Raw genomic sequence first — 204682 nt, 5'->3', positions numbered from 1 at the left:
ATGATTCTGGGGGAAGTTTTTGTAACCAGTGCCTGTAAATCAAGGTTTTGAAATTCTCTTATGGGCCCTCACCTTCTGCACTTGGAGTGCCAGAGTGGGGAACAGCCCTGACAGGGGGTTTAAGTCCTTTTTTCAAATATTTTGGGTGTCAGTTGGCCCTATTCTGCACATTAAAAGTTCTCTAAACTAAGGTTTTGTTTTATTAACATACATAATTATTATGAACAAAATGCATGAAGTGAGTGCTGAAAGACAATGATAATTGAAGATGGCTTCCAAGGGGGAAATAACATAGGTAGATGAATTACGGAGGTGGGACGCTGCCGGGTTGGTCCCGTAGGGCCGCCCCTCACCTGAGCGGCGCTGCTGAAACTGACCAGCGGCTGACTTGGGGAAGCTAGGGGCAGAGCACCTGGGGTGCTGCCGGGTTGGTCCCGCAGCACCGCCCTCTCCCACACTGCATAGTTCCCCACTGACCCCCCCCCCCCAGACCCCTTATAACTCCCCTTCCGATATTCCAGCATATCTGATAATCTGGCACCCCCTGAGTCCTAAAGGTGCTGTATTATCAGAAGTTTACTGTATGTCATGATTTCAGGAGCAGCAGAACTAAGGGAACCTGACAATAAAGTGTAGTCAGTGCATAAAGCAGGGGTGGACAATAATTTTCACAGGGGAGCACTTAATGAATTTTGATATGTGGTCATGTGCTGGCTCCACCCCCAGAAGGGGTGGGGCTGGGGCTGGGGCAGAAGGGTCAGGGCTGGGGTCCAGCCTTCCCCAAGAGCTATCTGGGACTGGATGCTTTTAATTAAAAACACAGCAAAGGGTCAGCCACTGTTATGTTGCGTGGCAGAGGCCTGGGGTTGCTGCAACTATTTAAAGGGCTTGTGACTCTGGCCCCCACTGGGGTAGCGTCACGACTAGGAGCCATGAGCTATTTAAATATGATCCAGTTGCCAGAGTCAGCACCTGGAAATTCGGTGGCACGGGCAGCAGGATATAAATAGAAAGTGGTCAGATGCAGTCCACAGGCTGGATCCAGACCCCGGGCCATATCTTGCCCAGCCCTGGCATAAAGGGAAGCACGTGCATAAGTCTTTGTGGCACTGGGCCTAAAATCTGACCAGCCGAGCTGTAAGCTGTGTGTTATATAAACACACTACCTCTGGGTATGTCTACACTACCCTCCTAGTTCGAACTAGGAGGGTAATGTATGCATACCGCACTTGCTAATGAAGCCCGGGATTTGAATTTCCCGGGCTTCATTAGCATAAGCGGGGAGCCGCCATTTTTAAATCCCCGCTGCTTCGAACCCCGTGTAGCGCGGCTACACGGGGCTCGAACTAGGTAGTTCGGACTAGGGTGCCTATTCCGAACTACCGGTACACCTCGTTTCACGAGGAGTAACGGTAGTTCGGAATAGGACCCTAGTCCGAACTACCTAGTTCGAGCCCTGTGTAGCCGCGCTACACGGGGTTCGAAGCAGCGGGGATTTAAAAATGGCGGCTCCCCGCTTATGCTAATGAAGCCCGGGAAATTCAAATCCCGGGCTTCATTAGCAAGTGCGGTATGCATACATTACCCCGCTAGTTCGAACTAGCGGGGTAGTGTAGACATACCCTCTGTGAAGATGCTGTGTCTTACAGAGCTGGTTGAAAAATGCCAAAAAAGTTTTCACTGAATTTCATAATACTTTTGAAATTTCAAAATATTTTAGCTAATTCTATCTAATACACATATATTCAAAGGAAAATAATACGCACGCCTTTATTTTGTCCAGCAAAATATTTACATTCACTCAGAATATAAAGATGAACACAGTTGTTAATCTGAAAACAATCAAAAAATTACAATTGTTCTAATATGTACAGCCAGAACACTGAACAGTCCCCAGAAATTTCCCTTGATAATGTTACACACAACGTGGGGAAAGATGACTCTCTTCCATCCAGAAAATAAGGACCATGGAATCCTTGCAGAGATAACTTTCTGATATTGAAATTTGTTTAAAAATGTCATCCAGCAATGAGAGAAAATGGATTACAACCAGCTCCTCTTTCCCTTTACTGTAGTAGCAAATCCCCTTGTTGGAAGCTAACTTGTACAACTTAAGCTGACAAAGTGACATCTGTGTTATGTGCATCTTTTAATACTCAAATGAATCCCTGTGGGCTGCAAACAGTGACTCTGGAACTTTTATACTATTTAATAAAAATGTTGAGAGTGCATGTTCCTTTGAAAGAATTTAGAGAAGATTTTTTATTGAGGCATTTTAATTCAAAATTCTAATAAAAACCAATCTAACATTTACAATCAGATTTCTCAAATATGTTTATCAAATCATGAATATTTTATATTATCACCAAAAATGAATGCAGAGCTATACAAATATATCCCAATAAAATCACTTTAAATTTTAAGGTGTCAGTGGATTTCTGCGATTAAAAATGGACTTGAAAAGAAAATAAGCAAATATCTGAATGCTAATGCAGTTCTGCCTATGTAATACACACAATTTATGTGATTTATATTTTAATAAAAATAAGGTGTCTGACAATGCATATTGCTCTCTTTAAATGTAATGTAAATCCCCTTCAAACAACTGTGTAACTCTTGAAAATATTTCCACTTGCTTTCTGAATATATGTATCAAATAACTAGGAATGCTAATTGCCTACATTTGTGACAGTCTTCTTAGTACGTTAATTTTCTGCTTGTGCAGACAACATTGTACTAATTTAATAATCTAGCGAAATGCATGTAAAACATGATCTGTTATAAAATGAAGAACTAATTGTTATACAGATTGCACATCTAAAATCTGGGATTCTCTGCTCTGGCAACATCCAGGATCAGAGAGTCCCAGGGTAATGCAGGGCGGTGGGGACTTGGCAGCCAGCGCGTGGCTCAGATGGGCTACGCGAGAAGGGGAGGTGGAAGTCAGCGCTCCGCTCATCTGGGCTGCAAGGAAAAAAAGGGCCACTCTTAACGAATACTTCCATTATAGTTCAATACTATGTTAAATATTTATTTTGAAAAAAAAGATCAAGGGTCAAGTTATTCAATCCTTAATGCAGAATATTTTTACAAGGACAATGAATTTAAAATTAGATTTTCTTTGCTATTATTAAAAAAGTTTTAAACATATATTGGGAAAAAATTACACTGAAATAAGAGGCACAAGCATATGAAACAGTAGTAGCACTACAGACTCAAATCCATTATTGTACAGTCACTAGTCAAATTTTCCACAGTGGATTTAAAGAAAAACATTGTACCAAATCTCATTAACCCAAACCAATGGGTTAGCCACTGATACACTTTAGAATATACACTCATTATGTCTGACCCAATGTGGGTGATCAAAACGCTTTCTACAGCATTCATGTATCAACTCAATTTAATACATTTGTTTTGTAAAAGGTTTTAAAAAAATATTGACTTCTGTAAGTCAACAAATGCTACATCACTTCTTAGGTTAGGCCTATTAAACTTAAAAATGCTTGGCAGTGAATCAGGTTTGATTAAAATGTTATATTGCACTTGACAACTAAAAATCTAGGAATTAAGTACCAGAAAGTTCAGATCCCACTGAAGTCAATAGGAATGGTGAGAGTTCAGCATCTCCCAGGATTAGACCCTAAAAGGAACAAAAGTCTGCATTTCTTTGTGGCAGGAGTACACAGTACACAAAACTTGTTTTTCAGCCCTCGTGGCAATAAGTGAAAGAAGCCCATGGCGAGAAGGTCAGAGCACAGTTGTAGAGCTGCCACACACCCATTCATTCTGGGTTACCATTTTCCTATTTCATAACCTCAATCCTTTTTCATTCACAGACAACTGCACAGTACAAGGGGCCCCACTGAAGTAAATGGAAAGTTTCCCGTTTATTTGACAGGACTTTGGAACAGGCCTTACTCTGCAGTCAAGACAGAGTTGACTAGATTTTCTACAGGCTAATGCTACTGTCTGACATGATTTGGTAGTGCTCAGTAGTGAAACCCCATGGAGCTCTCTGGAAGGAGCACTGGCCCTGCAACAAGAAGTCATACAATTTGAATCTTTCTCCTATTCCCTGACCCCAAATGGTTAACATTCCTTTTAACCCCTCTGAAATATTAGCTGACACTCCTAAGAAAACTTCTTTAATGCATTTTTTGCTGTGTAAAGCTCTACACATTCATAGCTACATATTACTAAAGTGAACATAACAAAAGCACCAACAATCCCCTCGTTTCAGCTAAAATACTTTCAAAAGATACATATGAGAATTCATTTGAACAAGTTTACAAGCAGTTGGACACAATTTTAGGAAAAACAGATACTAAGATCTAGGTTTGGATTTAAATCTTAGCTAAACGTAAAGAAATATAAAAATGTTTAGTAAAGAAAGGAAATACTGTAGCAGACTTTCTGAAAAGTAACGAAAGCACCAACATTGTTTAGTCAATCATAAATTTAAAGGATAGTACTACAAGTCTAATATAGACATATGTGAACATTACCAAAATATTTTGACTTGATAGGAGTATCGAAAGCTTGAGTTCCCACTTGGGCTTAACAGCAATATATATACTACTGAACTTTAAATAGTGTTTCTTGAAAGACAAAGGCTATATCCTGATACCTCATAAATCTTGTCAGTGGTAGCAGATAAGAGTTTTATTGTGAAATGTGTACTAACATTTCAAAAAACACCATGAAAATAATGCAATAATGTAAGTTGGAGTAGTTACATAAAATCGTAAAAAGATCTGGATTTTGTAAATTGCCCTCTTAGGCTAAATCATTTCACAAGTTGTTACTTCATATACCTAACTTTGGACTTAGGAGTTTCTCTCAAAAAAGAACTAAGTAAGCTATCTGTCATTTGTATTTTATACACAGCACTTGATTCTGGAATATTCATTGCATAGAAAAATATCACTTTTTTTATAAAAAGTTAAATTTGGTGACACTATAAAAACATTTGCTATAAGAATAGAAGTAGCACTTGTAGGTGACTACCAAAACTACTGTGACAGTAGAAAATATACATTCTATAATCATCTTATTGCCAAGCATAGATTGTAAAAACAAAAACCTAAATTTGGGAAAGCAGCACTGTTCAAAATATCCCTTAAGCATGTGCTTAAATTTAAGCATGTGCGCTATCCTGAAATTGGCCGTGTGGATAGTTGTATCCATGATATAATCTGTACACTGCAGCTATGTTACTGTTTTCTATCAGTGAAACTGGAGATTAGTGAATATACATGCTACTCTTTAGTAGAATATAAGAAATATAAATAATTTCATATCTTACTTTATGTAACTTAGTACACATAGAAGTTTCTATAGTTATAGGAGTTGTGCCAAAATTATACCTTTGTACCCTAAATGCAAAAAAATTATATGCTTTCATGACTGTAAAAAAGGGAGTTGTTAATACTCATGTTAATAGGGTTGTCTTACCCCTTCCAGATGAGCTGATAAGAGTTAGCTTTCCCACACTTTTGTCTGTCTGTCCATAATGGCCTGAGTCCTATGCTCACTCTTGGATGGGTGAGCAGTCCACCTCATTTCACATCAGTGTAACTACTCACATGCTTCAACAACACACGTGTTTGCAGAATACGAACCATGGTCTTTCTGATGATATTCTCCTCGACCTCTAAGCTTAGCCTAAGCTAAATGGTCCAATTGTCCTTCCCTGTGCAAGTTTTCCCACATTTCAACGGAAATCAGGAGTGCATTATAACTGCAGGATCAAGCCTCAATTAACCAACTGAAACTGAATTTAACAAAAGGCTTTCATCCCTGTCTCATCTTAAGACACATACAAAAAGGTTATCTAGAACGAGTTATTCTGCATCAAGGAGTCAGTGTCCCAGGCCTGGGTCCATGGACTCGTGTTAGCAGGGTTTGCATTAGCACTCTCAAAATATCTGTGTAGATGGGTGAGGCTAGAACTCGGGTTCTGAAATCCATGTGGGGCGGCATGGGCTTGAAAGTCCAAGTTCCAGACAAAGAGGCAACATCAAAGCAACATCTTTTTTTAGGGTTGTCACACTAGGGCAATTCCGTGAACCCGGATTGGGAGGTATGACTCCAGATGCAATGCAGACATGCCCGTATGGCTTGGGTTCTGATCCCTCCCTGTATGTTTACACTATCAATATCATAAAATTCAAGGCTGTAGGTAAAATCCACTCCTTCAGCCTATATCTGTCTATTATAAACTAAATTTCACTTAAACAGCTGTCTAAAACAATATGTAAATGGCTAAAAAAACCAAGCTGCCCAATATACAAATTAATCCCTTATTAACCTTGGACCTTCTCAGGAATAGCTCAGATACAATCGTGATTCAGCTAAGAAGAATGCAATGAAGAGTGAAAATCAGTCCTGATTTTCCAAAAACCCAAAATGAAAGTCAAAACAAGTTATTAATTTCAGATTGCTTTTGCAGAAAATAGGTTCTCTGGTCATTTTGGTATTTACAGTGGAGATGTTGCCCCCAGAAATCTGGAATACACGCCAAAGTGTTCTGTCTTTGCTGTTGCTCTTAGAGCTTGTCAAACACAAAAGTTGCATCACATTGTGGATTCCGTTATTTCCACTCCCACAAAAACTCGTGATCTTATATATTTGTTAGTCTCTGAGATGCACCTTTGTTTTTAAAGTTACAGACTAACACAGCTACCCCTCTGAGACTTTCAACTATCCTGGTATAGTTGTGTAGCATAATACCACTAGTGTGGACACAGTTAAATATGGCATACAAGAATTTATACTGGTATAATTATTCCTCTTTTGGGAGGGGACTAAGCTATCCTTGTAGGAACCTTTATACTGATATAACAACATCCATACCAGGAGTTGTACCAGTGTTACTATATTGTGTAAAAAATACAGACCAAGGGCTTGTTTTCACTATGTGGTGAATTGACGCTGCAGTGATCAATCCACTGGTGGTTGTTTTATTGTGTCTGCTTAGACACAATAAATTCATCCCCAAGCACTCTGTCAACTCCAGTATTCCACCAGGATGAGAAGAGTAACCTGAGTCGATGGGAGAGCATCCCCCACCAACCATACTGCACAGAAGACACTGTGGTAAGTATGCTGACTTCAGCTACCCTATTTGCATAGCTGAAGTTGAGTAAATTAGATCGACTGGGGGATGGAGTGTTAGTGTTAACAAGGCCTGTGGAGCACCATCTATGAAATCAAGAGGAGGAATGGGAGACGGGAAAAGAAATGGTCCAATCGAGGCAGCTGACCTCCAACTCCCTACAGAAAGGGAGACCAGCATGCAGAAGAGATGGCAAATGGGTATGATACCACTGAATATTCCTGTGTACACTTTTTTGGGGGAAATCAACAGCACAAAGTCTAAGGACAGAACAGCTTTGCAGTCAAGGTAGACTTGTTAAACAAGCCATCCTCATTTTGTGCATTTCCCCACTGAGAGCTTGAAAATTAAGTGTAGTGTCGGAATGTACACATCTAGCAACAGAAAACATACTAAATCTAGTAATTACCTATGGGAACTGCTGGTTTACACTGCTTACATGAAATCTAGATAGCAGTTTGTGCAACACTAGTTTGTGCATCAAAAGGACAGGGTGTCTCCTGAAATTAGTGCCAATATTTTGCTAATCTAAGTATCATGTACGTTTTTTACACCCAAATCAGTGCATATGCATTAGTCATACCTATTAACATGGTTAATACATGGGAAGAATTAAATATATTGCTCTCAATCTGTAGTTAAGGCTATTCCCAATGCCAAAAGACATCAGCCAGTAGTGCAGTCATGGAGTGTCTGTTCCTTAAAGGGGAAATCCAAACTGGTAACCAAGATGCTGGCATTTTTAAAGTTTCAGTATGTTACACGGATAAAACACTTTTTAAGCTTCCGACGTCCCTTCCCCATTTTCATGGGGTTGCAGCTGTTCTCTTTCTTGTTCTTCTTGAGGAGGCCGCACACGTTTGAAGAACCCCATCTGTAATTTGGAGAATCAGAAATGTATTTGGAAAGTAATGATCATGTCATCTACAAGTCTTTTCTCACTGATGGTGCACTTCAGAAACAACCTAACTGTTCAGTCACATGGGTTTCCTTCCCTACTCTCTCATTTCAGCTCATCCTCTAAAACCAGGAAATATTAACTGAAACAGGAAACAGAGCTGAACAACCTAGCCCTCCGACAAACACCAATCCTTATTGCAGCTCCTCCCCTTCTCAACAGCCTACGTTGAATATGTGGACTCTGCAGTTTACCCCAGCCCATAGATCAACATATTCAGACTGTTTAGGACTAAATTATTAGTGTCATTTGCAGTAACATATCAATTCCAGAACCCCTAAGTATAATACTTACTCTGTACATAACAAAGACTAGAACAGACAAGAGCAATAATCCTGCTAGGACCGCCAAAATTATAACCCACACTGGTACTGGCATGGGCTGTGGTTGAATGCCCCAGGTGATATTTGTGGTAACCTAATGAAAAACACAATGGATCACATCTTATTAGGCATGAATGAGTTTGTCCATATAGTTTGTGACATATGTATTTTGAATCTGTCATATTTAAATGCCTCCTAATTCACCATGAATGAGCATTTCCCTTGCATGAACTAGTACTTCAGTAAACTTATAGAGAATATATGATGGTATAAAAGCCTCATTAGCCCAAATTAGAAGTAGCTACATTATCCAGGTCTATGAAAGCCTTTGTCCCACACTAAACACATGTTCTATACACACTTGACATTAGGGATGTAAAATTTCAATTAACTGGCTAATTGAATAGTCGATAAGGGCACCTCCCCCTTTGAAGTGTAGCCAACGGGGGGCTCCACATGGCGCTGCTGCTTTGAAATGCTGCAGGGAGCCCAGCATCAGGCTCCACACGGCTTTTCAAAGTGGCAGTGCTGCATGGAGCCCCGAGTCAGCAGGGGAGTCCCTAGCTGACCCTGGACTCCATGCAGCATTTCAAAGCAGCAGCAGCGTGTGGAGCCTGGGGTTTGGCCCCAGGCTCCATGTGGCACTGCCGCTTTGAAGCGCCTTCTCCTTCCCTCTCCCCCTATTGCCTCTTTCTGATAATGGTAGCAAGGGAGGGGGAAGCGACTAGTCGATTAGTGAGTTGACTATCCGATAAGCATTTGCTTATTGGTCGACTAGTCGACCACATCCCTACTTGACATTTTACAAAAGTATGGTGGCTCACAAATGTTTTCGAGTTTTTAAAGTGTTTTTGGCTCTTATTTTACTTTAAAGGTGGGCACCTCCTCAGTGCCAAGAATCAAACCTTATAAGGCTTCAAAGAAGAGGAAAAATGTAACTAATATATTTTTTAAAATCACATACTCTCTATAAAAATGTTCTCTTCCAAATCCCTCTATAAAGATTTGTCTTTTCCATGCCTACAAAAATCTAGACAATGGTTAGAAAGCTAGTATGCTGAGAGCACTGTCAGTCATGATGTCCACAGCTGTCTCAGAGTTTTTCCTCCTCCTCTTTGTAGCCATCTATTGTCTACTGCCTTACACTTGGATTGTTAAACTGTTTAGAGCAGAGCTCATCTTTTTCTGCATTTGTACACTCTCTAGTGTAACAGAGTTCTGGTCCTTCACTGGGGCTCTTCAGCATTACTGCAGTTGTAACAGTAGTAGTAATATCATATTTTTAAAATTCCACCCATGAAGCCTAAAATACTTAAGATTTCTACCATTCCTGATTTGTTTGGGTTTTTTTGCACCAGTTTGGTCATAAAATATTGGACTTTTCACCTGTCATTGGCCCAGGACTTAACACTGTCCATTCTGTGGATCAGGCAAATGTAACAGGTGTGGGTGAGAAGGAGGAGATGAGAATATTTCTCTGGAAGAGCCAAAGGGACGGGAGGGAACCACCCCAAACTGGCACAATAAATGTTGGAAAATTTCTCTAAGATTTGGAATATCAGAAGCAATTCCAGCACACATGTCTCCAGAAATGTCCGTAAAACATGTTTGGCAATACTAACATGGTGGCATCACTAAATCACATTTCCCAATAAAGGTACAAATATAATCCTGAACATCAGAACAAGTTTTATAGGCTCTTTTTGTGATTCAGGGCTTTCAATATGGAGACTGATTTCTATTTATTAACCAGGTCTATTTGCACAACGTATTGAAGGTGAAAATCTACATGTCAACTGCTAGAATTCTAGTTTTCAGATTGAAAATGTTAATTTTATAGGTGTAAATAATTCTAATATATAAAAGAGTTAGTTAAAATTTAGCAGCATTATGAAGGAGAAATGATGTACCACATTTTGATCCTTCTATTTCTTGTATAAATTTTAGCTGAATGGGCACTGGGTTAAACAATGTTCAGACATAAATTTACTTACTACTGTAGAATTGTGGATATCTTCAAATGAAAGGTTTTTGTAAGGGAACTCTATAACATTGAATGAGGCTGATGACTTGAGTGAATACGAATGATTCTGGTTTTCTTTCTGTGGAAAAAAAAGGGGGGGATATTTTATGCCAGATGTAAAAATGTGTTTTCATGTTTCAAAAGCTGGGTGAGATTGTGAATTATCAATAGGTACTCACATTCATAAAGGTCTGGGTCCAAAGGCGGGATTTTACATACAATATTGCACTCTTTCCCCTCTCCAGGCGGCCAACTTGACAGACTATTTTTAAACAGTCAGCAGTTCCACAGCCCTACATGTGACAAGAAGAACAGTTACCTCAGTAATGAATATTCATTACTTGTGCACATTTAGTCTTAAAGGCACTAATGACGTTACATCAATTTCTACACAGTAGGTAATTTCTATAATCAAACATGCAATAGAAACTCCATAAATCACTCAAGTGACAGGGAAACCCACTGCAAAAATTATAGAATTTTGCAATCAACAAACTCTATTGATTTAACCTAATCGTAAGACCCCTTTGTACCATGATTAGAAACATCTGATGGTAATTCCAGGGTATATATTACAGATATATACATAAGTTCTGATCAACACATATCTTACTTTTACTGAATATTGGAGTTTGTGATCAGGTGTGAATTAGAAATGTTACATATTTCTACAAAATGTGGTACATTGTATCCATGCATTCTCAGTTATAGATTTTCATAGCATTGTATTTTGGTCGGATGTCACAAACTTGTAATGTTATTATTAGAGAAGACTGTGCACCAGGTAAAAAGGCCAAATTCCATTATTTAAAATAAATGCCCTTAAACAAGAATCACAAATCTTTCCAGAATATAGGCTCCTCCAATCCCATAATGAAAAAATTATTTCAAATAGAAATTATTCCTCTTAATATGGTAACTGATTAAACTGCTTTACTACTCTCTTCATCCTAGGAACTGTGGAAGCTTTGGCTTCTTATTTTAATGTGTACCATATGCCAAATAACTGCACAGATCCAACCTAAGTGCCCTTCATATGCACGGCATGGAGGTTTTAAAGAAAGATTTATACCAAATACTCCTCCTGCTGTATCAGACATGGATGAAACATTCCGCTGCTGCAGGTTGACAAACTGGACAAAAGGCCTTCAGTAAGAGAGAATAACCTTGTGACTCTCTATACCCTAAAGGAGCATTCTGTAACCCCCATATTCCTCATCTATATATTCAACTGTGATATTTCAAATAAAGAATGCCATAGGAGGCAGGGGAAAGGTTATGATCTACTGAAAAAGACAGTTTTCTGTTCCATAGCAGGTGTTCTGTGAGATGTATTGTTCACGTCCATCCCACAATAGGTGTGTGTGCTTGCCACATGCTCTAGTGCTGGAAGTTTCTCCCTCAGCAATATCCACAGAGGAGCAGCTCTGGTGACCTCTGGAGTGGTGCCTTTATGTCCTGGTATAGCCATAGCTACAAACTTTCTCCACCCTTAGTTCCTTCTTGCCTGAAACTTCAACAGTGGGGAAGGAAGGCAGGTCATGGAATAGTCGTGAGCCACATAACTCACTGTCTTTTCTTCTTCCAATGCTTGCTCATGTCCCATTCCACATTAGGTGACTCCAAGCAATATCGCTGGAAGAAGGTAGCAGTTCATGGCCATGAAGATTGTAGCACAGCTCTGCCGAATTCAGTGTCAGCTCTAGCCTGCTGAGTGACGGCATACTGAGATTTGAACACATAAACCAAAGACCATGTTGCAGTTCTACAGATGCTCTGGATTAGTACATAGGCCACAAAGGCCATTGAGGATGTCTGAGTTCTGGTCAAATGGACCTTGCGAATTTCTGGTGGTGGGACCTTTACCAAATTGTAGCAGGTCCATATACAAGAAGGCTACGTCTAGATTGCATCCCTTCTTCGTAAAAGGGATGCAAATTAGACGTATCGCAATTGCTAATGAAGTGGGGATTTAAATCTCCCCTGTTTCATTAACATAAAAATGGCTGCCGCTTTTTTTCAGCTTGGAGCTTTGCCAGAAAAAAGCGCCAGTCTAGACGTGGATCTTTCGGAAAATAAAGCCTTTTCCGAAAGATCCCTTATCCCTTATTTTAGGGATTTTTAAGAAGGATAAGGGATCTTTCGGAAAAGGCTTTATTTTCCGAAAGATCCGCGTCTAGACTGGCGCTTTTTTCCGGCAAAGCTCCGAGCTGAAAAAAAGCGGCAGCCATTTTTATGCTAATGAAGCGGGGGAGATCTAAATCCCCGCTTCATTAGCAATTGCGATACGTCTAATTTGCATCCCTTTTACGAAAAAGGGATGCAATTTAGACGTAGCCGAAGTGATCCAGTTAGAAATTCTCTGTGATGACACCAGAAGGCCGTTCATTCTTTCTGCCATGGTGACAAAGAGCTACATGGACTAGTGGAAGGGACAGTACTTTCCAAATAGAACACCAGAGCCCTTCTCATCTCCAGGATATGTAAATGCCTCTCCTCTGCCATGTTGTGCAGCTTAGGATGGAACACATGCAGAAAGAGGTCCTGGTTAATGTGAAAAGAGGACACCACCTTGGGCAGAAACTTTGGGTGGGAATGCAGCTAGTTTGCATCCCTTCTTCGCATTGTCTTGGTAAAAAAAAACATGTAGAGTGGTCCCATCATCAGGGCCTTCAATTCTTACATCTGTCTTGCTGAAATCACCACCCCCAGGTGTGACCTTCTAAGACAAGAAAGCAAGCAAGCAAGCAAGCAAGCAAGCAGGAGGACGGTGGTCTGAAGGGAAGCCCGGTAAGCCTGGAGAGACCCAGGTTAAGGTCCAACTGTGAGACAAGGTCCCAAAGCTACAGGTAGAGACTCTTGAGGCCCCTCAGAAACCTGTCATGTGGTGTCATGAGAAAAGACCGTCTGGCCTTGGATCATCTGGTGGAAAGCAGAGATGGCCACAAGGTGCACCTTGATGGAGGAAAGTGCCAGACTATTGTTCCTGAGTTACAATAAGTAGCCCAATATCTACTGCACATGAGAGTGTGAGTGAGAGATGCCCCACCCTGACACCCAGTGGGAGAACCTCATCCACTTGGCAAGGTAAGTGATTCTTGTGGAAGGCTTCTGCTTACCAGGAGAACCTGCTAGACCTCTTCTGAACAGGTACAGTCTTCCGGGTTCAGCCATGGACAAGCCATGCTGTAAGGTGAAGAAACTCCAGGCTGAGAGGCGTGATGCTGCAGCTGATAGCCCCTCTAGGTCCCCAGCACTGAGCAGTTGGGGTAGGATGGTTTCATAAACCCCATGGAACCCAGGGATACCATGCCAATGCCCACTGGCTCGGAGGCCATGTGGGGAGGCTTAGATGCTGATGCCTCCAATGATACTGCTTCTACTGGGGCTTGGCCTGTTGTCAGCAATTGTTGGTGCAAGCCAGAGATGGGGGTGAGCAGGTGCTGTCCGAACACCAGGAAGTGGGCAATCTTTGACCTCTTGGTGGTGGTAACCCAGCAATCTAAGCCTCACACTGGCCGAGTGGTGCCAGGACCTGGAGTTGGACCTGAGAACTGGAGAACACCTGACATCTAGAAGGACCCACTGGTTGGGAGGGATATCTCTATGATCATTGTTCACAGGAGGTCAAGCAGCAGCCGCAGTCCTATGAGCTATCTCTCAATCCACTCTGGGGTGAGATGAAGACTTGATGTAGTTCCTCCTGCTGATGGGTGCTATGACATTGCACCCCCTATTATTTACGGAAATATGCTGATGAATATGCATAACTGGAAGATGCTTAATGCAACATGCATCTTGTAACATACCATTAGAAAAGTTATAATCTGCTGAATGTGTGTGTTCTATTTGTGTTCATGCGTCATTCCTGCCTTTGAAGTTACAAATATGAAGTACAAGCTTGTTTACTAATCCAGATGTGCTGAGGGCCATTAGAGAAGCAGAGCGCAATGGTCTGGGAGAGGGGTGGAGCGGAACAGGCTGCAGGGTCACTCCTGCTCCTGCCGCTGTGGTGAATGCAGGAGGAAGAGTGACCCCTGCTGCTGCCCCATGCCAGGTTGCCTGACAAACCTCCAGCTCACGTTGCTCACAGGAGGGGGCTTGGAAAGGGGACAGGGGGGCGCAGAGGAAGGGCAGGGGTAGGGCCTGTGCAGTGGAGGGTTGCCATATGCCCCATACCCACTAGGGATGGCCCTGGATGAAGGTGCATTTTGATCCTATACTTTTGTCCTCTCCCCACCAAGGTCTTACAGCAAGTAATCTTGGGATGTGTGTACTGGAGGCTCTGCACTGATGCTGGCCCCTTGAGCCTCTAGAGCTCCTAGAGGAACACCGACCACTTCTCCCAGGCAGATCCAACTCCTCCCCAAAGTCTAACAGGTTCATTTTACAGAAATGGGGAAGAAAATCACTGTCCATTTCCAGAGTCTCAGAGTTACAGGTTACTGGTTTACTACATGTATGTTACAGCAATGCCAAGGGGACCAAATCAGAGGCCTGATTTTTGTTAGGTGCTGTACAAACAGTAGGTGGACATGGTCCCTGTCCTAGCCAATTAAAAGCAGACAGAGATGACAGCAATAACATGTGGATACACAGGTTGATAGTTCCAAACCATTTAAACATTTCTTTAGAATTATCCTTCCTAAACAGTCTCCATGAATAGAGCCCTACATAGATACATAAATGTGTATCCACATCCAATCCATGACTTGCAAAAATTGTCTCTGGATATCTGCAGCTTTGCAGAGCTCTACATAATGTGGCTGGGCTCAGGCTCCAAGGCACACCATCTCCTGCTGCTGGAGTCAGTTTGGGAAGAGCTTTGGGGAGCTAGCAGAGAGACGCAGACCCTCCACCTGCCGTCAAGTCAGGCAGAAAGCCTTAGGCAGATGAAGGGTCCAGCTGGAATGCACTCTGGCCTGCTGAGGAGAAAGGGGGAGTGGTCAGACCCTGTGAAAAGTGGATGGGTGAGGCCCTTCCCTCACCTAAGTTCCCCCTAGCTGCCAGGGCTGGAGGAGCTGAAATACATCAGTGAATGAGCTACTGTAGAGCTTACCAAAGTATGTACATCTCCTTCAATGACAGTTGTATCTCTTCGATTTATATGGTGATCACGGTTATCCTCATATCCAATAGTTTCATTCTTCTCATCTGCTTTAGGAGCTGAAATCTAGGGTTACATGAAGAAAAAACAAATAATAAACCATATTTTTCACAACAACATTTATTCTAAAGGATGTTAGAATGCTTTGCAAACTAGCAAATATACAGGAATCACTCCCCAGGAGCAATCACCTCTGAGGTAGAACGTAACATTTTAACTGCAAAGAGCAATATTTTACCACAGTTTAGTACAGGAATGGGAAAACACTGTCACGTTTTATTGGAAATTCCAGGGAATTTTAAGAAGGCAAAAATAATTTTTAAAAAAGACGTTGGCTGGAACACCAGCAGGCTAATAGTGCAGGCAAATGTGCTTTGAAATATTTAAGAACTACTACTGAGAATTAGAATTAGAATGTGCAGAAATTGGGTTACAAACCAACAGCTAGCCAAATTTCTTTGACTGGGTCATTCAAATCTTTTGGCTTAATTGTTACTGCTATTTGTCTGTTCCAGAGAAAGTAAAAAAAAAAGTGATTTTGCAAATAGATTTATCAAAATCAGGGACAATTTTGTTGCTATGTCATTGCAACACAGACAGAACCAATTGCACAGCAAAATCATTTTTAAAAATGTAGCTTAGTAGTGGTTTTGCACTGACTTTCTGAGTGCAGGTGAACTTCAAGCAATGCAAAACTAGATCAAGAAAAAATACAAACTGACCTCACCTGAAAGATTTCACAGGACTTGGGCAAATCAAACCCTATGCACTGCACACAGCCCTACTCTAGAACTTTCAGGTATGTGCACCAGAATGAAATCTTCCCTGTTTCTCATCTCCATAAATCCCTTTGTCTCTGTCCTAGGTGAGGTCTGCAAATCTCCAAAATGTAGCATCATCTTCAAATTTAATTACCATACCATTCACTCCCTTCCCTAGAACATTAACAGATGTTTAATAAGACCTAACTCAGAGCCCTGCAGTTCTTGCCTCCCCACATTCAATACTTTGCCAGTTATAAGTGCATTTTTTTTTTACAGTTCCGTCAGTTCAATCACTAGAATGTTAAGTGATGTCATGGAAGTTTCCTGCTTAGAATGAGCTAAGAGTATATTCTTAAAGCTGTCAATAGAGCACTGTCAATTTAGGAAACTCATACTCAAGGGTCTCCACAACTCTTCTAAGGTATTTGAGTCTAAGAAACTTGTAGAAACAATGTATGTTACACTTATATGCACACATATCTGTCATTTAAGGAGGGTTTTGAAATAAGGTCATGTGAGTGGGGTACTATGGGCGTTAGCAATTCCTCCAATTTGGGAATTCTTTTCCTGGATTTCACACTCGAGACTTAAGGAAGAAAAGGTTACTCACCTTGTGCAGTAACTTCTGTTCTTCGAGATGTGTGTCCCCGTGGGTGCTCCACTACAGGTGTCGGGCTCGTCCCGGCGCCGCAAACCGGAAACTTCTTCGTAGCAGTAGCCCCCTCCGGAGGACCGCGCGTGCGCAGTGTGCCCCGCGGCGTTCGCGCCTTTTCTGCGTCGCGCGGTCCGACCCGCCAGTTCCTCCTAGCCGGAACATCTGCAAGATACAAGAGAGATCTCCGAAGCAGGGAGGAGGGCGGGTCGTGGAGCACCCACGGGGACACACATCTCGAAGAACAGAAGTTACTGCACAAGGTGAGTAACCTTTTCTTCTTCTTCGAGTGATGTCCCCGTGGGTGCTCCACTACAGGTGAGTATGAAGCAGTCACCCTCGCACTGATTGTGCTTCGGATTTACTTGTGCACGGACGAAAGGACTGCTTGAGCGACTGCTGTGTCAGCGACCTTGAGACGGTCAAGGGCATAGTGTCTGGCGAAGGTGGATGCGGACGACCATGTCGCTGCCCTGCATATGTCTGTAAGAGATACATTTTTCATAAAAGCCGTGGAGGCAGCCATACTTCTAGTTGAATGCGCTGTTAGCGAACAGGGCAGAGATTTCCCCCTGAGAGTGTAGCAACGGGTGATGCAGTTAACTATATGTTTGGAAATACGTTGGGACGACAGCTGATGACCTTTAGAGCGATCAGCGAGTGATAATAGCAAACGCGGAGACTTCCGGAATGGACGTGTTCTGTCAAGGTAAAATGCCAATGCCCTTCTAATGTCCAGAGTGTGCCAGCGGGCTTCCTCCGGTGTAGCATGCGGTTTGGGGTAGAAAGTAGGGAAGATTATAGGTTCATTGACATGAAAGGACGAGTTGACTTTTGGCAAGAAGGATGGGTGACATCTCAGTGAGACTCCCTGCTGAGTGAACATCGTGTATGGCGGGTCCGCTGAGAGTGCTGCAAGCTCTGAAACTCGCCGAGCTGAGGCTATTGCCAGGAGAAAGGTAACCTTTATCGTGAGAATTTGTAACTCACAAGTCGCAAGTGGTTCAAATGGTGGGCGGGTAAGGGTGTCCAGTACAAGGCCAAGGTCCCATGGCTGCGGGATAGGCTTGTGTGGTGGACAAATATTGGAAATTCCCTTGAGAAATTTCTTCGTAAGTGGATGAGAGAAAACGGAAAAGCTCTCTATGGGAGCGTGAAAAGCCGAAATAGCTGCCAAGTGTACTTTTAGCGAAGCAGCGGCCAATCCTTGGGAGTGTAAATGCAGGACGTAGTCCAGAATACGCTGGATCTGCACATTTAGGGGGTTAATGGCTTGTGGCCGGCACCAGGCTGAGAAGCGACGCCACTTATAGATGTACGATCGTTGGGTGCTGTGTCGTCTGCTTTGCACGAGTACATCCATGACTGCTTGGGAGCAGGTTAATTCTAGGCCCTGGAGCCAGTTAGGAGCCAAGCTGTCAGGTGCAAGCGGTCGACATCCGGGTGGAGAAAGTTGCCGTTTTGTTGTGAGATCAAGTTGTTGATCCTTGGAAGACGTTGAGGTCTGGACACCGACATCTGCATGAGTTGCGTGAGCCAAGTCTGGCGCGGCCAGAAGGGAGCCACGAGGATTACTGTCGCCGAGTCTGATAGTATTTTCTGTATTACCCGCGGTATCAGCGGGATTGGGGGAAAAGCGTAGAGGAGATGGTACGCCCCCCAATTGAGAAGGAAGGCATCCCCCAAGGATTGGTTGTCTATCCCCGCTCTCGAACAGTAAGAGCGGCACTTCCTGTTGTCGCGAGTGGCAAAGAGGTCGATCTCTGGGTAACCCCATGCCCGAAACAGATCGAGGGCTACAGAGTGAAGGAGCTCCCATTCGTGTTGGGAGTGGAATGATCTGCTGAGCGTGTCCGCAATTATATTGGTTTTGCCTGGGAGATAGGAAGCTACGAGCGCGATCCTGTGGCGGATCGCCCAGTTCCACAGGCGCACTGCTTCCGCACACAAAGTCCTGGACCGGGCCCCGCCTTGCCGGTTGATGTAGTAAACCGTGCATATGTTGTCGGTAAGGACTTGTATGGTGGTCCCCTGTATATGTTGGACAAAGTGGCGGCATGCGTTGAAGACTGCCCTGAGCTCCAGGAAGTTTATATGGAGTAGGGATTCCTGATGGGACCACAGTCCCTGAATCCGGTAGTGCAACATATGCGCCCCCCAGCCTATTAGCGACGCGTCCGTGGTCAATTGAATGGATGGGGGCTGGATCCGGAATGGAACGCCTGCTAGAGTATTGGCAGGTAGAGTCCACCAAACGAGCGATTTCCTGACTCGGGCAGGGATGGTTATGAAAGTGTTGATATTGGTAATGCCCGGTTTGTAGGCTATGAGGAGCCAGTGTTGCAGACATCGCATGCGGAGGCGAGCATGGGCTATGACGTATGTGGTAGAGGCCATGTGGCCCAATAGTTTCAGGCAGGTAAGGTAAGAGACCTTCGGGGCTGTGAGCAAGACGTTCGATAGGTCTCGAATGGTGCCGGCTCTGTCCGTAGGCAGATACGCCATAGCAGTGGTAGAGTCTAGTCTGGCCCCAATGAACACGATGGACTGGGCCGGAGTTAGAGTAGATTTTGGCAGATTGATAATTAGGCCAAGGGTCTCGAAGATGCCTTTTGTAGTGGCAACTGCCATCTCGGCTTGTTCTCTCGAAGGTGCTGAGAGGAGGTAGTCGTCGAGATAAGGGAAGATGGTGATCCCCGCTCGACGGAGGTATGCCGCTATGACTGCCATGGTCTTTGAAAATACTCTCGGAGCTGCGGATAGGCCGAAGGGAAGTACCGCATATTGGTAGTGGTCGTCTCCGACGGTGAATCGCAGAAACCTCCTGTGAGCTGGATGGATAGGAATGTGGAAGTATGCGTCCTGCAGGTCGAGAGACGCGAACCAATCCCCCTTTTGTAGTGTTGGAATGATGGAACCCAGAGTAACCATCTTGAATCTGTATCTTCGCAGGTAGCGGTTGAGACCGCGAAGGTCTAGTATCGGCCTCCATCCCCCCGACTTTTTCTCTGTGAGGAAGTATCGGGAATAGAACCCCCTGCGATGGAATTCGGGAGGAACTATTTCCACCGCACCTATGGTAAGTAGGTGTACTACTTCCTGTCGTAACAGATTTTCGTGGGAGGGGTCCCTGAAAAGGGGTGGGGAGGGAGGGTTGGTGGGAGGCAAGGTGGAGAACGGAATGGTGAGTCCTGAGGTTACAATCTCTCTGACCCAGCGGTCTGTGGTGATGGCAAACCAACGAAGGGAGTATGGATACAGACGGCGGTTGAAGAGTTTGGTTACTCTCGCGTTGGGTTCTAGTTGAGGGATGGCTCGCAGACTCTCGATCAGTATGTCAAACTTGCTGTCTAGATTGTTGCTGGTTGTTGGCCTTGTTAGGTTGCTGGCGGCGACGTTGGGGGCGCTGCCTCTGTCTATGCTGGTCGTATGGCCTAAATCGTTGGTTGGTATAGTAGGAAGCCGAAGAAGGAGGCGGCCTCTGCCTGTTATATGGCCAGGCTCTCCTGCGCCTGAAAGGCGGGGTGTACATCCCTAGAGTTCTTAACGTATTTCTAGAGTCTTTTCCTGAGTGGAACACTTGGTCTGTGTTTTGAGCGAACAGGGATGCTCGGTCAAATGGGAGGTCCTCCACCTTAGGGTGTAGATCCTTTGGCACGGAAGCCAGGTGGAGCCAAGAGTCTCGTCGCATGACGATGGACGTCGTGGTAGTGCGGGAGGCCGAGTCCGCGATATCGAGGGATATCTGGAGCGCATTACGGGCCACTGTGTACCCCTCTTGTACTATGGCCTTCAGTACCTCCCTTTGGGAATGTGGGAGATGCTGTATGAGCGGCACTAACTTCGAATAGTTGTCGAAGTCGTGGTTGGCAAGATGGGCAGAGTAGTTTGCCATCCTCAATGTGGCCGTAGCAGATGAATAGACCTTTCTGCCTAGCAAATCCAAGCGTTTGGCCTCTTTGTCCGCGATAGAATTTCTCGCCTGCGCGGATCTCGCCTTTTGCTGTGCTGCGTCAACCACGATAGAGTTCGGAACAGGATGGGTAAAGAGAAACTCTGCATCCTTGGCGTCGATAAAATATTTCCTGTCCGTGCGTTTGTTGGTAGGAGGCATAGACGCCGGAGTTTGCCAGATGTCATTGGCTACCTCCAATATCGCGGCATCGAAAGGAAGAGCTAGCTTGGATTTACTAGAATGTTGTAAATTTCTGAGCAGCGGATGGTGTTTTGGAGGCGCCCTCGAGGTGCGTAAGTTTTGTGAATCCGCTACCCGTGTAAAAAGCTCATGGAACTGCTTATAATCATCTGCCAGAGGGGGTTCGTCGTTAAACACCGCATCATCAGGAGAAGAGGAAGCGACATCTGTCGGGGAGGCCACTGACTGGTGTTCCGCCACTGGTGACTGAGTGGTATCGTCCTGTGGGACCGAAGTCGTGGACGCATCTCCCGTAGGCGCTAGTGGGCGTTGAGCCGGTGGAATAGAGCCTTGGGTCGTTGGCGAATATATTTGCTGTCGGCTCGGAGACAAGGGTGAGCGCCTCGATATTGATCGTGAACGCTCCGAATGCGGTGAGCGGTGACGAGACGCACGATGAGAGTATTGTGGGGAATAGGACAGAGTGCTCCTATGACGATAATAGCGGGAGCGGGTAGGTGATCGAGGGGAACGAGAACGGTACGAGTAACGGTACGGCGATCTGGAGTAGTATGATCGGTGATAGTGAGGCGGTGTGATGGACCTTCTCGGGGATCTATAGTAGCGGCGTGCAGGAGAGTACTCGTGATAGTGGCTCCGGCGTCTTTGAGGTGAAATCGAAGGTCCAGGCGAGAAGGCTGCCCTGTCCGAACCTGGAGAAGGGGTACGAGGGTGGTGTGTTTTCCTCTGTGCCTTCGTCGGTACCGCTCTAGAAGTATGGGGGACCGGGCTATCTGGGATCGAGATAAGTGAGGCCCCATCAGAGATTTCCCCTGGAAGGCATGGTGATTGAGGCGCAGGAGGCGAGGAAGGCGGAAGCAGTTCTTGTCCCGACACCTGAGGGTGTAAGGTCGTCGGATCCGGTGCCGAAACGGGAGACTGAGACGGCTGCTCCACTTCCAGCGATCGGTCGGTGCGGTGCGGTGCCGACGCGCCCTGAGGATGAGGAGTGGCTGCGTCGCTAGGCTTTGGATGGGATCTGGGTGCCGAGTGTTTCCTCGGTGCCGTGTCTGGTGCCTTAGGTTGTTGCGGCTTAGGCTTCGGTGCCTGTTTAGGCTTCGGTGCCGGGCCGGCCACCGGTGCCGTCTTAGTCGGGGCACGGTCATGCGCCGACGGTGCCGATTGCCTCGGTGCCGAGGACCGCACCGAATCCGGCTGCGGTGCCGCTCGGAGGCTCGGTGCCGCTGATGATGGTGCCGACTCCGGACGGGTTGGCGGGGCCGATGCCACAGAGAGTGCGGGGCTCGGCGCCGATGTGCTACGGGCTTTGGAAGGCTTTTCCATCGCCTGTGGGTGGCCCGACGCGGCTCTCGAGTCTGCCGCACTTAGGCTCCTGGACGAAGCGGAGGCCTTTTCTTTGGTCTTGTGCGTACCCTTGGTCTCTCGCTCTGTTGACGTCGGCGGCTGAAGAGCCTTGTTGAAGAGGAGCATTTTAAGGCGCATCTCTCTGTCACGCCTCGTGCGCGCCGTTAGCTTGGCGCAATGGCCACACTTCTGAGGGATATGGCCCTCCCCTAGGCAGCGAATGCAGCGGGAGTGGCCATCCGACACCGGCATAGCCTCGCCGCATGATGCGCACTTCTTGAACCCGGGAGAACCGGGCATGGTTCACTGTGCGGGTGTAACCCCCGGGATTAAAACAGGGGGTTGAAGTAACAGGGGTGTTGTTTTTTTTTTTTTTTTTTTTTTTTTAAACAATTAACCAATCTAACTAACTAACGATATAACACTGACTAACACTACGTTGGGAAGGGGCTAACTGGGAAAACAACTGAACATATATCTGATTTTCTGACTAAACGATTTCTCCTCAGGAGAGGAGCGTGTTCCAGATCCGTCTGCGGCCGTGGACGGTTAGGAGGAACTGGCGGGTCGGACCGCGCGACGCAAAAAAGGCGCGAACGCCGCGGGGCACACTGCGCACGCGCGGTCCTCCGGAGGGGGCTACTGCTACGAAGAAGTTTCCGGTTTGCGGCGCCGGGACGAGCCCGACACCTGTAGTGGAGCACCCACGGGGACATCACTCGAAGAAGAACACTACACTATTCTTGGTTTCACAGCTGAAATACTAATTCATCCTTTTGAGGGACTTGAAACTACATATACTATATTTATATAGTATATTGAAATGACATGAGAAATATATATCATCATGTACTACACATAAAATATTTCTGTGGGACTCTAGGCCTCATCTAAAGTCTACTGAAATCAATTAGAAGACCTCCACAGATCTCACTGGGATTTAGTGGAGCTCCAGCAGCCCTGGTGGCCCTGGAGTGGCCGCAACCCCAGGGCAGCTGAAGCCCCAATGGTCGAGGGGCTGACCACCGAGCCAGGAGCCCAGTGGCAGAGAGAAGGCGAACCCTACTGCTAGGTCTGCTGATGGAACATGGGAGAGCCCAGGAAAGGGGCAAAATGGACCTCCCCTGGTCCAGCAAACTCCACTGGTCCAGCAAACTCCCTCGTTTGATACCAGTCAGGTCCTGAGAGTGCTGGACCAGGGAGGTCCAACCTGTAGTAATAAAAACAATAATGTAATATCTCCCTGTAAGCTCAAAAATACAAATATTACAAAACAATAAAACAACTATTGGAATGTTGCTGTTTAAATCCTAGGTTAAGTAACATTCCATTTGTATCCACCGATTTTAGTTATTATTTATTGTAGAATATTATGATTAATCAATGTGTTATATATATTCATTGTCTGTTAATTAGAGTTAATTTAAAGGACAGAAAAGTAAGAGACTAATAAATGTTTAGAGGAACCAGGTATTAGATATAGGCAAGACACGCAGAAATAAAAGAATCTGTAGGCTGAGGTCCTCAAGAATTTAGCTTAGCTATTTTAGGCCTTGGAGAGAAGAAAAGATGACATAAGTGACTGGAAAATAACCCGATGTCCTAATATTATAGGAAAAGAGCTACAAAGTGGTGATACTGCACAAAATTACCCAGAAGATTAATATTAGATCATAAAAATACTGTAAAGGTGCACCTGTCCCTGACATGCATCTTAACCCCAGAATACTAACTGTGCAACAAACTAATGAATATAGAGAAACCTTACACTACCTATAGCAAATCCGTGTTCCTTAAGTTTCCGGGGAGATACAGACCAATAAGATTAAGGAGGGTTAACAAGTCTATGGACATGCGTAGAATGGAAGTACAGACAGAATCACATTATAAAAAGAGGATACCCAGAACAGGAAAACTGAGCTCCCTATGGAAGACTCCAGCAGGAACCATCCCTCTACTGATGATCAAGCCATGAGAGACTCATCACTCTAACACTTGTTAAGGATGTGACCTATGAGTAACTTGTGCATAGGTCTGTACAGACTTCCTATATGCTTGGGTAATCATAACTTTTAAAAAATGAAATTAAAATAGTCTTGACCTTGTGTTGGTGAATATATGTTTGGGCACTATCTTTGATTTTCATTTGGAAGTAACAGAGGTGACTTCCACTCTATTTAAGCTTGAAATCAAGCCACCAGAGCAGAACACCCTGGGGACATAGAATCATAGGGCTGGAAGAGACCTCAGGAGGTCATCGAGTCCAGCCCCCTGCCCAAAGTAGGACCAATCCCAACTAAATCAACCCAGCCAGGGCTGTGTCAAGCTGAGACTTAAAAACCTCTAGGAATGGAGATTCCACCACCTCCCTAGGTAACCCATTCCAGTACTTTACCACACTCCTAGGATGTGTCTAGACTACATGCCTCTGGCGACAGAGGCATTTAGATTGGGCTACCCGGCATAGGGAAATTAAGCGGCGATTTAAATAATCGCCACTTCATTTACATTTAAATGGCTGCCGCGCTGAGCCGATCAGCTGTTTGTCGGCTCAGTGCGCTAGTCTGGACGCTCCACGGTTGACATCAAAGGCATTTGTCGACCTCCCTTTCATGTTGACCGCGGAGTGGTCAGACTACCATGCTGAGCCGACAAACAGCTGATTGGCATGGCACGGCACGGCACGGCACCCACTTAAATTTAAATGAAGTGGCGATTATTTAAATTGCCGCTTCATTTCCCTATGCCGAGTAAACAAATCTACAAGCCTCTGTCACCAGAGGCAAGTAGTCTAGACATACCCCTAGTGAAATAGTTTTTCCTAATATCCAACCTAGACCTCCCCCCAAAGTAACTTGAGATCACTGCTCCTTGTTCTGCCATCAGTCACAACTGAGAACAGCCTCTCTCCGTCCTCTTTGGAACCTCTCTTCAGAAAGTTGAATGCTGCTATCAAATCCCCCCTCAGTCTTCTCTTCTGCAGACTACATAAGCCCAAATCCCTCAGCTTCTCCTCACAGGTCAAGTGCTTCAGCCCCCTAATCATCTTGATTGGCCTCTGCTGGACCCTCTCCAATGTGTCCACATCCTTTCTGTAGTGGGGGGCCCAGAATTGGACACAATACTCCAGATGTGGCCTCACTACCATATTACAAAATTCACTTTAAAGAAAAGGCTATATGTTGCTGTGGACTGAAAACTATGCCAACAAGAGTTAAAAAAGAAAAGGGATGCTAGATCTGAAGTTTTGACTGAAAAACTGACGTCTCCTCATACAAGACAATGGGAGACCGAATACAACAAAAAATAAATGGGAGTACATAAAAAAGAATAGACAAAATAGGCAGATTCTCAACAGCAGTAAAACACAAGAAAACTAGTGGCTATGCTTATTTACATCAGTAGAGTAGAGGGCCTGGCCCAGAATGTGTTAAATAATCTGATATTTCACAGTTGATAGTATACAGCAAAAAGACAGGAACAAAACCCCAACTCTACTCAATACCAAAACACAGCATTATAAAAGTCTCTACTTACCTTAATTTTCAATGGATTGATCTCCATATCTGAAGTGCAGTTCATGGGTCCATCAATTTCATATTGCATAATATACAGCAGGGTGTTGTTGTTGTATTTGTAAGGCCACTGAAGATTCAGCATCACTTTGCTGAAAGCACTTGGACCATTGTTTCTCAGCTAGTGAGGAAAAGAAAACTAATGACTGAATAAGACCATCTTCTTTCTTATGTTAACAGCCCAGCAACACGAATATAAGAAGCATTAAGAATGTTAATGTGTAGATGACTGCACAATTAACCAATAAGCATGGGCTTATCGGTTAATCCTATCAACTACATGCATTGCCCTCCCCTGCCTGCTACCTCTATATCAGAGGCAGCAGGGAGGGGGAAGAGGAGGGAGGGAAGAGGCAGGAATCGGTGCTGCAGGGAACCAACTTAAAAGCCTGGGCCCGCCACGGACAGAGGTTGTTCCGTGGCAGCAGCTCCTGTTTGTGGGAGGTCCGAGCTTCCTGTGGACAGGGACTGCTGCAGTGGAACAGCCTCTGTCCGTGGGAAGCTGGGACCCCAAAGGACAGGGGCTGCTTCCACCCTCTACTGCTGTCTCTGTATCAGAGGCAGCAGTGCCGTGTGGCAGACAGAGCCAGTCTGTGTGGGGAGCTGGTTTTTAAACTAACTCCCCTCACGGACCGGCTCTCGCCTTCCACCATGTGCTGCTGCCTCTAAATAATTGTGTAGCTGCTAAAATTTGATGTGGTTACATGACTATTCAATTACACGCTAACTAACATCCCTAAGAAGCATCTATAAGTTTTCCCCTCCCTGAAAGTACAGTATCAGCAACGATACTATCGAAAGAACCTCAATTTTATTTAGCAAGAAGCTAATTTATAATTACTTGGAATAATTTGCTGGAAAGGAGAGATTCTTCAGAACAAACTTAAAGGGAAGATATTTTTCTGCTTTCAAAAAGTGAGAGATGCCCTATGTTTCTTATCCAACATTGTACATACATTGTGGACTTCTCAGATATATGATAAGAATAATTTATTTAGATAAAGTGGTACCATATTGGTTGTATAATAACTTGAATTATCCTCAGAAAGCTCTCTACAAAAAATTTTCTTTACAAAATTAATTGAACAGAGATGAAATCTGTGATAGTTGCTTAAAAAAAGAGCTCTGAAAAGACTCTAATTTTCAAGGCAAATGACTTCTTTAGTAATGACTCTGCATAATTAGAGTACATCTGAGTGTCCAGAATAATTAACACAACGACTAGTCATTTACTGATTTCACTGCTGCAAGATTCAGGATACCAGATAATCTGTGTAGTTTTCTAAAGGACTGGATGATTTTATGGTCAATAACACACAGATGTGTCAAATAGCATAGCAGCGTATGATTCAGGCATAAGTGAAATGCTGTAAGGATCAGAGAGGAATTCCTTCTCTCTCCCACTAACTGCAATGTATAGCACTGCACAAGTGGCTGTATTAATTGCTAGGCATTTCTGCCTTCCTCAATAGCTTGGGCCAATGGATTGACTCAATGCAGAAAATTCTAAGTTCCTATTGAGCAACCAGATGGAGTAAGGCATTAACTGCATATTTACCATATAGGAAATCTTAACTAAAATATTTCTTACTTTCCAATTGTAATGTATTGGTTAGAACCCTGGACCTCAATCCCGTAACAGTGACATACCTCATAGATGTGCTGAACTAGAGGACCGATGTCTTCTTCTGTCTCTGGATTCTCCTTAGGTTGCCAGTTTGCAATGGGGAGGAAGATGTGATCAGGAGATGAGACACTACATAGTGAAGGGAATAAGCAGTAACTATCAAATAGGTAGCCTAATAAACTATTAGTTCCTAAAAAGGGACCCTAAGGCTTTCATAATGCAGAATCAAGCAAACTAAAATGTACAAATATCTAATAACTGACACTAATTGACACTGACCTTTCTATCTGAAATACTGGCAAGATGGAATGAGCAGAAATGATGTTTGCTGTATTAAATGCTTGATCTTTTGCTCAATATACCATTAATAATTTTCTCTCAAGGGGATTTTTCTTCATATTCTTCTAGTTTGGGATCATTGCATAAAATAAAATTATAAAGTTTACATGTGTTAGCTGGACAACCTTCTATGCTGAAGGATTCAACTATGAGCAGCGTTGATCATAGAAGTACCTGATTGGTAGGGTCCTACATAGAACTTAGGCAGCTCCTGGCCCATTTGGGGTTTTTACTAATTCTTCTTCTTTTTTAAATATGAAGGTTTAATAGCACCAGGGCCTCGAGAAATTTGTTAATGTAGCAGATTTCTAACAGGAAGGAAAAAATTAATGAAACTGGTGCCTCACAGGCAATTTTTACTTTTCCTCTAATGATTGTGAGCAATATTCGTGTTCCAGCAGGAGAAAAATTAACCTCCTCACCGAACACCTTGAGGATTCTTTAGAGGTGTAAGTGCTTCTCCAAAAACACTCTTTGTAAAATAAATATATAAATAAAAAGCTATTCAGGAAAATGAAAATATGAATATGAGAGGCATCCTGAATTGACTGGTTGATCAGAAGGACCATTTAATTGTCAGACGAGCGTGGCTTTCAATAAATAGCAGTAGGAGAAAGTCCTCACAACCTGCCAGCTACTATGCCTAAGGCTGAAAGGGATAAGCTACTCTAAACCTATAATTGGAGAGTTTTTTTATATACTAAAAAAAAGTTCTGCCGGATTTGGATTCAAAGTGTGTTTTCTTAGTCTGAGCTGAAAATGATTTTTTGGAAGAAATTTTTACATGCTGTTCTTTGAATGCATTCTAAAGATGAAGGGTAGCACTTTCCACCGACTTAAGTGACCTAGGAACCCAAGTCCCATTTTCAAAACTGACTTAGGATTCCAAATTGCTTAACTTGCCCTTAAAGCCCTTAAGATGATGACATAAATCCATGTTTTGTTTTCTATAGCAAACCCTTCAAGGCTCAATAAGAAGCAAGACTTGCAGGCTTACAAGGAGGTTTACAAAAAACAAAAACAAAAATCACACACATCTAAGTACGAGACACTTGCTAAATCACTATCAACACTCACCCTCTAATTTCAACAGATGCTAAGATGGCAAGGTCAGCCTGGTAAGACGTTATTGGGCTTACATTGTCAAACAGATTGGAACTGAAAAAGAAGATAAGTCCATTTGTTAAATGGAATGAACAAGATTCTTTTTTAAAGCCTTAAGCATGTATTACGTAACATTATTATGCAACTTCTGTGTTATAGGGGAAATAGGAGAGGTACAGGTTGAACCTCTCTAGTCTGGCGCTCTCTGGTACAGCAACATCCATGGTCCGGCATGTGTAGCTGAAGTTGAAGTACTTTAACTCGACTTTTGATGCAGTCCACCCTGCAGGAAGTCAAAGGGAGAACACTCTCCCTTCAACTTCCCTTACTCCTCATGGAAGCAGGACTACCGACACTGACCAGAGAACCCCTTTCTGTTTGAATTAGCTGTCTTAACTAGACCCACTAATTCAAACCCTGGAAGACTGACATACCCTAACAGATATACAGGCAGTCCCCGGGTTACGTACAAGATAGGGACTGTAGGTTTGTTCTTAAGTTGAATTTGTATGTAAGTCGGAACTGGTACATATTGTAGGGGAAACTCTAGCCAAACATTTTTTTTAGTTTTGGATAGCATAGGGAAAGGTTAACTCCCCTCTAATGTTTGTTTTGCTGTCTGTTCCCCTGTTCAGAAGATTTCACATCTATTTCTGTCCCTGTGACAAACTCAGGACTAAAGGAGTAACTCATCAAATACCAAACAGCTCTGCACCATGCTTTGAGCTAATAGCTTTATTTCCACACACCACCCAGGGTTCTAGGAGGAGGGTCCTTTTTTTGCTAACACAATGAGGCCAGCACTTTGTTTGTTTTGGTGGAGTCTTTGTTTGCCCAGGGAGCCCAGCATGTATAGGGGGAGGAGGGGCGGAGAGGCTGCTTTTGTCTGCTGTTCCGCAGCCTGTTGCTCAGGGGAGGGGGCAGCCTGTTGCTGGCAGGGGGGAGGGGGGAGGCGTGCAGGATGCGAGGCCGCGGGGGGGGGGAGCGGGCGTGGGGGGGCACTTTTCCTCTGCCCGGCAGCTCTGTGGGATCCCTGTCCCTGTGGCCAGCTGCTGCAGGCAGAGGCCAGTTGGAGCCGGCCGAAGAGGAGGAGGAGGTGGATTCTAGGACCCAGGTGAGCGAGCCCCGGGGACGCTGCTGCGCTCTGGGAGCCCGGCATGTATAGAGGGGAGGAGGGGCAGAGAGGCTGCTTTTGTCTGTTCGGCAGCCTGTTGCTCAGGGGAGGGGGCAGCCTGTTGCTGGCAGGGGGCTGGGGGGGGCAGCGGGCGTGGGGAGACACTTTTCCTCTGGCCGGCAGCTCTGCGGGACCCCAGTCGGAGCCGGCCCGAGGAGGAGGAGGATCCTAGGACCCAGGTGAGCGAGCCCCGGGAATGCTGCTGCTCATGTGCGGGAGTTGCCTCACCCCGTTCGTATCTAGGGATCCGACTTAAGTCGGATCCACGTAAGTCGGGGACTGCCTGTATAGCTGGAAGCTGAATGGCTCACTTGTGGGCTAAAAGTATTAGAATTCTAAAAATGTTTAATGCTTAAAAAACTACTGAATGTTTGAGAGTTGCTGCATATATTATTTTTTCTTGTAGTATTTATGTTCTATATTGTAATGTAATATGTGAGTGGTTGCACTGTGAGACTCTGGGCCTGAGTGACTCACTATAAAGGAAAGGGACATTAATGAGTGCAGAAAACTGCTGTTTTACAGAAGCTTGTTATGCTACTTCTGAAAGAGGCATCCCACCCCGCCAGAGGGGCTCTGGTTGAATCTTCCAATTGCACTGAGAAACTGTCAACAAATGAAATGAACACTCTTATTTTTGTTTTGCACCCCTGAGACTGAGCGTCATCCAAATGGATTCCTGTGATCAATGGAGTTTGCAGCTCAGAGCAGGAGGCAGGAGAGGAATAAATTCCCCAAACCAAGCGAACAGGCATCTCTATACTGCTTAGAATCGGTGGGAGGAGAGAGGTGTTTCTAGGCATAAACAATAGATCCCCAGCTCCTTAGCATATTTGTAATTATTATTCATTATTATTATTAGCCTATCATTTGAAACATAAGACTGTAACTTATTTGTATGCCTGTGTCTGCTTAGTTTACTATAGGGTTGACTACAAGCAGTGTCATTGGTGTGAAACTTGCATCCCATCCCCCTCACACGTACACCCTGCTGAGACCTTCTATAATAGCCACGTGCTGAGACCCTGCATCCCCAGCCTGCTTCTGTACCCTACCTTGCTCCTGCACCCTGCCTCTCTGCACTCGCCAACATAACTGTACCAAGTGGAAACTCCTCAGCACTTTAAAAGCTTTGGCACAGGCAGTCCCCTTGTGATAGATGGCTTCTTATACTTTGGGTCACAGCAGTATTCACAGTCCTCTTGCTCCCAAATGACCAGTCATTTACTCCAGGTCAGTTGCACTTCAAGTGTATGCAGAACCGCTTGCTCCCCCTGCAAACCTGATCTGGCCTGCAAGGTAGAACTAGAAGGTTCAGGACTTCCTCCTCCCCCTCACAGTGGAAGCCAGTTTAAGGCAGCCATGGACTACATGCTTAGAGGGAGGAAAAAGCTTTGAGAACCATAGCCTTAGAGGGAGGGAAAAGCTAGAAGGTCAATTGATGCCCAACTTTTCCCCAGGGCAGTGAACTAGAGTTATAAACCACTGGTAGGGACGTTAAACAGTTAACCAGTAAGCTTTTGATCACTGAGACAAACCGCTGTGCCAATAAAAAGGAAGGAAGGAGCAAAAATTGTTGTTCATATTAGCAGGGTTGGAGAGGGGAAAAACACATATACGGGTCAGTAATTGATTTATTGGACTCTGAGGACAAAGTCCTTGAGGAGTGTGACAAATTCACATGATGCCTCAAGGAGAAAATACCACACACATTTAAAGCTGGGTGTTAATTTAAGAAGTGTAAAAACCATAACCAAAGAGTGAGCGATTCCTATCGACTGCATCCAGGAGGCCGGTGTGTTTTCCCCAGCAAGCACATAAATGTACTGCATTCATGTGCTCCTGATATAGTAAACTGTTTTTATAGGATTGCTCAGAAGCCACCATTCAGGTTCTAGGCCCAGCTGTACCACACAAAGAAATGGTCTTTGCTCTGAACGGCATAGGTGAATAGCCCTGGCATGAGGCTAGCACGTCCCATGGTCACAAATTCATTAGTTGCATAAGCCTGGCCTAACAGGCTCTTAAGAGTGAGCCTGCATATCAATGGGTGGCACTAGTGAGTTTTAGGTAGGTGTACCTGCACCAGCTTGAATCTACCTAGCACAGCTCAAAATAGCAGTGAAGATTCAGCAGCATGGATGCCAGCTCAGGCTAGCAACACAAGTCCATACACCGTGATCCAGGTGGGCTCCTACAGCCTGAGCTGAAGCCCACCCCATGGCTGCTATTTTTACTGAGCTAACTAGATTACAGCTAGTGCTGATGTGCCTAACTCAGCTGCAATCACACCTCCAGCTGCAGTGCAGACATACCCATAGAAGTGCTCAAGCAAAGTTCATTTTAAAACAGACGTCTGAGAGACTATCAAATGCACACATTACAGGCAGTCCCCGGGTTACGTACAAGATAGGGACTGTAGGTTTGTTCTTAAGTTGAATCTGTATGTAAGTCGGAACTGGCGTCCAGATTCAGCCGCTGCTGAAACTGACCGCCAGTTCTGACTTACATACAGATTCAACTTAAGAACCCCAAGCGTCCCCAAGTCAGCTGCTGCTGAAACTGATCAGCGGCTGATTCCAAGAAGCCTGGGGCAGAGAAACTCTGCCTCAGGCTTCCTGTAGTCAGCGCTGGTCAGTTTCAGCAGCGCCTGATGTGGGGACGCCTGGGGCAGAGCAGCTGGGGTGCTGCCGGGTTGGTCCAGTAGTGCCCAGAGCGGCGCTGCAGGACCAACCGGCAGCGCCCCAGCTGCTCTGCCCCAGGGTCCACAACAAAAGCCTGGTCTGCTGGGGAGAGGGGGGGGCACACTAGCTGCGCCCCCCCCCAGCAGACCAGGGTCACGGGGAGCAAAGCCGCAGCGGCAGCGGGGTGCCGCGCCTCTGAGGCTTTTCTCTGGCGTCCCGGTATCCCTGGTCTGCTGGAGATGGTCCCCAGCTTCCGCGGCTTCGCTCCCGGTGTCCCTGGTCTGCTGGAGACGGTCCCCAGCAGACCAGGGGCACCGGGAGCGAAGCCGCAGCAGCGGCGGATTCCCACGCTTCTGAGGCTTTGCTCTGGCAGGTCGAGGTGGTGGATCGCTGCCTGCGAGCTCCGGGGCGAGAAAGCCCCGTTCGTAAGTGCGGATCCGACATAAGTCGGATCCGCGTAAGTCGGGGACTGCCTGTATTCCACAAGTTGGCACTGCATGTGAGAAGAGGTGATCCAAATGGAACCCAAAGTACAAAACCTCAAGCTCCATTTCAAATACGTCTTCTGATTTTGTACACATTGTCACTAAATTGCTCCATTTCATTTGTGGCACATCACATGGAAGAAAAATCAGCTGCATCCAAACAGAACTGACTTTTTTCTACATTACAAACACCACAAAAGTGTTTTAAAGCAAGTTTAATCCACGATAAAGCATTTACAGATAGAAAGGAAGATGCTAGCTTAGAACTAAATTGTAAATGCTCTGATCATAGATTCGTCGTTTATCAAGTTATCTATTCAGTGCTAGCAACAGTGTGAAGTAGACTGGTAGAAGTGTTAGCATTTACTTCCATACCTTCTGATCTGCAAGTCAAACTTCACAGAGGTGTCCATCTCTGACTGCTGATGCACACTGAAACGCAGCCCAGCTAATAGCTTAGAGACAAAACCAGGTAACCAAAGTTTAGTGGAATAAGAGTCACGTTTATAACAAAATGTTACTCAGCACAATTGTTCTTAACTGAAATAACACAAGGCTCAGTCACAGAGGAAGAGAAGGCAGACTGAACTGGCACTTAAGGCATCCAACTGAACAAGCGTGTCTCTCTCACTTGACGCTGTCACATTGCTTCCTCAGAGAAACAAAGTAAAATTTGCTATACATTACCCCAGCTTGTTTTTACTTATTTCCAGATCCAATGTGCTGCACAGTCTAGTAAACTGGACAAGTGTTTGAGAGTCAAGACAACTACACTCAATTCCTAGTTTTGTAGTAATTCACCCAAAGTCATGCAGTGAGTCACATACTTCCTCTGTGCTTCAGTTTCCCCATCCTTAAAATGGTTGGAAGTGATATGTAGTCCCCTAGGTACATGGCCTAGAGATTTATGGGTGAAAAGTGCTATATAACTATGCTTAGAATTACTATAGGATAATTCTAGGTAACATTGAGTCATAAAATCCACATACAGTCTTCTCAGACCTTAGTTTACAGGCAACTTGCAGCCAATTAGCAGAATGTTTCCTTTTTAATACTCAAACGTATGGGCGGTTTACATATATTTTGAGACCTAAATGTCAATAAGATTACATCTCCTAGCAGTATGAATATGCATCTTCTTCAAAGAATATGAAGAGTAATTTTCATGCCTCTTTTAAACCCCAACCACCCATTTGACTTACTTTAGTACCAGCCTTCATGGGATTTCCAAGGTCACAAACCACCAGGCGTGTTTGATTCTCAGTTTTAAATGCACAAGATAGCCGTGCTAATGCCTGCAATAAAACACTTATATCTTAAAAAAAGAGCGGTGCAATATTTTCTGGTGTCAGTTTATAAAACTGGAACAAAGCTGCAAGCAATTTGCATTCATTTAAATATTACTGCCCAATCTTAATATAGTCACAGATAGCTCTGAGAAAAATCTGGAGGTAAGAAGTTCATAAGGTAAAAGATACCAGTTTTATGCAGTGTGAAACTCTAATGCTCTTACTCATATTGGGTAGCAATGATGATTTTTGAGGCCTAAAGTCTCTCTTAGGTTGAGTTCTCCAAACATATGTGAAGTACCTATGACTTTTCTGCAGAGGAGTGAGTTAGTCCTGGAGCTTGATTAATACTTCACTTTAAGAGAAACAAATCTTTGAAGGTATAGTAAGCTGAAGGCCTGCAGCATAGGCCCACAATATCACAGGCCTGGTATGAGGCCTGAGACCCAGACAGCATGGACAAGACTTTGCTAATACAAAGCAGAGTTAAGCTGTGAGCAAAAGACAAACCCCTGCTCACAGGGGCCCCTGCTCACAGAATTTGGCAAGAACAGGGCTGATATTACAGAAGGATTCTTACCTAAGGGGTATTAAGCACACGCCATAAGAACATTCCAGAGGGGTTGTAACAGAACACCATGTGGAAAAAACATCTCAGTACCAACATACCACACAGGTAACAGGAACATACCGAACCATGTTCAGGACAGGGTCTAAACTGACAGCATGATAGATAGTGATCGAACCCCCACAAACAAGGTAATGGGTGGATCTAGGTGCCCCAGAGGGTGGCAACCTGATACATCAGGGTTGATGTGTAACTTGTTTGTACCTGTGTATAAAAATGTACTCCAAGAGGTCCAACCAAGGGGACAGGGTCACATTCCTGGCACTGACCAAATTGGCCCATTATCAGGAGGTACATATGCATAGTAGTTCAGTAGAGTCTACTGACAACTATTATTGAACTTCGTTTGACAATAAACCTGGCCTAGTGGCTTCGATCCTTATCTAATTTTGTGGTCTTTAGGCGGTCCCCAAAGTCTGCTGTGTGAGCTACTTGTGCAAATTCAATATGGTACACAGAAGCAGCATACACATGAAGCCAAATGGTTATTATGACTAAAGAAACAGGAGAGCTGTCAGAACACCCCACCAGTAACACCTGGCTATTATAGAAGGCAAAATGCCATGAGAAGTCAGTAGCTCCTCAGAAGCAGTCCTCGACATCAGGTTTTGGGTAAGTCCACTGTGCACAAGTTAACTGAGGGCAAGCGAGCAACAGTAGAGAAAGCTAGGGTAGCAGAAGACAAGCCTCTCTGAATATGCCATTTGAAGTATGATCCCGGATACTGAAGGACACAGTAGAATATGGTACTAGAAGAGTGAAGCCCATTAAGACAGCAAACAACAAAGTTATGTAAACTTACTCAAAAGGCTTTTTCCCCTTCACTATTTTAAGAGCAGGTGCTCTCTGAAACTTGGCAAGTATGGAATAGGGATAATCCAGCTATATTTTCTATGTCCTATAGACCTTGGCTATCAAAGAAATAGGATAAATTGCATCACCAGGGGGCAAGCTCAGAATCATAGAACACTACAACTGGAAGGACCTCAAGAGGTCATCAAATCCAGTCCTCTGCCCACACAGCAGGACCAACCACTGCATAGATCATCCTTAATAGATGTCTGTTTAACCTGCTCTTAAATATCTCCAATGATAAAGATTCTACAACCTCTACAGGCAATTTATTTCAGTGCTTAACTATCCTGACAGTTAGGAAGTTTTTCCTAATGTCCAACCTAAACCTCCCGTGCTGCAGTTTAAGCCCATTGCTTCTTGTCCTATCATCAGAGGCCAAGGAAAACAATTTTTCTCCCTCCCCTTTGTAACACCCTTTTAGATACTTGAAAACTACTGTCATGTCCCCCTCTCAGTCTTCTCTTTTCTAAACTAAACAAGACCAGTTCTTTCAGTCTTCCCTCATAGTTCATGTTTTCTAGACCTTTAATCATTTCTGCTGCTCTTCTCTGGACCTTCTCCAATTTCTCCACATCTTTCTTGAAATGTGGTGCCCAGAACTGGACACAATACTCCAACTGAGGTATACTCAGCACAGAGTAGAGAGGAAGAATGGCTTCCCGTGACTTAAGCAGTTGAGAGCTGCTTCTCATCTTCCCTGGGCAGCCTAATTGAGGCTACAGGGACAGTGTGTGTATGTTGATGCCTGAGAGGTCATCACATACAAGACATGAGAAGCAGAGCAATATAATCTGTCTAGGTTGCAAGAACTCATGTCAGAAGCAGCATTTATTGATTTATCTCTTCACAATCACCAACTTTGTGGCCATTTTAACAATCCTGTAAGTCAACTGCCTAACTGAACTGGGAGAAACCTAGGAGAAGTTCTGGAAGCATACACAGGATCCAAGCAGTCTCTGAGGCAAAGCACTGCTGGGACATTTCACAGAAATTTCAAGAATCAGAGAGATGGGTCGCTTGTGCCTGTGCAAGTGCAATGACAATGAAAGCAGAGAGAACCAGTGCCTCTTCCAAGAAAAAAAAATAAATTATACAAACATCTCCCTAGGCAACAGGGGAAGCAGTTGCAAGTCAATCCTAAATGCTTCATGTGACCAGGACAATTGAAGCCCCTTAGTGAGGATTCTGCAGTTACAGAATCTCCAGTTATTTGATATTTCTCTATGTTCTTCACTTGTGCGGTAGGGAGAGAGCAGTAATATCCAGATATTATTCTTTGTCTTTTTGATTTGCACAGCTCTTTACCCAGGACATAAAATGCTGAATCTGAATATAGATTAATTAGATTAGGTGCTGTTAAAAGACCTGTGCCAGAAATAATCTGTGTGGATTCATAGCAGCCCTGAGCAGTTTATCTATCACTGACTAACACCTCTCTATTGAATCAGAATAAATCAGCTCTGAAGTTTCAGCTGGACATCTGCTCAGAAAATGTTAAAGTTACTGTGATCACCTGACTTACTGGAAGGCTAACACAGATTACCTGTAACTTATAGGACAGAGCTAGTGAAGATTTAGGGTGGGAGAATATTAGAATCATAGAAGCCTAGAACTGGATGGGTCCTCGAGAGGTCATCGAGTCCAGACCCCTACCTGCATGGCAGGACGAACTACTGTCTAGATCATCCCTGATAGATGTCTGTTTAACCTTAAATATCTCCAGATATGGAGATTCCACAACCACCTTAGGCAATTTATTCCAGTGTTTATAATCATCCTGATGGTTAAGAAATTTTTCCTAATGTCCAACCTAAACCTCCCTTTCTGCAGTATAAGCCCATTGCTTCTTGTCCTATCATGAGAGACCAAGGAGAACCATTTTTATCCCTCCTCCTAACACCATTTTAAATACCTGAAAACTGCTATCATGTCCCCTTCCCGGGCCATGTCCAGACTACGCTGTATTTTCGAAAGAGGAATTTGCATATCTTCTTCCGATTTCACTTTCAAAAGTGGGTCTTTTGAAAGTGAAAGTAGTCTGGACGCATTTGTTTCGGAACCCCCCTTTTTCAAAAAACTGCTCTTCCTTAAAATATTAGGTTTATGCAGTTTTTCGAAAAAGGGGAAGTGTTCCTCTCTGTCTTGATTCCCATGGGACCTTACCTTCAGCTTTCTGAGTTTACTAAATTCTGTCTTCCTGAAATCCATTGTCCCTATTTTGCTGTTTTACTTTCTACCATTCCTTAGAATCATGAACTCTATGATTTTCTTTGGTCACTTTCACCCAAGCTGCCTTCCACTTCCAAATTCTCAACCAGTTCTTCCCTATTTGTTTAAATCAAATCAAGAACAGCTTTCCCCCCCATAGTGTCTCTCTCAACCTTCTGAGAAAGGTTATTCGTGCACCCAGTCTAATGACCAATTTAGATCCCTTCTTAGAATAGCTTACTTTTGGGAACTCTTTCCTCAAGGGTAAAATAGTGTGCTGCGCTGCTGACATTTATGTGTGGAATGCACAAAACTACATAAGGGTAGGTCTGCACTTCATTCCTCTCTCTCTTGAGATTTAAATATCCCTCACTTCATTTGCATAATCGTGTTATGGCGCTATTGCGGAATAGTGCTATTTCGAGAGAAAAAACGGGGTTATTTTGAAATAAAACCCGACCCCTGAAATAGAAAAAAATTGGGTTATTTCAAGGGAAAAGTTTTATCTCGAAATAACCCTGTTTTTTCTCTCGAAATAGTGCTATTCTGCAATAGCGCCATAATGCGATTATGCAAATGAAGTGTGGGATACTTAAATCCCCGCTTCATTTGCAATTTCGGGTGTCTGCATCTGCATTCCTCTCTTGAGAGAGGAATGAAGTGTAAACATACCCTAAGGGAAGCCAGTGTGTATGCTGTGAAGCCAGAACAATTCATTAGAAAGTTACGATTTTAGTATTTCCCACTCACTGCTTTCACTTTCTGGTTTCATCTGGTACTGGAAACATAAGTGTCACTGTGGAAGAAGACACATTTCCCTTATGGCACTTTAACCAGAAACAAATTAAGTATCAGAATTCCTGCAAGGATGTCTGTTCTAATGAAAGCTTCGGTGCAGTTTTACACACACAAGAAATTTGAGTAAACTTGATTTGTAGTGTTAGTGAAAGATTAAAGCTTAGGCAGCCCTCACAACCCAATCTTGCAAACTACTACATGACTAAATGCAACAGAAATACTCACAAGTGGAAAGTGAGTAAGAAACTTACCTCATTGTTGCGAACAACACCAATGAAGTCTGCTTGAGGTGGAATGATAACAAAGAGTTCAGCTTCATAGGCTCCTTCTCCTTGGTTCTGGGCATTGACAATCAGGGTTAAAGGATTGTCATCGCCAATATAGATCTGCTTCTGATCACTGAACAAGAACAGTAAGCGCAAAAGTGAATTCTGAGTTCAAATCTTTTAAGCCATTACTCTTAACAGCTAGGATGTACAGACACAAGAGGCAATGTCACATTGCACCAGAACATTAAGGGTCACCACAGTTACATTGCAAGCATGTTTTATAGCTCAAAAATGCAACTTGCAATGAATTTTAAATGAAAAGCGATACAAGGTCACCGGCAATAATGGAACACACATGAAATGTCATTGGGAGGAACTATCCCTGACAAAGCATTTCATAATTTAAGAAATAATGTGCACACACTTCCTAATGTCAGAACAGTAGATAAATGTTATGGGTCAGATGCCCAGATATGACCTTGCCATTTGAATGACCATACACGCACATTTTATGTACACACACACGCGCGCGCGTGTGCAAATACACACGCACACACGGAGCCAAATTCAACTTAAAGTTAACTACAGAACTGCAATCATCATCTTCTCCTTAATCATTTTCTAGTAACTCCAGATAAATGTAAAATATTTTCCCTACACAATCCTTGAAGATGTTGCATATAAACTACAAGAGATCCAAATTTTCTCTGAATTCTCAAGTGTAAGAGCATAAGAATGGCCACACGAGTCAGATCGGTGTTCCATCTAGTCCAGTATTCTGTCTTCTAACAGTTGCCAATACAAGATGCTTCAGAGGGAATGAACAAGACAATTATCAAGTGATTCATTCCTTGAGGTTTATATCCCTGACCATCTTGACTAAAAGCCATTGATTGACCTATCCTCCATGAACTTACCTTTTTACTACATGTACTGGCAAAGAGTTCCATAGGCTTACTGTGTGTTGTATGACTTAGTATTTCCTTATGTTTGTTTTAAACATGCTGCCTATTACTTTTATTGGGTGATCCATGGCTCTTGTGTTATATGCAGGGGTACATATTGCTTCCTAGTCACTTTCTTGACACCATTTATAATTTTATAGACCTCTATCATTTTCTACTTGAATTGTCCTTTTTTAAACTGGACAGATTCAGTTTTTTTTAAATCTCTACTAACACAGAATCCATGCTATATACCTAATAATTTGTTTCCCTTCTCTGTATCTTTTCCAATTCAAATACAACATTTTTTAGATGATGTGACAATAACTGTATGAAATATTCAAGATAGAAGCATATCATGCATTTATATGCAGTAGAATCTAAAAGTCTGCAATTGTTTGGTACTGGAGGCTGTTCATAACCCTGACACATTTGCAAAACTGAACAAAGCTTCAGGGTTATTCTCTCAGAAGTTTATAATTGAACATTGACTTAATACATAGGGTTGTCAGGCCATTACAAATTAATCATGATTAATCAAGTGATAAAAACATTGATTGCAATTAATTGCACAATTAATTTGTTGATAAACAATAATATAATACCATTTATTTCAATATTCTTGATGATTTCCACATTTTAAATATATTGATTTAAATTATAACATGGAATATCAACTGTGTAGTGCTCACTTAATATTTATTTTAGTACAAATATTTGCACCATCAAAACAAAACAAATATTATTTTTCTATTTACCTAACACAAGTACTAAAGTGCAATCTCTATCATGAAATTTAGACATTTAGAATTATGTACATTTAGAATTACGTACAAAATTAACTAAACTATTAAAAAAATATAACAATAGAAAACTGAGTGTAGGAGTCCACTCAGTTCTAATTCTGGTTCTATTAATCACTCAGACCAACAAGTTTGTTTACATTTGCAGGAGATAATGCTTCCTGCTTCTTGCTTGCAATGTCACCTGAAAGCGAGACCAGGCATTTGTTGTAGCCTGTGTCGTTACATGTCCGATGTGCTACAGATTCATATGTCCTTTCATGCTTCAACCACCCTTCCAAAGGCCATGCATCTATGCTGCTAAATGGTGGCCGAAGCATGAAGGGGGGCATATCAAGTGAGCACTGTACAGTTTGTATTTTGTGTTGTAACTGAAATCAATATATTTGAAAATGTAGAAAACATTCAAAATATGTAATAAATTTCAATTGGTGTTCTATTAATTAATCAACAGACCTATTAATAAAGCTTTGAAATTTTTACTATGCAGAAGTAAACCGCTGCTTTTAGCCATCTTAATTTAAATAAAATAAGCCCAGAGAAACAGTTTCCTTGTTTTGTCCAAAAATCTTTTTATCTTCCTTTTAATAATTTACATTTAATATAGTACTGTACAATTTTGTGTGTATATGTACATGTGTTTGCTGCCAAATTGTGTACTTCTGGTTCCAAATAAGGAGTCATATGACAAGTCAATTTGAACTCTGGTGTTCATAACTCTGAGGTTCTACTATAGTGGTATTAAAATATTGTCTCTTATTATAGAATTGTAGAACTGGAAGGAATCTTGAGAGGTCATCAAATCTCATTGCCTGCACTCGTGGTAGGACCAAGCACCATCTGAGCTGTCACTCACTGGTTTTTGTCTAATCTGCTCTTAGAAATCTCAATGATGAAGATTCCTCCACCTACCTAGGCAACATATTCCAGTGCTTAACCACCCTGACAGTTAGGAATTTTTTCTAATATCCAACCCTCTCTTGCTGCAATTTAAGCCCACTGCTTCTTGTCCTATCATCAAAGGTTAAGGAAAATAACTTTTAACTCCTCTTTGTAATAACCTTTTATCTACTTGAAAACTATTATGTCCCCTTCCAATCTCCTCTTTTCCTAACTGAACAAAGTCAATTATTTTAATAGTCTCTCATAGGTCATGTTTTCTATACCCTTTAATAATTTTTGGTGCTCTTCTATGGATTTTCTCCAATTTGTCCACTGCTTTCCTAAAATGTAATGCCGTAACTGGATACAATACTTCAGTTGAGGCCTAATCAACGCCTAATTATCTAACCTTTTTCTTAATGGTCCCTTACATTGTAAGGTTTTTTGACTGCCACTGTACATTAAGCAGATGTTTTCAGACAGCTATCCACCATGGCAAGATCTCTTTCCTGAGTGCTAATTAAGACCCCAATTATTTTATATGTAGTGATGGGATTATGTTTTCCTAAGGGTATGTCTACACTACAGTGTTATTTCGAAATAGCTTATTTTGAAATAACACATCTACACACAAAATGCATTTCGAAATAGCACGTCCACACTGAGTGGACTGTGAATCGCATTTAAGACTGGCTGGAACCAGTTCCAGCAGGGCACCAAGTAAGGACTTACTATGTGGGGTGTGGGGCTGCTGCCTGAGGCTATCTGAGGTCTGTACTTAAAGGGATCCCCCCCCCCCCTTCCCCCTCCGGACACCCAGTTCTCAGGCTTCCCTGCTTGCTTGTCTATCTCAATGAGGGACAGCAAAGCATTTTGTCTCTTCATGCTCTGATTGCTCTCATTCGGGACAACACAGCACTCTACAACATAGAGCCAGAGCTGCCCCTGGGCACTCTGGTGCTTCTCTTGGATGCACTGCTGCAAGCCTGGCTGCACTTTCTTCAGGCTGCCATCCAGGAGGTCTATCAGGGGGCTGTCAGTATACAGGAGGCCCTGCAGGAGAGTTTCCACCCTGAGGAGCACTAAGAGCCTTCTTGGTCTGCCCTACTGGGGGCTTATGCCTCATTCTTCCCTCACGTCCTTCCACTTACCCCTCCCTATCCCCCCTTCCTGATGTCAAATAAAATACATGTATTTTCATGAACACAAACTCTAACAAAACTGGGGGAAGGGAAAGAAACTCTGGTGAGACTGTGGAAAGGAGGCGAGAGAGGGGAGAAAAGAGGGTGGAAGAGGGGAGGGGGAAACTTGGGAGGATGGAACTGGAAGGGGGAAGCAAGGGGAAGAAGGGGGAGGAGAAGCTCAGGGCTCAGGGTCTTACCGAACCAACTTGATTTTGATTCAAACCTGCTCCTGGGTTCGTATGTGGCCTTTGGTGGCCAGGCTGGCAGCTATCCTGCCATAGACGGCCGCATTCCTCCATCTAGTGCGGAGATCAAGGATGTTGGGGGCATCCCCTCCAAACCTCAATAAGGTACATGATCAGGAAGGCTCCTGCCTTCTCCGGGCCCTGGCAGGCTCCTGGGAGCTCGTCGACTGCTCCTGGGAAGCAGTGGAGGGCTGGCTACCAGTGGCTTACTGGCTCCTGTTTTGGGGCCACTGGGTCGGGGCAGTGACTGCTGGCTCTGGGCTGGCAGGCTTGGAGCTGGCACAGGCACTGTGGCCAGAGTTGACCCCTTTAAGGGCTCTTGGGAGGCAAGGAGGGAGGGAGGGAGGGAGAGGAGTGTTCTTGGTTGAGGTTGGAGTGGCCACCAGGGCACCCCGGGAAGGCTGGAGGTCCCCTATTTCGAAGTAAGTATCTACACAGCATTTATTTCGAAATAGCTAATTCGAATTTGGGGTTATTCCTCGTAGAATGAGGTTTACCAAATTCAAATAAGCACTCCCGCTATTTCGAATTTATTTCTAAATAGCGGTTTGGCTGTGTAGACGCTAGGAAAGTTATTTCAAAATAAGGGCATATCCTAAGTGAATTACTTTGCAGTTCTCAACACTGAATTTCATCTATGTCTCTGTTCCTCAGTCACACAGTTTAGTGAGATCCCTTTGTAACTTTCTGCAGTCAGTTTTGGGCCTGATATTAAACAATTTTATATGATCTGCAAATTCTTCTACGTTATGGGGTGTGCATGTGTTTACATAATGATGCATGTATGATTGCCCTCTGCTGGAGAAAATCACAGCTTCTCATGTGTTTGTAACTGCAGCTAATAGCAGATAATGAAACTGCAGTATAGCCCTGTGGTTTACAGCTGAAGATTCTATGTAGGGATGGGCAATAAACAGTCTGTTGACCAGATGGGGTTCACCAGGGTTAGCCCCTGGCGGGCCACCAACACTTTATTTACCTGCGCGTCTTTAGAGATGGTTGCTCGCAGCTCCCATAGGCCTTGAATTGTCATTGTACAGTCAACAGAAGCTACAAGTAGCCATACCTGTGGGCATACAGATAAATAAAGTGCTGGAGGCTCACTGGGGTAACGCTGGTGAACCATAGCCGCACTTATTGCCCACCCTGACAATGAGTTCTCTGCTTCCTTTCTTATGTGGGCTCATTTTAACTGAGACCGTGATGCAGCCACAGTGTCCTTACAGGGATTTAGTCTCTCCTCAAAACTCATTTATGTTACTAGCACTCAGTCACAATGGGAAAAGAGGTTCCCTTAGGCCATAATCCAGCAAAAACAACTTGTACATGTGCTTAAATTTTACACTCTGAGTACTCCCAAAGATTTCATTTCATTTCATTCCATTCCATTCCTTTCTTTTCAATTGGACTGTATGCAAGACCTATGTAGGGTTGGAGCCTAACATAGTAAGTTACCTTTCCCAATTCTATTTTTCTATAGTATTTATTGCGTTGATAATATTTCCAATTCATTCAACACTGAAATTTACCTGTTTACTGCAACCTGCAGTTTTGGCTTGCAGATGTTATCTTCACCACAGTCTAGCAAGATATGTGTCTGTGGAAAAACCAAACATATACACCTTTAATAAGTTCAGCCCATGAATTCAATGTGTATCTTCATTCCCTTATCTCTTATTTTCAGAGGTATTTTGGAAGAATTTCAACTAGGGAAACTGTTTGCTGGTCTCTATATACATAACTAGAAATGAAGAAAAACTGTGTTTGTGAATGCTGCATGCCCTTTTACACTTGCCCACTATATGGCCATGTCTACACTAGGAAACTATTTCAAAATAACTAAATTTGACTTAATTCCCAATTTCACAAAATCAATGTAGTGTGTCCCCACTATGGGAAAGCCTGAAAATAGTCTGAGACTAATGTGGGCACTCTACTTTGACTCAAAAGTCCCAGGAAGCACCGAGGAGTAATTAATTCAAATTACTCTGGGGAGTAGTTATTTCAAAATAGCAGCACCGGAGCATTCACACTAATGCTATTTTGAAATAAATATTTTGAAATTAGTTTATTCCCCGAGAAAAGCAGGAGTACAGATTTTGACGTAAGTGGCCCCTTACTTTGAAATAATGGGTTATAAATTCAATTTAAAGGGGATTATTTCGAAATAAAACCCCAGTGTAGACAAGGGCTATGATTCTAAAGCCGATATCTAAATCTATCAATTGTATTTGCAGAGCACCATAAATAAATGTCTGTCTTTACTGTTGCATCTCCACTATGCTCTCTGTACAAGTGATTCTTACAAAGCTTGGAATAAAAAAGGTAAAAATTAAGTTTGTACTTACAGTTCTCTCAAACAACTTACTAATTTACAGAATATCTCTGAAATGAATAAAAACGTAAACACAAGACTGCAGAAACATAAGACCAGGAGCAACATCTAGGAACCCTGTGTTCCAGTCCAGAATGGCAAACAGCAAGAATCTGAGGGTACTGCGTTAAAAGGGAGGGGAAATGCTCATTGATCTAGGAACATTAATAAGCTGCAGGAGTGAACTGCCTGTGCAAGAGAATCTTACTCTTTCCTCTCCCTGGAAACCTCAGAGAAATATGGTATGTACAGGCGCACAAAACGAGAATAGATGAAAACCACTCATCATTCTGGATTAGCATTCCCGTTGCTGAACAGACCTAGACCTCTGTTTTTTTTAATACAACTAAGTGTGATGGGTGAAAAAGCAGCTCAGTTCTGAAGACAAGGGTGTGTCTAATGCAGACAAGTAACTTATAAAAGAGCAAAAAAAATACATTAATGTATTTGGAAAACATTTCCAGAAGTCAGTGCCTAAAGCTAGACCCCCTATATCCACATTTAGGTGTCCTGATATTTAAGAGATGCATCTAAAAATCATAGAATCATAGAATACTAGGACAGGAAGGGACCTCAAGAGGTCATCAAGTCCAGTCCCCTGCCCTTATGGCAAGACCAAATACCGTCTAGACAATCCCTAATAGACATGTATCTAACCTACTCTTTAATATCTCCAGAGATGGAGATTTCACAACCTCCCTGGGCAATTTATTCCAGTGTTTAACCACCCTGACAATTAGGAACTTTTTCCTAATGTCCAACCTAAACCTCCCTTGCTGCAGTTTAAGCCCATTGCTTCTTGTTCTATCCCCAGAGGCTAAGATGAATAAGTTTTCTCCCTCCTCCTTATGACACCCTTTTAGATATCTGAAAACTGCTATCATATCCCCCTCAATCTTCTCTTTTCTAAACTAAACAAACCCAATTCCTTCAGCCTTCCCTCATAGGCCCTGTTCTCTAGACCTTTAATCATTCTTGTTGCTCTTCTCTGGACCCTCTCCAATTTCTCCACATCTTTCTTGAAATGCGGTGCCCAGAACTGAACACAATACTCCAACTGAGGCCTAACCAGCGCAGAGTAGAGCAGAAGAATGACTTCTCGTGTCTTGCTCACAAGACACCTGTTAATGCATCCCAGAATCATGTTTGCTTTCTTTGCAACAGCATCACACTGCTGTCTCATGTTCAACTTGTGGTCCACTATAACCCCTAGATCTCTTTCTGCCATACTCCTTCCCAGGCAGTCGCTTCCCATTCTGTATGTATGAAACTGATTGTTCCTTCATAAGTGGAGCACTTACAAGGCCATGAATTCACCATTATGCGGATATAGACATCAAAGGCTGATAATGTCATCTATTTTGTTTAACCTAAAACTGTCAGGAATATACCTGTCTGCTAACATTAGCAGGAGTGAACTGGTTGAGGATGGGCTGTAATCCAGCTGAGTCTGTAGCCGTTTTGTAATCCAACCGATATTCCATAAAAACAGTGATCGGTGTAAGTTTGTCTCTAAACTCAGATTCATCCTGAGGGGAGAAATTATTCAGGTCATGCTTAAATCACATAAAAAAGAACACAGAGGTGCACAGGATTGAAATCAAAAGCCTGCTAGTACTGGATACAATTATTATTTATATTATGCACCCAGAGCCCCATACAAGATCACAGCTCAATTGTGCTCTAAAAAACTTACAATCTAAATATACAGGACAGACAAAGTTAGTGTTAATATGTTCATTTTACAGATGGGAAACTGAGGCACACCGTGAGATTTCAGTGATTTGCCTAAGGATGAATGGAAATCTGTTGCAGGGCTAATAACTGGCTCTCCAAACCTAGTCGAGTGTTTTAATCACAAAACCATCATTCCTCTATACCAATAATAATTCAGGGCAAACAATGATAACTCTGGTAATTACAGGTAATCTGTAATGATAACTCTGGTAATCTGATCTCTTACCCTCAAAAAAGCCTGAAGTTCCTCACAACGCATTGTTCCCCCTTTGACAATGGTCATATTCTTAGAGTGGCTAGGCTGTTTGTTGTGGAGAAACAGAGCTCTCCTCAAGGCTCCTTTTTGCTTAAGCTTATCCAACAGCAGTTCCACTTGGAAGGCTATCAAATCCAAAACATTTAGGTTAGGAATTTCTTGACCGACTGTATTCATAGTAGGTTCCTCCCAGCTAATAAGTCACAAGCTGACATCAGCTACAGTGGCAATCCAACAGCTGTGCCCTCTTACAAATTCTTACTTTTTTCAAGTACGAAATGTGTCAACACAATATTGTAACAGAGGTTGGTATGGTGCTAAAATGAGACTCAAATCTTCTACTCAACACCTAAACATCATTATTCTTGTAGACAAATATTCAAGTAATAGGTTTGCCTCCGTATTGAGATTTCTTTATGAAATTAGAAGTTAGGATTTTTTTTCCAAAGAGCAGCAATCTTACACCCACAATATATATTCTCCAATTGTATTATTACTAATCATTGTTTAATATATTTTATATGGACCCCGTAACTTAAAACTATAATACATTTCCTACTACATAAACCTTGCCAGGTCATGTCTGTTATACACATAGTATGCAGAAAACACTAAGTTTCCTGGATGACACAGTAAATCAGCCAGAAACCATCAGTCATCATGGCAAAATATACGTAAAGCCACCATATCAACCTCTTAGAATCAACATGACCTAGAAATCCTGATCTGATTCCCATCCATGCCAGTGAGAGTCTTTCCATTGTCTTGAATGGGAGTTGGATTAAGCCCTTAGCATCCAAAATACTTGTCTCTACTATCAGTTTCATCAATGCACCCAAAATAAGCCTGAATAAAGATTTAAACTGGTTAACACACTACAAAGGCAATTTCCCTTCCATTGATATTCACTTGAGATGTAAAATCCCATTTAACAAGCAGTTAACCAATTAAGTGGGATCCTGGGGTGCCGTGGGCCTGGCTCAGCCAGAGCAACCCCCGGTCTTGGGACTGCTGGCCCTGGTCAATGGTGCGGTGGGTCAAGCTGAGCTAGAGCAGTCCTTTGTCCACAGGCACCAGTTAACCAGGTACCAGTAAGCATCACCCAATAAGGTGATGCTTATCAGGGTATCCAGTTACCCATCCATATCCCTACTATTCACATCAGCAGCAGCTGTGAATGAGCAACTTCCACTCTGACTTGATTAGCCTCATGAACACTGGTTCTACATTTGATAAGTAACCTCTTTCATTTGTTGTACATATATATATATAGCCCTGCTTCTAATTTCCATTCCAATTCATCTTCTGATGAAGTGGGTTTTACCCATGAAAGTTGATGCCCTAATAAATGTGTTAGTTTCTAAGGTGCCAGAGTGCTCCTCGATGTTTTTGTAGTTTCCACAAGAATTATTTATCTGAAATTCCTTTTTGTGGACCCAACTAAAGAGCTTGATGCTGCAAGATGAGAAGTGCTCTTAGGCATCAATTCAGCAAACCACTGAACCACATGATTAAATTCTGATTAAATTTCATGGGACTTGACTTATGCTTAAAGTATAACACATATTTAAATTCACTGCTGAACTGAGACTTCACTTCTGAATAACTTGATGGTGCCTGAAGGGGCTCAGCATGAGCAGGACCAAGCCCTATGCTGAAAAAGCAATTATTTCAGTGATTAAGAAACAATTACGTCCAGGATTCTTGTTTGCAGACAATATGGAAAGTTTAATATTTTTTTAAAACAGCAGAACTTACTGAGTTTATTGGGGAGCTTTCCCTTGCCATCAGCTGTTAAGCAGAACTTTACTTTAAAGCTGTTTAAAAAAAATTCAAAAAGCACATATGATGAAATAATGTTTTCAGCAGACTGTGGTTTAAAAGCTCTCCCTCATAATATTACCAATTCTAAGTTCTTTTCTTAAGAGACTCCAACCCAGTCCACTCCCACAGCTCTCTCCTCGTAGCCAACCAGAACAGATTCATGACTGTTTGTTTTATCACATCTAATTCCAGTGGGGCCATGGGACAGCAGCCAATACCTGCTCTGTTCTTTCCCCATCTATGAAGACAACTGAATATACAAGAACAGGTCATGTGTTTTTTTTACCCCAAGTGGAGCAGGTAGAAAACTCCACACGCTGATCTCTATTTCAATCTTTGCTCCTAAATTGGGAGAAGACTGGCAATTTCAGAAGATATGGATCATGTTATTTCTATGGGGACGTTTACAGTTGGGGAGACTTTCCTGGACGGGGGATACAAAAATACCTGGAGTATGCTGGGCAGCTACTCTATAGGGTTAGGAAGTAAATCCTGTATAGCTCCGAGAACGGAAGTACGACAGAGACTTTAAAACGCAACCATGACGAACACAGAGTAGTTTACACAGCTCATGGCACTTCTACACAGAAGGGTCCTTGTTGACTGGTGTACAGGTCTTAGCATTGTAGCAATTAAGGTTTTGAAATGGACAGTGACAGTAGGAATGCAGAGCCTAAAGTTTAGGGCTTGATCAGCCTAATAATCTTCATCTGTAAAGAACAGAGTTCAAATTGTGCAGTCAGCCAGAAATGAAAGTGAGTGGAGGTTTCTGACGTGTACTTTTAAAGCACTCCACAAAGGGGGACAACTGGCAACCTGGCTCTGAGCAGCCCAGTCCTAAAGGGTCAGTGATTGCAGTCCAGAACTGAATTGTTAAAAAAAAAACTGTTACAAGGAATTTACAAGACATCTGGTCCCAGCATACCTAGCTCAAACCAATCCTACTTGTCTCTTATTTTCCTGAGCAATTAATTCATTCTTAGCCCTAAGTGTACTTGCTTTGATTTTCCTAGCCATTCCAAAAATCCAGTTTCATTTTTTAAAATCTATTTATTAGTTTTACCCTCTCATCTTTGAGAGTTTAAGTAAAAACAAGCCACCTTACCAGGAAACTTTCACACCAGTATCTAACAGTTCACAGATTTTTTCCTCGGGATTTAGAATGGTTGGGTTAACTTCTAGTCCAGCATTTACACTGATAACTGGTCTAGCCCTGTAGACAAAAGTAAATAAATTAATGTGAATGAAAACACTCATACAACCCTACACCACAACATTCTTCATAATATGCTATATATGCTCTATATTTAGTACAGGAAGTCCCCGGGTTACGTACAAAATTGGGACTGTAGGTTTGTTCTTAAGTTGAATTTGTATGCTAAGTTGAATTTGGATGTAAGTTGGCCTCGGCGCGGGGAGTTTTTTAAAGTGGCCCCGGCGGCACTTTGCATCCCCTTCCCCCGCCCTCTCCGCAGCCGGTCTCTGGGGCTGGGGCCAAGAGTGCCCCGTGCGCCCCGACCGGCCGCTGTAGCGCCCGGAGGCTGCAGCCCGGCGCAGGGCCAGGTGTTTAACGGTGGAGGCGGATTCCCCTTTAAATCTCCCCGCCTGCCTCTTCCCCCCCCCCGCCCCCCCCGGGGCTCCCTCTTACCGGCTCGCTCCTCGCCCTCCCTCCGCCTCCTCCCACGAACGGGACTCTCAGCCCAGTCCCACAATGCACCGGGAGCACCGGGCTCCCTCAGCACCGCCTGAATGGAAATGCCGCCGCCGGGGCGCAGCTAGTGCGGGGTGCCTCCCCCACTGTCGCCGCCTCTGGCGGCGCGAGGGGCAGCGACAGTGGGGGAGGCACCCCGCACTAGCTGCGCCCCGGCGGCGGCATTTCCATTCAGGTGGCGCTGAGGGAGCCCGGCGCGCCTGGTGCATTGTGATAAGAGGGGGACCTGGGGAGGGGGGCAGGCAGGGAGATTTAAAGGGGAATCCGCCTCCGCCGTTAAACACCACCCCTCCCCCCCCCCGTTCGTAACAAGGGATCCGACGTAAGTCAGATTGATGTAACCCGGGGACTTCCTGTAAAGCTAAAATATAGATTGCAATGATAGAGCAGTAGATGGAAAAAATAAGAGAGACTAGCAAGAAAGAAGTTCTTTCATTAAAAATGATGGGGACAGTAAGGCTATCTCTACAATTCACACTTATTTCTAAATAACTCATGGTATTTCAAAATAACAAAGTTCAAGTCTACACAGCAAGCCCATTATTTCAAAATCATTTCTAAATAATGCGCTTCTTACGCCAACTTCTGTAATCCTCATTTCACGAGGAGCAAGGGAAGTTGAAGGAAGAGTGCTCTTCCTTCGATTTCCAGCTGTGTAGACAGCGCCAAAAGTCGAGTTAAGCTACTTCGACTTCAGCTATGCAATTAACGTAGCTGAAGTTGCTAATCTTCACTCAACTTTGTCGCACAGTGTAGATATACCCTGGATGGGGCAGAGATGGACAGTAGATGGGGCAGAGAGTCAAAGAGAGGCTGCCCCAGATACCAGAAGCTGTGGAATCTCACATCAACACTACCAACCGAAACATTAGACTGAATCAAGAAAAAGCAGATGCTAGGATAAGTAGTGGGAACACGAAAGAGGGTGGAGAAGACTGATGTGAATACGTGGAGAATTGAAGAACCTTAATGGCACTTTTCAACAAGATCCTTATTGGCCAGATTATAACTTTACATCCAACTATCTGTAAGAGGCAATGAACAGTTATAAGGCCCTTGAAGCAGATCAGAAAATGAGTTGGGATTCTGCCACAACTCCTCCCCTCCCCACCCCTTCTTGAGGAAAATAAGTTACACACCCTTTTTGTGAAGTAGCCATAAACTTTATTGTGCTCAGTTTAATATTCTGGCTGTGAAAATGAGGGGGAAGGGAGAGCAGGCTCCTCCCTCTCCGTGCCCCACTTTGCCCTCTCTCTCTCTCACAGGCCTCGCCCATAATGATTAAGGAGCTTGCATAACTGCCAAGGATTAGAGCAAATTTGCACATCTCTGCAGGCAGCAGAAGCATTCTTCCCTGCAGGCTCTGGAGAAGAGTCATTCAGGGTTGGCCAGGGAGGAAGATCTCATGCAGTGTTCTCTCTCAGCTCTGGACACATCCAAAGGCAAATAATAGAGTATGGACCCCATTTTAACACAGTGGAAATAATGAGGTAACCACTTTTATCCATATCATTCTGCAGTGCAGCAAGACAGAAGTTCAGACACTCTCTCATTTCTGTTCCACACTGTAATTTACAGTTTGAACTGAGCTTTCCTTCTGACTGCACTTACATAAGAACATGCACCGTGTGCCTACCTGTACAAAACAGCTCTGTCAACACCAAAGGCACCGACAATCAAATCTGGAAAGGAGAAAGCAACGTTAAGTTTGAGAGTTTATGCTTTTTTTTTTTTTTTTTTAAAAAAAAGGATACTAGTTGGTCAATTGGTAAATCACACAGAAGTGATGCACTCAAATTACTGTAACTGTTCTAAAGCTATGCCAAGTAGAAAGCACCTGGATATCCATTTTTGTCCACATCGGTGGCTCCTTTTAGCGAGTACCCAAAGCTTGGCGGCATGGTGCGGGCGGCCCACTGTCCTTCAAGAATCTGAGATGGCGCTGCATTCAAACCCGTCGCTCTCCCATTGAAGATGTAAACGACCCCTCTTTTGTCCTCTCCACCATAAGGTGCAGCAACTGCAATATCTGTGAACCAAAAGAAATAGCTTTAATGTCTCCAAATATAAACAAGGAGAACTTCTTTGTGATGACATTCAACAATTCATATGGGCAAAATATAGTTACATCAGAGTACATGGCAGCATGTAGATAATGTTACTATTCGCTGGAAGCTTTATTTATCAACGCCTTTTATATAACTTGTAGGATCCTGACATGTTACAGAATGACACCAAAATTAATGTTGAAGGAGCATATTTACTGTAGATTTAACACAGAAAAGCCAAGTCCCACAAACACACTTTTGAACCTATTTGGAGTCACAGTACATTCCAATTATATGCTCTTTGGGTATTCAACTGTTTCCCAAGAGTGGTTATAGTAGGAAACATCTCGCCAAACTACATTTTATTAATCTAATCACGTTAATCCAGAGGGTTCAAGATTTCAATAGCCCTACGCCAGCCTAGTATAACATAGTTATCAGCAGGGCTCGACACATTATACAATCTACTCGCCCGTGGAGAATAAAGTGTAACCTGAAAGAGCCGGGTTCCAGTGATCTGCGCGGTTCAGCGAGCCCTGGTTATCAGATCCTAATTGCTATGTTTAGGACCCTACCAAATTCACGGCCATGCAAAATGCATCATGGACTGTGAAATCTGGTGTCCTCCCATGAAATTTGGCCTTTTACTCTATACTATACAGATTTCATGGAGGGAGATCAGTGTTTCTCAAATTGGGAGTCCTGACCCAAAAAGGAGTTTCAGGGGGATCACTAGGTTATTTTATGAGAGTCACAGAATTGCCACCCTTAATTCTGCATTGCCTTCAGAGCTGGGAAGCTGGAGACTAGTGATTATAATATTGCTCAGGTGCCCAGCTCAGAAGGCAGCACCCCACCAGCAGCAGCGCAGAGGTAAGGGTGGCAATACTATACCCATGTTGTCCTTATTTTCTGTACAGGCAGTCCCCGACTTACGCGGATCTGACTTATGTCAGATCCGCACTTACGAACGGGGCTATTCTCGCCCTGGAGCTCACGGGCGGCGGGTCACCACCCGTGTCCTCCGGGGCGAGAAAAGCTTCTCCCGGTCTCCATGGTCTGCTGTGGGGGTCCAGCAAAGCCGCTGGACCCCCCCCCAGCAGACCAGGGACACCCGAGCAAAACCGCCCAGGCGGCGGGAGTCCCGCTGCCTGGGCGGCTTTGCTCCTGTCCCCCTGGTCTTCTGGGGGGGGGGGGGGGGGTCCAGCAAAGCCACTGGACACCCCCAGCAGACCAGGGACACCTGAGCAAAGCCGCCGCCTGGGCGGCTTTGCTCCCGGGCAAATGAGCAAAGCCCTTTGCTCTGGTGTCCCTGGTCTGCTGGGGGGGGTCCAGCGGCTTTGCTGGACCCCCCCAGCAGACCAGGGGGACAGGAGCAAAGCCTTGGAGCACGCCCGCAGCGGGACAGCCCGGGTGCGCTTGGGCTGTCCCGCTGCGGGCGTGCTCCAAGGCTTTGCTCTCCGTCTCCCTGCAGACCAGGGAGACAGGGAGCAAAGCCCTGGAGCACGCCCTCAGGGGGACAGCCCAGGCGTGCTTGGGCTGTCCCGCTGCGGGCGTGCTCCAAGGCTTTGCTCCTGTCCCCCTGGTCTGCTGGGCGGGGGGGTGTAGCTAGTGCTCCCCCCCCCCAGCAGACCAGGCTTTTCTTTCCTACCCCTGGGGTAGAGCAGCTGGGGCTGCCGGGTTGGTCCTGCAGCGCCGCTCCGGACCAACCCGGCAGCACCAGCTGCTCTGTCCCAGGCGTCCTGATTCAACCGCTGCTGGTCAGTTTCAGCAGCGGCTGAATCAGGACACCTGGGGCAGAGCAGCTGGGGTGCTGCTGGGTTGCTCCAGTAGCGCCGAGGAGCCGCGCTGCTGGAGCAACCCAGCAGCACCCCAGCTGCTCTGCCCCAGGCGTCCCCAAGTCAGCCGCTGCTGAAACTGACCAGCGGCTGACTACAGGAAGCCCGAGGCAGAGGTGCTCTGCCCCAGGCTTCCTGGAATCAGCCGCTGATCAGTTTCAGCAGCAGCTGACTTGGGGATGCCTGGGTTTCTTAAGTTGAATCTGTATGTAAGTCAGAACTAGCATCCAGATTCAGCCGCGGTTGAAACTGATCAGTTTCAGCAGCAGCTGACGCCAGTTCCGACTTACATACAGATTCAACTTAAGAACAAACCTACAGTCCCTATCTTGTACATAACCCGGGGACTGCCTGTATTGCTGCTTTCAGAACTGGGTGGCCAGAGAGTTGTGGCTCTTGACTGAGGGCCCAGATCTGCAGGAGCAATGCAGAAGTAAGGATGGCAAGACCATAACATACTACCCTTCCGCACTGCTGCTGATGGTAGCTCTGCCTTCAAAGCAGGATTCCTGGCCAGCAGCCACCACTCTCCAGCTGTTCGGTTCTGAAGGCAGAACCACCACCAACAGCAGCACAGAAGTAATGGTAGCAATACTGCAAGCCCCATAAAATAACCTTGCAACCCCCATACACAACTTTTTTGGGGATCAGACCCCTACAATTACAACACTGTGAAATTTCAGATTTAAATATTTGAAAATGAAACTTACCATTTAAAAAATCCTATGTCCATGAAATTGACCAAAATGGACCGTGAGCTTGGTAGGGTCCTAGCTAAGTTGATGAGTGTTTGACAATATAATAGCAGTGAATGAAAAATGGCAGTAAACAAAATGCTAATCTGAATCCTTACAGGAAACACAACTAAAAAAAGGAAGTCCGAGCTTTGGAGGTGTATATAAAATCTAAATCTAACAGTGCCTATGCTGATTCAAGGACAACACTGGTACCTAAACTTAGTATTTAAATCCAAAGCAGCATGTAGCAGATGTTATAACATTACTCCCTGTACATTTATATAAATCATAATGAGAAGAAACTCTCAAATATAGTACAGTTGTCTTATGGGCATCACAATTAATCTGCACTGAGCTCATAAAAGCAACAAAGACAACAGTCCTATGACAAACTGGGCTGGAAAGCACATTAAGCAAATGAAACGGTCACAGAGTGGAATAGTAGAGTTTATACAAACAACACAGCAATGAATAAATTCTTGTAAATGAATTAACTTTAAAAGGTGAACTTACCTGACAGAAAGACCTAACAAATCGAATTAAAATAACCTGAACAGAGAAGCATACAGAGTAACAGATACATCAGAAAACCACTTGCAGCATCTAATCTAATGACAAGCATTTTGCAGGACTATTCTTTGCCTGGCTCTTACTACTGTCTTATTGAAGTTGGACTTGAATGGCTGTTGAGATGTTGCTGCTGCACAAGAATTCACTGCTGTAAGACATTGCCATACAATATTTTGCACAGTAAAATATGGTTCTTTAAAAGCTGAACATTAAAATGGTTTTCTCCTGAGAAAGGACATCATAATATATACATACAAATACAAGTCCTGAAATCATACATTTGCTTCTCATACAGCAGAAGAATCTCCTGGAAAGATTATCACCTTTTATATTGTTCTTCAGATCTTGTTTGCATTTCTTGTTCTGTTTTGTAACATGACTATTTTTGAACTATAAACATTTCCTATGGACCCAATAAAAGGCTAGAAGATCAGCTATAATCCCTAATGTAATCATTCTTCATGAAATATTCCTACTTAAGGTTGTATTTGCTATCATTAGACTTTTTGGGAGAAGGATTGGCTGTTATAAAAGAGAAAACCCAAAATTTCACTGAAGATCTCCTTCCAACTCATTATGGGAATGAGCTATTTGATAGAAATTGCTACTACACTTACAATTTAGAAAGAAGTTCATTGACTGATACAGAAGCTTAAAATAGTCCATGTTGTAGTTTAATTAGTATAGTCTCTGCAGGATGCATGCATGTAATTCCTGATAGCATACTCGGGAGTAACATGCATCGAAGAGAGGCTAAATCTTGGTGCCCAACAGTCTAATTTGTTCGTGGCTAGAATTCACATCCTCTTTCCTGCCCAGACTTACACTATGGATTTAATAATTTACAAAATAAGGTCCTACCATTGAAACCATCCTGGTCCAGGTCCCCTAGAGGTGCAATAGAACTGCTGAATCTTGCAAAGATCTCATATCCATTCAGCTTTATGATCTGAAATCCTCCAGAGGCTTGTTGAAGGCATATGGAGACCTGACCCACCTCTTGAAGCTTGCCATCAGAACCACGCTCCATAAAGAGGGGGGCTCCAATAAACAAATCGGTGTAACTGTGTAAAAAAAATAGAATCTTTCAGCCATCACAAGAAACTCCAGTGTCAACCTCACATGTGCCAATCACCCATTGCTACACAGAATTGCACAGTGATGGTCAAGATGAATGTTTCACATATATCTTTAGGTTTCACCTGCAAATTCTGAAGTAATTTAATAATGAAGAAAGCATACAGCTAACAGAATTTAAAGCTTGTGTTTCCTGTTTAGATAACTTGGGTGAAGTATGACAGCTTTAGAAAAGAATCCATGTTGCATGCTCGGAAATTATTTTTGAGAGAGACAGATAACTATTTCCACAAACAACTGAAAAAAAAACAACAACACTTACTCATCTCCATTAATGTCAGTGGCAGCAACAGAATATCCAAAATAAGCAGCCATCTGGAAAACAGAATTTTTACATTTGATCCAAATTCTTCAGGGAGAACATTTAAGTATTAATGTCTTCTTTGGCCCCCCTCAAAAATATATTTCCATTCCTTTTTCCTGTTCCCTCAGTAAACTGGTTTCTTTATGCTGTTATAAAAATAGAACTGAGGACTTCTTCCCTGTAACAAGTATAATCCAATGGTCCATCCTCTTTTCTAATTGTGAATAGACTACATTGAATTACAACACCAAGAAGCACTAACACAACTCCAGACCAATAACTTGTACACGTTTCCATTGGTGTTTCTGTTCTAAGACTGTTTTTCTAAGTAGTATCATCATAAGAAAGGCAACTCATGGAACACATCCACAGATTACTAAAGGCATGTGAGCTAACCACAAAATATATCTCCTAGAGCCAAGGACTTCATGCCTGGGTTTTATCATTCTGAAGATATTTTCTCTCCTGCACCCTTACAGCCACCTCACTGGTATAAAGCAGAACTTTATATACCTGTTCTCCAGTAAAATTGTACAAGGATGACATATTTTTCCCATTGTAAATAGACACCTGCATAGGAAAAATAAATGAGATAATAATGTCACTACAACATCTGATATTAATTTTTTAAATGATTTTCAAGTTTAAGATTTCAAGTTACGTACCATGCCCAGAGTTCTTGCTGCTCTTGGAACTCCAGATACAAAGTCTGAAACACAAAAGATCTGTAATGTTCACATTCCAGTTGAGCAAAGCATAATGGCTCAAGCTGGATCTTAATTTGCCTGAACCATTTTGCGCATTTCTAGAAATGTATATACTAAACTGTGCATGCCTACATGTACATCTGGGTTTATTTGTGCCTGTGCAAATATTACTTCAAGTCTGTTTCCTGCTGAACACATCTGTACATAACAACAAAACAAGAATAAGGCTGTACCTTCTATGCCATCACCGCTGAACTCTCCAACAGCCACTGAATAACCTGAGCAACAATGACAAAAATGATAAGTCGCTATACAAAGTGATGTGATTTCTCAACACTTCTCACATAAGCCACTTTGCCTGCACAGCCTATTGAAAGATCTCAGAAGATAGTAAAATAAATAGATACTCCAAACAGCATGTCCTTTGGACAACTATACTATCCAGCTAAAAATAGTTAGTCAAAGTCTGCATGAGATGCATCAATTTCAGTAGGAACAGCTATTCCCAAATAGGCAGGTTTGTTTTTCCAAATGGGGACCCACCAGTTGGAAACTGGAATGCTAGGTTCAAACAAACATATAGAACTTAGAGATGGTCCAGAATTGACATGGTAGGGTCCACATCCGAACGTGCTTAAAATCTGAATGGATTTTGCCACTGTTCCAACCCAAGTTTCTCTCAACTGGAATCCGTTGATGAACTCATGGCAATAAAATTTGGTGGTGATCAAGACCAAATGGGGATGTACTATTAAGTTGATAAAAGGGACATCGGGAACAGCAGTGGAATGCAGAATTATCCTAGTTTTGGTCTCAGCTGTAGAAACTTTATCTGGATTTGCAAAAGGATTTTGAATAATGTTTAATACACAGCAAGCTCCTACTTGAGATATGCGTACTTAGCTAGGGATGACAACAGCTAGATGGATAACCGTTTAATCAATACGCGTTTATTGTTATTATTATGGTCCTGGTTAACAGCAGCAGTATGCACCACCCCCACGTCCCCATGCTCTGCATTTAAAACTTAGATCAGTAGGCTGAATCAGTCCCATCCTGCTCGTCCTAGTTTTAAATGAAGAGCATGAGGGAGAGCTGTCTGCCACCCTGCACTGCTGCCTCTGATGTAGAGGCAGCAGTCTGGGGTGGCAGGTGGGAGCTGGTCCACAGTCTGCATGGGGAGCTGATTTTTTAAACAAACTCCCCCTGTGGATCGAGTCCCGCCTGCCACCGAGTGCTGCTGTCTCTGATACAGAGGCAGCAGTACGGGATGGAAGAGAGCTCCCCAAGGCTGTGTCCAGACTCAAGGGTTTTTTCGAAAAAACTTCACCTAAGTCTAGACTACAGCCGCGTTCTTTCGAAATTAAATCGAAAGAACGTGGCTTTTCTTTCGACGGCGGAAAACCTCATTTCACGAGGAAGAACGCCTTTTTTCGAAAGTGCTCTTTCGAAAAAAGGCATTCTTGAATGCAACAGGGCTTTTTCGAAAGAGAGCATCCAGACTGTCTAGACACTCTTTTTCGAAAGAGACTTGCAGTCTAGACGTAGCCCAAGAGTGGGGCCAGAAGTGCACTGGGTGCTGCACCCGTCCTTAGGGGGGCATCGACAAAGAATTGTTTCAGTTACATGATTGTTAATATAAACTATTTCTAACATCCTTATACTTAGCCTGATTTCTTTTTATTTTGGTGGATGAGGGGGGAGGTCACATAATAATTCAGCTGAATTAGCAGACAATGACTTGTTCTGTGTAAATTCAGATGGTGATGGTGAAATAATCTCAAAGCTCTTTGCTAACTTAATAACACAAAAAAGCCCATTCACAATACCAATTTTACTGCTAGAGAAAAAAAGAAACACAGATGCATAGTGACTGGCCAAGTGCACACAGTGGTTGCTGCAGGTGTGCCAGATATAAATTCTTGGTTCCTGGGCCTTTCAAGGAATGCTGAATTTTGAATTACTATGAAAACTGTTATGATTTGAACAGGCAAGTCTGATTCCATGCCGGACTGGGATATATTAGATTGCCTTGTAAAAGCAGAACACGGCTTGTTCTTTTACTTTCCTGATTTTAAAGTAATAAAAGACTTGAGGCATTAGAGGGTTTTCTGTGCTATGTTACACCAGCTATCAGAAACTGACTTAGAACACTTATTTTTTGAAGCATGGAGAGAGCCTGATGACAGAAAGTCATTCTGTCGCGTGGCAGGAAAAACTTTATTAGTGCTTTTTTTGTTAAAAAAAAAAAAAGGCGCCAGTACTCCAGGGGAAAAGTTGTTGAGCAAAAAGAAAAAAAAAGTTGTTGAGCCCTTTTAAGACACACGACTGTCAGACATTTGCATACAGAGGTGCTGGTACGCTCCATTCTTTCCAAGTAAGCTCTGACTGGAGGTGCCGGTACTGAGTATTAGGCAGTACTGTCACACAAAAAAGTACTGTGTGTGTGTGTGTGTATATATGTACACACACACACACACACACACACACACACACACACACACACACACACACAGAATTTCTGGCCACACAATTTTCTTTTCCAAGGGCCACGCAGTCACTGAAAAAGTGACAAATTTCTTTCCAGGTAAGCTCTGACTGGAGGTGCCGGTACTGAGTATTGGGCAGTATTGTCACACAAAAAAGCACTGTGTGTGTGTGTGTATATGTGTGTACACACACACACACACACACACACACAGAATTTCTGGCCACACATTTTCTTTTCCAAGGGCCACCCAGTCACTGAAAAAGTGACAAATTTCTTTGGCACAAATATAAAAAGAGCAGACTAAGTATATATAGATTAGATAATACATCCAAGATTGATGACCTACCCAGGTAACTGATCAAAAGATTGACACAGTCACTCTCTATAACCAGCAATAACCCAGACAAATGATTCCTAAATGGATAGTAGAGAGACAAGGTGGGTGCATAAAATCCTAAATGGATAGGCATTTTGACAGTAGAAACACTCTTATCAACTGCTATCTTTATCACCATTAACGTTAGGGATGTAAAGATTAATCAGTTAACTCGATACCTGGTAAGCATTAGGCTTACCAGAATGCAGGACCCCAACTCTAACTGCACTCGAGCAGGTCACTGCACCTTGGCCCAGGCAGGCCAGCAATGCTCCAGCCCTGGCTACTCCAACTCAGGCAGGGCAAGTAGTAGTACCTTGGCCCTGAGTAGCAGGACTCCAGCGGGATCCCTTTCCGGCTCCAGAGGCACCAGAGCGGCCAGGCAGGATTCTGACCCCAGCCGTGCTGGGGCGGCTCAGCAGGCAGGCAGACAGGATTCCGGCCCCAGCCACGCCAAAGTGGCCCAGGCGGGCAGGGAGGGTTTGTCCCCAGCTGCTCCTACTTATCTCAGGCAGACACAGGGAGCCCAGCCCTCACTGCTCGCCATTGGTTAACCAGTTAAACCTTATAATTTTAGTCGTTTAATTGGTTAACTATTTAAACGGTTATTTACATCCCTAATTAACATTCAGTAAGGATTCAAACCTGCTCCTGTTGAAATTAATAAAATCAATACAAATTGTTGGGTCTTTTGCAACAGGTGTAGGATCTTGTCCAATGTGTCTTGCTGCAATATTGATAGAAACACATCCCTTTATTGTCAAAATGACCTACCCAGGTAACTGTCATCAAAAGCAGCACTAGCAGATCGTGTTGCTAACTGATCATCATACTTTGTACTGTAGACTTTGGAATTGTATTTAGCCACAATTTCTGCCACCCGATCAGAAATGAGTTGACCTGGGGAAAACAATACATTAAAATAAATAATTGCTCTGGTGAACTTAACTGCGAAGAATGGGACTTAATCAATGCATAGTCTTATGCTTTTGCAGAACTGGAGCATTAGTCCTTATGCTGAACATTAAAACCATATGTGACAGATGGATAGGCTAATAAAAGGACCACAGTCTATTACAATCTTTATATTCAGTCTACTAGATGATGTTGTGATAATAATCTTCCTTCACTTTAAGATGACTCTTTAAACCCAAACAATGCTGTCTGGGAAAGATTCATGTTTTACATACATACCATTCCAGTGGATGTCATTAAGTTTAGAGACAACATTTATCCAGCATTTCAGAATTTAGGTTAAAAGAATTGTAGGACATTATAAAACTGCAAGCTCAGAATCATTATTTTATTTTGTTTTAATTGTTACATTTAGACTTCTTTCTCTTTTCAAATGTTATGTAAGAAATGACAATTTCTCCAATGAGCTAACTAAATAAATAGGAGTAGCCATGTTAGTTCATATCTGCAAAAACAATGAGGATACTTTTGGCACCTTAAAGGCCTACAGATTTATTAGGACATATGCTTTTGTGGGCAAAGACCCACTTCATCAGATGCATCTTAAGAAATGGGTCTTTGCTCAAAAAAGCTTATATTCAAATAAATCTGTTAAACTTTAGTGCCATGGGTCTCCTCATTGTTTTTGTAAATAAATATACATTGCTAACTTAATTTCACAAGCATCTAATACATTTTTAATCATTCTCCCTTGTTCAGGGTCTCCACTACTACAGAAACTATATTTTTGCATGGAACATGGGTAAAGGCATTTTGCAGCTGCTCACCAGTATGAGGACTTTCATGGGACATGCCTATAAGCATGTCTTTCACCCCAAGTACGCAGACACATGCTAGCTCAAGCAGATATAGCACGCTTAAAATTGCAGCGTGGATACTGAAGCACAAGCTAGCTGTCTGCATGCAAGCCCAACCAACCCCTGGAGCCTGTGCTCACATGGCTAGTACATTCCACAGTGTCCACACTGCTATTTTTAGCACATCTGTTTGAGCATAGTTAGTGCATTCGTCTGCCTGACCTAGTGGGCTCTCTATCACCTACAGCGTAGACGTGCCCATAGTGACCGTGGATGCTCAGTGGTCAGTTGAAGGACTTCTCTCTAGGGAAAGGTATGTGAAATTTTCTTGAGGAAACTGTGAAATCAGAGGCAAGATTTTTTTATAACACTACATTCTCCACACGCATCTTCCCTAAGCTGTATCTCTGCATCCAAAGGAAATGGAGTCAACTTCTTTGTCTAGTGTGTCTCATTGACAGTGAATACTTTATGTTTGTGTTACAAATTACAGGGAAGACCTCTTTCTTAACATTGCATGTCCTTGCTTTTAATGTTTTGGGTGGATGGCAAAACCTTCTCCAAGATAACTTTATCGGGCTTTGAACAAAATTTGTGCCTTTAGGAACACTTTCTATATGTAATCAAACATTTGTATAGCTATTTCATTAGTAATCAGTACAAAGAAATCATGTAAAGATGTCTCAAATATTCAGTAAATATTTTAAGGGTATTATAAAAATATTCTAGTATCTCATTCACTGAGACATTGATGTTGACAGAGGAGTCAAGATAGGTGGAGTGGGGATGGAAAAATCAGAGGTCACCATTTTGTGTCACCTAAGTAATTTGTCTCACCTTGCCAGTAAAAGCTTCCTGGTCCACCAAGAAGTACCCTGTCTCCCTAGAAAGAATTAAATAAAAAAACTTCTCATTATAAAAAAAAAACCCTCTCATTGCCATACATATGAAGAATAATAAACAATAATGGAGTGCATACTAATTTTAAGAACAGAGTTATCTTGCTCTATAGCTGGAGAAACCCAGACTTGTGTTGTTATATTTTTATTATTAGATTTTCTTATTATTTGAGATTATACAGACTTACTTAAAGAAAAAAAGGAATGATTAAAAATGTTGATTTTTTAGAATTTTATTAGGTTTAACGTTACTGAGGCAAAATCAACATCTGCTTTTGATCAATTTTCTTTCCCCGCTCTCTCCTCCTTTCCTTCACTGCCTCTCCTTTTCAAACTCTGAACGAAATAATTCATGTCATTTTAGCTGAGACTCCTACAGGCATAATTTTAAGACAACAGAATATAGTTACAACAAAACCCTATGACATTTTCCTAGAAGTATGTCATACGATTGGCTTCTGTGGAGGTATACAGACTATCTCTCCCTCTCCTCCCCCCTCCCCCATTTTTTTAAAAATCAGGTGCAGAAACACAGTACACAGAGAAGTCTTGGTTTTTATCTTTTTCTATATTACTTGGTATGGTTGTGATCCAGCAAAGCATGTGTAAGGGGACTGTTAGCCCCTTACTAAAACTCTGTGGGAGATTTTGGTTTGCCAGCTCCCAGTATCAAAAGGGGAAGGGTCCATGAGACTGACAGACCCCAGAGACAATGGAAAGCAGCCAACACCAGTTCGGCCTGATTGACAGGTTGGACAGGCCAGTGAAGGAAGTAAGAGGCCAGGCCCCATCCTCCATGTGAGCTGGGACTTTTTCTGGGTCTCTCTGAGCAAGAAGAGAGAGATAAGAGGAGCAAGCCTTATGGAGAGGCAGTCCTGCAGCAACAGAGTCAGGCACACACAGGCCAAAGAGTGCAAAGCCTGTGTTGAGCAGCAGACTGGCAGTGATCAGAGAGCCAAAGGGGACAGAGAAGCAAGACAAGGAGCTAGAGACTGGCAAAGCAGCATAGCCTGCAGCTGGGTGTGGTGAGCAGCTGGGACCAGCAAAGTGGGGGGAGAGGCTCTGGGCAGGGGGCCACCACCAGCCAAGAGGCCCTGCAGGCCAGACTGGGAGAGGGGTCCTGCCACCTAGAGCCTGAGGCTGTGTGGTCACTGCCAGAGCAAGCGTGTCCAGCCTGCAGCCCTCCTGAAGCACAGCCAGGATCTATAAGGGACCTATAAGGAACAGACTGTGAACTGTCCTTATACTCTGCAGACTGCTGTTTTGATGTCCCCATGCTACAGAGCAGGACTGTGTGTTCTCATTTAACCATTCTCATTTTTTCTTATTCTTTTTTCTTTAATCGGTTGATGTTTAATAAATTGTATTTGCTTTGAACCTTATGAAATAATCACTGGGCCAAGAAAGCATGCAGTGTGAAGAGAGCACCTCGGAGTGGGGACACCCTAACTCCTGCCCCTAGTGACTACAAGATCGGGGATTAAGCCCCAGGAAACCTGGGCCCAGCCTTGTTGGGGTTTCGAGGACTCTGCTACTCAGGAGAGTGGAAGGGGATCCCTCAGGTTCAGGGAAGCCGTGGGGTAAAGGAAGTGGGAGCGGGGACTCAGATCCTTTCGCTGGTCCATTTTACTGGGGTGGTATAGAAGCCAGGAAAGTTCTCCACAATAGCGGGACCATTCCCCCGCTTACACATGCTTGTAACTTTAAGACCAAGTAGTCCCATTTAAGTCACTCAGACTACTTGTGTGCTTAAAGCACTGCATGTGCTTATGCACTTTGCTGAATCAAGCCCTGTATTTCTTTATGTGACTCTTCATTTTGTAAACATTTTTCCTTTTTGGATTTTAAAAGTAATACAGTGGAGTCCGGATTATCCGACTCCCAGTAATCCGACACTCAGCTTTATCTGACCCTGCAGCGCGCGGGGACTTTGTCCCTGGGAGCTGCAGGGTCGGATACAGCGCGGGTGGGGACAACGATCCCGCCTGCTGCCCTGTCGCTCTCTTGGAGCAGCTGCTGCCGCTCCTGCCTGGGACAACGGGGCAGCGAGTGGGGCCGTTCTCCCGCCCCATGACCTGGAGCTGCTGATGCGGCTCCTGCTGAGGCTGCTTCTTCCCTGGCGGCAGCAGCAGCAGCAGCAGCAGCAGCTGTCCCCGTGCTCTCTAGGAGCAGCTGATGCGCTGATGCCGGGGAAGATGCGGCCCCGGCAGGAGCCCCATCAGCTGTTCCTAGAGAGCACGGGGAAAGCTGCTGCTGCCGGGGCCGCTTCTCCCCTAGCAGCAGCAGCAGCAGCAGCTGTCTCCATGCTCTCTAGGAGCAGCTGATGGTGCTCCTGCTGGGGCCACTTCTTCTCCGGCAGCAGTCCCTATCATCCAACATATTCAGTAATCCGACCAGGTGTCGGTCCCGTTTACGTCAGATGATAGGGACTCTACTATTAAAAGAAAAATTGTAAAAAATATGAAAAATACATTTTCAAAAACCAACCTACATACATAAGGAGAGAAAAGAAGCAAGAAGATGTCGAAAATGTCACACTATGTCTCAATAAGCAGCAGTAATTTGGAACTAAGGGAGAGAGTGGGGGGAGAGGGGTTAATATTTTCCCTTTCAGAGCAAGTTGTGCCTCGAAGGGTGTGTCTAGACTACAGGGTTTTGTCGACAAAAGTCCACTTTTGTCGACAAAACTATACCTGCGTCTACACTACCGCTGAGTTCTGTCAACATAATGTCGACAGAACTCAGCAGTTTTGTCGACGCTGGTAAACCTCATTTTACGAGGCATAACGCCTTCTGTCGACAGAGTTCTGTCGACGGAAGGTGTTATTGCATGTAAACTGTCCTTTGCGTCTACACTACCATGTCGACAAAGCAGCTTGCTTTGTCGACAGAACTGAATGTAGTGTAGACGCTCTTTGTCGACAGAAGCTTTGTCGACAGTATCTGTCGACAAAACTTCTGTAGACAAAAGCCTGTAGTCTAGACATACCCTAAGAGAACTGACTTAGTGATTTGAAGTGAACGGTGTATGGTTGAGTATCAAATAAGATTTGAAGATTATTGTCGTTTCATTTGACCTGAGACTAGTGGCAGCAAAGATCAAACAAATAATTAGGTACCACTGACAAAAAAGCTGGAAATGCATGCTACTTATATCCAGCAAGATCTTTCGCAACTGAGGTGCTCAGCACCTGGCAGGATCAGGGCTCATCAAGAATGATATCTCTTTATTTTAAAAAATAGATATGTGTTTGTATCACATATTGGTTGGAACTGCTGTCATTTGTAATTATCTGCTGATTCAAGAAAATAGATTATATCCAATGAGTACCACTTACCTTTGTAAAGTCAATGCTAAAGCCTCCTTGACAAAATCCCTGTCCATCAGCATCGATAATTGCTACCAAAAAAAAAAAAAAAAAAAAGATAGTGATAAATTAAACTTGGTGAAAGGGACGGCAGTAAGTATAATGATCCATTTTGCTCAAACATCCAGGTGATTTTTGGTTTGGTGTCAGAGAAATTTTTGTCCCTTTTTCTGGAGCATCCATCAGCAATGAGCAAAGCCATTGAGCTTATTACCAAATAAGGTGCTTTGGCAGTCTGTTTTAATGTGGCAAGACAGACATTGCTTCCTGTTCTTCAACTCATAGTCAAACATTGTAATAACTTTAGGATTTGTCCTAGGTCTATCCAAACAGAAGTATATGGAGACTCCATATTCCTGCTGAGTTAAATTCCAAAGGTATGGGGGGGGGGGGGGGTGCAGGAAATAAATGTAAAGTCTCTGGACATAGGAGTGTATTTTCACTTTTTATGCAAAAAACAAACAAAACCAAAACCAGAAATCTACACAACTATAATATAACATATTTCAAGGGCTTTCTGAAGAAGGAAAAACAAAACAAGCATTCCAGAACGGATAGTTCCCATGTCAAGAGTCAGCCCAGAGAGAGTTTTACTGAGAGTTAATCCCATGAATATACAGCGTTAGGGCAGAAACGTAACAAGCCCTTATTTACGACAGTATGACCAGATGGATATTTGCTATAAAATGTAGTCATGTATGCTCCTTTTATGTTGGATGACTACGGAATGCACTCCTTGCTGTTCTGCAAAATTTCTCAAGTCAGTTTTTTAATCCAAAGGGAGGTAAGGAGATACAGTAAAAAAATTCAAAAATACTCTCTTACGCTGGTGCTTGAGTTGAGATACCTTGGGTCTGATTGCAGAGGTTTTGAACCACCACAGACACTACTGACATGACCAGGATCTGTGGGTGCTCAGCATTTTCAAACCAATAGACTCAAGATATCTGACACTGAGTACAAGAAACATGAAGGTATCAACAACAACAACAAAAATCAGAGGCCACTTTTGAGACTATTACCCTAAGTTTATTGCTACTTTTAGTTGTTTAGTTGCACAGAACTCTGGGCAGAGGAAACTGGTCTGGAGGGACCCTGGAGTGGGGCACCAGCCACATGTCCTGGCCCGTCACTGGGCTGGGGGAGGCCAATAGCGCCTCTGTCTCCTCCCCACCTCGCCCTTGCTCTCCCCCTTTTCGCCCCTTCCCTCTACCAAGACAATCCCAGAGACTAGCAGAGCCAACACCGGCAGCAAGTGTCCACCATCCTCCCTATACCATCCAGCAGCGACAAGGGAAGCAGAGCAGGCAGCCCCAGCTGCTTTGCTCCCCTAGCCATGTGTGACAGGGCGTCTGCCCTGCACTGGCCCTTTAAGACCAGGACTCAGGCCCTGAGCCAGGGCTAGAAAGAAAGAGGCCAGCTGGAGCTGTTTGGGCTAGGGAGAGCCCAGCTGGCAACTATCTAGGGCAGCACAATTGGCTTGTAGAAGCCAGCTGAACCCATTAGGGCGAGTGAGAGCCCAGCTGACAGCTATAAATGGAGAAGCATAGTATGCTTAAGGGGAGCCAGTGGAGGGTTGACTGCAGAGGAAGCAGGAGCTCCTTGGAGGGAGACAAGCTGGGGAGAGCCAGCAAAGGCTGGAAGTAGGCCAGCCAAGACTCCCCTTGACTAGGGGCTGGAGACAAAGACTCTGGTTTGCGGCCTGACCAGGAGGCCGACTAGGTAAGCAGAGCCGTTGCGACAGATGCCTATGATGAGCAACCCATACAGACTGTAACTTGCCCTGAGAGGGGCTATATGAGGACAGTCAGGGGGCACTGAGGCACACTGGGGGTGTGTACCCCCTGACACCATGTCACTCCATTTTCCTGTGGGAAGCGCAGAGATGGTCCCACTGCCTCCCCCAGAGCAGCACAATAGAAGAACAAAACATCTGGAGCCTCCTTGCTCCGCTTCTCCTGCTGGTGAGTGTGGGGGACCAGACCCTTCCTGCAGGCACCAGCTCCCACTCCTCTGATTAGTCTCCCTGCCAGCTGCTGGCCAGCCCCTCCCACCCATAATATTTGGGGCATGTGACCCTTCGTGTCACCCATGATTCTGGGACTGTTCTGTGCAGGGCACTTTTTGTACCATAATGTGTTGCAGTAGTTCACTAGCAGTAACTTTAGTCTGCTATGGCACATATCAAAGGAACACCAACTGGAGCATTAATAATTCTAGATTCTGAAATTCCTGCTATGTGGTTGCCACAGAACCACATCCACATCTCAGAGGGAAAGTGGAATCATTTTGGATGCTACAACAATTATCAATGAGCTGTGAAATTCAGATATAGATTCTTCAAAGTTCAGGGATATCTGGTCCAAGATTTAAGTTTGATCCACTGTAGGGAATGAAGGCATCTGTGAAATTTGAATGCAGATCCTGAGTGCTCCAAAAGTTCAGGAGTGCCCAGACTTGAGGCTTTGGGTCAGGTTCTTCTCCAGTTACCACAAGACTAAATGCCAAAAAAAGGGAAGGCACATACCACAGATACTCTTCTTACTCCCCACAAACTGGTGTAACAGAAGAGAAATTGAAATTTACTAAGTTAAAACCTTCTATACATACTCGATCTGCAGGGAGCATATTCAACAGCCTTCGCTCCATCATGAAGGTAACAAGTTCCTACAGGCTCTCTCTCCTGTTTCATTTCAGTTCTCCAATGATACAAGGGGGCACAGGCCTGAGGAAAAGACAAGACAGTCTAGAAAACAGATCTCTCTTCAGAATGCCTGAGCAATGTGGGATGAATCTTTGCATCCATTGTTCTACTGCATGCCCAAGGAAGAATAGCCCCAAAGCACTACTTTTAGTAGAAGTACAGCACATATCTACATGCTGCGCAGTTGTAACATCATAGACAAGGAAAAGTCCACTCGTGTTTTTATAAACGTGCATCAGTTGATCAAAAGCTGTGTACAATGCTATTAAAACAATCTGTTGAAAGGGCATTAAAGGAATTTTCAGAAATATCTTTTAACATCCACTATCTCTTTCGCTAGCACTAAGTAGAAAAGCCAGCCAATACATTTCTAATAAGAAATTCAAGTTGGATGGCAAGCGGTTCAGTTTAATTCTGAATTGTCACAAGTGTATCCATAGTCCTTCCACTGCAGTATTTTCCTGGAAAAGTGTCGGAAAAACATTACAAGAAGACTTACCAGAATTTTATCATTTTTAGACCTCACAGATGCTCCAAACCACTGATGAGACTTAAACTCCAGTGGATCATTAGGTGCAAAATTTCTATCGCCTGCAAATAAAATAAAAACACAACATTATTTCACCAGACCCAATCAAAGTAACAACACTAAGGCAGAGATAAAAAGCAAGCAAAAAACAATAATATTTAAGGGAAGAAGCAAGGTTTGATAGGAGTAATTTTTTTCTGTTGCCAAACATGTAAAAAACATAGGCAGAATACTGAATTACTGTACAAGCACAAGTGTTGGAATTTGCACTCTGAATGTTATATTTTATAATCTTTACTTGATAACTGATATGAATAGACAGAAAACAGGAGTAAAGGTTTGCTGTCTACAATTAACCAATTATTGAAGTTATTCATTTAAAGGGACAAGTTGAATAAGAGCTGTGGCTGACTTGTCCTTCCGAAGGGCTTATGGGCATTAACTTGAGAAATAATGTCAATTCCCCTTAACTTTCCCGAGATCCCCCATGATACATGCCCTAAAAGCTTGATAGGAGTAAGTTAATTTGAATGGCTTCTTGAGTGTAAATGTAAAAAGTCATCTAATATAGCCAGCCCTGACCCTCTCCCAAATTGAGAGCAATAGAATTTTTTCCATTTCGGTCAAGCCCCTAGAATACAGCGCTCAGCAAAGGAAATAACTAAGGGCTTGTCTATGCAGGGGAAATAGCCTTGAATAGCTTGAAAATGGAGGAACCTAGAGGCACTTCTAATACAAAAGAGGAGAGTCCACAGAAGAGGTTAGTGAAGAATAGCTACTGCAATTCAAATTCACATCCTAGCTTGTTTTGCAAAAGCTTCTTTCTCGGCAAGCTCTAAAGACACGATATGAAGATGATTGAAGTTTTGCTATGTCTGAGTTTAAAATATCAGCAAACTGACTAGTTTATACATCAGTCCCACATGCTATAAAAATACCCTTTCTTGTGAATCAGCTGATGTTACTCAACACTTGTGACTACTTGAATCAAAACTTCCTTGTAAATTTTACACCTTGTAAGGAAATCTCCATGTCCATAAGCTTGCTAATACTTCCTCATGGGAAAATCCTGAAGAAAGGAAAATAAAATAGACAGCCAAAACAAACAAGTGTCTGGATAGCCCTTCTGATCTTAGTCTAGAAAAACGCAGAAATCAAAAACAACAAGAAGTCCAGTGGCACCTTAAAGACTAACAATTTTATTACAGCATGAGTTGCAATTTGCTTCATCAGATTCATAAAGAAAATGAAACAAATGGCAATGATATGGAAATGGAAGTGTTACATCAGAGCTAACAATCAGGGTGGATGTGGACAAGTTTAGAATACCTAAAATGGGAAAATTATGTAATGTAATGGAGAGAGCCATTCCCAGTTCAAATTTAGACCCATTCTGATGCTTTCAAATGTGCACAGGAATTCCAGATCAGCAGCCGGGTTTTGTTTTTTGTTTTTCTTGAGAATGACAATTTTCAAGTCTGTAACTGTGTGTGGGAGGTTAAAATGTTCTCCCACTGATTCTTGATGTCTGATTAGCGTCCATTTATTCTGTTGCATAGAAACAGTCTGGTTAGTCCAACAATGTATATGGCAGAAAGACATTGCTGGCACATGATGGCATATATCACATTAGCAGATGTGTGGGTGGATTAGCCCCAGAGATTGTGTCTGATGTGGTTAGGTCCTATGATGATGTCACTAGGGTAGATGTGTGGACAGAGTTGGGAGCAGGGTTTGTTGCAGGGATTGGTTCCTGGATTAGCATTTTTTATTGTGGGGTATGTGGTTGCTAGTGAGTATGTGTTTTAGGTTGTGGGGGATGTCTGTAAGCAAGGACTATGAGAGCGAGGGATCATTATCTATGATAATTTGTAGATCCTTGATGCTATGTAGGAGAGGTTTTAGCTGGGGGCTGTAGGTAATAGCTAGTGGTGTTCTGTTGCTTTCCTTGTTGGGCCAAATCCTGAAGAAGGTGACTTTTGGGGACCTGCCTGGCTCTGTCAATTTGTTTCTTTACTTCCCCAGGTGGGCGCTGTAGTTTTGAGGATGCTAGATAGAGATCCTGTTAAGTATCTGTCTCCATCTGCGGCACTGGAGCAAATGCTGTTGTATCTTGGGACTTGGCTGTAGACAATGGATAACGTAATATGAAAGCTGGAGGCATGTAGGTAAGTATAACTGTCAGTAGGTTTCCAGTATAGGGTGGTATTTATGTGACTCTCAGCATGGTACATTCCTTTCACTCTGAGCTGGTGAGGGGAAAGGACAGAGGAGTATGTGAGCCAAGCTGTGTGCTTTCTTCTGGCTCTCTGATAGTGAGGGAAAGAGCAAGAAGAGCAAGCAGTGTCCTAGTACACACGGCTGCAGCTCCCTGCACCCTTCCTTCCAAAATGGCATCCTTGGTACCCATCTTGTATTAGGAGTCTGGCAATTCACTATTGCAATGGGAAGAGGGATTTAAGCACAAGAGTTTGGGTGTGTTCTACAAATGCAGAAAATGATACCTTTTGTTCTTCTGCACATACTCAGAAGTGTTTAACATACAGTATTAATGCACAAAGGTTTGACATGAGAGATTAAAATGTTGCTAACCACGCTTTACAAAGTAGCTCAATTACTAAACGAAATAATCATATTTCATAAGCAGGCTTTGGATAAATAGGGAAAAGAGGACTGGCTCTTCTCTCAAGCAGGGCAAAAGCATCTCATCTACATGTATCAACAAGTGAGAAATACGTGCACTGTAACAGCTTCTCCCTAGCAGCTTTTTCAGAGTGCGCCAAAAGTGAATGATTTGTCAGTGTATTGTTTAGCCTGGCAGTCACTGAAAAGTACATAAAATAAATAGCCTAGAGCTGTAAGCATGCAAAACTGAAAATCCATAAGTGTTTCCTAAACTTATGAAACTTTGGATACAGGAATTTACATGCACAATCCTATGTAAGACATTTTGGTGGACAGTTTTTTGTACTATTTATTTTTGCATTTTGTTAAGCTCAGAATGAGAAAATTACATCTAGATACTATATGTATTTTAAATCAACAACTTTACAAACTGATTCATATCTTTTTAAAATTACTGTAAAACCAACTCACTGAGGATGTCTCCATAACCATATCTTCTACTAGGAACATAAAATTCCATTTAATTGGTTAACAGTTAACTGACTAAAGAGAAGAGTAGCAGGGGTCGCAGACAGGAGCTGTTCCAGCCAGTGTGGGGTGCCCCTCTTTAAAACCGTCATATTTGAATAACATATTGAGAATTATTATTATTAGCTTTCTGGTTTGGGAGCTTTTTGTCCATAGGCTAGAAACTTACTCCTTTGAAAAAAAAAAAATGAAAGCTGAAATTTTCACTTAACCATCAACTGACTATAATAGCCAGAGCTTTATGGAAAATACTAAATACCATGAGACTAAGAGCATTGGCAACACTTTCACTTCTATCCTCTATCTTTATCACTCCTCATTCTCTCCATTTTTTTTTTTTGTTACATTAACTTAGTGTTTTGTCTTAAATTATAAGCTCTTTGGGATAGAGACGGTCTTTCCTACTATAAATCTGTACAGCGCCTATCACATAGATACTTTGATTTCTATTGCAGTACAGGTTGGACCTCTTTAGTCTGGCACACACTGGTCTGGCAATAACTGTGGTCCAGCATGATTTTAGTTAGTTGAATGTCTATTTATCATGGGTCTGGCCAAGTTTCCCATGATCCCATAAAGTTTGTTTACAGCTACCAGTCCTGGCTCTCAGTGTTCTAATTTAGCTCTAATTTACCCTAAATGTCTTTAAGAGCCTAGTGAGCAATGGAAGCATTGATAATGCTGCTAGACAATATTGATCTCCCGTGGTTTGGCAAATTCTCTGGTTCATCACTGGTCAGTCCAAGGGTACCAGACCAGAGAGGGTCAACCTGTACAAACAAAATCACTACAAATTGAAATCCAAATCCAGAACTGAAATCTCCTCCTTCCCTTGCAAGGTAAAACGTAACTTTAATCCCAGCACAGAAATCCTCACAGGAAACTCACCGAGGTCAACTCTATTACTTCCTCCCCACCCTACCAGACTGACAACAGCACATTTACTTTACAGGGGGGGAAAAAAGCCTCGTCTTCACTCTGTCTTTACCTTGGGATAGCTCACACCCATTACTTACCCCCAATTAAAAAAAATGCAGCTTCCCCCCCCCCCCCCCCCCCCCAGCATTGAAGACAAGTTCATTAGGTTAACTGCAATGGTAGTAATAAGGTATGAGGTGCCTTTGAGGATTTATTTACTCTGTGAAGAAAAACTCATTGGAGCAAGTCTCAACCTAGGTCAATTGACTTGAGTTCAAGCTAGGAAGCTAAAAATAATAGTGCAACAATTCAGGCTTCAGCTTAAATCCAGGCTCTGAAACCCTCTCCTCCTCTCTCAATAAGATTCAGAGCCTGAAATCCAGAAGTCTACCCTGATATTTTCAGCCCTATAGTGGGAGCCTGAATCAGTTGATCTAGGCTGTAAGACTCTCTGCTGCAAATCTTTATTTGATTTTATTTTTATCTGTCTATTTATCTATCTATTTATTTGCAGTTAGACATACCCTAAAATAGCCAGGCCTTAATTATACAGGGCTTTGTAGGTTAAAACCAGTACACGTAGACAACATAGGCTACGTGCACACTGGCAATTGAACACAACTTTTGCCATTGAGGTGCTACCTCTCCGCCAAAAAAGACAAAATGTCGTGTGCCAGCATGAACAGTGCCTTGCTGGCAGAGCACTCTCCCAAAAGCTGTGTAGTGTAAACAAACCCACAGTTAACCTTGCTGCTAGGGTAGCCTTTCTAATCCCAAAACCCAAACACCTCTACCCCAGCCCTTCCCTAAGGCCACACCCCTGCTCTGCCCATTCTCCAAGGCCCCCATCCCTTTATGTCCCTTTATTCTCCCTCCCTCCGTAGCTCACTCTCTCCCTCCCTCACTCATTTTCACTGGGCGCGGCAGGGGTTGTATTGTTGGATGGGATGCAGACACTGGGGGGGGGGGGGAGAGTTGGGGTGCAGCAGAAGGCTCAGGGCTGGAGTAGGGTGTCACACATCACCTTTCTTGGTGCATATAACAAAATTTATCCTGCACATGGACATAAAAAAGTAGACGAAACAATGGTGCAGATGCTTTTGCCCCATCTCAAAAAAGATACAGTGGAATTTGAAAGTTAAGAAAGGGCAACAAAATGAGGTGTATGGAAAGGCTGCCATATGAGGAGAGATTAATAAGACTGGGACCTTTCAGCTTGAAAAAGAGACAATTAAAGTGGGATATGATAGAGGTCTATAAAATCCTGATTGGTACAGAGAAAGTAAATAAGGAAGTGATATTTACTCCTTCTCACAGCACACGAACTAGTGATCACCAAAGGAAATTAATAGGCAGCCGGTTTAAAACAAACAAAAGGAAGTACTTTTTCATATAATGCATAGTCAACCTATAGAACTCCTTGCCAGAGGATTTTGTGAAGGCCAATACTATAACAGGATTCAAAAAAGAACTAGATTAGTTCCTGGAGGATAGATCCCTCAATGGTTATTATCCAGGATGGGCAGAGATGGCGTCCCTACCCTCTGTTTGCCAGAAGCCGGAAATGAGTGATAGGGGATAGATCAGTCGATGATCACCTGTATTCTTCATTCCCTCTTGGCATCTGACATTAGCCATGGTCAGAAGACAGGATACTTTGGTCTTACCCAGTATAGTCATTCTTATGTATTAGGAAAACACAGTGTATTGCACAATATATATGTATTATGATAATCCATTAGTCTGTGTGTATATACAAAGCCGCTTCTTAAAGTCAGGCTATGTATTAGTCTAGATGACACACTCAGTAAAACAAACAAGCACGCATGCAAGCTCTGACGTGCGGGCACATCTGAATGGACTGATGAATCTCCCGTCTACCACATACACATTTCAAGCTGTTAGATAACAGTTTAGAGTTTAGATATACTATCTTGGGAAGAAAACAAAAATCTTTATCAGAACATGCTTCAAAACATAAGGAAGTAGTCACAAGTTTTAAAAGAAACCAGAAGGATGAAATGGAGCGTGCGCACTGCAAGTGGTGTGGCCAATCACTCAATGTAAATATTTATAAGTTAATAGTTCTACAACAATATAATGTTTATTCAAATGAAAAGATTTTATTTAGGGATGAGAAATACATTCTTTTCTTAAACTCAGAGGTGACATTGTATTATAAATTCTGGTTTAGTTTGGCAGCAAACCACATCAATGTCCGTTTATCAAAGCATTAATCTACTGAACACTTTCCCTTGGTCTTCTGTCCCCTCAAAATAAATGCTAATAATTATCCAAAAAAATTAAATAACTTTTGCACCAATTGTCACCTGTTTTTGTTGGTATAGTAATAAACACTGATTAACTCCCTGGAAAATGTCAATACGATAAAACCCCAAAACGACGGGCCCTAATCATGGGGGGGGGGGGGGGGGGACATACCATCTCAATAAAAATGAATATATAAATTCCAGATTTCTGTTGTGGCTTTTTCTTTGTACATCTCTTCCACATCCCATGTACAATTATCTTATGTATCTTTTCCTGTAGGGAAAAAGACCTGATGTGTCAATTCAGTAGTGCATAGCCCCTTGAAATCTCCACTGGGACGTTCTTCCTCCTCTTCCCAGTTAGAGCAGGCAGTTACTAAGTGCCTTAACTTAACTGGTGCTAACATGATTATGCCTAGCTACATTCCAGTTCCGTTATATTCAAGCCTCATGCTCCAGAACAAACTTTTTAATCCATTAAGGATCAGTTTTGTGGATGTATTTTTGCTGTTGGAGAAACAGGACATTGACATTTTATTACTACATTAAATAGGACTTACATTTACTACTGGAAGTAGGGATTGGGAGAAAAGGCAGAAAAAGGAGGAGATCTCATTTAACCCCTCGCTTTCAAAGAGGCTAAGAGATTCAAGGTTAGGGAAGGTTTATTTCTAAGATATGTTTGGCCACCCGTCTGGTACAGTGCATGCCTTCTTCATTCAAAATAGATGCTATTTGCTATATAAACAACAGTGAAGTTACTGTGAAGTGATCTGGAGGTTGCGATATGCAACCCTTAACATGCTGGAAAACCGCATGGTAATGAGAAGATGGGCCTGTAAACAATGTCCTCCTCTGGAAGGGAGAGTCTAAACTGAGCTAATCCTGTGAGGCACTGAACTGCGTAAGTTTGGCCCAGACTATGAATACTAAAAAGCTGTAAAGTTTAACGACTGACCTAATTTACAGAATGAATTAAACTCTTCTCAGTAAAATAAGGCCTCGTACTGTTAAGAGGAGTTTTAATAAATGAAACAATGAAACTACCTCTCCACCCTCTCCCCCGCCGCAAGCAACCTTACAAAAATATACAGGCAAAACTTTAAAAACAACAAATAGTCTAGTAGCACCTTAAAGACTAACAAAACATGTCGATGGTATCATGAGCTTTTGTGGGCGCAATCCGCTTCTTCAGAATCATCTGAAGAAGCGGGTTGCGCCCACGGAAACTCATGATACCATCGACATGTTTTGTTAGTCTTTAAGGTGCTACTAGACTATTTGTTGTTTTTAAAGTTTTGCCTGTTACAGACTAACTCGGCTACCCCTTGGAAACTTTTGAAAAAATATATAGCCAGGACTATTCAGAGAGCAGTATTGTGGATGGCTTGAAGCAGGGTATCTTGCACCTACAATTTGAATAAAAAGTCTCCGAGGGACAGCTGTGTTAGTCTGTAACTTAAAAAAAAAAAATAAGCAGTTAGTCTGTAATTTTAAAAACAACAAGCAGTTAGTCTAATATTAAAAACAGCAAGCAGTTGCAATGTAGGGAGCCAAGAGGATGAATGTTAATCATCACTTAAAAGTCCCGAGCTGTGAAGGAACGGACTCCTGCATGATTATCTCTTGTTTAGCACCTATGTTTGGATAATGACTCAGTGATAAACGGGAACACAAAGCTACTTCTTACCTCTGACTGGGGGAAAGAATCCTGTTACTTCCTCCAGGCTCCCACCCACACACCACTGACATAACCAAGGGGCCATGTTCCAGCTAGTCCTTAAATCATGACCAACTACACCCAGTATTCTGGCAGAAATCTATATAATCACAAACACACATACAAAATGCAGGACAATGTAGCACTTTAAAGACTAACAAGATGGTTTTAGATGATGAGCTTTCGTGAGCCAGACCCACTTCCTCAGATCAAATAGCGGAAGAAAATAGTCACAACCATATATACCAAAGGATACAATTAAAAAAAAAGGAACACATATGAAAAGGACAAATCACATTTCAGAACAGGAGGGGAATGCGGGGGGGGGGGGGGGAGGAAGGAAGGTAAGTGTCTGTGAATTGATATTAGGGGTGGGGAGAGTGGGATGTCTGTGAACTAATGGTATTAGAGGTGATAATTGGGGAAGCTATCTTGGTAATGGGTAAGATAGTTTGAGTGTTTGTTCATTCCTTCCCGGAGAGTGTCGAATTTTAACATGAATGACAGTTCAGAGGATTCCCTTTCAAGTGCAGATGTAAAAGGTCTTTGTAGCAGAATGCAGGTGGTTAAGTCATTGAGAGAGTGTCCTTTCTGGTTAAAATGGCAAGAAACTTTTTTCTTTGTGATCTTGTCTGATATCTGTTTTGTGGGCATTAATCCTTTGGCGAAGTGTCTGAGATGTTTGTCTAATGTACATAGCAGACGGACACTTATCTCCTTTGCATATGCGTTCATTTTGTCCTTTGCATATGCGTTCATTTTTTTTAATTGTATCCTTTGGTATATATGGTTGTGACTATTTTCTTCCACTATTTGATCTGAGGAAGTGGGTCTGGCCCACGAAAGCTCATCATCTAATAAACCATCTTGTTAGTCTTTAAAGTGCTAAATTGTCCTGCATTTTGCTTCAGCTACCCCAGACTAACACGGCTACATTTCTATCACTAAACACACATAATGAGCCATTTCACCAGTGCTAGGAACTGACAGCAACTGGTGAGGTTTTACACATGTAATCGCTCTCCCCACTCTGTAAACACCGCAGTTTCCATCAGCCTGATTCAGATTTCACTCACTCCAGGTAAATCACAAAGTTGGTAGTTGGGTGTCAACAAAACTATAGGGGTATAAAGGAAGCATTAGCAAGATTACAATCAGTTCCCCCTTATTACAATTGGGAAAATAGCCTTCACACAGGTGACTGGTTTGTTTTTGAACCAAACAGCTCCCTTTGCGATTAGCAAGTCAGTGACTAGAGCTACACTGCCACTTATTTTGGTATAATGTATGTCACTCAAGGGTGCAAATAAGTCACTTCCCTAAGCAACATAAATTACACTGATCTAAGCACCAGTGTGGGCAATCCCCACCAACCTAGCTACCACTTCTTGCAGAGATGGATTTATTTATGCCAACAGAAAGTTCTCTCCCATTAGCATAAAGCATTTTCACCAGACATGTTACAACAGCACAGCTGCACCAGTATTTTGCTAAAAGTGTTTAATTTTCAAGGATGCATTCAAGAGCTGGACATATCATCATACCAACTTCTTTCTTATCTTACTCAGGGAGGAAATGGTGGGGAACTCTCCCTTCTCCTAAATACACATACATTTGCCTTAAGAGTTTTGTTCAAGTTCATAACGTGCTAGTTGTGCCCTTAACTCTCAATATCAGCAGTTCCTAAACTGTGGAACACTGAAAGGATGAAGCTGCACAAAGCAGCTAATATGCCCTCATAAAACAGAATAGATCACAGATAGAATGATGCCAGACTGGCGGGGTGGGTTTCCAAACAAAGCCTTTTATTATTGTCTATGGGTCACCCACTTCATTATGGAAAGAAGCTGAGACATGCAAGAGCAGGTGAGGGAGGGGACTTATTCATTATTATTTCCCTTTTAGCATGGATAAAACAATCAAATGAATTTAAGCCAAAGTGAATTGAGGCCAACTCCTTCGAAGACTGTGGTACACCAAACATGGGCAGTGGAAGAGTACAGGTATCCGAGAAAGTGCCAAACTGTACAGAGAAAGCAGAGTTCTGGAGAAATCCTCTTTGCTAGGAGAAAGATTGGGGAGCCAGCACTTTGTGCTACAATGAGATTTTCCAGAAAAATCAGCAACTCATTAGGATGGAAGTTCAAAACTCTTTTAAGAGCATATTTTCCTCTGCAAAGTTTAACGGCACTGTCTGTATTTTGTCAGAAAACTCTTGAGTATTTGAATTAGCAACAATAAGAACCTAATGTGCCATTACCTAAGGCAAAAATACAAATAAAACACTGCTTGCTTGCCCAGTAGTCCATGTCTTGGTATGTAGAGACATGCATTATAGCAGTGTGACCTTTTCTCTACCTACTGTGCCTGGCATAAGGGAAAACCTGTTGTAAATGTTCAGAGCCTCAACTGATTCATTAATTGGGATCACCAAAGAAGAGACACATCTCCCTGTTATTTGCCAGAGGCTTTTCTATGTCATAATGGGGGTTGTGTATCTAGCAGAAATCTTTCAGCTAGTATAGAAAGATCTATTAATTACAAAAAACCTTACAAAGATTACTAGCAGTATCAAAGACTGTATTTCCATATAATCCAGAAAACAAAGCTTATCAAAGACACAGAAATAGAGACGTATTCTGCTGTCTTACACTGGTGTAAATAAGAGCAGATTTTGTTCCACTATCAACATTTGAAACTGTGATGAATGGGAGAGGTACTACTCTTTCCTGGATATCCCAGCTATTCAGTTAACTAAACTGCCTATATGGATTAAACCAGAGACAGTGGGCCCTTAAGAAGCTCCAGAAAGTGTATACAGGGAGCCAGGTAGAGCCAATGAAAAGAGAGAGTGGGAGATTTGAATTAAAGCAGGAACCTCCTGCTGCAGCCTTTGGATGGCCAGAGGAGATATACAGACATGAGTTAAACCAGGAAGAAGGATAGGATTTCCAGAAATATCCATGCTTAGTGAAAGACTAAACCTTGGAATAGCAAAGATGTAAGTAGAACAGAGAGGCTACGTCTAGACTGGCATGATTTTCTGCAAATGCTTTTAACGGAAAAGTTTTTCCGTTAGAAGGATTTGCGGAAAAGAGCATCTAGATTGGCACGGACGCTTTTCCCCAAAAGCACTTTTGCGGAAAAGCGTCCATGCCAATCTAGACGCGGTTTTGCGCAAGAAAGCCCCGATCGACATTTTCGCAATCGGGGCTTTTTTGCGCAAAACAATTCCACGTTGTCTACACTGGCCCTTTTGCACAAAAGCATTTGTGCAAGAGGGCTTTTGCCCAAACGGGAGCAGCATAGTATTTCTGCAAGAACACTGACAATCTTACATGAGATCATCAGTGTTCTTGCGGAAATTCAAGCGGCCAGTGTAGACAGCTGGCAAGTTTTTCTGCAAAAGCACTTGCCAGTCTAGACGCAGCCAGAGTGTTTAGACAGACATGATCTGGTTATTTACTTTATTTTGGATTTGTTGAACTCCTCTATACTGAGCTCATCTACCACCTCCACAGGAACTTTTAAGATGAATCTCAGAGAAGCAATTCTCTGTGTTTTTAATCTGCTTTTTTTCATTTGCTCTGTAACATCTAGCAACCAAGTATGCTTTACCAAGTATGTTTTTCTTTTGTTTATTTTTTTGATTGTTAATAAAATCACCTTTGTAAAATTACAATCTGATTCCTGTGTCCTAAAAGGCAGGAAAAGGTCAGATATTAAGAAATTACAGGTTATTTTTCAAACTCTCTCCTGAGGGAGGTTTAAAGAGCTTGGGGGTACCTGACAGGAAGCAATTCCCAAGTGCATCTTCCTGTGTTTCAAATGGTGTTTTTGCAGTTGAATGGTGGCAGCAATACCATCCAAGATCAGGGAATCTCTGACCTTGGGGAGTTTCTAAGAAGTCTTTAGCTGCAAGGTATTTTTAAGTCTCTTGAGAGCCCCCTACCTTCTGAACTCGAAGTACCAGAGTGGGGAACAGCGTTGACTGAAATCATGTCTAAAATAAAATTCTTATTTGTTTTACTTAGACAAGTTTACAGCCTCATCCTCCAATCTGAGCTTCAGGGACGCAGGTTCTCACTAAATTCACTGAGAATCTGCACAGAAGTCCTGCATGGAGTGAATGGCAGAATCAGGGCCTATGATAATGCCTGCTAAAATTAGTTTACAATTGAATATACTATAGAGCATTTTAGGGATATAAAATCTCATTTAAAATGTTAAACAGTTAAACAATATGTTTAACCCATTATCCGGCCCACCGCCTGCAACACGGTGAGCATGGATGAATTAGGTCAGTTTACTGGTTACCCCGGGGAAGTTTGCAGGTAAGGCAATGCTTACTGAATAACCAGTTAACCCTTTACATCCCTAGAGCATTTACAGTTTATATGTTGAAGTACATTCAGCTTAAACATTGAAACCATTCTCCTTTAATTCACAGGTTCATATCATGTAAGGACAGAAATGACCCCACTTATATCCTATATCACAGGCCATCAAATTTCACCCATTTACCCCTTGTATTGAGCATAATGTCTTGCATCTGGCTAAAGCACATCTTTCTGCTTACAGCTCCAATTTAAACACAGCTTTACCTCTGCTGTCAAACAGTTTACAATCAGTTTCTTGATCTTGCACACTAACCCAATACAAATACAGCTATTGTACTGCCCAGGAATGTTTAAATAATAAAAAAGTTTGCAATAAAACTAAAGAAAATTTTATAATAGGCTTTGAAAAAAGTTTAATCTAAATTTGGGACCCTAATTACAGTGTCCTTTTAAGAGAGCTACTGTAAAAGTATTAGATGTCTGAGCATCCTGATTTAGACCATGGGGAGGGGGATAGCTCAGTGGTTTGAGCATTGGCCTGCTAAACCCAGGGTTGTGAATTCAATCCTTGCAGAGGCTACTTAAGGATTTTGGGCAAAAATTTGTCAGGGGTAGTACTTGGTCCTGCTGTGAAGGCAGGGGACTGGACTCAATGACCTTTCAAAGTCCCTTCCAGTTCTAGGAGATAGGCAATCTCCATTATTAAAAATATATATATATTTCTCTTTATCTGTTGGCCAGATGCTAATTAACATCTGATGAATGAAAATGAACAACAAGATTTGAAAGATCTATGTTTAAGTGAACTTTTAAAAATAGAGCCTGTACTGATGGGGCCAGCATCCTGTATTAAGTAACACTTAAACAGCTCTTTTCATCAGTAGAATCTAAAACTCTTCTTCCTACACAGGAACTTTCATGCTTTCATATAATATACTGAATATTACAGAAATCTGTGCAATAGTGGCATACTTATCAGTTTGGCTGTAAAAATGCTAATACATTTTATTTCAGTATATTAAGCAATACTATGGCAATAATGTTTATAGACAGTGCTTAATGTCAAATATAAGTTTAATGACCAGAGTATCTCCTGTTTCTTGGCATTTATAAAGCATATAACGATGATATTTAAAGAGGAAAAAGAGATCTCCAAAAAATAATGTTAATAATGAACTACAAAACAGCTCAGATTTGGTTACCTAAGGCAATCTGTATTACTGGCTTAATCCAGAAGAATACCTAATTTTCAGAAGAGATTGCAGCAATGGAAATATATTCATAAGGTATATACTGGTCAATGAAGATATTTGTGCAATGGTCACTTGTCTTGCTTACCAAGCTTCAAATTATACTAAAAACCAATCTTATCCTATCAAAAAGTCTGTTCAGAATTTGACAGGTTGGTTTACAAAGTCTTTTAATTATGAATTAGCATTCACCTCTCAAAGCCCCTTGCAGTTCTAGTATTCTATGATACCATTAACAGCAAAGAATTACAAACACTTCAAAATCAGCTTTGCCAACATTGCCTCTTTCACCTGATACAACAAAAATTCTAAGCCAGCTGACAAACTGACAGCTGTGGACCAAAACAACTTCAAAAACCAGAGTTTGGTTTCAATTAACAAAGAGACAAATCCTGAAATGAATGTTATACACACTATGATGAATACAGTTTTCAATTATTTAAAAAGAATAAAAAACAGAACAATTTCCAGTATCATATGCAGATTTCAGAGTCTTTGGTAAGATATCTTGACAACTTAATGCAGTAAAAGAGTAGCATCTTCACTGCACTGTAGTACACTTTATAAATTCTGAATAAACATGGCAACTAAGTGTCAAGCAAAAGGTGTGCATGCATGTACATAGATAGCACTGTCAGATATATGGATGGATTGTCACCTGCAATGCTCTAAATCACCAGTGCTTCCTCGTGCCACAATAATACAGGTCCTGCTAATCCACACTCATGACATGAAAAGATTTTTCCATGTGGTGGCTTAAAACAAGCAGTGGGAAACAGGATTCAATATCCCTAAGCTCAAGCGTAGAAACGTGCAGAGGATTACTGCATGGCCTACCACAGCTGGGGGAAATCACTAAGTGTAACAGAGCATGAAGACTGAATGGAATAAATAACATTACGCAATATAATACGTCACCAATACTGTTTTCCATTTTAGTGAAGTACTGACAAGGGCTAATGCCTCATTGCAGACTTACTGAAAAAAATCCTGACCAAGATGTAAGGTAAGTATTGTGAAATGACTAGACTTGTAAAAAATCCCACTGATTTCTGATCATGAAAATATTTCCTTTGTTTTTGTTTCAAGTTTCCACCCCCGGCTTTCAGTTTGAGGTTTTGAGTAACTTGTGTGGGAGTTGCACATGTAAAAGTCAGGACTGTATTTACTATGTAATACAGGAGTAGGCAAAAAAAAAAAAAAAAACCCACCAACAGCGGTTCACCAGGGCTAGCCCATGGCGGGCTACCATCGTTATATTTACCTGCAGCTCTGCAGGTACTGGCAAATGGAGCACCCACTGGCTGCAGGTCACCGTTCCCAGCCAATGAGAGCTGCGGGAAGCAGCATGGACCAGAACACTGCTTCCCACAACTCCCATTGGCTGGGAACAACAATCCCTGGCCAAAGGGAGCTGCAATAGCCTGTCCCTGCAGAGGTGCAGGTAAATATAGTTGTGGCAGCTCACCAGGGGCTAACTGTGGTGGGCCCCATCCAGCCCACAGACTGGTATTTGCCCACCCCTGATGTAATGTCTTAGATAAGTATCAGAATACAAACGAGAAAGCATGAATGAAAAACCAGTGCTGGACTCATATTAAAAAAAATAGTATAGAATTACTTGAACACACCAAACATACTGAAATTCTCAATGACCAACAAGAGCAAACCCAGGTTAGTCAGCCAATCCAAGAGAACCTGAATTCTAACTAACTGGAATCAAAACCCTCAACTGAATCTGAACCTTCCCACATTGTCAAACACCAATGGCCCTATGTGACCACCAGGGACTTTTTGTGGAGCCATGAAACCCTCTTGAGAGTGACCGTGGGTGGCTTTGAGGGGCAAAGTATCAGTCTCTCCCTCTCTCTCTGTTGCTCCTTGATGCTCTGCCTGGCACCATCTCTGAAGACAGGTGGGCACAATGCTGCAGAAGCAAAGCAAGTTCTTCAGCCTTTTGGGGATAGGGGGAGCTTAGACTTCAGCCCTGGGGTTCGCTGGGGGACTTTGGGAGCCTAGCTGTGGGGCTTTGCATGCCCTTCAGCCCCCAGTTCCAGCCGCTGGCCCCGACTCCAGTCACAGGCGCTGCCACAACATGGTGGGAGCTGGCCCTGGGAGTATGGCAGTGGGGTGCTATAACAATATGTATAGCGGGGGATGCTACGAGCCAATTAGCCAAACTATAAACCCCATGTATTATGGAAATTACTTCTAGCCAGGTGGTGCAGCAGAATCCCTACTTCAGCTGCATGGCCCCCATTATGACCATGTAGTAGCTAGTGATGCTTTGGCCATGCAGAGTTCTCCCATCCTCATCGCTCTGGGCTCCCACTATCTTTCCCAGCCTCACATCCATGCCCCGCATGGCTTGCGGCCAGGACCACTCACATTGGGTTTTGCCAATTCAAAGGGGTCTAGGGCTCCCAACTGCCAATGCTGCTACTGCAGCAGCCAGAGCCCCATGCCCTTTAAAATCACGGCCAGAGCACCACATTGCGCTCTCTGGGTGGCTCTAAGAGCTGGGAGGGCGCCATGCTCCAGACGGCTCTGAGGGCTGGTGGGAGTGAGAGGATGCACTGGTCGGCATGGAGGGCTGGCTGCCCCGACCCTGCCCTCTCCGCCCGAGGCCCTGCCCCTTCTGGGAGCACAGAGCTGGGGCTCCTCCCATCTTTCCCAGAGCCGGCAGAGGCTGTCAGCGCCCCTGCTCGTCACCCATGCTGCTTACTTCCTAATGACATACAGAGCTTAATTTGTCCTGGGTCTTGCTGAGAGGAGTGATATTAACATACAGATATCAATCACTTTTCACAAACTTATTTTTATTACTGAGTCCCCCAAAGAATAAACCTACATAAATCAATGACAATGATTGGATGTGTATGATGTCGTATTTATTTTTCCTGCCTAAAGTTAGCATTGTAGGAAGAAGTATCAATGTGAGCACACTCTGAAGCTACTAACAATGTTACAAGGCCCCCCCCGGCTGATGGCATGGGAAGGATCACAAGTCCCAACTACTTACAGCAAGTACATCACACTTTACCTGTGGAATCAAATATAACGGGCTGGCAGTTTCTGCTGGATTTCCAGTCACACTTGAGCACCTGGCCTCCTTCTACAATGTTGGGCTGTGTAGTGTTTGCTTTTGGAGCACCCACCAGAAGAGATATCCTGAAGTAAAAAAGAAAACAATAGGTTCAAGAGCACAGTCACTATTTCATAAATAATAATAATGCTTAGTTCTTATATCATGCTTTAAATGATTACGTAGCCATGGTTTTAAGACATAAACTTTAAATTTGGAGCCAAACTACTTCAAGGTTCAGGGATATGAGATTAGGGGGGTTGTTTTGGATCCTGTTTAAATGCAAGTTAAACCAAACTTTTGACTAAGAACCAGACAGCTAAAAAAGGGTAAATAGAGATTCAAATTGAAAACTTTTCCTGACACATTCAGATTACAAAAACACATTTGGCTGGAAGCCTTTTATTTTAATTTCCTTTCTAGTATTATTCTATCTTTTTTGTATGACGAAAGAGGATGAGGTATACCCTGATAAAAATACTAGTCTGGCATCACTTCTGGTTCATTTTATACCTAAAAGCAATTCAAGGCAGATAGTCAAAGGCCAGCCTAGGGATGCTAAATTTAGTTAATCAACTATCCGATGGAATTTCCATTGACTAATCGACTAGTCGATAAGTAGGGAAGCCACAGTGGGGTTAGCTCCCAGCCCCAGGAGCAACCCCACTGCAGCTCTGCCTTTTAAATGGATTAAGAGCCAGCAGGCTCTTAATCCATTTAAAAGGCTGGTGCACAGTGGGGAGGGATGTGGCGCAAGCCAGAAATTAGCTCTTGCCTGGCTCCCACCCCCCCCGAGCCTCTGCTTTTTAAATGTATTAAGGGCCAGCTTTAATACATTTAAAAAGCAGAGGCGCAGCATCTGGGACTGGGTGCAAACCAGGTATCAACTGATTCATGACTCGCGCCTGGATCCTGCTACTCCCCTGTTCCTTGAGAAGATGGTGCTGGGGGAACTGATTTTTAAGTTCCTGCTCCCCCACCTTGCTGTCTCTGACAGAGGCAGCAAGGAGGGTGGGGAAGTGACTAGTCAAGGGACTAGTCAACTAGTCACTTACATCCCTAGGCCAGTCTCAATAAAAATCTGGAATTTTTCAGCTTAAATATGCCTACTAGTAGCAATTTTTTTAAATTAGGCCCTTACACAACCCCAGCTGATGTCAGCTACATATCTGCATGTTCAGCAAATAACCAAGTCTTTATTGAAACTCATTAAAAAGTCCCTTTCCTCTCTCTCACCCATTCTAATTTTTAAAATCTTCATGTGTAATTAGATTTGCATTCTACTCAGGGGCTACTGTGACGTAAATCTGTGAGAACCTGCAGGATGCAAAAATCTGTATATGTATATTCACATTGGGAGCAAGAAAACGAGAAAAACCAAAACTACACAAGATTATTATAGCTTTCAGAAACTCAGACAATTCTGTGAGCCATGCTTGATTAATCAGTACTTTCTTTAGAGACTGAACTTGAAACAGTCTGGATGTAAAAGCGGCGAGGAGTCCTGTGGCACCTTATAGCTAACTGAAGTGTTGGAGCATAAGCTTTTGTTGGCAAAGACCCACTTGGTCAGATACATGTAGTGGAAATTTCCAGAGGCAGGTATAAATATACAGGCCAGAATCGCGCTGGAGATGAAGAGGTGGATCCAATCACAGAGGATGAGGCCCACTTCTAGTAGCTGATCTGGAGGTGTGAATACCAAGAGAGGAAAAGCTGCTTTTGTAGTTAGTGAGCCATTCACAGTCTTTGTTTAATCCTGTGTTGATTGTGTCAAACTTGAAGATGAACTGTAGCTCAGCAGTTTCTCTTTGAAGTCTGGTCCTGAAGTTTTTTTGCTGCAGGATGGCTACCTTTAGATCTGCAATTGGATCTAACAGGGCTATCCCTCTGATATCTGGATATAAAGTTAGTAATTGCCTTTTCTTAGTCGTCTATTGTATTATTTCCATTTTATACGCAATATAGGTTGAACTTCCTAAATCTGGGACTCTCTGATCTGGTGACATCTGTGGTCTAGCAGGGCCACAGATGTTGCTGGACCAAAGAGCCCTGAAGGTGGAAGCAATGCAGGAGCCAGGGGAGCCTGGCAGGGGAACCCCTGGCGTCAGTGAAGCCAGGCAGCATTTGGGGATCTCCCACCCTGGCTGGGGTACCCCCAGGGTTAGCAGGGCCAGATGACCAAGGAGTCCTGGCCCCAGCTGGGGAACCCCAAGTTGCAGTGGCAGCTGGGCAGTCCTCGCCAGGAATTTTGGCAAATTTCCAATGGCAGCAGGGCCAGGGTGACCAGGCAGCCTCTGCCAGGGAACCCCCTGGCTGAAGCGGGACTGATGGAGGCCAGAATCCCCAGCACCAGTGGGGTGTCCCTAACAACAGGGACGGCGGCAGCTGGGTAGCCCCAGCCAGAAACCACGGGAAACACGCTGCAGCAGCGGGGCCTGCAGCAGCCAAGCAGTTCCCGCTAGGAGATCCTGGGGCAGTGGATAGGCAGCAGGGCAGGGAGCTCCTGCAAGACCAGTGAAAGGGGGGCCAGAGGCAGGGCAGGGAGCCCCAAGAAGAGGAGCCCAGAAGCAGGGCAGCCAGCAGGGGAGCACTGACCTATCCTGGTCCAGGAAACTCCCTGGTCCGGGACAACTCAGGGTGTTGGACCAGGGAGGTCCAACCTATACTAAGAAGCTGTTCTTCCCTTTAAAACTACAGATATGCCATTTTCCTCAAATACTTTTTAAAATGACAGTGGATAAAAGTGCTACTATCAATGAAGAAAGGAATGCTTATTAAAAGTTTGTCATAGACTCATAGTAACATGGGGTTAGAAGGGACCATAAGGTAAGCAGATCTAAGTACTTCCACTTCTGTTACATTAGTCATTGTGTATCTTAGATCAGTGTTTCTCAAGCAGTGGTAGAGTACCCTTAGGAGTACTTAAGAGAAGTCTGGGGGGGAACATCAACAACTGAAATTTGGAGAAAACTGAATTTTTGTTTTAAGTTTTATAGCGCTTTATTATTGTTGTACTTTTACACCCCAAAATTTCATCACCTGCTCAGCTACAATTAAGTTGTTTAAACAAATGTGTTGCAATGGTAGAAAAAAAATGTGTGTGTCTGAAAACTGTAGGTACTGGAGGTACTTTTAATATTTTTTAAAAGGGGTACTTTATAAAAAAGGTTGAGAAACACGGTCTTAGATCAAAGGCCTCTGGTAGTGTAAATCAAGTCTTTTAATTCTAGCTTCTCAAAGTGTCTGTAACCCTACTAGCTTTTGGTCATCTGCAAACATGATCAGTTTATTCTCTAGTCCTACATCCAGGTCATTAATGAACACCAGACCCAGAACAGATTCCTGTGGAACCCCATTTTAAACCTCTCTCCCATCTGACAACATTTCAGTGAAAGTTATTCTTTGTTTGCAGCTGTTTCATCAACTATTTATCCACATAAGGGTAGTTCCACCAAGCCCACCTTTCTCCAGATTACTTATCAGAATGCCAAATGGGACTGTGCCAAAAGTCTCGTTAATGTCCAAAAACATTAGGTCCACCACATTTCCTCATCTAGCAAACCAGTTACTCTATCAAAGAAAGAAATCCATCTGGGTTAGCAAGATTTGCTCTTAGTAAATCTACAATGGCTGCTAATAATTATCCTTTTCTCTTTCAGGTACAGTATTCTCATACTGCATGTTATATACATCTTGTAGCGTATCAGGAGGAGGCAGACTGGTCCTTTCCTGGCTTCCCCTTTTCTCAGATGGGTCCTACATTAGCCCTTCTCCAGGGCTTCTCCTGTCATTTATGAGTTTGCAAATATTATTGCAAATGATTCCAAGTTTTCTTCACCTAATTCCCACAGCACCCTCAGGTGAAAAGCATCAGGCCTCATTGACTTGAATTCATTCAAATTAGTCAGATCTCTGATGTGTTCTTTACTTATTCATACTTATTGTATCCCTTACTCTTGGAAACTTCACTAGTTATCCAGTCAAATATTTTTAGTGGGACAACTGAGGCAAAGTAGGCATGAAATAGTTCTGTTTTCCTATTATGTGTGTCAAATACGTATTTATTTGTCAAAGCCAGAGACTCCAGCCAACAGGAACAGAAACAGTCAAAACAGGGTCTGCCACCAGCTGGAGCAATCCCTTCTTCCAGTAACCCCCATGCCCAGAACTATGCAGCAGAGACCACCCACCCATAAACATACCATCAACTTCATTTGTTTGAGAGAGACACACATGATAACTGCCAAAGCTGGGTGGTACAGTATCAATGTCTTCAACCTGGCATGCCATAAAACACATGACATTTAAGAGGATTAAGAAACCAGGCAGGTGATGATGCAGGAGATATTTCAAAACACTGGGCCAGATCCTACGACCAAGGCAAGGTTGCCTCCCTCCTTATCTGCTCAGGAGGGCTCCACAGAGGAGCCAGCAGTCAGAGATTCCAGCCTATAGGGGCAAAAGCTACAAAAGCTCTCATCTTCTGGATATTCAGAGCTCTTTCGGCAGTTTTTATTGAACTTTTTCTGCCCTATGTTGATTGACTATTCACTCCAGCCCTCCCTCATCCTCACAGGATATATCTCAGGGATGTAAGAGTGTAAAACTGCTTAAACAGTTAAACCATCAGCATGAGCTTATTGGTTTCCATAATGGTTACATGCTGATTCACGGCCCGCTTTCAGGAAGCTGGTTTCTGGGAGCCGGGGCCAGCAGGCAGGAGCTGGCTACTGCCCTGGCTCTGGGTCAGAGTCTGCAGCACACAGTGGCAGGCAGGTCCCCGGAATGGGGCTAGGAGCTAGTACTCTAGTAACCCTGCTCCTGGCATGAACTGGATCTGGCTGCCGGTCCTGCTCCCAGGAAGCTAGCCATCACATTGAGGGCTCTGCAGTATAAGCTTTATACTTCAGGGCCTGCAGCATGTAACTGCTAAGAATGTTAGTGGTTACACTGTTACATTATTAACTATTTTCCAACATCTGTACTATGTCTACACAAGTATAAAAGATTTGTTGGTATAGCCATGGCTGGCCTAGGTCAGCTACCTTGGGCTCTGGGGATTCAGGCAACAGAGCAAAAAAATCTGGAACCCTTCATCCTTGCAAGTCCCTGCTCTATACCCTTAGTTTCTTTCTGTCTTCCTTGATAAAGGGAAAGTAAAGGAAGACAACTAGCTGTTTGCTATCATGACACAGTTTGCTCCACTGTGTTCCCTCCTTCTCCCATCACCCTACGTCTGTCTGGTCGACTTAAATTATAAGTTTTTCTGGAGAGAAACTATTACACTATGTTTGTACAAAGCCTAGCACAATGGGGACCCTTTGTTGGTTAGCCTGTACATGCAACCAAAATTAAAATGTAAGTAAGAAAAGAATGCTTCTCACAAAGGGATAAGAAAGGACAACATACCCAGGATATCTCACTTATAGAAACTTGTAAGCACTTACTATGTCATAGGATTCCAAATCTCAACGACCTTTCTATGATAACATTTTCTTATAAATTTTACAACCAGTTAGAGCCATAGCAGAGACTTAGTTTTAGACCGCTTTAGATAGCATTGTTTGAGCAGAGTCAATCTTGAAATCCCAATTCATTTTCACTGACTCAGATCTCCACCATGGAAGGCAAACTGGTTAACTGAATCAACTTCAGCATCAGTTGGGAATATCCCTGGCATAGTCACCGGTCAGGTTTCTTAGTCGTCTCTCTGTTTGAACTGCTACTCTTTAAACTTTCACTTAAGCAAACAGCCTCATCTCTGCTTACTTGAAAGTAAAAATACTGTTCTTGTGAACTTTCTTCAATGCTGCACAGGTGGAACAGATTTTCAGCTGGGGTAAATCCGTATAGTTAAGGGATTGCCGCGATTTATAGTAGCTGAGAGAATCTGGCCTGATGTTTTGAAATCAGGCAGAATCGTTCCTGACCAGTCAGTCACATTATAAATGGATCCCCAAAACTTAAAGCCTGATACAAAGCCCAGTGAAACCAATGAGATTCCTTCAATTGACTGCAACAGGCTCTGGATCAGGCCCCTACAGGGTTTGTTTTCACTTCAAGGAGCTGTGGGCGCTCATGTGGAGGAAGGTGGGGGAGGGGATTGTGCCAAGCAGCAGGGGCTCGGTGGGGATGTGGGTGAGCTGTGCAGCCTTGCGGGGCTCAGGTGTGGAGAGAGGAGGCACAGGGTCTGCGGCAGGGGTGCACGGGTGCCACAGAGCCTCACAGAGGCTTCGGGTGGGGGCAGGAGAGCGCACAGGACATCCAACTCAGGAGACCAAAAGATGGATCTCTATGGACCTGATGGAGAGTGTCCTACTTAAACTGATTCCACACAGTAGGGCTGTGTCTACACTGGCATGAATTTCCGGAAATGCTTAAAACGGAATACTGTTCCGTTTTCAGTTTTTCCAGAAAAGGAGTGTCTACATTGGCAGGCTGCTTTTCCGGAAAAGCCCTTTTTCCGGAAAAGCATCTGTGGCCAATGTAGACGCGCTTTTCCGGAAAAGAGCCCCGATCGCCATTTTTGCAATCGGGGCTTTTTTCCGGAAAAGACTACTGAGCTGTCTACACTGACCCTTTTCTGGAACAGTGTTCCAGAATAAGGACTTATGCCCGAGCGGGAGCAGAATAGTTTTTCCGGAATAGCGGCTGATTTCGTACAGTAGAGCATCGTTGCTTTTCCGGAAATTCAAGGGCCAGTGTAGACAGCTCGCAGCTTATTCCGGAAAAGCGGCTGATTTTCCGGAATAAGTGGCCCAGTGTAGACACAGCCCTGGTCTACTGATGTGAATAACCTTTTCACCAACATAAGGAAGGTATTCACCAATCACCATCCAGCCATAAGTAAAATCTGATTCATACAGGTATTTTTCAAATACTTTATGCTAAAAGCATAGGGTACCTAACAGAGGTTTTCTTCCCCCAACAGAGGCAAGATGTGAGCTTTGAAGTCTCCCTCAAATAATGTTCAGTTTCTTCCTTTCTTCCACATGTTATCAGAATATCTAAGTCCTATTGGTGGCAGTGGGCACCATACATCACCTTGACAGGAGACCAACATATTGGCATGCAGAGGTGGACTTCGCTATAGGATGCACAAAGGTTTTCAAATTTATAGTTTCCAAGAAGCTAAAACAGACAGTGAACCAGAGAAATGACACTGGCAGTGCGCGTAATCTGTCAAAAAAGTGGTTACACAATCTCTCCACAACATGTGTTAAGGGAGTCCTCCTTTCTTCCCCCAACTATATCACAGACACACATCTATCTAGCTCTCACCCCCCAAACCTTTGCTGCCACTAGAGCCAACTTGTGCCTGTCATTCAATGGACAGAGCTTCAGAGCCCACAAACTTCATGGCTGTTTCCCTAAAACCAAATCAGAGAAGCACCTCTCATTGGGAGAAGCTCATTCTTTTGGACACAGTTTTTCCTGTCTCTGGTTTTCATTATGCAGAGATCATAGCATTGGTGGTGACAGTCAGAGATTAAACTAAAAGGTACCCGATGTAGTTTACCAGTTGAGACAAAGGTGTGCTTGTTTCAATTCAGCATGTGGTGCACCCTGGGTAGGTATCCCAGTGTACAATTCACTACTGTCCAGCAATGTACTGGTTTTTAGAAAGTTTTAATAATACACGGTGGGCTCAAAATGACTTGTGACTCCAGGGTCAAAGTTCCCATCATGCAATTTTCTCCAACCCATAATATGCCATCTCTAGCCCACAATTTTTATCTCTATTTTGAAAATCCCATGAACATGCATGGGACTTGTCACTGTCCATCATATCGGATGGAATCATGGAGCCTGCACAGCTCTGGACTACTGTAAGGAGCAATACAAGCACAGGACATGCCAGTATTTGCAGAGCCTCAAGAAAAGCCCAGGAGAACATGATGATTGTCTTGGAGAAAAGACTGTAGTGGAGACATAGTGAGAACCAATCCAAGATTGCTGATGATGTTCACGGAGCAGCTGCAAATGGTAGTGTGCCAGTTCTGAGCCTGAAAAAAAGGGATCACTGACTGGTGGGCTGGCATTTTTATGTAGGTTTGGCACGATGAGCCTGGACTGCAGAACTTTCAGATGTGCAAGGCCACATTCCTCAGCCTGTGTGTTGAGGCCAGCCCTGCAGTGCAGGGACAGCAGAGAAGTAAGTGACATTCACACTGTGGAAATCTACAATGCTGAATTCCTAACTGGTCAATGAGAAATAATTTTGGTCTGGAAAAAGCCACTGCGGGGAGCAGGGGAATAGGGGTAGGACTCTGTGGAAGTGTGCAGGGTCATTAATCTTCTCCTGGTACACAATAAGGATGTTAAATTTAGATTAAATGGCTAATCGAATAGTTGGTGCAATTTGCATTAACTATTTGATTAATCGATAAGGGCGCCTCTGCCTTTGAAGTGTAGCAACAGCCCCAGGGCTATTACTATACTTCAAAGGCGAAAGCACTGTGGGAAGCTCAAGGCCAGCGGGGGACTCAAGTAGTCCCCTTTTGGCCCTGTGCTCCTCACAGTGTTTCAAAGTGGCAGCATTGCATGGAGCCCCCACCTGGCTCCGGGCTGCATTCGGCATGTCAAAGCGGCAGACCCTGGGCTCCACATGGCAAGGGAAGCAACTATTAGGTCGACTATCGGATAAGCATTTGCTTATTGGATAATCAACTAGTTGTTCACATCCCTAGTACACAGGGCCATGACTCTTGGCAGTAATGGGGTTCCCAAACTGCAGGGGCAATAGATGGCACACATCCCTATTCTGACACCCGACTGCCTTGCCACAGAGTACATCAACAGAAAGGGCACTTGTAAATTACTGGGGATGCTTCAGCGATATCAGTGTAGTCTGATTATGGAAGCCGCATTACACTCAGATCTTCAGGGCTCTTCTGAAAGCTACAAGCAAGGAGTCTTTCCTGACAGGCATATACCTATTGGCGGCGTTAAAATGCCAGAGGACCCAGCCTTCCCCTGCTTTATGAAGCCAACTACTGACCATTTACTTAGTTTTTATTGTAAACTGTGACAGCTCATAGGACACAACTCATTATTACATTGTGTTTTGCCTGGAAAAATTCCTCATCTGGGATCAGTCAAGTCCTGAGAGTGCCAGACCAAGGAGGTCCAACCTGTACTAGTTTTGCTGTGCATTTATGTTTGACAACCACAATGTAATAATGATCCTATGAGTTGTCACAGTTTATAAAAAAAATAAGTAAATGCTCTCACTGCTGCCAGACACTCTGCAACATATGTTGGGAACTAATCAAGATGAATTATTTTCCAAACAATAGCGTTTTATTGGGTAACAAAAATGCTGCAAAAATGCTTTGCAAGTTAAAAATACATTAAAACCTTAATAAATGTATCTGCATACTTTCACCAGTGTTTTACATTACCAAAAGAAATACAGTCAAAGGGTTGGCTAGATTACTTAACATATTCCTTTCATGACAAATAGCTATGTACAGCAGAAATTTAGGGTTAACAAAACAGTTGGCTTTGGATATGATGTTAACTCCTGTGCTTCAGCTAAGACACTTTCAGCTGAATAGAATGTGTGACCACATTGAATGTTTCAGAGAGTGATAATGCAAACACCTGACCAGGTCCCTTGTATAAAAGGTAGAGCAGCACATAAAACCTTGATCCTGCAGAGTTATATATGTTTATAATTTCAAACACATTAATATAATAATCAACACATCAGCACCACATTTCAAGAAAGATGTGGAGAAACTGGAAGGTTCAGAGAAGAGAAACAAGAATGATTAAAGGCCTAGAGAACATGACCGAAGAAGGAAGGCTGAAAGAATTGGGTTTGTTGAGTTTAGAAAAGAGAAGATTGAGGGAGGACATGATAGCAGTTCTCCGGTATCTAAAAGGGTGTCATAAGGAGAAGGGAGAAAATTTGTTCATCTTGGCCTCTGAGGATAGAACAAGAAGCAATGGGCTTAAACTGCAGCAAGTCAGGTTTAGGTTGGACATTAGGAAAAAGTTCCTAACTGTCAGGGTAGTCAAACACTGGAATAAACTGCCCAGGGAGGTTGTGGAATCTCCATCTGTGGAGATATTTAAGAGTAGGTTAGATAAATGTCTATTAGGGATGGTCTAGACCAGTGGTCCCCAACCTTTTGGGGCTGCCAGGCGCCCAGGGGGCGGGGCCACTCATGCGCCCAGCACTTGGGGGCAGGGCCGCACACATGCCCAGAGGCAGGGCCACCCATACGCTGCGTGCCCAGTGCCGGGGCCACCCATGCACCGCACTCCCGGGGCCAGCGCCACTCCTGTGCCGCACGCCCAGGGGTGGGGCGGCCCATATACCACGCGCCTGGGGCCAGCGCCGCTCCTGTGCCGCGTGCCCAGGGGCGGGAACACCCATACGCCGCGTGCCTGGAGCTGGCACTGCCCATGCGCCATGCGCCCGGGGGAGAGGCCAGCCCCGATCATTCAGCGGGCACACAGAAATGGCCCGGCGGGCGCCACAGCGTCCACGGGCACCATGGTGCCCGCGGGCACCACGTTGGGGACCACTGGTCTAGACAGTATTTGGTCCTGCCATGAGGGCAGGGGACTGGACTCGATGACCTCTCGAGGTCCCTTCCAGTCCTAGTATTCTATGAATCTATGAATAGTCCTACTCAGTGAAATTAGTCACATCCTTAATGTTAAACTGATGGTACATTTACGGTACTGAGATTTAATTTCTGTACACATTTGTACAAATTTTGACTTCATAAAGATATAAACAACTTGTACAGGTACTGTGAAAAAAATAAAAATAAAAACACACACAAGGAAAAGAATTCCCATAAAGGCTGGTCACATCTCTCTCATTTGGCTTGTCATTTTCCAGGTGACCATAAAGGTTAAAAGCAAACAAACCTAAAGTAAACCAGGACCTACAATAAAGCATTAAAAATCATTCTGACTCCCATTAAAAACAATGGGAAAATCACCCATAATTGACTTCAATGGGAGTTGTATCAGGCCTTTAATGTCAGAAAACAATAGAAATGTCTTGTTTGTTTACGGAGCTTTATAGCCACACTTGCTGACCCACAGGATGTGCAACAAAAGACAAAAGCATAAAACGTGCAGAAAGAAAAAAGCACCAAAAAATGTTGCAACATGTACAAGTTAAGGCCGGGCAACTTGTTTAAATGGAGCAACAAATAATGCAAACAAAAATTACTTTGCAAAAAGAGTTACTCAATATTTATCTAATTTTATAAACAAATTTTAGTTGCTAAAATCAAGACATGGAGAGAAAAAATCATCCAACATGTGTCTTCTAAATCTAATGTTGATTTTTGGAGGTATGGAAGGACTCAAAAAGGGGAAAACTATATCCCACCTAAGAAAGATAAAATTAATTAATTTTAATGAGACAATTTTAGAGCAGCTAAGTCTTAGAGGAGTAGCAGTGTTAGTCTGTATCTGCAAAAACAATGAAGAGTCCTGTGGCATTGAATATATCTGACAAAGCGTTTTTTACCCACAAAAGATTATGCCCAAATAATTCTGTAAGGATGCAACTACACTGCTCGAAATATGCTAAGCAATGTGAGCTATGCAAATTGCATAGCTTATTTCAAGTCAATTTCAAAATAGCTTTTTTCAAAATTTGGTGCGGTCTACACAACACTTATTTCTAAATAAATCGCTATTCTGAAATTCCCCTTACTCTTCGTGGAATGAGGGTTACGGGGACGTCAGAATAGAGAACCTGTTGTATTTAGAAATAACGGGCGCGCTCAAAAGACACAGAATAACTATTTCAAGCATACCTCCAGCATAGACTTAGCCTAAATCTTTAAGGTGCCAGAGCACGCCTCACAGTAAATATAAGAACTATGAAACACTTTTGTGAATCACCAACTATGTCATTCTTAATCCATATTTTAAGATGTCATGGAAAATCAGACTTAAACATTTGCAAATCTCACGCCTTCAGGAAGTGCACATAAAAAAAACCAACCTCTAACAAAACTTTCTATCCTTTAGAATCCCCCATGTATTTCACAAAATATATAGTTCTACTATTGAAATACATCCTCCTTTGCAAAGAACTGTAGCAAGGGAATCAAAGAGCATTATACATAACACTGGAGTGGGAAACAAAAATATTCTGATTACACTGAGAAAGTCTCCAGAAAAAATCCTATACTTCTGCTAACTGCCATGGGAGGTATTTGGCAGATTCTGAAAGCAAGATACTTAATGTTTGGTATGCAAGAATGCACATATAAAGCCATACATAAATATTTCCATACATAAATATTTACCATGATTATGACAGTCTTGCGATATTATTAAGAACAGTTGCCAGTCGAAGCATAAAGTTTTATTTTCCTCTCCTTAACTATGATGAGTATAGTATAAAACCATCCGGCTCAAAACAAACAGGCCTGCACCTATGCCTGCCATCAGTTTTCTTCTAAAAGGCTTAATTTAGAGAAGCTGGTTGTACTAATTTTCTCACAAGTAAAAATTAAAAAAAAGTAAGCTATAGTGTCAATTTAGATGCACAGGTAGGTTGCTTTTACTTTGGTCCTTGTTGTTTCTGTGTTAACTTCTGAATCAATTTTCTACCTTGTATCTAAGACAAAGTTCTTAGATACAATTCCCCACATTTAAATGGATCAGAGTTTCAAGAACAGTTTCTTTCAGCTACACAGTTGTGACTTAAGCAGCCAAAAGACAATCACTGCACATGCCCTCACTCTTTCACACTGTACGCTTGGGATACACATGCATACAAACAATACATCTGTCCAACCTCAAAACCACAGCCCAAGGAGGAGAGAGACAGGCCTGGCATAGAGTGCCAGAAAAGCAATCCATGTCTAGCGACAGGAGCTAGAGTCCAGCAGGATGTTCCCCGGTTTCGGGAATCAGGGGGAAAGAACGGGATGGAGGCTTTGTTCCTTCCACAATGCTCCCTGTGTCAAGGGTCCCCCCAGATGTCCTGATTTCATAAGAACAGTCCCACTATTCAGGGCTTTGTCTTATCTAGGCGCCTATTATCCGCCACCCCAAATTTGGTATCTCGTCATCCTACCAGGAACGGCCCCTTACTAGGACTCACACGGAAACGGGCCAGGGGTTCCCGGGCGGCGACACCCCGACAGCAGCGGGCGACCCCTCCCTTTCCCCCCCTCCCTTCCCAGCCCGGCTGCCCGCCCGATACGTACGAGGAGGAGTCGGGGGCGAAGAAATCCACAGCGAAGCCGAAGTAGCTCCCCTCCGAGCCGGAGTAAACAGCCCGGCCGTCCACGTCCAGATTGAAGGCGCCGCCGAGGGCCAGCCAGTGGCCGAGCAGCAGGAGCCGGCAGAGGCGAGCCATGGCCCGCGTGCAGCGGGGAGCAGCTCGCGGAGCGAGGCGCTGGAATGGGGCGCAGGGCTTCCCGGCCGGGCAGGTCGCTTCCTTTTCTGTTGCGCTACCTCCCTCCCCCCGCGGCTGGGGCTGCTGGCGAGACACCGCCTCTCCCGGCCCCGCTGCATCATCGAGAAGGAGGCGGAGCGTCAGTCTGCCGGTCTGGGGACGGGGCGGGGACGCTGCTTGCTTCCCTCCCCGCAGGCCGGGAGCGCGGGGCGCTAGCACAGCGAGCCCAGCCCTCGCAGCGCCCCAGAGCCGGGTCCCGTGAGGGGGCACGTAGCAGCAGGGGCGGCCGCAGTTGCCCGCTGTGCTACAGGCTGCTGCGTACGGAGAGAGGGAAGCTAGCGAGGCGCGGGGCAGCTGAGAGGCGAAGGGGAACTGGAGAGCAAGGGGCTTGGTCCGCCTTTCCGTGGGGCGTGGCGGGCAACTCTCCTCTTTAGCTTCGTCGTGCCACCCCCGGGAACAGGGCGTTAGTTTGTCCGCCTTGGGACACCGACGTGGGGGGCCAGTGTGAGGGGCAAAGCACGAGGGTGCCCTGAGCCCCACAGCGCAGCGTGTGCTGCCTCCTCGCCCGGTCTGCCAGGCCAGCGGCCTCAGGAAAAGGGGGGATTGGGGGAAACGTGGGCAGGTGACACTCTTCTTAGGGGTGAAAGCCACTTACATTTCATACAGGTACTCTCCTGTGGCAACTCTCCCCCCTTTAGGGCAAGATGAGCAATGCAGTTGCCTAGGGCCTAGTGCCTGCCCACCCTGCTCCCTCACTGCTCTGGCTGGAAACGTCTGGCCACGCGGTGCAGCCGGCCACAACATGTCACCTTGGACCCCGCAAACTTTTTGGCTCGGCCTGCCCCCCTGCTCACCCACGCCACCGAAGGGGGGGGGGGGGTTGGATAGGACACTATCTGTAAGAAATGTGAGGGGGGGTGCTCAGGACAGAGGTGTATAGGGGAGTTGTCCTCAGGCAGAAGGGGTGAGGCTGGGGGGCTAACCTTTCTCAGCCCACCCATCAGTGCTACCTGGCCTGCACCTGCTCTGGTGGTGATTTAAAGGCCCATGCCTCTTCTGCTCCCAGTTGGTGGCCCTGTGTGCCCAACACTGAGGTTGACCCCGGTATGGTGTCTCCATATGGGTGCCGAGCTGGGTTATGTAGCTGGATGACATGTGGTGCACACCAGCCACCACTATTACCATGATTTAAAAGTGGGAAAATGTACCTCCCCTCGGTTGGCAACCAAAGTGATCATAAAGCCATATCTTTTGGCCTTAAAACTCTGTTAATTGACTAAGTGCAACTGCTGGTGCTCAGCAAGGCCAAGATGCCTGATGCTGGGGTTCACAAAAGGAAGGTACTCACAATTAGAAGTCTCTTTTAAAAATATATCCTGGGATTCTGAGAGGTCAACCAGAACTTTTTAGACTTTTTTTTTATGGTAAACACTCAGGACAAATCAGAGGCAATAACAGTTAATAGGAAGGTTTTTTTAAAGGGCTACTTAAAAGAGCTACTATTAATCTATCCACCTTTGTCCCTAAATAAATGGTATTATACTAATCCCTCCTTTTCCAAAGGAGGCATTTAAATAATTTATCCTTTGATAAAAAGATTTAATCCATAACCAATCAAATTAAAGTATTATTATTTAATAGAGTCCTCTGTTCTAACAAGATTTGTCTTACTTTTCCTTTAAGAACTAATCCTCTTAAGAACTTTTTGCAAACAGGGGGAATATGCTCTTTTATATATAACTACAGTAATGAATCACATTTTAGGATTAGTATCAGAGTTTCCTGTTTTCTATCCAATATGAATTCAGTCTTCTAATTTCTTTCCGATTTAGGTCTCAATGACAAGAATTCATTGATATCTGCAGTCTTTAGGACACAAGCTAATAACAAACTGTGCAAAAGTCCTATTTACCATTATTAGAGACATAGATATCACCTAACACTAGATTTTAAAGTTAGTATAAGTTTAAAAGACCTAACATAATATTTATCTCTAGATAAAATGTAATTGCATTATTTATAGTTATATACAATGAAAATTAAGTCAATTTGAAGTCAATTAAAGATTGCACAGGCTATGGTAGACTAAAAAGGGAAAGAAGCCTCAGGGGGTAGCCGAGTTAGTCTCTACTGGATAAACTTAAAAAACAACAAATAGTCTCTACTGGATAAACTTAAAAAAACAACAAATTTTGTTAGTCTATAAAGTGCTACCGGACTATTTGTTGTTTTTTAAGTTTTAAAAGGGAAAGGTCATGATAATGGTAACCTTTAGGAAAGTTTCTGAATCAATTCTGGATTTAACAAACATAGAAAAAATACTGTTCAAAGCACAGTAATGCTGCATGCTTGTCCCATATCAAATTCTGTATAGTAGAGCAACATTTGAGACTTAGTTTTGAGTAAACTTTGAAAGTTTGTCAAAAAAGCTCATGAGTTATGAAAACATCAGCCGCTTTTCCAGAAAAACTTGCCAGCTGTCTACACTGGCCACTTGAATTTCTGCAAAAGCACTGACTTCCTACTGTAAGAAATCAGTGCTTTTTGCGGAAATACTATGCTGCTCCCGTTTGGGCAAAAGTCCCTTTTGCGCAAAACTTTTGCACAAAAGGGCCAGTGTAGATAGCTCAGATTTGTTTTCCGCAAAAAAGCCCCAATCGTGAAAATGGCGATCGGGGCTTTTTTGCGCAAAAGCGCATCTAGATTGGCCACAGACGCTTTTCCACAAAAAGTGTTTTAAAAGCATTTCCGTTAAAAGCATTTCCGGAAAATCATGCCAGTCTAGACGTAGCCAAGTAGTATTTCTTACATACAATAATTTCATGAAATATGAGCAGCAAAAGGGGGGAGGGGGGATAGAAGAAAGAAAAGTTTCATCGTAAAGCTTTGTCTTACCCGAAATTGTTTTTTCTAAAATAGAAATACTACACTGCTTTTTACATGCATAGAAATTGACTGATCATCTCTCTAGCTGGTCCATTTATTCATTTAACCCTATTAGTGTGGTTTTGTCAGTTTGAAAAATGCTCCTGTGCCTGGCTTCATTTTTCTTTCTATTTCACTACAGCTGAGTAACTTAGGAGGGATTAATTTCATATGCACAGTAGGGCAAGGATGAAGATGAGGGTTGAAGGAGAGGGCAAAAATGAGGGATTGAGCTGCTGGTGGGGTACGGTGTATGCCAACTTTCTCTGGGGGACCCATCAGCATCTGCAGAATCTAAATTTCATTTAGTTTCTAGTCCTTGTGGTAGTAGAGAGGATAAATGCACACTGACACATGGCTGAGTCCCAACACAAAACCAAACAAGGACTAAAAGTCTATCCATGTGCTTTTTTCTGCACAAAATATCTTAAAACTTTTTTTTTTAAATGGGAGAGACATTGATTGCCTGTTCCATTTGTCTAGCTCAAAAACAATTGAATAGATTTTGTCCTTAACTTTAAATTAAAAGAAAAATGTGCATATACTCCCCTGCATATCATGTTAAATATAATTCACACTGTTAAAACTCTCAAAACAGGGATTGTATATTTATATCTAACATGCCACACACACCTATTGTGCTAAATATAATTTTAAATCACAATCATAAATGATAAGCAATATTGTTTTAGTTAAATAACAAAGCCAACACTCACTTATTCAGGGGTTAAACACTGCTCTTAATAATTAGCGTATGGGATATATTATCAAAGGGGAATTATATGGCTAAACTGAAAAGTTTATTTCCCTAAAGCCAATAATAAATACTGTACTATGTATTTTAAATACTTTATAATTATTTAGCAGTTTTCATCTGATACACTTTATTACTACAGCTAGTTGAACGTTTTTCTATTAAAACTTTTTTGACAGAAAGCTGGGTTTTCAAATACAGGCAGTCCCCGAGTTACGCGGATCCGACTTATGTCAGATCCGCAGTTACGAACGGGGTTTGCTGCCCGTCTCCCTGGTCTGCTGAAGACAAGCAGACCAGGGAGACGGGAAGCAAAGCCTCTGAGGACTCCAGCAGCGGGCTTTGCTCCCCGTCTCCCTGGTCTGCTGGTCTCCAGCAGACCAGGGAGACGGGGAGCAAAGCCGCGGAGCATGCGGGCAGCGGACAGCCCAGACGCGCCGCGGCTGTCCCGCTGCCGGCGTGTTCCGCGGCTTTGCTCTCTGTTTCCCTGGTCTGCTGGAGACCAACAGACCAGGGAGACGGGGAGCAAAGCAGAGCAAAGCCACGGAGCACACGGGCAGCTCTGCCCCGGGCTTCCTGGAATCAGCCGCTGATCAGTTTCAGCAGCAGCTGACTTGGGGACGCCTGGGGTTCTTAAGTTGAATCTGTATGTAAGAACTGGCCTCCAGATTCAGCCTGTTGAAACTGATCAGCGGCTGATTCCAGGAAGCCCAGGGCAGAGCAACTCTGTCTCGGGCTTCCTGTAGTCAGCTGCTGGTCAGTTTCAGCAGCGGCTGAATCTGGATGCCAGTTCTGACTTACATACAGATTCAACTTAAGAACAAACCTACAGTCCCTATCTTGTACGTAACCCAGGGACTGCCTGTACATTTTTTGGTTTGTTTTGCAGAAAGTGTCTACTTCCTGGATTTTTTTTTCAATTTTCAGATAAGTAAAATAAAATTCTCCCACAAAATTATTTTCCACAGGAAAAAATAACCATTTTGCAACCAGGTCTCTTTACTACCAATAATCGTACAATATCCGTGCTGTCAAGTACTGAAATCTTATACCCGTTCTATGGGTGGAAGAATGAAACACAGAGAAGTTGCAGGTAAATCCGAGCTTTCAGTGATACTGGATAACATTTCCTCCTAAAAGACATAGATTTAAAATCTAATAAATTAAGCACAGGGGGGAAGGTTAAGCCATGTTTATACATATAATGCAGTAGGGGTGCAACAGTACCAATGCTAGTGAACCACTGTACATCTGGTGAAGATGCTCCATGCCAATGGGAGTGAGCTCTCCTATCAGCACAATAACCACCTGTGAGTGGTGGCAGCTATGTCAGTGCGAGAAGCCCTCCCATAAACATAGCGCTGTGTTCGAGTGCTTATGTCAGTGTAACTTGTGTGTTTTTCACATCCCTGAGCAGTAGATATGGTATACTTAGATTTTCAGAAAGCCTTTGACAAAGTCCCTCACCAAAGGCTCTTGTGTAAATTACATTGTTGTGGGATAAGAGGGAAGGTCCTTTCATGGATTGAGAACTGGTTAAAAGACAGGAAACAAAGGGTAGGAATAAATGGTAAATTTTCAGAATGGAGAGGGTTAACTCGTGGTGTCCCCCAAGGGTCAGTCCTAGGACCAATCCTATTCAACTTATACATAAATGATCTAGAGAAAGCGGCAAGTAGTGAGGTAGTAAAGTTTGCAGATGATACTAAACTGTTTAAGATAGTCAAGACAGAAGCAGACTGTGAAGAACTTCAAAAAGATCTCACAAAACTGAGTGATTGGGCAACAAAATGGCAAATTATATTTAACGTGGATAAGTGTAAAGTAATGCACGCTGAAAAAAATAACCCCAACTATACATATAATATGATGGGGTCTAATTTGGCTACGACAAATCAGGAAAGAGATCTTGGAGTTATCGTGGATAGTTCTCTGAAAACGTCCACACAGTGTGCTACGGCAGTCAAAGCAAATAGAATGTTAGGAATTATTATGAAAGGGATAGAAAATAAGACACAGAATATCTTACTGCCCCTGTATAAAACTATGATATGCCCACATCTTGAGTACTGTGTACAGATGTGGTCTCCTCACCTCAAAAAAGATATTTTGGCCTTGGAAAGGGTTCAGAAAAGGGCAACTAAAATGATTAGGGGTTTGGAACAGGTCCCATATGAGGAGAGGCTAAAGCGACTGGAACTTTTCAGTTTGGAAAAGAGGAGGCTGAGGGGGTATATGATAGAGGTATATAAAATCATGAGTGGTGTGGCGAGGGTGAATAAAGAAAAATTATTCATTAATTCCCATAATATAAGGACTAGTGGACACCAAATGAAATTAATGATTAGCAGGTTTAAAATTAATGAGCGAAAGTTCTTCTTCATACAGCGCATAGTCAACCTCTAAAACTCCTTGCCAGAGGAGGCTGTGAAGGCTAGAACTATAACAGAGTTTAAAGAGAAGCTAGATAAATTCTTTCAAAATAACCCTTAAATGTAATTTTTTAAGGAGTAAGGGTTATTTTAAAAGAAGGGTTTTTTTCTCTAAATAATCCTGTCTAGACTGCATTTGTTCTTTCAAAATAGGGTATTTCGAAAAAGCACCTGGATGCCATTATGCAAATGAAGCATAGGAAATTCAAAACCGCGCTTCATTTGCAATTTTGCTTGGCTGCATTTGCATTCCACTCTCGAAAGAGGAATGTAGTGTAGACATACCCTCAGACTGTGTCTAGACGACATCCCTTTTCTCGAAAAAAGGGATGTAAATTACACACTTCGAAACTGCATGTGAAGCCAGGATTTAAATTTCCCATTCTTCATTTGCATAATGGTGACCACAGTTTTTTCAAAATGGGGTTTTTCAAAAGAAATACAGCTGTTTAGACGGGGATCATTTAAAACCCTTTTTCGAAAGATCCTATACTCATTTTTACAGGAAAAAAAACATGTTTAGAAAAAAACCGCAGTCACCATTATGCAAATGTAGCGAGTGAAATTTAAATTCGGGCTTCATTTGCAATTTTAAAGTGTTTAATTTACAACCCTTTTTCGAGAAAAGGGATGTAGTTTAGACACAGCCTTACTGTCAGAGCCCCGAAAGGTACAAAATATGTATCCACATCCGTACTGCTATGCAGTCCATAAATATTTGCTAGCAACAGTTAAAAAGCCGATACTGGCAAATTCGCAGAGCTCTAGTCATTTCAGTTACTACACCTTACCTTAAGTCCCCCTGGCAGTTTTTCTGCTTTAAAAAAAAATCTCTTCCCAGCTGTGGATGTGTAAAAAGCAAAGAAGATTAGGTCAGTCAGCAATAGAGGATAAAAAGTGAATCAACATAAAATGCTTGCAAATGTGAAACAAACAAACTCAAAAAAGAAAAATGTTCCATCTTAGGTGTTACAGCACAAATAGGTAAACAGAAAAGTGGGGGGCTTTTAAAATTGATGGTGTCCCTTTAAAACTGTATCCAAAACAGTGAAAGATGCTTTATTTTCATAGTGTCAGAGCTGCTGTGTCAAATTACAAGTTTTAGCAGTGAATCTTCCTGCTTAGCTGTTCAATGCTATCTCCTATTGTCAGTGAAGAGAATTCATTAAGAGAAAAGATATGTGACAGTTTCACAGGCTGAGTTCCTTATCACTGGGGTTATTTACCTAACTCCTTCAAACATTTTCCTCTCTGCTCTTTCCTTCACTACTGTTTCACATGCATTTCTCTTCTGGTTTCATCTTAAGCTGTATCAAAGGGAGTAAGGTAATAAAGCCTGTCATTTTCCTGACTCAGCAGATAGCCTCCCACACTTCTCCCTCGAGGTTTAGTCACCAATCCTGCTAAGCGGAAGTCATGAAGTCATTACTGTCTGGGCTTAATTCAGAGCGCAACCAGAGTCAGTATGTCTAGACAGTTTCAGGGTGTAGTCACAGCTCCTAATATGGCATTATTACCCCCACTTCCTGGCCAGGTAGAACTGGAAAGTGAAGGGGATTTGGATCATATTTGGTTCTCGGCTGTTCTCTCTCATCTGTTGCACCAGTGTGTGTCCTGATCAAAGCCAACATACTCTGCATTAATGAGGAAGAGAGTTTTTTGGGTTGTTGAAAATCTTAATTACTCTGTTTGCTTGCATGGAGTAATTAGGTCTGACAGAGCAATAAGATGAATTGCTGTCTGAATGCACAGAAATGGGTTTGTTAATATTTACAGGCAAAGCATTGTGGCAAGAAGATGTGATTCACCAGGCTGGGAGATGTGATTTTGGGTTTTTTTTTTCTTTTTTGCTTAGTAGTATTCCAGCATAACTACAAAATGTCACTTGTAAAATCATGATGGAGACAGCATGCATATGTATTTGCTCTCCTCTTAGTCCCACTGTTAGAAAATACAAGTAAGGGTATCTCTACACAAATTTCTAAATAACTTACGTTTACAGAGCAGGCAGTTATTTTGAAATAATGTCGAAATACTGTCAAGCTGGCGGACTTTTTATTCTGAATCCTGTAACTCAGGGGCTGTGTCTACATTGGCACCCCTTTCCGGAAAAGGGATGCTAATGAGACCAGTCGGAATTGCAAATGCCGCGGGGGATTTAAATATCCCTTGCGGCATTTGCATGAACATGGTTGCCGCTTTTTTCCGGCTCGGGGGAAAAGGGCTTATTTTCCGCAAGATCCTGTCTAGACTGGTGCTTTTCTCCGGCAAAACCCCAAGCCAGAAAAAAGCGGCAGCCATGTTCATGCAAATGCCGCGGGGGATATTTAAATCCCCCGCAGCATTTGCAATTCCGACTGGTCTCATTAGCATCCCTTTTCCGGAAAGGGGTGCCAATGTAGACATAGCCTCATTGTATGAGGAGTAAGGGAAGTCAGAGGAAGAGTGCTCTATTTTGCTGTGTAGACGCTTCCAATTTCAAAATAAGCTATTTTGACATAACCTGTGCAATTGACATAGCTCAATTTGCATAGTTTATTTCGAGTTAAGCCCTGTTGTGTAGACACATTCTTACTGACTACGATACTCCAGGATAAAAGCTAAAAAAGAGTGAATGTGAAGATTGGCTCCTTTTTAGAAATGCTAAGGATGGGATTGTGGAGAAAGGTAGGATTGATTTAAAATTAATCTAGACTCTTTTAGGGTCTGAGAGCTGCCAGGGATAAACACTGCTCCCTACTGGGATTTGTTAACTTTGGATCTCATCTTGCAAGTCTTTGTATTAATAATTATTACACGAGGAATGCCAGTGGAGTCAACAGAACTCGCATGAATAAAACTGCAGGATCTAAGAGAAATCTGGGTTTCAGTCTTGGATCTGACACAGACTCCCACGTGCCCTTGGGCAAGTCACTTCCCTCTTTCTGTGCCTCCATCTCCCATCTGTAAAATGAGATATTTCCTTTCTTCCACTCTATGTCTATGTCTGTCCAGTCTTACTGGTAGCTGGAGATGGTGGGAAATGGTTCTCAAGCACACTGATGGCTGCAGGCCCAGCTTTATGCCAGATGAATTGCAGACTGCCTTGACAATCTGTAGGCAGGCATCCCCAGTGCAAACTGTGAACAGATGCCTTTACAAGCTATTGTAAACTTATCAAAGAAAGGAAGATTAGATAGTGGAAATAATCTAATCTGTGGCATTTGGGGGAGGAATTCTTCAAGGTTGGTCTGGCCATTATAATCTTTAAAACGGGAATAAGGATATGCAACGGAATTATTATCAATCTCAATCTGAAGTAAAGATGTCACAGTTATTCATTACTCTTTATCTGTGGTGCCCAACCAGTTCTGAAGCAACAGCCTAAATAGTGGTTACTGTTACAGTGAACTAGCCACATTCAACTGACCAAATAGTCACATGTGGCTAGCATGTTGGACACTACAGCTCTATATTAATCAAGAAGGCTAGAGCTGTAATTAATAAGTATTGGGTCCATTAGAGTGACCAGCATGTTTTGAATGGGAGTGAAGAAGGGCTGATCATGGATTTGCTCATGGATTTCCAGAATCACGCCTCCTAAGATGCCCTCACAGATGAGGATGTTAAAATTAGATTAATCAACTAATCGAATAGTCATTGAAATGTAGCAAGAGCCCATCCAGCTCAGAGAATCCCTTGCTGGTCCCAAACTCCATGTGGCGCTTCAGCTTTGAAATGTACCAGAGCCTCAGTGGGGAATCTTGTACATTTAAAGGTAGAACACGGGCACTACACTCCTTCCCCCGCCCATGGAGCTGGAGCTGGGGGAACTGGCTTTTAAGCCAGCTCCCCCCAGAACCCTCTCCTCTTCCCCTCCTTTGCTGCCTCTTTCTTATAGAGGCAGAAAGCATGGGGGAAGCGACTACTTGACTAGTGTGTTGATAATCCAATAAGCTTTTGCTTATCGGATAGTCAATTTGTGGACTAGTCACTAACATCCCTATTCACAGACATGGACACTGTACTCAGGGAAGAAAGATATATGCATGAGTTGTAGGTAGGCTGTGCTGTGGATGGTAGGCACTTGGTGTTCATGAACTCACCACTCTTAACAGTACTACAGGGCAGGTGCTTTAATGGAGGTGAGATGCTGCAATCTTTTGGACTGAAATTAACAGTTCTGCATAGGTGGGGGGAAAGGCTTTGCTTTTAGTGCGTTTTTGCTTTTGATTTCCACCATTGTCACTTGAACTTCTGCCCTTCAGATGGTGCAGGGCATCTGTAAACCAAAGGAATGTGAGAGCAATGGGAACTCTGAAAGCCACTCTGTCTATGCTTCTGGTTATCATGTGATGAGTGTTACTCACCAAATCTTCAATCCCTTATTCAGTTATTGGCCTCACAATGCCCTGGTTGGTTTGCATATTGGTGGGACCTAGAAGCCTTAGTGACCTAACCATGATGATATGGCTTTCATGCAGTATAGAATGTGTCTGAATAATGCAATAATCTACTCAGGACAATGACTGAATAATGATGCCCTTTGTGCCAACATCTAGCCCAATGATCACACCTAAGGCATGGCTGGCTACATAGGTTAGGCCAAAAACAACCTGAAAGACTCTTGAGGAAGAAAAAGAAAGTGAGTTTCAAAACATGTCTGTATTTGTATTTGATTTCTTGAATACAGGTATTAATATTACTTCACTGTAAGACAATGACTTTTCCTCCCATAGTTATATGCTTTCTGTAGAGATAAGAGAGCTGGAAGGTGGGCCACTCATCAGAGTTTTATTCTCAGGACCTCAGCCATCATAAGAAACAATTCCACTAGCTATAGAAATTGACTCATATTTCCTTGGTTAGACCAGAGTTTAAATCATCATAACACATGCCCTTTAGTAAACACTCATTCCAAATAGCAATCCTGCAAATCTGAAAAATGAATGTCATTCATGTAGTCAGTATCTGCTCATACTTCTGTGTGGTTTTTTTAAAAGAATTAATAAAGATTTTCTTGCTCCTTTGAGAAACAGCAGAAATCAATTTGACAAAATAGTAACTAATAAGGGGAAAAGACCATAAAACTTTCTGGGATCAGAGTTGCTGTTTATACAGGAAGATTAACTACAGATTGGACCTCCCTGATCTGGCATCCTTGGGACCTGACCAGTCCCAGATGAAGGTTTTTACCAGACATGGGGATATCATTTCTCAACCCCCTGCTGCCGGCCTCCACACCCAGCTGCTGGCCTCCTGGCCAGCTCCTCACCTCCAGCTGACCCTGCTGCCCTGTGAACCCTACTGGGTAGCCATCGCTGCCCTGGCTCCAGGTCTCGCTGGGCAGCTGCACACACTGCGCTGGGGATCTGAGAGCTGCTGGCCACCACGGATCTCTGCCCCACCGAGCTACAGCTGCACTGGGCAGACGTGTCTCCCAACCCTGCTAGGCAGATCTGCTGCCACGCGCTGATGGCAGATTTGCTGTGGGTAGCCCACTGTCTTGCCAGCCCTACAGGGATCATTGCTACTGGCCCTCCACCAGGACTCTCTTGTCCTGCAATATCCGTGTTGGACCATGGATGTTGCCAGATCATAGAATCCCAGTTAAGAAAGTTTCAACTTGTACTAAATTGGATCCTATGTAGCATAATAAAATATGTTTTCATAATATTAAGGTTTGATGAGATACAGCAGAAGAGTTGACTGTAGTCACAATGAACTAAATGCTCCCCACTCTATGGAAAAACACAAGCCTGGAGGAAAACTGCTCAAAAAATGTTCCAATGAACTTTTGCAATTGGGGCTACATTCTCCCCTCCAAAGATGATGGATTTGTACGGGTATGGCCAACCCATTTAATGAAGAGAGCCATAAGAGTGGCGGAAAAAATGTGAAGAGCAGCACCAAAATTTTCAAGCAAAAAAAGAAAGAAAGCCCCCTAGAACAGAATTGTTGAGCAAAACCAAAAAAATTATTATTTTTTTAAAGTAGGCTGCCCCTTTAAGATGGCTGCCATATTGGGTGCCATTTTTAAAACCCTACAGATCTGACCCGGTAAGCACAGGGAAGCCGGAGGGTGGGAGGGGTGAGGTGCAGGACCGGTTTTGCGAGCCACACTTTTGGGGGGCAAGAGCCATATGTGGCTCACATGCTGTGGGTTGGCCATGGCTGGATTAGTAGCTTCAAGGAGATAGGGACCCTCCAGTCGTGCAGGGCTTGAGGCTTTCCAGGGAAATCTGCTTCTTTTGGATTCTAGTGCAGATTTTCTTCACTGTGGTCGCTGGAGCAGTTGTAGGTAGTCTGTTGAGAGCTAGATGGAGCTGGCTCTCCTGTTTCCAGTTTAGAAAAACAACGCTTGTAAGAGAAGATGAAATAAAGAGCAAAAAGAGACTGTGATTAACCCTCACCCTGAGGACAAAACACTATGCACTGAAGCACATACATGGACACTTAGGCTACCGTGTAGACTGCAGGCTTCTTGCACAATAAACTTTTATTGGAAGAGATCTTCCGCAAAAACTTCTTGCGCAAGAGCACGTACACACTGCAAAAGCACATTGAAAAAGCGATGCACTTTTGCGAAAGAGAGCGTGCAAACTGCAAGGGTGCTCTCTTGAAAGTAAGCTCTTGTTGCTATGCACAGAATGACCACCAGGGCACCTGTGCTTTTTCCTTTTTCCATGCAAAAAACCCCTCTTTCCCATCCACACACGCCTTTTTGCGAAAAGATTTTCACAAAAAGGCGTTCTTCCTCGTAGACTAAGGAATACCTACACCGGAAAAACCCCTCTGTTCTTTTGATTTTTTTGTGCAAAAATGTGTTTGAGGTGTGGGTGCTCCACAAGTTTTGTCAGAAAAATGGTTGCTTTTCCAAAAAAAACCTCTGCAGTGTAGACATAGCCTCATACATATGTTTCCTAATATACCATTTATACTCACTCATAAGCTGACTTTTTTGGGGAAAAAAAAACACTGAAAAGCTGGGGGGAGAGGAAAGGGGGAAGGTAAGCTCATGAACAGGTACTAAAAAAGCAGAGTGGCAGTGGGGGACCCGGTGTGAGCCAAGACACAGAAGTCCCAGCTCGTGCTGGGTCCCAAACATTGCAGCTCTGCCTTTTGGCAGCTCTTACTACATTTAAAAGACAGAGACGCAGCGTCTGGGACCCGGCCCAAGCTGGGATTGCCAGGTCCCCTGATGCCACTCAGCCTTTTCAATGTAGTAAGAGCCTGGTGGCCATCTGTCTCTTACTATATTTAAAAAGCAGAGATGCAGAAGTCTGGGACCCAACCCCCTCTCCTCCCTCAAGGTTACAGAGAAAAAATGCTAAAAAGTCACTGGCCCACGTATAAGGTCCTAGACCTCTGTACTTGGCTTATAAATGGGTCAGTGACTTTTTGTCATTTTTTCTCTGTAAGGTTGTGGGGGGGGGGGGGGGGGGAGATTCATCTTATACATGAATGGGCTTATGTTTGAGTATTGTAATTTTTCCTTATGCAAACATTTGCTAAAATTGCACAGGCATATTGTGATTTCAGTGGGTTATATGATGCTTGAGACTCAGAGTGCCACTTCACCACCACCTGCCATCAGCACGACGGAAGCCTATTGTGGATCAACTCCAAGAAACCACCAGCTTGTACAAATCTTGCCCTCTAGGCCTCATCTTCTGAAGTGTGATCTCTTAATTTATACAGGAAAATAAAAAATTAAAAGGTATAATGCACTGCTATGGTTATACATTGTGTAATTATTGCCTAAGAGGTATGGATAGAGCCAAAAGGGCAAGTACATCTAGCTGACTTCCAAATGCAGCAGTTATTCAAGCCAGTCAACGTGAAGTGGAAAGGTCAGACTGAAAAACACTATGCAAGTTTTCTATGTGAAGTCCACATAAAAGGACAATTTTGAAAATTACAACTATTCCTGAAATAGACATTCTGGTAACCAATGAAATCAAGGCTGCTTTGCCATTCATTTGGTTGGAGAGAAACCTTGAGATTTCAAAGGAGAGCTCACCCTTCTTTAGATACACTAGGGATCTTAACTAATGATTACTACTCATGCAGTCAATGGAATTTCCATCAACTACTCAACTGGTTGATAGGCACTTCTGCATTCTTCCTTTGAAGCGTACAAGAGCCCCAATAGGAATGTGGAGGAATGCGGAACTCTGCATGAAGCCTGGGGCCAGCAGGAAGTCCTGCTGATTCTGGGCTGCATGTGGGTGCCAGCTTTGAAATGTACAAGAGTTTCCAGTGGGGGCTCTTGTGCATTTCAAAGAGGAAGCACCAGCATGGAGCCTGGAGTCAGCATGACCCCGTGCTCCATGCTGCACTGCCGCTTTTAAATGCTAGGCGGAGCCCAGGGTCATTCCCCAGCTGACCCGGGGATCCATGCAATGCTGCCCCTTTGAAACTCCTCAACAGTGTTTCAAAGCAGCGCCACATATATCTGACTCCAGGCTCCATGTGGTGCTGCCCCTTTGAAATACCTTGGCGGTGTTTCAAAGGGGCAGCGCCACACATAGCCTGAGCTCAGCTGTGCAGTGCTGCCCCTTTGAAATGCCCCGAGGTGGTGTTTCAAAGGGGTAGCGCTGCATGGAGCCCAGGTACAGGCTTCATGTGGCGTTGCCGCTTTGAAGTACCCTCTTCTCTCCCTTTTCTGCCTCTATCTTGCAGAGGTGGCAGAGCGTCGGGGGAGGGAAGGGGGAGGAATTGACTAGTCGTCTAGTCCTTAACATCCTTAATATACACTGCTGTACCTTGGCCATGAGACAGCTGAGGCTGAGGGAAAGCATGAGAGGATTGGTAATGTGATTCATAGTCATAGTCTTTCATGGAAATCCAGGTTGTTGCACGTGACTGCCTGGTGGCCATTGATCCATTCTTTATAGACAAATGGTCTGGGCTTGAAGAAACACAAAACTAACTCCCTCAGCAGCAGATGAAAAAACAAGGTTTAAACTAGTTCCTCCAGGAAATGGTTGGGGTAGATGAGTAGAGCAATGAGGGGAAAAGATTGCAATGCATCTGCTTGCTGTACTCCTCTTTGGAAGATACAAAGAACTTCAATTTTCTATTGCTATATATCAGGACTAAATTCACTCAATTCTCAAATGATTGGTCTCAGAGGGTTAGCCATGTTAGTCTGCAGCTGCAAAAATGAGGAGTCAGTTGACACCTTACATACAAACAGATTTATTTGGGCTTAAGTTTTCATGGGTAAAAATCCATGTTGTTATATGAAAGGACTAGTGTAGTAAATAGTCAAGAACACAGGTGAACTAAATGAATCTGTATTTGTAATATAAACAATAGATTTCTGCTGCATAGCTTTTTTGTATTGTGTTGTAGCTGAACAACAGTGGCGGCTGAAATATGAAATGCACTGATGTTTAAATTTCATTTTGAAATTTCATTATGAAATGCACTGATGTTTAAATTACATGTTTAAATTTCATTTTCTAGGGGACAGGGAACTGTTTAGCTGAAAATCCCCAATGACCATCTTAGGTTTTATGTAGTGCTTTGCATTAGTAGATCTCAACAGAGCAGGTCTTAGGGGCAGGTGAGCCAGGCAGTTGCCTAGGGCCGCCATTTTCAAGGGGAAGCCAAAATGTAACACAATGAATTGTATATAAAATGGGAAAAGTTACTGAGAAAAATTTTGCATGTTTTCTCAGTAGCAAAAGTGCCCCGCCCACCCTGCCCAGCTCTCTGCCCTGCACTGAGGCTGCTTTTCACTCTCCCAAGCTGGGAACCTGCCTCTCGCTCCCTTTATCTGCAGCTCCCTCCCAACCAGACACTCCCCGGGAGAGTCTCACATCTCCAGACAGCTCCCCCTAGTGTCTTGAATAGTGATAGAAATGTAGCCGTGTTAGTCTGGGGTAGCTGAAGCAAAATGCAGGACAACGTAGCACTTTAAAGACTAACACGATGGTTTATTAGATGATGAGCTTTCGTGGGCCAGACCCACTTCCTCAGATCAAATAGTGGAAGAAAAGAGTCACAAGCATATATACCAAAGGATACAATTAAACACATATGTGTTCATTTTTTTTAATTGTATCCTTTGGTATATATGGTTGTGACTATTTTCTTCCACTATTTGATCTGAGGAAGTGGGGGTCTGGCCCACGAAAGCTCATCATCTAATAAACCATCTTGTTAGTCTTTAAAGTGCCACATTGTCCTGCATTTTGCCCTAGTGTCTGTATTTCCCAGCTGAACCCAGGGCGCAAGGCAGCAGGCACAGCTGGAAGGTAGGAACCCTATAAATTGCATAAAAATCACTGTGGCAATTTTTCTTCGCCTTTCTTCGAAGAGCAAATCAATCAACCACACTAGAAAAGATTTTATTCTTCAGAAGTGGAATCAGCAGTGCACCTTGTCTGACAATCGGAAAGGTATAGGTAAGTGTCTCTAATTCTTTTAAATGAAAATGAGATGCAATGTCAAAGCAAGGAATTTTGTCACCCAGGGCGAGACCAAACCTTAGCTGTGTTTAATAATTAATATATCTAGAAAAATAATTTGAAAATGCTTCTTTAAAATATTTCATTACCATATATGTAAACTTAGGATCAAAGAACATTTTTCAAATATTCAGGCTAACACGGCATATTCTTGGAAGGGCCACAAAAAGAAATTTGCCCAAGCCGCCAATTAGTTAGGACCAGCCCTGGATCTCAAAGTGCTTTAAAAAGTGCAGTATCATTATCCACATTTTACAGATGGGGAAGCAGAGAGAGGATGTGACTTGCACAAGAACATGCAGCAGGCCAGTGACAGGGCTGAAAAGATAACCTCTGTCCCCTGTAAGGCTCCATCTGCTACTTTAGCCATATTTCCTCTATCTTGCTGTGCACTGAAACTGATGAAAGGGGGCGTTAAAATGGCTATACAGTTTTATTTCAATATGTCCATGGAGCCTCTACATTATCTGTTATTTTTAAGAACACGCCTACATGAACCAACTGATGTATGAGGGAATCAGATTTTCTCACTATGTCTGGCTTCAGTCTCAGACACTTTTTTTGTTGTAATCTTTATATTTTGCTTAGTTTTTTTCTTCTTTTAGAATGCCTCTTGTTCTTTTTTCTTCCTTGCTATAGAAGATTGCTTTCAGACATTTAATTCTTTTATTTCATTTTATCTCTTGTTTTTCATGCGCACCTCCTTTCTTTTCTAACCATTTCTCTGGAATTACCCTGATCATCTACTTGATGAGGTTCTGCTCCATTGTTCTCAAAATATTAGATACATATCCAATACATGGGGATATGAAAAATAGTTCTGAGGCTGTTTGTTCTTGACATGATACAGCTTGTGATAATAGAAAGACACATTTTTTAAACAATGGCAGTCTGAGAATTTTAGACAAAAGTTGTATCAGTGGTCCTCACTGTTACTCAGTTGCAACATACTCCACCTAGACATAGAACAACCACATCATTATTTGTGGGGACACAGTTGGAAAAATTTTGGCATCCCTTTTTCCTTAGGTGGTTTTAATTAACCATGTCCCAATATACATACTTGCAATGCTGTATTCTATAGGAATTTCCATTTTTAATGTTGCTACTTGTTTCATACCTTGCCAGACTACATGCAAATAAAATGGTGATACTGATGAGTCAGTGAATAGAACTGAATTTCTCATATCACTAGGGATAGTCTATAGTTCCTGTAACATGAGCCCATCAGGTCCATAGCATCCTAAATTAATAAAGCAGCAGTAGCTGCTTCCGCTAAAGGACAACAAAGCATCTATTGTAGTAAATGAAAGAGGCTGAAGACAAAACAAGACAAGGCTGAGATTACTTTTGTGCATTTGTGTATGGGAGCTGAAAGGAAAGGGCAGGTAATTTGTACCACCACCAAAAGGTGTCTTGTCACTGTTGTGCTTTGTAAAAAATACTGTACCAAACTATAGGCAAGGACTACTTTAGTACACTGAGCCCCATTCTTGGTAGGTCCCTAGACATTTCTGTAACTAAGGGTATGTCTAGACTAAGGGTATGTCTTGGTAGGTCCCTAGATATTTCTGTAATTAAGGGTATGTTATGCCTCGTGGGATGAGGTTTACCGGGGTGGTTGACAAATGCCTTTGATGTCGACCGCGGAGTGTCCAGACTAGCGCGCTGAGTTGACAAACAGCTGATCGACTCAGCGCAGTAGCCATTTTAATTTAAATGAAGCAGCGATTATTTAAATCACCACTTCATTTGGGTATGTCTAGTAAACTAATCTACATGACTCTGGGGACAGAGCCATGTAGACTAGACATACCCTAAGATAGCTAACGATATCTGACAAAGCTACAAGCATGCTTAAGGGATGACGGCCCTAATGTCAAGACAAATTGATAGTTTGTATTTAAAACAAAATTAGCTTTTTGTTTCTACTGAACATCATTTTTCCTTCTAACCCCTTTGGTCATTCTAATTCCTCTTGACCTTTTCCCACTATAAACTCCAGTCATATGAAGAAGTGGGCTGTGCCCATGAAAGCTCATGATAGCATCTACATGTTTTGTTAGTCTATAAAATGCCACCAGAGACTTGTTTTTTAAGATTATCCTGTACAGACTAACTTGACTACCTCCGAAGCTTATCTTCCTTTTGTCATTCGCCCCCAACAATAGTAACTGAATAAAGGAACTTACGACAGAAAAAATAAATGAGATTTGCTATAATTGCAAGCTAAAGCTTTTAAGAAAGGGGCACAGATGTGGAGCTAGATCTTCCCAAGTTTAAAACTACAGTAATCTTGGTGTGTTGGGGAAGGCCAGGATCTGAACTTGTGAATTTCCTGTTTTGTGCCCTTAAAATGATCATGCCTAGTATTTCACTAACAGCTCAAGATAAGCACAGCAGCTACAGGCATAGGAGTACAGAGCACCTGGCTCAGAACAGAAGTTTCCAAATATCATTGGTCACAAGGTAATGATTAAGCTTAGAAACAAAAACTTGAATATATTGTACATGCTGGTTAGCTGAATGGTCTTAGCTATTTTTAAGAAACTGGGACAAAGAAATAATAGAGCTATTGTAATAGGAAGAAATGCCCATTATAGTTCCTTCTTAACCTTTTGGTCTCTCTTGCTGCTTCAGCTGAATATTATCTGTATATTCAAACAAGTTAGAATTCCTACTGCTGACTTGGCTACTGTAATGTTCTGCAACGTTTGGGAAGTGACTGCAGTTGATATGCATGTACACAAAACACAAGAGCCATGAAACAACTGAACATTATCTAAACTAGTTTTTATTATACAGAATGTGAAAGAAGCTGTCCTGATTGTAGGACAGTGAGTATAAGGATTTTTAAAAACCCAACAAAATAGAGCTGCTATCTTTGAACAGATGTAAGGGCTGGAGGAGGGGCAAGAAGTAGAAAATAATCTGTAATTTCATCAGTAAGCCTTTTTTTTTTTTTTTTTTTTTTTTGCCAGAAAGCACGTTTCCTGAACTAGAAAGAATGAAGAGTCTCTTTCATTGACTTAATAAACTATGGCAGATTAGAAGAGAAACTACTTTTTAAACACACAGATACACTCACAATCCTAGAGTACAGTGAATTGCATAAAGGCACTATTTTAGATAACTCATTTTATAATTCATTCAATCAGGATCTTATTCCTCCCTTTACTGTAACTGAGTTTAGTGAAAACTTACTGAACTCAGAGAAATTAACACAACAGAGACAAGAACAAAAGCCTCAGCATTGTAGTAGGAAGAAAAATATCTGTGCACCAAATAACAGATTCAAGTGCACCCACTTGTATTACATCAATATTCATTTGCAAAAACACAGATATAGTTTCCATAACTCATTTGAAGAGGAAGATTTGCACTCATTTTTAATTTAGCACACAGACTGGAAGAAGTGCTTGTCAGACTTGATTTCCTGGAATTTGAGCTTTGTACAAGACACGGGACTGGAAAATATTTTAAAAATAGGTTATGTTTAAGCCGATATTCAAGTGACGGAATGATTGAAGTGCACTGAATTTAAAGTATCACATTTCTCATTCACTTCTTAAAATGTTTTTCAAAGCTTAAGGATTTTTTTTTGAAATGCTATATTCTGACAATTTTAAAGCAGTCATCCTTTCTACTGTTAGAAAACAAGAAAGGGCAAAGGAACTGAGCATAAGGGCACTGTGGAAAGGACACAGATGAGGGCAGTGAATGACAATATTTTCTGGCATTGGGAGTTATTTCACATGCTGAGCACATACAGCTCTTGTTGTCTTGAACTGAAGCTGTAGGTACTGTTGAAAGTCAGGCCCAAAAGTATTCAGTGTATCGCTTAAAATGTATAGAACTAGAGTATTTTAATTGTAATATAACATTTTTTCATTCACACTTTACTCTCCTTCTCCCAACTTTTGAAATAAGACTCATAGAACAGAAATCATAGGACTAGAAGGGACCTACAGAGGTCATCTAGTCCAGTCTCCTGCACTCATGGCAGGACAGTGTCAGCTATTATGTGGAACCCAGATGTGGAACTCTTGATTCTATGGACTGTTACTTATGCTGCTGTTCATGAAACTTTGTAACACTAAATTTATTATTCACATTCTTATAATCAGACTTTCTGGATATCTTGCTTCGGGGGGGAAGAGCAAAATATTTTATTTGGTACCTGGTACAATTTCAAAGACCAATGTAACCCTTTTAAAACACTGCAGTTATAGAAGTCAATACTGAGAGTGTAACAGATGTAAAGAAAGCAAAAGAATGGCTACCTTTCAATTGTCAAAAAGTGTGTTAGGCAACTAATTACTAATATTAGGCACAAGCTACTAGGAGCTACACCCTAACAGCTTTAGCACCAACTTCTAATGACCACACTGCTGAGCATATGCAGGTTTAAGATAGCTTTAGTTTCAGATTTTTGTCAGGAAAAACACTTTGCATAGCAGTGAGTAAATCACTTGAACTTTCAAGTAACACAGTTTTAACCCAGCACGAAACATATTTCCCACTTTCTTTGTAGAAATATTAGTTACAACGCAGAGTCCTTTACACCAAGAATGAATACTAAGTGGCTTGTGTCCCAGACACGGTCCACCAGGGTTAAGCCCCTGGCAGATTGCCAGACGCTTTATTTACCTGAGCGACTGACCACAGGTATGGCCACTCACAGCTCCCATTTTGGTTCATTGTTCCTAGCCAATGGGAGTCATGGGGAGTGGTGGCCAGGCTAACCCTGGCAATCCGCTTCTGGCCCACCCATGCCTTTACCAAACTACAAAGGGAAACAGGAAAACTAGCTACATACATAGCTGTAGGACAAAATAAACAAAAACCCAAACCCCCCCAAAGAACACAGTTAGATAACTTTTAGAGTTACCAGTACTAAAGAGAAGGTAAAATTTTATAAGGAACATTCAAGTTCCTTCCTTATTCCCTATCTCCTATACAACATTCCTTGAATATTTCAGTTGGGATTTTAAATTTTCATTCCTTCCCGTACACCCCCCACCCACCGATGGTTCAAGTGTCTAGTGTCATGCAGACTAGAAATTCTATGCCTTGTTTTCATTTATTCACCTGTATATCAAAGAGGTTGTATGAGAAAAGAGTCTACCACACTCCTTAGAAACCAGCAACACAGCTCAATAACTACATCTCTAAGCAGCAAGTGTTTGTTTGTCTAGAACAGTAACAGTCTAGAAATTCTCAATCTCACCAATATTGTGTTGCACTGTCCAGGAAATGCACTGAAATTGCTTGAGCCAAGGAACTGAGAAATACAACGGGCAGATAAGAGTCTTTTTTAGATAGACTCCAAATCCACTACCAATGTCTGCCACAATGTAGTGCAGGGGTGGGGAACCTCTTTTGCGTCAGGATCTGCTGATCCACAAGGGTGGAGTGGGGGGGGAGAAATCAGTCGGAGGCTGTACTCAAGTGAGATGTAAAAAACCAAAACCCTCACTGACATGGCCTCTGACTAAGAAGGAGAAAGACACTCCCCACATTTCCCTCATACACCAGAGTCTAGGGGAACCCAGACTAGTAAATTTTGTATGCTCCAGCCCCTGGCCTAAGGTTCCCCATCACTGATGTAGGGTATTTAAACCAACACATTTAATTAGGAAAAGTTACAGGCCTATAAGTCATTTATACATATTAAATATGAACAGATGTAGAGAGATCTTTTTCAACAGACTAATAAATTATTTAACCTCTAACTCAAGTTAAAACAAATATTTTGGAAGTCATGTAAATTGTTATTCATTCAAACTGGAGCTGTATTCTTCGTGTCCTAGACTATATTAGATAGTCACAAAGCATACAATAATCTACCAATGCTGCTTGTGTGTGGTCATGGTGGTGGTGGTGGTGGTGGTGGTCAGGAAAGTTTCTTACTAAATAAAACTTTTAGAAAGTTCAGCTATCATTGATCAGTCTTTTCCTTTTCCTCTCTCTCAGATGCTGTTTTCTGTTGCTAAGGGTGTTTTTGTCACCCTGAAGACAAACCCCCAAAGGGCAAAAAATGTCCATGGCAGCTAATTTAGCAATGGCATTCCAGATGTGAGAGTTCATTTTAGCAACACCAGAAGTAATCCATTAAAGCTGACATCATAGCTTGGAAAATCTTAATATTCCTTGGAAAATAATTCTGAATTATCAGTATACAGTGAGTTATCAGTATACGTGTTATAATTAATGCAACCATATTGTTCCTTGAATTTTAGTTGTGAAGTAAGGGTTGTTTAAGGTAAGGAGGTGGGGATAAATATTGTTTTCCAGGAGACTATAACCTAGGAATCATTGGTATGGAGACAGTATTTTTTTACTCAGGCTGTGTAAACTTTATGTAAGTTTTACATTTAAAACATTATATTGACTAGGGATGTAAATAGGGATGTTAAATTTTAGATTAACTAATTCAATAGTCAATAGGACTTCCATTGACTGTTCGATTAGTCCATAAAGGTGCCTCTGCCGGGCTCTTGCTATAGTTCAAAAGTGGAAGCCCCGAAGGGAGCGTGGAGCCTGCAGGAGTACCTTTTGAAATATACAAGAGCCACACCAGAATTCTTGTACATTTCAAAGGCTCAGGCACTGCAGGGAGCCCGGGGCCAAACCTCTGCTGGCCCTGCGCTCCCTGTGGGGCTTATGCTTTTGTAGAGCTCTTGCTACAATTCAAAGGCAGAGGCGCCCTTATCAACTAATTGAATAGTCAATGGAAATTAATCTATATTTAATAACCCTACTATGACCTATATCTGGTCCTGAAAATGCTGCCTTCTTGAGGTCAAAGACAATGCCCATACCCAAGTTTTCCTTCAAAGAGGCAGCCAGTACTAATGATGTATTCTAGTTTATAATTTGTATAGTGCCAAACATATACCAAGTGCTTTATAGACATATAAAAACAAGATCCCCATTGTGAAAAGCTTCCATTCTAGACAATGTACAAATACGGCCAAGGAGAGAGAGTAAGATGCTATACAGTTCACTCACCTGCTGTTGCATGTCATATTAATTCTATTAATGTTTTATTGCAGGGACAGATGAAAGATATTAAGCCATTTAGCATTCTTCTGCATGGAGGTTTTGGGCTTGAAGGCTTCCTGCAACTAGCCATTTCTTTAGCTGAAGCTTGCTAGTTAACTTTTGGATCATGACTAAAGGGAACATATTTACTCACTATATCATACAAAATATATATTTTATTTACAATTTGTCACACACTGATGTAAAGAAAAGTCAACATAATGATTTTAAAGTTGACAGTCTTTATTTACAACCTTGTTGGCAAAAGGTGGAGGGAAAGTTTAAAACATTTTAAACAGAGGGCACCACAGCTGACGCTGTATCAATTCACGAATCTGCATCTTTAGCATCCAGTTGAAGAATTAAAGCATATCAATACTTGCAGGAGCATGAACTTCTGAATCTGTATCACTTTCATTTAGAGTACATTGCTCAAATATTTTAGGCAGTTTCTATATCAACTCAATTTACTTATTAAAAGGTGAAGGAAGTTCACTTTGACAGTATACTGTACCTGGAAATAATAAATCCACTTAAACTCAATTCCTACTTTTAGTTGAAAATTACACCTCATTTTCTGTGATGACAGCTCTCAATTTAATTAACAGCTACACTGAATATCTTACTATGAGGTGTAGTCAAGACTGGAGTAATGGAAACTGAAGAAAGTACTTCTGGTTTTTGATGCCCTCCAGAATCAGTTGGGAAAAGTCATAAACATCCTGTTTAAGAATTCTAGATGAAAAAAATGATGTTGTCAGTTTTCACTTTGTAAGGAAATTTTCAATTTTCTTATTGGATTTGTTTGTTCATTCCTCTAAATCGAGAGTGTTTAATTCTTCTTCTAGATCATCCAAGTCCTCTCCAGTAAAAAGATTTTCATCAACAGGAACTGCATCTATTACTCCATTTTCCTGTTCTTCTACCTCGTTTTCTTCTAAGTCACTTTGCTCCCCATTTTCCATCCCACCTCCTGAAGCTTCACTTAATTTGTTATCTGAAAATAAAAACATTTTTTATAATGTCTATTAAATTCTTACAGTCAGTCAATCTCTCAATATCAACAAGGCCCCATGCTTGAAAAACATACACACTTATGTTTTGATGCAAAAATACTGCCATGGGGCCATATTCTATTAAGACATATATTGTAGGAATGGGCTTTTCACAGTTGCAAATGAACAAAGAAGTGCATGAATACAAAAGCTTTTTATAACTTCTGTCCTTGCCAACTGGTTCACACTACTGAATTATGACTAATATTCAATGCTGTACTGAACTCCAGAAAGGTCCAACCAGGATCAGGCTTTTATATGGCTGATGCTGTACAAATATATAGTATGATGCAGTACTAGGTTAGCTAACATGTTTAAGGTGAACTTAGTTTTTTGGAGTCATCACTCATTCACTTACTAAATCAGGAGAGTGAGAAGAAAGATTTTTCCTTTCCCAGTTTCAAGATGTAATTTTAAATGATTTTTAGTGATACAGTAGAAATGATTGTAAATATTAAGTAGGAAGTCACAAAACACAGGACTGGTTACAGCAATTGCCTTCCCCTCTACTAGAAAACACAAGTATCCTGTATTTGCAGAACACAATATGAGAAGCACATTAAGCTATAACCACTATAAAAATCTAACAAGAATTTCTTCAGAGTCTCTACTTGAGTATTTGGAAAGACCTTTAACACTGAAGTAATGTGCTGTTATCTGTTAACTTAGTTATGCCTACAAAAGCGAACTTACCATCTTTTTCCACTGAAGTGTATGTGCTGAATCGCTCAAGACTAGCCACAGTAATACCAGTTTCATCTACATCCTTTGGGACATACAAGTTCAAGTCTACATCATTTACCCTCACAAAATCTTCAACCTGAAAAAATAAGTTATTTTCTTTGCATTAATAACTGGTTTCCTGTAACTGATTTGTTAATTTTACTTTTTATATCAACTTTTCTTACTGCACCTTTTATTTTTTTCGGCATAAGCAAAACTAAACTAAAAAGGGGACCTACCATTTAAGTATTAGCCAAGCTTCTTTTTATGGAAGCTTAATTGTGATCAAATTTGAGAAGTATCTAAACCAAAAAGTTATTCACCAAATTTGAAATGTTACCAACAACAAACTTGCTTCTTTACCTCATCTTCACTTGTTCCTTGACTATAATGTGTGTCATCTGCTTCTTCATCATCTGCATCAACCAACTCAGGTCGGAACTCAAATACTTCACGTCCACTGATCTAGCCATGGAGAAGCAAATAAGAGATGTTCAAACAACACTGAATATGAAGGAAAACACACACAGATCTTAATTTCAGGCCAGCTACCTCACTATAAAGTGTATTATACTCTTTCCACTTACAAGTAATAGTATTTGCATAAACATACCACCAGTGCTTTGCCAGCTTTAAAATCAGCTTTCCTCCGTTCCATATCCTGCTCAGCCTTGTCAATCTTTTCTTGTCTTTTTCTTTTCTTCCATGCAAGAAAAGACTCTAGGGTGATTTTGGTAATGTTTGGTCCTAAGGCAGCACGCTGAACAACAAAGATATTAGCTTTAATCAATCTTTGTGAACACAATTATCTACAAAACAATAAGGCAAGTTTTTGTTCACAAATTAAGAAACTTTCTCTTAAAATCATTCTTTCCTAATATTTTTCTAATACTGTGTAGTCCTGTGGCACCTTAGAGATTATACATTAGTATCATGAGCTTTCGTGGGCAAAACCCATTTCATCAAATGGTGAGCTGGAGAGGAAGATTTTTCTATATATGAGACAGAGAATGAGATTTTTCTTTTGACTTATTAATAATAAACATGGATTCATACAGTCAAATTTGAGATTGTTTGAATTAGGGATGTAAAATCCTGTTTAAAGAGTTAACTGGTTTAACGTAATGTTTAACCAGTTAACCGCGTACCTGGGGTCTCACCACTGGGGGTCCCAGCCAGGCTTGAGCACCCCCTTTCATACCCCCACACAGCCCACGAAGCTGCTTCAGCCCAGCTGGGCCAAACCTGCTGTACCGTGGGACTGATCCAGCCGGGCCAGGCCTACTGCAGTGCAGCAGGTAAGGAGCAGCCCCTGCTTGTGGTGCGGAGAGCCTGACCAGCTTGGAGAGTCTCTGGAGCTGTGGGCCCAGCTGGGATGGAGCAGCCATCCATCAGTGTTGGGTGAGGGGCTGCTTCAGCCTGACGGGACCACGTGGTTAACTTGGTACCTCCCACATTTAAATTGTGAAAGCAAGGCTACATTCATATCTAAGCGTATTTATTCTACTACTACTACTATAGATCATCATTTTACAAACTGGATGGTTACATGCACCTCTAAAACATCAATAGCATGAACTAAAAATGTCCATTTCAACTGCAGCACTTGCCCTGGCTTTAGAAGGGATATTATTTAAAAATTCTCAGGTTCCTTTTAAAAGGTAAGCAAAAACATGGCTATGTTTTTTCTGGTCTCAGCCTTTTAAACTCTCTGATTTTGCCTGCCACCTAAGGAAAACACACACACACAATCTTCAATAGTGCCTATTATTTTCAGAAGCTGCATTTCAGAATTACAAGTAAAAATTTGACCTAAAACACTGCTGCCCTCTAGAGGTAAATATTCAGTTAAACTTTACTTTTCATTCTTATGTGGTGACTAAATTGGAGAAAAAGAAAGGCTTGCTTATTTTCAAGAATTACTGAGTATATTTCACTCCAAGTGGATACAAACATGAGCAAGTACCATTTTACGCTGTTGCTAGAAATGTGCTTTGAACCTGTATTTTTCCAGAATACTTTGCTAAAAATAATAAACCATGTTATATTCAGGTTTGATTGAGTAAGTTAGCTATTCCTTACCTCTCTTTCTATCAGATCTTCTAAAGAAACTTCATCTTCCTTTTCCTCCTTCTTTTTGTCTTTTTTTAGTACAAAGCCAGGAGGTAGAGCATGGCGGTACATACAGTTGTCTCCTCCACCAGGACAAACCCAAAACCAGCCATATTTGTTGTTTTCGATAGCATCAAGAAAATACTTGCAAACCTGTATTGAACAAGAGTGGCTGTTATCCCTGAATCCTGCTTTCTTCTCCCCAGCAATGCACACTGATAAAGTGAGTTTGTCACATTAACTCAGGAATAGTACTAAAACAATGATCAGTAATTCACAGCTAGTCCTATTCTGTTTTAATGGTAGCTTAGAAATGTAAGACAGAAAAAGAAATAGCTTTGAACATATTTTGACTAAAGAACAACGCACAAAGGTCAAAAGAGTAAAACCAATTAACCTATTTAAATTAAAAAAAACCAAAAAACTACATTTGAAGTTTTCAGTAGTGTTTTCTGTTAAGGTTACCCAAATCTGGCTCAAAGGACTGATGATTGTATGTATAGTGGTATACATCCAATGTCTTTGTGTGAAATGAGTTGATGGTCTTTTTTTTTCCCTTCACTGAGAGGTAGCCTCCCCCCCCTTTTTTAAAAGGCTTTTTTAAAAAAAATTAGCAGTCTCAAACCATCAAGAATGTAATGAATATGGAAACTGTAGTGTTCTATCCTTTCAACTTTAGAGGTTTTCCTTTCCAGGTCAAGGTTTTAAGCATGCTGAAGGGACAGCATGCATTCTTGCTACAGTCCTACACTCATCTGTAGACAGAACATTTCCGTTGCCAGGGCTGTCATCAATCTGGCAACTTTAACAAGCAATTTATTAATTTAACTGTAGATCCCCAGCTGTTCTTTCACATTTCATTTCCAAAGGTGTCATGGGTAATGGTTATTGTGAAACTATCAATGCAACCATCATTTTCTTATATTTTTAGCTTGTATGGAAAACAATGTGGAATTAAGAGTAGAAAACACAAAAGTATTAAAGATTTAAACAGATGCTAGATGAGGCAAAATATAAGTTAATGTCACAATCTAAAACTGCTCATAGTTTTAGAGCTCAAAATTAGTGAGTTTTTCACCTTAATTACAGAAAATATGAAGCTGTGTGCACTGATAGGGCACTCGCAATAGAAAATGTCTTTGTTTCTGTCTGTAAAACTATTAGCATCTTAGATTCACAATAAAAAAGATAAGATGTGTTAGAGAATCGGTCACATAAGTAATTCAATTGGCATATGGAACTATGAACACATACATCTTGAATGTGGGGTCGTCAAATTACATCTAACAGTGTACACTGATTACTATTCATAATGTTTATAAAGTCATTTCTACCTTAGAAAGATGCTTCTAATACCCAAATCTGCACATACAAGATGTGTGTGTTTATATAAAGAGATCCTTGCTTATTTCAGATATACCGTATAAAATAATGCAAGTCAACCTTTACCTTAAAAAAAGCCTTTAAAATATTCAAATAAAGATTTCACGATATGCTAGGAGGAAAATCCAATACCTTTCCAAATTTAATTCTCTCTAATGATAGTTAATATCTACTGCAACTCAATTCAAGAAAAGGACATACTATTTGAGTTTTGGGTTTTTTCTTTTCCGCCTCACCATGCTTCTTGTTCACCACCTCTTCAAGCTTTTTCTCGTCCCAATTATCCATTGTATCTAAATATAAATAGTAAAAAAAAAAAAAAAAAAAAAGTTGGTTGCACTTACATCTCAACCTCTCAAACAAACAGCTTTGGATTCTGCAGTTAACTGCAGTAAAAGAAAAGCAATACTGTCAGCTTTAGACTCTTAATTATGATTTTGCTAGAAATAGGATTTTCAAAGCCTCCTGTGCGTTTAAGTATTTTAAAACCTTTGCTTTGAGAACATTTTGAAAAATGTACACCTCCTCCTTCACAAACTCATCTGTTTCCAAAAAAAGATAGAATCTGAGATTCTACAACTGCGTTAACTGGACTGGAGAAAAGAAGAAGAAAATAAGGAACAGTAGATGGGATGGTGCCCAGGAAGAATATAGGGGGAAGGAAGTTCAAATGAACACACGAGCAGAAGAGAAGATGACACATAAGTTAAGGCACAAAGTTCTTTATCATCCTGGGTGATACAAAAAGCAGCCAATAAAGAAGAGATGTTGGGAAGGGTTGGAACAGTAACAAAAGCAATGAAACCATATGTATGATCCTGGTGTACCACTTCAATGTGTCAAAAGGTTAAAACATTACCCAGCAGGAGTGGCATAAAACATTGTGTAAGTGCATGACAACCACAAAAGGAAATTGACCCATCTTTGTTTAGCTCTCTAATCCAGGCTGAGCAAAAGTCCAAAGCCAAAGAATGCTTTATTTTCAACTGATTTGTGCTATTGAGAGATGAAATCACAAAGAGAATCTTCTCAAGCCTCCTAAATTTAAAATACTGTCATCCACATTATACTACTCCTAGTACCATATGTGCAAAAACCATGAGTTGCACTTCATTTGCTTTTTTCTAAAGCCTGGGTATCTTAAGAAGCAATTGGAAACTAAGAGAAGATATCAATTCTATATAACTTGCCACCAGTTTTTTCATTCATGAGTGGAATAAATTTTGTTATATGCACCAAGGCATATGCTAACATGCACCAACCTGTGGGTGCTCAGCTAATCAGCTGGGCAGCACCTCAATCTCTCCTGGGTGGTCGCTCAAGCACTCAGTTTACAGGGAACATGGTTTGCCACCTCTATATTGTAAATACTCCACACATCAGAGTTTAAGGATTGCTGCCCTATAGCACACTGTCTTTATTATAATGATGCATCAAAATAGGGAGTAGGAAAAATTCTCATGCAGATATGAAGTGATTTTTCTTTTTTATGTCAGCATGATATTAATTTTATTACCAACCACCTAGAAGCCCCAGCCATAGGCCAGAAACTGATTATGCTAGGTGTTGTATAAATGCAGAACAAGACAACTATCCCTGCTCAAAAGAGCTCATGAACTTATTATGAGAACTTTGGCATCAGTAAATTATGTTGGCAGTTATTTCCCAATAGGAACATACCTTTTTCAAGCTCTTCATCTCTTGCATCAATGTAAACACTTCGTTTTTCACACTTTCTCTCCAAAGATAAATCATGAGAAAACTTGCACTTATCTCCTTTAGTGCACTGTCCTTGCTTGAAGAAAGCACAAACTACTGATTTGGGATCTGCACCTATGTCATAAGAAATTTAGTATTTTAGTACTGTTCCCAGTGTTGTCTTCAAGTCGTCATTGTCAAGTCGAAGTCACTACAGTTCAAGTCCCTAAAGTCACTTGAGTCAAGTCCCAAGTCGAGTCTCAAGTCTTAATTTAAAAAATGTCAAGTCACTTTTGTACAAGGCATCAATATGGGCATTTTTGGACAATTTTTTCACCAAGTCGATTTAACAAAATTAGCAAGTCTCAAGTCACAAACAATGAACCCGAGTCGAATCTCAAGTCAAGTTACCTAGGTGACTTAAGTCAGACTTGAATCAACAACTCTGACTGTTCTCAGGCAAAACACTAAGTCACATTTAAAATTATTTACCATTTTTTCAAAGATCATTAACACCAAGCAGCAGAGCATGGAAATTCAAAGTTAAATTTCAAAAATTGGAAGTTATTCAGAGTACAATTACCATCACTAGCTTCCAGTGGGGCTGACTGCCTCGCTGGCCTCTAGGCAAGGTGAAGGGGAAAGATCATGCTCTGCGCCACTGGAAAAGGCCACTGAGAAGGGGCAGAGATGCAACTAGCCTCCACCAGGCAGCCTTGAATGCTGCCCTGAATGTGTGGGGCTCTGGCCACGGCTGTTGCCACAGTAGCAGCGGCTGGGAGCCCCAGGCCCTTTTGAATCACAAAGCCCTGGGATAACTGCCCTTTTTGCCCTCCCCTTCCCCAACAGCAGGCCTGCTAACTTCTCTCAGTCTGCCTCACTACCAAGCTTCCGTCTTATACGTCCAGAATGCTTCATACCTATTTTGCTGCAGAGTTTGTGGTAAATGTCCAATTTTAAAAGCATTTTGATATCCAAAATATATGGCATCAATGTGTGGCATAATTAACTGATGATCAACTGATTTAATCAAATATCTTGTACTTAATTCCTATACTGATCCATAAGGAATGATATTTTCAGTGGCAACCAGTTAGTTCCAGTGTACACAGTTAATGGAAATGTCAAAATATTTTCACAAACACTGAACCGCTGCTATAGGACATATTACTATAGCAACGAAAAAGGCTCGCCAAGCGACGGCAAGCCTTGCTCGCCAGCCACGCGGTTCGGCACGCTGCACACGTGCAGACTGCGCTGCGTGGCTGTGCCGGCTTGTAATCTACTTGCCACGAGCGAGTAGATTACAGTAATTGTCAAGCCCTGGCAATGAAACTGTTAGGATTTAGTCTTGATGAGGAAGTGATATTTATGGTTAGGGTAAGATACTGAGGGTCAGGCAAAAAACAAAACAAAACAAAACAAAACGAGTTTGAATTGATTTGGCCAGTGATCTGGTACGACACCTAAAGACTAGCTTAAACTACATAGGTTCTGCTGATTGTTATTTTGGCACAGTACAGCTCTACTGCCCAATTTCCCAAGTCCTGATGCATTATATACAGACAAAGTTCTCCCTGACGGTATATTACAGTAAAACTCCAGTGGTCCGGCATCCAATGGCAGCCGGACAATTGGAGCTGCTCTGTCCCTGGCTTCCCCAATTCAGCTGCTGCTGAAACTGACCAGCGGCTGACTCCGGGAAGCCCGGAGCAGAGCAGCTGGGGTGCTCTGCCCCGTGCTTCCCGGAGACAGCCGCTGGTCAGTTTCAGCTGCGGCTGACTTGGGGAAGTCTGGTGCAGAGCAGATGGGGTGCTGCCGGGTTGGTCCCGCAGCGCTGAGGGGTGCATCTCCCCCACTCCACTCCAGACCCCTCATAGATCCCCCTTCCGATAATCCAGCATATCTGATAATCCGGCACCCCCTGGGTCCTAAAGGTGCCGTATTATCCAAAGTTTATTGTACTACCTTCTCCACAAAGTTGGATGTGCAAACAGAAGCACTCCTGTTGGCATAGGTGTGTGTGTATACTAGGGTTTGGCTGTCATAGCTATGTCACCTACATAGTGTGATTTTTCTTACACCTTTGCCCAACACAGCTATGCTGAGAAAAAGCTGTATCTTTACTACAAAGGTACGTCAAGACATAAGAAACCATGACTCTTTAAAATGGGGATCACGCGAATTTAACATACTTATATAATCAAACGGTTACACCTTTACAAAGAAAGGGACACTATTGAACATTAAGGAGTAGCAAACAGAACAGAAACTATGTGCAAGTCCCCTAGAGTAAGCCAGTTCTCTGCAGCCTCTGGCACAAGGGAGAGTTTTGGAGAAGGGCAAGTGACTAGAGTGCACTGTACTCTAACAATCTGCAGGGCAGAGAACTGTACTTGGTAAAAACTCAATGTAGCAAAGAATTTGCTCCTGCATCCTGCCAAAGTTAATGAAGAAATCTCCACTGAAATCAATGCAGATTTCTGTACTTAGATCAATGACATTGTGACCTCACAATGGTTGGCATTAGAACGTCACAATTATAACCCTTCATTTGAGTTATATTTGTTCACAGAGCAGAATTATTAAAATAAAAAAGTTAGAACTGCTTGCTTATAGATAGGAACAGTGAACTGACATTTTAAACACTTTTTTTTGCAAACTATGTAAAGTACCAACTGAATTAGCTACAAACTAAAACATTATACTCCTTTGTTTACCTTTACTAATTTTTTGCGCAGCAACTACAGGTTTGAAAAGTTCATTTAGTTCCTGTAATTCCTTCTTCTTATCATCTTTCTTGAATTTCTTGTCACCTTCAGCTTGAGAAGCCTATAATACCAGATTTAAATATCTTTTACCAATCACTTCAAAACATATTACTCAAAGAGAAACAAACAAAGATACATTAGCATGCCATATGAATTATATATTATACTGAGTGACAGTCCAACTTTGGAGGTGTCAGCATTATTCTGTTCCTAATATTTCCTTGTATTAGTGTACCACTAATGGACCCTGGCCATTAATACATTTCAAACTGAAGGGAAGAAAGAAGTAATAGTCAACAATTTCCTAGGGCATAGATAAACTTGATATTTAATTGAAGGACCTCTCCTGCTTTTTTCCACACGTAAGCAATAGGAAATAAATGTCATTGCTGGCACAGGATAGCTATCTTCCAACAGGACTCTAGCAAACCCAAACCATCACAGTGGGTAGTAAGTGAATTAAAGACCAAGCGCCAACACTAAAGCCAATTACTCTTGCCCAAGATCTACACAGGAAGAGACTCTCCTATTACATCTTAAAATGCACATTCTTTCCTTTTATGTGCATCAGCAGTAACCTGCCAGAAAGTCTTTTGCAAGTTCTTATTCACTGCATCACCTAGTCAAATTTGTATTTTATTGTGTGCAGTTCTTCAGCGTTACAGCATTCAGTTAATAAATGATGGTGTATAAGGCTGGAAAACTTACTCTCATTTGAACTGTGTGGGGAAAAGAGAATAAATCAAGTAAAAAAGGGAAAAACTATTTTTATAACTACAAAGTAGGGATGTTAGATACTGTTTAATTTAATAATCGTGTAACTGCACTAAATTTTAGCAGTTACACAATTATTTAATGGTTCCGGAAGGTGGGGCCAGCAGTCAATGTACTCTCGGCCAAACTCCCTGGGAGCCCCATACCACCCCGCACTATTACCTCTGCATTAAAAGCCGGCTTCCAGTGTTTACTGGCTCCCACCACACTGCTGCTTCTCCATCAGAGGCAAAAGGGCGGGGGTGGGTGGGCGGGCAGGTGGAGGAACTGGTGACCCTGGGGAGTTGGCTTAAAAGCTAGCTCCCATCTCCCCCAGCTTTGCTGCCTCTGATGGTGGGGGGGAGGAAAGGGAGGAGTATCGCTGTTTAAACAATTAAGCCTGGGCTTATTGGTTAATCGTTTAAATGACAATACAACAACATCTCTACTACACAGGAGACACTATAAACCTGCCTTCCCCTTCCAGTACTTCAAAAATTAAGCCCCCTCATCCTAAGTCACTGTTACTTAAACTGGTAGGAAAAAACCTACCCCCAAATACCTGAACTATTACAGAAGAATAAAGACGAGGCAAAAAGAACAGGTACAATTAATTAGTTTTAGTACATGTGACTCCCCTCCCAAAATTGTTAATGGGACTATATGCCTAATTATTTAAAGATATAATTATGACATCATTAGTAATAATAAATATTGTATAGTGACTAAAGGCCCAGTCAGAGCTGAAGACAATGGTAAATACTCATTTGAAAAAACACATTCTCTCTCTTTTTCAGTATAAGGTCATCCAGGATCTGCAATGTTTGGATTATACAGGAAACCTTCACCATTCACAGTGGATGCATTCCCGCATCCACTGAGAATGGCAGAATTAGCAAACACTGCGAGCCTCAGGTCCCAGTGAGTTCCCCATGGCTCCCAGCTCCTGCTGCCTCCAAGATGGGACAGGAGACTTGCAAATACATAGAACGACTAATAGCAATTCCATGAATCCCAAGGGTCTCCTGTAATTTGATGCAATGCAGAATTAAAAGCAGGCTCTTCTCTTCCCTAAATAAGGCAAGAGATATCAAAGTTTAAAAATAGTTAAAAGGTAAAGTGATTCTAGGCTAACACTCAACCTAAAAAAGACACCATATTATCTTTACAATTTTGATTTCTAATGACATTCCAACTAGAAAAGCTTACTTCAATCCCACTTTGCATCAGATGGATTTACCAGCATTTCCACTTTTGTCAACTATAGTGAGCAGCCCCCCAATCCAGCCAGAGCAGGCACACCTCACTTGTGGTCCGGCCAGCCGGTTGGAGTAGCTCCCCCAACCTGTCCGCAAGGCTCCAGCCCTCCATGGTTAACCACTGAAACATACTGTTTAATCGGCTGGCTTTTTTTTTAAAATGTGTATTTATCTCTCTAAACAAAAATTTTAATGATTTACTCTGAAATTACACACACTTAGAGTACCTTTGATACACCTGTAGCGTTAGAGCTGAAGTAATTTCTTAGCTCAACAGCACTTCCATTTGAACTTCAAGGCATGCCTGTCCTTGACTCTTGTGGGTTATTCACAGAGGTATGGGCTTGGAAGATACATCACTGTATTAGGATTCAATGTTGAAAGTTTTCTTCCTGGACTTTTAGGTTTCCTGGCTGTTTGGGGAGAAAAGTTTCAACATCTAATCCTAACACAATGATGCACCTTGCAAGTCTGTAAAACATACAAGGATGTACTTTACCCAGTTTCCATGTTTTGTTGAGAGAAATTTTTCTTTATCAATAAGCAGTACCTACTTCTGCTATTGCTCAAAAAGCAGCAACTGAACAAAATCACCAATAGTCAGGAATTTTGCAATTGCTAATTAGTTGTGAGCAGCAGTGAGACTGACATGAACCATGTAAATTACAGTCAGCAGCTTTTTGGGAAAACAAGATGCAACAGAGGCAGATAATAGGGTTATGCTCCATAGGTGGGCTGTCCAGGTATTTGTCAATGTGGAAGTCCTGTCTTCAAAAAAGTCAGGCAAGCTGGAAGATTTTGATTGGAAGTTGCGTTGAAGTTGACACCTCTGAGGAATCCATAATTTCCAGCAGAAAAGTGCCAGGAAATTTCAAACTAAGGATGTTAACTGATGTTTAATCAGCTAATTGAGTAGTCGATGGAATTTCAATCAACTACTCGATTGGTCAATGGGGGGGGAGGGGCAAGGAGAGTACAGAGTGACAGTGGGGTTAACTCCTGGCCCTGGAAGCTAATCCTGTTACAGCTCTGTCTTTTAAACGTAGTAAGAGCCAGATGGCTCTTACTACACTTAAATGGCAGAGCCACAGCAGGGCCCAGGCGTTAGCCAGGATTCAGCTGTCCTAGCTCATGCCCGTCCCCTGCTGGGCTGCTCTTTGCCTCCCTTACCCCACCGCAGAGACGGTGCTGGGGGGAACCGGCTTTTAAGATGGCTCCCTCCAGCACTGGCTCTCCCGCTTGCTGCCTCTGATAGAGGCATAATGAGTCAGACCAAGGGTCCATCAGTATCCTATCTTCCAACAGTGGCCAATGTCAGATGCCCCAGAGAGGATGATTACCTGTTCTGTTCAAAGTGATCCCTCTCCTGTTACCCATTTCCAGGCTCTGACAAACAGAGGCCTACCCATTCCTACCCATCCTGGCTAATAGCCATTGATAGACCTAACCTCCATCAATCAATCTAGTTCTTTTTTGAATCCCGTTAAAGTCCTGATTTTCACAATATTATCTACCAAGGAGTTCCACAGGTTGACTGTGCACTGTGTGAAGAAAAACTTCCTTTTGGTTATTTTAAACCTGCTACCTATTAATTTCATTTGGTAACCCCTAATTCTAATGTTATGGGAAGTAGTAAATTACTTTTCCTTATGGAGAAAGTGAATATCGATCATGATTTTATAGACCTCTTTCATATATCTTCTTAGTCTTTTCTTTTCTAAGCTGAAAAGTCCAAGTCTTTTTAATCTCTCTTCACGTGGCACCCTTCCAGCCCCTAATTATTTTTGTTGCTCTTTTCTGAACCTTTTCCAATGCCAATATATCTTTTTTGAGATGAGACCACATCTGTATGCAGTATTCGAGATGTGGGCATACCATGGATTTATACAGAGGCAATAAGATATTCTCTGTCTTATTCTCTATCCAGTTTTTAATGATTCTTAACATTGTTTTCTTTTTTGACAGCCGCTGCACACTGAGTGGATGTTTTCAAAGAATTATCCACAATGACTCCAGACTATTTTCCTGAGGTAGGACCATACCTAACAGGTGTTTGTCCAACCTGTTTTTTAAAACCTCCACCTATCTCTTTTGGAAGCCTATTCCAGTGCTTAACTATCCTTACAGTTAGAAAGTTTTTCCTAATATCTAACATATCTCCCATTGCTGGAGATTAAGCCCACTACTTCTTGTCCCGCTTTCAGTTAACAGAGAGAAAAATTGATCAATATCCTCTTTATAATAACTGGTAACTTATTTGAAGTTCCAGAGGAGTAGCCGTGTTGGTCTGTATCTAAACAAAAACTTTAAAAAAATGACGAATGGTCCTATAGCCCCTTAGAGACCAACCAAAAAATACACATAGTATCATGAGCTTTTGTGGATACAACCCACTTCTTCAGATGAATGAAGCAAGGGGTCCAGAGGTACAAATATACAGCAGAAAAAGAGTGGAGAGAGAAAGGGGGGGGGGGAAACCGTATCAAATAAAGTGTCTGTGCTAAATGAGGCTAATAGAGCAGGCTATAACTCCCGATATTTGAAGTTTGATCATTTCTCTTCCCCCCCCCCCAAGACTAAATATAGCCAGATTTAAAAAAAAACAAAAAACAAAAAACTCTTGCTCATAAAAAAACAAAACAAATCCTGTATTAACTTTTATCATTTTTGTTGTTCTCCTCTGAACTCTCCAGTTTGTCAACATTTTTCAAAGTTTGGTGTCCACATCTGGACACAAAATTCCTCACCTGGCTTACAGCAGGACTATTATATGCTTTGTTTAACACACAGCACCTGTGTAAATACATCCCAGGATAATATTAGCCTTCTTCACAATTGCGCCACATTGTGACCCACTATTACTGCCACACATTTACTACTTAACCTCCCATCTGTAGCCAGTATTAGTGCCTAGCCACCGCTGATGCATTAGGACAGATGGACCCCCCTCCAAGTCTAGAGTAAAGGGAAAATACTGCTTTCCTGACTCCTACAGGTAAAAAGGGATCACTAGTTTTACTTTTGTTTATCCTGAGGTGATAATTATTTATCTTCTGGTTTTCACACACTAGTGCAATAATACAATGTTTGGATTAAAAGAATTCCATGGGAATGTTTGCTAATCCTGTTAACACTGGAAAACATTTGAATTATGGAAACATCTTCACGAATTGAAAGCTTCTATAAAAATGTATATAAAAAATTCTAGATTTGAAGCTATATTATCTTTCAATTAGATAAAAATTAACTTAAAAAGAAAATGTCTGGCAATTAAACTGCTATTATTTTTAAAACAAATTTAAAGCAACTGAATAAATTATATTTGTACAGGTTGGACCTCTCTTGTCCAACACCCTCAGGACCTGATGGGTACCGAATGAGGGGATTTGCTGGACCAGGTAAGGTCCCTTCCAACATGGCTTGTGCTAAACTCCTGGCCCCTATTAGGGCTCTGCAGCGGCTGCTGCCAGGACCCACTATCTCCCGGCCAGAAGCAGCAGAACTCTCTGCTGCACCGCCCACCCCTCCATGTCCTCTCCCCCAACATGGGAATCCCAGATGAGTTGTCGCCCCTCCTCCCCTGCCACTCTCCTGCCTCACAGCCTCACCTCCCTCTACCTGGGCTCTGTAGTCCAGGAGCAATCCAGGTCTTGCTGGACCACACATGTTGCTGGACCAGAAAGTCTCAGTTCAGGGAGGTACAAGCTGTACAAACCAAAATACCTTAGGTAAATAATAAATCTTAACTCATCAACATCTTTTTACATGTTTATATGAGGCATTATGAATGATAAGAAATACGTTACAGATTAAGTACTTACCTGTCGTGGATTTTGTTGACCAAATTTAACCTGATGAGTCACAGCCTTGATAAATTTCTGTTGTTTTGCTCCTTTCTTATTCTTTAGACCAAAGGTTTTGTCCTGAATTAGAAGAAATTAGTATAAGCGATGCTTCAGCTATTGGACAGTTTTATGAACGATGAGAGGCAGCAAGGGGGGCAAGGAGGGACAGGAGTTGTCTTAAAAGCTGGTTCCCCCCAGCACTGTCTCTGTGGTGTCGCCTGCCCTCTCCCCCCCAGTCCCCCCAAGCCTGGACCTCTCCTCCTGGTCTCCGGGAGGTTGGGCTGGGCTGAAACCATGGTGCGGCCAGGCCTAGCACTCTCCCGACCGGCCGCTGGGGGGTTGGGTTAAGCTGAAACCACAGCATAGCCACGCCTCGCACAGCCCCCCACCCCACAGCCATGGGGAGCGGGGAGAAGCACTGCATGGCTTGTGGCTTCCGCTCTGCCCCAACCACTGGGGAGGGGAAGGGCCACATGGTTCCCAATGCAGAGCGGCTTTCACTGCTTCCCCCCTTGCCAGGCCCCACACTCTGCCCTGAGCACAAGGGAATGGGGAGGAGGGAGGAAAGGGGAGATGGGAGGGAGGAGTCAGGTGGTATGCAGAGTGACGTGATGATGTCACTATTATCCCACAGGAAAAACATGATATAGATAGATAGATAGATAATCTTCAATTGTTTTGAATATGTACCCAAAATTTTGGAGGGACATCAAAATATCTGTATCATCCCTTCTTGTCTTGCATTCTTTGTAAAGTTATCCTTTCCAATGCTGGAATTCCTCTCCCCAGCCATCCTCACAATTTGACCAATGTATGATACCATAAAAGTAGTATTTCACAAAGTATCATAGTGTATCAGAACCTATTTAAGAACAGCATCTGCTTTCTCTGTATTCAATCCAGAAAGTTGATGAGTGTCATCCATTCCATGGCAAAAAGTATCTGTTCATACCCCTCTGCAATAATTTTCTCCTTATATTTCCAGTTTGTTTACAGAATGCAGATCTGTATCAGTTCCATTCAGTTCCTTTTACACACCTATCTGCAGCAATGTATTTTTCTATGACGGCAATAATTATATTTAAAACCTTTCAAATCTTTGCCTTTGATTTAATTCTACTCATTTAAAGAAGAATATTTTATTGCTAGTCAGTGGAAGAAAAAAAAAAAAAGTCACCCAACGATAACGTCTTGGTTAACACAATTCGGGAAATGCTATAGCAAAAACCACCCATCACAAATAACACAAGACAAGTACATTACATATTGTTTACTTTTTATTAAAGTCAGTAAAAAATAGTTCCTACTCATTCTCACAAAGCTTAACATTAACTATTATTAATAAATAATAATAATAATAATAATAATGACTTAAATTTTCAGCGTACATTTCTAATAACTTATTCCTTTGCAATACATGTATACTTTTAAAAAGAACAAATATAAGATCTTGTCTACCCTACAGAGTTAAGTCAATGTAAACCAGCCTGTTTTAACCTAACTATGTAAGCATCTACACTGACATGTCATTTTCCCTGATGTAAGTTGCCCATGACATCAACTTAGGCCATATCAACACTAGCACTTATGTCGGCAAAACGTTTGTTGTTTGGAGTGTAAAAAAAAAAAAAAAAACCCCTATGCCTCTGAGCATTATGTACACAGTACTATGTCAGCAGGAGATTCTCTTCTGCCAACATAGTCCACACCACTCATTCAGTTGGTTTTATTATATGAATTGGCAGAAGACAACTACACAAACATGCTTGTGCCGCTGTAAGCTTTTAAGTGTAGACACCATGTTACTTACATCATGCTGGCTTTCAGTGCCCCACAATGCCCCAGAAGAAAGTCAGCAGAAGTGCTCCTCTTGAGGGTGCACAAGGCTGACAGAAGGAACATAACGCAGATGTGAAACTAATTACTTGAGTGGATAATTTTGCAATGTAGATGTGCTCTCAGTTAGGAAAAAAAAGATGACTGATTCACAGGTGACATTACTGCCTCATGTTAATGTCCCTTAAATACTCCATTACTTTACATGGACTATCATGTTTGTGATCTTATTTTAAACTTCACTGTTTTTTCAACTATAAAATAAAAGAGTTTTTGTGGACTAGATCTCTCTTATAACTGAGCTCAACAGAACATTATTAATTCAGCAAGATAGTCAGCTAGGTCCCAAATCTTCCTACCTGACCCTTCAGTTTACTTGGATACTTAATTCTCTATTTATGCTCTTTCCTCACTCCCCCAAAAACAGTTCTATTCTCCACATTCCAGAAGATATTCACTTACAAGGAATCCCAGTGACGAATAAGGCTGTATAATGTGACACTTTGTTATTACATTATACACACTGAAATTTCTTAACTTCCAAGAATAGTTTTATGAATTACAAATACTGTTAAATGACCAGAGGGAAGAAAAGGTTACTAGTTAATGATAATCTTTAATTTTTCAGCCTAGATTTGCAAAATAAATATTTACTCATTGGCTGTCACATCAATTGACATTATACCCTGACACAAGAGACCATGGGCCAAGTTTTGCCCTGAGATTACAGTGATTTGATTTGGAATTGCAGATGTACGCCTGAAAGAGTTGAGCCCTGTAACCTTTCTAAGGCCTGTGCTTGAATGTGTCTGTTCAAAAGATCTGAACAGCCCATCTTCAGGGTAAAAATAACCGATTCTGGTCTATCCAATGAAGAGAGCAGTACAAGGCCATAGACAAGCAAAGAGTTAACAGATGTGGCAGGCGACCTGGGAGGGGAAGGGAGACAGAGTCACTTCAGAGGCATCTCCACCCTGGTGCCAGCACCTGCACTTTTGTTTTTAAGTTGGCTGGCTTAATAGCATTTCATAAGGCTGCTTCAGCCGAGGCGGGCGCCGGTAGCTATTTCTACGGCGGGGATGAGAGGAAAGATCACTCTCGGGGGAGAGGGAGTGGTTGGTTCAAGTCACGCCCCCCCCCCAGACGAAGGGGAATTAAGAAGGGCCCTAGACGCACCCCTGGGAGAACGAGGGGAAGGACAAGTGAGGGGGCGATGGGACGGGGTCGGGCCGCGTGACGCGACTACGGGAAGGTGGCAGGGGCTGGACGGGATACGGAGGCGGCGCAGGGACACACCAAAGGCAGACGTCAAGGCCTCTCTGTTTCCCTTCCCGGGTTACGGCTCTGCGCCCCCCACCCCGTCGCGGCTCAGAGCGCCGGGCCGCCCCTCACCTCGATGATCTTCTCCTTTTTTTTCTGGTCCGACTTCTTGCTAGGCCCCGCCACAGGCGGCGGTTTCTTGGGGGGCATCTCGGGGGCCGAGCCCCAGGCCGCGCTCGCTCGGCTCCTCTCAGCGCCGCGGCCGGAAAGCGCGCGAGACCCTGGACAGGCCGCAGCTCGCAGCCAAGCAATGAGAAAAGCAAAGGAAGGATTCGATTTACGACAGGCCGTCAACGACCGCTGCCCCGAGGCGCCCTAGGCACGCAACGCGCGATTGCGCGCGCAAGCCGGGAGGGTGGAAAGGGAAGCGCGTGCGAAGCTATTTCCCACAATCCCCCACGAGCTTTAAAAAAAAATATATATATATATATCTCGGCGATGCCGGTATGACGTGACTGGGGGGAGGCGGGACTGCCCGCTCTCTAGCGCCTTAGGGAAGGTCTGTGGCAGTTGGCGGGGGGTTCCCGTGCCCCACTCTTCCCAGCTAGTGCCGCGGCGGCGCCGGGCAGGGAGCCGCTCGGGGACTCGCCCCTCCCGGCCGGGTCGGGTGCGGCGTGACGGGGACGTGCCTGCCCCGCCTTGGCTGGCTTGTGTCCCTCCTGCCCACGTGGGGGCTTGTCTGCCCGGGACCGGCGTGTGGCGAGAGCGCGGGTGTGTAGCTGCGGCCCGGGAGAGGCCGAAAGCGCCCACCTGAGAGATGGCGCCGGGGGCAGTTTCTTCCTTCTGGAAATCAGACCCTGCCCCAGTAGCGCCACCCTACGGGGGCGGTTCTCGACACATCTGTGGACCGGCTGCCGGGAGGGTTGTGCCGCCGCTGGCAGCGGTGTCCCACAGGAGCGCTCCCTTACCATCCTCTAGCACGTTCCTGTGGGGTAGGAGCTTTCAGCGTTACAGCGGCCCGCACGGGCCTGGTAACACGGCGGCGGGGCAGAGCCGCCAGCGCTGTCCCGGCGTGTGACAACACCCGTCACTTCAGGCGTTTTCCGCACTCAGCTGTCTCCCTGATGCTGCCTTCCTGCGCTAGTCGCTAAAAGTCATTTGCAGCAAATTCCGCTAGCAGGTGATGCGCCTACTGCTCCTCCCAAAAGCCAAGCCAGCTGGTGCAACTGCTTTTGGGAGAAGGGCATATTAAGAAGAGTGGTAGGCTGAGGATCCCACTCGTATTAGGGGGGAGGGGGTTGGATGTACAGAAAATGGGATGGAGACGAGTTGGAAATGAGGGAGGGAGACGAGGCAGGTGAGAGTGGGTCAGAGAAGTTTTGAACAACCCATGGGACAAACTCAGCCCACAGTCATGTGAAGAAGTGGGCTGTGCCCATGAAAGCTCATGATACCATCTACATGGTTTGTTAGTCTATAAAGTGCTACCAGACCATTTGTTGTTTTTTAAGGTAAGCCCACCCAGCTGTTTAAAGCAGCATTTCTCTAGCTGGGAACTGAACCCAGGCCATGATGACGCCAAATCCAGCCCACTGGGGACAGGTTGGAGAGAGACAAGGCAGCAGTGATACATGGATTGGATTGGCTGAGGGGATGAAGGGTGGTATAGTGTTTTAAACGTGAGCAGGGTGCTTAAATTTGATGTAGAGAGGGGAATGGGAGCACAGCCAGGGATTTGGAGAGGGGCTGTACCTGATTAGGGTAAAGCAGATGATTTTTCTTTTCTTGCAATATTTTGGACTGTTTCAAGGGGCCTGAGAGAAATTGTGGGAAGCCAGAGAGAAAAATGCATCACTCAGGGTGAGAATTAGTTAACATCTGGGCAAAAGGTTTTGTAGTGGAGATAGCTTCAGTGGAGTTACATGTGTTGAATATGGCATTTAGTTGCATTTACAACTTGATTCTGTGCCCATGATTGAATGTTGTACAGGCAGTCCCCGGGTTACATGGATCCAACTTACATCGGATCCCTACTTACAAACGGGGTGAGGCAACCCTGCACTAGCTGCTTCCCCCCAGCAGACTAGGGAGACGCGGAGCGGCTTTTCTCAGCAGACACCTCAGCTTGAGAATAAAGGACTGAGGGAAGTGAGGTGTGGGAGAATAAAACTGAGCTCTGGAGAAATTTTGGCTAGAGTTTCTCCTACAATATGTACCAAATTCAACTAAGAACAAACCTACAGTCCCTATCTGGTACGTAACCCGGGGACTGCCTGTATTTATAACTGTTTTCTACCCTTTTAATAACTACTTCTGGTTATTTACCATGAAAGGGAAAACCAGTTAAAAGAGAAACTACCCTGGGGCCAAAGGGGAAGAGAATTTCAAATGCAGTTAGACACCTAACTCCAATATTGCTATGATGTGATAATTATCTCAATTGTCACATAATTGGTGATTAAGGTACTACCTCTTGAAGTTCTTTTCTAGCTCTAATACAGACTTTTTCTGTAACCTTAACCAATCACTTAATTTTATTGTATTTTAATTCCTTCATATACATATGTGAGTCTTTTAATTATTAGTTATACTTTTTGGTTATATCAGGAATTAGAGTTACTGACATAACAGACTAATTAAAGAGGCTATGCTTCCATTCTTGGTGTGCTGCTGGGCCTGACTAAAAGCAAAATGTAGTAACAACTGGAAGCCTGCTTTCAGAAGATTTCCAGCATATACAGATTTGCAAATGCAGGATGTTCTGATAAAGACCCACGTTATTCAGGGTCATTACCTAAACTAAACGAGTTTCAAAAGATTTGAAATTTAGCCTTATTACTTGCTTCCAGCCTCATTTAATTACATTTGTCATCTGCATAATTGTAAGGGTTACCAATTTAATACTTTCACTGCAGAGAACAATGCTGATTTTATATAATGGAAATCACTTCTTTAAATTACTAAAAGTAAATTGTGCTGTGAATCAAATCTACTAGGTAACATTCAGTGTGACATTTACCTCTGAGAAATCAAAATACAACACTTTTCTGTTAAGATTTCAACATGAACAAAAAAAGCAGCAGCAAGGTAGTTCGTATGCAAATGTGATAATTGCTTGGATACAAAAGTTGAGTTTTGCTATGTAATTTTCTATATTATCATGATTCATGAGAAGTTAGGGCTGGGATTTTTTGGCAAATTAAATCCCCCCCCCTCCAAAAAATGCCGATTTATATTTTAAGTTGGAGAATGCATGGGAAATGTCAATTTATGTTGAGAGTAAAGGTGTGTCTAGACAGCACCCTTCTGTCAGAATAAGCTATGCAAATTGCATACCTTATTCCGAGTCTAAATCTAAAGAGCTTGTTTTGAAATTTGGTGCTGTCTACACAACACCAAATTTCAAAATAAGGCTATCTCTAGAGGGAGAGGCAAGTGCTAGTGGTATTGCTAGAAAAGGGAATGGGAATCCTCGGTATCCATCCAGCAGTGGCTGGAAAGCATATATGGTAATAGAGGCTTTACAGTGTACACCAAGACTTCGACAATTATTTTTCAGCTTCTAGTTTCCAGGAAACCAATCTTAAAAGCTCAAATACATAATTTCCTTTATTCTCCCTACAGATCATAGTTGGCCAGAGCCAGCATCTGTTTTCTTGCTACAAGGTCCATAAATAAAGTCTCCTCAGACAGTCTAATTATCTGCCTAAAATCATGCAGGGAAGAAGGACTACTCCTGCTTCACTTTGAAAGGACAAATATCAATGATTTTCTGCCTCCCTATAGTATTCTCTCCTCTTCACCAAAGCTACATTTATTTAGTTTAATATGTACTTTAGTGGGAACATCTAGATAAGCATGCCCAAGGACAGACTTCTTTTTCTTACGATCCTTGGTTTTTCTGTGAAAGATCCTGAAAGGAGAGACATTCCTATACACAGGATAACAGATTGCTGCCACTATGATTAATTCATACCATGGAACAAAGGCACCTAGTAATATACTAGTGCAGCCCCCTGCCATGCGGCTTCAGCCACTGCAGCAGTGGTTCCCACTGCTGGGGCAGCTCTGGCCCCTGAAACAGCGTCCCCACCAAGCGACCCACACCACTGGAGTGGCCCCTGTTGCCAGAGCAGCATCCCCACCATGTGGCCTGGCCACTAGAGCAGCACCTCCCCCAACACGGCCTGCCCACTGGAGTATCACCCCGGCTGCCAGAATAGCGGCCCTCCATGAACTCCTGCCTATAGAGCAGCTGGGGTTGGGGCTATGAGGCAGCTTCTGGGGCTGGAACCGTGGTACTAAAAATAGCATTGCAGCCCCGTCCCAGAACACAGGGCATGGCCAGGACTGGAGTCAGGGCTGCAGTGCTATTTTTAGTACTGTGGCAGCAGCCACCACACTGGCCACAGGTCCAGCCCTGTGGAAGGGATGAAGCTAGGAGTCTGGGCCATTTGGTGGCTGCCCAGCTGCTCCTGGGGTGGGACAACCACCCACTACATGGCCCTACCTTGGAGCAGCTGAGCAGCCACCATGTGGCTCTGCTAAGGAGCTGGGCGGGACTCATATTGGGCAACAAAGTGATTGGTCAATAAAATGGCAAATGAAATTTAATGTTGATAAATGTAAAGTAATGCACCTTGGAAAAAATAATCCCAAGTATACATACAATATGATGAGGACTAAATTAACTAGAACTACTCAAGAAAGAGATCTTGGAGTCATTGTGGATAGTTCTCTAAAAGCATCCACTCAGAGTGCAGCTGCTGTCAAAAAAGCAAATAGAATGTTGAGTCGTTAAAAAAAGGGATAGAGAATAAGAGAATCTTATTCTCTATATCTAAAACAATGGTATGCCCACACCTTGAATACTGCATAAAGATGCGGCTGCCTCATCTCCAAAAATATATATATTAGCATTGGAAGGTTCAGAAAAGGGCAACAAAAATGATTAGGGGTTTGGAACAGGCCCCATATAACGAGAGATTAAAAAGACTTGGACTTTTCATTTTAGTAAAAAGGAGACTAAGGGGGGATATGATAGAGCTCTATAAAATCATGACTGGTGTGGAAAAAATGAATAAGGAAAAGTTATTTACTTGTTCCTACAATATAAGAACTAAGGGGGTCGCCAAATGAAATTAAGCAGTAGCAGGTTTAAAATAAAAAAAGAAGTTTTTCTTCGTGAAGTACACAGTCAACTTGTGGAACTCCTTGCCAGAGGATCAGGTGAAAACTAGGATTTAACAGGGTTCAAAAAAGATCTAGATAAATTCATGGAGGTTAGGTCCATCAATGGCTATTAGCCAGGATGGGTAAGAACGGTGTCCCTAGCCTCTGTTTGTCAGAGGCTGGAAATGGATGACAGGACAGGGATCATATGATGATTACCTATTGTGTTCCTTTCCTCTGGGGTATCTGGTATTGGCCACTTGTCAGACAGGATACTGGACTAGATGGACCTTTGGTCTGACCCAGTATGCCCATTCTTATGCTCATATTCTTGGTGTGTGCCCATGCAGGCGTGCACCTTAGAGGGAACAATGCTGCCTGGGCAACTACCACTTCCTTCAATGCCGCAGAAGCTGCCACATAGATGGGCTAGTCCTCGAAATGTCTCCATTATCTACTATCACCTTCAGTCGAGTTTGAAGAATGGACACAGCTATCCCTCAAGACATTAGTCTACAAGTCCTATAGCTTTGGTTGCTAGTTGTAAGTTTCTGGATAACTAGAGTGCATAAACGTCCCTCCTCATCCAAACTCTGATCATATCCTTCTCTCATTTATCTACTCAGTGCCTAGAGGGAGGAGAGTTAATTCTCAAATCAGAGATTTCTCTGGGGGAAAAAAGAGACCATGTTGAGGAGAGAGAAAACAAGAGAACACAAAGCAAGCCAAATATTCCATTGAAAAATGTCACTATTTAATTATCTGTATCTTCTATTTCCGATTCATTTTGGTTAATAAAATTTAAATATAGAGCTGTTTGAGTATGTACAATAGCTAGCAATTTCCATCAGACTCATGGAGATTCATGGGTAAAACTGTTAAAATTTCTTAGCTTAAGTCGGCAGAACATTGAAGAAAGTAGTCTACAGGCTTTGATAATGCTAAGAAAATGTGTAAGTACATTACAGAATTGGGGTTTTAACCTCTGTATATAATCTCCGGATTATACTCACCCTTGTGTTCTTATATAGCTTTGGGACACTACATTACATAGATACAGTGATTTTCTAACATGCGACTGTACTAGTACAACACAATCTCTAAAAAGAAAGCTGTAATCTCTGCCTTTAAAACCCAGAAAAGAATTAAAGGACTGGATAATAATACAGATTAAGAAACATATCTTCCTAATGGGCCATTATGGTATAAGACTAACAGAATGTGGCTACGTCTAGACTGGCATGATTTTCCGCAAATGCTTTTAACGGAAAAGTTTTTCAGTTAAAAGCATTTGTGGAAAAGAGCGTCTAGATTGGCATGGACAGTTTTGTGCAAGAAAGCCCCAGTCGCCATTTTCGCCATCGGGGCTTTTTTGCACAAAACAGTTCTCAGCTGTCTACACTGAAAAAGCATTTGCCCAAGAGGGCTTTTTCCCCGAACGGGAGAGTCATTGTATTTGCGGAAGAACACTGACAATCTTACATTAGATCGTCAGTGTTCTTGCGCAAATTCAAAGCGGCCAGTGTAGACAGCTGGCAAGTTTTTCCACAAAAGCGGCTGCTTTTGTGGAAAAACTTGCCAGTCTAGACGCAGCCCATATCTTCTGATTTGCTATTGACATAGGGCATGTCTAGACTACATCCCTGTTTTGAAAGAGGGATGTAAATTAGATCGAAATTGCAAATGAAGCCGGGATTTGAATGTCCTGTGCTTCATTTGCATAATGGCAGCTACGCATTCTTTCGAAAAAGGGCTTTTCGAAAGTGAAACCGCCGTCTAGATGTGGTTCTTTCAAAACCCTCCCCTTTTTCAAAAGATCCTGTACTCATTTTTCGAGCACAGGATCTTTCAAAAAAGGGGTTGTTTTGTTTTAGACGCGGTTCTTTCAAGACGGCGGTTTCACTTTCGCAAAGCCCTTTTTCGAAAGAGCGCGTGGCCATCATCATGCAAATGAAGCGCAGGAAATTCAAATCCTGGCTTCATTTGCAATTTTGATTTATCAAATTTGCATCCCTCTTTTGAAAGTGGGATGTAGTCTAGACATGCCTATAGTGTGTGTTGTGTTAGATGACTAAAAAAAGAAACTAAACAAAAAAAAGTTGCTTCCATGGATTTATACTAAAATGATCAGGATTCTCCAAAACACTTAAATACTCCCCTTCTATCAAGTGACCAAGTTAACAATAATTACTTATTATTGACATCTGATTAAAATATATAGATTATTGTTGCAACTACTGTTATACAAATTTCAACATATCTTGTACGAAATGTGGCATGTAAGAAAAGGTTATGGTTTGCTGGTTATGATTATGCTGTTTTTATGCAGGTTTTATTTTTGTTTTTGAACTTGTGATATTAGCTGTGTACCTGTATTTCAGATGATTGGCCCCTGTGGGCTAAATATCCATGAGGTATTTAGACAGTACACTGTGAAGGGACTATTCAAGATGGATGGCCCATCAAGAAACACTTAGACCATAATTGACCATGGAAGATACCCGTCTGCATCTAATAGATGTTCATGTGAACATTTAAACTAGAGTGTGGATATTGGCTTCTTTTGTGACCAAAATTGTGCATGGCCATGTGACTTTCCTATGTGACTCCAAATTCCATCTTTACCTGTAATTTTCCACTACCTATGCTGGTGGAGCAATAGATTTGGAACAATAGATTTCTCTCCACATGGCAGAAAACATAAAAGGCTCTAAAACACCACCATTTTGTCTCTTTCCTGTTCAAACCTCTGGATTATGAACTTGTACTAATGGGAGCAATTCTAATAAATGGTTTTATCCTTTTACATGTGAGGAACCCAGGTCCAGAGAAATTAAGGGCATGTCTACACTGCAATGAAAACCTATAGCTTTTGAGACTATACAATTGTAGTGTAGATGTGTGGGTGTGGACAGGAGCCTGGACTGTGGGACACTTTGTAGATGCCTGCCACAGGTGTATTTTTGCAGTGCAGGTATAACCTAAGTGACACAAGAAGTCTTTGGTAGAACAGTAAACTTAATCCAGCTGTCTAGCACCACAGTCAGTGGGTCTTTCTGCAAGCGTTAGGATAGTGGAAATGTCTGGGTTAATCAGAGTTCCCATTAATTGTCAGGGAGCCCTGGTGTACAGTGGCATGAATAACACCATATCAGAAAATACTTTTCACATCATTGAAAACTTGAGAGACCTCAGAAGGGAGTTGAAGGAGGGAATATACAGGTAATGGACTCAGAGATCCTTCCTGTCCCATAAATAACAGAGGCAGCCAAAGATATTGAAGATAGACCTTGAGCTAGACAAGTGGTATAAATTAGGGCCATGTTCCCTGAAGTCCACCTTTCAATTGAACCTTATGACCTTTCATTGTTTCTCATGAAGTGCCACTCAATTCTATGGCCCTTATGTGTTACCATCCCCTGAAGCCTATAGCCTCTTGCTCCTTTCCCTTCAAGCCCTATCCTTCCCAGAGTCCCACAGTCTCCTGCCACTTTCCACCACCTCCTCCTCATCGCCTCTTGCCTGGCTCTGAAGACCCAGCCTTACCTGGTCTCCACAGTATTCTCCTGCCCCTTCCTTTCCAGAGCTCCATGGCTCTTGCCTCACATTCCTAATGCTCCACCTTCATGGAAGGCTCTCAGCTTTCTGCTGCCTGCTTGCTGCTCTGCCCCTGTCCCACAGCTTCTTGGTACTCACTCCCAAAACTAACCCTGATACTCATGCTTCTACTTTTCTTGTCCCTGCCCTCTTTTGAACACTGCTCTCATCCTGCTTTCCCACTCTTCTTCAAGGCTCACATCCTCTTATCTGCCTTTTCTGAACCTACATCCTTGCTTAAATGTCGAGCCTCTGATCCCTCTCTCTAGACATCCATTGTTCCCTAGAAATCCCTCAGGCTTGAGACTGGAAAAAAAATGAAGACTAAGAATTTAACTGACAATGTCTCTTGCATTTTCTCCATACAGCACAACTAAATTGAATCTGAAGTCTTACTGAATCCATTAAATGCTTTTTTCTTGAATAGCTACACACCTGCAGCTTGTTAAAATGGTTTTATAGAGTGATCAAAGTGAAATAAATTAATGAAAGGAAGCATTCATTTTTTTGTAACAGATAGCTGGACTGTATAGTTTTAAACTACCTCACACCAAAAACAACTAAAAAAATCTGATTTAAGGTGTAGCATGGCTTCTAGATTCCAGCATGCCACAAGCCAGGACATGGCATGTCAGTCTTTTCATTTCATGTCACAAATGCATCAACTACATCATCACATTTAATATAAATTATTTCCTTCTTTTGTGTTTTCTCACAGTGATATGAAAGTTAGTGAAAATGAGAAACAGTATTATCAATATTTTATGTCGAACTTGAAGATTTACCTGGTCTTAACTTTTTTTTTTTTTTTTGGTAAATAAAATGAAAATTTACGTGTTTTATTTAAATCATTGCTCTGGGAATGAGGGGTTCAGTGTGCGGGCTCTCCAAGGAGAGAGACTACAATCCCTCTTTCTCCACAGCAACTAGGGGCCAGTGGAAAGAGCCTCTTCATGGCTACTGCCTCACCAGTGGGCACAGTTAGGGGAAATGTGCATGTCTCCAGCTGGGGCAGGACCAGGTTAGTCTTCCCTGCGCTGCCCAGCCAGAATGAGAAATGCAGCAAACTGTGCACTTTCCCCTCCCTAATAAAGGGGTACAGCCAGCAACATCCATGTGCAAATTGGGGTAGTGGAAGCTTCAGTCCTCCCCTCCCCCCCCAAGGTGCTTGGGGGAGTTGGGCAGTCCAACTCCCTTAGCCAGCCCCTTTCATCTGTCTGGTGATTGGCTCTTTTCTCATTCCAGACACATCAGAATTTCAGGGGCCTGGGCTAGTAGATTTTTGTGAGCTCCCGTAGGCTCTGGGGTGAGGCCAAAAATGAGGGAGTCAGTGTATGGAAGCAGAGTGGAGGAGCGGGCTGGGAGTTTGGGTGATGAGGGGACACTTACCTGACTCAGCTCCCAGAGGCTGCACATGGCTTTGTATCCCCTGCCACAACTAGGAACTGCATCCCCCCCCTGCCGCCTGCCCCATGCTAGTATTGGCTGCAATTACAGCTAATTGAAGTGGCATGAGAAAAGCCTCTAGCCTTTTCCCCAGCTGAGGGGAGGTGGAGAGGCAGCCCTCAGAACTAATTCTTTCCCCTGCAAGGCAGAACCCATGGGGGGAAGGGAGTGCAGGGCTGGAGTGCAAATGCTGGCTCTCTGATGCTTGAGGCGGACCCCAACCCTTGGGGCTGGATCCAGGCAAGTCCAATGCTGCATCTGGTCCCTGAGCTGTAGGTTCCCCACTCCTGCTTTAAGTTATGTTAAGAGGAAGCTGTATACCAGGGGGCTGGATCTGGCCCACAAAGCTGCTAGATCTAGCTTGCAGCTGCTTTGCCAGGACCCTGTCCACAGAGCAGCTCATGATGCTTCAAACAGCTGTCTGCTGTCTGCGCAGGACACTGGGGAGAGAGGAGGAGGCTGTGTGTGCTGCCCCTGCTTCAGCAACATCTCTCAGTTCCCATTAGCCAGTTTCCAGCCAATAAGGAGCTGAGAAATTTTGCTGGGGGCAGGGCTCAACACATGAAGCCTCCTGTCTTATCCCCTCCTTGTCAGAGCAGAGCCACATGGATCAGCCTGGGACTGCAGCAGACAGGCAGGGGCCAGCCTCAGGTTCCTGCAATGCAACTGTCTGGGAGCTGCCTAGGTAAGCACCTCCTAGCCAAAGCTTGCTTGTCACACCCCATCCCCTCTCTCCCCACAGAGACCTGCCCTGGCCACTACCCAAACCCTCTGTACCTCTTCTCCCCACCTCCTCCAGGTCACAACCCCCTCCCAGACCCTGTGCCCCCTCCTACAACTCTCCTCCAGGCTAGAATCCTCTTCTGCACCCATACCTCCTTCTGGACCCTGCACCCCAAGCTCCTGCCCCCTTCACTCAACTTCTTCTCAGACCCACACCCAGTTCCCTACTCCAAACTCCCTTCTGCACTCAACCTCCATCCCAGACCCCACATGCCCTCCACAGAAGTACAGCTCTTGACCACTTATCAAAATGTTGAAGTGCCCCACATTAAAAATTATTGCCCACCCCTGCTGTATACTGAATTCCATGGTCCTAGCTCTTACTGTTTAAGTTCTTGAACAAAGAGGCAGATTGTCAAATATAGTTCAATATATATTAACATATTTTAAAAGCCTGTATTTCTAGACTGGTATAATGTAGTCATTCATTTCAGTACTCATGTCCTCCAAAGCAGTGGTTCTCAACCAGGGGTATGCATATTATTGTGGGTACAGAGGGGTCTTCCAGGAAGTACATACATTCATCTAGATATTTGTCTAGTTTTACAACAGGCTTCATAAAAATCACTAGTGAAGTTAGTAGAAAAATTTCATACGACTTGTTTATAGTACTCTATGTATTATAAACACAGAAATGTAAGTACAGTATTTATATTCCAATTGATTTATTTTATAATTATATGGTAGAAATGAGAAAGTAAGACATTTTTCAATAATAGTGTGCTTTGACTATTATTGCTGGGTATTTTATGTCTGCTTTTGTAAGCTAGTAATTTTTAAGTGCAGTGAAACTTGGGGTGTGCAAGACAAATTGGGGTCCTGAAAAGGTTTCAGTAGTCTAGAAAGGGTAAGAGCCACTGCCTCAGAGTGGCGAAGTTCATATGTTGTCCCTGAGTGATGAATTTGCTTTTAAATCTCTTGTTTAGCTAAAAATATGTAAAAAAGTCCCAATACTCATATGAAGCTTGAAAACACGGTGAAATAGCAATGTAAACTTGCTAAATCTCAATCCTGAATTCTTTAAAAAGGCAGAACTACCATTAATTTCCATGAGCATCACATATCGGCAGACTGCAGAATCAGACCCTGAACTGGCTCTACGGAGAACCTCATTTCATATAATAGCATGCTGCCATGTTATCCTCTTCTCATATGTTTGTTTACTCCTCATATCCTCCGATGCATAAATTGTCAGCACTTTGTGTTAGGGATGTAAGTGACTAGTCAACTAGTGATGCCACTAGTTGCTTCTCCCCCGCTGGAGGGAGTGGGTGCTGGAGGGAGCTGGCTTAAAAGCTGGTTCTTCTTCGAGTGGCCCCGTGGGTGCTCCACTCTAGGTGTTGGGTCCCGTCCCGGCGCCGCGGCTCGGAGACTTTTCATAGCCGTGCTCCACCAGCTCGCGCATGCGTGGTTCACCAGGATAGCGTTCGCGCCTTTGATCAGCCGCGCGCGAGCCGGCAACCGTCAGTTCCTCTCAACCGCCTCAGGTCGCGGTCGGAGCTCCCTGATCTCTTCCCTAGTCATGGTTTTAGATAGTTGTCTACCTGTAAATAGTTAGAGTTTTAGGGTTAGCTGTGTTCCTGTTAACTGTTATGTGTTCTCGTGTTTAAAAAAAAAAAAAATTCTTTAAAACTGTTTTCACTCAGAAGCGCTGCTGCGAAGCGCTAAGCTGTGAAATTGACTAACCGCAGCGGGTTACACACGATTCAGTTTTTCTGTGACTGCTCAAAAATGCCAGGATCAACTGGTTTCAAGAAATGTTCGGTCTGCCGAGAAGCCATGCCAACGGCTGACGGCCATGACACTTGTATTAGGTGCCTGAGGGAGACTCATGTCCCTGACAAGTGCACCCATTGCCGCAAATTAACTTCGAGAGCCTGGAGGGAGCAGGAGATGAAACTACGGATGTTCATGTTTGGTAAGGCACTGCAGCCTGACCCTACCCCTTCAGCAGCCACAAAAATCTCCCAACACAAGCGGAGAGTGGCTTCTCCGGGACCGGCGGGCTCCAAAACATCAAAGCCGTCCCCGGCGCGCTCCCTCCCTGCGGCAGTTTCAACCCCGGCAGCGGCTTCTAAAGTGACCTCCGGGAGGTCCAGACAACTCGGGGGGATGGCATAAAAGAGCCCCAACCATCCAGAGCCAGAGTGGCTTCAGCACCAACACCGGGAGCGGCGCCGTAACTGACCAGCAAGCCAACATCGGCTTCAGCTTCATGCGCCTTGAAATTGACAAGCGCGCCGGCACCGCAACTGATCAGCGTCCCGGCACCGGCTTCAGCGGCTTCAACGGCGCCTGGTGGATTGGCGCCTGTTTCCCCTGCTCTGGCGATAACGTCGGCACCGCCTTCCCCGGCACCGAGACCTGAGGCGGAACATGCTAATGCCTCAGACTCGGCATCTTTATCAACTGCAGCACCAGGCGTCCTGCCGGCACCGACGTTAGACCAGCAGCAGCTGGCCTCTCCGGCACCATCTCACCTTCACTCGGTGCCTGGTTCCCCTATGCTTCGTGATAGGGATGAGACTTCAGCATATAGGAAGTCATTGTCAAAGACCCATCATAGGCACAGGTCTTTTTCCCCACCTGCTTCACCAAGAGGGCGAAGTCGCTATCACGACTATTTTTCCCCCTCTCGAATTATGTACAGCTGGCATGGTTATAGGGATGCAGTGAATTTAGATGCACATCGATCCCGTTCACCATCCCGGTCGCCCTCCCATCTCTCAAGATACGGATTGGTGAGGCGCTCCCCCTGCCGCGTCTATTATATCCAGCATGATAGCGCACGCTCTTCTCGATACCCCTCTCTGTCATGCTCTGAACGTTGCTGTGACCGCTATCATAGATCGTATGACGATCGCCTCCACTGTCATCATTCACCATTATCGCATAGGGAATCTTCTCACATCTGTCAATCACTGTTAGCGGAATACTTACATCATAAATCACAACCACTACGCTCACCTTCTCCAGTCAAAAGCTCAACAATCCAGTTAGACCAATCCGAACCAGAGGAGGGCAACTATCGGAAACGGAAGACCCTAAACCGGAAACTTCCCCGGCGGACTGTCCATTGTCTTCCCCGGATGAAGCAATTTGCCCAGTTGAAATCTCTCCACCGGATGATCTGAAACATTTTCAGGATCTTTTCAAAAGAGTGGCAGACACACAGGACATACAGCTAGCAGATGTGCCTGTTAAGAGACAGCGCCTTCTGAAGAATATCCGCCCACAACAACGTGCGAAAGTCGCGCTGCCAATCGATGAGGCGATTATGGAAGTGGTGGACGAGATATGGCAAACCCCAACATCAATTGCACCTACAAGTAAAAGAGCTGATAGAAAATATTTTGTTCCAGCAAAGGGGTTGGACTTTTTATTTAATCACCCCCAACCCAATTCACTGGTAGTAGACGCAGCGCAACGTAGGAGTAAGGTGCCACAGTACAGAAATCCCTTTTTGGACAAGGACAATAAAAAATTGGATATTTTTGGGAGGAAAGTGTATTCCTCAGCTACACTCTTACTTCGCATTGCGAATTACTCAGCCCACCTGTCAAACCATAATTTTGATAATTACTCCAAACTAGCGGATTTGTTGCACCATCTCCCAGACACCAAGAAACCACTCCTGAAAGCGATAGTACAGGAGGGGTACACATCATGTAGCGCTGCGCTCCAGATCGCTATGGATGTGGCCGACACAGCAGCTCGGGCCGCTGCTACTGGTATAGCCATGAGGAGATCATCTTGGCTTTCGTCCGCAGGGGCGCTGAAGGAGTTGCACAGCAAGGTTGAGGATCTGCACTTTGACAAACTTAAACTTTTTGCGGCAAACACCGATGAGATCCTCCACTCGGGAAAAGACTCACACACCACTTTACGTACACTGGGGATGTACACACCTTCCTTCAAGCATAGGCGTTATTTCCCCTACCAACGGAGATATGACTTCAATTTCCCTAGACAACAATCACGTCCCTTCGACAACCAGCGTCCTAGACAGCGCCCCCAGCGCAAGCGACCACAGCAGAACCTTTCGGGTAATCAACAGTCGACTAAGCAGCAGATTTGACTTGCTTGTCGAGGATACAAACCAGTTGTCCATAGTCAATACGGAAACCCATCATCTTTTTCACCATCATTTACGCTCTTTTTACCACCACTGGTCTACGATCACCACAGACAGATGGGTGCTAGAGGTAGTTCAATCCAGCCTCTCCATACCCTTTCTCTCTATTCCCCCTACCACTCCCCCCTCCCCGTCCCTCTTCAGGGACCCCTCTCACGAGAATCTATTGGAGCAAGAAGTTCAAGGTTTGCTCACCATCGGGGCGATAGAGAGAGTTCCCAAGCAATTTTGGGGGAAAGGCTTTTACTCCCGATATTTCCTCACACCAAAGAAGTCGGGAGGATGGAGACCCATCCTGGACCTTCGAAGACTGAACCGGCACCTTCAAAAGCAGCGTTTCATGATGGTAACCTTATCGACCCATTCTTCCGTCATTGAACGAAAAGGATTGGTTTGCAGTCCTCGACTTGCAGGACGCTTATTTCCACGTAGAGATTCACGTGGCACACAGACGTTTCCTTCGTTTCCAACTGGGGAGCGAACATTACCACTACTGGGTTCTTCCATTCGGCCTGGCATGTGCCCCCAGAGTCTTCACCAAGATGCTAGCAGTGGTCGCGGCCCACCTACGCAGACTAGGAGTAACAATATTCCCCTACTTGGACGATTGCCTTCTCAGGGGTACGACCTGCATGGAAACATGTCATATAGTTCGGACAGTATCCGACGAGTTTGCTACCCTGGGCCTTCTCATAAACTTGAAGAAGTCCACACTAGTTCCATCCCAAAATCTCATGTTCATAGGTGCGCGCCTCGATTCAACCAAGGCGCGTATTTACCGATGGAACGTTTTATAATAATCAAGGAATTGGTACACACGGTGGTCCACGCTCCAACAGTCCCCACACGTGTCTGTCTACAACTGTTGGGGCATATGGCTGCTGCCACCATCGTAGTGTCCAACGCAAGGTTACGTTTTCGTTGCCTCCAACACTGGTTAGCCACGGTTTACATCCTGTCGAAGCACGGTGTCCACAGGCCGCTAGTGGTGCCGCAGTATGTCCGGCAATCCCTACAGAGGTGGATCAACCCGACCAATCTCCTCACAGGCATTCCGTTTCATCGCCCTCAACCTACTACACAAATAACGACAGATGCCTCCCTCATAAGCTGGGGAGCTCACATGGGCAATCTCACGGTCCAGGGACGGTGGTCGACAAGAGAAATGCTTTTGCACATCAATGTGCTCGAGTTGAGAGCGGTGCGGCACGTGTGCAGGCATTTTCAGTCACGCATTCAAAGTACAACGGCAAGGATTTTAACAGACAACATGGCGACTATGTTTTATATAAACAAGCAAGGAGGTGCGCGATCCCGTTCTCTTTGTGCAGAGAGCATCCGTTTATGGAATTGGTGTATTACCAACAACACTGTTCTAACAGCTTTCTACCTGCTGGGTGCCGACAATCTAGTAGCGGATTCTCTCAGCAGGCGTTTTCCACACGACCACGAGTGGGAGATTCGCTCGGACGTATTGAATCGTATCTTCGGTCGATGGGGATTTCCAACGATAGACCTGTTTGTGACAGAACTCAATTCGAAATGTCCCAATTATTGTTCAAGAGCCGGGATAGGACGCCATTTGCTGGGGGACGCCTTCCTTCTCCATTGGGGGACGTCATTACTGTATGCTTTCCCACCAGTAGTGTTAATTCCCAGAGTTCTCGAAAAGATCAATGTAGACAAAGCTCGAGTAATCCTTCTCGCTCCAGCATGGGCTCACCAGCCTTGGTTTTCAATGCTTCACCAGATGTCAGTGAAAGTGCCATATCCCCTACCTTCCCTTCCGAATCTGTTGACTCAGGACAATGGATCCCTCAGTCATCCGCGACCGGAGGTCCTACACCTCACTGCGTGGATGCTGACTGGTTTACCGACTCCGAGCAATCCTGCTCCCAGCGAGTCAAACAAGTGTTGATGCATAGTCGGAAACAATCTACTCGAACTGCTTACACAGCTAAGTGGGCAAAGTTCTAAGCATGGTGTGCGGACAATAACGTGGATTCGCGTTCTGCACCCTTACCTTGTGTACTGGATTATCTCTTGCAACTACATGACAATGGTTTGGCAATTGCATCGCTACGGGTGCATTTGGCAGCAATTAATGCATTCCATCATAGAGTTGGCGGTATTTCTTTGTTTGCTCACCCCACTACAAAAAGATTTCTGAAGGGGCTTTTGAATCTCCACCCCCCGCGGAGACCCCCCCCCCCCGCATGGAATTTGGACCTGGTCCTACAAACTTTGACTCGTCCCCCTTTCGAGCCCTTAGCGACAGTAACACTACACTTACTTACGCTCAAACTGGTTTTTCTCCTAGCCCTCACCTCAGCTCGCAGAGTGAGTGAGATAGCAGCTTTCATGGCTTCTCCGCCCTACACAGTCTTTTCGAAAGAATCAGTAACGTTGAGGACCCATTCAGCGTTTATTCCGAAGGTGTCTTCTGAATTCCACATAAATGAACCGGTGGTCTTACCGTGCTTCTTTCCGAAACCTCATACCTCAACTCAAGCAGCGCACTTACATACTCTGGACGTGAGAAGGGCATTGGCGTTCTACATCGACAGAACACGGGGTTTTAGGAAAACAGACCGTCTGTTGGTGGCAGTAGCGAGTCACTCAAAAGGACAGCCTATAACTTCTCAGCGTATTTCTAAGCTCATAGTTTTATGTATATCCATGTGTCATTCTCTGCGAGGGAAGCCTCTCCCCTCTCGCCCTAAAGCGCATTCAGCTAGGGCAGTGGCTGCTACTACGGCCTTCCTCAGTGGAGTGTCATTTCGCAACATTTGTAGAGCAGCAACATGGTCTTCATATGCGACTTTTATGAAACATTACGCTATAGTAGAACAGTTTACTCCAGATTTTTCCGTGGCTACAGCAGTACTAAATCGTGCTGATAGTCTTGGTTCCGGAGCGCCTTAATTCTGTTCTGTGTACTGCTCCGGAGTCACCTAGAGTGGAGCACCCATGGGGCCACTCGAAGAGAAAGAGAAGTTACTCACCCTGTGAAGTATCGATTGTTCTTCGAGATGTGCCCCGTGGGTGCTCCACGACCCGCCCTTCCTCCCCGCTCCGGAAATTTTTTCTTCTTAATGTCTCTTTCAGATGAGCGGATGAGAGGAACGGACGGTTGCTGGCTCGCGCGCGGCTGATCAAAGGCGTGAACGCTATCCTGGTGAACCACGCATGCGCGAGCCGGCGGAGCATGGCTATGAAAAGTCTCCGAGCCGTGGCGCCGGGACGGGACCCGACACCTAGAGTGGAGCACCCACGGGGCACATCTCGAAGAACAATCGTTACTTCACAGGGTGAGTAACTTCTCTTTTCCCCCAGCACCATCTCCACGGAGGCTGGGGAGGTAGAGGTACAGCGGGAAACGGCATGAGTGGGGACTGAACCCTGGTGGGGCTCTTGTACATTTCAAAAGCAGAAGCCTCGCAGGGGAGTGAGAGGCCAGCAGGACTCCCCCGCCAGCCCTGTGCTGTTATGCTTAAAACACGGGATCTTTTTCAGGGGGATAAGGCAATGTGCCGCATTTATTGATAATATAACAAAGTCACGCATGCACGCACGCACGCACGTCCTGCTGATGGGATAATTAGCAGTCTGTTGCTCGGCCCAACCTATTGACCAGATAGGTTGGGTATGAGGAAGGAGCCGGGTTCTTGTCAGTCTGGACTGATGTTCCACTTAGCTGCAGGACGAGAACCTGAAGAACCATACAAGACCCCTCACTCTTTCTAGCAGCGTTTCCCAAACTATGGGTCGCGGCCCGGTACCGGGCCCCAGGAAAAAAAAATACTGGGCCCCGGAAAAAAAAATACCGGGCCTCAGTGTGGCTGCCAGGGTGTTCTGAGCAGATGCTGCCATATGTTTCAGGCTCCCGGCAGAGGCATAGTGCGGGTTACCAGGTGAGCTCTTATTGCTGGCTGGGGGGAGGGGGGGTTGGATATGGGCCACAGGGAAGCAGGGTCGGGTCAGTGGAGCTTCCCAGGGGAGATAGAGAGGGGAACTGGTTGGGGGGGGTGGGAGCAGTGGGGCTGGCCAGGAAAGATGGGTGGGGGTGGGGAGAACCGGCCAGCAGAAGCAGGGCTGGCCGGGGCAGCAGGGCTTGCGAGGGGAGATTGGGAGAGAATCGGCTGGCGGGGACAACGGGGCTGGCTGGGGGGAGGGGAAGGGGGGGAGGCAGGGGAGAGAGAATCAGCCAGTGGGGAGCAGGACAGTTCAGGGCACACGCAGATCCTGAATAAAAAATTAAAAGCAGTGCCTTTTAAATATCCCCACTGCTGACAGTGAGGTTTAAAGGCACTACAATGTGTCAGAATGGAGAGAACCTGGTGCATTCACCATCCAGAATGAGAATATGGATAAAAAATTCCAAAGATGGTGTCGGCTTTCTGAAAATAAATGAGCCCCTTTTCAATACACGATGTGGTGGTGCAGGGTTTTATTGGATTACACTGGTTCTGCTGGCTGGGGCGGGCAGTGGGGCTGGCCGGGAAAGATGGGGGCGGGTGGAGAGAACCGACCGGAGGAAGCAGGGCTGGCCGGGGAGATCAGGAGAAGCGGGGGAAAACTTCCAGGCTGGCAGAGGGTTGGGGTGAGTGGGGATGGCTGGGGGAGACGGGAGGAAGCAGGGGGAAGAGAATAGGCCAGTGGGGAGTGGGACTCATCCGGGCGCACGCAGATCCTGGGGCGCTGCCCGTCCCGTGCATGGTCCGGGCGAAGCATGAAGGAGTCTGGCCTCCTAAATTCCATTTTGCCACCCCTGAGTAGTTGCGAACTGCCTGGCTGGTAGACAAACTCATGCAGCACGTGTTGACCAGCCAGGAAGTTGGCAACTACAAACTTATATACATAATAATAATAATAATAATTAATAATTAATAAAACGTACCTAATTAGAAAATACTGGACATTTTCTAAGTCCAGTATTTTCTCAATTTGTTTCCGGACAGAACCCTCAAATACCAGACTGTCTGGTACAAAACTAAACACTTGGCAACCCTACCCCTCCTTGCACCCTCACTCCTAGCTAGATACCCTACCTCCAATCTGCTCCGGCTCCCATCTGGAGTGCCAGTGTGGTGCTGGGTCCCCCAAACCCTGGCCCAGGTTAGGTGGAGGATGTAGTGAGTTAAACAATGAAAATTTGTTCATTTTTCATTTTTTATGTGATTTTATAATTTTGGGCTGCAAAAAAAGTACTGAAAAAAAACCAGGTTCCAACTAAAGTAAAAGTTTGGGAAACCCTGGTGCAATATAGCCAGCTTTCTATCCATCTTACAGTCCATTTATCCAATCCATATTCCCTTAACTTGCTGGTAAGACTATTGTGGGTGGCCGTATCAAAAGCTTTGCTAATGCTGGCCCTGGGGACTTTGGGAGGATGAAAACCAATGTATTTGCATATTCATCATTTGCTTAATGAATATGTAAATATGCAAATGAATGTTTCCGGTCCTCCGAAAACTCGTGAATGGATTTACTGGTCCCCTTGTCAAAAAGTTTGGGAACCCCTGCTTTATAGGATTTTTCCTTCCATGCAAGTCTATGCATTTTAGCTTGTCAGGTCTTAATCAGTCACTCAGCATCACAATCAATCTTCCTACGAGATATGCTTATCGGGAAGAAGTTGTTCTCACAGTCATTTGATATCCATATGCTGACAACCCCTTGGGGGTGTTGTCTTTCTGGCAAAAATTGTTATCGGTTCCCTATCAAGGGGTGCTTGCCACTAACTTCAGGGTTCATCAATCTGGCCCAGTAGTCTGCGTCTTTGGTGTGCTTTCACTTAGTTGATAATTATTTGGTGCTTCTGAGTCTCTGGCCCCTCCTCTGACCATTTGAGCATGCAATTGCCTTTACTCTTATCTCTCCTAAAGCATTCTCTCTCTCATTCACACAAACAGTACATTTACAGAATTGCAGCATGGAACAAAGTGGTACTTCTAGTCACTTTAACCAAGTTACAAAGTCTTTCATCATTAAAGTCTTTTATCTATTACAAGGCCTTGCCTAATATTAACATCCCTATGTATTACAATATTCCGTCTCTTCACTTCAATATACTAATATCAAACAGAGCTGGAGCTAAATTAACAAAGCTGCCTGGTCTGTCTGAGGCCTTCATCTTGTATTTAGATTTAATCCAAACCTTTTGCTATAACATACATTCATTATGATTAACTGACTTATTAGTTACAAAATAACTGACTTATTAGTTACAGTGCTCCCTTCTGGGCTTCCTTGTACATTTCAAATCCTTATCGACTTATCAAATTGTCAGTGGAAATCCCATCGACTATTTGATTAGTTAATTAATCTAAATTTGACATCTCTACTTTGTATACAGTGCAATATAGCCTTGAATCCTATACAAAACTTCAAGGTAGTACCGTGATACAAATCATTTAATTAGCTTAAACTGCTTGCTAACAATAACTAGTTTAGACCACAGTCACCAACTTCTGATGCTAGTCAATACCCAAGTGAAGGGCAAAATATTGTCAGATTGTAAAGCACAGGTAAATTTACTTAACTAATAGGATAACTTTTACAAAAGCTTCTGAAGACCATACTATTGTCTGAAGACCATACTATTGTCTGCCCATGGAACTCCCATTGATAGCAGTGGTAGGTTTACTGAGGATCTAGAGTAGTATAACAGCAATACATGCCTTGCAATGTAGATCTAAGAGGAGAATGTGGCCAGTCACGAGAGAAGATTTCAAACAGAGGGCAAGCTAAATTTTATTTAGCAAGAGAAAGTCTCTTACACTAAACAAAATGCAATTTGACAAAATCCCTTGTCTATGCATTCATTTTGCATTCCTTTCTATGCATTCATTTTGCATTCCTTTCTAGGCACCGTAATCCCAGAAAAATAGAGATAAATATGGGGAAATTCAGAGAAAATCAAGAGGGATTGGGAAGGATTAAAAGAGAGAATGTGAATTGTATGGCAAAGTATTACTAAAAATAGATGTGATAGCCATAATGCAAACTATGGATGCTCAGTGACTAGAAGGCTCAGGTCTTAAAATACAGACATGCATCAGCCAAAACCCATTGGCTTTATCTTAGTTATATCTCACACTCCAAATATGAAGAGTAATAATTCAAGTCAATAAAAGCATATCACTGGGAGTAATATGATTAAATTAAGCTTCTGAAAATTTAGCTATCAGAAAAAGCTCTCAAATAGAGATATCAATTAGACTGTCTCAAAAGAAGTGGGTGGAAAACTGATCAGTAGGTCCATCTTAAAAAAATTGATGAATCACTAGAAAAATATATTTCAGGAGATAATCCTGTATCAGCAGAGAGATGGACTAAATTATCTCAGGCCAAGTTGTGGGAAACAATACTTATATGGAGCAATAGTCTCACTAATGTCATTGAGTAAGGACACTCACACAATGAAGGGAATAAAGGGCTGGGCCTATAACCAATGAAATCTCAATCTCATCTTTAATTTCTATGATTCAATTAAATCAGTTGCCAGCCTGTTAGATTTCTGTTGCTACTTAATATTAGATCATGATTAACAAATTCAACACAATCTGTTTTGAAACTTATTACCCCTCTCAAAGAGTTGTCTTAAAAAGGAAGAAACGCCTGCTCCTTTACATGACAATATTACTTAGCTTTCAAGATTTTTCACTCACATAACTGCACCATAAAAAGTAAGAGCTTAACTTCCTGTAGTTCTCACTAGTGGTAATTACAGTATTCATACAATATGGTTCACAAATTAATACTCCAGCCTGAGGAGTGTATGGTATAGTCAAATAGCCTATTATATTTGTCTAATTCTATTCTATTCAAGTTCTTGTACTGCGCTCATCACCTTAACATCTGAAAGATTTCCAGAGTTAGAAAATAAAACAAGGAAACATTAATGTCTATCAAGCAGGGTTTTCTCTTCATTCCTAACTTTTGTCAGAAAAATAGCATTTCTCTCACACTCTCTTCCTCCTTCCCTCAAATAAGTTAGTATTATGTGTTATTTATGAGGGCAAGATCAAAGAAATGAGTGTTGTATCTGGACCACAGTGTTGCATATTTGTGGTTTTTTCTGAGCTTCAGCTGTAATGAATATGATGCCGTATGTCTGAAAATGACCATTTGATCATTATTGTTATCATGGTTACGCAATTACACAGAAGTTCTCACTTTTTAATTTCTTAGGGCTTGCTTGACCCCCCCTACTCCACCGGAGACCTGTTGTGTAAAACCTCCGCCCAGTCCAGTATAATGTGAATGAAAGGCATCTAACTTTTTGTATTACAGGCAGTCCCTGGGTTACGTACAAGATAGGGACTATAGGTTTGTTCTTAAGTTGAATTTGTATGTAAGTCGGAACTGGCTCCAGATTCAGCCGCTGCTGCTGAAACTGACCAGGGGCTGACTACAGGAAGCTGGAGGCAGAATTGCTCTGCCCCCAGCTTCCTGGAATCAGCCACTGAGCAGTTTCAACAGCGGTTGAATCTCAAGCCTGGGACAGAACAGCTGGGCTGCCAGGTAGGTCCCTGCAGGACCAACCCGGCAGCACCCCAGCTGCTCTACCCAAGGGTCCACAACAAAAGCCTCATCTGCTCGGGGGGTGCACTAGCTGCGCCCCCCCCCCCCAGCAGACCAGGGACACGGGGAGCAAAGCCGCAGCGGCGGCGGGGTGCCGCGCCTCTGAGGCTTTGCTGTGCCTTTGCTCCCGGTGCCTCTGGTCTGCTGGGGATCGTCTCCAGCAGACCAGGGACACCGGGAGAAAAGCTGCAGTGGCGGCGGCGTCCCGTGCCTCCCTGGCTTTGCCAGAGCAAAGCCTCAGAGGCGCGGGACCCCTCCGCCTCCCCAGCTTTGCTCCAGGTGTCCCTGGTCTGCTGGGGACCATCTCTAGTCTGGGGTGAGTAGGAGAAGCAGATCGGTGAGTTCCTCCAGTGGGTGCTGAGCATCTTTTTTCACCCTTTTTTTTCCTTGTGAGTATTCCATTGGAGCACCCATGGGGTCAGCACCTATGCATTTGCAACAAATTTTCTATAAAGTATCGTGCAAGATGTGAATAGAAAGGTTACAGTTGATCATGTATGATTATCCTGGTTACATTCATGTATCATCTGAAGTTATGAATTTTGCCTATGTATCTTCATGTGTTGCCTTGGGTAACACTGCCACCCCATTCCCCACCCCCATAGATTTACATCAGGGCAAGACAGCTACGTGTTGATGGCCCATTAAGGACACTCAGCTCACAATGGGTCATTGAAGAAAACCATCCCACCAAGTAATCTTTTCTTGTGGACCTCTCAGAGAAAATATGGACCATAGCTGTTCCTGCGAGTCAACAAAGCATATAGGGTGTGTCTAGACTACATGCCTCCTTCGACAGAGGCATGTAGATTAGCCAGATCGGAAGAGGGAAATGAAGCCGCGATTAAAATAATCGCGGCTTCATTTAAATTTAAATGGCTGCCCCGATCTGCCGATCAGCTGTTTGTCGGCAGATCGGGGCAGTCTGGACGCGACGCGCCGACAAAGAAGCCTTTCTTCATCGGCACAGGTAAGCCTCGTGAAACCAGGTTTACCTGTGCCGATGAAGAAAGGCTTCTTTGTCGGCGCATCGCGTTCAGACTGCCCCGATCTGCCGACAAACAGCTGATCGGCAGATCGGGGCAGCCATTTAAATTTAAATGAAGCCGCGATTATTTTAATCGCGGCTTCATTTCCCTCTTCCGATCTGGCTAATCTACATGCCTCCGTCAAAGGAGGCATGTAGTCTAGACACACCCATAAGGACATATGGTAAGGAGATATGACCCTAGTCTCCATCTTCCGTAACTTTCCATAAGTACAGGCTGGGGACTTTATTTGAGATGATTAACTTCCATGCACATGACAAAGGTTATAAAAGATAGCTGAGGTGTCTTCATTTTGTCTCTTGCTTGATGCAATTCTCTGCACTGTGGATTTACAATTAAAATGAGTGTCTTGAATTATGGATTGAGGACCTTTCAATTCTTTGGAAGTTATCAGAGACTTTTATAAGACTTTTGTTCCATCACTGCTACAGCAGGGGCTCTTGTACATTTGAAAGGAGGAATGTGGAAATGCCTATCGACAAGAAATTCCATCGACTACTCGACTAATCCATTAACCACATTTTAACATCCCTAGTTAGAAATAGGATAAATGAATCATAAGGCTGATGTTCAAAAACAATCCCATTCTCTCTATTCAAGGAAGAATATCTGTTGATTTCTAGCTTGTGTAAGGTCATCCTCCCTCTTCCCCCACTGCGCTCCTGCTTTTTAAATGTATTAAGAGCTAACAGGCTCTTAATGTATTTAAAAAGCAGAGGCATAGTGTCTGGGACTGGCCACAAGCTGGAAATCAGCTGCTTCCCGGCTCATGCCTAGTCCCCGCTACTCCCTGCCTCCCGAGGAGACAGTGCTGGGGGGAGAGGGGAGGAGACTGGCTTTTAAGTCGGCTCCCCCCAGCTTCTGCTCCACCCCTCTCGCTGCCTCTCTCTGATAGAGGCAGAAAGAGGGAGGGAAGGGACTAGCTGAGGGACTAGTCGAATATCCGATAAGTTTATGCTTATCACATAGTTGACTAGTCACTTACTTCCCTTGTATTGGTTATATCATTCCCCCCCCCCCCCCATATTTAGACACATTATTATTACTTTTGAGTTACGAGAGTGGATAGAAAATAAAGAAGTAAATTATTTACATGAGCCAGTACTTTGGGTACATCTAGACTACTGTCTTTTGTCAACAGAGGCTCTGTCAACAGTGTGTCTAGACTACAGCCAGTTCTGTTGACAAAGCAAGCTGCTTTTTCAACAGAGAGTCTAGACGCTCTCTTTTGAAAAAGCAGTGTGGATGCAATAGCGCCTTTTGTCGACAGAACTCTGTCGACAAAAGGTGCTATTCCATGTAGAATTAGTTTTACCGCCGTTGACAAAACTGCCGTGTTCTATTGACTTACTGTCAACAGTACTCAGCGGTAGTGTAGATGCAGGTATAGTTTTGTCAACAAAAGTCCATTTTTGTCGACAAAACCCTGTAGTCTAGACACACCCACAGTGTGAAAAGAAATAAGGGCAGAAATAATCAGGAAATTTAATGCATTATCGTGCTGTATAATACCTTTTATAGAAAACATTTGTAGTGCTGTTAGTGAAATATCATCTCAAGGAACATTTAACTTTACAATAAGCACAAATACTAAGTGAAAAAAACATGCTCACTCAATCAGAATGAACTTTTGCAATAATATAACCTTGGATATGACTGAGTCTATTGATTTAGTTTTCTGAACTCTAGCAAAGAATGTGTTCCAGGTTTGGGATGTATTACAATAAAAAGAGCATGCTTGATAAAATATACAATCTATTGACTATTTCAAAAATATTAACAAAGTTTCAAAAATAGTTAATCTTGTACAGAAACAACTAGTTAGACAATGTACATGGCACAAACTGAGCTCTGGTGAGTATCGTTAATGGAATTATTGTTTTTAAAGCACTTAACATGTAGTCTGCTGCATGTCTCTAGAATCATTGACTTTAAACTGGCTTAGTACAGATCAGTGCTATGAAGTTTACCCCACCTCTTTAAAGCATTTCATTCATGAACTTCTGCACTTCCTATTATTTTAGCTCTGAATTTCTGAATTATTATATTAGTCATTTTTTAGTCATTTATGAAGTGTTCAAAAAGTGCTTGATCACAAGGAAAATGTTGTTACACTAATTCACTGTGCAATTTGATATTTCTGTCTTCCATTTTAATATCTTCAGTAGCCACATTATCTAATCCAGTTGCTTTCAAATTCAGGCTGTGACCTAGTACTGGGTCATGGAATGTCAGGCACTGTGCCCTTGTTGCTCCAGAGGGATCAGTGGGGTGCTAAGATAGGTTTCCTGCTTGTCCTGGCACTGCAGACTGCACTGTGCCCCAGAAGCAGCCAGCAGCAGGCCTGGCTCCTAGGTGAGGGCGGGGTGGGGCAGAAGAGTGCACAAGGCTCCTGCACTGCTCCTGCCCTGAACAGGTCGCAGGCAGGCCAGAGAGTGCTGTGGGGAGAGAACATGCCTTTGACCCCAGACTCCTGCATGCCCCCGCCCCATCCCCAAGGAGGACCCAGGGAATGCCGAGTAAGTCTGCTAGTTAAACAATATTCTACCAGTGAACAGGAAATATTACTTTACAGATTTTAGGATTTTTAGGATTTTTCTATAGCACCATGTGTACCATTTTATTACACAGTCAGGGTATGTCTACACTGCATCCCTAGTTTGAACTAGGGATGCAAATGGAGACAATCGAACTAGTTAATGAAGTGGGGATTTAAATATCCCGCGCTCCATTAACATGATCTCGCCAGCGCGCTAGTTCAAATCACAGCTGATTCGAACCAGGAAGTGCGCGCCGGGACGCGTTAGTTCGGACTAAAGCCCTTAGTCCGAACTAATGTTACTCCTCATTTTTTGAGTGCATGTAGTTGGAGGTTCTGATCTTAAGAGTGAGTGGAGCCCCATTTATATGGCATCCATAAAGGGTCCTCCCACATGGAGCCTTTTGCAGGAGCAAGGCCTAAATTACTGTAAATTACTGTAGTGGAAGCGTCATCAATTACTTTAATATTGGGTGCTCCAACATGTTTGTAGTGAGCTGTGATGGGGTGAACCCTGCAAGAGCTGTACTGGGACAGGTGGGTCCTATCAGTTACTTACGTGGCAAATAGGAGAGCTTTAGGCCAGAGGCTGCTGGCTGGAGAGAGGCTCACCCATGCAGGTGGTTGACTGCCCTTCTCAGACTCCCTGGGAAGATTGAGGAGTGTTTGAGGGCTGCTGGAAAGGCGGTAGGAAGTCAGGCAACAGCCACTCCCTGGGATCAGGTAGATGGATTCCTGGAACTGACACAGCCAGGGAGAAAAAGGGAACCAGAGTGTAGGAAGCAGTCCCGGGAAGGAGTAGTGTGGGCAGTGAGAGAGGAAACACAGAACTGCTGAGCTAAGGGTTCCTGGAGTAGAGAATGGACCTGAGTTCCCCTACCAGCCACTGGTGGTTTGGCATAGAAGTGAAGCTGTGATGGGAAGACTACCTAGGACTGTTGATCAACTGTGTCTTGGAAGTGGGATTGCTGAATGACATCGCTGGTGGGCTAAGTCACAAAGGAGATGCTGGGGGCCTTGAGTGAGAGAGGAGCTGCAGAACAGAGAGTAATGGTGCGCAACCTGCAGAAGGAAGCATCTACCTCAACAACTGACAAAGAGGAGGTATCAGTGCAGTGGTAAGTGGAGCACTTTATGATATGGGCACAGACGATCAGTGCCAGGCTTCTCTGTGTCAGGTGGTCCCTCCTTGGGGATAGCTACAGGTAATGTCATATCTTGACAGTGGCTGCTTTGGTGTTAAGTGCATAGGTGATGGAGCACATCTCTGAATGCCACTGTCTTGTTGTTGGGTATGTTTCTTAGCTCTCTCTGGCCTGTGGCTCTACTCTCCAGCTTAGAGTGAGCAATCTACTCTCTGCTGCTATCACCACCATTGCCTTCAGCCCTGGCTTTCTGGCACAGGGATGCCAGCCAGCAAACCCCTTTTTCTGCTTCTTTCATCAGTGATGTGGAAGGATTTCCTTTTCCCAGGAAGTAGCCTTCTGTCTTTACCCTTTTTTGTCTCCTGCCCATCTCTTACCTAATTTCTGACAGACTCATACTGCCCTAATTCTTGATCGATCTTTATAGCTGACTCACTGGAACAGGAGAACTGAATCCAGTTTCATTTAATAGCTACATACCATTACACAAACTGTTGCATAAAAGCCTTCACCTGAGCTATTCCTTGATTTTACACATGGGCTGCATCTAGACTGGCAAGTTTTTCTGCAAAAGCGGCTGCTTTTGCGGAAAAACTTGCCAGCTGTCTACACTGGCCGCTTTGAATTTGCGCAAGAACACTGATGATCTAATGTAAGATTGTCAGTGTTCTTCCGCAAATACAATGACTCTCCTGTTCGGGAAAAAGCCCTTTTGCGCAAATGCTTTTGCACAAGATGGCCAGTGTAGACAGCTGAGAACCGTTTTGCGCAAAAAAGCCCTGATGGTGAAAATGGCGATCGGGGCTTCTTGCGCAAAATCACGTCTAGATTGGCACGGATGCTTTTCCACAAAAAGTGCTGTTGCGCAAAAGTGTCCGTGCCAATCTAGACGCTCTTTTCCACAAATACTTTTAATGGAAAAACTTTTCCGTTAAAAGCATTTGTGGAAAATCATGCCAGTCTAGATGTAGCCATGGATTTTCTGGAAATACACTAATCTGTAAGATCTTGCCAACACATGACTTAGAGACTGACAAAAACCTCCTGCTGACTGCATTGCTGTGGGGGAGGGAGGCAGATGTCTTCTAAATCACTTCATTACTGATGATTTGTAAATGATTCTCTGAAGCTTTGTAACTGTTTCAGCTGCATTGCCTTTTAAACTCTGCAACTAGTTGTAATCTTTGTAAAACCTTTCCACTTTGTAACTTTTTGTAATTTTCATCCACTCTGCTTGTAACTTGCTCTAAACTACATTCTCCCCTGAGACTTGAATGTGGGTATGTGAGTGGACTATTTCAGTGTTTCTCAATCAGTGGTATGAGTACCCTTAAGAGTACTCGAGAGAAGTCTGGGGGGGAGGGGTACATCAACACAACTGAAATTTTGAGACAACTGAATATTTGTTTTAAGTTTCACAACGTTTTATTATTTTTGTACTTTTTACACCCAAAAATGTCATCGCCTGCCCAGCTGTGATTAAGTTGTTTTAACAAATGTGTTGCAATGGTAGAAAAAAAATGTGTGTGTCTGAAAACTGTAGGTACTGGGGGTACTTATAATTTTTTTAAAGGGGTACTTTATAAAAAAACGGTTGAGAAACACTAGACTGTTGTGTGTTTAGGATTAGAAATGGCAAGGCTGAGCTCATGGAGCCAGGTGATGAGTCATCAGACCAATTAAGGAGATGCTTCTGCTCTGCTGGATTAAGGTAAGTCTGGGCATGCTGCCTGGTGATGAATGTGGATGAGTTACAGGAGTTGTACAGAGGCAATAAAAGGAGAGAGCATGTGGCACTAGCCATCTTTCTGAGAAGCTCCTTTTTCTGCAGCCAGAAATTCTCTTTCTTTTCTGACCAGCTCCCCAGCCATGATCAGCAGACAGACCCTCCAGGTTGTGTTACACCCGAGTCTTCAACTGCTGGGACACAAGGTCCCATCGCAGCGGGCAGCCTAGGGAAGGGCGCCCCAAAAAGTTTAACGTCCGTGTCTTTGACCGCTAGGACCGGGGTCCCTTCGAGGTGGGTGGCCAACAGGCTGACAGACGCCCCAGAGTTTGCAGGGAGATCTTATTACACCTCAGACTTTGACTGCTAGGATACATGATCCCTTTGCAGCGGGCAGCCTAGGGAAGGCTGAGAGATGCCCCAACGGATCTGTCCTCTAGACGCGACACGATCCAAATGCCTGTATCTGTCCCTTATGACCAGCTGGAGTTCTTTTAAATTGTGCTTGGTTCTGTTACAGCAACTGAAGGGGTCATGTTAAAGCTTAAACAGTTACAGGTTTATTAAAGAAGCTTATAAATCATATGGTTACAATGGCTATTGCTCTATTTCTTAACTGCTAGCAAATATAGATCTTAAAAATGGTTACAAAGAAAATAAAAATAGAAAATAGAAATAATGATACCAAGTGACAGCTTAACCTTTAGAGAGCTCTAAGTCTATGTGTACACTTAAGACAAAGGACACATACAGGTACAATTTTTACTCCCTTCTGTGCCTCTCAACTCCAGCGTATCACGCCAGGGCCGGTCCCTCAATTCCTAGGAAGGACGAATACAAGGTGGGCATCCTCGTGGCACCTCGAGAGGCCAATCACCTAACCCGACCAGCAGATAGATGGTAGATTGACTCTTAGAGTGTGTGCGCTGCTAGACCCATCTTTATACCCATAAGGGCCCGTATCCTCTTTCTTATCTAAGATGCCAAATTGTATCGGTCCGTCTTTGTGAGGCCAGTTCTTACAAGGGATTTTCAACTTAATTTACACTTGCAAGAGAGGTAACTAAATTGTGAGTACTGGGCTTTTTTTACTGGGTGGGAGATTCCTCCCCCCATGGACGGCTGTGTGTTCGTATCAATATAGGTGCCAGCCAAGGCAGTTCTCGCAGCCTCGAGGTCAACAATTGGTGTATCTCTGTTTACAGCCATCCAGGGTCACTGTGAGCTAGCATATCCGGGCCTCCTGTCAAGGCTTCAAAGACTATGATGATTTTACTGCTCTGTGTGCCCTGTATGCTTCCAGCCTCCATCTACTTCATGGAATGTGGATGAGTTTAAATCACACTTTGCTACCTCATGTTATCTATGCCCAACTAACCAAACCATGTCTACTAATTAAGAAAAGGACTAAGTAAATTCCTTTCCTCGCCCATCCCATGTGATTGTCAGCCACCTGTAAGGTACTGTTCCTCACAACACAGATCCCATGGTACAGTGGGGAATCACATTTGGGAAAGGGTAGTCCATGAGCAGGAGGCAGTTGACTGAAGGCACGACTAGGGAGAATGGACAACGCTCCTAGAGAAGTTAGTGAAAAAGAAAGAAGGGGAAAGAATAGTGAAATGGAAGAGGATAAGAGAAGAGAAATCATGCCTTGCCCTTCACTTGACTCTAGTTCCACCTTCAAATTAGTTAAGGGTGACAAAATTCAAGTATAATTCATTGTGGATGAAAAATTGCAGTTGCAAAGTCAGATATCAGAATGAGGTGCTTCTCAACAATAGAGCTTTCGTTTCTCTCTGCCTTAGTTTTGTCATTGTAAAATGGAAATAATATAGGTTGGACCACTCTGGTCTGGAACCCTTAGGACCTGACCACTTCCAGATGAGGGATTTTGCTAGACCAGGGGAGGTCATTTCTGGCCTAGCCTGCCAATCTCCTGGCTGGATCCTCACTTGCTGCCAGCCACACTGTCTTGCCCACCCTGCTGAACAGCTACCACTGCTGCAGATTTTGGCCCCACGAGGCAGTCACATACCACTGCTGTGGCTGAGGCTCTCAGACCCCCAGACAGCCACATACTGGGTCTCCTAGTCCTGCTGGGCAGCCCCACTGCTGCACGCTGGGTGGCCCCACCATCAGCTCGCTGTGGGCAGCCCACTGTCCTGCCAGCCTGCAGGGCTCCCTGCTGCTGGCACTCCACTGAGACTCTCCAGCCGTGCACCATCCATGCCAGACTACGGATGTCCCAGAGTCCCAGTTTTGAGAGTTTCAACCTATAGTACTTTGCTGCCTGACAGGATGCTGTGAGACTCCATGCATTGCAAAGAAACTTGAGATCCATGTGCTATAGAAGGTGCTATAGAAGTTCAACATTATTAAAAAAGATATGCCAGGCTCAAAAGGCTCAGAGCTGGTTTAGATAATTGACCTAAGATATGATAACTCCTGTATCTGATCATCTTAAGTCCTCATTCTCATGAGATTGCTCGTATTCCTTCCTTCCTGTCAGATTGTAAATAACACAAGAACAGCCTCTGTATTTCAGGTATTGCTCCTATCTGGGAAGTACAGAGACTGACAAAAAGGGGAGAGGGATACTTCATTGAAACTTTTTCAAACAGCTGCATGAAGTTAGGGTCAGTCCTTTCTTTTTTCCCCAAAAATCATAACTAATTCACCCAGTTCACCTGTGAGCATAGGTAATCTTCTTCACAAGAAGTGGTAGCTAGGCTGATGGAAAAATTCTTTCACTGTTTACACTGAAGATTAGTTAACCAGTGGTGTGGATTTTCTACAGCCCTGAGCTGTGTTACTGGGTTAACTTAAGTTTCTAGGGTAGACCAGCCCTACATGTCTAAGACAGTACGGATTTTAGGCTCTCCAGAAGATGGCAGTAAACACCTACTGTATCTGGAACAAATCTCAGCGAGTTCAAAAGAACAATTCAGCTCTGCTCTAATATTTAGTTTCCTTCCCTTATTTTACTAACATAAGCACTGCAGTAATAATTGCAAGAATGAAAAGTGAGCACACCTGACATTTTGTACATACAGTACTTTAAAAATACTAGTCAGTTCTTTCTGGGATTTTCTTTTCTGTCACCATAAAGCCAACTGGTTTTTTTCCTCCACTCTGAGTAGTAATACATCACAGAAGTGAGTAAACTAAGGAATTGCAATACGAATGGACTATCTACCTCTGAGAAAATGCTTTGTATAAAGACACTGGGAAGATTAGATATCTTTTTATTTTAACTTTGGTTTTCATTAACTATAATAATACTTAGTACTCGTAGAGCACTTTTTATCAGCAGATCTCAAAGGCTATGTCTAGACAGCAGGGCTCAGGTTACTAAAAAGTATCCTGAAATAGCAATTCCACATCTTTACATGCATGCACTGGTTATTTCGAAATATATTTCTGGCATTCCTGTAACCTTCGTTCCACAAGGGCCACTTGTCAGAATAGCACTTTCTTTTGAAATTTGGTGTGTAGACCTCACCAAATTTCAAAATAAGCTATTTCAAAATACGTTTTGAAATTTAGCACAAATTGCGTAGCTTATTTCGAGGCAAGGGTGCTGTGTAGATGTACCCTTTAAAGTCTTTTACAAAGTGATTCTCATTATATTTCTGTTAGATATAGGGGAAATTGAAGGTGAAGGAACTTGCCCAAGATCACCCAGCAGGCTAGTAGCGGAACTGGAAATAGAACCCAGGTCTTGAGTCTCAGTCTGTCATTAGACATCACTGCCTCTCCTTTAGCACTGTCTAAATTGTGTACACACAAGCACACCAAAGATGGGGTAATCCAGTTTCTTAACATTCATTCAACAGGGCTGGCCCTCAGCAGCTGCAAACCCTGTGACCACAGGGAGTTCTGTTAGGCCCCGAGGAACCAACTGGACCAACCCCGCAGTACCCCAGCTGCTCTGCCCCAGGCATCCCCAAGTCAGCTGCTGCTGAAACTGATCAGGGGCTGATTCCAGGAAGCCTGGGGCAGAGCAGCTCTGCCTCGGGCTTCCTGGAGTCAGCCACTGGTCAGTTTCAACAGCGGCTGAATCCAGATGCCTGGGACAGAGCAGCTGGGGCGCTGCCGGGTTGGTCTGGTAGTGCCAACCCTTGGCACTGCGGGACCAACCCGGCAGCACCCCAGCTGCTCTGTCCCAAGTGTCCCCAAGTCAGCTGTTGCTGAAACTGATCAGGGGCTGATTCCAGGAAGCCCAGGGCAGAGCAGCTCTGCCTCGGGCTTCCTGGAGTCAGCTGCTGATAAGTTTCAGCAGCGGCTGAATCGGGGACAGCTGGGGTGCTGCTGGGTTAGTCCCGCAGCCCCGAGGGGCAGCGCTACAGGACCAACCCAGCAGCACCACAGCTGCTTTGCCCCGGCTTCCCCGATTCAGCCGCTGGTCAGTTTTAGCAGCGGCTGAATCGGGGAAGCTGGGGGCAGAGCAGCTCCAGTGGTCCGGCTGCCCAGAGCACTTCCGGGTTCCTGATGGTGCCGGACCATCAGGAGTGCCGGATCATCGGAATTTTACTGTATTTTTAAATTAGTAAATTTGACCTAAATCCTGATTTAACAAATTTGAACTAAGGTGTCCACACTATGAGGAAGCCTGGAAATTAGTCTGAGGCAGGCTCTGTTAATGTGGACACTCTACCTCGGACTTAGAGCTCCTGGGTAGGGGAGTACATAAGAACAGCCAGAATCGGTAAGGCCAACTAGACCAGTATCCAGTACCCAGTTTTCCAACAGTGGCCAATGCCAGATGCCTCAGAAGGAGTGATCAGAACAGGTAATCGTCACGTAGTCCCTCTCCTTTCTTCCATTTCCAGCCTCTGACAAGCTAGGGACACCATTCCTACCCATCCTGGCTAATAGTCATTGATGGACTTAACCTCTATGAATTTATCTAGTTCTTTTTTGAACCCTGTTAAAATCCTGGTTTTCGCAATATCTTCTAGTTCAAATTACTCTAGGGAGTAATTATTTTGAAATAGTGGCACCGGAGCATCCACACAGCTGTTACTTTGAAATAACTATTTTGGAATTAGTGTTACTCCCTGATGAAAAGCAGGAGTTCAGATTTCGCATTCTGCGGCCCATTATTTCGAAATACAGGCAGTCCCCGAGTTACGCGGATCCGACTTATGTCGGATCCGTACTTACGAACGGGGCTTTCCTCGCCCCGGAGGACGCGGGCGGTGGGACTGCCCAGACGCGCCGAGGTCCTGCCGCCTGCGTCCTCCGGGGTGAGAAAAGCTGCTCCACGTCTCCCTGGTCTGCTGGGCCCCCCAGCAGACCAGGGAGACGTGGAGCAAAGCAGTGGAGGACCCGGGCGGCGGCACTGCGGCGCATCTCGGTCCCGCCGCCCGTGTCTCCATGGTCTGCTGGGGACGGGTGGAGGGGGGCCCAGCTAGTGCACTTCCCCCCAGCAGACCAGGCTTTTCTCGCAGACGCCTGTGGTAGAGCAGCTGGGGTGCTGCCCGTTGGTCCCGCAGTGCCGCTCCTCGGCGCTACTGGACCAACCCAGCAGCACCCCAGCTGCTTTGCCCCAGGCATCCCTAAGTCAGCCGCTGCTGAAACTGACGAGCGGCTGACTACAGGAAGCCCGAGGCAGAGTTGCTCTGCCCAGGGCTTCCTGGAATCAGCCGCTGATCAGTTTCAGCAGCAGCTGACTTGGGGACACCTGGGACAGAGCAGCTGGGGTGCTGCTGGGTTGGTCCCCGCAGCGCCGAGATGCGGCGCTGCGGGGGACCTACCTGGCAGCGCCCCAGCTGCTCTGTCCCAGGCGTCCAGATTCAGCCGCTGTTGAAACTGATCAGCGGCTGATTCCAGGAAGCCCGGGGCAGAGAAACTCTGCCTCGGGCTTCCTGTAATCAGCCGCTGGTCAGTTTCAGCAGTGGCTGAATCTGGACGCCAGTTCCGACTTAAGTACAAATTCGACTTAAGTACAAACCTACAGTCCCTATCTTGTATGTAACCCGGGGACTGCCTGTAATAGGGTCAGTAGTGTGGACGCTCCACTTATAAATTTGACTGGGGGAAGGGGTTAGTGCAAAATAAAGCCTTAATGTAGACCAGAGCTATATGATCTGAGGTCAGCCTTATCATTGAAATATAAAATGATACCAATTCTGATCTGATACTGTTACATAGGAGTATCTGAACTGAAGCCAGTGGAGCTGCACTGGTGTAAATGGGATTTGAATTAAGGCCAGTAATATTCTTAGAGCTTCAGCATTTTCTTAATTTAACACTTAAAGGAAGGAATTGCTACATTTGAAAGAATATAAAAGAGTAGAGAATAACTTCTTTTTTATACTTAAAAAGATAAATAACATGATAAAACTGCTTACTTGGTCTTAACAATGTGCAAGCAACTTTGCAAAGAGCTGTAAAAGCCATAACAGCATTCCCAATCGAAATATATCAACATACTTTCATATCAATACTTTGTGGTCCCTTTTAGGATTTCAGTTAGTATGTGATTGGATATGTTGTAACTAATAAAAGAAGTAGGCTTGTGAATATATTTTACTAGAATATACTTTTGAACTATGTTACTGAACATTATTGCTGACAGGGTATTATAACTCCCCAGTAATACCAAAACAAAGCATGTCTCGTTTCACTCTCCATAAGCATTCGGCAGGTTCACACTGTAATTCCATTTCATGCACGTACAAACACTGACTTGTGCTTCAGAATTAAAAGGAAATATATATCCTTTCCTTGGCGCATTTATGTAACTCCTGTTAATGCTAATGTGAATTACTCACATGCATCTTAGTGGGAGAATAAACTGCCAAGCTCTTAATTAAAACGTGCTTTTCTGAGTCACTTGCTGGTTGCCAATTCCTTGCTGAAAGGTTATAAAGCAGAATGGGAGCCCAATAATCAGATGTCATAAGCCAATTACTGGCCTTGTATAAAAGTTTAACATCCTGTTATACCCAGCATTCAGGAGTTTTGGAGTAGGCAGAAGAAAAATGAGTATAAACAGAGCATGAGTTACCTTAGCTGTGAAGATGTTGCCTTCCCAAAATCATGGAGACATTGACCATTCCCAAAATCATGGAGACATTCTTGCTAAAAGCTGGGTTGTTAGAGGAGAGGGAGAAACTATAGAGAGCTTCTGTAAAAGCAACACACTTATATATACCTGCTTTTGAGTCAGAATGACCTGTAGTTTAGAGGACAAGAAAAAATAACAAGTGACGTCAGCATGAGAACGTGTGGTAGGTACATTCACTATTAGGCCATGTCACTACACTACAGAGAAGATTGAAGCTGCCAAAGTCAATCTTCCAGAGTTTGAATTAGCAAGTCTAGTGAAGAAAGGCTAATTCAAACAGAGAGGGTACTCCCATTGATGCTGGTAGTCCTGCTCCTATGAGGACTAAGGCAGTGTGGAGGCGCCAAAATTCAATTTAAGATACTTTGACTTCAACTACACAATTAATGTAGCTGGAGTTGGGCATCTTAATTTAAACTTATCTTCTAGTGTAGACCTAGCCCAACTGATTGTGCTTAACTGAACACAAAAAAACATCCTAGGTGAAAATCTCACCCCATTGAAATCAATGGAAAAACTCAGGCTGCGTCTAGATTGGCACGATTTTCCGGAAATGCTTTTAACGGAAAAGTTTTCTGTTAAAAGCATTTTCGGAACAGAGCATCTAGATTGGCACAGACACTTTTCCTCAAAAGCAATTTTTGCGGAAAAGCGTCTGTGCCAATCTAGACGCACTTTTCCACAAAAAAGCCCCCATCACCATTTTTGTGATCGGGGCTTTTTTGTGGAAAACAAATCTGAGCTGTCTTCGCTGGCCCTTTTGCACAAAAGCTTTGTGCAAAAGGGACTTTTGCCTTAACGGGAGCAGCATAGTATTTCCGCAATAAGCACTGATTTCTTACAGTAGGAAGTCAGTGCTTTTGCAGAAATTCAAGCGGTCCGTGTAGACAGCTGGCATGTTTTTCCGTAAAAGCGGCTGATTTTCCGGAAAAAACCGGCCAGTCTAGACACAGCCACATTGACTTCAGTAGCTCCAGAATTTTTCACCCCACATCTGCAGATAGCAGAGTCCCCAGAAAGCAAAAGGTACAATACACAGTAAACAAAGAAATAAGTTACAGTACACAGCTAATTACACGGTGCTTGGTTGAACAGTAAGTGAGCCAGAAAGGAATGGAAAAATAGGACTTCCTGTTTTGCGGTGAGTCACCAACTCCTTTTTAAGAGCCTCTGTTAGAATCAAGTAAAAAAGATGACAGCAGAGGCACAAGCATTCATAAAAATTACTATCCACCCTTTCGCACACCTGCCAGTTGCATAATTGAGCCATTTCTGAATCTTGATGTGGTCAAATTTTGCACTACTTCGTAGCAAAAATTCTGTTGATTTCTCTCTGAAATGTGCACATGGAATACATATAGGAAAGCTTTCCCTGAATTTTTTTAAACCAGCAGCAAAGCAACTTGTTTGGGCAGTTTGTTTTTTGCTAATGTATATACTGTGGCTAACATCAAAGCTAAGAACATAAGAATGGCCATACTGGGTTAGATCAAAAGTCCATTTAGCCCAGTATCCTGTCTGCCGATGGTGGCCAATGCCAGGTGCCTCCAAAGCAATAAATAGAGCAGGTAATCATCAAGTGATCTGTCCCCTGCCACCCATTTCCAGCTTCTAGCAAACAGAGGCTGGGGACACCATCCCTACTCATCCTGGCTAATAGCCATTGATGGACCTAATTTCCATTAAATTATCTAGTTGTTTTTTGAATCCTGTTAAGTCTTGGCCTTTATACCAAGGAGTTCCACAGGTTGCCTGAAAGACTACTTTGTGTGAAAGAATACTTCTTGTGTGCACAGGTGCATGAGCAGAATAGTGTTTGCATCAAGGATTATGGCTGCAGGGGGGCTGCCTATCAGGATCGAGGCAAATTGGCAGGGCTGGTGGGTCCCCAAGAATACAGCAGGAAGAGCTGATGTGGGTCAGGACTGCTCTGCATTGATTGGGTTGTGTGAAGCAATCCTAACAATGGGATTTCAAGGAGTTGCAGTCAGAATGGAGGGGCATTGGTAGAAGTGGGTGTGAGGGATCCAGCAACAGAATAACAGGACAGGCTATTAATTCTAAAGAATTTCAATATGTCGTGAGTGTGTAATATGCTGGGGAGAGCTAGGAGGCAAATATATATTATATAATTTTACACATATTGGTAAATATATCTTTTTATACTCTTTAAAATGTTTGTTGTTAACTCTACACCATAGAGTGGTAACTTCAGAATTCAGTCTATTATGAACATATTTTCATATATACATATTTATAGTTTAAAACATATATTTCTGCATGTGTTCAATACTGTTAAATGTATTATTTTCCACTGGGTATTTATGTAATTAAGTTTGTTTTGGATAGAGTATTTCATAGTGTGGAAATTGGAAATTTGCCTTTTGGGTTAGTTCCGGGTGACTGAATAAATAGGTGAAGCAAAATGCAGGACAATGTAGCACTTTAAAGACTAACAAGATGGTTTATTAGATGATGAGCTTTCGTGGGCCAGACCCACTTCCTCAGATCAAATAGTGGAAGAAAATAGTCACAACCATATATACCAAAGGATACAATTTAAAAAAATGAACGCATATGCAGAGGACAAATCACATTTCAGAACAGGAGGGGGATGCGGGGGGGGGGGGGAGGACCTCTAATACCATTAACTCACAAACATCCCACTCTCCCCACCTCTAATATCATCAATTCACAGACACTTACCTTCCTTCCTCCCCCCCCCTGCATCCCCCTCCTGTTCTGAAATGTGATTTGTCCTTTGCATATGCGTTCATTTTTTTTAATTGTATCCTTTGGTATATATGGTTGTGACTATTTTCTTCCACTATTTGATCTGAGGAAGTGGGTCTGGCCCACGAAAGCTCATCATCTAATAAACCATCTTGTTAGTCTTTAAAGTGCTACATTGTCCTGCATTTTGCTTCAGCTACCCCAGACTAACACGGCTACATTTCTATGAATAAATAGGGTGTGTCTACACAGCAGCATTATTTCAGATTAATGGCTGTTATTCCAAAATAACAATGAGAGCATCTATACAGCAGTTCTGTTATTTTGAAATAAATTCAAAATAATGGATGGCTTATTCCAACTTCTGTAAACCTCATTCCACAAGGAATAACACCTCTTCTGAAATAGCTATTTCAGAATAGCAGTAGTACGGATGTTCCACTGCTGCTATTTTGAAATAGTTTGAATGGCCCTGGTGAGGAGCTAATTACTTCCCTGTACCTCCTGGGACTCTAAATCGAAGTAGCACATCCACATTAGAGAAGCCTGTCTCAGACTAATTTTGAGGCTTCCCTGTAGTGTAAACATGCTATTTCGAAATAAGCTATTTCAGATTATTTCTTTTGGAATAGCTTATTTCGAAATAAGCGTGCAGTCTAGATGTACCCATAGTGTATGTTTAATGTAATAGGTGGGGAAGAAGGGAGTGTGTTAAACTGTCAAGCACCAAGTAATTTTATACCAAAATTACTAAAAATTGTAATCTAGAGACACAAAAAATGGAAGGTGAAATTTTAATGGTCTCTCTATGACAGGGGTGCCCAAACTTTTTTCAAAGAGGGCCAGATTTGATGAAGTGAACAAGCGTGAGGGCCGACCATTTTGCCTGACATTCTTTGAACCATTAAAATTAAATGCAAATTAACTATTTTATGCAAAGTTTATTGCAAACGGCATACTTTTCATTTCGTCACATGGATGACAAATCTAAACAGGTGTTAAATCACTCTGCCTTTCATATCTGAAGGCCAGATGAAAAAAAAATCCAGGAAGCTGAAATATATGTCAGGAACATTGTAAAGTACATTACATATTATTGGTAATAAAGGTTGTCTGTCAACTTTTAAGTTCAAAAAATATGAACAGGAACATAACACCAAGTATACATGTTGTGTCCAAATATATTTATAACCGATTTAGACCAACTGACATTAACTGAGATTTTACAATGTATTCATCTCAATACATATGGATTCGTTGGGGGCCATAAAAGATAGATATTGCCAAATTACATGTGGGGCCGTATTAAACCGGAACACGGGCCGCAATTGGCCCGCGGGCCGGTTTTTGGACATGCCTGCTCTATGACAAAACAGAGATGTGATTCCCACTATTTTAGTCATCTATGGGTCTTTCATTCTGTAGGGGACACTATGATTAAAGTTAAGTCAAATAACTACATTTATTGGCAATGATTTTATTTTTAAAAAGAGAAAAAATGTAAGGAATACAATGAATGGGTTATTTGTTACAATCTCTTCTGTATTCCTCTGTGTGGAGAGCTTTCAACAGAAATTACACTTTAATCACCCACAGTATCCAAGAGTGGGGATACTTTTCTTTAAGTAAGTTAAGACCACAGTATATCATTCCTGGCATTTGCAGAGAGTCTTTATTGGTGTATCATAGGTAACTTAAGGGCAGTGCCCTGCATGGATACGAATTCATATCTGCAAAAATGATCTGCATCCACATCCAGAAGCTATAAAGTGGATATTGGCAAATTTACAGGAATCTGGATACAGAATTGGTATCCATATCTTTATCCACAAAAATGAGCCATGAATAGCAACATCCTTATCAGTGGATGTGGAAACCTGTGACTATAAAGCAGATATCCACGGATTTGCAGGGCTCTATTTAAATGGTTTATTAATGCAAAGGTGAGCATAACTAATTCCTATCGAACTGATTTCTTTTACATTAGTTACTTAAAAGAAGACATTCAAGGAGTGGGTTTGAGACAGGAAAATTAACTAATATTAAGAATCTAAAATCCAAATAAAATCTCCCTATTTTTCTCTTTTGCTGATGTATCCTGCGCAAAATTAAATAGCTTAAGCTATCTGGCATTTACAAGGAGAATACCTTAAATTACTTTAGTGTATGAGTATTTGATTAAACTTATTACAAGAAAAATTTAAATCTAACCCTTTGGCAGCACTTTTGCAAACTCTATCTCATCAATGATGCTATCATCTTAGTGATTTCTTTTTGTACCAGAAGCAGTGGCTGGGAAGTGGCTTTTTCCTGATGCTGTGTGTGTGGTGGCTTTTGTTCCTAGCTGTTTTGTTGCTGCTGGTGACTGCTTGCAGAGATGGAATGAGCAGGCTGTGCTAAGTGTGCTGAGCTATGTGTACAGTGTTAGTCTTTCAGTTCGATGAGATTTATACTCCTCTTTTTGCAGTGTCATCGATGATGTAAGACACCTTAGTATTAGGAGTTTGGCTGGATTCATGCCATCTTTTATTTGCTCTGCTTCTTTGTGCAATTCTTTAGCTTAGGAATATATGAATGGCTAATATATATGCAGCAGGGCTGTAATTGCTTTTTGTCTTTGTGGTAGGCAAGTCTAAGAATATCTTAAACCTAGTACATTTTCCATTGTATCCTTTTTGTTTCATTAGGCTGTAATAGCAGTTGAAATTCTATTTCAAATAAGTTCAGACAATCCTGTTTTCTATATAAAAATATTTCAGCTCTCATAATAGCTTCTTTAAAACATAATTGGTTTTTAAAGAGACTCTTTAAACTTAAATGGTCATCAAAGTAGATAGTCTTTTTTTTTTGCTTATCTTATTGAGTTTGGTGAGACTTGCATAAGTATTGCTAGATAACTAATAGATATCCCTACTAATATAATCTTGTATATTCAGATTGCTTTTTACATTAGTTACCAATTGGCAGCTGTTGTTAAATAGAAAATATGCCAAATATGACTCTATAAAGAAACCTGTACCATCTCAAGCATTTGAAGGAAAGCAAAAATGTTCACCTTTAAGTAGAAACTTAAATCCATAGTAATGAATATTTTCTGTAAAACATTTCCCAACCATAAATGTTTTTCTTTGCATTTGAAGAATGAAGACTTTAGAGTTCTCACATAAGAAATAATTTTCAATAGAGATATTTCTAGAATTCTTTGTGGAGGTTTGCTAAAGTGGAAGGGTAAAAAAGCACACCTTCATGTCTGTCTTAATAGCTCTGTAAACTAGCACCCTCTTTGCTATAGGCTGCATAAAAATGAGCCTCACATTCTTATACACAAACACATTTCTAAATCATAAATATCTTACAAAATTTGTTTATCTGATCATATCTGTATGTAGTGAGGCAATGTGGCTTCCCTCAGAATCAGAGGGAGAAACACTCTCTCTGCCTAGCTGAGGATGGGTGGAGACTAACTGGGCCCAGCCCTCCCACAGGAAGTTGAGGGGTAGGACAGGAAGTACAAAAGCTGGAACCCCTATCTCAGTTGGGGCTGAGCCAGGGGAAAAGATACACTACCCTGCTCACTGCTGCTTGCCAAACCTGTTGCCAAACTATTTGGTGCCCTTGACCTGGAAGGGCCCACAGTTGAGGGGAACCTGTAGCTGGTGGGACATCTGGTGGCTGAGAATACCCAAATGAACCTGATGAGCTGGTGAGGCTGCCAGCAGCCAAATACCCGGACGAACCTGAGGGTCCTGATCTGGAACTCGGGTAGGAAGTAGGTCAGGGGTTTTTCTTGATGGTATTGTGGCTTAACAGTCTATGTGTTGTGGAAGGATCCCCGCTGACCAGGTGGTGGGACAACTCTGGGCTGGAACTCAGTGGAGTTGAGCAGGCCTGCGTTCCGCTACCCCTGCCATACTATTTCTGGAGTGGTCATCCCCCCATCACAGGCCATGGAGCCAGTGTTTGTCAGCGCTCCCTGCTTCCTGAGGGGTAGCACAATAGACTTCCAGCCAGCGTTCTCCTGCACAGGGTGCCACAACCTCCTACCCTTTAGAGTTATCCCTGTTACAAAAGCTGGGACACTGTGCCTACTCTGCTAATTTCCCCAATCATAGGCCATGATCCTGGTGACCTACTGTGGCAGTGGGGCCTCACTGTAAGCCGGAATAGGGATGTCTTTACAGACCTATTACATTATACCAACTGTTATCTGAGTCAAGAGGAATATGTCCTTTTTGGTCATATTCCAAACCATATTTGGTCATATTCTTACTGTTGGTAAGACAGTGGAGGTATTTATTTTTGGCTACGTTATTTCTAAGTTTGCAACCTACAATTTGCAATTGCTTCCAGTTTACAAACCAGATCCCTATCAAATAGTCTTTACAAAGCATGAATCACAATAACTAACACATAACTACATCTTTCAAAACATAGTGAACGTATAGACTGTTGAAGCAAAATAGAAGTTATAAAGCTGCATTCCATAATCCGTGTAAAATCAATTGGAGGCAATAAGCATGGTTATATGGTTAATGAATGCATTATCTTCAGTGACGCCGGGTGTCTGTTACTAGTTGACGAAAAGACAATTTTCTTGGAGTTTGCTTAATTAGCTTTAACACTGTATTTCATTATATATGTAACCAAAACATAATTGTGTGAGCTGTCCTAGTCTCTGAGGGTATGTCTACACTACAACGCTAATTCGAACTAACTTAATTTGAATTAGTTAATTCGAACTAAGCTAATTTGAATTAGCGCAGCTAAACTTAAAAACTAGTTCGAATTAGCGTTTTGCTAATTCGAACTAGCATATCCACACAGAGTGGACCCTGAACAGAGGTTAAGGATGGCCGGAAGCAGTGCCGGCAGGGCATCAGATGAGGACTTAGAGCATGGAGATGCTGTCTCAGGCTAGCCGAGGGCTGTGCTTAAAGGGACCTGACCCCCACCCTGGACAGACAGTTCTCAGGGTTCCCCGCTTGCAAAGCAGTCCTGGCTTGGAGTGCCCTGAGTGCCCACATGCGGAACATCACAGCACTCGGCCATCAGCCCGGCTGCACTTGCCACAGGCTGCCATCCGGGGGGAGTGGGCAATTGGGGGGCTGCAGGAGAACTTCCACCCCACGAAGCCCGCAGAGCTGGCCCAGTCCTCCCCATCGGGGGCACGTACCTCATTCCTCCCTCACCTCCTTCCACTTACCCTTCCCTAGCCCCCCTTCCTGATGTACAAAATAAAGAAAATGTGTGTTCAAAAATAGAATCTCTCTTTATTGAACAAAACTGGGGGAGACTGGGAAAAAGAGGTGCGAGAGGGGAAGAGAGAGGGTGGGAGAGGGGAGGGCAACTAAAATGATCAGGGGTTTGGAACAGGTCCCATATGAAGAGAAGCTAAAGAGACTGGGACTTTTCAGCTTAGAGAAAAGGAGACGGAGGGGGGATATGATAGAGGTCTATAAAAGCAAGAGTGGTGTGGAGAGGGTGCATAAAGAAAAGTTCTCCATTAGTTCCCATAATAGAAGGACTAGAGGACACCAAAGGAAAGGAATGGGTAGCAGGCTTCAAACTAGTAACAGAAAGTTGTTCTTCACAAAGCAAAGAGTCAACCTGTGAAACTCCTTGCTGCAGGATGCTGTGAATGCTAGAACTAGAACAGAGTTTAAAGAGAAGTTAGATCAAGTCATGGAGGTTGGGTCCATGGAGTGGTATTAGCTAGGGGGTAGAAATGGTGTCCCTGCCCAAAGTTTGTGGAAGGCTGGAGATGGATGGCATGAGACAAATGGCTTGGTCACTGTCTTTGGTCCATCCCCTCCAGGGTCCCTAGGGTTGGCTGCTGTTGGCAGACAGGCTACTGGACTAGATGGACCTTTGGTCTGACCCAGTACGGCCATTCTAAGCTCAGGGCTCAGGGTCGGGGGTCTCAGTGGACCATCTTGATTTTCATGCCAACCTGCTCCTGGGTGGCCAGGCTGGCAGCTCTCCTGCCCTAGACGGCCACTTTCCTGTGCCTAGTGTGGAGTTCGTGGACAAGGTCCACAATGTCTGCACTAGACCAGGGGGGTGCTCGCCTCTTGCAGTCCTGGCCAGGCTCCCGAGAGCCGCCAGCCTGGTCCCGGGAAGAGGCGGAGGGCTGGGTGGCAGCGGGTGGCTGGCTCGTGCTGTGCCAGGTGCAGGGTCTGCTGGCTGGTTGCTGGCAGGCTTGCACCTGGCACGGGCACCGTAGCCAGCCCGTGCCCCTTTAAGGGCTCCGGGGCCGGGAGGGGGGCAGAAGAGTTTCCCTGGTGGTGCCCAGAGTGGCCACCAGGGAAAGCTGGGGAGGGCTAGACTCCCACTAGTTCGAATTAAGGGGCAACACACCCCTTAATTCGAACTAGTAAGTTCGAACTAGGCTTAGTCCTCGTAAAATGAGGTTTACCTAGTTCGAACTAAGCGCTCCACTAGTTCGAATTAAGTTCGAATTAGCGGAGCGCTAGTGTAGCGCCTATGAAAGTTAATTCGAACTAACGTCCATTAGTTCGAATTAACTTTGTAGTGTAGACATACCCTGACATTATGCATACGAAAATAGTGCAAGTATTTCCTAAAATTCAGTAAAGGCCAAGTGAAGAATGTAATACACTCAAGATCTAAGTCTAAATATAATACTTTTATTAATGACCATTTATCAGTAGTATGGTCTTCTACAATTTATAATTTTTTCAAAAGGTGTACTTGGGCCTGTACCTAATAGACCAAATCATGTCATATTGTAATGGGCAAATATTTACAGGCAGCTTTTCAGAACTTATTCTATCTGGTGACTTATCTGTGTACAGGCAGTCCCTGGGTTATGTACAAGATAGGGACTGTAGGTTTGTTCTTAAGTTGAATCTGTACGCAAGTCGGAACTGGCGTCAGCCACTGCTGAAACTGATCAGTTTCAACCACGGCTGAATCTGGATGCCAGTTCTGACTTACATACAGATTCAACTTAAGAAACCCAGGTGTCCCCAAGTCAGCTGCTGCTGAAACTGATCGGCTGCTGATTCCAGGAAGCCTGGGGCAGAGCAACTCTGCCTCGGGCTTCCTGTAGTCAGCCGCTGGTCAGTTTCAGCAGCGGCTGACTTGGGGACGCCTGGGGCAGAGCAGCTGGGGTGCTGCTGGATTGCTCCAGTAGCGCGGCTCCTCGGCGCTACTGGAGCAACCCAGCAGCACCCCAGCTGCTCTGCCCCAGGCGTCCTGATTCAGCCACTGCTGAAACTGACCAGCAGCGGTTGAATCAGGACGCCTGGGGCAGAGCAGCTGGGGTGCTGCCGGGTTGGTCTGGAGCGGCGCTGCGGGACCAACCCGGCAGCCCCCAGCGGCTCTACCCCAGGGGTAGACAAGAAAAGCCTGATCTGCTGGGGGGGGGGGCACTAGCTGCACCCCCCCCCCAGCAGACCGGGGGACAGGAGCAAAGCCGTGGAGCACGCCTGCAGCAGGAGAACCCAAGCGCGCCCAGGCTGTCCTGCTGTGGGCATGCTCCAAGGCTTTGCTCCCCATCTCCCTGCAGACCAGGGAGAAGGAGAGCAAAGCCGCTGAGCATGCCCACAGGGGGACAGCGCAAGCGCGCCTGGGCTTTCCCGCTGCAGGCATGCTCCAAGGCTTTGCTCCCCGTCTCCCTGCAGACCAGGGAGACTGGGAGCAAAGTCGCTGAGCACGCCCGCAGCGGGACAGCCCAGGCGTGCTTGGGCTGTCCCGCTGCGGGCGTGCTCCACGGCTTTGCTTCTGTCCCCCTGGTCTGCTGGGGGGGTCCAGCAAAGCCGCTGGACCCCCCCAGCAGACCAGGGAGACAGGAGCAAAGCCGCCCAGGCGGCGGGAGTCCCGCTGTCTGGGCGGCTTTGCTCGGGTGTTCCTGGTCTGCGGGGGGGGGGGGGGGGCGGGGGGACGTCCAGCGGCTTTGCTGGACCCCCCCCAGCAGACCAGGGGGACAGGAGCAAAACCGCCCAGGCGGCTTTGCTCGGGTGTCCCTGGTCTGCTGGGGGGGTCCAGCGGCTTTGCTGGACCCCCCCAGCAGACCAGGGAGACCGGGAGAAGCTTTTCTCACCCCGGAGGACACAGGTGGCGACCCGCCGCCCATGAGCTCCGGGGCGAGAAAAGCCCCGTTCGTAAGTGCGGATCCGACATGAGTCGGATCCGTGTAAGTCGGGGACTGCCTGTATATTGGAAAAAAGGAATAGATCCCACCTAACTAAAAGTAGGGGGAACCTTTACATTCCAGTTTTGCTTACATTATCCTATTATTATTTCTGTGACTGCTGTTCTGCCCATACCTATGTCATAGAGCTGGAAGGAACCCTTGAGAGGTCATCGAGTCCAGTCCCCTGCCCTTAGAGCAGGACCAAGTACCATCCCTGACAGATTTGTCCCAGATCTCTAAATGGCCTTCTCAAGGATTGAGCTCACAACCGTGGGTTTAGCAGGCCAATGTTCAAACCACTGAGCTATTCCTCGCCTCTCTGAAGAGATCTGAGTACATGATTTTTTTTTTTGTAAACTAAGCAATATATATTGCATTATTGATATTGGTTTAAAGGTTATACTTAGAAGTAATGAAAAATACCTATATAAACAAGTTAAAATACATGAAAGGGTTGCCTTGAAAAATTCTATAAGTCTATTCAGTAGACTAGTAACATATCATATTTCATTATCATCACTAAGTATGTTTTGTTCCTAGGCTGGTACATTGTGCTTGTTGAAATTGATAGGAATTCAGCTGGTCCATGATTTCATCCCAAGAGCTCAGACACTATGGGGAGGAATGTAGCATAAGCATCGGAATAAAAGAGAAACGTTGCTGTGCCCTGACTCACTGTGACCTGGGACAAAGCATTTGATCTTGCTGTGCCTCAGTTTTCTCATCTATGAAATGAAAATAATGATGCATGATCTCAAAGCAGTTTTAGATCTTCCGATGAAGAGTTCTATTATTTTATAAGTGCTACTTTAACCCCAAAGCTAAAGTTAACTTTGCATTGCCCACTCAGCAATGTTTTCTATGCATATATAAATAATTAATCAAACATTTAAAACAAAAGGTGCTGTACTCTTTTTGACCATATTCTGCCCCCATTGAAGTGACCGACTATTCTTCCATCACTTTTGAGAGCAGGTTTGTGTTCATACACAACATTTTACCTGCATCAGACTCCCACCCTCAACTTTCCATCAGCATAGTAATGAAATGGCACATCAAACATAAAGAAAAGGTGGGGGTAACAGCAGTTAGTCATAAATTCCTTCAGGACATAATGCATGTGACATAAGTCACATCCCTGAGCTGGATTTAAATGGGGCAAATTATGAGCTCTATTACAGCAAACGTGAATAATGGGTTGTGTAGATCTAAGAAAAATGATTTGGTACAACTTTTAAAGGTTAGCTGACAAAAACCAGATGGTCAGGAAAGAAGTTTTTATTTTGTTTTCCCTCTTTATGATTTCATTTTAAACCTTCTGCTCCCTGCAATAAAGTCCTGAATTTTCAAACACTTTGCCTGCTACACTGAAAATCATCATCGTTATATTAACCAATGAATTTCTTACAATGATATTTCAGCTACATGTGCTTCTATAATACTGTAAATACAGGCTCATTCTGGTAAGGTGCTGAGCACTGCAGAATGGTGCTCAACTCCCTTAATTTCTACTGGAGTCAGGAGTAAGCCACAGGGCCCATTGTAGCAAAGGATTTAGGCAAGTGCTTAAGTCTCATTTAATTCAATAGGAATAAAGAATGTGGAAACTGCTTTTCTGTATAAGGATGGACTTCAGCACTTGCTTAAAGGCTTTGGATCAATTCAGTAAGGGTACGTCTACACTGCATGCTCATTTCGAAATAAGCTATTCCAGAAGAAATACTCCAAAATCGCTTCTTTCGAAATAGCACGTCTGCACTAGAGGGAAGCCTCAAAATTAGTCTGAGACAGGCTTCTCTAATGTGGACATGCAACCTCAGTTTAGAGCCCCAGGAGGCACTGGGGAGGAATTAATTTGAATAGCCCTGTGGAGGAGCTATTTCCAAATAGCAGCAATGGAGCATCCACGCTACTGCTATTCTGAAATACCCCAAATGGGAGCCAAGCTGCCCCCCACCACCCGCAACACAGGGAGGCAGCGCATCATACCACATGCATCCTCTACTACCATGAGCAGGGGAGGAGGGCAAGTGGGCGTGCCCCAGCTTCCCAGCCCCAGAGCATAGGGAGGGAGGAGCGTGCGTGTCCCCAGTCTTCTTGGCCCCAGGTGTTCTAGGGGCAGAGTGTGGGCGGGGCCAAGCTGGCGGTTTGCCTATTATAATGGATGCCCATGAAGGAGAGATGCAAATGAGACATTGGATGTGGAAATGCATGCAACTGACAATCAACATTACAGACAACAGAATAGAAACAGAATTTGTTGTGGTGTGTTTACACTTTTATAGTTTATTGTTTAAGATTTATAAGGAAATAATTTTATTTCTAAATTAACTGGCAGGCATACTGAATAATGTAATTTAAAATTGATTTCATTTATCAGCCTAAGAAAAAGTATTAAGAATGTCAGACTGATGTATAGCATCTAATCAAAAGAAGAACACCGTATTGCAGATTGGTATCATTAACATTTGAATATTTCATATGACAGTAAATTCTCAATGCATACTGCATTCTTTGATATTCCAAAGCAACATAATCCTCCAGTGGCTTTATTATGATTGTTTTAATGGGTTTTTCAAGGCTTGTTTGAAAAGCAAATTATAACTATTATGAATGCTGGCATTATAAGAACAAAATTCTAAGGTATCACCCCATTTGATGTTATAAATAATTCCATATGTAAAATCAAAGAAAACTAAAAAATGTCAAGGGATAGGGATTTGTTATTTTGTTGAATAATTTCTAACCTCTGGGTTATAGACACTTTTTCTTGGTTGTTCAATATGGATTAACTTTTCTGTTAGAAAGATCTTTGTATTCAGAAGCCCTTTATGGACATGTGATACAGTAATTTTTGATATTTTTCTGATCCTCTTGAGGACTCTGCCTTGAGTTCATTTTTAGCACCTTGGTGCTTGTGCCAATTAAGATGGCTCACGTCCCTTGAGAGTTGAAGTAGTAAGGAGAGCGGAGATCTTTGCTGATTTTTCCTTTAAAAAGCAGCTTACTATATGGATTATTAGCAAGTAGTGCTCCCTTCAGAACTAGCCTAGAATCTTGAGACACAGAGGTGAAGCCTCTTTTCCTTCAACATAGGTAACACAAGACATGTAGAAACTTACTGTGCTGTTTATACCAAACTCAGATAGCAAAATATTGTCCCCTGGAATGCAAATAATACAGAGGAGTGAGTGTAACATGGTCCAGTGGAGAAGATTGGGGCTGGTATTAGAGTTTGGCCTTATATCTGGATCTGTCTTGACTTGCTGTGAGATTGTAACAATCTCTATTTTCTCACTTGGGAGCTGTTACCAGTGACAACAGAAGCTGTACACAAATTTTAGCTGGAATTGTGACTTTGCAAGTTATTTTACCTTTAACCAGGTTTATTTCCAAGGTATCCCTATTGTCATACTCTGATCCGTTATTCAATTTTCCATAGAATCGTTCAAGAAAACAGGATAAATAAGTCTTAAATTTATTTCGTATTAAAAACAAACCACAACCCCCCTCCTCCACACACACACAGAAAGAAGGCACTTAAAAACAGTGTTTGTACATCAAAGAATAACAGTAATTAAAAAACCCACAAATACACCTTTTCTGTGCAGGACATCTTGAACGCCAAACTAAAATAGTATGCAGATTACAAAAACATAATGTATGTCTTCAATTCAAAGTAATAAATACAGAGATAAAAAGAGAAATACTTGAGTTTATGTACTGATTTGAGTAGATGTATAATCTCTTCTTTTTTTGAAATAAGAGATGGGGAAGGAGATTAAAACTATCTCAGTTCATTTTCACATATTTGCTAGCTGTAAAACAAAATTTCACAAAAATATGTTTATTCTTCACTTTGGTTTAGTCAGCATGACTTTGGATGTGCTGAAGAGAGAAACATGAAAGTTGGGCTGCTCATGCCCAGGAAAGTGTATCTGAGTAGTACACTCATCATGAGATTGATGTAATGACCTAGTATAGATCTAATGTTCCCTAGCTAGATATTGTCCATTCTTGATGTTGTACCAGTATATCAATCTGCTGATGATCAAGTGAGGGTATGTCTACACTACAAAGTTAGTTCGAACTAACGTCTGTTAGTTCGAACTAACTTTCATAGGTGCTACACTAGCGCTCCGTTAGTTCAAATTTAAATCGACCTAACGGAGCGCTTAGTTCGAACTAGGTAAACCTCATTCCACAAGGATTAAGCCTAGTTTGAACTTACTAGTTCGAATTAAGGGCTGTGTAGACCCTTAATTCGAACTAGTGGGAGGCTAGCCCTTCCCAGCTTGCCCTGGTGGCCACTCTGGCCAACACCAGGCAAACTCTACTGCCCCCCTTCCGGCCCCGGAGCCCTTAAAGGGCCACGGGCTGGCTACACAGTTTGTGCCAGTTGCAAGGCTGCCATCACCCATGCCAGAACACCCAGCAGCTGACACCGATAAGCCAGCCACCCGATGACACCCAGCCCTCCCCCTCTTCCCGGGACCAGTCTGGCGGCTCCCAGGACCCTGCCCGGGGCCGCAAGAGGTGGGCGCCCGCGTGGTCTAGTGCGGAGATCGTGGACCTCATCGAGGTTTGGGGGGAAGCCTCCAATGTCCACGATCTCCGCACTAGCCACAGGAACGCGGCAGTCTACAGCCGCATGGCTGCCAGTCTGGCCGCCAGGGGGCACCAGCGCAGCCGGGAGCAGGTGCGCTGCAAAATCAAGGACCTGCGGCAGTCCTACTCCCGGGCATGCCTGCCAGAGGCCGACCCGGAGGCCTGCCCCCACTTCCAGGCTCTGGACCGCCTCCTGGGGGCTCATGCCGTCCCTGCCCCCCAGGACGTGATAGACCCCGGGGCAGAGGGACCGCTCCAGGAGACGGAGGAGGAGGAGGAGGGCTCCGAGAGCCAGGAGCCTGCCGGCAGCCTGCCCAGGACCTGGGACCCCCGAGGCACCCCACAGAGCCGCTCGCCTGTGTCGTCCGAGGCCGGGGAGGCGTCCACCTGTAAGTACCATCGTGCTCCCCTTATGTGTACGGGGGGCTGGGGCGAGAGGGAGCCCCAGGACCGTGCATCTGGGCCTTGCCCACCACGGAGCAGCAGCTGGGGATCCTGCAGGGGCCCTGGCCTTGCAGAGGGGAGCTGGGTTTCACACACCTGGGCCCCTGGGGTAATTGACCGCTGGTTTTGTTGCACCACAGCTGCAGCACCTGGGCCTGCAGGGCGCACCACCCCGCCTGCAGCAGCCGCCCACGCCTGGGCCAGCAGGAGAGCCAGGAACCAAGAGGAGTACCAGAGGCGGCACCTCCGGTTCCTGGAGCAACAGATCCGTATCCAGGACCACTGGGTCCAGGAGGACCTGAGGCTGCACCGGAGGAGTTTGGAGGCCCTGGAGGCCCTCGACTGCTTCCCAATTCCTCCCCCTCCTACTCCCCCTCCTGCTCCCCCAGCTCCCCCTCCTGCTCCCCCTGTTCCCCCTCCTGCTCCTGCTTCCTCCACACCCCCGTCCCTCCTGCCCCACCCTCCACAACCATTCCCCACCAACGCCCTCGGACCCGCAGTGTTGGGAGATGGGAGAGGCAGCCGGACCCCCACCCCTGAGCTTTCCTTTCCCTTCCTCCCTTACCTCCCCTTCCTGCTCCCTCGTCCCAGGTTTCCCCCTCCCCTCTTCCACCCTTCTTCCTCCCTCCCCCCACCCCAGTTATGTGAAATAAACAGACATTTTTGTTTGAAAAACAGGTGTCTTTATTTGACAGTAAGTAGGGAGGGGAAAGCGGAAGCGGGGTAGGGTGGAAGAAGGCCCCAGTGGGGCATGCAAGGGAGAGGTCAGTCCTCCTCCTCCACCAGGAAGCTCTCCCGCAGGGCTTCCTGGATCCGGACGGCCCTCTGCTGGGCTTCCCAGACGGCGGCAGTGCGGGGCTGACCGTAGTGGCCAGCCATGCGCTCAGCCTCAGCCATCCAGGATGGCAGGAAAGCCTCCCCTTTCTCTCACATAAATTGTGGAGCACACAACATGCTGCCACCACGGGAGGGATGTTGTGCTCGGCCAGGTCCAGACGGGTGAGGAGGCATCGAAAGCGGGCTTTCAGTCACCCGAAGGCCCCCTCCACCACGATACGGGCCCTGGTCAGCCTGGCATTGAAGGCCTGGCGGGAGGGATTGAGGTGCCCCGTGTAGGGCTTCATCAGCCACGGCTGCAGTGGGTAGGCAGCATCCCCCACCAGGCACATGGGCATGTCCACGTCCCCGACCCTGATGTGGCGGTCAGGGAAGAAAGTCCCGTCCTGCAGCCGCTGGCACACGGAGGATTTGCGGTACACCCGGGCGTCGTGTGCATTGCCGGACCAGCCCACATTAATGTCCGTGAACTGTCCCCGGCGGTCACAAATGGCCTGCAGGAGGATGGAGAAGTACCCCTTGCGGTTCACATAACGGGACGCCTGGTGTTCCGGGGCACGGATGGGGATGTGCGTCCCTTCGATGGCCCCCCCCCACAGTTGGGGAAGCCGAGGGCGCGGAATCCCCGGATGACAGCGTCCGGGTCGGCGAGGCGGACCACCCTGCGGAGCAGCACCCGGTTGATGGTCTTGACCACCTGTGGAGAGAGACACAGCAAAGCGCCAATCAGTGGGGCGCCCGGGTGGCTGGGAGCATTCGTGCCCTGGCAGTGCCTGGCGCCCCACTCCTGGAAGCAACCCCCCTGGCGGCGTGTAGTACGGCCGGGACAGACCGACCCCTCTGGTGTGGGGTGCTTTCGCCTCCTCCCTCCCCCCCTTTGTCCCTGGGGCGGCCCATCCCCTCCTTACAGCCCCCCTTCCGCCCCGGCGCAGTGGCCGACGAGTGCCATACCTGCATGAGCACCGCTCTGACGGTGGATCTCCCCACGCCGAACTGGTTCCCGACGGATCGGTCGCTGTCTGGCGTGGAGAGCTTCCAGAGGGCGATGGCCACCCGCTTCTGGAGGGGGATGGCGGGCCTCATGCGAGTGTCCCTTCTGCGCAGAGCAGGGGCGAGCCACTCGCAGAGCTCCAGGAAGGTGTCCCTCCTCATCCTGAAGTTCTGGGTCCACTGTCGGTCTTCCCAGCGCTCCAGGACGATGCGGTCCCACCAGTCGCTGCTGGTGTCCAGACGCCAGATGCGGCGGGGCACGCTGGTGCCGGGGCGCCGCCGCGGCTCCTCTACAGCCCCCAGGGCAGCCAGGTGCAGAGGCAGGGGGCTGACGTGCACCAGGTGGTGCCAGGCAGCCTCGAGCCATTGCTGGCAGGCTTGCAGCAGCAAGTCCAGAAAGTGCACCAGAAGGTGCAGGGCGAGCTGTGGCTCCATGTTGCCACCTGCGGCGGCGTCCCCGAAGGGAAGCACCGACACAGACGGGCGCAGAGACCAACGCTTTGCTGTCCCTCGGCGAGGTTGGCAAGCAAGCAGGAAAAGCTGAGAACCGACTGTCCGGGGGGAGGGTCCCTTTAAGCACGAGCCTCAGACAGCAGCCACATAAAGCAACTACTGACCTGATGCCCTGCCAGAACCTGTTTCAGCCGCCCTCAAATGCGCTCCTGCGTCCAATCAGTGTGGATGTGCTAGTTCGAATTAGCAAAACGCTAATTCGAACTAGTTTTTAGTTCTAGATGCGTTAGTTCGAATTAGCTTAGTTCGAATTAACTAATTCGAACTAAGTTAGTTCGAATTAGCGCTGTAGTGTAGACGTACCCTGAGAGAACAGGTTATAATAGAGAATAGTTGAAAGTAGGGCTTTGCCAGTCTGAGTTTGATTTCTGTCCAAAGAATTTAACATAGTACATTAATATATCCCTCGACCAATATATTCTCTTTCAATTGTGGCCCTCTTTTTTTTTTTTTTCATCCTTCTAATGAAATTATAGAATACCAGTATTAGTAGTATTGAAGGCTCTTTGTCTTGAGGCAGTCACATATTCCCTTCTCTGCAAACAGATGGTAGCATGGGGCCTTATCCATGAAGTTCAAATCCAGACCCCATATTTGAAAGTGCTTGGATTAATTGTTTTGGTTTAGATCCAGCTCTCTTGTGAGAGAATATGTGCGAGTCAAACTGAAGTTGCAAAACAGAGATAAAAAGGGAGAAATAAAACAAAAGCAATGAGAGCTAATAAAAACAGTGAATGGGAAGGACCAGGAGCGCAGACTAATTAACAATTAACAAAAATTGGAAAGAAAATTTTATCATCCAGTCAAGCAATGCAAATGTTCCCTCCTCTGGGGTAGCCTTAAAGGTGGGGAGGTCTTTGTTTGGGCAAGCAGGGGAAAAAAATGTTTGGAATACTGCCTGCTCTACTTTTTTTCCATGGGCACTCATTCAGCAAACTCCATTGTCTGGGATCAGTCAGGTCCCAAGGGAGCTAGACCAGGGAAGCCCAACCTAAGCACATTTTGGGCCTGACTGAGAGTATTGAGTATTACCATTGACACCAAGGAGAGGAATGTAGCTTTCTGCTTCATGTCCTACATAAAGAGTTCTTCGATGCAATGTGCCTCAGATAGCATGTGACCAGGATTCATCACTAAATTTGGTCTGGATTTAATCAAGATGTAAACCAATTTAGGTTCAGAGAGAAGCAGGGGAAAGACGAAAATGTGTTTGGTTTAACACATAAGAGGCAGCAGGCTGTGGTTTAGCGTGTTCTCTGGCTAAATGTTGTTGTCAACACATCCATTCTGTAGGCGTAAAGTAATAAATCACAATTCATGCATACCAGACTTTCTTATCACTGTAAAACAGGGTTTTGTTTAAGACACTGTATTACTAATTTTTTTGTATTTTAATCTTAAATTGATTTCTTTTTTCTTCCAAGAATGTGGTTTTAAGTGTGCCCAGTGAATTTAAAACAGAGAAAGCAAAATAATGTTCCTTGGCTCTAGTTATGGGATGAAGGGGCATAAGATGATATCACCTGAAAGAAAATGGGAGTAAGGAACACAGCTTAATCCACACTTTATTAAATTGAAAGGTGGAAATCTTATAACTGGCTAACAGTATGTAATACTTAAAGGCCAAATCCTGTAAACTGAGTGACAGTGAGATTTTAAAGTGTTGAGTGAAGGCATTCAGCAGCTTTCAAGTCTGGTCTCAAAGTAAGTAGAAGGGTATAAATATATTTCCATTGATACATAGTGTTGGCTCATGTTAAAATGTAGTGCGTGTTTTGTGTGAGAACTAAGAAAATATGGCATGTGCTTACATTAGATCAACATATTAATTAAATACTTGGGCATTTGATTGTTTAAGGAATTAGAATAAAACATAAGCATGTGGCCTACACCGGCCTCATGGTGTGTGTGAAGTTACATGGGTCCTGATTTATGATTGCCCATTGAAGCCTGTTTTTTGGAGTCATTTACAGAATAATTCAGAGTCTTTAGAGTAAACTTAGAGTTCATTTACCTAATGATAACTAATGAGCTACTTGAACAAAACCTTAAAGTAATAGTATCTGTGGTTATTTAGGTTATTAAGGTTATTTTGGACTTTTGAAATTATGGATTCCTTCAAAAACAAAACTCTAATGGAATATTTACAATGAATCTACAATATTATCTTGTCTGATCAAGAAGTTGAATACAGTCCATGCTTTAGAAAAAAGTGGAGTATATCCAACTTGTGACCCCATTCTTTTTTCCCTTTATTTTTCTATTATGAATAATGCAGTACTTCGTGTGCCAAAACCTGGCTTTCTGCACTAAAATATTTGTATGCACAGGAGGCACATTAACAGGGTTTTCCGTTAACTTTATGATCAGTCAAAAGGGAGGAGGGATATGAGGAGAAGTGTACAAACTGAGGAGTGGTTAGGGAGAATGGTGTCATCTCCCCTCCAATCCAGATTGCCTAGGTGAGTGAGTGTTGGTCTTGGACCACAGTGGGTTGCCATTTTGGAACTCTTATTGGATCTCTATCTAACTGGTAGCCTGCGTAGGACCATTCCGAAGGGGAAGCCTTATCCTACCACTTAAGTAGAGGTTTTGCCTCCTCTCATAGCACTCTCCAGCACTTCATTACATATACAGGGTGATTAGGATTAGGGTAGCCATGTAAGAAATCTATGGCTGCTACTAACACAGGGGCCCACCTCAGCATTTCTTTTCTCTTCCAGTGCAGTGCAGGTCAGAGGGCACTGTTGGGTGGGTGTAGGGTGGAATCTCTCTGTGAATGTAGGGTAAAAGGAAGTGGGAAAGAGTCAGGGCTGCCATTTTAAGGTTGGGAAGAGGTGTGCCAGTATGACTGTTCCTAAGGCAGTTCTTGGAGACTAGTGTCCAGTGCTTCCCCCTCAACATCCTTTATATTTAGTGTCCTGTATGTCAATCCTCTCCAACACCCACACAGCCAAAATGGAGGACTGATCCTGCCATTGTTGACTTCAGTGGCAGCAGGTTTGGGCATTTAATAAAGGAAGCCCTAAGGCCCTGATGCAGCACCCACTGAAGCCAACCAAAAAATACTCACTGATTTCATTGTGTGCTGGATCAGATTCTAAGCTAGTACTATCCCGAGCTTGAATCCCTTTTGGTAATAATAGCCTGCACATGCTAAGAAGCATGAGGTTTTTGAAAGTTCTCTTTTAGAGAACTTTCCTTGGATACACAAAACTCCCACTGAAGACAATAAGAACTTTCATTGTGCAAAGAATTCAGAGCAGAGTCTGTAAAAGTTATTGGCCATTATTAATTGCATTGTAATACATCTGCCCGCCACACAACAAGTAACCTCCCTCTGTTTTGATTGATTTACAAGTGATCACAGCCTGTGGCTTGAGCCCTGAATCCTATGGGTAATACAAATGGGTAATACAAATGTCTAACTCAACAACCAGTTTAAGGAATATAATTACAAGAGGCAAATCCTTCCGCTACCACCAAATTAGTTAGGAAGCCTTTTTCCAGGACATCACATGGAGAACAAGTTTATCTTTGAAAATGATAAAACCTTTTTCAGTTCATTTAAAATAAGCAAGTCTGGTTAGAAATATATTACGAGTGGCTAAGTAGATTGCACAACACTTTAAAGTTAGCATACCACCTAATGAAGAAGGAGGATAAACAGATAGCTCATGAAAAAATTGTTTGAAGGCTGAAAGTTGAGGAAAAGTATATTTTACGTGATTAAATTTGGCAAACAGATTTTTTTCCTAGATTCTGTTTAACATTCATCGGTATCAGTCAGGTAGATGCTCCATATTTTAAAGTACTCTTCTCTCTATGATTGGTATACAGTAATTCATTCTTCTCTCTCCTACAGATTGCATTCTCAGTATTTATCCTCTTAAACAAACCCCTAAAACAATCACAAGCAAATGACAAAGTATCTTAAATTCAATGTTTCTATTAAGAAATCCTGTCTTTATATTAAACGAAATATTAAAAAAAAACAGAGAAGATCTGCACCACTTGAATACTGAAGACAGAGGAAAATGACTTGATCCCCAGAAAGCTAATATAGAATAGAGCTAAGTCTTTACAAGAATTCAGAAAGTTGCACGAGGTGTCCCCATCAGTGAATATGTAATATTAAAAATGCCATATGAGATGTACAGAAATGGCAAACAAAATGATAGCTGGATAAGAAACACAGATAAAGCCAATTGTACAGGTGCTGAAAGTAAGCTAATTTGAAATTCTAAGAAAATGACAAATGATTCAAAACATAGCTGCATATAAATTGAATGACCCAGGTCCAGAAGAGATGCCACAAACTACCAATCAGATAGCGATCATAAATTCTATTTCAAATAGTCAGCTCTCTGGAATTAATTCAACTTTGACTCCTCTTTGCTGGAAGAATTATAGTATGTACAGGTCATTGGCTCACATGCAACAGTTGTGTCCCACTTGTTTAAATATCTACCTGAATATTTCATTACATAACATGCCTTAAATTCTGACCTTGGAGTTTTGACAGTCAGCAAACTTTCCCATCCACTCCTGGACAAGATCTTTCCTAGCTAACAAAGCACCTTTTTATTTAGGGTCTGAGACCAGCTATTTCTTTCCCAGTCAAACTGAACTGCGCAACACATGCCAACCAAATATAGGTAAACTTCTTCACACAACTATTTGGGACAGAATCTTTCCTGTTGGTTTTGTCTTTCCACATTCTTACCCAGGAATGGTCAAAAGATTGTCTAACTTCTGTTGGATTAATTGGAAGGCCAACAAGGAGAATCTATCAAGGTCACCCAACTCTTAAGACTACTGGTCATGTACACAATTGTGTAGTAATCACAGGACAAAAGTGTGTTAAATGATGGATTCTCCATCACTTGAAGTTGTTAATTCTCCATCACTTGAAGACTGTATGTATTTCTAAAAAAGCCTGTGATAGTTTAATGAGAAATGATGGGCTTGATACAGGGATTACTAGGTGATGTATTATTTAGGGTATCATATTAGAGGACAATGGTCCAATCTGGAATTTAAAATCAATTCATTTATCAATCTATTTTCAAGGAATGGTGTAGTTTTCTTTTGGCTTGTTTTCTTGTTCTGAACCCCGAAGTGCCTCTATATCCTATTCCAATTACCAAAGGTATTTTCCTAATTCAATTCAGCAAACATTCACAGTCTTTGATATGTCCTTGATAAATCAAAATACATCAATAAAACAAAACAGCCAATAAAAGAAAACTATCTTGTAAAAAGTTATCTTCTAATAAAACAACTCTGAGAAACTTTTAAAGCCCATATTAATTTTTATTTTCAAATTAAAACTTTTAGAAAGCACAAAGAATTAATCACCTGAGCAAACTTCTTTTTCCATTACTTGTGGCATATTTGCATACATTGAAGCATCTAAAATTAACAAATGAAAACCTTATATTCTCTGGCTTTTAAAGGGAGTTAACATTTAGAACTGATCAGGATTTCTTTTGCCATGGTGGTCTTTTTTTTATCAGAAAATGTCTGTTCATTGGAACTTTATATGGGATAGCGTTGGTTTCAATTATATTTTTTCAGGTAAAAAAAAGAATTTCTGGTCAGTGAAAGAGAAAACCCCATCCAAGAATGGCTCAATGGTTAGGGCATTCATGTGGGATTGAAGTTCAGCCCTGTGTGCCGTTTGATTCAGAGTAGAAACTTAACCTGGGATTGCCCACACCTGAGAATTTCCTATACACTGGGCTATATAATTAGTCTCTAACGCAATGAA

General features: G+C 43.4%; 2 protein-coding genes across 2 annotated transcripts; both read right to left on the bottom strand.

The window, feature by feature from the left end:
* Positions 1-4132: 4132 nt before the first annotated feature.
* On the bottom strand, positions 4133-101178 carry ITGAV (integrin subunit alpha V). Its single transcript, XM_075933763.1, has 30 exons — positions 100864-101178; positions 87617-87744; positions 70893-70984; positions 70300-70414; positions 67660-67721; positions 64260-64305; positions 62425-62550; positions 59017-59061; positions 58742-58785; positions 58590-58646; positions 58035-58087; positions 57497-57699; positions 53280-53471; positions 53079-53124; positions 50837-50944; positions 49666-49724; positions 47878-48032; positions 47306-47443; positions 45070-45137; positions 39465-39612; positions 34638-34730; positions 33811-33890; positions 29066-29146; positions 27673-27778; positions 25985-26143; positions 15484-15597; positions 10604-10717; positions 10396-10503; positions 8373-8495; positions 4133-7994 (listed from the first exon to the last, which is right to left on the bottom strand). Exons 1-30 carry the CDS (start codon positions 101013-101015, stop codon positions 7899-7901), a joined length of 3111 nt encoding a protein of 1036 aa, XP_075789878.1. The 5' UTR covers positions 101016-101178; the 3' UTR covers positions 4133-7898.
* A 23716-nt stretch (positions 101179-124894) lies between these two features.
* ZC3H15 (zinc finger CCCH-type containing 15) lies at positions 124895-143732 on the bottom strand. Its single transcript, XM_006114811.3, has 10 exons — positions 143500-143732; positions 140248-140349; positions 134364-134475; positions 131626-131778; positions 130147-130238; positions 128533-128715; positions 127064-127210; positions 126814-126915; positions 126421-126547; positions 124895-125669 (listed from the first exon to the last, which is right to left on the bottom strand). The coding sequence occupies exons 1-10, from the start codon at positions 143575-143577 to the stop codon at positions 125482-125484; spliced, it is 1284 nt and encodes a 427-aa protein (XP_006114873.1). The 5' UTR covers positions 143578-143732; the 3' UTR covers positions 124895-125481.
* Between the last annotated feature and the right edge of the window lie 60950 nt (positions 143733-204682).

This window comes from Pelodiscus sinensis, chromosome 7 (assembly GCF_049634645.1).
Source record: "Pelodiscus sinensis isolate JC-2024 chromosome 7, ASM4963464v1, whole genome shotgun sequence".
NCBI lineage: Eukaryota > Metazoa > Chordata > Testudines > Trionychidae > Pelodiscus > Pelodiscus sinensis.
The sequence above is the reverse complement of the archived record's forward strand: the minus strand, read 5'-3'. Positions and strand labels throughout refer to the sequence as shown.

Excerpts from the sequence above, each read along its gene's own strand:
- ITGAV (XM_075933763.1), bottom strand. The coding sequence starts at position 101,015 with ATGGCTCGCCTCTGCCGGCTCCTGCTGCTCGGCCACTGGCTGGCCCTC. Across the intron at positions 45,138-47,305 it reads CTGCTAATGTTAGCAGACAG|ACACATATCTTGCTAGACTG; the intron begins GTATATTCCTGA and ends GTTTTTCCACAG. Across the intron at positions 33,891-34,637 it reads CCATGAAGGCTGGTACTAAA|CTATTAGCTGGGCTGCGTTT; the intron begins GTAAGTCAAATG and ends TTTGTCTCTAAG.
- ZC3H15 (XM_006114811.3), bottom strand. The coding sequence starts at position 143,577 with ATGCCCCCCAAGAAACCGCCGCCTGTGGCGGGGCCTAGCAAGAAGTCG. Across the intron at positions 134,476-140,247 it reads GTCAACAAAATCCACGACAG|GCTTCTCAAGCTGAAGGTGA; the intron begins GTAAGTACTTAA and ends CTGGTATTATAG. Across the intron at positions 126,548-126,813 it reads AAGGAACAAGTGAAGATGAG|GTTGAAGATTTTGTGAGGGT; the intron begins GTAAAGAAGCAA and ends TTATTTTTTCAG.